The sequence below is a fragment of the Hippoglossus stenolepis genome, chromosome 2 (genome assembly GCF_022539355.2).
Source record: "Hippoglossus stenolepis isolate QCI-W04-F060 chromosome 2, HSTE1.2, whole genome shotgun sequence".
NCBI classification, from domain to species: Eukaryota; Metazoa; Chordata; class Actinopteri; order Pleuronectiformes; family Pleuronectidae; genus Hippoglossus; species Hippoglossus stenolepis.
The window spans coordinates 14,651,471-14,862,340 of NC_061484.1; the positions used below are offsets into that span (position 1 = coordinate 14,651,471).

A 210,870-nucleotide genomic window follows, 5' to 3' on the forward strand; every position below is an offset into this window, starting at 1 on the left:
GGTTATAACATAATCTTAGGGATGTTTTCACTAGTGTGTTATCATCTAAATTGTATGAATTGTTTTTTTTACCTTTATATTTAAATACTTTATATTAACATGGGGAGCGGGTCCTCTCTGAGGAGGGCTCCATTTGTTTTTGCAGTAGTCCAAACTGGACAAACTAAACACCTTCTGAGTTTTTATGACACCTGAAGGCTACCACAGGTTCTCTTTCATGTTTGGAAGGGGAGGGTGAGGTGAGGGGTATTCAGCTGCAACATGCAACTCCACCACTAGATGTCACTAGATTCTACACACTGAATCTTCAACTTGTAGGGTCCTTACATTGCTAGAAACTAAACAACCCCTTCACACAAGCATTGCACAGGACAGGAGAGCCAGCTCCTCAGGTCAGGACTCAGCAGCCCACCTACATCTAAAGGACAAGGGACATTCATTTGAAGACAGCAATGTCCACATTTTGGCCGGGGAAGACAGATACCCCTCCATTGGGGTTATAAAGAAATTTTCAATCCTTGATCAGAAAGAGAAAAGTCTGAAAGTGAGACTCCTACCTGATTGAGGTTTCATCTTTAGCTGTTTGACTGTCTGGTGTGCGTGGTATCCTGGCATTTATGTGCTTCTTATTGGCCAAAACCTTCACACTTTGTGCCAAGGAAGCTCACTCCTTGGAGAAATCAATGTTTTATTAACAAATATAGAGAGAGAGCTCCAGATAGAAAGTATCTGGCAGGGCCAAAAATGAAGTTCTGATGTCAAGAAAGCAAAACAACAGCTACATGTGACTAGGATGTGCGAGTACAATTTAGCATTCTTCTGGACAACAGAAAGTAGACAGGTGTAGCGAGATGGGAAAGCGGGGATAGTGAGAGTTTGCCACAACGCCACCTGGGGAATTTCACCTCCAGGAAATAACTCAAATATTGTAAGTGCAACAGCACAGGTTCGTTTAAATCACGGGGCAAGAGACGTGTTTAACTAATAAACAAAGAACTTTAATATAACTCAAATAAATGCATAAATCAACAAGCAAAATGAAAACAAACAGAACACCAATTAACATGCAATAAAACGCTTGACATGAGCAACACAGGGACAGGGCTGGGACTTACCACGGCGACGACAACCAAAGAAAAAGGGGAAGGATTAATAAACTCGCCACCCGTGACACCGGGATACATTTTACAGAACTAAGGTTGAAGAATTTTCAAATTCTTCCTCCTCTTTTTAGAGGCATGCGTTTGTGATTTCTATATAAATGTTTATGAATCTGGTACTGTACTCACTGTACAGTGTTGTGCATGAACGGCGTTCATACTTTTTTGTGAACAATGAACTGATCAAAATCTGTTATCATACGATGAAAGGGATCAGACACGTACACACAGACAGGCCCCGGGTCTGTATAAGTTGTGTTATCAAATATGTTTTGGGGCTCCAGACGAATTTCATTTGGTGGAAGAGCGGGCAAAATGACTCTTTTGATAGTAAAGGTTGTCGACCCCAGCTTAAGGGTGATTGGCATTTTCATTGAAATGCATTGCAGACAGGTACAACTGGATGAAGACGTAAAGAGAGTTTGTTGTGAGGATAGCCGACACCGGTGTCGATGGGGTGTCAACAAAACCATGTGATCTCTGCAGCGGAGTTATTACATGATGTACAGCCTCTGTATATTTTGATGTAGAATAATAAGCAGAAAAACTAAGTAAACATACCTTAGTTAAGTAGATACATAGTCTGTCAATGTCTTTCAAAATAATATAATTAAATCTAATAAAAGGATAGTGCTGCGGAGAATGTGTGTTTTCCAGCTAAAATACAAAGGAATAAAATATAAATAGATATTTAGGTTTTTTTACATATAAATGTTTGGTTTTCATCATTTTGATTGTGGATCAAACATCAGCCACAGCGCTGGTTGTCTGTTTATTCAAAGTTTATTAAAAAAGAAATCACAACAGTCACAAAAACTGCTGATAAGAAGAACAGTTCTTGAGATATACAAGTCACATACCGACAGAGCTTTCTGGAATCACTAGACAGAGGAAAGGTCACTGTTATTGATAGATCGTTCTTTTTAATTTTCTAACACATACAGGTAGATGGAGGGTGAGGAAGGGAGGGGAGGGAAGAGGGTAAGGAGGGTAGGGGGTTAAGGTGTAAGGTAGTGGGGGGAGCTGGGATGAGGGGATGATTGACAGGGCAGAGGGAGAGAAAGGATGGGAGAGGAGATTAGGAGGGTTTGAAGTTGAAGAGAAAACAGGGGAACCTCCTCCTCGTCGTCCCCTCATTCTCCTCCTTCTCTCTCTTCTTCCTTTCTTTCTTTTTCATCTTCTCCTCCTTCTTCCTTTCTTTCTTTTTCATCTTCTCCTCCTTCTTCCTTTCTTTCTTCTCCATCTTCTCCTCCTTCTCGCTCTTCTTCTTTTCTTTCTTCTCCTCTTTCTCCTTCTTGACCCTCTCCTTGTAGCTGTCGGTCTTCAAGACCTGTTCCTGAAAACACAGAGACAACAGAAGTTTCACTCTTTTCTTTTTCAAAGTCTGAATCGGAAACAAATCAACAATCCAATATTATTCAATCAGAATGAGTTGGTGTAACGTACCTGAAGCACAATGTTCTGCTGGATCAGAAGTTTTATGGCGTCCTCCAGCTTGATTTCCTTTTCTAGGGACTCCTCTTGCTCGGTGGACCACCTTTCATCGAAGTCTCTCATTTTTTTTTGCAGCTCCTCTATTTCCTCGGACCTGCCCTCACTTTTGAGGATGTAGTGCTGCAGCTTGTCCTGCTGGAGCTTCAGGTCTGCATTCAGGGAGACGACCTCTTCCTCTTTTACTTTAAAGAGGGAGATGACCTCTTCCTCTTTTACTTTAAAGCTCATGTTCATGTTTCTGAGCTCCTTCTCCAGCTCCTTCTTTTTGGCTTTTTCAGACTCCACGAGCTGAATCAAGCTGGTCAGGTCGTCTTTGGACTTCAACAGATGTGAGGCAGAATACTTCAACTTCTCGACCATCTTCTTCCTCTCTTCTCCCCAGGAAATATTTTTCATGGTGATCTGCTTTTTGAGAGCAGCGTTTTCAGCCCTCAGCTTCTCCAGCCGTTGGTTTTCAGCCTCCAGGTCTTTCACCCGGGCATTTTCAGCCTTCAGCAAGGCATTTTCAGCCTCCAGTCGGCCGTTTAGTACCTCCAGCTCCTTCAGCCAGGCGTTTTCAGCCTCTAGCTCCTCCAGGCGGGCGCTTTCAGCCTCCAGCTCCTTCAGACGGGCGTTTTCAGCCGCCAGCTCCTGGTTCTCCCTCTGCGAGTCCTGGAGGGCTCGGCGGAGCCTTTTCTTCATGCTGCACTTGTGTTGCTCATCTCCTGAGCTTTTGATCCTCTCCATGTCGATTAACAGGTGCTGCAGTGTAGCAAGAAGGTTTCTGTAGAGTACTTTCTTCTGTAGCTGTGTACAAAGGTTTTTGTAGAGTATTCTCTTGTCTTGTGATGGTCGAAAGTCACTGGAGAGAAGTTTCTCGTGTGTCTGATGTTGGCTCACGGTCGTCGTGTCTGGTTCCACTGACAAATGTTTCTCTTAAATAGGTGAGCTAATTTGCTATGATCTGTTTCATTCTACAACACTAGTATGACTTTGAAGTTGATCAAAGGAGGATTCCTATCAAAGGAGGATTCCTTTGATCAACTTCAAAGTCATACTTTAATCACAGATGAAGACCAGGGGTACAACCTGCAAATCTAAGAAATCTGTGTAAATTACAGAACTGAGACTTTGCACACCAGTTCAACCAAACATTGGGCACATGCAGAGCAAATCAACTCATGACCCACAGAAAAGGATCTTGCACCTTGTGAATGAAATGGAAGATGACATATTTGAGGAAAACGTAGGACCACACTGTAATGCCTCCAAAAAAGAAGTCTGGTGGTGTTGGCTCCATTTCTCCACATCCTTCAGGACCCTCTACAGAACCAGATTTTTCTGACAAATTTAAACATTGTATGATCAATTTTAACTCCTCTTGCCACCAAGCTTGCTCATTGGAAATGTTTAAAGACCCGATGCATTTAATAAAAGTATTTTTATTGAGTAATAGTGTTGATTACAAATATTTATGGGGATAAACGGATCCATGGACTCTTTGGTCCATAAGTGGTTCGTAAGGGGGACTTTTTCCGTTTCGTCGTCTGGGTTTTTTCCCCGTCCAATCTGAGACAAGCTTGAGTTATTCACCAGAGATAAGGGAACGTTGATTTCCACCAGCGTATTTAAGAAATGAGTCCAGCCTCGAGGCACAGGAATTTTAGTACGATAGGACGAGAGGTTTTTCATGTAGTTCTCCAGTCTAAGTTTGTTCTCCGAGGTCCATCCAGCCATGTGGTCTCTGTCCCTCTGCTCCTCTCCTCTCTGTAGCTCTCCAGTCCTGCCTCTATTAGGTGGCTTAAACACCTACACCTGGGTGAGTGGTGAGGCAGTCTGGTAGCTGTAGTGTGTGCATCGGCAGCCATTTTGTGTTGTGGCAGCCGATCTTGAAAACGAATGTAGCACCCCTCTACTACATGGCCCCTTGTGATGCCACAATATGTATATTAAGTATGATGTACACTGATATTGTGGTGTCTCTTTTCTTCACTCTTGTTGTAGCTTAGAATCAAATCAAATAATGAAGCAAAGTAAAATAAAGATGGACGACACGACAATTCCCAAAAGTTACAGGTACAGACGGTGAGGAGTCAAAAAATAAATATAAACCTCTCATTCTTCAATCAATGACCATCCACCCCACGATGTCCAGGCTTCTCATTGGTTCACATCCACCCCACAATGTCCAGCCTTCTCATTGGTTCACCCTCTCATCGGCCAAGGGGCGGGACACCATGGCGTGACAGCTTCTCTTGGAAGGGGGCGTGGTACCTGTCACCTTGACGAAGAGTGTCGTGGCAGATGCTCATTGGAAGGGGTCGGGCTCAGGAGGCCGGACAACGTGACGTGGCAGCCTCCTATTGGTCGAGGGCGGGTTCAAAAGTTCCACCTGTCACTTTGACGAACAATGTCACTGTATACTCCCTAATGTAAGACAATGAAAGAACGTAAAACCGGTTTCTTATGATAGTATTTGCATCAGAGGAAAGATTTCAGGAGAATTTTTGATAAATATATAATATGAATGTGGTGGCACTGGATTAAAAGTTCCTGCTGCCTCATGGAGTGTCACATTAGGAGGAAGACGGATGAGGGAACCTCCAGCGGAGAACGGCTCCATCTTCGCTGGTGCTGACTAAGGTGCGGTTGTTGGAGCAGATCTTGATGCTGGTGATAGTGACACCATGAGCTACCCCCACGTGTGTCACTGCACCTTCCATGTAGTCCCACACCTTCACCAGCTTGTCTTCTCCACCTTGTGTGGAAGGGAGAGAAATGTATAAGTAAGTTTGATTACAGCTAAAACAAAGGCTCTGAAGAGATGAAAACACTCAATATTTAAGAGTAAAAAAGCATCAGAAATAACCCGAGACAAGACGATACTGATTCAACAATAATCCAGGAGCTTGGGGACTTGGTTAAATTATATTAATTGGAAATAGATAAATATAAACATACAATAAATTTATAAAATGAGCAATGTAACAAGCAGCAGAGATGTAATGGGCCATACCCGTCACAAAGTGTTTGCCGTCCTGGGAGATGTGCAAGGCGTTAATGGGCCCAGACTGCGAGCCCTCCACTTCTCTTATGGTAGCACCTTCGTACACGTCCCAGTAGGCAACCTGAGACAAACACAAAACACACATAAATGATAAAATGTTGGTGGGTTCATTATCGGCATTGTTTATGGAAGTCAATGTCCTAGCCTAGATGGAGGTAGAACCAAAGTGTATATGTATGTTAAGTATGATGTACACTGATATTGTTGTGTCTCGTTTCTTCACTGTTTTTGTAGCGTTGAATCGAATAAAGTGAAGCGAAGTGAAATAAAATAAGACAACAAAGGAAAAAAATCAAGCATGTGTCATAAATGAAACATGGCCTTTCGATCACTTTGCTGGAATTTGAAGTATAGAGTATATAAAAATGGCCGACATGTTGCCTCCTAGTGGCTGGCTGCGGTATGGGTCATAAACCCCGCCTCCTTCATGTTAGTGGATGGAACATGGACCAAACTAAAACGTGAAAGTACATGTCAAATACAATATTTCTGGTTTCTGTCATTTATGGTAGATCTTATCACACTGATGTATGTTCAAGTGTTAGTTTTAGGTTTGGATTCGATTTGTTATTTGATGCTATGAAAATAGGTTGAAACATCATGATTGACAGCTGAGACTGACTCGCTATTCGTTGAGCGCATGTTTATGTGGGACCTTGCTACCGCGGCTCTATTCCTGATCGCTGCTGCGCAGGCACCTGCTCCAAATGACGTCTTCAGCGCAAGATGGCTGCAACCATATCTGGGATATTTTGGCTTCATTCAGTTGCTATTGATGGATGATGCATAGCTGTTGAACAGACAAATGGCAAACTACACGGACGATAAAGCTGATGACAACTCCTTGTTGTGGTATTATTCTATTACATCATCATATACATTCTGAAATATGCAAAATGACACTTTAAAACTGAACTTCCATTATTCTCACTCTGTATGGAAATGAGCAGGTCTGTGGTCAGATTCTATCAGGGTTAGGGTTAAGGGTTAAGGTTACCTAACCCTAACCCTACACTACTTGTGAGACTATGTTTGCTGATTTGAATGAGATTTAAACATCCCTGGGGCTTCACAGCTGCCAAAGTATCCAGTCTCACAAAAAGGCACTTGTTAGCTGAAGTTATTTATATCACCAGCAGCAGAATCATCACGGTAGAGGACACAAACAAGGGTTCCTCCCTGTATTTACAGTAAACCACCAAACTGATTAGATCTTAAAAGCATTAATTAAGATAATAAAAGGTAAACTAGAAAATTCCTCCTGCCGAGAAATTTTGAATGTGTGCCTAGTGCTTGCTGCCGGCTTGAGAGAGACATTTATAAAAGCTGCATGTTTATAACATGATCCAGGTAGGTGAGAGAGAGAGAGACTGTGCCAACTTGAGAGAGAGAGAGAGACAGATCCAAACTCTTGGGAGTCAAGCCAAACAGCCAGCAAAACAACAAACAAAAATAGTAACGAACGCAAAGACTAAAGATAAATCCGACTGGCTAATGGCTTGTATGGCTGTCTACAGACTGCCATGTGGCCTGCTCAGTAGTCATCCTCAATACCTCTTGGGCTTCTAAAAACATGCTCCTGCTTGAATCGCAACATCTAAGACATCAACGGAATCTTTCCTGGCTAAACACACTAGAAAAGAGAAAGCTAAACTCTAGCAAAGCCCTCGAACAACATGCGATTATTCAAAAACTATAAGTCCTATCTGTGAAATATAAACACCGTGAGAATCCCAAGACTTTGCCGAACCTAAAGATATATATTTTTTACTGGTTAGAGTCAAAAAATTTGACCATGGGAGCGAGTTAGAAAAGTGTGGCTCCTTCCAGAAATTTCCTCTCAAAATTAACATTAGACCCAATGGGGAAGAGACAGCTCTATGCTCTAGCGCAGTCCTCGAACAACTGCTTCTTATTCAAAAACTATAAGTCCTATCTGTGAAATTAAGACACCGTGAGAATCTGGGAAAAGAAATGGGATCGAGTTAGAATGGTTTGACTGATTTGTTCCTTCCAGAAATTTCCTCTCAAAATTAACATTAGACCCAATGGAGAGAGGCAACGGAGTGACATTTCTGCGAAGCTAACAAGTATTCCTACGTTTTGACAACCTATGTATGACAACCTCCATTTGTGGCTTTGAGAGCAGTTTAGGGAAACAAAAAGTAGCTGAAAATCTGTCCTGCTCCACTCTCGCTCTAAATAGGCTCAGCATATCCACAGCGCTGTGTTAATCAACACAACTTTTCCTCTCCTCCCAACGTGCGGGGGGAGAGAACAGTATGGCCGGGTGTGTGTGGCGGGGTTTAAGGGGTGCGGATGAAGTGCACAATCAAGGAAATAAGCATTTCACTCTGCCACGGCGAACTTGTGACTTTATGTAAATAAGTGGTTTTGAGTTAATCACAATGACTCCGAGTGTGAGTGTTGAGTGTTTTTGCCACAGTGACTAGCAGCCAACACGGTGGCTTAATTATGTTGAGCCTGGAAACAAATTAGGAGCTTTTCGAGCTAATCTACAGACACGCAAGTGTGTGTGTGCTCGTGCAAGTCTGCTGATCTTACAAGAGAGACAGGCTTTTCACTGAGTGGAGATTATAACGACAATAACAGCATAATGAGATATCTAGATTATGATTGTCGAGTGTCAGTCTCTTTGCACACAGAGGGATTTTCAATCACTGTGTTTTTTTTCCTGCGAGGGATGAGTGGCTCTGTTATGAGTCCCTGGGAATTATTTACTAACCAGCTCTTACATCCCAGTGCCTAAAACCAACCAAGACCGATACATGGATGGATTTTTTAGATTAATGTAATGGATTACTCTAGTTGGACTCTACAATTATTATGCACTATAGGTACTGAGTTAAAGTCCGGAGGCTCACCTTTCTGTCCGTGCCACTGGTAATGATCTGGTGTTCCTCTGGGTGGTAGCACACTGCCCTACATATCGTGTTGGTGGCCATCATCTGAAGACTCATGAATCGCCTACAGGAAGAGATGCAGAAGAGCCAGAGGATGAAATAAAAAACTTGCTAATGATATACATAACCACCAGAAAAAGAAATGACAATAGAAAATCGGAAGTTGTGAAGATACATTCACAACTTTTGGGGCTGATAACAACTGATTCTTCACTTCGGGGTCCTGCGTACTGAGTCAAGCTTTGAATAAACAGGTGAACAGCAGGCTTGGCCACAGGATTAAGTTGACTGAGGCCTTTACTTTCTTACTAACTTTAATAACTGCAGGTCGCTTTTACAATTTCAGAGAGAAAGCTGAAGCCGGAATTAACGCAGGCCAAAGAAACAGCCCATTACAAACAGGCAGAACGGCCTCTACAAATCACAGAGAGACAATCTAAAGCTTGTATTGACCAGAAAATAATTCGTCATCATATGATGTCATGTGATAAGTGACATGATGAAAAAGTAAAAAAATTCAAAAATGCATTTCTTGAGGTATCTCTATTTGTGATCATATGATAGCGATGATGTAATCGTCATAGCAGTAAATAGTGTAGTAAAACATTAACTTTTGCAACCAATAAAAAATTCCATTATTACAATGTGAAAAGTCAGCACTGCCTACATATAGTGCATGCAGACTCTCCATCGCCTCTCTGATGCTTATTATTCTTATTAGACATTTTATATCTAATTAAATATCTTTCAATTCATGTCCTCTCAGCTAAATAGACCCAGCTGAGTGTTAGAAAACTCTAATTTAAGATTCACCCACTTTGAGTTTATGGGTGGAATTAACATTTGACCAATGAATCACAGGATTGTATTGTATTTGCTACAACCACGAACATAAACTAAAAATGAATTAGAAAACCCAGGAGAGTACTGTATTCAGTAATTATACAAGAATAAAGGTAAATACAGTATGTGTGAAATGGGTGTTTTTGCTCTGTGAATTGAAGTTCACATGTGTTTGCGTATATGCAGATGAGCTACTCACACAAGGTCCCAGATGATGCAGGAACCATCAGTGCTGACAGAGACACACTCACTGTCGTCGCTCTTGACTTGGATACAAGTCACAGGGCCTTTGTGCTTTGTCATGGTCTCCAGCAGTCGATGGCCTTGTTTCTGCAGCTCCCACACACGCACCTACAATAGGAGAACCCATTAAGCCTCACAGGATATGCTTTTGTACGTCAGATATTATTCATATTAAAATACTCCCTTGTCTTTCTTTCAGTGATTTGTAATGCAATGGAATAGTACAACTATATGCGGCCTTTCTTTTGTAAATCTGTTATAATGCAGTCTCAATGGTTTGAACATAAATGTTAAAATATTTGTGTGTGTGCACAGTAGCCCTGCATCTGTACCATAGAATTTAAATAGATTAAAGCAAAGCAACTATATGCAATTTTTCAAATTTGAGTTTGATGTGACACTGAGTTGTAATAGGAAGAATGGAGCCACTTTCATTCCCACTCCTCACCCTGAACACCTGTTCTTGCTGTGTAACTTTGGTGAGTGGGTACAATCTCCTGTGAAGTGTGCAAATGACTGATAACAAATCAGGCCCAAGAAGTTCAGCAGTAATGCTGAAAGTAATGCTGATTTTAGAAGTAATCTATCTCCAATATTCAGTGAGGAAACTTTTAAAACATGAAGACTTCTAAACAGAGTTTGGTGTATTTGTTAAAGCCGCCCGGGATCATGGGTAATAGCCACTGTTCAGTTCCGTCTCGGTTCAGTGAGTGGGACTACGCAGTCAGAGCTCTGGTCAGGGGGTTGAAAGGCTTTGTTTTCATAGAGTCTAACAGAACTCATCACCATGTGTGGCTGCAGAAGTTGCTGTTTCTCAGTTAGCTTTAGATTGTGTCACTTTCAATCCTGTTGCTCTACATTATGTGACCACCTGCATTAAGAAGCTCCGTCACAAAAGTCTAGACCGCTGCTTATACAAACTTATAAAGCAGGATGTCTTCTTTCCTCTAATCAGTTTGGCCTTTATATACTGTCAGGTATGAATAATGTAGCTGAGTGATAAGGTTAGCTTAAGTATAAAAAAAAACAAATTTATATTCAGTTACTATTTAACCATGTAGCTTCATATTTAAAACGAAAATGTCCAGAAGATAATGTGTTGAGTAACCAGCTGTTTACTGCACATCTTGGAAGGATTGGTGGGTACTGAAATTGTAAAATCTATTTATTATCATGGTATTTGGAGAATTAGAATGTGTTGCTTTGTTTTTTATTTTTACTTGATAAGGAAACTGAAGTATTAGTTTGAAGCATATCACTGTTAATGACTCCTGACCTTCCCGTCTCCCCCTCCACTGATGATCCTCTTGGAGTCCCTGGTGCCAGCGATGGATGTCACCCCCTTTTTGTGTGCATTGTTAATGATGAGCATGAGCCGACCGCTTTCTGGCCCAAACTGACGAATCCCACCATCGTTCCATGCTGGAAAATAGAGACATCAGTTCAAAGCTAAGATAAGTTTGATTTCAGTAGGTAAAATAGTATAATATTAGCAGAGGTGTTAGTGGTTCATGCCCACCAGTGACCAATATAAACAAGGCTGAACTACAGTTCACATCAAGAAACAAAAACAGAGCCTTGGAGCAGTAAGCTCCAGTGTGTTGTTTACAGACATCTCTCCCTGATTCTCACCACTAATGATGCTTTGTCCATTAGCCATGAAGTCCAGGGCATTACAGGTCTTGTTGGGTACAGTTATGCACAGCAGCTCTTTAGGGTTGTCAATGTGCCACAGCTTGATGTCCTGCTCAGAGCAGGTTCCAAATAATTCAGAGGTTCCCCTGGCAGAAAAACAAAAAAGACAGAGATGAATTATAGTTATAACTTTAACCACATGAATGTGGTTATAACTACCTTTTATAAAATGATTTGCTCATTGATTAAAAGCAACCAGAACTCCATAACATTATTTATATTATAAAGTTAGATTCAAAACCCACGTCTATGTACAATATATCTACAATTAAAACAGTTTTTCTAAGCTCAAAATGGAGTGACATGGATGAGGCATTCATATGTCACCCTCTAGTGAGCACAATGTGGTACTGAAGTTATGCACAAGGAGAAATTTAAAGTTTTTAAAAAAGTTAAAAGGTCACGTTTTTTTGCCAAAGAAAGAAATACAACTAGTCACATTAGAGGTTTAGGAATCATCACTATATGTTCATGTAATATTAGGAAAGATTTAGTTTTGTTGTTCTACAGAATATCAGAGGATTTCCCTTGGGTGCATATTGTTTACCTGCAAGAGGAAGGATTTGTGACTGGTAGGGAATTATTCAGCCAGGGGGCAAAATAACATAACAATATGCTGAATGGCTGAATTACTTGTTGTGATCGTTGCTGAAATATATCACCAGGTCTGTTTCTGTCTGACTCTAAATTAGAGGCAATCCAATACACGCTGGTATGATGTTGCCTGCTTGCAAAGTTCATCTTCGCTGCATGACAAGCTTGAGAAAAACAGTTAAGCTATTTGATATATCTTTGTTGGAGGTTGTATAGACATTTTGTAAGAGGCTTTTATGATTACAATTGAATATAATATATACAAGACTGAACTTAAACACTGCATGACATATACCTAATTCATGTTAACCTCAATGGTAAAAATATTCTGTCAATTATTAAAGCTGAAACAAGGCCAGAAGCCATTTTACTCTCTGGTGGGATTATTGACTGATGACTTTGACTCTTCCTCTCTTCCTCTCTGTCTCCTACTTACATAAAGATGGCTATGTCCTTGACAGCACTGGTGTGGCTGCTGGACACGAGTTCAGCCTTGAAGTCCACGTAACTGATGCGGTGCATCTGAGCAGCCTCTGTCCCAACATAGAACTGGTCGTCTTCTCCTCTTAAAGCAATGGAGGTCACCCCCTTTTCCACCTGAACTTTCCTAATGTGGAAAAAGAGATCAAAATAAAGTTAAACAGTTAACATTACATTGGTATTGACTACAGTCAATTGTGTGTGTGTGTGTGTGTGTGTGTGTGGTGTGTGTGTGTGTGTGTGTGTGTGTGTGTGTGTGTGTGTGTGTGTGTGTTTGTGTGTCTGTGCATATATACATGATATAATGATACAGTTTTTAGACTCACTTGAGAATTTTGAAGGTAGTACTGGAACACAGAGTGATGGTACCGGATCCAGATCCTAGAAGTAGGTACCCAGACTTCAGTATTTTCAGGACACTGACCCCCTGCACAGAAAAGGCATGACTTTAAATGACGTATTATGTACACAAACAATATATCACTTCTCAAAGAACTAGTTCTTTGATGCAAGCTGATTGATCAATCTATCTACAAAGATCTGGTCGAATATTGAAGAGCTGTGTGAATTACCTACAGGACGTATAACCTAAAAGCTACCACACTTTATAAATAAAAGAATATAAGGAGCATAAAAACAAATTGAGAAATTACAGCTGCTGATCAAATAAACTTCACAATATCAACCATTGCATATATTTTCCAAGGAGCGTTCAAACAGGAAAACGGTATCAGCACGATTTACAAAGCAGGAAACATGACAGTGCAAGTGAACAACAGCTGAAATGACCCGTGTTGCGCCTCATGAGGCTGACTTACCAGGCTGTATTTTGATTTAACTGGACCACAGTCACTCAGGAGCCTCGAATTCAGGTTGATCTTCATTATGTCTCCACTGGTAGTGCCACAGAAAATGAACTGATCGTCCTCTGAGATCTGTGTGATATACAAACAAGTCAACCTGACCAATGCTATCTTAATATCATATCTAGTGGACTATAAGTTTTTTATTTCATGAAAGTGTGTGATATCCCATTCAGTGGTGTGCTTGTGTGCATTCTTTAGTGGCTGTATATCTCCCCAAATGGGACTACAACAGTTGTATCAGCAGTCAAACTGACAAAAGCCATTAAGCAAAACTCATATAAACATCAAAGTGGTTAAAAATAGTTTAATAAGCTGGATAAACAATATGATGTGAATGAAAAACTCTCACAGCCTCATACCTCTATACACTTCACCATCCTCCTGAGCTTTCCTGTCTGACACTCTGTGGCTGTGATCTTCCGGTTGGTGAGGTTCAGCTCCCAGACTCGCAGTGTTTCGCTGTCCCCCCCCCCAAATATTTTTATTTAAAATAGTTGCAGATTCAAACATCAAAGCCACATTAACAGGGAACACCATTCACTCACTTCCCAGCAGAAACAAAGACGTTGTCGTTGGTATTCGAGTACTGCAGAGTGAAGCAGTGACCAGAACTATTAGCTGAGGCTGGGCTTCCACAGATGAACTCCTTGGTCTCAATATCCCAAAGGAATATGCTGACAACACACAGAAAACACACATCACACACTCAACAAAATTGAGAGTTTGTACATCTGAGTCAATTTACAAGCACAAGTTAGACCAAACATGATGTTTACCGGCCATCATCCTGACCCCCGAGGGACACCAGGTACTTGTCGTTCGGAGAGAAGGCCAGCGCCTCTACCTTCGCCTTGTGGAGGTTCAGCTGGGCATGGATTGATCGCTGTGTATAGTCCCAGATAATAATTGGAGCCTAGGAAAATATGTAAATAATTATTCTAAATGTTCCAAGTGATAAATGTGTTTTTCCATCCTTTACTTTGAAATGATTCAAGTCCACATTTTGTTATGCAAACAAAAATCACTCTTTCCTTATGTACCACACATCAAAAAGGATAAATCAAACAAGTAATTGATGATAATGGGAATTTAGTGAGTTATCCTAATCCATACTAGAAACTTTGACATTATGTTACCTCAAAGCCCATGAAGTTGACCTGTCCAGAGGCAATATACAATCCACTGTTGGACACTGAAATACAGGATATATTGTTTGTGTGTCCATGGAGGAACTCCAGCTTGCCATCTGTGAGACTCTTCAGAATGACCGTGGATCCCAGAGGATAGATGAGGTGCTCTCTGTCTGGGTGTACGTTCAAGCCAGAAAACATGTGTCCTGATGAAATGAAAGGGTGGCATACTATAAGATTTGACATGTTTTAATACAGAAACTGAAGACAAAATAAACTGTTTGCAATCATCATTGGTGATAACTGTTCTTTGTGCCTTTTGAATTATTCTGTCAAAGGAACCCGGTCCAAATACAACAAACAAATACTAACAACGGGATGCATGACAGCTAGAAGACTGAAAGCAGCAAGCTGGAAGGTCGCAGATAAGATGAAAGGACTGTGGCTCTGATCTCTTGGAGATGATCTCCATGGAGGGAGCAGCATCTAATCTTACATTATAATGAGGAACAACAACTGTGGAGGGTCACAACTGACATTGTTCGTTAAATACCTATTTACCCCAAAATTCGGAGTCACACTTCCAATATAACATGGACGACCAGTCTTCTCGTATTAATGTATTGCTTTGACGGTGTTTCATGATCACACATATGCATTAGCATTAGCTTAACATCAACTAGAAACCGTTGGAAGTTGGTTAGAAAACTTACCATTGAAGCCAATAACAGCCTCCAGTTCAAGTTGAGTGACTCCTTGTGTTTTATCAGCCATGGCTGAAAAACTGAAATCTACTTTTCCTGCCTCCTGTTGAGTGTTAAGAAACTTTGTGAGGCTACTTTCATCAATAAAAGTCAAATCAAAGGGCAAGCTCAAATCGTGGCAGCGGCAGATCGTAGAGGCACTTCCGGTGTCAACAGAAACTTCCACTGATGAGTAAAGGCAGCTGCTTTTGTTGTCACAGTGTTTAGAGGCAGCTGCCTTTAATGCTTGACTGTTTGGAGGCAGCTGCCTTTGATGCCACACTGTTTGGGGGCAGCTGTCACCCCACACTGTCTGAGAGCAACTAAAGCTGTTTGTTTGTTTTATTAAATGAGATATATGGTGGTACTGGTTTATGAACGTTTTTTGTGTGTTTTTATGCTTTTCATAACTGCTTCTGAAAATGTTTCATACACAGATGAGGTTACTCGCTTTTCTAAACCCATAGAGGAGCGTGTAATCTCCGAACCTGGAGCTCCAAGGTTTTCATTTTACATCAGCAGTATAAGCATGAGCACACTGTGCTACATGAATGAAATCAATTTGCGGGCAAAAGAGGCGAGCCTTTCATTTCAGAAAATCAGACAAGTTGCCTCCTAGTGTGAAAATGCCAGCGGTTTTCTTCTTTGCTGCCTCGTAGCCGTAGTTATTTTAAAACACAATGGAAGTAATGTTAAATGAATGTTAACTCAATAAGGACCTATTTATGACCAAGAACGTAATATTTTAACGTATTCAAGGCCTAAAATTCAGATTATTGAATAATATGTCCCGCCACAGTTTCATACTGAACCAAAACATTTTTACGTTCCTACTAACATTATGTGTGAAGTGCTTTTTGCCGTTTGGTCACACTATGGTCCGTAACGATTTTACCGTCCACGCAGACAGTCAGTTTTCAGCTGCAGTTGTGTCTTTCTCAGTCTGTGTACCTGTCACTCGAAACCTGTTGCAGGTGAGAGTGACCTTTTTACACTTGCACCTCATAGACTGAATGCATTCTATGGGAAATGCTAAATGAGGTTTGCAAGTGTATTGAGTTTTGTACATGTGCAGACAAATCTGTAAATATGTAGATAAATCTGTAAAAGTCTAAATAATGGCTGAAAAGTGATTTTCTCCAAAAACTTGTTATACATTGAAGTCCCCACTTATAATTCAGACGTACCTATCCATGATGTTTTTTTTACACTGAGTGGAGGTATGGCAAGCAACTGTACAGCAAATATCCCTCCATTGGGGATATAAAGAAATTTTCAATCCTTGATCAGAAAGAGAGAAGTCTGAAAGTGAGACTCCTAACTGACTGAGGTTTCATCTTTAGCTGTTTGACTGTCTAGTGTTAGTGTTAGTGTTTCTTATTGGCCAAAAGCTTCACACTTTGTGCCAAGGAAGCTCACTCCTTGGAGAAATCAATGTTTTATTAAAAAATATAGAGAGAGAGCTCCAGATAGAAAATATCTTGCAGGGCCAAAAATGAAGTTCTGATGTCAAGAAAGCAAAACAACAGCTACATGCAACTAGTGTGTGTTATGGGACAACAGTATATTTTGTAGTGCCAACTCTGCCATATTACAGAACAGTACATGAGGGAAATAAACTCACCCTTCTGCAAATGTTCATTGTATAAAATGGAGGATTTTACATCTTTTTTCTTCTTAAAAAATATAACTAAATAAAATTCCCAGTCGCTGTTGGGTAATATTTTCCGTATTTGTCCTCAGAAGAGATGTGAGTCAAAGAAGAAAAGAAATATGTTCCTGTTAAATCTGCTTTCCTGTTAAAAAATCCTGAGCTCTGAAATACTGGTGATGCCTTTTTAAAGGTTCTAAAATGCCGCAGTGTTTCATCTTCACTTTTTAAAAGGTGGCTCTCAAAGAAAAGGTGACAGCAGGGTAATATCAAGGACTTGCTGTTGAATCTTTTATGGTTAGATTTACCACCTCTCGATAACTGAGGTAGACCTACTTTTCCTTTTGATGACTCAATAAAGAAATATGAGTAAATGTCTGACCTCATTTAGGAAGATTTACCACTTTGAAATCACATTTATAATTGTCCTCAGCGTTTTTTGACTTCCACTTACGCAAACTAAACTTGAGTTGTGATTTGTTGAGACAGTTTATAAACATCTTGTTCAGTCTGACGCTGACCTAATTCTTGGTCACTATTATCCACTTTCCCTTTTTTGTCTCTCCATCATCTACAGATGTGTCTGCTCCTAAATGTACCCACACTTTTAATCCTGCTGATTTTATGCACAATGGGTGTGTTAGGGGAGATACAGGTCATTTCCTTAAATACAAAACCACATAAGGGTTTTAATATTCCCATTAGGACTATATTTACAATAGTTAAATCAACTTGTTCTATTCTACATTTAATCCATGATATAGTCTTTTAAGTAACGAAAGAATAAATCGATAAAAAAACAAACAAGCAAATACAAAACTTCCATTGTGACCGGATGTCTGTAATCATCAGGTAGAAGCTATTTTTTAACATAAGGGCCTGCTTGACTCATAACAGTTAAAACCTTTGTAGTATCAGATCATTCATATTTCAAACATTTCCCCCTACTTTGACCGCGTCATAGAAAATGAAATCCTAAAATTGTACATGACATAATAATTTCAAGATATAAATAGACGTTATGTAAAAGGTTAAAATCCTCCTAAAGATGAATTACAGCATAAAGTAATTTCACAAAAAAATGATAGAACATGACAGAACAGAACATCCAAACTGTTTATCATCAAGCACATAACATCCTAACAACATCGTGGACATTACTGACATTTCCATGTTCCCATTAAACATGCTGACACGGGGATATTTTTCATATGTTGTCTAGCGAGCTGCTATTTATTCTCATAACTACACATCCGACCAGCTGGCCCCAAAAAGGAAGTGTGTTTACAGGGTTGACTTCCCCCATCGCTCTGTCTCCAAGAGGATGTAATAGAGAGAGAGAGAGAGAGAGAGAGAGAGAGAGAGAGAGAGAGAGAGAGAGGACCACGCGTTCTATCAAACTTCAGCCAGTCTTCTTCTTCTTATTGAGACAAAGATGCAGGTTGTTAGTCGGGGACGATCACTTTGGATTTACACTCTGATTTTCACTTCTCTACAACTTTGCCTCACAGAGGGTAAGAATCACACTTCAGGTGTTTCCACAAACAATCTTGACATCATTCCTTATTTGGTCTAGAAATTAGAGAAAATATTTGGTATAAAATATATAAGCATTAAAACAAACACTAATATTGGAATAACAGGCTACTTCTTTATTTAGAATTTTCATTTTCCAGTTAAATTTTCTCCTCAGCTGCTGACTCACCAGTTTTGCGAGAAAGTTTTCCTGCTGCTCATCTAAAATCCAATTTGTGACACTCATCTGACCCCTGCCGTATGTTTTACACCTTTCTCTATCCCGTCTGTAGGACAACTTTCTACTGCCAGTCCCTGTCTCCCTCCTCCACCTCCTGCCCTGGACATCTATGTGAGGTCAAAGGACACGGTGGTCCTGACCTGCAAGGTCCCAGAGGGCCATCATGGGGTTTTCTTCCTGCTATACAGATTCAGAGAGAAGGTAACTTGATTTGTGTGTGTGTGTGTGTGTGTGTGTGTTGTTATCACTGGGCTCCTGTTGTTTTATTTCCCCCTTTACTTCATTTCCTTCTTGTAGGTAGACTCTCAGGACCTGCAGTCCGGTGCTGGGGAGGCTCAGTTCACCCTCAAAGTAAAGGAGGAGGATTTGGGACTGTTCTGCTGTCTGTTCAGGGACCGTAGAGGCTGCTACAGCGCATTCAGTCCTTATTTGAAGCTGGAGCACCAAAACGGTTTGTGTGTCTTTAATTTCTTGACAGCATTTAAAAAAAGTTATCTCTCGATTGCCTACACGTCAACCTGCACACATTTCATAATTACATTATAAGAGAACATACCACGCAAATGATATATAATGTCTGAAGTCTGTACCTACATTTTGGAAACATAGAACAAAGGGATTTCAGTTGATCTGTTCAATATGCACAAGGTCATGATTTCGACATGTGGTTTTGAATAATAAACACTCCCATCCGCTCTCTAACCTCCACAGAGAACCACAACCTGCAGGTGCTTTCTGCTCTCTTATTGTCTCGGCTCTGTGGGTGTGTGTAGAAGTAGCTACATCCTGCGCTTCATATAGAAACCACACACACACACACACACACACACACTCACCCAAGCACATCAAACACAATGTGTACTGGCTTGTAGAGCTGACGGTTACAGAGGGAGGTCTGGTTAGCAACTGTGGCAAACCAGCATTGTTCTACGTTTTACACGAATTTGGTGCAGAGTGATGATCCGTGTCAGTATAGATAACTGTCTCCTCTTCTTCTCCCTTTATGTATTTCTCCAGAAGATCCCCCCACCCGCACCATACCCACTTTCCCTCCTCCAGTCCTGTCTGTGGAGCCGTCCAGTGGTGTGGTCAAATGTGGGGATGTGCTCTCCTTCAGCTGCTCCATCCCTGACCTCCCACCTCAGTCTCAGGCCCGGTTGGGCCACACCAGTGCATCAGTGGCCTTCCTTTTGCTGAGGACTTCCGAGTCACTGGGGTCAACACCTGTTATCCTGCAGCCTCGGTCCGGTCTGGTGTCCAGCTCCGAACCTCAGGCAGGAGTGTTTACTGTGGGGCCAGTGAAGGGAGGAGAGGACGGAGAGTACACCTGCTTCTACCAGGTCACCAGAAAAAGGCGGATAATGAATTCTACTGTGAGCAACGTGGTTCAGGTCACTGTCACAGGTGAGAATGGACCAGATAGCCTTTAAATAATAAGACCAAGAAACTCTGAAACAGTCCCTGTATATGTTCCCAGTGATAGGTCACTGATGTTCTTTAAATCTTGACCAGAAAAATCTTGATTGATCGAACACCATCTTAATATTTTCTGAGATGATTATTTTTTTCGGGGCGGCACCTTAAAAATATATTTATCCATAAGTCAATGTATTTATTGCTATTATTATATCTTATGATGGATTAATTACTGTTATAAAGGAAAATGTGCACAGTGATCATTGATTGGCGCAGGTCAACAGAATTTGAGGGCAGTTAGTACAGAGGCGGAGACAATGTCAGTATAGGGCAACATTTAAAGATAATTTTCATTATCTATTAATCTGCGATCATTAATCGATCAATCATTTGTTCAATAAAATGTCAAAGAATTATTGGTTTAATTTTCATTTTGACCCAGAAATGTATTGATGTAGAGATTTCATCAACAGGAGCCAAGTACAGAAAATAAACAAATCACTAAAAGAAAACCAAGAAAACACAAATAAGAAAAAGCTAAATTAGCAAAATAGCAAATTCATGAGCAAAAAGTAGAAGCCTTAGGTATAAATACAGTACATGGAAATTGATTTAAACCAAATTAACCAACTAAAACAAGAGCGGCTGGAGGTAGACTGAGGTGATACAAAAAATTCAATTGCCCGAAGGATAAAAATTAGTTGAGCTTTAGAGTTATCTATATTATATTCAATTTTCATGATGAGCTCAGTAAAAGCAGTAATTTGAGCATGTTCGATGAGACTTTAAAAGACAGCAGTGAGGTGATGTAAGGGCCAAATACCATCAAGGGTCTGATATCTAAATAAAACACAATGTGAATTTGACCTAACAGAGAGAGAGGTCCATACTGAAAGCTGCCCACCATCATAAAGTCACAAATCCCAAGTTGACATGAATAGATTTTTTTGTTCAACCATTGGTCCTAAAACCCCAAAATATAAAATGTCATGATGTATTAAAAGATCAATAAATTACTTAAATTAACTAATACATTATCATAATTGTTGCAGACTAATTGTCTGTGCATCAACTAATTGATTAATCGATCAATTGTTTGAGCTAACTGTGACTATTCATCCCATGAACATATTTGTTAAATAATGACTTGTCTCCTCTGGTTTTATCTGCAGCAGACGTGCTCCCACTGCCCACTCTTGTTCTCCACCAGCAGACGGACGTTTGGCATCTGCTCTGCACGGGGTCTCCTGCGTACCCCGGTGCTGTGTTCTCCCTCTACCTGGCAGACAATGAGCTTCCTGTCGCCACACACCACACCAAAGTGATCCAGCACCAGGCGTCTTTCCCAGTGCCTGTCCAAGACCCTCTAGTGGTTCTGTACCAGTGCCAGTACAGTGTCTTTCTGGGAAAGACATGGAGCAACTCCCAACGCAGTCGCCCTTTATCTGTAATCAAAGGTAAAGATTAATACTTGTATTGTTTATGTTATTTAGAAGCAAATTGGCCTTCCTTACGCAGGTCACTGGTATGTGTTACTTATTTTACTCTCTTTTAAAGTGGAACAATAGAAGTAATAATCATCATACTATGGACATTTTGACATTTTCCATTATTCAAGCACTTTTCCGTAATAAAAACACATTTTAACAACATTTCAACATGTTTGATAAACAATTCATGCAATAGAGGGTTAATCTATGTTTTTGTCTGTCAATGACCGTGTTGCCGCTATTTTTGGCCATGTCTCCCTCGTAAAGAAGAGTTTTTAATCTCAATGGGACAAACCTGATAATAAATACATATTTTCTCATATATATTTCAGGGGTTCCACCTCCTTCATCACCAGGTAGGCGAACAGTAGCATTCCATTACTTCATATGTGGTTTCATCTTTTGTTAATTCTGAGTGGCAGGAAGCAAAAGCTGAACAGATTAACCAGATTCTGTAGAATTAGGATGTATCTCTGCTGTCTGTGGCGCGAGGGGAATTAATTTCTCACCACTTTAAGTATGAATCATACACTTCCACCACAGTGCTCCTTAATAAAAAAAAATGCTTTTATATTTTTCACAGTCCTCTTTGTGTGTCTAGCATTAATGGCTGTGTGACGCCTGCAGGTTTGTCAGGTGTGGACTGGCCGATGGTGCTGGGATCTTTCTCTGCTGTGGTGTTGTTCCTCTGCTCCGTAGTTCTGGTGGTTGTGGTCGCACACAGGAAAGGTTATTTCTCACATGAATCTTTGCTTTGTCAATGATTTCGTTTTTGCTCTTGTGTACATCTTCCTTTGTGAGACACATGATTTCCACTCTCACTTCTCTTTTTAATTAAACAGTAAAAGCAGCAGCGGAGAAAAAGAAGACAAGGTAAATATTTGTCCTTTTAAATCTTTAAACATGTTACACCATAAGAAGATCACTGTACTTATATTTTCTTCTAATTAAGTTTAATTTCTCAAACAGCCCTGACAGCTATGATATATAAGATGCATATATATATATTCTTGTGCAGACTGAAACTCAATTTCCCTGCGGGATCAAATATTTTTGATCCTGTTTATTCAGTATTTTGGTTTTGACTTGTTTCAGAGAGGAGGCACAGTTCTGGACTCGAGTTCACGCCAAGGATCACGTGGTTGGTGAGTTTTTCTATTCTTCAGAAACACATTTCCTCCTCAGAAATGAATAGTTGCTCAATTCCTCTATTTATCCACATTCCTTTTATTTCACAAGTTCTTGAAATGTATCACAAACTGATACAACTGGCTGATTGTAACTCTGCCTTATTCTTTTTTTTTAAAGACCTTACACTCAGAAGGTCAAGCTTCACCTCTCAGGTAAATATAAACAGAGGCACGGATCTTCTCCATTTGATTAAAAGAAAATCTCGGATGAATTATCAGCTATGGGTTCAAATTGAAATAACTTACTTTTACTTTCCTTCCTCATATCGAAGTTTTTGTATCAGTATTTTTGAAGTACACGCCCAAAACTTTGCAGGAGCAAACTTCATCCGGACACAGAAATAAGACCATGTGCAGTTTTCTGACATTAGTGCGCCTCTTTGCGTTGGTATGTTTGGTATTTCTGCAGCCTCCGTGTTTCTCCTCTGGATTCTCTGTGACAAACAACTGTAAACGTTCCTGATCCCCTTGCTGTAAACAAACATGCACATGCATACACTCCCATTCATGCACACACATTTCGCATCACCAAACACACTGTCAACTGAAACCCTCACATACTCCTTATTAGTGCTGCAGAGTTTGAGTTCATCTCAATTTCTTTTTTATCACGTTCACTAATTAGCTCGATGACGGCCTCTCGGACCAAAGGCTCTTTGCTGACTCTCATTTTCTCCTTGTGCTCTGTCACTGAACAGCCACTATAGAGGATAGGACACTGACACAAAGACTAACCGGCAAAATGAATACATAAAAACCAGATGTTTTGCCAGTTATTCTTAATTTTAATGTGTATAAAAATGTTTATTGTGGTTAGCAGAATATAAATCTGAAAGACAGAGTTAGAAACAGCATCCAAGGACTAATCAACTCAAGGAGCAAAGATCAGATATAGTGACCTGAGAAATTGCACATATATTCTGAACTGTGGCAGCGTGGGAAAGCAGAACTGGCAGATTAAATTAGAACAGGAGGCCAACAGACAAAAAAAGTCAGCCACAGAGGAATAAAGAATGTCGGAGAATAGATCATCTCTGGGGCTGATATTGTAGCAATATAGTTTGTGTGTGTAACTGCATCTGAATCTGTGTGAGATCGGTGAATGTGTAAAAGAATCTGCAAACGCGTGCTGAGATTTGCGAATGCATACGGGATTCTGCAGATGGGTTTTCAGACTTTCTGTGTGCCTAATCAGATTTGTAACAATCTTTCTCAATAATCTGTAAATGTGTAATGAGGTTTGCAGTTTAATACACGTGCAGACAAATCTTTTTGCCCCAAGAGCTGCAATCACAGACAGGTCATCAGTTTATACCTCTTTGTTTTTCACATGATTTTTGAAAAACATCAGTATTTATATCGCACTTTTCTCATCTCGAAGTCATCTCTTTACAGTAGAGTTTCCTCATTCACCCATTCACATCACACATCACTCCTACACAGCCAGCACAGCTGTCAGGGGCAATTTGGGTTTCCAGTATCTTGCCCAAGAACACTACGGCCGGAGGCATCTCTGAGCCACAGCCACACCGTATCCACCGTATTCACAATATGTATATTTGATTTAACCTGAACTGAGGCAGAGCAATTGAGGCAAACATATTTTGTCACTCTTTGCACAGGGAAGTGGAGCAAAAATCCCCGGTAAAACCACCTAGTGCGAGGCCCGTCAAGAGTTGTAACTTGTCTGTATTTCCAGTTCTAGGAACTAAACACTTTGCATTTACAGAAATTAATGACTATGTTCGCTTTTAAATATTTATCTACACATTCACAGATCTGAGCATAAATCTGCAGATTTGTCAACACTACATTTGCAAACCACATTACACTTTTACCCACTCCAAGGTTCTGTATACACATTTCCAGATTCCTATACACACACATATACAAACACACACATGCGTGTCTGTCTATAGTTGTGAGGACACCCATTGACATAATGCATTCCCTAGCCCCTTACCCTAACCCTAACCAGCACAACTAAATGCCTTAACCCTAACCCTTACCTTAACCCCCAAACAGCCAATTTAATTAGTGAGGACCAGCCAAAATGTCCTCAAAACGTCAAAATGTCCTCACACACACCCACACACACATTGCTATAATATTGACTCCATACCAATGCAGATAATATGCATGTTGTGTATTTATAGCTAGGTAGGATTCTGTGCCACAGGCAAAGCAATGGTAGGACATGAACTGTGCCAAAGGAAATGTCAAGCTGAGGTCTTTCAGAGCTTCTCTGTGTGTGTTTATTTATTTGCAGGAATGTATCAATGGCGACACTGCGACCGCCTCCAGATCTCCGTTATGGAACTCTCTCTCCACGTTCACAAGCCCGACCCATTAGAGATGTTTGTTATGTTTGTAATCTCTCCCTGTGTGTGCGTGTGTGTGTGTTTGGTTTATACTTTATCGTAGGTGATCAGGGTAACATCAGTTGTCGTTACACAGCGGGACAGGAAGAGCTGTTTCCTCAGTTCCTGTTTCATGTGCAGCAGTAAAATTGTACAATTTGTCAGGATGGGATGTTTGATCTTACACGTAAACTAAGCAAGTGGATTTAAATACAGATTTTTATTTTTTACTACTGTTATTATTATTGTTTGTATGTGGGATCTGTGCTTGTGAATAACTTATATGAAACTTTTGTGATTATTATTGACCTTGGACAAAGCAGCTAACTGAACAATCTCTGGAGCTTTCAGCTACATCACATGATCTTCATCGGGAGATGGAGTTGTCCACATGTCATGAAGTTTAATTTTGAAATGTGAAGGTTTATGAAATGATCCAGCAGTGTGAAATGATCTAACTGTTTTGGCCTAACTAAACTGCTTCATAGTGCTTTTGCAGATTTGCAAATAATTCCAGCAACATTAGGTGATGTCTGTACCCCTTTTAACTACATGTTTTTTTTGCAGTTATTAAAGTTTATTTATACAGCAGTTTAGATTGCAAAGTGCTTTGCATGGAAAAACTAAACTCCAAATAAATATACACATGCAAACAAATTACTCAAATTTTAAAATCTGCAGAAAAAAAATTGAAATCAGCAAATCAAGTTGACGTTTCAATAAAAATGTGTTCATTCTGATAACTAACAATTTAACCTGTGATTCAATGTAAAGCCAACACTTACCAACACTTTAGTTCGGTAAAGAGTAGGTTAGTCAGTCTCAAGTTTAAGATCTTTATTTCTTAATTCATGAATTTGAATCATGAATTTAGTTTACAGAGTTATTTAGATGCTTTATGCCTGCCCTGAATTACTGTGAACAACTTGTCTTGGTGGTGGTCGTTACGCGTCCTTTCATCCTCGTGCCTCTGATGTGTCCGATGATCTTCTCGGATCAAAATCAAAACAATGCAGACAGACTTCTACACTTCCTGTGCACGCCTGATGAAACACACTTGAGTCACATGCAGCTTTGTATTGGGAAACAATGCTCTTTTGCTGATTGTGACTGTTGGCATAAACAAAGGCTGTTACTCCACTTAAGGCTTGACACAATTACAAAACAATCCCATTCATTATGGAATGGATTTTCAATGTGGATATGACACGCTAAGTTGACTTATTAGAGCTTTAGTTAGCGTGAGAAGGAAATTCAGAGTTGTGATTGGCTGCTGTAAAATAACATGTGACTTAAATTGAACTAGGGTTAGGGTTAGGGTTAGAGATTCGATTAAATCCCTTAGTAAAATATAGTCAAATTTTGAGTTTTCTAGATTTTTTTCTCTCTATAGTGTGCTTTAATGAAGTTATTGAAAACCCTTTAGATAAAAATTCATGTTCAGAAATTGTTTTAAAGAGTTTAATAATATTGCAAATCAGGCAGGAGAGAAAACAACAAACCATTCATTCATAAACTGGGGCCTGCAGTTTTACTAAATACTCTGCAGAGGGCACCATTTATATTTCATCTGAACGTCACAAACACACCTGCGGTACAGAACAGCAGGAAGGGGGGTTGTGCACCAGGCTCCTTTATAAAGACAGAACAGGTCCTGTGTTCTGTGGAACAACATGACTCAGATGTACATGAAGACGCTGGTGAATGAGCTGTAAAATGTAAAAAAAAAAAAAGAAGAAATAGAGGAAAAGGCAGCAGAGAAGTGCAGCAGGTGCAGATATAAAGTTTGAGCTGTTATATCTGTTTTTATAATCTAAATAAGTGTGCTCAGACCTTAGTGCTATGTGAAAGTTAGTGGACTCACATGGGTGATATAATCGTTTTATGGTGGACAACAACTCAGCAGAGAAGGCTTGGCTCTGCCCTTCAGGAAGCAGCAGAAAGCCAACTCTGTATTAGTTCAGGGTTTTATTACACTTTACTGGCCTTTATAGCAGTTTTGTATCAGCGGCACACACACATGCAGGGAAAGTATTTATTCTCTTTTTGTTTATGGAGACAAAAAAAAAACTGATGATCTATGAATTTAAGTTTGTTTGGTTTGTGTTGCTCTTATTCTCCTGCGAGTCACAGCGTACTCCACATGCACACACAGTGAAGACATTCAGCTCCAGATAACAGCATCAGGCAGATTTGTTTGAATATGAGGCAGAGTTTCGAGGCCTCTGACATGTGACCTCATCGCGCTGACTAACGCAGGTGGCACCTCGGTTTGCACGCTCAGCACGCTGGCCTCGCCCCGTGTGCCTCTCCACATGCGTCAGGTGAATAATAAATGACATTTGCAATCTCGGAACTCACGATAATTGCCCTTTTAATGCCACCGCACGCTGAGTCTCCATTAGCTAAAGGAGTGTACAGGGAGAACAAATGTGACGTCGTGTGTTGGAATCAAAGCTTTTCTTGTGCGCGCCCTGAAAGTGTCGACTGCAGGTTTGTGGTCATATAATTAAATTTAATCTGATGCAATGCCCTTCATTAATTTAGTAAGTCAGGATTTAGGCGAGGATTTAGGGCAGCAACACATTCCACGTGATTGTCTTCAACAGACTGTGGCGAAGACGAACGCTGTGGCTTTCTTCAGGTTTCTGTTCTTTGCAGATACATTAGATTGAGGCCTTCCCACAGCCGAGGGTTCTCCCCTCTCTGTCGGTGGCTTGAAGAATGATTCATATTTCAAAGAAAAGAGCAAATATGAATCATTGGGTGTGATATTTTTCAGGCAATTATACACAAGCACAGTATTTAAAAGGGTTTTTAACCTTTTGGTATGTTTCACCAACTGATTGCAAGCCACCGACTGTTCGTGGCTAAACACTAACGACAGCATGCGAGAAAACCCTCCATAAAGAGTTTTATTTTTAGTATCCAGAGTCGTTTTTAAAATAACCAGATAAACCCGGGCTTGTAGCTGTTTTTCAAACAAAGACGTTGCATTATTCAGTTTAATAAACAATAAATTCACTTGAACAGGAATAATAGGTGTTGTGACAGTGTCCATATATAACCTGGCTAAACAATGACAGCCTGGAAGTACCTCCAGGTGTAATCACTGACAGTACTGACTTACAGACAAAACCTCCATTTCAAGAAGTTGGAAGATAATGGAATCTTAGTTTGAAAAAGCATATATCATGACAACAAGATGTTTCTTCATTATAATTAGCATCAGAGCACAAAGTTATTTTTAGCAAACATTTGATATACTGATAAAATCGAGGGTCTGTTTTGTAGTGAAGCAGAAGAGGGATTAAATGGCAGAACTCAAGCAGAAGTACATTGAAATGATACTAAATTAAAGTGCATGAGTGAATATTCTTTGTTATATTTCTATTTTATTAGATCTGGTGTATATCAGTCCCTTTTTTTAATCAAGCTACATGAATTATTCTCTGAGAAATCAAAGAAAATCTTGACATTTTTCCCCCCAGATCCTTATCGCAACCCTCAAGTTTCATGGTAATTCATAACCTCATAACCTCAAATATAATCAGATCTTAAAAGTAGGCCTACATGCCGCCGACACCCCCCCACACACACATATGCAAACACACTTCTGCTCTTACTGTTGTCCTCTTGACAAAGGCAGGAGCGGCTAATCCTCCAAATAGCGACTGTCTGCCGTGCTGCTGATTCGATGACTTGGAGCCAGCAGGACTTTGGGAGACACTGATAATGAAACATGATGCAAATGAGTCTGGCGCAGCAGGTGACGGACATGTGTGAGGGTGAATTATTGGGTTCACCACATCTGAACAGCGGCCAGATTAGACATCATGGTGAGAGACGGAACCTGGAAGAAGTGCCGTTTTCTGGTGGGTTGCCATGCTAGCGTGAGAATAAAAATAATAATCTCTGATCTCTATCCAAGCAACCAAACAGAAACAAGTATCCAGATTCTCAGTGCCAAGCTTTGATCTTTTAACAAGTGTATGTAATTTGCTCTATTAAATTTTCATTTGTTCTCAGACTATTCATCAGTCTAATGCCAAAGCCTTTAGGTGTGGTGCCATCAGGTTTGGCGACATGGCACAATGAGGGACGTGGCTTTGTGAGGAACAAAGTTTATTAATAATTTTGAACAATTAAGTTGCTTCAGCGCCACCACTGTCATAATGTCACTGGGCTGCGTCCACTCAGAATGAGGTGATGAATTATTCACAGGAGATTGGGAGGTCACTAAAGCGTGATCTCACCCTCCCACACACACACACACACACACACACACACACACACACACACACACACACACACACACACACACACACACACACACACACACACACACACACACACAAAGGTCCACAGGGACAGTGTGAGGGGTCCAGATAAAGACCGGTAGGTAGTGAGGCAGGTAGTAACTGTTCAGAGGATCTGTGACATTTACGTGATGTATTTACATCCTGTTGGTTTTATCCTGTAAATGAAGATGCACAAGAAGTCTCCACTTCCTCCAGCTATCCAGAAATGAAGCCAAAATATCCCAAATGTGAACACTGCCAAGTAGGACCAAGGTCGTCTTTGGGAGCCAGTTATAGTAGCAGTAGCGATTGGGGATACATGTGTTTGACCAATCGGAGCTTTCAAACAGGACTTTTCACCCAAATTTTATGATGTCAAATAACTAATTAAAACCAAACTTATTCAAAAGAACGAGCACAACATACATCAGTGTGATCAAAAATGACAGAAACCATCTTTGAGTAAAAAACAGTTTGTGTATTTTTGTATTTTGACTCTTCAGTCTAGCCAATGTCCCATCTGCTAACATGGAGGAGGTGGGATTTATGATCTATGCTGCAGCCAACCTCCAGGGGTCGATCGAGATGCTTTGGCTTCACTTATAGGGAGCAGTCAACAGTCTATGTTTTATCAGCTCAAAGAGATGAATTATTACCACAACGATAAATGTTGAGTTCGGGCTCCTGGAGACCCTGGATCCTCTTTAAAAGCTCAAACAACATCCAGCACTAAGTGATTTATGGCTTTGGTATTTCATGGGCTAATTTTTTCGGATATGCCTCTGAACAAAAAATTGTATTGAGGACATGTTTGAAAAGCCACAGAAAACGGCAAATTACCTTTCAGGTGTCAGAGACCCCAGCTGTGAAACAGGATTAAATACAATGAGCTTTTGAATGCTTTTTATGTGAGAGAGGTGTTAATAGCTCCTTTAACATAGCATTACACCACCTAAAAAGACTTATTTAGAATTAAACACCAGTATTTTGGAGCTCCTGTGGCACAGGAGAAATAGCGAGTTTGTCCGCTAACTGGTTTGAACCCTTACTCCTCCTGGGCAAGACACTGAAGAGGTGGTGTATGAATGTGTGTGAATGGATGAATGTGATTTGTACTGTAAAGTGCTTTGAGTGGTCCATAAGACTAGATGAGTGCTATATAAATACAGTCAATTTGCCATATAGTCCATTTAAGAGGTCCATCGGGGAGTTAGTCCTCTCCCTGAGCCTCTTCAGCAATAAAAGGAACATATTTCCACTTTTTGTTTATAAATAGTCCACAGAACAATATATTTGGTAAATTTAAAATGCTTTATGGTCATTTCCATATTTTGTCACCTCATCAAATGTTTAAGGTTGATTTGTGGCAAGAGCAAAAGTTACCACTTCAGTACTTTCCTGAAAATTTTAATGATGTGGAGTAAAATAAAAATAAATTATTTGCAGTGGGTGGTGTGGGACACCAAATCCTGAAAGCAAACGAAAAAACAATAAAACCATCCGCAGGAGAAACTGAGGACAATTTGTTCACAGTTACAGAAATTACTCAGCTTCAGAGTGGCCAACAATTTTAATCTTGTTTTATTATAATAGTAGAATAACACTGAACATATTAACTTTGTATAAATAAATACAGGGGATAGTTTTTTATATGTGTATCAATCCATTCCATTCCAAAGTACTTCATTTATTGCACCATGTTAGATATCCTACAGCAGAGCAGCTATTCAACATTAGATTTGTGTTGTATGGTATTAATCAGATCTGCAATCCAGCAGAATGTTTCCTCATTACACTTTGATCCAGCTTTAAGTTGTGAGGCATGAAATAACAGAAGGAGGAGCTGTTGATACTAAGACCTGTGCAGTATCTGCACCGAGTTACCAGTTTATTCTGAAAAGACAAAGTGATCAAATAGAAAAAAACAACCGTAAAACTAAAGTTAGTTTTTATTTTCATGGCTGTGGTTAATTTAATTGTTACCTCCGCCAAGTTATGTTTTTGTCTCCATTTGTTTGTTTGTTAGCAGGATTACACAAAAACTACATAATCCATTTCTATGACATTTTGTGGGGACCAATCCATTACGTTTTCTTTATCATTGCGAGATTGGGTGTTTTTAATTGGTGTTTGTTAATTTCTCTGAGAATAATTCATGAATCATGTTTAGGGGAACGATATATACAAGTTTGTGCAATTTGGTGCAGATCCAAATAAAAATCCAGATCTAGTGAATTTAAATGTGGTTTCATAAGGGGACTTGACAAAGGTCTACACTTTACTGAGTGCCATTAGTTGAGAGTTGTTACACTCTCCCTCTTCATATATTTACTTATATCTGAAAGATATCTAGTTAATTCAGTTAATTCAACCACACAGCTATAACGCAACCTCCTCAATTACAGCAAAGTTGAACCAACAACAGACAAACAAATGTCAATAAAAAATAATAAAAAGCACAGAGGTCGGATTTATTATATGGCTAATACACAAGTGTAATAAACTGGTAACTCAGAGAACCACATCATTAATAAAAGCACAAAACTGTGAATGACAAATTGTTTTATCAAGCTCTTTTCAGCATTATTATTCAAAAACTCCAATGGTTAAGAAGTTCATTAAAATCTCATTCTTACTACATTTACATTTTTCTTTTCTTTTCTGCAGTGCAGTATTATTATTATTTTTCTTCCCATTTTAAGTTCATTAGTCTCAGAGTTTCCAGCACTAAAAGGAGGCAGAGTGCTTATCCACTAATAGGTGGCCCTCCTTCCTCCTTGTCCTCTCCTCCTTGCTGGTTTTTCAGGCTGCCACCACCGATCCTTCCCCGTGCTCCCAATCCTCCCGACCCCCTTTCAATCCCAAATCCCTGACCTCTTTCTGTCCCCCTCATTCTGTCTCTCTTTCCTCCTCTTCATCACCGCTCCCTCCTCTAGTCTGTTCCCGCTTTCCGTACAAGGCACTCCTCTTTTATCACAGCCTTTCAGCCCTCCTTTGTAAACCTTCCTCCCTCGTTCATTTGGCTCTGTCAGCGTCTCCTCAGTCGTCTCCCTCGTTGTGTCCGTTGACCAGGCCGGACTCCCAGCGCTGCACTAGAGGGCTCTTCTGTCTGGGGGTCCGGGGACTGCAGAGGACCTGGTTGTAAAGGGAGGGGAAATTTAGGGTCATATAGAAAACAAGGAAAAAGGGAGAGAAAAGATAAAAAGAGAAGGATGAATTTATTTCCCCCTTGAGGACATCTTTTTGGATGAGCATCATTAGCTGTGCAAGTCAGAGGGAGGTTAATGCAAATGTGATCCAAGGCCTCGCTCAGAACAACTGAGTCAACGACTGAGGCCAATTCCTGCTGCAATCCTCCGTTTATTTCTCAACTGTAATCAGGATCCAGGTCCGTGCTGAAAGCAGATGAGAAGGAGGAGGAGGGACCGGGAGAATCGCATGTGACAGTGAGCGGGGAGAGAGGGAGGGAAAAGAAATGTTGCTAATGTCAAGCCGAACCGTGCAGCTCAAACCCGGGATATCAAAGCCAGGCTGAATTAAACCCCAGGAACCACGGAGCGGCACTCAGCTCTAATCAGAGATAGCACAGTTTCAAAGAGATGTAAGACCCACGAGGCAGGTAACAAAAAATCAGTGGGATTGTTGATTGACTTTCGTCTTTAAGCACCATCGACTGCACACACACACACACACACAAACCATACACACACACACACACACCACGCACGCACACACACACACACACACACACACACACACACACACACACACACACACACTTTCGCTCTCAGTCTCAGGGTTGTTTGCCTTCTTCCCTTATCTTTAAAGATAAGCTCCTCGCTGTTTCTGTTTCTGTTCTGTATCAGATTATCAGATGTTTGTGGGCCACATTGGGTGTAGAGGAGATGCTGACATCTTCCTAAGAGCCTTTCTTCATTGGACCATTGGCCTTGTGAACGTTTTGTTTAAATCAGCTTCCTTTTTCTTAAACCCATAATCTGTATATAAAGATAAACAGCATGAGAGCTTCCCAAGAGAGAAGCAAAAGTGTCTCGATCGCCTCCTGGTGGCTGGTGGTTGAAAGATCAGAGATAGGCAAGGGACCAGAGTGTTCAAAGTGACCTGTCGAAGGAGGGGAGCTTCAGCCACTGTCCCCGCCTCCCAGGTCTCAAAATTAAACTTGATGAGCGAGCAAATGTCGGGCAGTGTTGAGCAGTTGCAAGCGTGTAGGAAAGGGCGAGTCCACTTTAGTAATATTTCAGTTTGGAAAGTCAAATGAAGATGTTTTACTGAATGCAAGACTTCAGTTTCCAGGGGTGGCACTATTGTGGTCACAATCACAACACAAACAATAGGCCATACAAGAATAATAGCAATCATCACTTCAATACAGGATTGGTAGTATACGGCTGATAAAGTACGTTATATAAGTTGTTACTTTTTAAACGCACTGGTATCGGATCGGTACTTGTTATCGGATAACACGCAAAGTCCAATTATCGGAATGGGTATCGGGAAGGGAAAATGTTGTTGCAACATCCAGTGGCGATGCATCGTCCATCTTTATATATAGTGTATGGTTGAACGTGATATTTAATTTACTTCCTGAACACAAGAGTTAGGGCTCAGGAAGGGCTCATGACTCAGAAAGGGGATTTGCCTACATTTACATGTCCTCTACCAAGTGAGCAAGACAGGTAGATGTCTGAGAAAAAAAACACTTGTTCTGTTCTCCCACTAGTCAAACCCTCAGAGCAAAGAGTAGCACAGAGGAAACAGCTCTGTCTACACTTTACTGCATCTGGATTTACGGGCTCACCTCTTGCTGAGTAGTCCTCCCCTCTTCAGCCTGGGGCGGCGGCCATATGCTCACCTTGCCAGCTGACTGTTGTGCTACAAAGGAGGAGAAAGAATAAAAGGTGGGTGAAGGCAGGTCTCACAATGAGGCAAAGGTGTTCCTGTATTTTGTTTCTGCTCCACACTGCGAGCAATAAAGCCTCCGTGAATCAAATTAGTCGCGAACACGGTGAAGCGGCGCAGAGAGATGAGAGGAGAGAGGCAGGGATGCAGAAGGAATTAGGTAGAGAATTCAGCTTTATTGAAAATGAACATGGTGAAATGGAAACAGAAAGCAGGTGCCAGAAATGAAGGACTGTAATTTAAAAAACAGGTTATACAACTCATTGAAAATGAGACAATATAAAACAATTCATTTCCCAACAATGAGTCATGTCCATTCAGTCCTGCAGTGACACACCCCTGTCGTTTCAGAAATGTCAAACATTTATTAAACTACAAAGACTAAAGACATTCTCATACAGTCACAAAGAAAAGGAAAAAAAAAACATGAGCAACATTTCCTGACAACACAACACACACAAACATGCAATCAAACAAAAATCAGCCACCCATCATGCTCCAAATGGGGCCACTGCTTTTAAAATGAACGTAATCAACACAAATAATTGTATATAAATATAATTGTTTAAATAAATGTACTTATTAGGTTGGTTTGTTCACCTTGAGTACACACTTTGAGTACAAGCATTTTTTCTTTCTCAACAGCTAAAGCAACTACTTAGCTTTTGTCCCGTCTACTTCCTTTGTCATTAATAATCTCACTGATTACATTGTTACCTCCACCGAGCAGATTATGTTTTTGGAGGGGTGGGGCACGATCAAAAACAGAACCCATTAATTCTGGTGTGGATCCAGATCAGTGGGATGCATCTTAATGAAGAAAACATATACATGTTTAAAGGACTGATATTTATAAATGTGTGCAATTTGGTGCAGATCCAAATAAAAGTCTGGATCTTATTGGGCCCTGGTGGAGGTATGGTCTCCACTTGGGGCCATCCGGATTTTTATATAGTTTATCTTATATATATTTATCTCCATTTCTCCAATAGTATTCTATTAATCCATTAGTAGTTGCAGTTTCTAAATGTATCTATTTCCTTTGGCTATTTCAAAGATTTATTCATATTTTTTCCTGACTAGCTGAACTGTCACTAAGGTGTTAAAGCTGACTCAACGTGTGGATATATTTGTTTAATCAGATTCTAATTTATGTATTTGATTTCACAAATATTTTTCCGCACACCCCCTGGCAACTGGGTAACAAGTACCCCTGGTTGTGAATCACTGCTGCACAGCACATGCACACAGTGGCAGCAAAGTTGAAACACAACCCAACCTCTCCGTAGGCTGCTGCACTGAGTATGACATATGTCTCTACACTAACTGTTTATCACCATAAGAACTTAAAAACAAGTTGCATGCACTTTCTGAATGCTGGATTTAGACTTCATCCCCAAAATTAGACTCAACCTTTGTTGCTGGCACAATAGTGCTGAGTTATGACTCGGGGGTTTTCATCCCCTCAGCTTTTGCAATTAATATGACAACGCTAGATGCTGCATTTATTGTGCAGCTACAGAGTCTCACAGCCCTCGGTGCAGAATTATTGCCGGTAACCACAAACTCTGGTTTAGAAAAATCTGTTCTGAGGTTTTCCACAGACCATGAGAAAAAATGAAATAGTGTGCTCACTGGGCTCTTTCAGGGAGGGTTTTCATCATCTCAGCGCAGATATAAAAAATTACACACACATCCATGCTCACAAGCTTCCACACACAAGCACGCTGTCTGTATGAGAATCAATTTGACACCTTTTACCCCTAAATCCATACTTGGTGCTTCACTCACCTGCTGAGGGTCCGTTCCTCCACCTGGGTGAGGAGTCAGGTATTTCAGGAACAGCTGGACCATTCAGAGAGGAGGAAGACATTGTGGGAATCGTTTCTCCTCCTACTTGTACAACCCCTGCTCCCCCATACAGACTCATCCTCTGCTTACGGAGCTCCTTCTCCCTCTCTTGAGCCTCCCGGATATCCTGCTCCACTTTGGCTACATTTGTCGAGGAGCGCAGCTTGAAAAAGGGATTATCCTTGAGGGCCACCTCCTCCTCCTCCTCCTCCTCCTTGATAATCCCACCACTTGTTCCTGTCCCTTGCGATGAGATGTTTGGATCTCCAGAGTCGACTGTGTCGACAGGCTCTGCCTCAAGTTTGGCATGGTACAGCTTCTGAGCTGGGACACTCAGGTTATTCTCTATGATGATGACCTGGTGATCCGTCTCCTTGGAGAACCCCATTACTGGAGGGGTTGAGTAGGTTGAATGCCTTCCTTTGGCTGAGTAAGGGCTCACTGGGGGACTTAGCAAGTCTGTGCTCTGTCTCCTCTCCACATACAAGGCTCCTATGGTGGATGTCTGTGACAAGGTATCCTCCTGGTTCTCCTCCAAGGTGGAAACGTCATTGGCTGAGGACCAGGACGTGGTTTTACTCCTGGTTGAGACAGACAAAGTCGAGTCACTGGGTTGCTGAAAGGCCTCAAAAATCTGTTTCTTTTCTTTGAGTTGGCGAACTGTGCCTTTGTCGTAGAAACCTGGAACTTTCCCAAGCTCGACCAGGTCCTGTTCTCTCTGGGTCTCCTCGTGGATCTCCTGCTGCATTTTTTTGCCTGCAAACTGCTTGTCTTTGCCTTGACACCTCTCGGACTTAATATTGAGCGGCTCAGAGAGAACGTTTTTTCTTAAAGGAATCTCCACGTACTCTGGAGAAGTGGGGGGATTTGGAAGTCCTCTGGACCTTCTCAGGCTGTGTTCACGCTCTATAGTACGTCGGATCTCACTCTCAATGGGAGTCTCTTTGGATGCTGGAGTCCCCGTGGAGATGGTGGTGTTGCCCCCCAAAGTGCTGCCTGGGGAGAAGTCCGCTGATACTCCACTGTCGCTCTGGCTGTCATCACAAAAGTCGCTCTCCATTCTGTCTTGTTTACTGTGTTTAAAATTCACACCTTGGACGCAATTTTCAGTCACGTATCGCTCTTGTCTTTGGACCGATCTTAACAGTCCTGTGCTGTGTTGCCCTTCTGCCCTGCTCCTGTCAGGTCCACTCTCGTTCTGCCCTTCCTCCTCACCTGTTTGCTTGCATTCTCCCTCTGTGCTTTCCCCCGCCCCGCTGTGCCTCACAGCTCCAATACACCCAGAGCCTTGAGAAGCTGCCCCACCCTGATTGGATGACTCCATGGCAACGGTCGACAAAGGTGGAGAGCTCTGGCCTTGCACCTGTTGTGTAGCTTCCTGGTTTGCTCTCTTGGGGACAAGTGCACTTTGGCGTAGAGGCAACAGCTCTTCCTGCTGTTTGGCTGAGGGAACTGCAGGCAGCGGTGATGTTGGGCCATCGGCATTGGAGTATGAGGGTTGGAGAAGCTTGCTTCTTATATCTAGTGTACTCCATTCCTGCTGGCGAGATGCAATATCCATGCTAACTTCCTCTTCTTCCTCACTTTCATCAGCAAAAGGAGGCGAGCGTACATCATCGGAGCTGTTACTGTCAGAGGAAGACTGCTGAGCAGACCCAGATATATTATTTTCAGGTTCACTGTTGTCAGAAGCATCAGGTGAAAAGTGCAGCTGTGTGTCATTCTCCTCCGCTGCCATATCATCTGCTGTCATCTCCTTGGATATTGACTCTACCTCTTGATAAACTAGTTCAGTGAGCTGAGTTGTCAGGGCCCATTCTTTATCAGGAGAAATTAGGTCTTCTGCAGGGTCCGAGATAATCTTAGCATCACTGATCCACTCAGAAACCTCGTCCGCTAGCCTGGAAAACCCCTCAGCCTCTAAGCATTCATCCGTTGATGAGGCAATGAGGAGAGGAGGCGGGGGTGGGAAAGCATCCTCACATACGTCAGCAGGATTTTCTGATTCCTCCTCAGCCTGTGATAATTCTGATACTTCCTCTGTCACAGCTTCTAGCTTTTCCCTGGTGGTTGTTGATTCTTGATTTTCCAATTCGGTTGCATCCCCTGTTTGAATTCCCGAGAGTGTTTGGTTCTCCTGCAGAGTTTGGCCTTGAGCTCCAGGCTCCAGGTCATCTATGTCCTCTTCGGGTTCTGCCCTGGGAGCTCTTTTCTCTTGCAGAGGGGAGCTGTGGAGGCCTACGGTGGAGCCCACTTCACCCTGGGCCCAGGACTCATTGACCTGCTTGTCTATTGAGTTGATGGGACCCTGCTCCTGCCAGGCCTCGGGTTTTGTTGCCATGGTGACAAATCTGGTAATGTAGTACTGTTTGGAGCGAGCAGGATGTTCGGCCTCCTGCCAGTTGGTCTGAATGAAGGCAGAGGGGGAGACGGAGAGGGGAGAGGGGAACAACAGGGTGATTATCGGAGATCCCATTATATCAGAACAGATTAAATGACTTGCTGTATAATATTTTTGGGGGAATGAATCATCAATTTGTCGTCACTGTAACATTTACTGTGGAATGGTTTTAAAATGTGTGCTATAGTGACATATTCATAGCTCATTCAACCTGTGTTGCAATCCTACAGCTGAAGACACATTTTAAAAGAAATTCCATTTGTATTTGCATGGCAGAATTTTCTCCCCTGCTTTTAGAATGGGAACTTTTTGCCATCAGAGGTTGCAATAATTAGTTTGCTACAGAAATGCATTTTGTTAGACTCATCCAAACACAGACGAGACACTAATTAATGGGAATTCTGATCAAACAAGTGGAGAAACACAACACATACAGATATGCAGGACACATGAGGTCACTAACTGGTTTAATGAGCATGAAAATGAGATGGTGTTGCCTTCACAGTCCTCACATCTCAACAAAATGAACCACATCTGCAGGATTTTAGTGTCATACAGTACTTTAATGGAAACAGAAGACAGTAACTCTAAATGAGTGGAGATATATCAGAAGCATGGTGTTAACACAACCAGTGTAGATACTTGGAAGGATCTCTGAGCACTGAAGCTGTTCTAATTTCTATGACACTTTGTGTCGTGTTTTTCTTTTAATCTGTCACCCATCCATGTGTTTGTGCAAAACGAATTGTGCACCGCATCTGGTGCAGGATTAGATTGGAGCAGCAAACATCCAGTTAGTGTGTAGTGCATTCATGTCCTATGTTTTCAATGGCAAACTGAGCGCGCTGTAGTCTGTTAATCTGTTACTAACGTGGTGCTTGGCTTTGGCTATAAGGAAGAGGGAGCAGCTACTCTCCTCCACTGTGCGATGTATAAAGTTTTCTGCTGAACAAACCTTCCTTTAATCAGCTTACAGGCTGGGTAATGGCTCAACACCACACAAACACACACACACACACCACACACACACACACACACACACACACACACACACACACACACACACACACACACAACACAATCTGATATAACAATAGGATAGGCCGCTGGGTATAGTGAAAAACTGAATAAAGTGGAGTCTGGCTACTCCAATACCTCTTATTTCTTTTACACACAGTTTCAACTTTGCCCAAAATAAATATAATCGTCCGCCCTACACACACACACACACACACACACACACACACACACACACACACACACACACACACACACACACACACACACACACACACACACACACAAACACTACTACTACTTGCCTAAAGCTAACCCTGATCCTAACCTAAGCCTAAACATAACCATAACCTAATTTTAAAACATGTATTCATCCCAAAATGTATTGATTAACATTATGGGGACTTGATTTTGGTCCCTATAATGTGACTGTGTAAACAGATTTAGGTCCCCACGACATGAGTAAATCCTGGACGACACACACACACACACACACACACACACACACACACACACACACACACACACACACACACACACACACACACACACACACAGAGACACACACACACACTGTGATCCTTGCCGTTGTGACTGATCATTAAGGGGAACGTAGATCACAGCACTGGGGATGACTAATCTCTGGAGAACTGGGACAGATAGGACAGATAGGTAGAGGCGTACAGTACATCAGAGAGATAATAAGAACTGGCAGCATGACATGGCAGGAAGAATGGGGAACACTTTGGTAATTATAGTGGCAGAGCTTGTAGATGCCGCAACAGAACAATGTGGCCTAATGTGGGTAAAGGATCGGAACAGTCTGTGAGTTATGACAGAGGCTGTTTACAAGCAACAATGGTTGGTTTGGGGAACCACTCACCAGCCACATACACTCACTGTCACTCACTGGCTTCACAACATTAAGTGTCATTGTCCTCGTTCTCCAAAGCAGGAGAATGAGGACTTTGTCACAGTAGGTTTAAACTCTGGTGAGCAAATCTGTGCTCAAACAGTTTTATTCGCCAACAGCTGCTAATTCTGCGGAAGAACCTGCTGAAAACAAACAAGATTAAATCAATTAATACAATGATCCTGCATCACCAAACAAATCCTTCATTTATATGGAGCCGCAGTAACGTAATCTGAGGGTAAACTCTGGTATGCACTAATACGATTGTTCTCTTAGGCACATTCGCATCAACAAACTAATGGCATTAAGTATCTAATATGATATGCTGCTTTGTCATATTTTCCTAAGATGCACAGAGTGAGGTTGCAGAATATAACCAAAGATTCTCCAACTCTCTGGGTAAGTTCAGTCAGGTTGCAGGGGATGCAAATTAAATCTCCATTACATAACAGTCTTGTGTTTCGCTCATTATCATCATTAAAAATACATCTAGGACAGGGCCTTACAAATACACTCGCCCTCTTTTTATGGGGTCAGCAGTGTCCTGAGGTAGTTTAGGATGTGAGGGCATTTGACACGAATGCAAATGAATGGGAATAAATGCAAAAAATTAATTAGAAAAAGTTATTTTCTGTTATCTATCGGACTTCTTTGCATATTTTACAGTCACTCACTTTGATTTGTGTTAGTCATTTCTGTGACAGTTGTGTTCTATTGCTGGTTGTTATTTAACTAATTGGTTTCATGTATGTATAGAAGACATTTCAAGCTCAACCAAAGTAGAGTAGTTCTCGCAGGAATCTTAAATACACAGTTGCACGTACCTGTTAACAAACGGCTTTGAAGATGCTCTCCGAGTGACAGGCACGCATTTCTGAAAATCTCTTGTTTCAGGACACCAGAGTTTAATGAACACAGGAGAAAATCTCTTTTTCCCTCACAGCTCCGGAGCCTCGCTGCCTGTATCTGCATCCCTGGTGCACACTTACACCCCCCAGTGCATAATATGCGCACGCCCCCTTTTTGAAACATTCACTAACACTTCTACAAGAATGGGCACGTGTGCATGCACAAACACGTGCGCTGGAGGCTTAGCCTATTGCCGTGGATTTGAAAATGTATAGTACTAATCCAATTAGTGAGCAACACATTAATTACACGCAGTGCAAGTGAATGAGAGAATGTACCAGAGGGATAAAAGGAGGTGGTGTGATTGTATCGCTGCACATTTTAATATTGTCCACTGAGATTACATGCTTTACACTTTTGATTTCATTAACTCTTTAGGTACAAATACAAACATCCGTGTTCAAACACAACCTTCACTCAGAGGTGGCATGTAACCAGGTACATGTATTTTGTCACCGTATATATTTTTCATGTATCTGTACTTCACCTAAGTAAATTTATTTTCAGGTACATCAGCAAATATCTGTACTTCCTCAATCACTGTATGTTTACAAAGCATTCTGTAATAACGAGATTGGCTCAGTGATCCAATCAGAGCGGACAGGTAACATGAGTCTCTGCCTCCTTCAACGAGCGAGGTGCATCTGCAGGAGCAGCATCACTGGTGAACAAACGCTAAACTGGATCGAAGAGGCTGAGGCTCAGGCAGAGGGGATCTCATAGAGCACACACCTACAACAGTCCTCTGGAACTCAATCAGGCTGCACCCAATCGCACACACTCCTAAAGATCAGTGCTCTAAATATGCCAGATTGTTTCTATCAAGATCCATGAATCTTTCTCTGGGAAAATGGCGAAAATGTTGAAAATCACTTGTAATGTTAAAGACAGTGACAAAATAAGATGTCCATATCCACACTAAAATTGGGTGGATGCTCAGGTGCATTAGGAAATTGGATACACCCTGCAAGTACTTTTACTTTTAATACTTCTAGTATAATCAAAAGTAGCGTCATATAATCAAATCTATTACGTTTGTGTTCTTGTTATATAACGATTCTTTTTTTTCTTCTCTTCAATATGGCCCCAAAACTCCATCGTACTTAAGTTTGTGTGGCTGCACTGACAAAACTTCGGAGGGTGTCAAGATAAAACAAGAGAATGTTTTTATTTCTTTTGGATTCAGCTTTTATTTTCAGTTTTGCAGGTGTCCGCATAGTAGAGAGAGAGAGAGAGAGAAAAACACAGATTGCTCAAACTGTCGGCTGTATTGCATCAGAGATACATGTCTTTTAAAACCACAACACAGAAACAAAACATAAATAGACATTCTGTACAAAGAAATCCCACCACGCCATGTTGGCAGCATCAGGGGGCTGATTTAATGGGCAATATTGATTTCTTGTGTGTATTGGCCAATAAGTCAGGATGTTCAAAGATTCAAAGATCTTTACTATTAACCTTAGTTAAAATGATATTGCAGGAGGCTTCTCTCTCCCCTGCTTCAGTTTCCTCTCACTCTGCTGCGTTTTGCTGGTGGTGTCTGGGATACGTAGGATCACCGGGAAGATAAAAGAAGTGTTGAAACTGAGCCCTGTGTCGTGATCACGGATGGAAAGAAGCTGGGATTGATCATATAGAGACAAACAAAAACCTGAAAAAAATAAGGAATCAAAAAGATACAGAGACAAGCCCACTGGACTTTTATATAGATGAATGTAAGGAATCTAAACATTTACAGCATGTACAAGGCAGCTAGTGACCTTTTTACTTTTGACTGAACATCACATACAGATGTGCCTCATGTCTATTGTCCAACTGTTGTCTCCTCAGTCTGAGCTGCTGCTGTCGGTCGGCTCTCAGGCTGTTCTGGACAAAGTTCCCTGGTGGGATCCATCACAACCGGTGCAGGCAGCTGATAACACCTGAGCTGATCCCTGAACTCCTCCATCTCCCTCTGCTCCACCTCCCTTCTTCTGCTCAGCAGGTACAAGTCCGTGGAAATCCTCTTCCTGGACTTCACGTTCCACCTCATCACCAGGCAGTCTGGACAGGACGTGTGGAGGAAAGACCCCGTGAGCTCAAAGCGTTGAACATCAAAGCTGAAGGAGCTTTCTTGTACCGAGACGTTGTAGCGCAGGTGCTGGCACAGGTCCCCAAAGCGGTTGACTTGGGTGTAAGAGATGGTGGAAGCGTTACTGGAGTTGGAGAAGTACATAGTGATGCTGTCTCTTAGTCTCAGCGCCTCCATGGCCGGCGTGTTGTCGAGACTTCCTGCAACTAAAGCCCATTCACCCTCGAAACGATGAGGGTCTGACTGATCCAAAGGGTGGACCAGTTTTTCACAGACCATGGGAGCTGAATGGCCCACAGGCATTAGGCACATGACAGCGATGGCACACACAGCAAACATGTTTCTGAATGTTTGTTGCTGCTTCTAAGTGTTAATATCAGGTCTTTACCTTCCGGTGCGTTTTCTCAGTTGTAACGTCTCCTCTGATGGGTCCGTCCAGTTTTATAGTGTAGACTGCATGAAAGAAAGAAAGTCCACTATTGCAACACAGGACAGGTCCATTACTTCTTATCTAACTGCATTCCATTATTGTGCAATGAAAGAAAGTCATGTTATGAGTTGTTTCCCTCCTGAGTTAATGTTGCAGGTTACTTACTGAGATATAAAAAAATGTGTTTGCATTGGAATAACTTCCCTTATTTTAAAACGTATCCCCAACCTTGCCTTACCTCAAAGTAATTCTACACAGCAACAGTGCACACAGTAGTTTGTAATCAAGACTAGAGACATTTTAAATAGTGATAAATGTAGGAATAATAAAAAGGCCCATAGTCCAGGCAACAAACATGCAAAGACTTTCTGTTCCTCCTCGCGTCAAATGAAAATATGAGGGTTCATTAAAGATGTTGGCAGATACTTATTTAAAAACCCGAAAATTTAAAACTGGAAAAATATTGATGAAAATGGATTTGTGTAAAGATGTATTGCGAGTGCAGCAGGAGAGGAAAGTTGTGTGGTTATGTCACTGCATGATTTATTTTTGGTCCAATTTATATTATTATTATTATGTGAGAAAGAAAACTGCAATTTTATCACTTTGGTCATATACTTCTTCTCTGATACTGACAGAAATCTGTTGCACATGTCCACTGAGTGTGTTCAGTGACAGGGATACTCACTCTCTTGCAGCATGTTGGATGACTAAAGCTGAACTCATACTCTGAACTGAAAACACCAGAGAGCAGGACGTCCCGTTTCCACCTGTTTATTCTGCGAGTGTGAAGTAAGTGACTGTGACTCTATTTGCTTTTGCTTTACTTGTGTTAGTCATTTTGTTTTTGAGTTCACCGTATGAACAAACATCTACTAAGCTGTGTCTGTGTTTTTCCTTCTGCTCAGTGAGTAAATCAACCCTGTAACATGTGTGATTATCAGTATTAACAGCAGACTTAATACATGTTGTATTCATAATATCCATTATAGCAAAACAAAGATATACAAAATAATGGTTTAAAGATGCTCTGTGCCGTCATGCCGTCATGAGACACATGGTAAATCAAGGTAATATGGTTTAAAAATGCACAAGTCTAAAAACACACAAGTGTATTTCATCACTCTGAGCTATTCTCGAGTTATGAAAGTATTTACGCACATTTAAAAACCTTTGGCTGATGATTTTCTTAACAGAAGTATGAAACATGAATAAACCAAGCGACTGACTTTTTGAAATTATTTATTTTATCATTATTAACATCACTGCATTTGGTTAACTTCTTTTGTCATGTATTGAGTAAATGATAAAAGTATTAGTAAAGGAAAAGATTGTTACAGAGTCTACATAACTTAATATTACTTTTAGAAACAAATATGATTATAAAATGTTAAAATAAAATGACCTATACCAATATAATACTATTTGATCATAGCGTGCACTGTTCATAATACATATACAAATATATTTATGCTACATCTCATATTTTTCGTGATACCATATGTATAAATATAGTTTTCTTTTTTCTGCTTTGTATTTGAAGGTGTTTCACTTATTGATGTGCCAAATGGAAAAAATAAACCGAACTGCTGAATCTGCAAAATGATAGAGGGAGCAAATGAAAATCAGCTAATCTAGCGAAATCCAGTCAACCCATATTATACATTCATCAATACTGTTCTAGAAGGGAGATTGCACAACTACAATAGGAAGCTTTCGATTAATTATTAATACATCTCAATTTAAAGATATTACAATGCTTTGTTGTTGTTGAATAGGAAATTGTTCACGTGCTTATGTGACAGTATACTATAGAATCCTTGAAGAAATCCAGTCAAGCCATTATAATGTTGGTTCAGGACGACACACTTTTATTCAAGACAAAAGTGAAGTCACACTTAGTAAAAAAGAACAGCACAGTTTAGCCACACATCCTCCTCTGACAGTGACCCTGAATCACGAGAGAGTCTTAGTCCTTGTGTCCCTCTGTTGTCCCGTCCCCTTCAGACAAAGCTCTTTGGTGGGATCCATGAGAACAGGTGGAATCATCTTCAGACACAGCGACTGGGCCTTGAGCTCCTCCATCTCCCTCTGCTCCAGCTCCCTCCTCCTGCTGAACAGGTACAAACGCTGCGCCTTGCTCGCCTGGTTTTCAAAGTGCATCGCCAGACAGTCGGGACAGGACGTGAAGAGGAAGGTCACGGTGACGTTGAGCTGATTGAGGGCGAAGCCGCTGCCTACCAGCGAGATGTTGCAGTGCAGGTACCGACAGCTGGTGCCGAAATTGAAGGCGCACGTGAAGGAGAGTTTGGAGGAATCGCTGGCATTGGCGAAGGTAATGACGGCGCTGTCTCTACTCTTGAAGTGCTCCACGTGTGCGGGGTCACTCAGAACGCCCGCGACCATGACCCATCTTCCCAACAAATGATCGTGATCCAATCGATCCAAAGGCCGGACCAGTCTCTCACAGGCCAGGGGAGCTGAGCGGCTCACAGTCACCAAGCAGGAGACAGCTAAGACACAAAGAGCAAACATGTCTCTGGATTATGAAACAGTCGATTGTATAAACTACAATAAATATATACACCAGCTCAGAGTCCTAATGTGGGATCCAGGCCCAGGATGAAGTCGGTCTGGTTTTATAGTTACATTAGGACCTCCAGTTTCACAACACTGCAAATACAAAGAGCAAAGTGTCCGTCTGTAGATTCTCTGATTGTGAAATGAAGGACTGTTTTTGTTGACAGTTTATTATTAACAGCTTTTGGCTCTCTTTTAGTAGTTTACCGAAAACACATGATGCCCACTGATTAGTCGTATTTAATATTGACTCAGGATATGTAACTGGCAGGAGGAAAAACTTTTCATGGTATTTTAGGTAGCGAGAGAAAAGAATTATAAAATAAAGAGCCCAAATCCCATCTTCACTTTGTTTACTGTGTCCTGCGATCAACTTGAACAAACAACGGTGTGAAAATACAACAGTCAAAATATGAAGGGAGGGTTTTTAATCTATAAAAATATATAAAAATAAACAATATATAAAGTGAAAATGTTGTGTCTAAAGACCTACTTAACTTTTTAAACCCACCCGGTCACTGGTGACCAGTTTAAAAACATTATTACAGATGTTGACCTGTGTAAAGAGGTGGAAGCATCTTGTGGCACTCTGAGAATATATTGTTCAGAGAGGTTCCGGGACACCAGTGACACCATTAATCTAAAAGTCTGTTGCTCCCATTAGGCGACATTTGTAAAATGACCTATACCAATATAATACTATTTGATCATAGCGTGCACTGTTCAAAATACATATACAAATATCTTTATGCTACATCTCATATTTATTGTGATACCATATGTATACATATAGTTTTCTTTTTTCTGCTTTGTATTTGAAGGAGTTTCACTTAAAGGTTCAGTTTGTAGAATTTAGTGACATCTAGTGGTGAAGTTGCATGTGGCAGCTGAATCCCCCTCACCTCATCCTACACTTCCATTCATGACAACGAACCTGTGGTAGCCTTCAGTTGTCATAAAAACTCAAGGTGTTTAGTTTGTCCAGTTTGGACGACTGTAAAAAACATGGCGGCCTCCGTAGAGACGACCCCCCCCCTGATGTAAATATAGTATTTCAATATAAAGGGCTCATTCTAGGGTAAATAAAACAACAATTTGCATAATTAAAATGAAACACACTTGTGAAAACATCACTAGGATTATTTTATATAAAATTTCTGTCAATAGATCCCTCTCACCTAAATCTTACACAGTGGACCTTGCATGATTGCCAAATGGAAATATTAAGATTCATCAACACTGTTCTAGAAGGGAGATTGCACAACTAAAATAGGAAGCTTTCGATTAATTATTAATACATCTTAATTTAAAGATATTACAATGCTTTCTTGTTGTTGAATAGGAAATTGTTCACGTGCTTATTTAACAATATACTATAGAATCCTTGAAGAAATCCAGTCAAGCCATTATAATGTTGGTTCAGGACGACACACTTTTATTCAAGACAAAAGTGAAGTCACACTTAGTAAAAAAGAACAGCACAGTTTAGCCACACATCCTCCTCTGACAGTGACCCTGAATCATGAGAGAGTCTTAGTCCTTGTGTCCCTCTGTTGTCTCGTCCCCTTCAGATACCTGCCCTGGACAAAGCTCTTTGGTGGGATCCATGAGAATAGGTGGAGTCATCTTCAGACACAGCGACTGGGCCTTGAGCTCCTCCATCTCCCTCTGCTCCAGCTCCCTCCTCCTGCTGAACAGGTACAAACGCTGCACCTTGCTCGCCTGGTTGTCAAAGTGCATCGCCAGACAGTCGGGACAGGACGTGAAGAGGAAGGTCACGGTGAAGTTGACCTGATCGAAGGCGAAGCCGCTGCCTACCAGCGAGATGTTGGAGTGCAGGTACCGACAGCTGGCGCCGAAACCGAAGGTGCGCTTGAAGGAGAGTTTGGAGGAATCGCTGGCATTGGCGAAGTGAATGACGGCGCTGTCTCTACTCTTGAAGTGCTCCTCGTGTGCGGGGTCACTCAGACCAGCCGCGACCATGACCCATCTTCCCAACAAATGATCGTGATCCAATCGATCCAAAGGCCGGACCAGTCTCTCACAGGCCAGGGGAGCTGAGCGGCTCACAGTCACCAAGCAGGAGACAGCTAAGACACAAAGAGCAAACATGTCTCTGGATTATGAAACAGTCGATTGTATAAACTACAATAAATATATACACCAGCTCAGAGTCTAATGTGGGATCCAGGCCCAGGATGAAGTCGGTCTGGTTTTATAGTTACATTAGGACCTCCAGTTTCACAACACTGCAAATACAAAGAGCAAAGTATCCGTCTGTAGATTCTCTGATTGTGAAATGAAGGACTGTTTTTGTTGACAGTTTATTATTAACAGCTTTTGGCTCTCTTTTAGTAGTTTACCAAAAACACATGATGCCCACTGATTAGTCATATTTAATATTGATTCAGGATATGTAACTGGCAGGAGAAAAAACTTTTCATGGTATTTTAGGTAGCGAGAGAAAAGAATTATAAAATAAAGACCCCAAATCCCATCTTCTCTTTGTTTACTGTGTCCTGCAATCAACTTGAACAAACAACGGTGTGAAAATACAACAGTCAAAATATGAAGGAGGGTTTTAATATATAAAAATATATAAAAATAAACAATATATAAAGTGAAAATGTTGTGTCTAAAGACCTACGTAACTTTTTAAACCCACCCGGTCACTGGTGACCAGTTTAAAAACATTATTACAGATGTTGACCTGTGTAAAGAGGTGGAAGCATCTTGTGGCACTCTGAGAATATATTGTTCAGAGAGGTTCCGGGACACCAGTGACACCACTAACCTAAAAGTCTGTTGCTCCCATTAGGCGACATTTGTAAAATGACCTATACCAATATAATACTATTTGATCATAGCGTGCACTGTTCATAATACATATACAAATATCTTTGTGCTACATCTCATATTATTTATTGTGAAACCATATGTATACATATAGTTTTCTTTTTTCTGCTTTGTATTTGAAGGAGTTTCACTTAAAGGTTCAGTTTGTAGAATTTAGTGACATCTAGTGGTGAAGTTGCATGTGGCAGCTGAATCCCCCTCACCTCATCCTACACTTCCATTCATGACAACGTACCTGTGGTAGCCTTCAGTTGTCATAAAAACTCAAGGTGTTTAGTTTGTCCAGTTTGGACTACTGTAAAAAACATGGCGGCCTCCGTAGAGACGACCCCCCCCCTGATGTAAATATAGCATTTCAATATAAAGGGCTCATTCTAGGGTAAATAAAACAACAATTTGCATAATTAAAATGAAACACACTTGTGAAAACATCACTAGGATTATTTTATATAAAATTTCTGTCAATAGATCCCTCTCACCTAAATCTTACACAGTGGACCTTGCATGATTGCCAAATGGAAATATTAAGATTCATCAACACTGTTCTAGAGGAGATTGCACAACTAAAATAGGAAGCTTTCGATTAATTATGTAATACATCTTAATTTAAAGATATTACAATGCTTTCTTGTTGTTGAATAGGAAATTGTTCACGTGCTTAATGTAACAATATACTATAGAATCCTTGAAGAAATCCAGTCAAGCCATTATAATGTTGGTTCAGGACGACAAACTTTTATTCAAGACAAAAGTGAAGTCACACTTAGTAAAAAGAACATCACAGTTTAGCCACACATCCTCCTCTGACAGTGACCCTGAATCATGAGAGAGTCTTAGTCCTTGTGTCCCTCTGTTGCCGTCCCCTTCAGATACCTGCCCTGGACAAAGCTCTTTGGTGGGATCCATGAGAATAGGTGGAGTCATCTTCAGACACAGCGACTGGGCCTTGAGCTCCTCCATCTCCCTCTGCTCCAGCTCCCTCCTCCTGCTGAACAGGTACAAACGCTGCACCTTGCTCGCCTGGTTGTCAAAGTGCATCGCCAGACAGTCGGGACAGGACGTGAAGAGGAAGGTCACGGTGAAGTTGACCTGATCGAAGGCGAAGCCGCTGCCTACCAGCGAGATGTTGGAGTGCAGGTACCGACAGCTGGCGCCGAAACCGAAGGTGCGCTTGAAGGAGAGTTTGGAGGAATCGCTGGCATTGGCGAAGTGAATGACGGCGCTGTCTCTACTCTTGAAGTGCTCCTCGTGTGCGGGGTCACTCAGACCAGCCGCGACCATGACCCATCTTCCCAACAAATGATCGTGATCCAATCGATCCAAAGGCCGGACCAGTCTCTCACAGGCCAGGGGAGCTGAGCGGCTCACAGTCACCAAGCAGGAGACAGCTAAGACACAAAGAGCAAACATGTCTCTGGATTATGAAACAGTCGATTGTATAAACTACAATTAATATTTACACCAGCTCAGAGTCCTAATGTGGGATCCAGGCCCAGGATGAAGTCGGTCTGGTTTTATAGTTACTTTAGGACCTCCAGTTTCACAACACTGCAAATACAAAGAGCAAAGTATCCGTCTGTAGATTCTCTGATTGTGAAATGAAGGACTGTTTTTGTTGACAGTTTATTATTAACAGCTTTTGGCTCTCTTTTAGTAGTTTACCGAAAACACATGATGCCCACTGATTAGTCGTATTTAATATTGACTCAGGATATGTAACTGGCAGGAGAAAAAACTTTTCATGGTATTTTAGGTAGTGAGAGAAAAGAATTATAAAATAAAGAGCCCAAATCCCATCTTCTCTTTGTTTACTGCATCCTGCGATCAACTTGAACAAACAACGGTGTGAAAATACAACAGTCAAAATATGAAGGGAGGGTTTTTAATATATAAAAATATATAAAAATAAACAATATATAAAGTGAAAATGTTGTGTCTAAAGACCTACGTAACTTTTTAAACCCACCTGGTCACTGGTGACCAGTTTAAAAACATTATTACAGATGTTGACCTGTGTAAAGAGGTGGAAGCATCTTGTGGCACTCTGAGAATATATTGTTCAGAGAGGTTCCGGGACACCAGTGACACCACTAACCTAAAAGTCTGTTGCTCCCATTAGGCGACATTTGTAAAATGACCTATACCAATATAATACTATTTGATCATAGCGTGCACTGTTCATAATACATATACAAATATCTTTATGCTACATCTCATATTATTTATTGTGAAACCATATGTATACATATAGTTTTCTTTTTTCTGCTTTGTATTTGAAGGAGTTTCACTTAAAGGTTCAGTTTGTAGAATTTAGTGACATCTAGTGGTAAAGTTGCATGTGGCAGCTGAATCCCCCTCACCTCATCCTACACTTCCATTCATGACAACGAACCTGTGGTAGCCTTCAGTTGTCATAAAAACTCAAGGTGTTTAGTTGGTCCAGTTTGGACTACTGTAAAAAACATGGCGGCCTCCGTAGAGACGACCCCCCCCCGATGTAAATATAGTATTTCAATATAAAGGGCTCATTCTAGGGTAAATAAAACAACAATTTGTATAATTAAAATGAAACACACTCGTGAAAACATCACTGGGATTATTTTATAAAAAATTTCTGTCAATAGATCCCTCTCACCTAAATCTTACACAGTGGACCTTGCATGATTGCCAAATGGAAATATTAAGATTCATTAACACTGTTCTAGAAGGGAGATTGCACAACTAAAATAGGAAGCTTTCGATTCATTATGAATACATCTTAATTTAAAGATATTACAATGCTTTCTTGTTGTTGAATAGGAAATTGTTCACGTGCTTATGTGACAATATACTATAGAATCCTTGAAGAAATCCAGTCAAGCCATTATAATGTTGGTTCAGGACGACAAACTTTTATTCAAGACAAAAGTGAAGTCACACTTAGTAAAAAAGAACAGCACAGTTTAGCCACACATCCTCCTCTGACAGTGACCCTGAATCACGAGAGAGTCTTAGTCCTTGTGTCCCTCTGTTGTCCCGTCCCCTTCAGATACCTGCTCTGGACAAAGCTGTTTGGTGGGATCCATGAGAACAGGTGGAGTCATCTTCAGACACAGCGACTGGGCCTTGAGCTCCTCCATCTCCCTCTGCTCCAGCTCCCTCCTCCTGCTGAACAGGTACAAACGCTGCGCCTTGCTCGCCTGGTTGTCAAAGTGCATCGCCAGACAGTCGGGACAGGACGTGAAGAGGACGGTCATGGTGAAGTTGATCTGATCAGAGGCCAAGCTGCTGCCTACCAGCGAGATGTTGGAGTGCAGGTACCGACAGCTGGCGCCGAAACCGAAGGCGGTCTTGAAGGAGAGTTTGGAGGAATCGCTGGCATTGGCGAAGTGAATGACGGCGCTGTCTCTACTCTTGAAGTGCTCCTCGTGTGCGGGGTCACTCAGACCGCCCGCGACCATGACCCATCTTCCCAACAAATGATCGTGATCCAATCGATCCAAAGGCCGGACCAGTCTCTCACAGGCCAGGGGAGCTGAGCGGCTCACAGTCACCAAGCAGGAGACAGCTAAGACACAAAGAGCAAACATGTCTCTGGATTATGAAACAGTCGATTGTATAAAGTACAATAAATATATACACCAGCTCAGAGTCCTAATGTGGGATCCAGGCCCAGGATGAAGTCGGTCTGGTTTTATAGTTACTTTAGGACCTCCAGTTTCACAACACTGCAAATACAAAGAGCAAAGTGTCCGTCTGTAGATTCTCTGATTGTGAAATGAAGGACTGTTTTTGTTGACAGTTTATTATTAACAGCTTTTGGCTCTCTTTTAGTAGTTTACCAAAAACACATGATGCCCACTGATTAGTCATATTTAATATTGACTCAGGATATGTAACTGGCAGGAGAAAAAACTTTTCATGGTATTTTAGGTAGCGAGAGAAAAGAATTATAAAATAAAGAGCCCAAATCCCATCTTCTCTTTGTTTACTGCATCCTGCAATCAACTTGAACAAACAACGGTGTGAAAATACAACAGTCAAAATATGAAGGGAGGGTTTTTAATATATAAAAATATATAAAAATAAACAATATATAAAGTGAAAATGTTGTGTCTAAAGACCTACGTAACTTTTTAAACCCACCTGGTCACTGGTGACCAGTTCAAAAACATTATTACAGATGTTGACCTGTGTAAAGAGGTGGAAGCATCTTGTGGCACTCTGAGAATATATTGTTCAGAGAGGTTCAGGGACACCAGTGACACCACTAACCTAAAAGTCTGTTGCTCCCATTAGGCGACATTTGTAAAATGACCTATACCAATATAATACTATTTGATCATAGCGTGCACTGTTCAAAATACATATACAAATATCTTTATGCTACATCTCATATTTATTGTGATACCATATGTATACATATAGTTTTCTTTTTTCTGCTTTGTATTTGAAGGAGTTTCACTTAAAGGTTCAGTTTGTAGAATTCAGTGACATCTAGTGGTGAAGTTGCATGTGGCAGCTGAATCCCCCTCACCTCATCCTACACTTCCATTCATGACAACGAACCTATGGTAGCCTTCAGTTGTCATAAAAACTCAAGGTGTTTAGTTTGTCCAGTTTGGACTACTGTAAAAAACATGGCGGCCTCCGTAGAGACGACCCCCCCCCGATGTAAATATAGTATTTCAATATAAAGGGCTCATTCTAGGGTAAATAAAACAACAATTTGTATAATTAAAATGAAACACACTCGTGAAAACATCACTAGGATTATTTTATAAAAAATTTCTGTCAATAGATCCCTCTCACCTAAATCTTACACAGTGGACCTTGCATGATTGCCAAATGGAAATATTAAGATTCATCAACACTGTTCTAGAAGGGAGATTGCACAACTAAAATAGGAAGCTTTCGATTAATTATTAATACATCTTAATTTAAAGATATTACAATGCTTTCTTGTTGTTGAATAGGAAATTGTTCACGTGCTTATTTAACAATATACTATAGAATCCTTGAAGAAATCCAGTCAAGCCATTATAATGTTGGTTCAGGACGACACACTTTTATTCAAGACAAAAGTGAAGTCACACTTAGTCAAAAAGAACAGCACAGTTTAGCCACACATCCTCCTCTGACAGTGACCCTGAATCACGAGAGAGTCTTAGTCCTTGTGTCCCTCTGTTGTCCCGTCCCCTTCAGATACCTGCCCTGGACAAAGCTGTTTGGTGGGATCCATGAGAACAGGTGGAGTCATCTTCAGACACAGCGACTGGGCCTTGAGCTCCTCCATCTCCCTCTGCTCCAGCTCCCTCCTCCTGCTGAACAGGTACAAACGCTGCACCTTGCTCGCCTGGTTGTCAAAGTGCATCGCCAGACAGTCGGGACAGGACGTGAAGAGGAAGGTCACGGTGAAGTTGACCTGATCGAAGGCGAAGCCGCTGCCTACCAGCGAGATGTTGGAGTGCAGGTACTGACAGCTGGCGCCGAAACCGAAGGTGCGCTTGAAGGAGAGTTTGGAGGAATCGCTGGCATTGGCGAAGTGAATGACGGCGCTGTCTCTACTCTTGAAGTGCTCCTCGTGTGCGGGGTCACTCAGACCGCCGCGACCATGACCCATCTTCCCAACAAATGATCGTGACCAGTCAAAGGCCGGACCAGTCTCTCACAGGCCAGGGAGCTGAGCGGCTCACAGTCACCAAGCAGGAGACAGCTAAGACACAAAGAGCAAACATGTCTCTGAATTATGAAACAGTCGATTGTATAAACTACAATAAATATTTACACCAGCTCAGAGTCCTAATGTGGGATCCAGGCCCAGGATGAAGTCGGTCTGGTTTTATAGTTACTTTAGGACCTCCAGTTTCACAACACTGCAAATACAAAGAGCAAAGTATCCGTCTGTAGATTCTCTGATTGTGAAATGAAGGACTGTTTTTGTTGACAGTTTATTATTAACAGCTTTTGGCTCTCTTTTAGTAGTTTACCAAAAACACATGATGCCCACTGATTAGTCATATTTAATATTGATTCAGGATATGTAACTGGCAGGAGAAAAAACTTTTCATGGTATTTTAGGTAGCGAGAGAAAAGAATTATAAAATAAAGAGCCCAAATCCCATCTTCTCTTTGTTTACTGCATCCTGCAATCAACTTGAACAAACAACGGTGTGAAAATACAACAGTCAAAATATGAAGGGAGGGTTTTTAATATATAAAAATATATAAAAATAAACAATATATAAAGTGAAAATGTTGTGTCTAAAGACCTACGTAACTTTTTAAACCCACCTGGTCACTGGTGACCAGTTTAAAAACATTATTACAGATGTTGACCTGTGTAAAGAGGTGGAAGCATCTTGTGGCACTCTGAGAATATATTGTTCAGAGAGGTTCCGGGACACCAGTGACACCACTAACCTAAAAGTCTGTAGCTCCCATTAAGTGTGGCCTGAAAGTCTGACATTTCATACATGTGTGTTTGACAAGGTGGAGAATCTACATTAAAAAAAAATCTATTGTGTCTATTGTGTCTTAATTAATGTTCCACGTTACTTTATTACATGAGTTCAATGTAATGAGTCACTTTTAATGAGTGTTTTGTGAATGAAACTTTAAAAAAGTTAAATGTATACTAAAATATCCATTAAACACATCATATATTTTATCAAATCACTCTAGTCAACACTTTAGGCCAATTTTCCTTTTGAGTGTATGTGATTTTCATTAATCTTGAATAAAATATGCTCTTGTTATTGTTATTCAAAAATTAGTATTTGTTAAACCACGTGTGAACTGTTATTTTTTTGTTTTATTCCCATGCTAGGTTTGGCACATTCCGGACACTACAAGGTTTTTGCTTTTCAAACAGTCTCACGTATTCAGACCTATTTCTACAGTGGTTTGTCATTGCTGTGGCCTGCACCTATTATCATTCAACTGTAGGGAAGAACTGCTCTGGGTTGGTGATTAGAAAAACACACTAAGAGAAAGTCAAAATTTCAACTCTTTTCAAAAAGTTGAATGTTTACAATGTTTTTATTTGTATCTATAGATCATTTAAAAAGCAAGAAATACAAGTGTAATGATTCTACACACTGCCTTGTAGGGAGATGTTGTAGGTAGCATACATGCACTTGTTCTCTACACGGATGCTGCGAGTGTAGGAAATGTTGCTGTCACTGTTGTTCACAGCAGCACTGTCTCTTTGTTTGAACCGCTCCAGGTTTGGCAGATGGCTCAGACTGCCGCCAACTAAAGCCCACTGCCCCTCCAAGTGACGGAGGTCTTGTCGATCCAAGGGCCGGACCAGGTCTTCACAGGCCACAGGAGCTGAGCGGCTCACGGACACCGAGCAGAGGAGAGCGACGGCAAACGCAACCAAACACATATTGTATAGTTTGAAGGTGCCGGGGAGAATGTGGTGGAGGACGAGATTTGGCTGCTTTTATGTAGTTGTCACAGAAAGTTTCACAAATCTGAAAAGACCAGAGAGCAGAGTCGCCTTTTTGTCTGTCCCTCACAATTGTTTACAGTTGTGTGATTCTTGTTGCTGTGAGAAAAAACACGTGCTGCATTACTTTGTTCTCTGTAATGCTTCTGGATTAAAGCTCTGGATATTTGTGATGGAATATTTAAATAAACCGTACTTATTCAGAGTGGATGCATCTGTGAATAAAAGTTGCAAACATTCATTTTCTGAAGTTTTATTGTAACGAATAGACATCTGGGTCTGACAAAGAAAAAAAAAAAAACATTTAAAAAATAACTGGCTGTTAAAACTATGAATTTTTAAACATTTGAAGGTTTTTTGCACAACTTTGATGTTTAGTTGCCAACCACCAGCAGAGCACCAGCGGTTGTCAGGGATGTATTATCAGTATAATCAGTATTGTGGCCTTTTAATTTTAATTATATACATGTAAGATTTATATAAATACCTCAAACTGGATTAAATCATTGCTATCTTTCTTTTCTGATTTTAAATGAATGTTTCTTTATTTATACTGTGCTGCCTGAGACACTGTTCTGGAAATGAAGAACTTTGATGAATAAGAGCTTAGGCACACATAAACAAACATATATCTGAATATTTAAAATATATGAACAGCTGTCTTGTTCCTGCAAAACATTATTCTCAGTTTGTATATATATATATATATATATAATAAGTAGTTGGATCAGAAACGTCCTGTTTTGCAACACAGAGGCCAGAGTCCCTTCTCCACCGGTCAATTCTGTGACTGTCAAAAGACAAACAGTAACATTTCAAAAGTCTGATTTAATTACAGACTTAAGCTGTACACATAATAACTATGCAACAATCCTGGTGCTAGGGATGATTGTGGACAAAAGACTTATTTTTAAGGAATGGAAATCATTCTCTCCTCCCTCGTTCCAAGTCATATAATGGAATGTCCAACTCTAAAAATGTTCAGCCATTTGCAAGACAAGATCTTGCCCAGCTCCACAACAAAGAATAATTAATTTATGTTGTATATCATTGCCTCTGTTTGCACCATTGAATATAAATATTTGTCATTTTAATTTACTTTAATATTTCATTCCTTTGTTTTATGTACGTTTTCCATGTTAATGTTTGTCATCTGTCTGTTTCTGTTGATTTTCTGTCATCACCCCCAAAAAAACCTCAATTCAAATATTAAAAACAGATGTGCACATAATTTAAAGCATACTTATAATTACAAAATACCTCATGAGAAATAAGGGAATTAATGAGTCATGCTTAAAATTCATAAACTAACCTGTTCCTAGGGTTGGTTATCTTAGTTTTTTAGTGTTATTGGAACATCTGAGTTAAAAAAAAAACATTAATAAAACAAACCTGGAGAATAGTCATTGAGACAGTCACAAGACATTTGAAGACCGATTGTGTCCCACATATTTACTGCTTTAATCACTAAAAGATACATGACTATGTGATAATACTTCATACTACAACCATTGTTATAGAGATAGAACAGTTTGTGGACAAAGTATTTACAGCTGGCAAATCACAGAATGCATCAAAGTTGTATTTTTACAATGGAAATGATCACTTGACTTTAATATTAATTCAAAATACATTTTTTGAGCAGTTTAATCTCAATTTCCACAAACACTGATGCTATATATGATATATTTTTATAAATCTCTTTGTATATTTATATGACATTAATTATTCGCCATGGAATCAGATATCATGCTCCTGAGTCTCTCGAGCTGATACCTTTACTCTGGCGTTTTTGGGCAAAGCTTCTTGGCCGGATCCATCACGATAGACGGACGCATGTTCAGACACTCCGCCTGAGCCCTGAACTCCTCCATCTCCTTCTCCGTCACCTCCCTCCTCCTGCTGAGCAGGTACAAGTCCTTCGTGTTATAAAACGGCGAGGCGACCTCCCAGGTCAACACCACGCAGTCTGGACAGGACGTGTGGAGCAAGGTGACAGTTATGATAACGTTCTTCTCCTTGAAGCTGATGATGTGGTCCTTCATCGAGATGTTGTGGTGGAAATGAAAGCAACGGTCACCTAAACTGCTGGTTTCTATGTAAGAGGAAATGTCGAAGTCAATGGCTAGGCTGTCTCTTTCTTGCATGATATTCAGAGATGCGTTATTGCCCAGACTGCCAGCGACTAAGGCCCATCTTCCCTCATAATGATTGGGATCCAGTTGATCCGAAGGCCGGATCAAGCCTTCGCAGGTCAGAGGAGCGGAGTGGCTCACAGACATCAAGCAGAGAACTGTGAAGAATACAGCCAACATGTCTCTGTGTTGTGCGGTGTCCTGCTGCTGGGTTGTTTGTGTCATGTTTCAGTTGCACTCTGGTGTCAGGCAAAGAGGATTTCTGGTTTTTATAGAAACCTTCTGTATCAACGCCACCCAGGGGTTTTTGTGATTGTGAAATTAAAGGTTTTATGTGTTTGGACTACTCCTTGTTTACACTGGTGTTCTCTAACCTGTGCTAATGGTCAAGGCTGGTGGTTAGTCACATATTGCCCGAATAAAACAAACACCAATCCCCCAGTTTTACTGTTTGTGCTTTTCCTGTGACTGTTGCTCTGTAAATAAGGGTGAATGCCCTTATTCTGTGAGGTTTTCTTCCAACTGCTACAGCGGACGGACACAGCAGATAGACACAGATGATGATTTCATGTCTTTTTTTCACATTATGTTTTACGAAACGCCTCTTTGTATAAGTACTGGCTTTTGTGAACTTTGGGGCAGTTCCAAAGTTGTGTAACCTCTGCAGAGCTTACTATTAAAAAGACTCAAAGGCAACTCCGGTCTGAGAATTTCATTATTTCAAATCTCAAGATGAATTTCCATCACACTGGTACTTTACTGGACAGCACAGTTTGAAAACTTGTCTGTGAATAGTTCCAAATTTCAGCTACAAATTGACAAATTGTTATTGCTGTTCACAACAAAGAGAAAGTGATGTGATAGAAATAAAGGTTTATTTTGTGCTTAGACTACTTGTGATGTCATCATGGTTGAAAGGGGGTATGGCTGAGCGTAGTATAGGAACCCCCTGGCCAACTCACGCCCACCTACAATCACATTATATCCACAGCCCAATGCATACCCGGCTTTATCAACTATTTTACTCTAAATTAAACCATAATTAAAATTAAAAAACATCATGCTGTGTGGACTTAAGACTTAAACCTGGAAATTGAGACCATAAGTGACAAGTAGGATCATTTTCTCATAGATTTCTATAGAAACAGACTTATTGTTGAAACCAGCACAGTGACCCTCTGCTTGGATAACACAGATTTATCCAAGCAGCCCCCCATTCCAAACATGACAGAGAACCTGTGGTAGCCTTCAATTGTAATAAAAACTCAAAAGATGTTTAGTTTGGACGACTGTAAAAAACATGGTGGCCTCCGAAGAGAGAACCCGCTCCTGATGTAAATAAAAAAGTATTTAAATATATTCTGGGGGTAAAGAAAACAACAATTCGTACAGTTTAGACGAAACCCACTAGTGAAAACATCACTAGAAATATTTTATATCCAATTTCTGCCGATAGATCCCTTTCACCTAAATCTTACACTCTGAACCTTTAAGCCTCTACTGTAGTCGACCCCTTTATATAGTCTGTCCATTCCATTGTTCGTTGTTACCTTCATCTGCAGCCACTCCAGTGATTTTTCTTGTGTTTCTTCCCTTGTGTGTGACCTTTGTTTGCGTTTATGGAATCTGGAATTCTGCATTCCCTGCCTCCTGTCCTTTAGTTGCCTTACAGTGCATCCGGAAAGTATTCATAGCGCTTCACTTTTTCCACATTTTGTTATGTTACAGCCTTATTCCTAAATGGATTAAATTCATTTTTTTCCTCAAAATCCTACACACAATGATTGTGACATATTGTTAACAGCAGGCGATAAAAACCTTGAGAGCAATTTGTGAATCTGAGATTTAATGTTAATCTCCACCTTTTGCCAAGAGCAATAACAGACGTTTCCCTGGTGCAACAGAACCTTCAATCTTCTTTTAGATTCATTCCTAATAAACACACTTGAGAAACCTATATATAAACGTATGTATAGATATTGTCAGTAATCAGTTCAGATATTGCTTGGTTGATTAAAGAGCTAAAGAGAAAATGAAACTACTTTAATCCCTCAATTAGTGATAATTGTCTTCTGCATATAATGTATTTGCTGTAAAATACAGGTCATGAATCTCATTGTTAAAAATGTGGAGAATTGGTGAAAAGTCCCCCCCCGACACACTTGATTAGTTTACTGGAAATTTAAATGACACAGAAATTAAACATTTAAGTGATTCTGAAAAGCTACTCTGGAGAATAAAAGCCACTCAACCTGGATATTGAGCTAATCTTTTCTGATGTATCACGATTATCTGTAAACCCAGAGACAGGTTTCTATGAGATGGATCACACAGCACACTTCAATACCCAGCTGCATCTAACCCTTATTGATCATTCTCTTCCTGAGAGCAGTTTGATGACTATCCTTCCACTTCATGTCTTATACTGCCTCTTGCAATGTTCTCTGAAATCCCTTCACAGTTGGAGAAGACTCCCTGAAAGATTTTAACTCGTTGGGCCTTTTTTTTTTTACTGTTACAGGACAAACTGGTGTTTACTCCCCCACCAATGATTTATACTCTGGTCTGACCCTTGTCAGGACCCTGCTGTTCACCACGGAACTACAAAAGGATGTGGCCGAGACACTGCTGGGACCCCCGGCAGTTTTGACAAGTGTCATATTCTTGAATAAATGGGGGATTTTTGAGACATGTGCAGGGAATACCAGGCTCATCCTTTTGCACAGCTTGTTGTTAGCAGTAAGTAAAGAGTACACATGCATTATTTTATCGTTTGGAACACTGGGATTGGATCGTTTTATTCACTAAAACTTCAGGTTATATTTTTGCAGAAGAATATAACCGGTCTTTGTGTGGTGTCTTACATGGTGTAGATAAGGAATAGGTAGAATCCTCAAGAAATGTCACTCAGTTGAGCGCATACCTCCGCCGAGGCCCAACAGTCCCCTTTAATTCAATGATTTGTGTCAGATAGGTCACTTGTTTGCGGTTTCCCGATTCAGGGGCCGCCTCCTTTGAAAGAGGAGGTCCATGTAACCCGCAAAGGAGGCAGCCTTCCTACCCACATTGACCTCCCTGACCACTGTTGTCTACAGAGCTGCAGATGGCCACGACAACAAAGTTTTCATGCTTCTCGGTTTAACATACAGATTGATTTTAAATTGTAAGCAGTGGACTTTTTGGTCATGTCTTACTGCTGGCATTTTCTGTTTGAAAAAGTTTGTCAGGGAAGAACAATGAATCCTGGGATAGGTGGGCCTGAGAAGGATCCACCTGTTGAAACCTTAGTGGTTTAGGGAAGAAAGATAATATTTGTCTAGTCACGCCACGGTGATGCAATCATCTTGAAATGCAACTTCCAAAGGATGTGGACCCTAAATAGAGATGCAACTGTATCAATTCCTCTTATTTGCTACATTTTTTAAATTAAGATCAATGTATTATACTTTGGGAAATAGGGGAACATTTCAAAAGAAACTATTTTGCAATGTTAAAGAAAGTCAAGTTTTTGGGGATGGGACTGGATCCACGCCAAAATTGTATGGGTTCTTTCTTGGCCCATGTGCCATCATATCACCAGGATTTGGGAAAATCATAGTTTTTGGGTAATCCTGATAAACACACAAACAAACCATACACCAAACAGACAGGGGTTAAAAAATACCAAGTAACCAGGGTCTTCAGCTTGAATCTGCTCCGAGAACTTTGATTAAAATGGTAACTAATGAATTTAACATGCAGGTGAAGAACTATTCAATTTTAACACAATAAAACTGAATTGAAATTTAAACCTGAAGTTTAAAACTGAGATCGATCTTCAGTGAGGATCTCATTCCCCTGGACTAAGAAAGAGAGAGGATTATGAAATGTGATTTTGGGGACAACTGCTAGAAATGTTAGACAAACACCCAGCATGAGCAGCTTTGTATGACACGTGTCAGTTTAATCATTAAATCATTCATGAATCAGACACTCTCAATTTCACAAGCTTTCTGTATACAGTGTACACGTCCGTGCAGAGAGCTGTGTCAGGAGCTCCAAACCCCCTGTTCTAAAGCTTTCATACTTTCAGGTATTTTTAAACAATCTCTCTTTTACAACTGACAGTGGCCAACAAATATTCAGTGTTGCACCCTGCTGCTGATAAATGCCATACTATTAGTCTCTATATTGTCAAAACCTGTATTACAAAGTAAATAAAAATAGTCAAGCTCTATACTTGGATTAAAATGTCTCTAATACAAAGGTCAAAAAAATCAATAAAATAAATCAGCTTTAAAGTCATTAAATTAGAAGAGCATCCTCTCTGAACCTCTCTAGATCTTCGGACTCTTCTAGTTAAATCTCATATGCAGATTATGAAAAATACCAGATGCACTTCACATGCAGACATAATTAAAACAAGTTTTTAGTCTTTGCTTATCTGCATCTAAATCAGGAGTTTTGGGATGCTGCGTTGCTTGGCTGGCTCGTCTCCAAACCGAGGAAATGAAAATACACTTGTGTGAAGAGAATTTCAAATGTAGAGCTCCTCGAGGCACTTAAACACTGACAAGTCCAGGTCATTTCCTCCGCCTCCTCACTTCATGTCGCAGAGAGCCAACTTCCTCTTGGAGTATCAAGGCTCGAGAGTAAGGATGAGGAAGTTTTGAGACAAATACAAGGAATGTTGGCGGCGGTGGTGGAGGGAAGGGAAGAGAAGGGTGGGTTTATTATAACAAAGAGACAGGGGAAGGAGTGTGTTAGGAGTTGAACATCAGAGAGACGGGACAGCTGCAGACTGAAGAGGGAGAGAGGAAGTTAATGTGCAGGGAGGTGGTCTACATGACGGAGCAGCACTGGCAGGTTTTGCGTTTGGGTGCTACCGTCTCCTCTCCCGGACTCGCCCTGGTTGGGCTGTGTGTCTCTGAGTTGGCCGGGCTCTTAGCTACTGCTGCTGGATCCGCCTGAGTGTAGGGGGCTGCCACCTGGGAGAGAAGGGGCTCCTGCTCCTGCTTCCCCTGCCCTGCCTCTGTCCTCTGGTTCACCTGGGGATCAGCCAGGGGATCAGCCAGGGGCACCTCCTGAAACTGGCCGCACGCAGTGGCAGGATCTTGGGCTCCCTCTGGTGACAATGCTGCAGTTTCAACCTCAACCCTGGGTGTGACGGTAGAGGGATGCATTTCAGAGTAGACCGGCACTAAAGCCACAGTAGCGCCCTCTATGTATGTGGCTGGGGACTGCAGTTGCACACATGTTGGGTCTTCAGATTCCGATCCGTTTATGTTTTCATTTGTCTTGATGTCACCGTCCACATCTCCGTCTCCAGTGTCTGGTTGTGCCTCTGCAGTGGGTTCAGATGTCTGACTTTTGTCTGGTTGTGTGAAGGTTTCTGGAGTTGTTACCTCCTCCATAGACTCCCCTTCTTGATCTGGCAGAGGGGTTTCCTGCTCATCTTCCTGGGGTCTAACATCCTCTGGTGCATCCTCCCCTTCATCTGTGATGATCACACATTCTGCTCTTATCACCAGAATTCCTTCTTCTTCTTCTTCCTCCTCCTCCTCCTCGTTAATATTGACGTTTGGAACATGACCAGGCTCCGATTCAGAAACACAGAGGCTCCACGCAGGCTCTGACTTCATACTCACGACACCCTCTGCAGCATCGACAGGTCCGTTGCTGTTCTGATTAGTGTCCACACTGAAATGTCCTTCACCATTGGTTAAGCCAACTGCAGCTCCATCCAGTCGGGGGCTTTTGTTCACTTCATCTTCACTTGTTTCTGAAAGGAAAAGAACATCAGATAAAAATTACCCAGTAAAAGAGGAAATATTAGAAAACTTACAGATTTCCATACACTGAAATGTTACTTAGTGACCTACACTCTCATTCACACTGATGATAAGCTTTCATTGTGGTTGGTGTACATGCGCCATCACTGGATTGCAATTAGATTGTTTAGCCACCAATATGCCAGCGCTCAATACAGACAAGTTTGGTATTGTAATGCTGCAAACAAAAGCTTCTGTTTTCTATAAATGCTGATGAATAACATGGGAAAGTTGTTCATCTCTGCTGAGAAGCAGAAGCTAATAAGATAACATTGTTTTAACCAGAGGTCAGAAACTGTGTAGTAATACATGGAGACTATTTCTATTTGCTACAGAGGAGAATGTGATTACTGGCATTTATTAAACAATCATTAAACAAATAAAGCAAAACCACCCTCAACACACTTATGAATGGAACCGAGACGTGAAATATTAAAACAATTTCAACGGTCAATCATTGGATCAACAAGTGAAAGAGATGCAGCTAAACTAGAGACTGAAAACTGTCATACATTTTAATTTGACAGTCTCAATGCGAACATTTAATCCCCTGGATCATTTAAATACAGATGGAGGGGGTCAGTTTTATTTTCAGAAGTCTCTTGTCCAGTTCAACAGCTTGAGCAGCATCGTCACTGACAGGTCCATGTACCTGCTGCCCTCTAAAGATGCAAGTTATGCACTTGAGTTCCATTAGCATAAATATATATGCAAAGCCTTATTCAACATGCGTGATTATTCATCACAGCATGTATGAACTTTTTGTGAAGTGTAGGCATGCCCTTGCCACTCCTTCCTCTATCATGCAAATGTATCAAGATCAGTACATACAATGTATATGGACTAATCTATAGGGGATCACATGCTTTTTAAGGGTAAGATGTTAAGTATATTGATAAAGATTGGTTGACATAACAAACATTTGAACTGTGCGCACCAATGTGTGTTTTATGCCAACTCAATACCCACCAAATTCTGTTGCATTATTTTCTCCGTTCTTCACAACAACTCCACGCACCATTTCTGAGGAAGACATGATTTTATTGTTTTAAGAAGAAACTAAAAACACGGTGGAGATAGTTCTGACTAAAATGCACCAGTATCTATATTTGAGATATTATTGTATGGCTTTATTGACACCTGAGTGTGTTTGGGTATCGAATAATACTGATGCAACATTAGAAAACAACAAAAATGATCCCTTTCCAACTTATTTTCACAGCAAATGAAACTAAACGGGAAACAGTAATCATTAATCTAATTAACATGTAGTGCTGTAATAAGTAAGAATAGCATCAGAGGTGCAGCTGTTGACTAACAAGTTCTGCATGTGAATCACTGTCTACACCAGGAATGTAGCATTTCTGCACACGCCACACGATGAAGTGTTAGGAGGTTGAAATGTATTTTTGGATAGAATGCAGTGTGAGTGTTTAAAAAAAGTCCGGCTGATTGGATGCTGTGAGTGTTGGAGCTTATCATGTTCCCTGAACATACTCACAGCGGCCCTCTGCAGTGTTGAAAGAATCTAAAATGCCCACTGAAATTCTTGCAACTATCTGTAATAACAGATTGATCTGTTACCTGCTGCAGCCTCAGCCACCGTCACTGCCTCCTGCTGGGTAAAGAGGAAAGGAGAGGAATTAAATGTGTTCAATGGTGAGGCTGTTTAGTTTTTTATGCCGGCTGAACCGCTGGTGCGTTTTTAAGGGAATATAAAAGAAGAAAACAACAAATGAAATGCAAATACTGGAACATCACACAAGCTTTGAAAACACAGATAATATCCAGAATGCTGTATTTCTATGATTTCTGAAATCTTCTTTCTAATCTTCTAATCCTAGCCCTGTTGGTGTCTAAACAAGTTTCAGTCCGACACCTTTAACAACCCAGTTGACCACAGTGGATGACTGTGTTAAGTTTAGCTGAAAACAGATTAAGACTTTCTGCTCGGTCATTAGGAAAAATCCCCCACCCAAACGATACAGGCTCTGTGGTTCTATGCAGAGTCCTCACCAATTGAAGGAGGTTTGGAATGGTTTCTTGCATTTTTTATGTGGTTCTTTCAAGTGCTAAAGGTTCTTCAGTTTTATTGGTGGTGAGAAATAGCATAAAATGATGGCTGCATATAAGGATTATTTCATTATCGATTCATCTGCAGATCATTTTCTTCATTAGTTGATCCATGAAACACCAGATAATCATCATTATTACTTTTTAAATAATTTATTACCGTATCCGGTAATATAAGCTAATAAATTCAAAGTCTCCCCCAGCTTGCCTGGTTAATAGCCTGTAATAGCATTAAAAATGGAATCCTCTCTTAATGTTTACAGGTGATTTGAACTCAAACCCCAAAAGCCAAGGTTAATACTGTTATGTTTGATTTTTCCCATCAAATATTCTCTTCATTGCACCAATGGAACATTTTCTAAAGTTACAGCAGATACTGTCCCCTCTGGCTCAGTGACGCCCGGTAATGCACTAATATAAATGTACCCTCGAGTTGAGTCCTTTTTTAAATCTGGATGAACTTTGGTACAATTTTTTTAGATTTATTTATTTAAGTATTATTATCATTTAACCTAATTAAAATGTCCTTGTTTTTTTTTTTCTTTCTCACCTTGCAGATAATTTTCTTGTACCCCACCTATCCGGTCATACATGTGACACTTCATATTCAGTGTTCATATGTTGTGTTGTTGTAATTTGTCGTTACTTAATGAAAATACCTATAAATAAATCATGCATTGCCCTTAACAAAACGACCCTGGACCACACAGCAGAACAGGATGGACAACTCTTGTTTCATGATGAACACCTTCAGCAGAGTGAGGCTGGTGAACTTGACTTGAACAAAACATTTCAAGTCATTCTAGAGAGGTTCAAGAGCTAAAATGTTCACGTAACAGGGCTGTGAACATTCATGCAGTGTATCTTCTGAACGAGAGGTGCTACATCAAAGGTACATTAGGAAAAGAAATGTATTATTCATGGGGAAAAAGCCACCGACAGAAGTTGTGGGAAGTTGTCTGCCTAATGGAAGATGATGGAGGGAGCTTGTTTAACACATATTTCCACCACCTTTCTGTCCATAGAGTGAGTGGGCAGGCGTGTGTCTGTGTGCAAGTTCCTCACCGCTTGGCTCGCATCCTCCATCTGCTCCTCTTTCTCCTCATCCAACTGCAGACTCTTTGACTGCAACCTGACACACACACACACACGCACACACACACAAACACACACACATCAAATCTAAACTAACAATGCACTTTAAGTTTACAGTGCTTTTAAATGTCCGGATTTATGGCTATAGCCTTGTTTTATCATCCCAATCTAAGAAACAACACTGTCGGCAATTCCTTTTCTGAAACAGCCCGTTCAAATTTCCCCACAAGCCACGCACAGAGAGCACGAGGAGTCCTGTGGGAAAGTGAGGCAGAGCTGTGGACCTTTGCAATAATAAGATTAGGATCTTGGAGTGTCGTCCGCAGGGACTGGACAACATTGTCCAGTGCAATAAAGAAAAGTCTCACACTGCCTGGCAAGGGTGCAGGCTTATCTGCGTCTCACTCTCTGCCTCCGAGTTCAGCACTGGTACAATTAAAACTCAACTTTCCCAAAGCATTCATGAAGTAAAGCAGCTAAAATGACAAGAAAATAATGAAACAGGAATGTTGCACCTATGAATTATATAGATATCCTTTATTTAGGGAGGGTATAATATAATTAAAACAATGCTTTGTCTGCTTTAACTAACTAGCTTTCACTAACTGTCTCCTTGTCTTTTAGCTCTAATTTGCAGTCACACACAAACACACTGTGCCCATACGTGTTAATGTGATTTTCAGACTCATGGGTGGGGGAGCCCCAAAGAGGGGAGCGAGGGCTCTGGGGGTCCGGGGACGCTGGGGACAAGGGAGCTCCTTCCATCAGCCACTGGTCCCTCAGTGACTTCCTCTGCAGTGAGAGAGAGGAGGTGAGGAAGAGGAAGCAGGAGAGAGAAGAGAGTGAGGAAGAGGAAGCAGGAGAGAGAAGAGAGTGAGTCAACATTCATTAGTTGTGTATTGTGATAATAGGATTACCTTGTGTTCCCCAAATAAATTGTAATGAAATTTGCTGATATACAGTTTTGGATTGTATTGGTACTGTATATTAACAGTCATAGATTTTGCTTTACAATATCACTCATACTTTGATATCTATCCCTCTAATACTAGGCCTTTGTGAGCAGCACTGCAACACCAAGCAAAGGTGCGTATCGGCAATATTAAATGTTAAACTTCATTTGCTGGATTAGCCAAAAACTGACTTTTTCAGTAAACACATTATTGTCCTTATGACCCACTCCCACAATGGAATAAAGGTCTGTACATTCAACATCAACTTGATTTGCTTTATCAAAATATGGCGTATATACATATGTATCAGAAAATATTGTTATATGATTTCAAACATCACGTAGCCTTGGCCCTGATTTTAGTGGAGGCAGTATGGTGAAAATATGAAAAGATTATTTGATCAATGCAGCAAATTTATTAAAAAGTCTAATATTGCCAATATAACATCAGCCTGTCAACTCATTATTTAGGCTCTAGTTACAATTCAGAAAAAAATACTTTACATAAAAAAGCAATATAATTCACAGAAATCTCGCCAAAGATATTCTAACATTTGTAATGTTATCCAAATGTCCTACTGCCAAATGAATTCAATGCACCAACGATAACAATCCCAAACGTACGGCCAGATGCGTAAAGAAATGTCCTCAGTGACAAGAGGAACAAGGAGCCACGTAACAGATGGTCTGAGCCTCCACAGAGTCCTGATCACAACATTATGGAGACATAAGATCACATGAAGAGTCACAAGACACAGACAAGGACTAAATCCAAGATGCTTAAAAAATACCTGCCAAGAAAAACAGTGCAGAGGTGCGTGTCGGAGAATTTGTTCTGTTTTCAAAGGCAAACGGTCACATCAAACTATTTACTATTTGCTACACTTTGTATGACGTAAATGAAAAACTATTCACTGCATTGTTTTATTGAGAGCGTCTTCAATTTAGTTTTAGTTTACTGGTCAACTCAAGTGAGAATAGTAGATCCAACGATCACACCGCTATAAACAATCCAGCTCCAGACTGGTTTAAGCCCACCTACATGTACTATCAATATAAACCACACATCATACATGCAGACATTAGTAAAGTAGTGAGGGTGGGTGATTTTGGGAAAAGGCCAAATCAATAGAGTGAGGATTGAAAAGAGTAGAGAAGTTAGATGTATTGAGCAGTGAAGAGGACAGAGTGAGAAACTGAGGTGGGGATCATAAAGTTCAATGTGGTTATTTGAGGGGAGGATGAGATTTAAAAAAGGTGAGAGACAGAAACGTCTTGCTCTCAGTCATCCAAGAGAAAGAGCAAGTCTGAATTTTATAGCATGTGCGGATGCTTTATTCACTTCATTTCTATTTTTGTTCCACCACTGCTCTCCAGGAAATAGACATGACCCAGTGAATGAGAGCTGCCTGGGGCTACTTACCATTCCCCCCTGACACAACACCAAACCAGGAGCTTTCAAGTTTTACAAAAACAGGAGCGCAATTCTCAGTAGTTTGTCGAGCTGACTGAACATCGTTTTCAAAAGAGACTGTTACAACACACGCAACAACAACACACAACTCCTTTAAGTGTGATACTGATTTAATACACAGCAAATATGAGCTCAAACTGCAAAACCTCTGTAGATTTTGTATTGCTTTGTAGGATATTAGTTTATTTCAATAATTTGTTAATTAGTGGTATCAGTGGGACACAACTTTAAAACTGAAAAATGCGGGAAAATGATTTTTCCCGCATTTTTATTGTATAATATTTACTTTTAATTTGATGCATTTAGAAAATCAGCACAGTGTGTTCTCAGCTCTGTTTCCAGGACACTGTCAAGAATATCTTATGCAAACTTTTTCAAGTTTGAAGCAAGATTTATATTTAAAGATAGGAAAAAACACATCCAAGGACCAAAAAAGTGGGAAAGATATTTACTTTAATATGAGCTGAAGTTGCCAGACAAACAATTTCCCCACACAATATATATTTCCATTGTTATTTGTTACAAAACTACTTTATAGACAAATCAATGTCGATATTGAACAATCCACTGAATGTGCTCAGTTTCCTTTGTCACCAGAGGGAAAAACCTTTTTCATGCTAACATATGACAGAGCAGTTGTGTTTTACTTGAGTACCAATAACAGAGGCCGCAGGGTGACTTCCGTTGCAACCAGCTGACCTTGGTTCAGTTGCTTGTTTTAGCATTTGTGCATCTATACAGTGCCCTTGAGCCTCTTGCCTGTTCTGAAAAGGCTGAATCGGATGCTGAAGAGCAGGAATACTGTAACTTGTAGAACATCTAATCAAGTGAAACAGACAGGGTTATCTTTTTTCAAAACTATCAGGATATAAGCACCAATTTCTGACTTTCTCTTACTGTACAGCCACTTGCTGTTTGCAAGCTTGCAAGATGAAAACATTTGAAAACCCGAACTCCCCTCCAGTCTGTGGTCCGATGTTTCCAAAATCTGGCAACAGTTAGCCAGAAGCTACTTACTTAAGTGTAAACGTCACAAAACCATCTCTGTGTTTTCTCATGCGGCACAGAACAAGCCCCACTCTGTTCCCCTCCCTCTGCCTTTGGCTAGCGAGACACAGCCCCCTCTAAACCTTCCTGCAGGTCAGGAGCTGTGTGTAAGCTGCTGCTCCCTCCTATCACATCCTTACATCTACACCCAGGGGTGGACGCCAATGTCACAGCTAATGAATGCACTTAAAGCTACTATGATATCACCTCCTGTGAGAGAGCAAGTGCGGGAGTAATGATTCCAAATTAATCTTTCAGGCCTGTTGAAGCGTGAATTGTGACCTCATAGATAAAATGCTTTTAATGGAGTGCACATATATGATGGGGGTGATGTGTAAAACATTCTCTTCAGTGCACACATGCATTCCTGTGTGGTCGTAAACACATGATGCACAAATTTCACACAATTCGAGGAATGTGCCTCAGGGCAGTGGAACACAGCGCAGTAGGAAGTGGGAACGCCAGTCTGGAAATTATGTGAAAACAATAGAGCAGCTCCGTGACTTTAAGAGTGTGTAAACACTCACATAAAAACTGATTTCAGCAAAGGGAGGCTTGCATCTAACCTTGCGAGAAACTGGCAGAAACAGGAAGAGTGGAAGGGTGTGTGTGTGTGTGTGTGTGTGTGTGTGTGTGTGTGTGTGTGTGTGTGTGTGTGTGTGTGTGTGTGTGTGTGTGTGGAAAGGAAATAAATTTGGAGCCAATCTGCTTGCTAACAAGCTGGAATGAGTCTGCAGGGGATTTAGCTGAGTGAAATTAAAGCTTTGCGTCTGTGTGTGTGTGTGTGTGTGTGTGTGTGTGTGTGTGTGAGAGAGGGAGAGAGAGAGTGAAAGAGACAGTTTAGATTATCCCAAATGTGTGTGTCACACCTTGAGCTGCTGTAGTCTGATCTTCTCATCCTCCAACTCTCTCCTGGTTCTGTCCTGCTCCTCTTGCTGCCGACGCTTCTCCTGAAAAAGGAGGGGTGGGAGGGAAGGAGAAAAACGACAAAAATATCAAAAACTAAATGAACTAAGCGGGAGAGCAAGAAAAGCACGACTTTATTCAAACAGAAAGAACGGGAGAAAGGGGGACTGGTTAAATGGTTAAACTCACATAAAACAAGCTGATGTAATGGAATAAACAGAGAAAGGGAAGAGACAGCAGTGAATAAAACATCACTGAGAAAAAGTAAAAACCGGGACACCTGGTCAGCCATCTGTCGCAAGGACAGCGTCACCATAGACATCAGGTATACTATATATCCCATAATGCTCAGAGCTCCAGTCCGCATGGCAACCTGGAGTTGTTTTCATATGACAAGGGACACCCTGGCTCACCACAGTGCACAGTCGATAAATTATTTAGGAGTTACAGAGAGCACAGCTTAGTCCCATTACCAGCTGTCTCTATACAGACAAGTAGGCGAACGTAGACGAGTCGTCATTTCGCTGGTGGTACCTCATTTGTAAACCTGCCTATAACTGATGATAACTGATGCATGTTGAGAATTTATCTTTTTGTGCCAACAAATCCAGGCGATTCTACGAAACCAGTTACATCTTTAAAATATAGAAATGAACAGCCACTAAAATAAAAGTTAGGATCCATTGAAATAAAACTTTTCAAGCCGAGATGTCTAATGTGGTGTAATATCAGCTTCTGCCATGTAAGAGCCACAAGCCTCTGCTCAAGGAAATTTATTTGACTTTCATGCATTGACATTATATCCTTGTTTCCATTGCGTTTTGAGCAGCTTGCCAATACATGATCATCTGAAGAGCAATCTGCCTACACAAGACCAATGGTGAACCATCACCCTGCAAGCCTGGTGCTGTTTCCTGGCTGAAATACAACTTTAGAAGTTGATGTTATTTAGTATTTTTTTGTCAACAGGATTACAGAAAAAAATCCTGACAGTATTTCCACGAAACTTGGTGAAACGAGAGGACATGGGCCAAAAGAGAACCCATGATAGAGAACATTTGATACTTAACCGATTTCCTGGGGAATCTTTCATGTATCTTGATGGAAGAAAAAAAAAACTACCATATCTAGAAGACCTTTATCTATGATTGTCTCCAAGTTGTTGCGGAACCAAGTAAAAATCTGGATCTAGCAGTATTAAATGTGGATTTATTTGGGGGGGTAGGATATTTTTCAGCCACTGTATGGTAACAAAAAGGATTACAAACCTGTAGCTATCACCAATGTCAAGCTGAGATAATGTGGGTTCAGTTGGGAATAAAAAGTTTACACTGTTTGTATCTTGAATAGATTTAGAAGTATGTCCAAACAAACAACAAACGTGGCGTTGTGCACTCCACCGGGTACCATTCTAGTTAAATGATGCATTTGTTCTGATTACGGTGCAAGGAATCATGGAAATTGATTATTCAAATCATTAACTAGCAATTAATCCCTGCTGCAGTTAGTTACTTAATACACAGCACCTTTCCATTCAGCCTGTGGAGGTTGTGTCAGATAAATCATTGTATCTTAACGGTACATGAATTACGGTCATTTTTCAGAGAAGTGCTTAAGTGAATAACTTCCACATTCACGCAGATACCGTCATCTGTCAGAGGGGGCGGCTGCTGACCGTGAACAACCCAAGCATCTCAATGTTAATATGATCAATTCAACTCAGTGCAGGCACAACACATAATCACTCGCCCAGTTCATCGAGAAACAGATAAACGTGTGTGTGTGTGTGTGTGTGTGTGTGTGTGTGTGTGTGTGTGTGTGTGTGTGTGTGTGTGTGTGTGTGTGTGTGTGTGTGTGTGTGTGTGTGTGTGTGTGTGTGTGTGTGTGTGTGTGTGTGTGTGTGTGTGTGTGTAGACTCACAGCAATGGCCTCCAGTCTCTGTTGGTACTTCTCCGTCTCATCCATCGTGCAACCTGTGACCACGAGACAGGGATGAAGGTTTGAGATCAGAGATTAAACAAATATGAGACAAGTCAAGTGAATCATGTATTTGACAGAATTTGACTGTGCTCACTGGTCTGAGAGAATGAATCCAGGCCATGATTTCAGATGAATCATTTGTGAAAATCACTAGAAAACCTATTTAGCATTTTCTTCTTCTGTTGAAATATTCGTCTTTTGAGCTGCATGGCCTGTTTTTTTTCTTGTGTTTTTGGTCTTGGCAACTTTAAAACTCGTCTGTGGTCCAAAGATTGTGAGAAGAGGAGAATCAAAATAGTCCCCTAACTCCAGTCCCCTCCCCCTCAGATCTTGAGTGTCAAAAACAAAAATCAGAGGCAGGGTTCCAGACTTTGTGATTTTGTGAAAGATGTAATTAGACTGGTTCTGTATATGGTAGTGCAGACCTTCATCTGGAGTGCAATCATGACCCATAATCCTCCCCACAATCCCCACCAGAAACATGTCCCCCCACACCCCAGGCTTATGTTTCTGTCTTGCCACAGCTGAAACAGACACTAAATGGGACAAAATCTGAGCTCCCTTAAACTCAGAGGTACACGAGTGAGCAGAGCCTGGAGACGTGCACAGCAACCAGCTCTCACAAGCCACAACTCTGAGCACTAACTCAAAAAAATCAACTCCTCAAAATAAATAAACAAGACTTATTTTAAGCCTGCATTGGCATTCTGCATTGGGAGGGTTTTATAAATAAAGACTTTATATTTTTAAAAGAATTAAAGCCAAAACACTGTTATTGGGAAATATGATGATTTTATGCAACAGCAATAATAATCTTCGAACAATCCCATGTGGTGCATATTGGATTCAAAACAGACACACAAACAACAGATACCACTCTGTCACTAATTGCCATAACAGAGCTTTGAAGCACAAAATGAGTGCTTACCAATTCATGCACACACACACACACACAAACGCAAAACACTTTCTAGATGCATAACCTGCGAAACCTCACCGACAATTGAACTCAAACAGTGACCTTGCTTTTAACATCAAAACCCAACTGCACCATTAACGAGAATGAAAAATCGACGTTTCCTTTTCTCATTTGCACGCCGACCAAACAAGCTTCAACGAATCAACCCTTAGCTGCATTACTCATTTTTCCTGAAACCCCTCCCGCCCCCATCCCAACTACATAAATGCTGCTTCTCATTTCTCCCCAGAAGGCAACTCAGGAGAGCTGATGCTATTGCTGCTTCTCCAATGTAGTACATATCTTCAGCTTGAGGTGATGTTAGTTATATAGTGAGAAACTTAACCCTATACAACACCTAAGGGGTTCCATTGATGCTCTGTAGATGTGGGGTGGGGGTCACGGGAGAAAAGGGCCCACATCAGAATCCGAAAACTAAGGTGTAGGGGAAAACAGGAGGGTGACACAAGAAAAGGGCAGGGGAAACATTTCAGATGGGGAAAAAGACCTATGAGAAGATACATAGAGGTTGAAAGACAATGCTCCTTCAAGAGCAGCAGTGGTAGAAAGAGACACAATCTCATTTGTGTGTTTTGAATGACTGGAGGTGCAGTGACAGCTTACAGTATATAAGCCCCCATAGTGAGCGGAGGCTTGTGTATCATCAGGGCTCCAGGAGAGCGCCTAGAATAGCAGCCAGAGATAAACAAGCAGACACAAACAGAGGCTTTGATGAGGAGGTATTGAGGAGCTCCCCGTAGACAAGCACTGACTTCGATAATTAGACATGATACAGGAGGTTAGAGAAGGGAAAGCTGACAAAGTCAAAAAAGTTAAGAGACAAGAGAAAGTCAAGATGGCTGGAAAAGACGAGCGGGGAAGGAAAAGACAAGGGGCGAATGAGGTGACGGGAAATGTGGCAACTGGTTTGGGAATAAGGCTCACAAAATGGGACAACCGGTAACATAGAAGTAAAAAAAACATCTTGCACAACACAGACAAAATAAATGATTGTTCAGGAACTGGAATAACAGAGAAATTATAGATTAAATCAACTGTTTCCCAGAAGACCCTGAGCATGCAGCCTGCTAAAATAAAAAGTGATTTTGCACTAGTCGATTGTTTCATCTAAAAGGGTTGTCAGTGGAAGAAACTATGCAGATAGAAAAGTCAGGAAATCAATCAATCAATCCAAGTTCTTTCAGTTTTCCACATGTCATGTGTTTGAAATGTCATCAACACACCCGCTTGCTCGCAGTCAATCCTCCAGATAATCTTCTGCTGTTTTCTCACTTGAAGTCAATCGAACATTATCCAGACTTTTACTCAGGGCTGGCAGGAGAAACTTGGGAGAATATGTGGAGTCTCACTCAGACATTTGCGTTCTCACATTCAGCTCCTTCGGATGATGTCAGGAGAACATACAGAGTTCAGTGCATGACTAAGCAGCTACAGAGACATTCACACCATTTAGAGTACCCACTTGACCTAACCCCAATCTGCATGTCTTTGTCTTTGGACTGTGGGAGGAAGCCAGAGTACATGAAGAACATCTCTTCTAAAGCAGACACATATATAATACATGTCATGTGTTCAGAAATGCAGACACTGAAAAAACAGTGACCAGTGTCCACATTATAAAACAAATGAGTTATTTAATAAATCATTATTTATTTGTTTATGCATAATTTTTAATGAATGTTTTCACCTTAACTGTGAATTTTCTCACTCCCACTATCCTCTCCTGGTATCCAGAAAGCACAGCATCTCACAGATGTGCTGTGGGACTGAAGAAAAACAGCATTTGTTCACTGCCTGTCAATTCACACTACATCCATTACCTCTCAGAACAAACCAGCCGTAGTAAGACACCAATATGGCACACGGCCATTGACACAGATTGGCGGCTACAGTATTTAATTACAGGCTCCACGTTCACCGGTAACACTTGTCTCATGCCAGCACAGATGACTCAAAGGGCTGAAGCCTCAGTTCCACCTTTGGGTTTCAAGGTGTTCATTTGTGTCCCACACACCAACTCTCTCCCATATCTCCCAGTCTCTCTCCATCCCCATACCCTGTTCCCAATTAAGCTGCTTTCAGACATGCACCGAAGTCCGCAGTTCCTCTGTATTTTCTCCCGAGAAGGTGCATGTGTGAACACAAATTCTTTGCGGACTCCGCCTGGGCCCCTAGTATAATGTCCAAAGAATTCCAGGAGAATTCGATTTGAGAACACAGCAGGGGAATCACCTGCTGTTTTCCTTGTGAGCGAGTGGGGGGGTTGATGACGCTTCGAACGAGCGACAGAAGCAAAAATCATAAAAAAATTAAACAACAATCTCCTGGTGAAAAAGTAGTGACACACACAGACACACACAGAGTACACAGACGAAGATGTCAATAGAATTTGTGGTGATAAGAGCCGACACCGGTGTGTGTATATTGTCAAAAAAATCTTGTTATCTCTGCAGCAGAGTTAATACATCACTTCCTGCCTCTGCCTGCTGCACACAGCTGCTCCACCTCTTGCCTGAATAATGTGGAGGATTTGTTGCTGTTGTGAACGCATCTGCAAAAATCCTCCCGCTGCTGCGTTGTGCGAGTGAAAGGCAGACTGCCGGTAAACTCTGTTGCTAATTTTCCGGATGTTACCCACAGGTCATGTCTGAAAACTGTTTTAGTCACACAATGGACTGTAGCAGCTGAAGTCAAAGACACAAGAGGAGAAAGAGGTAGAAGAAGTATGTTGTATATTAGCACTGTAATGAATAAATAAAGGCTGTTTACACAGATAAGTAAGTAGATAATAACAATGGCTCTGTTCCATTCAAGTAAACTGATAAGTCATGACAACGTTTATTTGGAAAGCAATTTTCCAACTACTGAGCTTATTTGAGAAAACTCTAACAGGACATTTTAGTGTGAATAAGATGTGAACATGTCTTCATACTGTGACTAAGGTCAGAACACTAAACATGTCTTGATCAGACTATTACTTATTCAGAAAATGACCTTATTAAGAGCAATCTAATCAAACAATGCTGTTTACATGACATTATCTTATTCAGACTATCATAATCAGGTTAATATCGGAATAATGGTGTCCATGTGAGACAGTGAACCAGCAGGCACAACACCAGGACCCTGAAACTGAGTCATCTTCTGTACATGGAATTCAGCCATCAATAATTTTATCATTTACGAGTGATATACCGATTAATCAGTCGCCCATTTAATCAAGCACAATCTGACATTTTTATGTAATCTACATGGTCTGATGCATGTGCTCCCAAGGCCAATAATATAAAATGTCTTTTTTTTAATAAATATGTTTATATATGTATCTGCCTTCGAGGTAGATACATATATGAGCATTTAAGATCTGAAATTCAAATTATTGCATCAGTTTTAAAAAACAAAATCAACAACATTCGAACTGCATTAAAGATCGGCCATTGGTTGCCCCGCTCTCTAAATAAAGACATTGGACATTAATCTATCATTTAAAATGCTGATTTTAGTATCTAAATATCACTATTGGTTATTTTATCCTGATTTCCATCACCTTCATCTGAATGCCGTTGGGTTTTGGACTGCTGGCCAGACTTTGGACTGCTGTAATAAGACATCACTTTGGGCACCAGGAAACAGTGAGGAGTATTTTCAGACATGTTCCAGGCTGAACAACTGATTCATTGAGAGCTGCGACAATTGGGTCACATTATTGACAAATCAGCAGATTATTTTCTTGAACTTTCTGTCACTTGTCTGGTCTGTAAAACTTTCCCTCACAATCCCTGTATGGGGACATCTCTGGGGATTCATGCACAAAAATGACTTACATTACCAATCAATTCATCATCTCAGCTTCAATTTGTTTTTTAAAAACTATAGATGGAAGTGAAAGCAATTGCATCTTGCATTCCTGCTGTTAATTATGAGATCTTAGAAGCTACAGCTGCCTCTCAGTCATTCAGTCTCACTCAACCTGTCAGCAGGGTTTCTTTGCAAACATTCCTCCTGCCCTTCTGCAAAAGAATGTATATTTGCCTTCAGTGTGTGTGTGTGTGCATGTTTATATAACAATGTATATTTGCCTTGTGGGGTGCCATGAAGTGTAGTGACATTAGCACTGCGGGAACAGATGGAAAAACATTAGGGGGTCTGGAATGAACGTTTAAGAATCATTTAGTATCACAGCTGAGTGTATGATCAGATTGAATGAGGCAATTTTAAGCAGTGTTACTATTCTTACAAGCAAAAATCTAAATAAATGATAAAATGACAAGTCGACTTTCTCCACAAAATATTTTGGGGTTTAGCTAAATCCAAATCACAATTCATGTGAAAGAAAAGAGAAGAACGAATTAGCACTTCATTTTCTGAAGACTAAAACGACTATATGTGATAGGTAGCATTTAAATACTGCAAATGCCTCCTGGCGTCTTGTGCAAGCCAGCTCATATTTAATGTCAGTGGTGTGCAGAAGGTCCATCAGATGACATTAGATAATCTGTCTATGCAAAGCACTGGTTTTAGAAATGTAAAGCATGTTTTCACAGCACAGTATTTCCCGTTATGGAATGAGGAGTGGTGCTATTTTTAGATTTAGTCTTACGGATTCTATTTTAACGGTCTAAACACATGGTGCAATTAGGTTTAGGGTATATCCAAATAGCTTTTTGCTCATTCAATGGCTGTAAAAAGGTTGCTATGGAAGGTATAGTGTAGTTCAAAAGGCCTGTGTGTGACATGCAACAAACCATCTGAATGAGACTTCAGATTCCAGGCAATTGATTTAAACAATTAAGTCAGGAAAGATACAAAAACATGAGCAAATCCAATGCAATCTAAAACTTTGTGACTTAAATACGAGTCAATGATGGTAACTTCACCACCAAAAATAAACTTGTGCAACACCCCTGGAGTCAATGTTTAGTTTTGTCAAGACTTAATTAAGTAAGCTTTGGTGGAAGTGTTGTTCTAGATTGTGTTGTACAATAAGTGTTTACAATATGCTGCACACTACGATACAATACATTTGTAAAGAAAATATTTGGAACCTCTTTGCGGAGGAAGCAAGATTAATATTAGATGACTGCAGCTAACTACTACCCAAAGGACACATTTTACAATAAGAGATGACATCTAACTCTTCACAGACATTTAAAAAATCCTCAAGACCTGAAATATGTATGGTGACTAATGTATGGTGTGTTCTTTGGGCTACTGACATTCAGTGAGCCTAAATCTCCTGCTGCCATGTAGGCTTGCAGCAGGAGGAAAGGAGGAAAGGAGGCTTTTAGATAGTGTTACACCACTGCCAGTAGTTTGCTCAACATTGTTTTAAAGTAATTTTATTAAACATGTTAATGTTAGGTCTAAGTTACCTTAATTATTGTGCGGTGCATCTTAAGGAGTCCCTTCAGGTTTGTGGTTTTCTTCCCAGTGATTTTGTAGCTGCAGGACTTCTCTCTCGACAATACTACACTCACACATTTTCTGTGGGCAGCATTAAAATGTAGGAGTTGGATAATCAATGAAGCACATCTAGATTATGCCATTGTTTGAAAAAAAAAACTAATGCACCCTGATATAGCCAGTTAGTATTTACTGATATTGGTGCATCTCTTCATTGTCTTTTCTTAGTATAACATAAGGTTGCTGATGAACATACAGTATGTAGTCATAGTTTCCGTTGACGAAACTAACACCAATCAGGAACAAGCTAATTCAAATATAGCTCTCCACTCCAGCATGGATATGAGAGGGCATTTTAGCAGAGAGGTAAGAGCACGTCTGTTGACTTTGACCTCACAAAAATAGACACTGGCTGCAGTGGAGCATGAAAACCGTGAACCTTCGGTCATGAGACACTAACAACCTGCATCACAGGGCAGGTTTCAGTACAGGCCTCTCCAAATTATTGACTAAGTCTCTCTGATGGAAAATCAACTTTAACAGATGAGTGTTCATCCTGTAAAAATAATAGTCATGGGTCAAGGATTGAAAACAAGTTGTTGTCTGGTAGCATCAATTCGACAAAAAACTAAGATGCTCTTAAAGCCTGTAGAAAGATCAGAGAGCAACAGTCTTCTGAACTGGCTGACTCTGTAAATACCAGCCACTGAACACACAATGTACACTGTAATGCTAAAATAGCTTCAGGTCTATAGGGGGTGGGGCGGGGAGTCATTATAAGGCCACCCAGTGACATTTTGTTTTTATGTGATGATGCAATAACACCGCTGTTAGGCCGCTGGCCCCCCTGCTTCTCTGCACTTTGAAGTTTCTGCTCCATTTCTTGGAGAGAAGGGGGATGATTGTTGTAAAGAAAGACGAGTGGAAAGCGGAGACAGGAGTTAGGTGTCAGATTGTTTGCCCTCAATTACATAGTGTGAGAACATTTGAGTACAAACATTACCAGCTTTATTAGTGACTGTACGCTACAAACGTCTTTACTTTGAAGTGTAGTTCATCTGTTTGAGGCTAATTTACAGCGCTGCTTCTTCACATCCCATTACCCTGCCTCTATTCTATTCATACCCTGCTGCTGGATTCTAAACTGAGCTCGTTGGCATGTTAACTCCACGACTGAAAGGAGTAATACAGGACAGGGGAAGCAGAAGGTTTAGAAATATGCAATACAAATTACATTGACCTGTTCCAAAGGTTTCTAATTTTCAATTTGGACAGAATCACTTTTTTTTTTGAGCAGACACAGACAGAGCATTCCAAGGCCACTGTCAGTTGAAAATATCCTTCTGTGTGTTTGGGAACAGGAAGAGCACAAACATCGTCGTCCTCCAGGCGATTACAGACGGAACATGCAATCGCAACAACCCTGATCTCTGAACTTGCATCCTCTGCTGTCGTCACAGGCCACTGCAACAGGAACAGCTTCACTAAAACAGACATTGAACTAACTGCAAGAGAAATTCACAGACAGAACTTTCATTGGAGATGAGGCAATAAAAGAGGGAATCACTCTTCGCTTGAGGGATGGAAAGAGCGAAATGTTGTTAAGCGCTTTTTCATCAGCTATTGATTTTAAATTCCTTTACAGACTCTGCTGCAGATATTACTATTTAGGAGATGGATATCCTGGTTATCTAGATAGGAATAAATCTGACACACAGTGGGAGTGTGTGTATGTGTGTGTGTCTACTGTACGTGTGTGTTGAAGTGTGTGAGGGTGGTATGGGTGGAATTTGTGTAACTTGGACGATGCTTCTGCAACAGAACACAGCCAAGTTCCTCTGATTGACAGTCCAAGATGAGGGAATGAAAACATTGCATTCCTCTGCTGTGTGTGTGTGTGTGTATGTGTGTGTGTGTGTGTTACGTCACAGATCCCACAGTGTAGCAGACTTTGGAGCGTGTTGGGAATTATCAAAGTCAACAACAGACATCAGAGATTTACTCCAAGTCATTTATCACGGTGGCACTTCACAGGCGTGACAGTGCTATTGCTGCCTAACCTATCAAGTAACACAGAGGCTCAAATAATGTAAACACTTCAAAGCATCGTGGATGTCATCAACCAACCAATCCCGTATTTATCAGCGTTTTAACTCTGCAGTGTAGTAACCTCGCACAAATGATCACAAACAGAGCACTTGCAGCATCAAAGGCATCACTGCAAGGGAATATCAAAAGAAATCTTCCAACTGGTCCTGGTGTTCAGTGGTTAGACCAAAGCAACTTTAATGCACTGACAATTTTACTGAATCGTGTTGAGAGAGGCTAGAGACTATGATGAAACAATGGCACCTAAAAGGAGCCAATTAATTTGCTCTCATTATTCAGCCATATAAAAAGATTGAGGGGGATCAGTGGTGCTTTGTCATGTACCACCCACACGTCTCCATGAAATCGGAGGACATTTCCTCAACCCTTCTACTTGCCTATCCCTAACCATAATATGCTTTGCTCCATATGAGGACTGCTTGGCTCGATAAAGTTGATGTTCAAATGTCCCATAGAGCCGTAATAAAAACATGTACATATGCCCACATACATGCAAACAGCACACTCACAAAAGAGACTCTATTCAGGAGAACGTAAGCAGGACTCAGCCCTCTCCTGCCTCTGGCCACAGGATCATCATATGTTAAAAGGAAAACTGTTTTCACATCTGCACTTTTTTTAATCCTGGCGCTTTTTTAGACTCTTGGACTTCATGACATAATTCGTTTTGGCAGGTGTGAATGCAGTAATTGCACTTGGGTGTAGACCAAAGCAAAAAATAGTTCCAATCAAACTCTGAAGCAGTTTGTTTTCGTTGAGATTCTGATGTTAACTTGATCCAACCCACTGACCAGCTGTACTTTGCAAGTTTGAGCTTGAACAGCTCCTGTAGCTGAGTGTGATTTACTTTTTAGGATGTAGCATAGCATGCAAAGTGTAGCTTGGGTAGTGGTTGTAGCAGCACCACCATATTAAATTGCAAAGAAATGTTTCTCTATACGGCCACGTCCAAAAGACAGGACCTTCTTCCTGTATTTACGTTTTTGCTCCCACCTCAGCCACATCTGACCATTTGAGTCAGGATGTGAGAGTGCCACTCTCTCATCTCCAAGCTCTGGCTGGTGAAAAAGAGGGCTCTGTAGTCAGCTAGCTAGTCTCAAACATTTTTGTTAAAAGGCAAATTATATATAAAAACAACTACTTCCAAGAGACAGCTTCCATATTATTATCGCTATGTAAATCATCATAATTAAGACTAATTCCAAGGCAGTGCACACAGCTTCAGAGTCACTCGTCTAGCTAGGCTGCACTCACCGTGGTACTTATATGGAACCTGGGCACAAAGAAATTCGAAAGACCTTTTTTCTGTCTTTGAGGAATCAAATTAATAAGTCACCAAGCCAGAATGTATTTCCCTTGAAGTATTTATATGAAGCATCTCTGCGACTGATTTGCTGATTGGAACATGTATTCACTCAGATGTAGCTACTGGGGGGAATAGCAAGCAGAAATGTCAAGTTAGCAATAGTTCATTACATGCTTTTATTGCTAAAGGCAAACCAGCAAATAGCATTGATTTACATATATCTGTGTGTCTAATCTGTGCTTTAGTCTGATCACTTTGTTTTAGTTTGTTTTTGCGTCATCTGTCCCTGCTTGTATTTATATATAAAACTTTTATTTCATTGCTGCCCATCTTGACAAAGACTTCCTGGCAAAGGAGATATTCTATCTCTATGGGATTTTCCTAGTTAAATAATGGAATTTGGATCATAAGGATTATTATTAATAATGTTATGATTGTAATAAATATTTTCAAAGTCAATTGCTCATCCTGAAGGAAAAGTGTCTATTCACTGTAAGAAATTGACCTATTTAGTATTTTATGGAACTTTTAATGTCCCATTCAAAAGTGTTTTCTATGTTTTCCACTGGGAGGATGATATTTCGAGGTTAATGGTGACAATGGTGCAATTATCAGGTGAAATTCTAGAGATTTCTGGGCTTGCTTCGCCTCCACAATGTTTCAAGATCTTAACAACACTCCTGGCACCAGTTCAACGGACAGCTTTCACACCAGCTGAAACAAACTGAATGGCCAAATACATCAGTTTGCCTGAAACAATCCAAACAGATTAGGTGTGAAAGTACCACAAATGAATATTTAGCCAGTGTTGGTAAGTATTTATTTAGGCTGCATTCATTTGTTTTGTTATATTAACTTCTGGGTAATTGGGGCAGGGCTGTGTTTTTTTAAAATCTTTTTTACCAGTTCAAATGTTGGTGGGTGGTAGACAAAGACGGGAGGGCGACAATATTTTCTGTTGGCCGTCATGTCCTGCTTTAAGTTTGGATATAATTATACACAACGAGACATCCTTGGACTCATGGATAATTTTAAACGTGTCACAGTAAAGAGGCTTAGCCACATTTTTCTTGGACAGTAGTCGCAACAAAAAACGTAGCATGATTACCTTTAACTACCAGGTGTGTTGTATACTGACATAGTCCATGCTGTCAGAACAGTGTGCACAGTCATTATCTCTTTAACCAAACAAACTTGCTTGACATAGTGCTAAATGGTTGCTAGTGCTTGACATTGGCTTGTGAGTGGTTCCCAATATGGTGATGCCTCTATTCACTATCCATGTCAACCATCTGCTTGTGTACATTTAAAATATTAAGTCTGGAAGGATTCTGGTTGAGAAAAATTAGCTCCACAACCATTAGGCTCAGCAGCAGATCAAAACTGACAGCATGGTGATGCCTCTGTACAAACCTTGTCATTCATTCATCAAATCAGCAGAGGGGCTGCAGAGAATAACACAGTCATCTGGAACATGCATATGCGTGGTGAAGCTGAAGAATATGCAGCTCAGATGAGTCATCCTTGTTTATCGAGTACGATTAATATGCAGGATTATCTGTATAATCAGGCTGCGGAGAAGCCACTTTGTTGCATTTGTCTAAATGTATGTAATTTCTAGAATTGCTCAGTTTGGAAGCATCGGTTAAGACAAACAGCTTTGTGATGAGGGAAGGTGTTCCACTCCTCTCACATATAGTAATCTCAATATAGGTTGAGCTTATTAGCTTGAATGTGTATAGACTTACAATGTTAACACAGATTATGGTTATATGTTAAAAAACAGCTTAACCAGAGAAAACTTCAGAGGTGATGCATGCATATGAAGCATACTCAAAAAAGCCATTGTGATTTTATATATATATTTATTCAGTATTTAGGCTGTACAATCTCATACACTTGACCTGAAAAGAGCGGGTTTGATTAGACTTACTTAAAAAGTACATTTAGATTTACTGTGTGCATCTTAAACTGAGGGTCTAGGATAGAGGGTATCATATGCTACTACTTTGTGACATAAGAAAAAAAAAACAATTACCATTATAATGTTCCATATTATATCTAAATTATGTAAAATGTTACATTGTTTAAATGAAAGTAGATATTATTTGACATGAAATATTGTCCTATAAATTTGCTTGTAAATATTAAAGTTAAAATAAGAGAGATGTGACTTGCTGTTGTGTGAGAAACTACGTACATTGTGCACAGCATGAATTCAGATCATAGCTGTAATTACCACAACTGCAGTTTGTTTGGCTGCACAGTAAAAGGATGCAGCAGTTAAGTTTCTGCTTTATTTCTATTAAAGTAGCTGCTTAAGAAATGTGTGACACATCTAGGACCTATCAAAACCACACTTGCTGTTATCATAGTAAGCACAAGATTTCTTATAGATTTCAGTTCAGTAACTTAAATTATGACTTTGATTAAAATGTTGATTTGAATAAATGTCTGTTACCTTCTATTACCGAATGAGGTAAAACAGTGGTGATTGAGCTAATGGCTCATCGATGACAGTATTGCAATATTTACATATATGCAGTTTTATGAGCTGGTTGTCTATGGCAGCATCCCAGAAATATTTTTTCTATTGAGTTACTGCTTAAATAATCTCTATATACAGATGCTGAATCATTATCAGGTGACAGACGATGGATTCTTAGATTACTTGTGACATGGCTCAAACAATTACTAATATTGCAGCTTCACACTAAAATCACTTAACTGGCAAAGTATACGTTTGTAGCCAAGTTTGAAGTAGTCAGAGGAAATGCAATATGTTTGTCAGTGATCTTTGCAATTATTAAGCCGTTTTCCATTAAAAATACTTCTACAAAACAAGACAACTGTCTTTTCTGACATTTTTTGAGGGCAGATCAGTTTGAAATATTGCAGGGAGTAAAGGGATAAGAAGCAGCAGCCACAGTGAGCTTTTAGACGAAGAGCCGCAGGGGACAGACGGCACACCTCCAACTTCTTAACTCCTTTCACTGGGCCCTGCTGTTCTCAGACTCCTGCAGCCTAAAGTCAGATCACAGGTGCTCATAGGATGATGGAAAAGGGTCAATTACTGCCTGACATCTGTACTAAAATGGTTATAGATCATTTTGCTGCCCCCAGAATTCTGTGACCTGTAGTTATAAAATGCATTTGCTTTTACCACCAGTAAAATTTGGTGTTGCCAAATCAAACAGGACCTAAATCTTTGAGATTGCCACTTTAACTTGTAATTAAAGCCAAACAAAAAAAAGTAATTGTACAACTGTATATACAACGAGTTATTTTGTTATGCACATACAGTTTAGTCTATAATGCATCCCTTTCAGACGAAACACATTTTGTGTCCCGCTTGCAAATAGGTTCAGCGCACACTAGGTATTAATCACAGCGCACGGCAGTCAAAGTTCAACTAGGTTTAACTTTGATATACAGTATATACATATAGGGATGCACGATATGGATTTTTCCGGCCGAAACCATCTAGCCACCGAGCCGTCAAACCAAGCATACTCACTGGACTGATGTCTGAGCTCCATATGTCCGTGGTAAAACAAACATTGCTTACTTTGGCATCTATCAGACTAGGAATGTGTGCGGCGACCACATCATATAGGGCAGACAGGGACACATCTGAAAGGCGACTTGGAAGAGTGTAGCGGGGCTCGAAATGTGCCATTAGCGAAATCCTTTGTCTTCTTCTACGGAAAACGGCTGGTCATCAAGAGCGACAAATTCTGTCATTCTGTCATTAATTGCTTTTGCCTGTGGACTGTATCGAGCAAACTTCCTGCAGTTCTGAAATGCCTGCTGGATTGGCACTGCTGCATTGACACTCGCTTTAACTTTTTCCCTCACTAACGCTGGCTGCAAGCACCTCGTATTCCTGCCATACATCGTCGTCGCAATGACGCACTCTAAGGTGACTTGTGACTTATGTATACACTTGGATAATGTGCAGTACCACACATACCAACATGAAAGCACTGGTTTGTTGGTTTACTGCCTACGTTTTTTGTGTATAGTACATTCACTAGACTAGGTCATGACCTCAAGATTTCACAGTTGTAAGGTAGACTGATTTCATTATTGTTGTTTCAATGTTATGGCATTCATGAATTCCTCCATCTACAGTTTTATCTCCAGAAAAAATGTTGCATAGACATTTGAAATATACAATAGGGTTCAATGTAAAAGGGGTAGAAACTGTTTTTTAACCCTCGGTGGAATGCAGAGGTTGTGAACAGTGGTATGCTTTGCACACAAGTCGAGATTACAGGCTAGTTTAGGCTTCTTGGAAAATACAGCCTGTGTACCTGAGGGAAAAGTTCCCTTGAGCCAACAACAGACAGTAAATATATGTGTAATTTCAACAAAGCTGTTTACGAAAAAGGTTCATTCCATGGACTTTAAAAAAAGAGTCTTGGTTGAAACGAAGTCCAGTGCAATAATGTGGACTGACTCAAGTCCTCATGACCTGCCTCACCAGCCTCACAGATGAGGTCATGAAGAGCAGGGAGCAAACTTTGGAAATGAGAATATATTAAGGAAAGAATGATAGAAATGAACAATATAAGACACAGAAACTTCAGGCGAATGGAAAATCTTGCAAGGACCAGAGATGTGACAATGCGAACTCGAGGAGGTGAAGAGGGGATCTGAGTTTAAAACACCTGTCAAGACACTTAAGGCTGTGACACAACATAAACATTCTGCCTGCACCTCCACAGACACCGAGCTCTGCAACACACAGCAAGCTCACAATGAGACACTTTACAATATTCTTCATTTTGTCACACTCTTACCTGCAGACACGTCAGAGGTATCATAAAAATCCAAGTGTGACAGTAAAACAGGATCGGAAGTTACAACCCTGTCAGTGCGATTCGCTATCATTAATTACTGAACATCTGATACCTTGGTCCTTTCTTATGAGTTTTGTACTACACATTGAATGTGGGCTTAAAAAACAAGTACCTTTAAAATCAGTCAGATTTAGATATGAGGGATGACTAACTACTTCAGAGGTATAATCAGCATAATTACTTGCCTCAAGTGTGATATTTTTGTTGCGCTGACAAGATGAATCCTTGACTTGATAGAAATTAAAGTTTAAGATTTTGGGAATAAGTTTATAATTCAGGTTATCTTTCAAGCAAAAATATCTATTGCTGGGGAGAGGGACGTCTGTAATACCCTGCACAATACGCCTGCACAATGGCAGTGACATAAAGGCAATGTGTCCCTTTTTGACCCAAACAGTCTCTGCCTCCTCCGCTCACTGAGTCACGCTGTCACTGTGGATCTTCATTTAAACCAATGGCTGCAGTTTATTCGTTCATGCTGCTTTGCGGTTTAATCACTCACCATGCTGTGCATTAGAGAGAAGCTCAGCTGTTTTAATGGAAAGCAGGTTTTGACAAGTGACTTTCCCACAGTGCAATGGGTTACAATAAACAAAGCGTGTGAATTGGACCAGGCTTAAATACCAATCAATTTAAAAATGCCTTGCCTTTGCGAAAGTGTTAACACAGACTGGCTCGGAACACAATAGTGCTGGAGCAGCACTGATAAACCACAGGCAAATGTACTCTTCCTTTCAAATAACTGTTCCAGGACTTTCTACTAATGAGTTTGTGTAAACATGTAGACAATATTCTTGTTGGTAAATGTTCGTTTTGCACTTTGAACAAGCCTGTGTAAGACATGTTTTGGCCTGCTTCAGTCATTTGTCTGTCTGTGTGTGCAGGATTAGTGTGTGTATGTGGTTGTCTGTGTCTCTCAAACAGGTTTGGAGAGGAATGCAGGGCTTGTGTAATCCAGTCTCGGTTCATTTTCACTATTGTCACAGAGTCAAAAGCCTGTAGTCCCGTGTGCCGTGGGGCCTCGCAGCTCAGTCACGATTACATACATCATCTCATATAACACACACTGCAGCCAAATCAAAAAACCCACATCAGTACAACACAGTACAACAGTCCAAAGACAATTGTAAAACATTTGCAGGTCCATAAACAACTGTAAACTATTATTATTTATCCTTAAATCTCTCACTTTAACACATAGCACCTAATTCACTAACAGATTACAAAACCTTTCAAGGTCAGACCATGGAGTTTGCATATATTTATTCTGAAAGGGTGTTGAGTCACCTTGTAAATGTCTAGTCAGGCAACGTAATGTTTAACTTTCCTCCTTTGTCATTATCACCTTGGACAAACAAACCTAATTCCAGGCCAATATTAAGGAAATGACAGACATTATACAGCATCTTCATTAAAATGGCTTTATATAATTAAGAAACAATAAGAAATAAATATAATATGTTAATTGTAACTGAGTAGGATTGATTTGGGAATTGTGATTAAATCCCATTCAAAGGTTTGGGGTAAAGCATTAACAGAAGCTGACCCTATCTCGAGCTCTGCGCTGATTTGATTTAACCTCTGCAATAAGCTCAATGTTACTGGGGAGGCACTATCTCTCCCTTAGGTAACACACCCAGACTTCAGTTTTTTTGCATATATCTGATCTTGCATGCAAGTGTCTGGGATGTTTTATAAGCTTAAAATGAACTAGTTGAAGCATATGCCATTTATCTTACATTCATTTTTCATCAATGTCTGGTTCCAGAGCCATTCAAAGGCTAAGGTTAAAGGCCATGGATCGTTCCCAGGACCCAACACTGTGGGGTTTCAGTAACAACTCAACAGGTCTTCAACATTTAAAACCACCACTGTGGCTGAAATAGGTTCAACAAGCTGGTACCGAGGAATACCTCTTCTCTCCATGGCAACATGTGTTCAACCAAGGTTATAAACATATTTACAAAAGATACTGTCTCTTGACCTGGGCAGGCAAATAACATGAGTCTACCACCGGCCAGAACTTCACAACTACAGGAGCACACAGGGCATTTTGCTATTCACAGATGACAGTATGCATGACATTTTGGGGGTTTGTGGATTGCTGCCTGGTGTGCAACTAGACGAGCATGTCCAAACATTAGGTTTAGAATGAATACTGCATTTCATTGATAAGTGAAAATCAAACAAAGGAAAGCTGGAGATGCAAACAGCATTCACAGCACACTTCAAGGTAAGAATAGACATGACAAACAAGTTTTTTTAACCGCAAAACCAGAGCCACCAAAATCAAACAAACAAAATTGGATGGGTACATCTGCTCATGTGAATGTGGGATGCAGATGTGTTGTTGACAATTCAGTAACAGGTAAACTTCTTACAAATTAGTTGGGAATTGGCAGTGATAAGATATTTAAAAGGTTCACTGTGTACGATTTAGTGACATCTAGCGGTGAAGTTGCATGTTGCAGCTGAATATCCCTCACCTTCAGTCAATTTTGCGCATGTAGCCTATGACATCCCATTTCTAATGTGTACTTGTACTCTTGTCAGAATTTAAAATACATACACTGAAGCAAACAAAGTGGTACATTGGTTTATTCGGTTTCCTCTGAGTTGTGCTCGATGGCTAACCTGACACTATAACTTAGTAACCACACTATTACTAGGCTTGTGGTTGCATTATTTTTCATTTACTCATTAATAGAAAACCCAAACCCTACTATCATGTGTGTGTCCACAAGAGAAGCCAGACTATATGGTGGTTTCTAACTGTTGCTTTGTATAGTACATTGGATTAATGAGAGGAGTAAGAAGTCACAAATCTCCTAACTGATAGAATCAACTAATATAGTTCAGTTTCAAGATTTGTAATTAGTGATTATACAGAGTTGATAATGTCTAAGCTCTTGTGTTCAGTTCAGGAGAAATGTCGCTTATAAAAGCACTGCACATGAGGATAATTGCTAGGGTTAGGAACTAAAACTCGGTTCCTAGTACCGGGTACCCGTAAAAAAAAATATATTTCGGTTCTGATTATCGGTTCCTTAACTGCAAGGACGCTGTATGTATCTGCCAGGACCTGCCTATGGTTACCAATAAATATATTTTTGTTATCTAAACATTTGATCTCTTTTTTTTACAATTTTGGAATCAAAATGGGGAATTGATAACAGGAATCGATAAGCAGAATCGAAATCAGGACCGATAACATTTTAGCGTTACCCAACCCTATTAATTTCTGAGTATCCTATAATTTATGGCATTATGATTGTTAAGGTGGCTTTCACAGTTTTTGCATTAAAAAAAGTCACCCCTGGTCACTTAACAGATATTGTCCAAAACTTGGCATTCAAATACATCCCTGAAGTCTCCTCCCAGTGGAATATAATATATTCACATTTACAAGCCACTGATATGCAAGGCACATTTTCCTTTATAGAGACTACAATCTATGACTAAACTTAGAAAATATATCTACGAGAAAGATATTGGTAAATGCTGAGACGCTAAGAAGACAAAAAATCCTCCCATCAAGAGACGGTTCCACTCTTTCTTGAGGTTCTCCCCTCAAATCAAAACCATAACACATAACTGTCTTACCCTTGTCTGCTTGACTAATACATTGTTGCTGGTGTCAAAAGAAGGACATGCGTTGTGTGTACAACTCAGACGGAGCAAACTGAAGAAGGTAAATTATTTTTTATCCTCCCCCATTTCTCACCACCTGTCATCTAGGATTTCTAAGGCTTTAAGTCAACAGATTATTGGAAATGAAAAGAATACCACACATAGGTACACAAGCAGCTGCAAAGTACCATCTGAAGACTTGAGCTGCAGTTTGCCAAAGAAAAACTTAAAGTCTACCAACTAACTGACTGGTTATAGGGAAGTTATCTTCCATTAACTACTTGTTACCTACTTGATAGCCTTATTAGCTAGCATGTACTGTGAACTACTGCATGTTGCTATGGGAAAAAATACTGATTAAAGGGGCACTCCAACACGTATGAGTTTATTTGTCATGAGTAGAGAAAAAGAGTTGTGTAAATGTGTGCAATTTGTTACTTGAGGAGATGATGCTTGTGATGTAAGAGTGATGTCATCAGGGTGATTTCAGCTTGGGATAGGAGACTACATATCTTTAATAGATGGCCAGGATTACTAACCAATGTTAAGTTTGGAAAAACATAGCTGTCTAACAAACAGAAATATGATACGTTGCATTTTTGGAAGTGCTGCATTCATCATTTTTCAAAACTTGACCCATGCTAGTGACTAAAATTTGAGATATCTTGGCCTCTGATTCAAATTTTCAACAAGCAAAGTACTAAATTAATGTATAAAGTAACATTTAAGATAGAAATCCTGGAGTATCTTATACATGTATGCATAAAATATAACTACTGGAATTTCTTCAGCATTTTGTGCCAAAGTTGTTCCCCTGGGAACACATTATTGTTCATCACTTCCATTATTTCTTGCTGCCTGGCAAGTGTCTTCATGATCTGTTGTTTCCAGATGCACCACCTTTGTACTTGCTCCGCTGTCTGAGACTAATCTTCTGCTTAGCCATAATAATAACAGCCTGAAGCATGATGCGTTTGTGCAGTGTGTACACAGATCGTCAGACTAGTTGCAACGTGACATAAAGATGGACCTCTGACATTGTGACATAACATGGAGGAACTTTCCTTAACCAGCATCTACTGGAAACTGAGAACCATGTAAACAGCTTGGTTGAAACATGGAACTGCACTAACAATCCCAGAGGTTTGTTTCTGATGACAACGTTACAGTGTGGAAGGGGAGGACATACTTGAAAATCTAAAATCATTTCAACTGAGGATGGGCAGACATACAGACAGATATGCTGGGGGCGATGTGGCAGTAAGAAATTTCCCTCCTGCTGCAAATTCATCCATCATCCAGTTTGCCAAGCAAAGAAATTGTGGATTTCATCACTCCCAGCTACTCTTTTCTCAGCTTCCCTTTATCTTTCTTTTCTTTTTTTGTAAATCTCCCCCTGCCTCTGTCAGAGACGGAGTCTCTCCTGTTCTCTTCAACAGGATTTGAAAAGAGGAAACTCTCGCTGATTGGTGGTGCTGACGACCACACATTTTCTCCTGCCCCTTTATCTGTCTTTAACAGCTATCTATCTCGCCCACTTTACCCTTCTTGCTTTCTTTTTGAACATTTGGGTAGATTTCCCTGGATTCATATCAAAACCAGACTGCTTCGCGAGTGACTTGTAGATGCACTTGGGCATTATTTTGTATTTCATGTGGATCAAAGCTAAAACTTTTCAGCTGAATAGCAACAAATAGGCAAGCAGATTAGACAGAGGTATCACTATCTGGTTACCTAGAATCTGTCTTATTCTCTGTCCACAAAGCACTTTAGTTAAACAGGAAATATCGTAATTGCACAGGATAAATATAACCTCAGCAAGCAGTGGGTTACATCGCATTGTTGATAGTATTTTATAAAAGCTCAAATTTCACAGATATGTCAATACCACTGTCAATGGAAAGAAGGCGTTGTCGGAGGGCAATGTTTAAATCAGGATTCATTTGTACTGTGTCATAAAACAGCAGTTTTCATCTGTTAACAGCTGACTTCTTTAGCCACCGTGACATTTATATTCCCCTGCATCCTGTGCTGTGATCCTTTATGTGCGACTTCTCTTTGAAACCTCAGGCATAAGCATAATTGTTAACAGACTTTCAAAGAAGTTACTCTTTCCGGAGAGGTAGATTAAGCCAAAGGTGAGCAACACCCCACCCCCTTGGATTTGGCCTCCAGGCCCTGGATTCTTCAGCCTGACAGAAGAAGAGCCATGTCAGGAGATCCCGCTGGGGCCTCTGCTTGTAAATAAGCACGCTCAGCTGCATGCCAAGCAGCGTTTGTTTGATGTGTCTCAAGTTAGAAACTGGCTCCTATAAACCTAGTTGAGGTTAAAAGCGATGAGACAGCATTGCAGTTTGCCATAAAGTAGGTGATTCGCATCCTCTGTATGAGTCACAAATCAAATGTGTGGTTTATCTGATGTGAAGAACTCCATCTTGACTGCATGCTGTGTGTCTTGTGTGTGTAGGGGGTGTGTTGGTGGCGAGAGTTGTCAGAAGATAGCCTCACTATCTTGCATCATAAACTGAAACTGCTGCAAAAGCCTTGCAAGGTTTTGGCTTTTGCACACAGATGCACAGGTTTCCTTCTATACACATTACGGCTTATCTTTAAAGATAAATACAACCATAACTATGATAAGCTGGTCACTCACCTTTACAACTCAAGTCTGTTTCCACATGCAAAATGTAGTTCTAGTGTGGTTAGGTCAGGGTTTAAGAATAATTGAAGTGTCAGGGAAATAACAAGTGACTTTAAAACAGGACAATATGACTTTAAAAAAAAACAAAAAAACAGTTTGTAATGCTGAACTGAGGTCAGACAAAGTCAGGGGCTGCTGGGGCTCTTCTGCTCTGTGGCTGGGCTCACTTCCACCACTTGGCCCGTTTTCAAAAGGTGTCAACCGACCACGTAGCCCACAAACTTTGTCAAAGCTCAAACAGAGGAGAGTTTGCTCGATATTGGCACAAAAAAAAAAAACCGGCACGTACCTGCTCAAACTCGGCCACTTGATATTCCAAGTCCGGCGAGGTGAAACAAAACCAAGCGGAGAAGTGGAGACACACTGAAAAAAGAGCAGCGAAAACAGGCGGATAATTCCTGTACGTAGCTTCGTGAACACGGTGCGGAGGAGAGTTTAAAAAGAACGACGTGAACTTCTTCCTCGTGTCGCCGAACACCTGAGTCTCCTCTGCGGAGGGAGCGAGCCGCGGAGCCCGTCACACGAACATCGACGCGTCGGTGAGTTTCAGCGAACTTTTAAAGGTCTACGCGGTTTCACGGAGAGAAAGTCGCCTCATTGTTGTTGTTTTGTTTTTTTTAACAAAAAAAAGAGTCAGGAGTTGGTCCCGGAGAGCTGCTGCCTCCCTCCGCGTCTAACCCCGTGTGAGAGGAGGGAAAGAGTCGGTAGGTCCCTGGTTACCTGACTCCAGTCATTACCGTGAGGCCAGCCCTCCACACAGCAGCAGCAGCAGCAGCCTCATGTTTCCTGTTGTTCCAGCAGAGGAGACACACCGCTCCCCTCCACCGCCGCAGGTTCACATCCTGTCATCACACCGCCAGAGTGACCCGCCATCTGCGGATTCAAACACACACTGTACACAGAGAAGCACTCTCAATATCTATCTAAAGATCAAACTCACCACTTAAACTAAACTAAAGCTTTATCTGGAACACATCGTTGAAGTGTCAAACATTTTTTTAAACTCTCATCAATTTCCACCAGACAACTCGATGAGCAATAACGCATGGAGATGGAAATTAAGTTGTAATAATAAAAAAATGATGCAGTAGCTTTATTTTTGGAAAACAGCTTGATTATCTTATAAATTAGTCTAACACACCTATCATCGCCACATGGTTTGTATTTGTACAGATGTAATCAGATGGTATTGTATTGAAATGGGGACATCTGTGAACAAAGATAATAACAAAAATAAGACATGTTATAATTCTAACATGAAGAAATGTCTATATATAAGGGGTAACTCATAATTTTAAACATTCTCCCGCTAAGGTAAAACATAATGGTCAACACTTTAGGGCTTAAAACCTTATCCTGCATACTAGGCCATTAGTGACTCTGGAAATATTAGTTGTTGATTGTGGCTCCTTTAACAGGTTTTCTAGCCAACGTTGTTTTCCTACTAATCTAGCTTAAAAGTTACGAGTTCAACATCAAACTTCATTCCTTTTCTCACCAAGAGCTGTCTCCAGCTGTGGAACGCAATGCTAATGCTAACTCTATCACTCTTCTGCTTGTTAGCATGCTAACTAGCAGTTAGCACTGGTGCGGCTGGCCTGTCTGGTCATTTTACCGATGTGTAAGTCACTGTAATGTTCCTGGGTCGCACCGATCAACACCATGCTCATGGCAACCAGGTTCAGGCAGCAGAGAAAACGTACATAGCACCTTTTAAAGCTTAATTCATGTTTACCACTGTGTGAATGTCAGATAAAATTAACTCTGTTGCTATATTTAGTCATATTTTGATGAAATTATGAGGGACTGGAAACACACTAATGAGCCGAGGAGAAGGGGGTTGGTTCAAGTGGTTTGAACATTTATTTTGGCTGTCTTCTGATTTTCTCTTTTTTTTTCATTATAAAATAGGCTCACAATGGGAATCCATCGTAATTACTGTAAACCCAAAGTGGCAGCTGCTGTTGTCCTCTGCAAAGGAGCACTTACGAAGTTCGGTGCCACCTTTCAAGCTACTGGGTAGGTGAGGGTTACATGTTCTGTACTTGGGTTTTTATATAAAGTCTTTCTTTAACTAGAAAGATCAGAATAACTTCAATACACAACACAGTACACTGTACATTTATTTTTGGTATGCTAGGATGTAGGATTTCAGGATTTGCCTTTCACCATTTGGTTGTTAAAAGTTAAGTTACAGTTAATGTTTGCTGGTATTTTGTTGGTCCAGTAATTTGTGATTTACAACAGTGAATTAGCATCAATTAATGCGTTTGGTAAGTTTAACTATAGTACATTTTCTTATATTACCTCATATCAAGTAAAACCTATTTGACCTTGGAGTGGGAATGATCAAAAGTTAAATTCATGATAGACAACAAGGACAGACCATTCAACCACTCTGTAGGGCCATGAAATTAAACTAGGTTATTTTTATGTATATTTTATTATAGCCTACTCATATTTCATTTTTACTTCAATATACTCATTTTAGCAAAGTTAATTGCGTTTTAAATGTGCCCAAATCTAGGGTATGAACCCCTGAATTACTAGTGTGACAACATCTTTAGAGATGGTCAGTATTTTAGCCTCATAAATTACAGTGTAGCTGACCTGTGCTGTAGCTTCTTTATAATCCCATTTTGCTAAAAGTCTGATTAATTCTTTATGGCTCAAATTCCCTAGCATGGTAATTTGAAGCAAGAAAGTCCTTGGCTGTGATCCACAGTGATAGTGTATGAAATGAGCACATCCACCGCCTCGGCCTACTTCTCATTCCCCAAGACAAGACAGAGTCTTCACTTGAACAGCCAGATAGTACGGGCACACAGGCTTGTATCACATGGCTTTGGATGGAAAAAATGGTCTCTCTGTCTTTTGTGTGTGTGTATTTTGGAGCGGAGGTATTTGTTAGCATGGCAACATTTCTTTAACAATACTGAGTGCTTGTGATTTTGTGCCTGTGTGTTCATGCGTACGAGTGCCAGCACCTTCTAAACGCTGCTCTTTGTTTGACTGCGCGCATGCTTGTATGTGCTTGTGTAGCATACTGTAGAAAGAGCTCCATTTGTCTGTGTTTTTGTGTTCCCATGCACACAAAACACATGTAAAAAGGGGGATTTATGAATGGTTTCTATTATGTGTGTTTCGTGGTATTTTATCACATGAGATACAGATTATTTTAAAACAGCTTTAGGAGTAAAATGTCTGGGAAATCAGTACCAGGAAAGATACTTGCGGACAAAAAGCCATGTGGTTCTATTGACCAGCTGAAGGACAGACTGTCTAGCCTTTTAGCTAGACTGGTGCCATATAAGTGAGAGTGAAAATACTTCATGTGAATACTTAACAGTATCTGTATGGTTCTGTATACGAAAGAGACCTGCATCTCTATTGCTGCACAAGAATGCCAGTATTGAGTGATTCTATGAAACCCTTTTTTTATTTCCCACATGCAATACCAATATTTCTGTGATGATATACTTAACTTTATGCACCAATCCAAAAGCACTTAGATTCCACATAGGGAGTAAAACAAAAGGTGTGTGTGTACAAATTGTTGTTACCTCTTTCAGACCTTTTCTAGCATTAACTCTGATTTTGTCAGGACCAGTGGACCTCATAGGGACCAAAGCTTGGTCCTAAGAAATTAAAAGGTCATTTCTGATGTACTGGCTAAGGTCAAAATGGGAACTGTGAATAGGTTAAAGATAGAGTTAACCATGAATTGGTCATGGTTAAGTTTAGAGATAATGATTTGTATAGGCTTTCCACAATAAATGGAGGTCAATTCAAAGTCCTAAAGTGGAGGTGTGTGTGTGTGTGTGTGTGTGTGTGTGTGTGTGTGTGTGTGTGTGTGTGTGTGTGTGTGTGTGTGTGTGTGTGTGTGTGTGTGTGTGTGTGTGTGTGTGTGTGTGTGTGTGTGTGTGTGTGTGTGTGTGTGTGTGTGTGTGTGTGTGTGTGTGTGTGTGTGTGTGTGTGTATGTATGTGTGGCAGTGCTTGTGTGTGACTGTTTGTAGGCCACATGCCCATCCCTGTGTACTTGATCTATTTAGAGTCCTGCAGTGTCTTACCCTGCTTGTTTCGCCCTTGACTTTCTACCCGTGTTGTTTCATCCCATACATCATATTACACACAGCCATGACCAGGCAGGTATATCTAAAGACATCAACTGTCACAGACGAGCTGCTACAGAGAACCACACACTGGCAGTTAAAGTGATGGGGTGGATAATATAGATGTCCTCTGGGAGGCTGCAAAAGACAGATATTAATATAGTCACTGCAGTTGGTTCCATGTCCTTGTTGCTACCAGGTTACATAAAAACCTTGTATCATGTGAAAAAAATCTTTTTTCGCTTATTCTTTAACATTAGTCATACAATAAGGAATGGCTTTTATGGACCTTTTTAAGTTAATTGAAGTGCTAGTGATAATGATGATAATGATTTTTTTGCCTCAAACTGACAATGTCAAATGGTTTATATCCATTTCTTAATCTTTTGATCAGAATGCCATCATGTCATCTAATAACATGAGGTTTGCAGTTTGAGTCTATTTTCTCAGACAACACTGATTCAGGCTGGTTATATCAGGTGTGTCAGAGCTTGTTATAGAGCGGCGTCACTTAGGTTTGGGAATTCAACGCTTTGTGAACAAGGTCATTTTTTAAGTAGCACTTGTGTAATGCCAATTGTATGTGCGCTTTTAAAGGTGTGTGCATGTATTTCTGCGTATATTTGCGCTTCCCCTGCCTGTCGTTTTACTCTACGAATGCAGAGAGAGTTACCATGGGAACTATGACATCTGTGACACCACGTGATTTTATCCATTGCTCTAAGAAAAAAAAGACACTTAACTGTGAGTGGTCCGTCATCCCTCACCATTGTGAGTGATTTTGTTTGAGTGCAGCAAGAGCTTTTATCATGCCGTTTCTTATACATCTGACTTAAAAGTCTTCTGTTAGTAAAAGAGAGGGTTTTCAACACTAGCAAGAGGGATGCCATACCCCTCTCTTTGTCCTCTTTATTCTCCCAAGATTAAATTTCTCTTACACTCTGGCTATACCCTTTATCATAATTTTTCCACTCAAACTGGACTTCAAGATCTTACACGTCTTCGGTTTTAATACAAGAGAAGATAATATTTACTTTCCTTAAATGTTGAAGGAATAGTTTGAAATGTATTTTCTTTCTTGCCAAGAGTTAGATGAGAGGGTTGATACAGCGCTCATGCAGATAAGGTAAACATGAAGCTTGGAATGGCAGGAAACAGACTTCGTCCAAATGCAACAAAATCCAACTACCAGCACCTCTGAACCATATTATATGTCATTTGTTCAAGCCAAAGTAAAACATTATGTTATCATGTAGGGGATTCAGAGACTTTGGGAGGTGACTTTACCCAGTGAAACATTGTAACATGGGAGTCATTGAGCTTTAAGTTGTTGGCAGTCGAATTTAGTTACCTTTAGACAGATATGGCCTTGAGTTTTGTGCCTAGCTAAGCTAAACAGCATATAAGAGTGATCTTCTCATCTAATGTTTGATACGTTTAGAGACATATTAGGCTCATATTCAGGTTCCTTATTTTAATTTGGGTTGTTGCTTTAAAATATTTACATGCTCTCATGTTCAGAAAACACATCACTGTCCTCAAACTGTCGATTGCTGCAGCTTCTCTTTTCAGCCTCTGTCTGAAACACTAGGTTGTAGCTCCTGTCTTTTTAAGACTTTATTTTTTCGCCTTACCTGGCTTTGTTAGGGCACATGCAAGACTATCCGCTGACATGTATTATGCAAAAGTGGGGCATTGGGATGTCGCATGCTTTTATGAAACCCCAGAAGTATTGGTTGGATAACTGATGAGGGTTTTTAGGAGCTTAAGTGTTTTCTCTGCGCGAGAAGAGCTCCCTTCACTGCGGACTTTAGGCTTTTTAACTTTGCAGACCTTTTCCATTCACAAAAAACTACAATACACTAAAGAAATAGAAAAAAACAAACAGAAAAAGCATAATATGTCTCCTTTAAAATGTTCTTTGCATTTGAATGAGGTTCACACACAGTGCAACAGCAAAGGCAAATAACTGCTGGCTAAACTCCACAGCAATACAGACCTGTGCTGTAGTGCCTGAGGGGAATTTGTCCAGCAGTCCACCTGTGCATCTGCAGGTTGTCTGGACATGTAGCGGCGTGCATCAACATACACATGTATGTGCAGAGAAACATACAGAGACTGTCCCTGTTTAGCCCTGAGGGAGGCAGATCATTTGTTAAAAGCAAACCAATGCTATTATGCAAGTACACACAGACACACACACAGCTGCTGGTGAGCTCGCACCTGAGGGCGTCTGACCCACATAGGTCCACATGCAGAACTTCTTACCTTGACAGTGCATCATTAAGCCACTGTCTACTGTCCCAAGTTGTGGTTTCTGCTAACCTGAGCTACACACACACACACACACACACACACACACACACACACACACACACACACACACACACACACACACACACACACACACACACACACACACACACACACACACACACACACACACACAGACCAGTGAACTCACACTCACAAAGCCCATAGTGTGCATGTATCAAATTGGTGTACTGGGGTACAAAAGTGCACAATGTCGACCATATTACCCACTGCCACACACACACATGCAATCCCTCCTACCTTATTCTCTCTCTCTCTCTTCCTCTCTCTCTCTCTCTCTCTCTCTCTCTCTCCTCTCTCCTCTCTCTCCTCTCTGGCTCTCTCTCTCTCTCTCTGGCTCTTTTCTGCCTTCAGTCTCCGCTCCTGCTGTTTCATTCTCTTATTCCCTCTTCCCACTCTCTGTTTTTTCCTCCTCCTCTGTGCCTTTCCTTCTTTTTTCTTTCACACACAGGCATACATCCACACACACACACTCTCTTTTCCTCTCTCTTCCTCTCCTCATATCCACCGGCAACTACGCTGAGCAGCCTCCTTCACCAACCCAGTGGATCCCCTCACTTGACTAATTAGCCCTGAAGTGCTGTTGAAGATCATCATATTTAGCTTAGCGACCTAGCGGCAGAGTGCAGACAGATATAGACTAGGCTGGCTGGAGGCTGGGTGCCTGGCTGTGGGCAAGCTCTCTATCTCTCTCTGTTCACACTCAGTGCCGAGGACTTCTCAGTGGCGGAGCGGCGGAAGTGAGAGGTGGTTTTTGCTTTGAAATAGACGAGAGGGGGGGGGGGGAAGAGAAAGAAGCGCAGCTGAGACCACAACAAAACCACAGAATGGGAGAAGGCTGCAGGTGCAGATCCTCCTAGAGACGGAGACTTGGAGGAGGCAGTGGTCACTGCTTGTAACATACAAAAGATTTAAGGTGAGAGCTTTTTAATGTCAACTGGCCTGCTTTTTCTTCTGGTTGTTGGGAAACAGATTGATCCAAAACGTGTGTGTATGAGAGAGAGAGAGAGAGAGAGAGATATAATGTAAGTGAGTGTGATTGTGCATCTCTATGACCCACATTGTCGAACCTGAGGTGCAGCACAGCAGGGATGCAACCCCCTGCCTCTGTCTCAGACACACACACACACACACACACATAGCACCACTTGTTGGACTGTCATTTGAGTTGACATGTAATGAATATTGCAATATTCATCAGACATTCATCACACATCAGTAAATCTGTGTGTGTACCTGTGTATGTGTGAGTTTGCGTGTGCGTGTGTGCGTGTGTGTGTGTGTGTGTGTGTGTGTGTGAGTGTGTCTGCACCCACAAGATAGTGAGTGGGTCTTTTGTTTGCTGTGGTGCTAGTGCGAGCCTTAAGGATGCACATCATGGTGAACGACATGGACAGCAACATAAGAGACGATCAGTCACGCCAGCCTTATGCCCGATTGCTTCTCACTGCTTTTGAAGATGGGAGCATAAAAGAGGACACAAACACTGTAAATACAACAGCCAACCTTTCTTCTGTGTGTATTTATGTATAAATACAATCATTCTATCATGCACTGCCTCTTGTGCAACCTCTTTACTCTTTTTTTCTTTGTATAAATTAATGCCATTTCAAAAATCTGAACATTTCTGCTGTGGCTCGCCTGTATGTAAGTTGATATTTCATTGGGGTGGTGAGATTACACTATAGTGAGATAGTGTTTCCCATGAGGAAGGTGGTAGTGAAGAAAGAGGGGTTAAAACTATGTGTATGAGCCACCATATGAATAATTAACCCTCTTTAACACACTGAATGTAGACTGTACCCTTCTGTGTGTGCGTGTCCATGTCGCTTAGCTTAACATTGCACAGTCCAGAGATAGAAGTGTGAGACTTGTGCAAATATTGAGGCAATATTTCTTGAGGAGGAAGGAAATTATTAAACATTTTGACCAATCGTGGCTGTAAACCAGTCTCATGCAAAGCTATTAATAGAGGAGCATGATGATAAATCTATGAGGTGGAACAGAAACTGCCAAGAGGAACTTCACTGCCAAATAATTGAAGTCTTAAGTTCATGGACAATGTGACTGCATCTGTTGTGGTTTTAGTAGAAATTACGATTGATAATCGCTAAACCCTGCATTGATGAGACAATTATTCTGTGGCTGTGCAATACAGACTGGTGCATTCTGGGTGTGTAGGCTGTTGACATAGGACAGCACCTGTTCTTAATCTGCCTGTTCAGAATGGGCTGTTTGTTTGGCCTGTGGTGATGCTGGTTTCAGTTTTCTTTGTGAAACTGTAAAAGTGACCTGCAGTCATTGAGCTGCAGTAAGTAAAGACCTACTGCAGGACTCAGTCCACAGAACCTTGAAGCTGCACCACCACTGCTGCACAAAGGGCTGTTCACCTGTTTATTCAAAGTTCAGTGAAGCTCAACGCAGTAAACAGAACCCTCAACTGGACAATCAGTCATTGTTGCTGTTGTCCCGATTGAAGGCCACTTCCTTTGATGAGTTGGAGCAGCCGCTGCTAGAGAGCGCTGGTCGCAAGATTGTCCAACTTTTTAATTTAGAACGTGTCACGTGTCCAAAATAATTACATCAAATTCAACACTGCACTTCCTAGGGCCCTTAACAATACGCATGGCAAGTGTGAAGACGATAAGATCGAGCCACAGACAGATTTCTGAAATTACGAGATAAATATCAGTTATTTGAGTCCCAGCTTGTTTCTGGTTTAGAGGTCTGGGAATCCTCGATAACATGCATGAATGAGCTAAAATGTTCTTTTTGATTGAACTGTTTCAGATGAGAGAAGATTTAAGTGAAGTCGGGTTCGAGTTTTATCACTTAAATGTTTTAGCTACTAGTGCGTACACTGCCGTGCTCCAACACTATTTAATAGGAATATTTTCCATTTCTCTATATGCAAAAATACACTTATGCAAAAATACACTTATTTCTTTATCATGGATAACAAGCTGGTGTATTTATTGTGCTTCTATAAACAGAAATTTATCATTCACCTTTTCCTTACTCCTTTATTTTTTATTCTAAATTGTGCTTATCCATTTAATCATTACATTTTTTGGTCCCTATCACTGTTTCATCTTTAAAATTTAGCATTTTATGACATTGTTTATAATTCAGTTGAACTGTGAAGGCATGGACGCATTCCATCCTTGCGAAGTGGCTTCCTCCCCTCTCCCCAATAATGACCATTGATTAGGGAAGGGGCTGACAAGGCAGCTGAGATTCGCCTTTACCCACAAAGTCAACGAGATGATTGTTGTCAAGGAGATGAGGGAATGTGCTCAGTATCTGAGAGGAAATCCAATTGCTATTTGAATGAATAAAATTATACTGCAGATTGCTGAGGGCTTTCGCTTTGTGATTGATAACATCAAATTTTTAAAGTTTGCATTTGGTGTTTAAAGAGGCTTCATATATTTGAATGCCCTTTAAGGCACCTCTGAACTAAAAAAAAGTTGATTATATTTGTCAACGATCCCATAGAATCTCATAAGCTGTCGTTCCTGCTCTACCTTTCCTCACCATCTCCTCCCCTGTTTCCTCCTTTTCCCACTTTTGGGACTGGAGTTGTTTTTCCCCTTCAACTTCTACCTGTTATTCCCCCAATCACTATCATTTCCCATTGCTGAGTCTGCTGCCTTTCACCACCACCCTATTTACTTCTGACGAGTCTCTGATCGTCTGCATCATGACTTTGCCTCCCTCTTATCTCTTTCTGTCAGGCTTTTGTTTTTGATCATCGCTCCTCTGTTTCCACTCTACTTCTCCTCCTTTCAACCTCATTTCCCCCCAATTTTTAGTTTGCCTCCCTGCGTGTGTGTGTGTGTGTGTGTGTGTACATAGACACTGTAGTGTGTATGTGCATTTTTTGTATTGTGCAGAAAACATCTTTGTGGACATATGATTGAATAAGTTGATGTGTGTATTGGATAAGTACAGTATATGTGCATTAAAGGTGCAGTTGTTTTTCTGATGATAGATAATGACGTGACTCCCTCTTTGTGCTCAGACATGATTATTGGTAAAACTGACAACATGAAGCACGGGGGCCATCAGCTCTGTTCGGGGGTTCCTGCTTTTTTAGTGGACGGATGGCACATTATGAACTCCAGGTGTAAAGTGCACTTACAGTGACTGAAGATCCTAATGGGACACTGTGTCTCTATTGTTCACTGGCAAGGTTTCATTTCACACAAATGGTGCCACGTTGGTGAAATTCTGCAGCAACACATCCTCAAGCTGATCTATTGATAGCAGAGTTGTTTTCTCTCTCAGACACAGACTCAACCCAATTGAAGGTGTTCATTAAATTGTGGTTTTTGATGTACACTGACAATGTTTTTTTAAATTATTTATTACTATTTCTTTGTATTGCTACAACAATGTGGCTGAGGTGTGGTTAATATTTAGTCAACTAAAACACATTATTTGTAAAAATTATCTTATTGCAGTGGTAAAATAAGCATTCAGATCTTTCACAAAAATAAAATTAGCAACTCCACGGTGTGGACATCATACTCTGTTATGAGTAAAATCCTGCATTTGAAATTTTATAGAGGTAAAACTATAAAATTTGTGCTTAACTGAGATTTTAATTTAGTTTAATTCAACCTACACAATATTTTAAGTGACTAAAACTCACAGATACTTAATTTTCTGGTAAAAAACCCCAGTTTGCTTTGACTCTTTGGACTATGAATACTTCTCACTCAGCTTAACTCTGAGCCAGACACTGAATCTAAACAGACCACTGTTTACACTGTAGTAGCGCCTGGACCTCAGAACAGTGTTTAGTGACTCATTCTATTCAGAAAGTGGACACTAACAAAGTGACTAAATCGAGGTGTCAGTCAAGTGTCTGTCTTTGCTAATTCAACTTAAATCATTCATTATCTGAGGCCAAAGCTACAGTCTGACTTGGGATCAGTTGTCTCAGCTTTATTTCTTATTCATTAGCACATCGTCAAAATCCCCCAGACCGTTCTCCTAGGGTCAGCAAACCTCCACACCAAATATATATGTGTGACACAAATATTTTAAACGTAATGGACTGAAGCTGTACTATGACCTTTGACCCCACAGATGATTGACAGCCAGCTATCAGCACAGAGGAGGGCGATGATGAGGAACATCCCTGATGAAGACCAAGGCCTGCAGAAGACCAGCACCTACATCGTGCCCTGCTTCCTCTTAGTGGAGGTGAGTGTTTAGACATTGTTCATAAAAGGGAACCATATACAGCACAACTGACTCGACTCACATCTGATTATTTCAGCCTGATGTGGCCTGAATAATGAAAGCCTATTCAAAGACTGTTGCTTCTTTCTTTTCTTAGCTATGACCTTATAGAGCTAAAGGCAACATCGGTCATAATATCTGACGGATTTATCTTAACTTCACAAGGAATCCAGAGTCAGAATTGTCTTCTTGTGCTGATATCGTGGACAGCGTTGAAGAGCTAGCTGTTTACTCCGCAGGTGTCGGACATTTTTTGAAACCTGTGTGAAGCTGGAGCCACACAGAGCAAACTGATGGACGCATGAAAGCGCATTTTCCGGTCTTCTGCTTGTGAATGTTCTCCCTCCTCGTTTCTTCCATTTCTGCGGGATCACGTTCTCCCATCATTTCACACGTTTCTCATGGCAGATTAACAACAAAGGATGCCAGTTGGGGAAACTGCATGAATTAGCTGGATCTGTTTTCAATTCACTGACTCCCAGAAAAAAGTGATTGATTAGATCAAATTATCACATTTGTGTAATTACCCTCAGTCTGTGAATCTCTTAGTGATGAGATTCAGTGGGAGGGTGAAGGGATCCAACGCTATAGGTATTGTCACAAGAAAGGCTCATCCCGAGTGACCGTTTTGCTCATTACCTCCTTGATTCCTTTCCTCTCTACTCTTCTAGTCTTCCCATGACTTCTCTCTTCCCTGTAATCCCTAAATGACCTGATGGAGCGCTCATGGCCTCTGCCAGATTTCCTAATTAATTGGCCTAATTAAGAACGGAAACCCAATTAGCCCGTGCCACTTCTAACACGCTCCAAGCCTGCAGGTCGCCCGAGCTTCAGCAACGATGGCAGAACGAGGTGAATTGGCTTAATTTTTTTCAGCTTTAAAATAGTCTTTGCTTTTAAGTCTGGTTAAAAATGTGTTGCTGCAAATGGGTTGAAATATTAAAGTTATAGATGGTGACACAAACAGCAGTGTGTGAGAATGCAAATGTCGGAGTCAGCTGCTGCCAACATTCTCCATAATTATCCTTCAAGCCCCCCTAATCGCCCTACTGCAAGGGGGTGCGTTTCTAACACATGACGGATTGAGAACTGAAAAAAAATACAAATATCTCCTGATGAAAAAGAGGTGCCCTACCCATAGAAGATGCCTGCAAAAATGTCAACTTGGAAAGACAGCAAGATTTTTAATCATAAGATCCAACACGCATGCTGTCAACAAAAACACATGATCTCCACAGGAAAATGTATACGTCATGTCCTCCGTCCTGCATGCTCCCCCCAGATGCTACCCCTCGCCTGAATATTTCGGACAATCTCCTGTTGCCTTCCTCCTATCTGAAAGGAAAACTCTCTGTACCCATGCAGCTTTCCAGACATTTTCCAGACTTCCTGTCTGAAAACAGCTATAGAAAATCAGAAGTTCAGGTTTTTCAACAGAAGAAAAAGCCCACAGGCAACAAGAGAGCTGAGGCTAAATATTTAAGTTTTCCTTTTTGTCCAAACCGGCTGAGACAAACTTAGGCAAACACAGATCTTGTAAAAAAGTTGCTCCAACACAAAAAAGTTTAGCGTAAACTATCTTTAGCAGACTACATCTTTATTTAGCTCACCTGCAGGAGCACCTAACCTCATCGACTGAGCCTCCTGAAGGAGTCTCTTCAGCGTTGCTCTCCTTCTCTTTCTTTGTACTTGGTACTGGCTCATTCGCAACATCCTCTGGAGGACCTGTTATAATGATTTCCCCGCTTTCTAATTTTTTCATATAGTGCATCTATTATATCTCCAGGCTTGTATCCGTCAGTGGTGCTCCTCCCCTCTTCCAGTATTCTCTTTGACGGTCTCTTGAGTACTGCCCAGTCTCTCCTTTCGTACAGATCCTCCACATCACTCCTCTCCAGCGCTTATTCCCTCGCGTAATTATATCTTTTGCAGCACGAATCTCTCCATTATTCCCCCTTTAGTTGAAAAGCTTCGTCTCCTCCTCCCACTCAAAGTATCTGTATCGAGGACCTCGACACTTCTCTCCATCTTCCTGTGGCCTCCGATGTTTCTTTTTCTTCCTTTAAATCCCTCCTCTTGTTTTTGTTCACCTCTTCCACTTTGACATTCCTTCTCACGGTTAAAGTAGACGTTGCCCTGAGCAGACCGTGTCCTCATGCTCCCCTCGTGTCACAGACTGAAGAGTAACGTGAACACGATTTGAGCCCGGGGAGGGTGAGTCTTCTCATTCTGTCAACTTAATCACCCCTCTCTGCCGGGGCCTATATTGAGCCTATTGTTTTCATTTTATCCAGCACAACCAGAGGTGTAATAATGAGAATCATGGTTTGGCTTTAATTACTACATACCCACCTGAATGAATCCGTGTGCTTTGTGGTATAGCTTAATAAAGGGCATTTTTAAATGCCTCTGCCCCCTCTGCTGTGTTCATACTGAAGCAGCTTGCTGTAGAATAGCTCCCCCCGGAGGGCACTACCTCCTTTTGTTGTTACATTAGCATCTCATTAGCCATTTCTTTTCCAGTTCAAACATCCAGTCTCATTCCTCTTTTTATCTTGTGGTCTTGTTGACGATTCCGTCTTTGTTTCGTTCTTTTTCTCCTCACAATTTAAACCTCCGTCTCTCTCTTTCTGCCACTCTCTCTGTTTCCTCTTCCTTTATCTGCACGGAGATGGACTATTTTCCCCTGCTCATTCTCACTGTAGGCCAGTTGTTCCTTTTTTCTTCCCAGACTCGTCTAGCATCTCTAACTTTGATGAGTGTATCTCTGCTTCTCTCTGTTCACACTTTCCATGTTTCTTCCCTCTGTCTTGTTCTCGTCAGCGTTTTCTTCTTACGAGAAGATTAAAATGCGAGAGTGATTTCATACAATTTAATCTTAAGCAGTGCGGGATAAGAGCAGTGTAATGAAAAGCAGCAAAAGCAGTCTCTCTCTCTCTCTCTCTCTCTCTCTCTCTCTCTCTCTCTCTCTCTCTCTCTCTCTCTCTCTCTCTCTCTCTTATGCTCCTCTCTCTCTTATGCTCCTCTCTCTTGTTTTCGCTCCATGCCCCTGCTGTTGCTGGCGTGAGCCACACAAGAGACTGGTCTGGGGCCTCACAGAGGCGCTGCTTCAAAGGGGCCTCTTTAAAAAGTCATTTTGATACAACTTATTCCTGACTCGCTTCAGACACTGGTGGCTGGGAGGAGGGATGTGAGTCGCTGTGATCTAGGCGAGGCTGTCCTACTGTGAAAATCTGTACTGGAGCTGAGTTACAAAGTACCCAGAGCGACTACAAGTGGACTCTTTGAGTGGCTATCGCTGAGCATTCGAGTAGTAATAGTACCCATGAATAGTAGCATGGTATCAGCTTTAACCATAGTGTGAGTACTGTTGTGACTAAATCATGGCGCCCAGCATCTATAATGTGCACCCAGGCTCTGCTGTTCAGCCTCGACTGCCAGCTCCGAGTCGCCTCCTCTTGTTTGCTCCTTCCTCACGCATCGTTGGCTGAGTCCTCTTGTGGCCCGGCAACTACTATAAAGTAAAGACTGCTGAGCATCAGACCACATAATATGTCAGGGCTATGGCCAGTGCTGCGTCCAGTGATACTCTAAGGTGTTGTTTCATGTCTGCACACATCTCTCATTTCGTCGCTTCCCTGCAGATGCCCTAATTTGTCTGTGCCCCGTGCTGCTGCTTTTTGTCTCAGAGAAAAGAGGAAGCAGATATGTAGGTTATTGTCTAATTTGCAACAGATAAATGAGTTTTGCGTCAAATTTAATCCTGCCCCAACTACGTTCTGGGTTTCAAATAGGTTTTATTGAGCCAAGGAGAATTATTCATACAGTATATTGTTGAGTCATTGCTCATTTTCATTGTACAAAAGAAAAATTACACTACTGTTCATTCATGGATATAAAGCTGGTACATAGATAGCTTATTAAGGCAGAAGGGTTGTAATGGAATGGACAATATCAGAAATAACCATATTAAAGAGGAAATGATACATTCTGTAAAAAAACCCCACAAAGATAGATAAATGTATATACGCTAATAAATATACCAGAACAAACAAGAAACCGTCATGGTGTTATTCAATTTTTTAACCCCCTCATATTCACCTGACCCCTTTTCTCATTCAGTTACTCCTTAGAACAGTTTGTAAACATAAGTTACATCTCAGACACTTCTATTTGTAAGGTGTGCCAACCATGTTTTCTATATCATCATATTAGCCGACACTGTTAGGATTTCTGATGAGTCTGAAAATGTTTGAATATATCTTTAAAACATTCGCACAATTGTTTTAGCAAATACAGGAAGATTTCACTGTTTTATGCACTTTCTTAACAATTTTACACCAAATTTTCAAGTGTATCTGAAAGACGACACGTTTGAAATAAAAAGAATATGATGTTGTGGTTGACTTGACCTCTTCTCTTCCTTTCTGCTTGAGGTTAGGTTGCTGCTACAAGAATAACAAAATAAACATTTGACTGATCTGAGAAATCTGGACGAACTGTTGCCAGTTGTGTTGCACTGTGGGTGATGTGGGTGCCAGGCTTCGGCAAGAGCAATGCATGGAAATGAAAAGGATGATCTCTGGTTCTGCTGCATCATTTTGGATGTTTGTCAAGAGTCTGACAACATTATACCACAATGCTAAATCAGTGGAGTATTCTCTTAAGGTTATGCCTGCTGCAAACTAGAGAATAAACAGGTCAGGTCCGATTCAGCTCTCCCAGCAATCGCGGGGGCGTTTACTGAATTGAGGCAGATTGGAACAGACTATCTGGCCAAATTATCCTGCAGGGTAAATATCAAACGTGTGATTGTTACATAGTATGTAGTATGAGAGGAACAGCAATTGGGCGAGTGAGCAGAAACATGCAATAGCCAATTAGAGCGAGCCGGGAAGCGCCACCAACTGGATGTAGCGTTTTTGTGTTTGGAGCCAAAACATGGCGGCCTCCTGCGTAAATAAGACTTGTTTCCCGCAGGTTAGACAGAGCAACAAAGGAGGACAATTTTGTGGAACTGTGGCAACAGTGTGAGTGCTTGTTTAATATGTCCTGTTGTTTGTGTAAAACATGAAAGAAACAAGCGCAACCTCCTTCATGTTTGTTTTACTCTGAAGTCAAGTTTGATCACGCAAGTTTCTGTGAGTTTCCAGGAGTCTGGGATCGCTGCTCGGAAATCGTTTGATTAAACGGCAAGTGTTTGGTTCTGCAAGGCGATTGGATTCTCACGATCACAACATTGGTTGTTACATCTGAGGTCTCCCACGTTGTTAAAATCAGTTATGAAGCTCTGACATGTTCACTTTAAGAAAAGGTGACCACAAAGTTTTCACTTAAACCAAGTAATAATAATCCCCCACTTTGTACCCCCACTATCCACCCTGACCAACTCCCTATGGGTTAGTGTGTGATGCAGATAGTTTTTCTTTACCTTTGGAAGAACGTTGCCACTGAACAGACACGGCTGTTACATTATTAGTTCATATTTTGCAAAATGATAGAAACCTTTTGGAGGGTGGATGCTAATGGTTCCAGACAAAGCCTTCTGTTTTGTTTCATATGTCTGAGTGCTGATCATAGGGCTTGTCAGAGCTTGATTTAGCTGCCAAGTGCATTGACTTCAGGAAGAAATTACCGTGTGTGTGTGTGTGTGTGTGTGTGTGTGTGTGTGTGTGTGTGTGTGTGTGTGTGTGTGTGTGTGTGTGTGTGTGTGTGTGTGTGTGTGTGTGTGTGTGTGTGTGTGTGTGTGTGTGTGTGTGTGTGTGTGTGTGTGTGTAAGGCGGCCTCTGGAATCTTGCACTGCCTTTTGATTTCGATGTGAAAGCAGCATGCCATAGTTCTCTTCAATAATGAACAGCATCCTAAATGCATCAGGCCCACAGTTCCCGACAACAAAGCATCTTCCTCCCTGCATGCTCTTACTTCATCTATACTCCCTGCTAGGTTTGACACTGCCTCAGTGTATCCTCTACCTCCAGGCCATATGTTTTGTTCCAAACAGTTGTACTTCTGCCAAGACCAAGACTCAACCAAACTGTACTTTGGGTTTCTCCTGTAGTGCACCTTTTCATAGTAGCTTCAACTTTACTTTTATGGATATAAATTATTCTGTTAGTATAAAATCATACAACTCACATTTAAGTTGTCTCCTAATATACAAGTGATTATTTTTTAATTCTCTTTCACTTTATAAGCGCTGAAAAACGAATTACTTTTAGGACCCATCCATCTTCAACACACACACACACACACACACACACACACACACAAAGGCCTATATTTTCAGGGGCATTAGGTAGAGTGGGTAATCCATTAATTAGGTAAGTAGTTAGTGGGCGATACTGAACCCCGAATTGCCAAAATTGGTGCATGAGTGTGATAGTGCTGCATATAGATGTTCTGTATGACTATGAGTATAATATGTGTGTGAATGTGAGTCATAATATAAAGCGCACACACACACACACACACACATCTTATCCCTATAACCTGAAACCTAAAACCAAGTCATAACCCTCATAAAACGGCCATTTTCTATCCTAACCTTAATCCTACAGGTTGGGTCTGTAACTTGCTTCTGAAACAGTTTTTTTGATCTTATTTGTTGAAACCCCCCTCATGCCCGTGATCTCATTACGCATGGCCGAGAGGCATACATCGCTGAAGCAGAAACAGTAGTCAGAAGTTAGCGAGTGACGCACGGCAAAGTCGGCTTCGAGCAGTTGTCAGTCAGTGCACGTGCACGTGTTTTGGGGTGTAGCTTTGATGAGAGGGCCGATGGAGGGAATGGGATGTATCGGTTACATATTTTCAAAGTGTAGCCTGCTTTTCAAGATTAACAACCCTATGTTTATCTTAATCCTAATCTTATTATATTCTGGAGCCTATAGCTAAAATGTATCCCTCAAAAAGCCATCACACACACACACACACACACACACACACACACACACACACACACACACACACACACACACACACACACACACATTAGCAGCTCACTCTCATATTATCCTCTCACTAGTTTTTCCCTCATTATCTCTCAGACTCCATGAATAGCACCTGCCTGCCTGTCTCTCTGCTGCTGTGGGAGTTCTCAGCTCTCTGGCTGGATGTTTGAAACACTTGTTAGCTGGCTGCTTCCCACCTGTTATCACTTTAGGGAGGGAGGGATAGATGAGAGACCCTGTATATCGCACTATACTGTATATTCATGTCATCTGCGAATGTTGCATACTCTAGGATTCAATGCTGAGGCCACAGTGCCTCATCAAAAATAGAAATATAAGATCCATGCCGGAGTAAGGCTCTAAAATATTATTTCTTATGTAAGATGTAATCATGTCCCCTCTCTCTTGCTTCTTCCTCGGCTACATGCAATTATAGGATTGAGAAGGCAGATGCATCCTCTCTGCTGGTCATGCTGCTGTGAATGAGGTCAGACAAATGTTTCACCAGAACAGAAATCAAGATATTAATTAACAGTTCATGAAATTGGCAGAGGGACTGATTAATTTGAAGGCAAACTTGTTAACGAAATAATTTCTGTGCCGCTGCTGCAAAACCATTAAAAAGATCCAATCATCTTTATTTCTTTTGAAATGTTCTTTTTTTTTTATTGGAGTGAAAGAAAATAAGAAGTATGGGCTACAAATCTTAGTTTTACAATTAGATGAGAAGGGGTTACAACTAGGGATGCACCGATATGGAAATTCTTGGCCGACACCGATATTTAAAACAACAATCTAGCCGATAGCCGATACCGATATTTGTTTATTACTTGAATAATATGAAGTGTAACTTTGTAACTTTGTGGTGTTGAAATCCTTGATGGTATTACCCCCTCTTGAAATGTCGGCTGAACATGTCTTGCAAATTGCTAAACGGCGATCTTTCTCTGAGACAGTGAAGAAATCCCACACAGCCGACGCTGCCGACATTGTCTCTGCTGTTTGTATGTAGTACCTGTTGTGCATGTGCACACCGGACCCGCATTTCTCCGCGCTGGTCAGCCCGCGATTCTCCGCTTGTTGTTGTATGTAACCCGTTCAATGTCGGGTGTCGGGGGTAAATGACGTATTCTCCAAGCAAGCCTTTAGCCCCCCCCCCTCTCTCTTTTTATCTATATGACTGCTTGTGTGGCTGTAGTGGATGGGCAGAGGGGGACATTGAATTATGTGATTGGGAAAATTAAAACTCCAGGACAACAGAAGGGGAATACAAAGTATGGGATGCATATTTGATCATTTATATCATATAAAATATGTCATTTATATCGTTTAAAATCATTTTTCAGTCTGTTTCCTGGCGCGATACGCTCGCTCGCACGCCGAAAACATCGGTGAAGGGCGCTGGCGCGGCGCCTCGCAGCCCATGTGAACCGCACAAAGGTTTAACGGGGGTGGATGGGAGGCGCCTGGCTTTCCTTGGCGCTTCAGCGCCCGGTGTAAACCCGGCGTCAGTGTACCAGATTGGCAGGCTGCAGAAAACATACCAATGAACATCGGCCAATGTTATCGGTGAAAGTCAAGTTTATTACCGATACGCCGATGGCAGTAAACGAGGCGAATATCGGCCGCTACCGATACATCGGTGCACCACTAGTTACAACCCATGTCAAAGAAAGAAGAATCCTGGATCGAATCCTGGATCGAATCCTGATTCTCTCGGGTCTCTCTGTCTGGAGTTTCCATGTTCTCCTTGTTTTTACGTGGGTTTTCCACCCACAGTGCAAAGACACGCGGATCGGAGTTAGATTAATTGGAGACTTTTGATTGACTGTAGATGTGAATGTTAATGTGACTTGTTTGTTTCTACATGCTGGCCCTGTGAGACCTGTCCAGGATGTACCCTGCGTCTCGCCCTATGTCGGCTGAGATCTGACTATTGCATGGATTGGCTCCAGCTCCCCCCGCCATCCTCAAGGGATAAGCGGTAGATATAATGGATGGATAATGGTTGCGCAAGACTATGCAGTCCATTTCCCAGTATTTTTTCAGATTTTAAGCTTACAGGAAGTATCAGTTTCTCCATATAGTCTATTTTCTTGACAAGTGCAATCCATTTGTCTTAGATAGCGGATTTGACTGTAGCTTTTCTGTGTGATGGTTTGATGGCTCGCAGCCAAGAGGGCTTTGTAAAGATATTCATCCTGAGCCACGGGTATGTCCAGGATTTGGACAGATATACTATGACAAAAGATGAGTCAATTTCTATTCCACCAATTTTTTCTTATTTCTTTGGCAATCTTTTGCTGATATTAAAGAATTTGTGGACATCCCCCAAAACACATGAAAACAGCCTGCCGCTGATTTACCACATCACCACCCTACATTCATTCAATCCCCGAGAGCCCTGATGTATAAATTTTAATTTTGGACTCACGCAGATCTTGATATAATCTTAAATTGTCACCTTCCAGCTAAACATCATTCCAATCCTCCTCAGATATCTCCGAGCCCAGTTCCCTCCCCCATCTGTGTTTGATCTGGGCAGTAGAATCATTTTCAGAGTTTTGCATTCTATTACATATTCATGATAGTGGATGTTTGTTATCTTTAATCTCGTATGCATCGGTGGAAATCCTCTTTATTTCTTAGAAAAAGAAATACATATTGTACAAAAGTGTATCATGAAAAATTAATACATGCTAATACTTGTTGTTTATATATGTTGGTAGAGAGCTTTAAACTAAAACCTTTAAATGCACTGCAGGGTTTTGTTCAGCGTACACATTTTTGTGTGTGTGCGTGTGCGTGCGTGTGCGTGCGTGTGCGTGCGTGTGCGCGCGCGCGCACCTGCTTCTCCTTTTATTCCGTCCTTGTTTGTAAGATGCGGGGGCATGTGCGCTTGAGGACTGGGGGATTTTGTGGAATAATGTGTTTGTTCTTTGGTGTGTGTGTGTGTGGCTGCGAATGTTTAAATGCGCTACGGATGTACAGAAAGCAATGCATGTGTAGTGAAAGGAAAGGGGGAGGGGGGACGAGTGAGGGGAGTCAGATAATGTAGATACAGAGGTGGTGAATGTGAGCGAGTATGATGACTGAGAGAGATGGAAGGAAATACAGCACAGAGAGAGGAGGAGGTTTTTTTTTTGACAGACAACAGGGGTAAAAAAGACCAGGTGAATTCAAGATAAACAAGGCAGAGTGATGAATTACACCGCAGTAATCAGACAAAAGAAGGAGCTGGAAGAAGTAGAAGAGGAGGAGGAGGAGGAGGAGGGGTGCTTGCGGTTCCCAAAAGATAAATGTCTACTTGTTCCCGGCTTTGTATTTTACCTTTCTCTCCACCTCACCCTCTCTCAGCCTCTCATATATCCTCATTTACTCTCCTTCACCTCCTCTCCCCTGTTGTTCCCTCGTCTCTCTGCTGCCTCTCTCTGATTTTATTTCCCAGCGGCACGCTTGGCTTTGCTCTGCCGCATTCTGTGATATACTAATGCCTCATTAACTGTTTCATCCATTTGTTTATCTTCTTCCACTCTACCTCCGCTGCTTCTCCCAGTCCTCTCTTCAAGGCTCTATGCCACTTCTGGCTCATCCACAGTTTTCTATCCGTCGGCTCATCTGTCTTGCACATAGTGCGTTGTAATACAATCCATCGGCACCAGGCGGCAGTCCAGCCCGTTGTTTTGCTTATCATGCCTGTTGATTATATGATATGCTTCACTGAGAATATTGGCTTTTTATTCCTTCAGACATTTTACATGGGATTTATGTGTATGAGGAGGCTGGTGTGTGTATGATTTTTTTCTCTCATATAAAGTACTTTCTGTCATCATGCCTGTGTGTGCATGTGTTTCTGTGATCTAAAATCAGACCTTGGCTTTCCTCACCCTTGTGCTGAAAAGCAGAGAGCTGCTCTGAAAGATTCGCCGGCCCTGATCACGTGATGCAGTGATTGTGTGAGCTCATCAGGAACCCAAATCACACAAGATCAGAGGAGAGGTCTCACGGCCTCATCTCGTGCCAATTTAAAGGGATGAACTCTCGGGGCTGAACAGGAAGACGATAGAGCAACTCTGCGAGGCCCTGTGAGATTAATGTGACATTAATGTAAAACTCACTGTGCTCGATGATACCAGGTTTTTAGTTTGAGGTGTTTATAAAGCATTACGTTGTGAGGATATATTTTCAATTTGACAGTTAATTTATAGTTGATAATGACGCACTCTAGAAACAGATGTGCCATTAGGTTGATTATGGTATACACTATGTGGTCACTTCATTAGAAACAGCAATTTTCTCTAATGCATTTTCTGCTGTTACATCCTTTATCACAAAGCTCATAATGTTCAGTTACTGTTGGCGTTCAATTGCATGTTTGATCTTGAGCTCACAGTTAAAGGTGATGTTCTGCCGGACCACAGTATAATAAGAAGTGTCTATCATTTTAACCTTCCTGCTCATATACACAAGGGAGGCAGAAAGAAAGAACTCTGAATATAATGCAGACCAGTACATCACCACCCTTAGTCATAATTTATGTTATTTATGTTAACCAACAGGTTTATGACAGCGTAAAACAAACATAGGCAACAAAAAGTAGACTCAATAGCAGACCAGTTACATTAGACTATATGAGTGTTCCTAATAAAGCGGCCACTGAAGAAAGAAAGCAAAGGTCTTTATGTGCCCTGTTGAGATCTGGTAACTGGACTGTTTGTCTTCCTGTAAGAAAGAGAAGGCATTGTTGGTTTTCAGTGTAGCATCTAAACTTAACTGGTAAGATAATAAACAGACCTTTATTTTATAAAGAGGCATGATGGGAGGTGAGAGAAAAGGAGTTTTGTACGGATACACTTTTGGCTTTCCATTTTTTTGCTTTCTATCCATTCATCCATTATATATACCGCTTATCCTTTTGAGGGTTATGGGGAGCTGGAGCCAATCCTTGCTAACATTGCGAGAGGCAAGTAACACCCTTGACATGTTGCCATCACAGGGCCAACAGAGACAAACAACCAATCACAATTTATAGTTTCCAATGAACCTAATCCAATCATTGAGCTGTGGGAGGAAGCTGGAGAAAAGTCACGCAGACACAGGGACAACATACAAACTCCACACAGAAAGACCCCATACTGTGAAACTGGGCTTTGAACCGAGAAACTTCTTGCTGTGCTAACCCACTGCACCACTGTGTCGTCCTTTATCATGGTGTTGGCATAAAATGTATTCGACAAATTTCACATAAATAGCTCATTTGAAAATGTACAAAAGTGCATTCTAGGTTACTTAACTCTACAAATTTTGCTCCATTGTTTTTAATGTTAGAAATAATCAAAATGTGTTTCTATAACGTGTCTGTGTGTAGTGATATACTGCACTCACTACAGAAAACAAACCACCCTCTCTAACTAGGCACATGTTTAGAACTACTCATTTCTCTTTGCTCATTTGCTCATTCAACAACATATCTGACATTTTGAGAGCAAAGCGAAGCAACGTGTCTCCAGGTCATCCCGAGCAGCGTGACATTCGTTCTCTCCCAGCAGGGCGCCGTCATACACCCGCCTGCGTCCACACATTCTCACCCTCTGTAAACATGTTTGACTTTATCAGTTGACTTTTGTGCCATCTGGCCACTTCACACAGGCCAAGGGCAGACAAGCACACCACTTACGGGCAAGTTTACAGTTTGGCCCCCCGAGACAGCAGGGATGTCCACATCTATTTTCACCCGCCTTCTTTTACATGACACGTTATAATTCACATTTTATTTTCTTCATTTCTGGTTTAAAGGCTTCCAGGGGCAGGAGATTTTCCTCTCTGTCTGTCACAGCACTGTCATATTAGTCTCCTTGATTTTCTCGCTTTCCCTCCCTTTGAAGTGCAGAGGTATGAGCATTAAGCCTTAATTACATGGCCTGATAAGTTTTATTAGTTTAGTGGGTCAGCCAGAGAGGGCTCAGCATCTTAAACCTGCCTTATTTAAAAAAGTCTGGTTTTCGTCCCCGATCTGAATTTATGATTTTAGTAGCTAAATTAGATTAGGATTCATAATCTCTCATTTGTCATTCCTTTCGTTGAAATATGTGTGAGTGATTTAAAAAGGAAAACAACCTACTAAAGCTGTGATATTTACTTTTAAATATACAGGCTTTTAACCCCTTGATTTCTTTTATTTTCAAGTCATCCTATCTTCAAGGATCACCTGTAGTCTCAGCACACATGTACTGTATATACAAGCAAATAAAAGTCTATCTGTCTTTTAACAGTGGTGGTTGAATAGTCCACTCCTGGACCCACACATCACACATCAGATGATAATGTGTCAACTCAAGCTTGGACCAGTGTGAGATTGAGCTGTCTTTGGTTTGCATAGACAATAGTGTCATGCAATTTATGCATGGCTCTACCAAAGGTGACAGCTTGTTTGGGCCAGTTGTTTTGGCTAAAACCAGTTAGTAGCATCATCCTCACTACCACCTGACATCAGACACTTCATCAAATATAAACTGCTTCCAGCATTCGTATTGTAGAGATTAGTGTAATATAGTGAGTGAAGTAGGTGGAGTTTATTTATAATATATAGCACCTTTCACAGATACAGAATCACAAAGTGCTTTAGACCAATAACACAGTACACCCTTTAAAAACTGTTTTAGAAAAAGCAACTGTTAAAATCACAAGTAAGATCTAAAATGACTATGTTATGCTTTTTCCCAGGTAAAAGTTCTGCTAAGTTATAAAGACTAAAGTCCAGCAAAAGTGGGTCAATCTCCCCGACAGAAACACTGCTCCTGAAGATCCTGTAATGCCTTTGTTACATCCCTCGCCTTTTGTTGGACTCAAGTTGTATATGACACGAAACAAACTTACACAAAAGCATGGAAACCTGTTCTAGTAGACCCCGAATTAAAACTATGAAACCTGTGAATGACCAAAAAATGCGTATGTTAAAATCACAACAACAACAGAAAAAGAGAAAGACACAAAAACTAAATATGCATTATGGACGAATTACCATGAAACTCGGTGGAAGGATGTTTTCTGGGTCAGGAAGAACAATTTGGTTCCTCTTTCTGGAATTTAAGCGTATTGCTGGGCATTGACTGACGTAGGTGCTCTCCTGAGTGCTATTCTAGTTTAATATGGCCTGTGAAGGATATTCTATAAATTGTAATTGCCCTTGATTGGAAAATCCAGAAAAATAACCTGCAGAATAATTTCACATGTAATTTATTTGAATCAATAGGTTCAAAAGCAGGAGCTTGTGGTAACAAAAAGGAGAACTCATTTGCATAGGTGTTGAAAAGTAGTTCTGTGTGAATTACGAGGCATGTGTACTTTGTGAGTCACAAACACCTTAAGGAAACTGCCATGTGACAACCATGAGTATAAGAAAAGACTCTTGACAGAATGATGTCGAGTTCTAAGGGAACTCTGTTCGGTCTCAGCAGCTTCATATTGTATGTGCATGCGACGCTTTGTGAATCATTTTTCATATGTGAAGGTGACTCCTGCAGGATGTTTCTCTGTATTAATTAGAAACCATTCACTTGAAGTTGCACTGACCTTTATGAATATTTTAAGAAACTGGTTGTGGCTGCAGAGCGCACAGGAAGTTATTTTGTCATGTGAAAGAAAAGACAGAGATTTCCTACTGAGCCTTTACTAGAATGGAAGATTGTTTTTTATTAATGACAAGCCAAACTTTTTTATTTTAGTCATAGCGAAAAAATATGTAACAGGAAGTGTTCTGAGCTATAACTGTGTCTGCTCATGTATTATTCTGCAGACATGCTTGTTGGATCTCTCAGGCTGACGGTACAGTCAACAAGCCGTCTCTAATGCTCTTGTAGTTTAGATGCAAGACGACGTGCACGATCTCCCTATTGGAGCTTTTTCTGCAGTTGTCCTCAAATGTTTGTTAAAACTTTGATGGGCGCTCGTGGGTCTCCGTCGCTCTCTGCCTCCCACCTTTCTACACCTCCCTCCCTCAAGCCTTCTGTGGCTCAGCGAGAGGAGAGAGAAACGAATGATGGAGAGAAACGCTCACCACAGAGTGCCCGTGTCAGAGTTCCTCCTCAGACATGGGAATGCACCCACATGCTCACAGACATGCTCAAACACACTCGTACGCCCACTCGCTGAAACGCAGAGCTCGTGTAGATGGAAACAAACAGGACGAACAAGCGGCTTGATATTCTTGGACTATATATAAACTACAAGCCGGAGGTGTTGGTATGATTTGCCAACGTGTGGATACTGTGTGTGTGTGTGTGTGTATGTACTGTGTGTGTGTTTTGTGTCCCTTGAGATTTAGCCTTTAAGAGCCTCAGGGGATGTGTGCTGTCACTGAATACGTTGTCCCTCCAGTACAATGCTCTCCTCATGTGGGAGCCCTCTGTGCAAAGACTATTCTCACAAACAGATCGGAGTAGATAACGTCTGTGCCTTATCATGGAAACCTACAGACCGATGATTGAATTTTGCAATTGATAAGGGGAATCATTCATGTAATTTCAACAACTGTGAAAGAATTTACTGGAGAGGGAAACTTGCTGAACGGCAGTTCTGACGGCGGAGCAGAGCATGTAATGCGAGGAGTTTGAATTAGGTCGCCCCCCACTCTCCCTTGTTCATCGTCACTCTTCAGTTTGTAATAAAGTGTCATGTGTATGTCTCGCTCTCTCCTCCCTATAGCATTAGACCAAGTAGGTCCTCTGTCACTTTGCTGAGGAGCATAAACATGAGCTGAGGAGGTTTTTTTTCAGTGGTTTGTCACTTGTTTAGCCATCTGCCACTGTCAGACTGTTCAGTGCTGTGAATTATGTAATCGTATATATATATATTTCACAATATTTCACAATGACAGCACAGTAAAGCTTTATTTTTTGTTAAGTTTGTTATTTCCTTAAGATTACTCGATTACTAAATTCTGAAACTGTAATTGTAGTTAGTTCAATTTGTTGTGTTGCATTTATTTTTGACTTCCAGATGAATTCGTGTGACAGAAATCTCCAAATAATTCTGAGTGAAGATTTATCACTTATTAGTTTATTATTGGAAACTATTCCTTCATTCATGCTGTATTTTTGGCACACTTTGCATGTTCTGCTCACCTGTTTGCCTCTGAATAAAAGTAACAGTGGTGTTAGTTTGGCATTTATCAAAAAAAAAAGGTCTTCAAAAGGAGATTATTTGGAAACTAGCATGACACTTGTTGATCACATACCTCATCCATGTTAAGTGAAAATCAAATATCCGAAGTCCCTTGAAATTTTGATGGGTTCTTCATTGGCTACCCCACCCCACTTTGTTGAGTTAACAGGTTAACTTCTTCCACTGTTTCCAGTCTTATGCTATAGGAGTCTTATGGTCACAGTAAATACATTTATTTCCCAAAATGTCGAACCGTTCCTCTGGACCACAGACTGTATTTAAAGATCGAGAGCATGTTTCCACTTGATTCCACTGTAATAAAATGAAGCCAAATGAAGGGGTATCAAGGTCCTGCTGATACATGCCCTCAACCAATTGCAAATCAGTCTCCCAGCTGTCAATCGTGACAGCTCAGCTTGTTTTTATAGCATCAAATAACTAATAAAAACCCCAATTATCAGTGAAAAGAACACATGAACATACATCAGTGTGAGAAGAACTAACCATAATGACAGAACCCGACTTTGAGAAAAAAAAATATTTTTTAGTTTGGTTTATGTCCCATCGACTAACATGGAGGGGGTGGGGTTAATAACCTATACTGCAGCCAGCCACTAGAGGGTGATGGAAATATTTTAGCTTCACTTTCGGGAGCTCTCATGTTTTCCTTTTCTATCCTATCTCATTCCTTTTTCTTTTTTTGTCGCCAGGCATCTGATTGTTGAGAATTTTTCACCTTTGGAAATATAATAAAATACTGTGAGAATTGAAGTCACATAATAAACTGCATGGTTTGCAAATTATATTTTTATATAATATATTATTTTTATATATATTTTATTTTATGAAAATTGTAAAATCATGCAAATTAATAATAAACAGTAAAACATCCAGTTTTCGGTTGCAATTGTAAATCTTAAATCAGTGTGCGGTTTAGTGGAGTATAAATTAATAATTAGGACTTGTGCATCTGTCTCATCTTTGTAGAATAACATGCTCTTTCGGATGTTTTCTATGTTTATCATCTCTCTCTCTCACTCTCTTGCTCTCGCTCTCACGCACACACACACACACACACACACACACACACACACACACACACACACACAATCTGTGATGAATTTCTGATGTGTCTTTATTATTAAATTTTTAAACAGTTATGAAGGTCATAGTTTATGCTTCATGACACGTGCTTTGCATACAGCTGGTAATTTAAATAAGAGAAAATAGTACTGACTTGAGTTATGCACAGTCACACATGCACAAGTCTTGATGTTGGATGAATGCTTGTGCTCTCTCTCGCTCTCGCTCTCGTCCTTGTTCAGTTCTTCCTCTCTTCCTCCACACAGCGTTATTTTCTTTGATCGGTTTGTTTCTTTACCCTCCCACTCTGCATTCTGGCACTGCTGAAGGGATCTCTCTCTCTTTCTCTCTATCTCTCTCTCTCTCTATATATATTTCTCTCTCATGCTGTATCTCTGTCATTGCTCTCTTTCCCCCATCTCTATCTGTCTTTCTTCCCATTTGTCTCCCTCCGTCTCTATCGCACCTCCCTCCTTCCATCCTGCCCTCCCTCCCTCTCCCTCTTATCCGCTTCCCTCACTATCTCTCCACGCACACTTGATTCATTTTACACATTACGGAGGCATCCATCATTTCGCTCTGTGAAGGAAAAATATCGTCTCCTTTTTTTTTCTTTTTTTTTTTAATCCCTGACAATATTTTCCACTTGTTTCCTTCCGGCTGTCTTTTCTTTTCTCAACTCCTACACTCTCCTGTGGATCACTTACTAAAGCTGGAACCAATATGTTTTATTTCCAGCTGGTCATCATGGCAGGGACCGTTCTGTTGGCGTACTACTTTGAGTACACGGACACGTTCCCCGTGCACGTCCAGGGCTTCTTCTGTTTCGACAAAGCCTACTCCAAGCCGTTCCCGGGACCAGAGGACAACAGCAAGGCGCCACCCGTCCTGGTCTACTCCCTGGTCACTGCCATCCCCACGGTGACGGTGAGTCTGTGTTTAACTTGTAAAAGAAAAAAGAAAGAAAGAAAAAATGTACTTCCACAGGTGCTTATCATGTACACACACATCTCAGAGGACATGACAATCACCCACATGAATGCACACACGGTCAACCTAAAACATCTACACCCACACACACGGATACTTCCTCCTCATCTACACGTGGTGTTTGTGGATTGAAAGAGAGGAGAGGTGTGTAGGTGTGCATCCTCGTGGTCTCACCGCTCTGTTTTTGTGGATGCGTTCGCTGTCATAACCATGGCAACCAGTACTATATTTGTCCTCTACAGAGCAGTCCGAGGTAGCTACAGCGTCCTTGTTTCAAGACTGCACGGCAGTAACACAGGGTACGACAGCAGCTCACAGCGGATTCCCTTTTTTGCGCACAAGAAGCGGCACAGTTTCATTATTTTCATCCCAGAATTACATATGCATATTGATGCATCTTTAATAATTACACATAATTTGTAGGTCATGTATTCTTGGCAGAACACGCATTGATGCGGAGATTCAAACATCACTATTGATCAGATTTATTTTTGTCATTCATTGTAGTAAGGATTTCCACAATAGAGCTAAATCAGTAATTGTAGAATCTACTGAATTCCACTGCGGCAGCCACTTTCTTGTCAGTACAGTGGGATATAATTAATAATGAAACATAGCTTCCCATCTTCATCAAAGCTCTGTCTCTATGACGGCCTGTCTTGTCCTCAGCGGCCTGTCTCTTTCATGTCCCACAGTTAAGTGGCATTACTACATGGATGCCTCCGAGCCACAAACACACACTATCCTCTATCTTTGTGAGGACACTCATTGACGTGATGCATTCCCTTTGCCCCTAAACGTATCCCTGACCCTAACCCTTAAACCAAGTGCTAACCCTCAAACAGCCTGCTGAAGTTTTGAACTTGCCGAAATGTCCTCACTTACCCAAAATGTCCACACTGCATAAGCTCTAACAGTCCTCACAAAGATAGACACACACATAGCACACACACATAGCGCACACACATAGCGCACACACACACACACACACACACACACACACACACACACACACAGTCATGGGCAGTCCTGGTTCATTTGCTGCTTTATAAAAGGGACGACTCCATTCCCCTCATCTGTCACCTGATTTTTGCCTTTGATGCAATTATAGATCTCTTGTATAGATGAGCATTACTGATAACAGAGACTACAGTATTTTAGATTATTTTACGTTGTGTTATTCTGAGACGTTTGTGTCAATGGGAATGATTTTTACTAGTTACATTTACTTTAAAAAATTTTAACCACATATGACAGATGCACAGGTGCACTCTGTATATATTAGTGCGTATGGATGGAGGCTGCAGGCATCAGTGTGAGCTGTGCATAGTTGAGGGAGTAAAGTGGCATGATTTTGCCTGGGGTGCAGAGCGGCTTATTTTTGTTTTAAGTCAGAGCATCTGTGTTCTCTCTCGCTCCAAGATAGCCCTCTATCCCACGAGCCTCTGTTCAGATACAATAAAAACGCAGATATTCATCTCACGTGTGTCTCTCAAATCTGCCTCAGACTTTTTGTCACGAAGAAAAATGGATGAGTTCTTAGACTGACAGCACAGAAGTTTGCTGCTACAGCACATATCGACTCTGTGTGTGTGTGTGTGTGTGTGTGTGTGTGTGTGTGTGTGTGTGTGTGTGTGTGTGTGTGTGTGTGTGTGTGTGTGTGTGTGTGTGTGTGTGTGTGTGTGTGTGTGTGTGTGTGTGTGTGACAGTTCAAACTGATTTTTAAATTTAAGAAACTCTGCAGATTTCTTTAATTTTTTTCCCCAGACCCTCTCTCTGCCTCCTGCTGGCTCATTGTATAATGGTGGTTATAGACAGACGACTATATAACTGCAGTTTCTCGCTCAACTTAAAACCTTTAAAATGGTGATCCAGAGGTGTAGTGTCAGAACAGGGCATGCAAAGCAGGCAATTGCCGCTGACCCCAAACTGAGAACCCCCTTATATTCTCTGGCTAGCTATGTACAGGAGACTGCAATGACGCCATGGTTGGAAACCCCCTATAATGAGGCCCCATACCACTTTCTGCCAGAAGCTACATAACTTGAGAGGTTTGGTCCCTTTTGCCTGGGGCCCCCAAACTCCATTGAAACAGTGACAGTGGATAAACACACAAGGGCCAAAATTATTGTAGCAAAGGCTGAGATATCCAGACTTTTATCCCCTTGTGTGGGTCAAGCCTGCGTGCCGCAACACAGCAAGGGCTCCAACTGCGCATGCCCTCCTCCAAGCAGACCCCAGGCTCTCTAGAAATAAGTCTGCTCCACATCTGTGGTGTCCACAGCTGTCTGTGTTCGTGTCAGGAAGAGAGTATAATTGAGGCTTGAGAGACTGCTGTCCTGCCCCCCACCTGCCACTCATGACAGCTGCTGATGTTGCTGCCTCTGTTTAAACTGTAAGCGTACAACATAAAGAGCACATCACACAGGTTTAGAGCTTTGATTCTGAGTCTCTGAGAGACGTTGACCACAAAGTGACATAAGTTCATTAAAAAATGTGAAGCTCCGAGTTTCAAAAATACAAAATCAGCAGAACAATCATTTAAGTATGCACCAACAAACGGTCAATATATTGAGGCCTCTGTTGTAGACAGTAGATATTCTGACCAAGACCCCATCTTCCCTCTGTCATACAATGTTTACAATCCAACTAGTTTCTTTTATCAAGAGTTGAAATGTTCTCCAAACAAAACACAAACAGTGATCCTGTTTAAGGTCCAGACGACATTTTGGCGAATCTCTATTAACTGCTATTTGCATATAAATGCAAATGAATTAAAAAGCCAATAGCCGATGTATTTCGCTCAATCGGTCTTTTGCTCTCCACAATAACTGTTTACCTGTGGGCAACTAGCTCAAACGTGATCGGTCAAACTAGAAACGGAAACAAGAAGCCTTCAAGTCCAAACATCTTTTCCCTTGCCTGAAGATTCTGCACTTGTAGAGTCTGTTTATAGATATACATGTACTCACTTTGTTAGGTATTTTATTTATTTTTATCCAGCTGTACACAGACAAAGTGAGACATTGCCACAAGCACCTCTGTGGAGGCTGTGTCATCTTTGCTGAAATGTGAAATATCTTTTAAAGGACCTCTTACTGACAGCATGCTGAAGATGAAAGAATCCCCCTTTAAGATGCCATGTGGAGTTTTTGACCTACTGTGCCATGGAGCTGTTTTGTTCATGTGGGCGATGTGATACACACACTGCCGATGGTTTCACACTATTCCGCACATCTACAAGTGGCAGTAATGTTCTGAGAAATGCAACAGTGTGTCGACAGAAGCAAAGAAGAAGAAGAGTCTCCCCTTGAAAACATAATTGTAAAGCTATGCAGGATTTAAAAGATCAGCTTTTGATAAGAAAATATATCCAAACTCAAGGATACACTTGAGCTGTGAAGTGTGTTTTGGTGAGTGACATTAAATGTTTACATTTTGAGCCTGGATATTAAATCTTGAGTAAGATTTACGAGATTATGTAAAGGATTAATGATTATTTATCATTACATGACTTAATTCTTGTTGTCAGGTCATTTGATGGTCATTAGATGACACTTGAACAAGATTAATCCCCTGAAGAAGGCAGCGGAAAACAGTTAAAAGCTCTGGCAGTAGCTAAGTAATGGTGTTTAAAAGATTTACCAATATATTCTACTAAGTACTAAGTGTTTTGCACATCCATTCCTCTATTTATTTTGGGTCCAACAGACATGATTGATTGTTGACAGTATGAAAACAAAATAAAAGATGAGAAGTTAGATTCTGCTACAGCTTATTATTCTAATATGCCATAGAAAAGAACAGGAAATGTAGGTTTCTGTGTGTGCGTGTGCGTGTGTGCGTGCGTGTGCGTGCGTGCGGGTGTGTGAGTGGTAAAGAGAGCGGAAGTGAGCGGGTGAATGAAATGGATGCACTTGTATGGTACTTGGCAAAAATGCTGCAAGTTTCAGTCCATCAGTGAAGGTAAGTGTGTGGGTGGATGATGGCGCACATCTTTCCTTTAACACCCCTGAAAACAGGTTCTGTGTCTACAAGTGGGAGTCAGTGTGTGTGGTGTGTGTGCGTGTGTGTGTGTGTGTGTGTGTGTGCGTGTGCATGTGCGTGTGTATGCGTGCTGAGTACTAGTCAAAGTGCCTACAGGCTATCTCTATGACTCTCCACAAACCTTAACTTAACTGCTTAGCACACATATTCACACGTGAACTCACACCCGATGCATAGTCTGCATACAGTACATGAACCAGACGCATGGCAGGGGACATTTCAATGCTGGCCGAGGGAGCAGGGTAAAGTGCAGTGTGTGTGTGTGTGGTGTAATGGAGACCATATGTTCATGCTCACTACAACCTCCCATCAGTCCATAAAGTTAAACTGTGGCCAAATGTTAATTCTAGGCTTAAAATGCACGTGTCAGAGTTTGAGCCATTATACAGCACTTGGAGACTCACCCTGTGCCAAACCATCTCTTGTCGTGAATCAATGATACTTTGAGTATATTCTCCACCTTTTATTTAATGTGGGTCAGACGCATAACGCCAAATACTTCTGCCCTGGAGAGTGTAATGCTGCTAAATATAAGCCTCTCAAACAGTCCACGAAAGCAAAGTGAAGGGGAAGGAGAGACTGTCAGAGTTCAAGCATGACACAATGAGAGAAAGAGGAGGAAACACAAGAGACAGGGGTACCAGAGAGGGAACAAGGGAAAAACAAACCTCAAGAAGAAGACTTGAGAAGGATGAAGCTGGAGGCGGCGAGGGAGACAGAGAGCCTGTCCGATGCTGTTCGGTTGCCACCCGCTGTTCCAAGTTTGTTTGCTGCTGTCTGTTAAACCTTGGGAAGAGCCTTCATGCATAATACAGCTCCGTATGACAAAAAGATGGGGATTGGGCCGAACCATGGAGACAGACCATATAATCCAGTCAAGTCAGAGTTTATTAAGACAGAGCTCTTGATGCACAATATACTGCACCGTGCTGTTGTTGCCATCATATCTTGAGAGACAGATGGTGGATGTGGTTAAAGCCAGTTAGTGGTTGGAGATTTTAATAGTTTGTGCAGTCAAACCACGGAGTGAAGAGATAAAGACCGATAATAGTTAAAGACCGTTAGAGTTGAAGCAGATGCACATATGAGGCCAATGTCAGTGATTCTCGTCTAGAGGTCAAAGGTCAGAAGGACAGGAAACAGGGCTCTGTTGTTGGAACAGATTTTTCTTTAAAGGTTTATCTTTTCTCAACATATTAGTGACCAAATGTAGATGACGTTAAGAGAAGTTGGAAGAGATGCTTTACTGGAGTTTGGGAGCAGAAAGACATGTTTTTAGACATGAGCAAAGGAAAATGTCCAGAAAATAGGGGCCAGACATTTTCCGGAGTTTGCTTTTCACATTTGAAGAACTCAGCAGGAGATTGTCCTGGTCAGATGTGTTCACAACAACATGAATATGTCTGGAACAATCAGGACTGGGGTGGCGCTTGGTTAGAGCATGCAGGAGGCGGGACATGACGTATACATTCAGCTACGGAAACCACATGTTTTTGTTTGCCCTTATGGTCAAAAGCTTTTGAATCTCCTCGTCTTTCCAAGCTGACATCTTAGTCACTCTACATGTACGGCACCCCTCTTTCATCATCCTTCCAGTTTTGTGTCCGTTCTGTGTCAGAAACGTCATCACGCTCGTGTCTTCGCTGTGACTTTTCCAGAAATTTTCCTGCTTTTTTCTCACTCAGGGATTTTATGAGGGGACTGGCAGAAAAAGTACAGAAAAATGTCTGGGGCAACTGACTAACGTTTTTTTTTCCCACATTCTCTATCCGGATGTCTGAAAGCAGCTTAAAACATAAAGTTAAGGAAGCACACAGCCTTTGATGAGAAGTGAAATGATGCTTTGTGCCAATCACTCACATGAATCCAGAAGAAGAGGCAGAAATAGCAGATTCCTCACTCACAATAGCTCCAGGCAAAACAGCAACAATATGTACTCATCACTGCTGCTGTTTTTTACATTTACCTACACAACTTCTTTTCACTCACATATACAGCTTGTATAGAAAATGTGGTTCTTAAAAATATATTATTATTACCACATTCAATAGCAGTTTAAAGGCCAGTGCTTGAAGCGTGCTGCTGTAATGATGTGTGCTGGTTTTGCAGTTCAATTCATTTATGGTAAAGTGACATGAAGATTGCTTTTCATTTAGGTTGATATAAAACTGAATGATGTGACACAACTAATTACATATGGACGTTATTTCTGTTCCTTCAAATAACATCCCTCCTGCTATAGTTCACATGTATAAATTCACATGTTAAGTTTACCAAAGTTGATCTCCCCTCCCTCCTCCTCTCCGCTGTGTGGGATAATTTGATTGAAATTATTATTTTATTAAATCCATGTCTAGCTTTCATAAATGTATCATTGCTTTGGATTCTGCTCTAAAGACACACACTCCTCTCAAACCACAAGCCCACCTCCCCTGCTGTGTTAAAATTCAGCCGCATCAAAAAATCCAATCTTCTTGATTAGATGTCAGTAATAAGATGGAAATGTCAAATCCGCAGGAGGCCAGCGACACTTTTTCCCCCCCTCCACGCTCTGTCATAAACACCTGGATATTGGTTTCCTTCTCTTACTCCCGGGGAAGGTATATGAGGTTGACGCAGGATTCGAATGGTGGGAGGGTGTGAGACCCTGCTACAGCTCCCCTTGTATTTAGAAGGCTCCCATCACGCTCCCTGACTGCTCCATTCGTATGCTAATTTTAAGCAAATTATGTTGTTCAGAATATCAAGGATTTTCCTGTTCTCTATTCTATATTTACTTTCTATTGTTATTGTAATCAGAGTTTTCAAGTTTCACATGTCGCGTTGAAGAAACGTCTCGCACACACTCCATCGCACAAAGACACACGCACACGCATTGTATGTGTGGCTAAAGTAAGCATCTTTACCCTTCAGTCGTACAATCATCTTTTTCCATCTGACATTTTGGAGTTGATTGTAATTGTCATCAGGCTTGAATTATATCAAACACACATGCACGGACACACACAGTTCAATGCCCATATGCAAATTGGCCAGAAGTTGGCCCACTGTTAAGCCCCGGGACAAGCCTTCATGAATAATGGAGTCACATATGACAGACAAAGTAGGATTGGGAAGAAGAAGCGAGTGAGAGAAAAGATTTGGGCGTCACATTGAAACTTTTCCATCTTTCTGTCTTTGTCTGGAACAGTGGACTGAGTTGAGATCAGTTCACTTGTCGATTTCCATTTCAGGAAGGATGTAGGAGAGAGGACAAAGCCACCAATTTGTTTGGTAAATGTGATTTTGGTGCTGAATTAAAAGTAAGCTGCTTTTTAAAATCTGTCAATGCAGATAGGATTGTTGACACTGCAATTATGCACATTACTTGTACGTGTGGGAGCTTTTAATTTCCCACAATTGTCCAAGGTAACGGGAAGTTTCATTTTTGTCAAACGCTCTTTTCCCGTGACACTGCTAGCCAGTTAGCCAGTTTGCCAGCCTGCTGTTTTTTCCTTCCACTTCGTTTGCATTGGTCACTCATGATGAATCTTTGTCGTTTGGTGGGCGTTCTGTCGCAGAAGCTCTCACTCCAGACTGCAGGACAAGAAATGGTGGCGAAGACAACAACTCCCATGATCCCATGCTGCATCACAACGTCATTAAACTAGATCTTTTGTAACTGTTTTAATCGAGAGGCCTTTATCGGCCTATATTGCACATTTAAAGGGAATGGCACCCCGCCTTTGTATGTTAAAGAGAGAGAGATGGAGAGAGGCAGACAGATCAGTGCTTCAGCAGTCGTGCTTATGAGACGGAGCCGTGGAAAAAGGGCAGGGATAATAAGGGCTAATCACAGCTTTATGCTGTCACTGCCAATCACAGTGGGATGAAGACAGCAGGTCATGTGGCCCCATGTCGATATGCCTGACCAGCTATCCGTTCCCACTGCGATAGCCTGTAAGACACTCACTATCCCATATGATGAGAACCGTAATCCTGCCATGCACTCACAGCCCAACTCTGGTAGATTAGCTGCAAGGTCTCGTCCCTCACTGATCCATCGATCCCTGTGTTTCTTCTTAAGCGGGAGCAGATCAAACGAAAAACACAACTTACAGGAAGACATGGAAATTATGAGGAGGTGGATAGGGAGATGGGGAATAAGCAGAAAAGGAAAGGAAGAAGGAAAGAGATAAGAAAATGAAAGGGGGAAGCTGGAAGAAGAGAAGAACAGGGTCAACCCGTGGTTAAAACCTTATATGCTAGTAAATAGAATTTGAATGAGGATGAAGGACAAAAAGGAGGTAACAAAGGAACATTCATTTTTATATCAGAAAAGAAAAATAGAGAATAGCCTGTCCTCTCCACAAAGACCTGAAAAAGCTGCCCACCTATTAACGAAGCACAGACTCAAATCAGGGTGAGACAGAGAGGAGATGGAGAGTGTGGGTGATGATGAAGCTGAAGCAGCTAAATTGTCATGGTTACCATTGCTTGTGTGTGTGAGGACTGCCTCCGAATGTGTGTGTCTTAGTGTGTGTATTTAAAGCAGAGCGCCGGGATTGCAATGTCAACAGATGTCATGTGATATTTGTACAAGCTTAATGTAGACTCAGTGTAATCCTCGTGAAGGTTTTTGTGTTTCTTTTCACAACAAAGAGCTGCTCTCAGTATTTTTAGAAGGTGCCGCGTAGGAAATCCACTGAAACCTGCATCACACATTTACACTCTTGGCCAGGTGTGATCCGCTGTACACCGGTTCATGGTGGGAATGAGTTTGTTAGATTTTAGTTTGATCACACAATATCCTCAAGGTGTTAAACACATCTTTAAAATAAATGCACAGCTGCATGAGCGTCTTCTACAGTCCCCCTTAAGCTTAAATTGCTTTCTATACGTTGTGACGTCAAACTGGTATTCATGCTGCATCTCTTCCTGTTCTGGTTGCCGTTAATATTATTTATAGTACATGGTCTGTTATCCTCTTCAATGTGGATGTCTGTGTATTCCATGCTTTTTATGCCTCCACGCTGGTGACAGCACATAGCCAGAGGCATCATGTTTCTTAGGTTGTCTGTCCGTCCGTGAATTTCTTCAGATTTGGTATAAATGTTTAAGTCAAACATAAACTGATTAGATTCTGGTGGTCAAAGGTCATATATCACGAACACCCATTTGGAATTTCATATTACAATGACCTCAGACGATGACCTGGTTAGAATTTGGTCTTGTGAATGCAACATCTAAGGAGCGCCTTGAGATAATTCCTTCAAACTCTATTGGACTCAAGGATGACATGATTTTGGGGGTCAAAGGTGCATGCATATGTTAAGAATGCCTCAAGGGAATCCTTTCAAATTTTGAATATTCACTTAGAAGCACCGATTAACTGATTAGAATTGGGTGGTCAAATGTCAAGGTCATGGTGGCCTCACAAAACATGGTTTTAGGCTCTTGATCATGATATCTCAAGTCTATAGGGAATTTCTTCAAATTTTGACCAGTTGTCAAATATTATTTGATTAGATTTGAGTGCTCAAAGGTCATGGTGAAAAAATGTATGTATACTTTCATAGCACTGATTGGCCGAGGCAACTGCAGATTTCTCAAATTCTAGTTTCCATATATACATCCCTGTTCACGAGGTGAACTTGAATATGTTTCCACGGGTGTGATTTGGTTTCCTATTCGAAGCCACTAATTTCTCTTTGAAGGAGCTGTAAAATTGAAAGTGATGGTTGACTGAGCATCCAGGATACAGTTTACACTGCCTCTCTGTCTGCACACTCAGAACTCATGATAAGATGCCTGTTGACAGCTCTATTGTCCCTTCTTGGAAAATCCGGTCCTTTCAACTGACTGTGTGTGACACTCTCTTTTGCATTATGATCACCTTTGAACCTTTTCTTTCTATACGTTTTTCTCCTCTCCAGCTTTTGGCAAATGCCTGCACGCTTGCTAATATATACAATCACACACTCGCACTCGGTTTGGAGTCACGCTCACAAAAGCAAAAGAACTGTCACCATGTCACACCAGGCAGAAACTCAAAAAGGAAGCCAATTATGACCCACTCAACCTCTGGAGTTTCTGCATCAGTCTCTCACAAACACTACTCCAGCAGACACCCTTTCATCTTGTCCATAAAGCTGTCAAGAGTTGAAAGGTTGCGCTTAAAAACTCCATAGTGCCTCCCCTAGAGACGGAGAAGTCTTACTAACGGTTTCCACAGGGCACACACATGCTTTTTCCCAGACTTTCTCAACAAAAGGAGCACATCTGATCTCCTGCTCTCTGAGGCAGGAGATGAAAGTTTGTGTCAGTCATTCATCTGCCTTATTCTCTTTATTTTGTCATTTTGTCTTTCTTCTTGTTCCCTGTAGCCTCAGGTATTTTATGAATGTCTGTCTGCATCTCATTCATACCCTCTCTGACTCTCCTAAAAAATGTAACATCCGCCTCTAAAACACAATTAACATCTGGTGAAAAATAACTAGCGGCTGAGTCTGATCTCCACCTTGTTCCAGTGGATGTTCAGTAGAGTATAGAGACTCACCGTGACGTCACCCATTGGTTTGCGAACTGCATTTCGTCCAGTGCCGTCTTGATTGTTTTAAAACCAGAAGTAACCATAATTGGAGGACTGGAGGGGGGGCCTGACTGAGAGCTCTAGGACACTACTCGCCCACCTAAACCTGTGACCTGCACCCATATATCTGCTTTTTCGTCTTATAGACTTAAAAGTAGAGATTGAGACCGTAAATTGTTTATTGTTGTTTTAAATCAAGTGAGAATTAGGCTCCTTTCTCACAGACTTCTATATATACTGAAATCGCCCTCTGCTGGAAATTTGAATTTAAATCTTGAACCCATTGAACTGTATTTGGAAGTTAGGAAAGCATAGATATAGCACCTTTTGTTACTTGCCAAAAAAATATATTATATCATCAGGCTGTCTTAGTAAAAGATCAAGAGATTGTAGTGTTTTTCTATTATTTGCATTAATATCGATTATCAACTATACTGAGACTTGAAATACAAACTCCTGTAGAGAACCAAGGTAACTTCTAATCAAAGCCTTGTCCTATCAACACATTTGACATTTCTTTCTATCGCAGACCTTTTATTGTGAACTATAGCAGCAGGAAGTAACCTTTGAGCCAGATCAGTATGAAAGGGGATTAGTATTGACAGCAGATACTTTTGAATGCATGGCCGGGGGAGAAATGTAGCATGTAACAACTCGGCGGGAGCCCATCACCATCGAACGTCAATGTGAACACATTAGCTTGGGAGAGGATGAAAAGAGTAATTGAGTGAGTGGACATTGCGACCGCTTTCCTCACGGGGATGTAGGCTTAATTTCAACCACAGTGGGAAGCAGGGAGCGAAAATGGCAGAGCAAAAGTAAGAAGCCAAGTCAGTGTCCGATACCATTATCTGTAGCCGCTGTGTTTTATATACAATTCTACACAAGTTGTAAAGTGATGGACAGTGATGCTGTCACACCAGAAATGAGTAATTCATTCAAATGTTAACTCTGAAATGCACGTTTCACAAGTCATCCTCAGCACCAGCAGCTTCTGTATTGATATCAAATGTGTAGATATGCACATTACAAACAATCTCTCTGTTCCCACGTGCCGCTCAGTCTCCCTGAAGATGATTCCTTTGGATTGATGTTGCCTTCAAGGACTCAGTTGGCTCATTAAATAAAAAATATATATATACTTTGACAAGAGCACAGTATGGAGATCTGGTTCTGTGAATAACAGAATGTAGAAGCGATGATGTTGTCATACCACCGTCAATTTACTGTCTTCCTCTGTATGTTGCCTGAAGAAACCGTGTGATGACCTCTATGGTGATGACCTGTTTATAACGGAGGACAGCAATAAAGCCGCCCAAAAGTGAAACCAAATCTCGATCACCCCCTGGTGGCTGGCTGTCATAATCCCACCTTGAAGGATAAATGATGTATCTTGTATCGTCTCGTGCCATAGTGTATCGTATCATATCGTCGTGAAACGTATCGTCTTCGTATCGTATCGTAGCCTATCGTATCATCTCATATAATCTTATATTGTATAGTTCTTATCACACACAAGCTTGGTTTTAATTAGTTATCTGATATTATGAAAACAAGGTGAAACATCGTAATAGTCAGCTGAGACTGACCCTCTATTGTCTAAGCGTGTGTATCACGGCTCCACACTATGAACACTACTGCTCAGACTCAGACTCCAGATGACATCAAAAGCACAAGATGGAGGCACCTGTGATATTTTAGCTTCAACGGGAGGAAGTTGAGACGTGTCATCCATCTTTATATACAGTCTGTGGTGTGATGTTAAAAATCAACAATAGAAATTACATCATCCATAATGTGTTTGAATTACATGCATTTCACCCTGACTGTGCACACTGCCACACTGAAGGACACGTTAGTCGACTATTTTTATGAGATTTTTATTTCAGTATTAATGAGTTGATTTATTTTTTATTCATGATTTGCCTTGTGGGGCAGATCAAACTGTCTCGCAGGTAGCATACAGCCTGGAGGCCTGAATGTCCCCACCCCTGCATTAGGGTATGAGAAGTGCAAGGGATTAAGTCTATTTAACTGACTGACTGTTGTATACAAATTTTCGCATAAATGCCAACACACAATTCCAAAGCCGAACAATCCAGCATAATGAACACTGCTGCTGGCATCTACTCTCACATTAATTTACATACAAACCTGATTCCCATTCGTGTATGATTCTTCAGGCTTTTGATTGTACATTTGGTGGGAGTAGAGAGTTATTTTAATCATGGGCAGTGGGTGATGTGAGTCAGCTTAGAGGATAAAATTTGTTATAATCCAGCTGTCTAACTCTGGCACCCACCGGCTCTGCCAAAGTGCCTGCAGCAAGGCACCAAACGTCCACCAGCTCTAGGTATTTACTGACCCTCCTCATGAACCTCCCTTCAGAAATCAATAGGTCATAGTCACATTTTGTGAGTGTGAGTGTGCTGTGGCAATGGGAAAGGGATCAATCGCTCACGTTAAAAATCCTGCGTAAATCTGCTAATTTTGGTGTAATAGAGGTATTAGGTGTACTCTGGGATATCTTATCTCCTCTCACTGCAGCCTGCTGCCTCTCCATCTGGGATAGATAGTGTTCTGTATAGACTGTTTTTACATTTGTTTGTGTCCTTAATACTCAAGTATGTGTTACTGTGAATTACTGAAGCCTGGAGGTGGGCATTACGTTACCATCAAGCACCAATGATGTCTTCCTTCCATATAATAATACACATGACCTCAGTGCTGCGTAGCTTTCTAGCATTCAGGTCATGTCAAAGACATAAGTTATAGCATCACTTCTAGTATAAACCTCGACCTTCATCTGTCACATTGAGCACACTGAGCTTCTGTGCATTAGCATCGCCCCACGCTCCTGCCTCCGGGCCATGTATATTGTATGAGTCTGTAACCTACATCTATCCATTCTTCTGTCAGCAGGGGTGTCCTGATGTGACAGGTGTAGTATGCAGGGTGTTATGGTGTCCAGGAATGTGTTATGTTGTGTTTAGCCCATTTATTCCCCTGTCAAAAGGGATCAACGTCCTGCTGATGTGACTTTTAAACTCTTACAACCGCTTCCATGGCGGCAGCCAGAGGCCCGGGGCTGCATGCTCTTTTAACATGCGCTCAAAATGTGTCCAGTTAGACAAAAACATTGTCTTGGAATTTTTTATTTAGTTTGTTTTGTGTGTGTGGTGTTCTTGTATTTCTTTCCCCCCTAAATATGAAAAGTAATAAAGCTGGAGTCATACAAAAAAAGAAGCCTCTTGGTTCGAATCCCGATTTTGGCCAGGGTCTGTGGAGTTTACATGTTCTCCCTGTGTCTGTGTGGGTTTCCTCCGGGTACTCCGGCTTCCTCCCACAATCTCAAGACTTGCAGACTGAGGTTGGGTTACTTGGAGTAGGTGTGAATGGTTGTTTGTCTCTGTATGTCAGCCCTGTGATACACTGGAGAACTGTCTAATGTGTACCTGGACAGTTTGCTCCCCCCGAGACCTTTACAGGATAAGTGGTATGGTTAGCCTGATGGATGGATGGATGGCAGAATAGAGGAAAGAACTACAAGCCATCACATTATCCTTACAAAATACTTTTTCTCTCACCTCCTAGGTTTTATCCAAATAACTGGCTTATTTTCAGTTTGCATTTCATGTGTTAACAGCCACCTGGTCTCATCCTTTTAAAAATTGTCTTCATTATCTTACCATTTACATCAAGTAAAATGCACAAAGGAAAACAAAAAGGTCTATCATTTAGATGCTCTGAAAACCAACAATGCTCTTCTTCTCCTTCCAGTTTAAACACTGAGAGGTAAAATACCTCTCAGTGGGCATATAGAGACGTATGTCCACTGAATTAGCTGTGCTCATAGAGTCTAATGCAGTTGAATGTAGCTGTTTTAGTGAAATTCATTTTTATGTCTTTAATGTACAGATTTTTGTTGACACTGTCATAAACATGAACTCAGCCTTGATGTTTTAGTTCAGGGTTTAGTTGTTCTGTGCTGCGTTATATTCAGATATTCTCCAATATTTGCTGCTCTCGTGCATTTATATGTGAAGGTTAAAACATAAGAAACACATACCAATATACAGTAAAGTAGTCCAGTCAGTCCTTAACCGCACCGTTTTAGCTTTCTATCTGACGTGTTTGTGTTTCTTCTTTCTTCCTGTGTCCCAGATCCTGATCGGGGAAGTGACCAGTTTCTTTGTGAAGACAGAGGGAGCTCAGGAGAAAACCATAGTGACCGCCGACTGCTGTTATTTCAACCCTCTCCTCCGCAGGATCGTTCGTTTTCTAGGTCAGTCGCTGTCATAACTTTACCTCTTTTCTGACCGTACCGAGGCTCATTAAGACTTACACCACACTCCTCTGCTGAGTGTGTGTACTGAGCAGAAACAGATCTCGTCTTTAGTTTGGAAACTGTGGTTTAATTTATTTTGCCAGTCCTGTCCTGCTGATGTGATCTGTTCCATCATCTCCAGTCTGTATTTATCCAAGTTAGTGATGGACTTATGTTAAGGAAACATAATAGCAAAGGCTGCATCCGTCTGACCTCTCCCTCCCACACAGAGAACAGTCAGTCTGACCATTCCATTCCCATCTCTGACTCTCACTGCTCTCAGCGTCTCACTTTTTGATTTACTTTACACACTCCCTCTCGCTCTTCTGGTCTCACAGGTGTCTACTCCTTCGGCCTCTTCACCACCACCATCTTTGCCAACGCTGGTCAAGTGGTGACAGGAAACCAGACCCCTCATTTCCTGTCTGCCTGCAGGCCAAACTACACAGCTCTGGGGTGCCAGTCTCCGCTGCAGTACATCACAGAGCGCCGAGCCTGCACGGGAAACCCGTACTTGGTGGCGTCCGCCCGCAAATCCTTCCCCTCCAAAGACGCAGCTCTCAGCTTTTACTCAGCCATCTACACAGTGGTAGGGAAACATGTAGGGGCCGTGGGAAGAGGGAGACACTACAGAGTTATTGAGGGATAAGATGACATAATGTGTGTTGATGACTGACTGTTGTGTTTGTCTAGAAATAACTGGAAAGTGCAGAATTCAACATGCTTTTATTTTACTCAAACTTTACTAAAGGGGAATTTAATAAAATAAATTTGTATATAGTTTATAATGAGGAACCCTTAATAAAGGGTTTTATAAGTTTGTACTAATGAACAACTACTACTATCAAATGCTAATTAATCATAGAAATGAGCTACAATGTGAATACTATACGAACATTTCATAAAAAGGATAAAGTTACAATGTTTTGACTGACAGCAATTTGCTTCAAATCATTTATGATTGGTCTGTTTATGTCAAGATGTTGGGAAGCTGACAAATAAGCAATCTGCAATTAAAGCAATTATATACTAAATTTAAACTTCAATTAAGAAAACTGCAAGGATTATAGATTATATGAGCTTGAATAATAATAAATAAATGTAATGTTAAGAATTAAATGTATGAGAGGGAAAATTGAGCGTAGTGAATAAATTACTTAATATTAGACAAATTAAATATAAAGTGTAGCTTGGGGTTCCCTTTTTCTTCTTTCTTATAAACTCCGCTTCACAATCTTAAACACTTTTGTAATAAACAAGCTCAACACATCTTAACACTTGAAAAGGCTTTACACCTTCTTTTCTTCGTATTTACTACTTTTATCCCTCCCCTCGACTTTCCCCATCAATTTCCCGAGCTATAGTCTCTCCCTGGACGTACATGCATGGTCTCCAGTCGTCTCTCCCCTGTGGGTCTATCTCACTCACTGACACGAGTTGCAATAATTGGCTGAGTAGTCTCAGCGCATGCAATTGGTCTGTGAGTTTCACCGGCTGCTAAACGAGTACCATTAAGTCCAGGAAATCCTGACTGTTAGAGACAGTAATGCTCTGTCATCATTTAATGATTCAATTATACTGTAGGTCTAGGTAATGATCCTTTAACTGACTTTAAACAATGTTGTAAGACATGTACACCTTAAATACAAACAGTGACAGAAGATTAAATGAAATAAGGTTAATATATTTGAATTTTAAGTAGTAAATTGGCAGGATTTTAAATCAAACCTTTAAGAACACAACCGCTTTAAAGTGGTACGTTCATACTGACTTTTTTTCACACTGTTTATTTGTGTGTTGGACCATCAGCAGCAGATGTTAAGATTCACTCTGATCCACAAAACCTCAATAATGTTTTTGATTGCAGTGTCAATTTTCTGTAATTTTAGCAGTCAACCAATCACAGCAGTGTTTAATGATTTTGTGGCTCATCAGAGCAGCTTTAAACCAGTGCAGAGGGCGGCCTCTTGTGGCTTATTCAAGCTGTTCATCCCATTAGTCCATTGAAGCTGTGGCACAGTTTGGATGGAATGCTGTGGATTCAACCCCTGGTGCAGCTCACACTGAACAAACAACACTACGTTTCATATTCAGGGTGTGTTTGTGTCTTCCAGATGTACGTGACCCTGGTGTTCCGGACCAAAGGCACCCGTCTGACCAAGCCCACCCTCTGCCTGGTGCTGCTGTCGCTGGCCGTGCTGGTGGGGGTGGTGAGGGTGACTGAACACAGAAACCACTGGAACGATGTCGTGGCTGGGTTTGTTACCGGAGGGGCCATTGCTGCCTTCCTGGTGAGAAGGAGGGATAGATAACATTTCAGGGATCAAACACAGGTGAAGGAGGAGATAGTGGTAGCTGGATGTACTGCAGCAGGAGAGATGGACTGCCTTTGTGATAGAGGACACACACACACACACACACTGTTACACTATGAATGTGACTGGGTTGACCTGAAGGCACATTCATGTAGTCCCATTTAAGCCGTGTTCCAACTGCAGGAACTTCTCCAGCAACTAGGAACCTTTGCAGGAACTCCTTGTGTTTCCGCTGCAGAGACTAAATAAATATTTTGACCCCCTTGCTTGCAGCGCTAAACATTTACCTGTTTGGTTGAGGACTACAGCATTTTATATCAGCCACTATTTTTAAAAACCTGTAGCTGCTTTGTCAGTTTTTTAACACACTGTTCTCTCTTAATTCAAGTCAAAGCACATTTAAAACAACCACAGTTGACCAATGAGCTGAAGAGGCTTTAAATACAAGAAAACAATAATATATATGAAAAACAGAGAATGATTTGAAAATACAAAAGCAATAAAATGTCAAACATTGTAAAGGATTAAGATATTGCACAATAGCAGATGAAATCAAGGTCTTGTGCTCAAGTTGAAAGCCAGTGAGAGGAAATGCAAAGATTTAAACGTTTCCAGCCGTTCTGATATGAATATAGTTAAGCTCTTCCAGAGATTGGTTAGCTCTATTTTTGAGCCCCAAAAAAGATTATGGAGCCACAGAAGGAAACCTATGACAGAGGGACCTGGGTATATTTGTTGAAGAGGTCTCAAAGCTTTTGGCCAAAGATCTTCCAGAAACAGTGATAACGTTAAAGCTCAAAGTGCTGACTGTGGCTGATCTTAACACTAAAGCTTAATTTCAGTCTCTGCCTCTCAAACTGTAAGTGCCCTCTTCAAAATCTGTTTCCGTGCACACTCAGAGCATGACACACACATTCATCCATCTCTGCAGTGGAGCGAATCTCTCCCCTCCTTTTTTATTTCCCTCTGTTCTTTGCTCTCCATCAGGTGTCATGTGTGATCAACAATTTCCTGCCAACCCAGATAGGAACGCCGACTCCTCCTCCTCCGCAGCGCCCTCTAGAGCCCTCTGTCGGGCTCCCTCTGCTCAGCCTGCCCCGCGTGGAGAGTCCACTCGAAAAGTTAAGTGGCCTCCAGGTAAGGGGTGGGTGACAGATTGTTGATAAAATAATCAAACAGATCAACAGAATGCAATAAACGTATAGTGTATGTATTTCTTTAAATTGAGAGGGTTTGTCAACACAAATACTTATTACCTCCACCAAAGAGTTTTCTCCTTTGTTTGTTTGTAAGCAACATTAAACAAAAATTACATTTTGGTGCAGATCCAGATCGGGGGGTAAATCCAGGATTTTTTTTTTTTCACTTTCTTTCCAATCTTATCTATGAGTGTGAAATTTGGTGCAGCTTGATTGAACTTAAGGGGACTGTTGGGCCTTGGGTGGAGGTTTGATCCCCACTCAGTGCCATATAGTATTTAAATACTGTATGTTAGGAGATTGTTTTGTTACTTATCTCCTCCCTAATAACCTCAATTGTTTCATTACATCTCTGTGTTTCTTACATGCTTCTTCCTGTCTGCTTCGTCTGTTGTGTGCATCCTTTCTCTTCTCTAGACGAGGTCATTCTCCATTCTTGTCTCTTGCTGTTTTAGTCGAGTTTATCTTCCCTGTTCCCTCAGGTTTTACCTCCCTGTTGTTTTCTACTCCCTCGCTCTCTACGTCACCTGAACCTCCGTTTCTCCTTTCCCTCCTGTTAGGCTCCAGGGCTACCGTATTCTGAGATCACATGACCATCAGCCAATCCCATCCCCCACCCCTCCCGATGTGCTCCTCCCCTCACGGCGTTGCCTCACCAGCGCAGTCTAGACCTGCCCACCGAAAGTCCCCCGCCCTGCCCCGCCCACCCCAAAGGACGACATCCTCTCCGTCGAATCAAATCAACGCAGGTGTGAAAGGCCGACCGATCACAGGGAGGAGGACAGCGCACACATGCACACGGCGAGCCTGGAGGAGAGAACCTGTCGTTGTGAAGACCAATATGAGACAGAGACCTGTCCTTCTGTCCAGTTTATCCTCTGAGATGGTCTCACCTTTTCTTTTGGGTGTAAAAGACCCCTTATGAGACTTGCCAAAGCCAGAGGTGTTGAAGCAATACTGTGTCACACTCCCTTGTCTTTTCTTTACACAAAGACTCAACTTTAAAGACTGTTGGCTGGTGATGACTTGATAAAACACACAACAATAAAACATAAATTGAGGGTTTGGGGACGGAAGAATATCCCAATCACTACTGAATCGTCCTCAAAAGACCACATTCTGACACTCAGGACAATAAAATGGGAAAAAAAGACCTCTCATCTAATCAAAAAGCAGGCACCACCGAGAATTACGATACAGAAGAGTTTTTCTGTCATAAAGGACTAACGAGATGCTGTCGAAGAGGAAAGCGCTTTTGTAAATTATAGCACAGATGAACCAGTTTAGCGTTCAGTCATCAGTGTTGTTTCTTTACCTGTTTAGGGAGAATATCGGTTTGATCTCTTGCTGTACATTGTGTGAAGTGATAGACGGGAGATTTACACACACTACAGCTGTGTTTGTGATTCACGTAGACTGCACGTGAAGATGGACGACGCGTCTCCATTTCCTCCCACTATCCAGAAAGGAACCGGAAATAGCCTGGATACGAACGCAACCATAGATCAGAGCCGCATGAAGAACTCCCTAAAAATTCTATTTGAAGTTTACTTTTTAGTTGGATCAATAAATATAGAGGAGGCAGGATTCAAGGATTCAATGAAATGTTTCTGTGCAGACATACCAAGTGAACAATAAAAAACAGTAAATAGATCAATAAAATACAATAATAACAAATATTTTTAGATAGAATTATATGTATACAATTACAAATCTTAGAGTCATTTCCAAAAGCAGTACACACAGTCAGGTTTCCGGGAACTTTACCTGGTGTTCAAATGAATGACGTATACTGCAGCCAGCCACCAGGTGGAGATCAAGACACTTAGGCTTCAATTTAGGGCAGCTGTCATATCTTCCATCTTTATATACAGTCTACACTGAAACCATGTTTGTGTTGGAGCATCAGTTAACTCATCCCTGTAGAGAACTGAACTGACCTTCCAAACATTTTAACTACTTAATATTCAGGTGTGTGTGTATGTATGTATGTCTGTGTGTGTGTATGTATGTCTGTCTGTGTGTGTTATGAATATGTGTAGGTTCTACATCCATGCTGTGAAATATTTGGAAAAGTTTTATTATAAAGTTTTATACAAATTCTTTGTCAATGTCCGTTCCCATAAAACCCACCATCCACTGTGTCCCTTACACCCTCTCATGCTTGGTCTTCGTTGTTTAATTTCAAATAACTTTTATCTAAATACATGACACACAACATGTTACCAAAACAAATGTGTGATAAGATTGTTTTTTGTTATTTTTCCTATCTGCCATCATTTCCTCACACCGACTATGAATCCAATGGCGCAGACCATGTGTGTGACACAAAGCTACGATCTCTAGACTTTTGTATAGTTTTGTACAGTGAATAGGTTTCTCAACACAGTATATACCACATTGTCATTATGTTTCAAGTGTGAGAACAGTGAGACGCAACCTGAGACTGTCCTGCAGGAACACGAGTAGTAGCCTGATCTGAAGCAGGAATGTAGCGCAGTGGAGAAGTGTTTGAAATCCTGATGTGTGTGTGGTGGTGGTGGCTGACATCTTGCTTTGGTTCTGCTCAGTTCAAAAGGACAGACAGGCTGCCAGTGGGAGAGTGTGCAGTGGCTTATATACAGAAGACATATGGTTTTATTAAGCATGTGTGAGTGTGTGTGTGAGTGTGTATGCTTATTGGTGTGTGTGTGTGTGTATGATGAACACATTGTATGGCAGCGTAACTGTTAATTTGGTTTTCTTAAGTGAAACAGTCAAAGGTAGCTGCTATAATTACACACTTGTGTTAGTGCGTAAGTGCAGGCCTTCACAGGACCCCCTGCCGAGGCGTCCCAACTATGCCTGTTATAGCAGAAGGTGCTCATTATAGCTTTGAGATTAGCCACAGTAACACTACATCTTTTTTTTTTGTAAACAACCGAAGGGATAGAGAACACCCACGTTAATATGTCTTTGTTTTGTATTTATTTAACAAAATAAATGGCAATTACCACACGCTGCTGCCTGAATTGCACTTTTTGTTTGCTTCGTTTGAAGACCTCCCACACCTCAGTAAGGGTTGGACTGTGATTGGCTGTGAGTTGTGAGATAGGCTTTCTGGTTCCCATTTGTAATGTGTATAAAAAAGCACAATAACTATAAATTTCTCCCGTAAGAGAATGTGTGTGAGTATGTGTGTTACATCAAGTCTCCTTTCTCTCTATGAAAGCCAGCTTTTCACTCCATCTCTGAGTGTCCCCCATCAGAACCAAGATAAACCTGCCTGATGTCTGACATGATCAGGCAACACATTGTACAATATAGTTCTGAGTGAGCACAATCCGGCCCTTATACCTGCACCATTTCTTTTGTTGTCACGTCTGTCCGTTTGTCCGTTTGTGAGCAAAATCACCAAAACAACCATGACACTTGGTGGCAGGATGTGCTATGGGTCAGCAAAGAACCCATTCAATTTGGGATCCAAGAGGTTTATTTTTCACTTTCTTTATCATTGCATTTTTCAACATTTTTACCATTGTCCCAGGGAATAAGTCATGGATCTTAATGAAAACTATCAGGCATATTTAGGCAGCTGATATCTATGGGTGTGTGTAATTTGGTGCAGATCCAAATAGAAATCTGGATCTGGTGTGGTTTCATAAGGGCCTTGGCGCAGGTCTGAGCTCTACTGAGTGACATTGCCAGACCTATTTTGTGCATATCTGTGTGCTGATGATAATAAATACATCCTGAATGTCACTCAACTAAGAGCAATAGCTGTATTTCACAGCAGACATTTTGACCTATTTGTTAATGTGTGTCTAATATCAACTGTTCTGTCATGGCAGTGAGCCAGTAACCCAAACAGCTGAATAGACTTCAACCATCATTCATTATATTATTCCAACCTGCGCACTTCTCCTTCTGTTAAAATACATGTTAAAATAGTTTTCCATGAAAAAGGCCAATCCACAGTGTTGTGTTTTACTGTAACAGATTTGTATTCCATGTCGGATCTTGAGTATTGGAGGTGTGTCACAATGTCGCAGTACCGTACGTTACATACTAATAGTTGTAATTACAGGAAGACAGAAGAAGCCATCCTGGATTGCCTCCGCTAATTAAATCTCACAAAGAGAAAACACAAATTACACAACTTGTTTTCATTTTGTGTAGCTGTGAGCAGCTCCAGCATTCGTTTCCCCCAGTAGCTCACTTGTATATAGTGATTTCTGTCACTTTTACAATGCAAACACACCAGAACTGTATACTGCAGGGAACTCATGGGAAAGCACTGCCCCCCAGTGGCCAGCTGAGCAATAGGAATGGAAGTGTAAATGTAAAATATATAATTTCTATGTATAAATTGTGAGGTGCCCACATTTGCATTTAATTCAAAGATGGAAATATCTGTAAAAGTGAATATCACAACTTTCAATATGACAAATTATTTTGGATTTTTTTCCTTGGAAGACACCGTGTTGAAGAAAAAAAGAGTTGTCGTAAGCAGCTGTGACCACAGGGTGGCAGTGTTCACCGCGCCTCACCCAGGATAAAGCCTGGAGAGAGAAAAGCTTTCAGAATCCAGATGAAATGTTTGTGAAATCAAATGGCACATTAGGCATGTAAAAATATGCTTAAACAGAAAAGAGCTTTTTAAAATGTTTTCTTCTTTTCCACTTGAGACCTCGGCTGGCCCACATTAGGCATTAGTCATCAAGCTAATAAATGTAATGTAATGGCACAATTACTTTGAAATGCAGACACAGGCCATTCCTCTTTCTTTTCTCTCCCAATTACCCCATGTCTCCCCCCCACTCTCCCTCTTTGTGTTCCTTTGAGTTTGTGTATGTCAGTCTTGTTAATGACAAGACACACACACACTCACACACCCAACCACACACACACACACACACACACACACACACACACACACACACACACACACACACACACACACACACATACAAACAACCACACACAAGCACACAGAACTCTCAGCACTCTCGACAACATTATCTTTTCCGGAAATTGCTTCTCAAGCACAGCCGGAGCCCCATTAGAAAAGAAGAGCTCTACGCTGTAACCTTTTTAAAAAGCCATTAGTGATGCACCTGCTCTCTCTCTCTTTCTCTCTCTCTCTCTCTCTCTCTCTCTCTCTCTCTCTCTCTCTCTCGCTCTGTCTCTCTCTCTCTCCCTCTCTCTCTGTTCCTATTTGTCTCTCTTGTTAACACTGACACACACACATACACAAATTGGTCCTCACAACCACAGAAGCACACACACACATACACACACTGTTTCTCCACCCTGATTGCCAGCTTCCCCCGTTCCCAACCCTACAAACTGACTACTGAGCACCATAAGCATCCTTCCACTCCAATTAGAGTGTGAATCACTGACACTCTTAAAGTTCTGCCTCAGAGTGAAAAAAAATAATAAAATAAATAGAAAAAAAAGCTCATTTAATAATTCACATGTGTTCTTCTAATGGCGAGTGAGGGTTAAAACCAGTGAGTGATTCTCTTTCAGAGAGACACAAGCAGATATTTCATGATATATCGTGTCACTAAAGTCAACAGACCGGGCTCCCTCCAGTAAAAACAAATGAGGAGCTCATTCTGATGATTCATATGTTCGAGGCACACTGTACGAATTAGTTTTTAATTATGAATGGTGCGGCCTCTTGTGGTGATGTCATGTTTTTTTAAATACCTAAGTATTTAAAGCCATTAGCCTGAGAGAGAAGTGATTTGTATTTGCTTTGGTCGACGGCTGACTCAATGCTTACGTCACTTTCTACCAGAGCCAAGTGAATGTGAGTGACACGACATAATCCTCATAAACATGCTAACACGTGTAAAACATATATGCATTAGGAAGAACACTGTCTCTGGGCCCATTGTTTGTTCATGAATTAGCATCTGGGGGCATCGACCGATATTTTGGGGCTTGTGGTGTAGACAGCGGATATCTGGGCCAAGACTCTTCTGTTCGCCGTTCGCTATTCACAATCTTACTAGTTTCTTTTGTCACATGAGTCGAACACACAAAACACAACCAGTGATACTTTTTATAGGTGTTTTAAATCCAGACCACATTTTGATTCATCTCTATTAACAGCTGTCTGCGTATGCATTCAGATGAATTAAAAAGCTGATAGCCAATGAATCTCTGTGAATATGTTCCGTCTCTTTTGCTCTCCACACGGTTTGTTTACCTTCAGACGTGATTGGTCAAACTAGAAACAGAAACCCGAAGGCTTCCTGCCCTAAAAGCTTGTCCCTCGCCTTCAGATTCTGTATATTCACGTGTAGAATCTCAGGAGCAACATATTAAATGGGGACTCATTAGAAACTTGAGCAGTGCTACTACATATGAAATCTGATCGATAACCTCAAGTGATGTCACTTTAGTCATTTGAGTCTACAAGTTTGATCTGTAGGTGCAGAGTTAGAACGAGGAGTTATGAGACCTGTGTGTCTAACCATCTGCGCTTGATGCATGAGGATCTATCAGCCTCTAATAGCACACACAAATCTCTGACTGCACTGTCACGTTGCATTGTGGGTTGTGTAGGCGCCAGGTTTTGACAAGCATGAAGAATGTGTGGAATAAAAAAAAGACGTTATCTCGGGTTCTGCTGCATTGATTTCGGCCTTTTTCTTTCATTATCCGTGATAAGTCCGACAATGTTATAAGAGTGCAATGCTAAATCGATGGGGTGCTCGTTTAAGCATTACGCTCGCTGGGAAAAAAGCATTTGTCAGGATGGAAAAGAAAAGAAAACACTTGTGGATGCCAGATCAAAGCCAAACAGTTCAGTTCAGAGACGTTTTAATTATGTCAGAGGGTGATATGTGATTATATGATATAGGGCTGTGACTGTGTGTGTGGGTCTGCCTAGGACTTCCTGTGATGAGCTGAACTTTGCTCTCCGACTCAGTGTCTGTCTGTTTGGCGTAATGCTCCTGACCCAGAAGTCACACACTGTCTGGGGCTGAACCACTGTGTGTGCGTGTGTGTGTGTGTATGTATGTGTGAAAAGCAAGTGTGTGTGAGAGGGCGAGAGAGACGGAGTGAGTGTGTGAACTGAGAGAGATAAAAAGTACGAGGATGAGCATAGTTTATTGCATCCCAAAACAAACCAGCAGCCCCTGGGTAATAAAAATGTACTATCTGTCACAGTAAATTACAAATATTGGTCTTTGCCTTGCTGCAGTCTCCTGATTATGCTCAATGGTCTGCCTCTGACAATTATGAAGCCATTAACACTGCGTATGTGTGTGTGTGAGGGTGTGTGTGTGTGAGAGAGAGAGAAAGAGAGAGAGACTGTATGGCTGCTCATTTATTTCATGAAATATGCTATCAGTTTTTTTTATGGCCTTGAAGGCTCCAGTGCCTTACAGCATCAGCCTTGTGGGCTCTCAAACATCCAATTTACATGTTTGCTGTGTGTCTGTCTCTAAGTGCCGCACAAAGGCTGCGTCTGCCGCTCTGCTCCTGATGTGCTGCAGCGAAATAAAGACAGCGAGGAAAAGACAGGAGAGACTAAATGAGGAAAAAATTAAGATAAGTCGCTGTGGAGCAAAGAATGTTGACAAAAGCCAGTTTAGCTCCTGTGTGGATCATTACTGAGCATCGTGGCAATAACACACACAGACACACACACACACACACATTTTGGGTTGAGAGGGGCAGCTCCTTTTCAGGGACCAGATGAGGAGAGGATTATAAAAGGCCTAACCACCAATCCCATCCAGCATGTCCGCTAAAGAAGACCATCAACCGGATACAGAGGTCCCAGGAGACTGGATTAGGAGTCGGAACACACATACACACACACACACACACGCACCTTTGTTGAAACCCTGCAGGGAACACCACTCAAAACACACAATCTGGGCCTCATCTTCTATTATGATTTCAGCGCTAATGACTGACAGAGCAGTGGCTTTATCTAACAAGATGTTCCACTATTTCTGTGTTTATGTCTCAACAGTCTTTATTTATATCTCAGTAGACATATCAAAATAAAAAAACAGCCATTGTTTATAAAACGCAATACAATCTAACGCGACAACAGCATCAGCTGTGAGTTTAGAACGTAACTGTGTTGTTGTATTGATGTACTGTTGTGTCATATTGTAGCGCTTCATACTGTCAGCGTTTTTTCCTGTTTTCTGAATTACTCTAATGGTGAATGAACAGCACAAAGTATTGCAATGACCACGGAGTTGAGGCAAATATTTTATAGCAGTGTAAGCTTGGAAAAGGTAGGGAGCAAGCTTTGGTTATTTCTTGCATGGCTGTTGCACAAGCTTGCATTGAATTGTACTGGTCTGTCCACCCCCGTTGTGGAGAATACAAACAAGAGACTGAAGGAGTCACAAAACACCACAGAGGTGTAATTAATGCAGAGTGTTTTTAACATGTTCTATTGTGACCACACACACTGGAAAATAAAAGGACTAATTAAGTCTCTAATACAATACGACATTGACACTTTCTTCCTCAAGATTTAGCTGTAACTAACGGCACAAAACGCTCTGTCGGCTCTGTGGGTGCAGGGATATCAGTGAGTCATCCACTCTTACACGTGCATAGAGCGTAACAGTGACCGCCCACTTTGTCTCTGGTCCCGGAAGTAAATTTCCCTTTCATTTTCTCCTTTGACATTTCCGAACGTCCTCATTAAAAAAAGTCTGGAACCGGGCAGACCAGCTAAGGGATTTATTATGACCATAAAACATTTGATTCAGGGCAAAACAAGTAGAAAAATGGACCAAAGGCAAAGGTAAAATACTGTGTGCAGGATTATTTTTAGAGTGATTGAACTACACATCCCATAAACCTTTGCAAATTATCCCTGTCCAGTGACCTCCATCATGCTTCTTGTCGAATTGAACCTTGTTGCAGTGATTTTCACCCCTTTGGACCGCAGCATGTTAGACAGACAGTGACGCTGAACCATCTGATCTGTCAACAGGATTGTCACCGCTGTGGTAAACATTTCCATGGTAACAGAGAGCTCCACCAATCGGAGACGTCGCCATTACACCTAAAGATTAAGGGTAGTGTAGTAATTCTCCCTGACATCACCAATAAAGGAGTTTTTTTCTTAAAATGCAGTTGATATGATACAAATTTGCAGCTTCTAGCTTGTACTAAGTCTACATTGGACAGGTACAATTCTATGGCTTATGATCAAAATCTCTATTTAGAAAATGAATGGGATTTTGACCCCTGGAAGCTGTTGAGCCCAATAAAGCAAAACAGCGACCGCCCACTTTCAGAACAGCTCTGGTTTTCATTAATTTTGTCCACTGACGGTTTAGAGAATCCTTTCTTATATCTTATCCTCCGATCGTATAGCCGACATCATCTTTGCATTTGTGGTAAACATTTCCATGGTAACAGCGAGCTCCACCAAATACAGACGTTTTTTCTTTTAAGACATAAGAGCTTAAAACATCATTGTGGTAAATCTACCTTGGATGGTCACATTATTATGGCCGATAATTACAATCGCTATTCAGATAATGAATGGTTTTTTTTTACTTTAGAAACCATGCTGTACAGCTCCATACCCCAAACCATTTATTTCCATGTTAGCAGAGCTCCATCAACCATTGGTCCCGTCAATGGTCCCCGGACCCTCGATTGGATAACGCTGCACTATTAGGGCATGCTCTTTGACGGCAGGCCTGGATGGAGGCATGGACAAAACGAGAAGGAGAAGAGGAGGAGGAGGAGAGGAGGAGAGGAGGAGAGGAGGAGAAGAGCAGAGGAGGAGGAGGAGAGGTGAGAGGTTGCAGCTGAGTTGCATGGGATGCTGCTGCTGATGCTGATGCTGCTGCTGCTGCATCGGCTCCATCGCTCCATCCCTCCCCGGGTGAGAGTGGAAAAACAAGGAGTGGTTATGTGATTCCCCCACAAGCAGGAGGAGAAGCGCACGGGAGAGAAAGGAGGAGAGAGGAGGGGAGGCGGGGGGCGTTTCCCTGCACAGTGTAGTCTTTTCTCACACTTCAGCATGGATACAATGTGCGGCGTGTGGAGCGGCTTCCTGCAGGAGGACACACAATCAAAAACAAGGTGCACAAGCGGTAAGTTGAATCTTTTTTTACATCTCACCACGAAAAGCGACGTGGACACAGTTCAGTGCGCGGCGCCGCTGCTGCTCCCATCACTTTGCACCCTCCTCATATTCACACATATTTGTTGACTATCCCTAAAGTGAAGGATAAAAAAAACTAGATTTTAATCAGAGAGATCCGGGTTATTATTTGTGGAGCAGTGCGCATGGCACGGGATTTGACGCCCGATCAATCTCTGGGCTTTGCGATTTGATAACTGAACAGGTTGGTCCCATCAGCATCAGCACCAATAAGTGCCTGTTAAACCCCTGGATGGAGAATTGCACCTGCACGCCGCGTTCATGTCGAACCCACAGCGTGTCCGCCAGCCTCCTTTGTACAATACAGACCAAACCTTCTCCTTCCTGCTCCCTGCAAAGGGTTAAAGGCTCGATCCCCTCTGAACCGGGTCCTTGTCAGTGGCAGCGGATGTATTTACAAACAAAGAAAAGCTTCATATCCAAGCCTGTCACGTAGAGGACAGGTGGTGGCTATCTGCAATTTTACAGTGCCTGTCTGCTGTTATCTGGGCTAGTAGGCCAACTAGCCTAAATGCATTTAAATGCAGCAAACATTAAGAAAGACAAAGTGGCTGTGTTAAGTTTGTCACTGAAAGTTTGGCTCCAAAAGGCAGGAGGGTGTTTTCTTTATTCTGCAACTTTAGGCAGAATTTGATGCCACCACTATCTTGTTGATTTTCTTTCCACCTGGGTAGTGATTGTTAGACTCCACAGTGTGGCCAGAATGACTGGAAAGATTTGCTGTGGCAGGCATAAGCATAAGCATCCTCATAACAGCATCTTTAGTTCCAAGCAATTAGGCGGTAATGTGCAAGAGGCAGCCCCAGCGTCCGCTCGCTCTCCTGTCTCCATCTCAGTGTCTTGTCTTTTGCCACTTGCATTCTATCTGACATTAGGTCTGAGGATTGATAAGTCTGCGTGCGTCACGCATAACCACGGAACACAGACCGATTTTCTTTCATTAGGCCCTCCAGCTGGAGCCAGCTCACTTTCAATCAAGTCAATTCAGGAAATGGATTTTCTTATAAATGCAAACCAGATGTCCTGTGGCATGAGATAAACTTCTTATCCAATCTAAAGAAAGTATCGGGAACGAAGGTTTGATCATAAATAAGCAGATGTGGGCCAGTTTGGGAAAAGTAAAACTGTGGTGACAAGAAGAAAAAAGGAGAAGGCGGCTGGTCCACACAGTCAAGTCTGCAGCCGCAGGCACACCCATATGTGAGTGTCATGCTATCATAGCTCAGCTTCCACATACACAGCCAGAACCACACTGAAGCATGTCTTCAAATTAAACGGAGGCATCCCAGTGACACCGAGCAGACACACACCGGTCCTGTGTGGTGAAGAGGGCAGCAGCAGGGTGTATTTTTACACCAGATCTCTGACACCTACGTACATCTCTTCACAGCTCTTGGTGAGAACAGAAGACACGTCCACTTGAGTTGTCATCATCAGCGGCCCCAGACGTGGACAGTTGGGGAGGAGGCCGAGGTGAGGAGAGAGAGAGATGAGGAGAGGAGGATTGGAGGAGTGAAGGTAATGAGGAAAGACCAGTGTCAGGATATCGTTTGACGTGAAGGTCCTCGGCTTTAGATTTGCGTTACAGTGACAACGGGTAGTGAAGTCGATTAACCACGTTTGGGGCGTTAGTGAGTCAAGGGGGACCGTCAGTGGCAAATGGGAACTTTTCCGGGAGTGTAGGGTTTCAGGGTGAACAGGTTTGCTAAGTGGGGGGGGGGTATGTGTGTTTGTCTGGTTGGATAAAAATGCTGATCGGAGGATGACAAAGTAGGAAGGAGCGCAGGGAAGAGGCCGTAAACACAGGGCAAGAGTGGGAAACAACCAGGGTGGGGATTACAATCATCAGAGAGGAAAGGTTACGAGAAGAAGGCAGACAGTCAAGTCATGCTTGTACATGTCTGTGGTGCTGATGCAAACCCACCCCCACCCACTAACGCCCCCCACCACCACCACCAACACCACTTCCCCAATGAATATCCCTCGCTCTCGTTCTCTCCTCCTCCTCTCGCTCCTGATTGACAACTACTGTGTCTCTAATTGGCAAGTGTGGATGGTGAAGAGTTGGGCTTATTCTCCATGGGACAGACCAAGAAAGAGATAAAGAGGGAGAGAGAGTGTGTGTGTAGAGGGGGAGGAGATGGGGGAAGGACATACCAGGGAGTCTTCACACAGTGAGAAAGGGGAGAGGAGGAAGGAGATAGATGGGGAAAAGGAGGTGGGAAATGCATTGGAAGAAGGTGGGAGTTGAGGAGGAGGCGATGGAGGTGAGGGCTGAACATCTGTTTGGTAATCGGTCTCTCCCCTCCGTGCAGTAGAACACACACTGACACCTATTTGATAATTGGTGAGCCGACCCTCTCCCTCAGTGCTCGGCTAAATGGTTGCTTGATACTGGGGGGAGCGATGGGACTGGCTGTTGGCAGTGTAATCTGTTTACTTGGTGCAGCTCAGGTATACAGGCTGCCTGTGTGTGTGTGTGTGTGTGTCTGTGTTTGTGTGGCTGTGGCGTAAAAAAGCTTACAATTGGGTTATTAGTCCAACAATGTGCTCAAGATGTGACTTGAAGCGCGCGTGAAATGTGCATTATAACCTCCGAGCCACGCCGCTGAATTGCTATTGAAGGATAAATATGATCTCTTTTGTCTGTCTTGTCCCAGGTGCTGTCCTTTAAGATTTGCCTCGACACAGACCTCCTCCTCTTCCACGCTGCAATCTCATTGTGCAGGAGCCGAACGGATGCACGCAGAGGAAGAAAAAGGGGGGCGAATGAGCTCCAGTACCGAGAGCAGTGGGATGGAGGGGAGGAGGTGGGCCTCTTTGCTCCGGTCTCGACCACGGGTATTCTTGGGTTGATAATACAGATGTGGATGTTATTGCTTGAGAATACGCGTAGTCGAGTGGAAGCTCTGTCATCTACACTGGACCAAAAGCAGAGCACTATTCAGTAGACGACAATGGCAGACACAGATAGATGTATAGCAAAAGCTGAGGAGGTGACACACACACACACACACACACACACACACACACACACACACACACACACACACACACACACACACACACACACACACACACACAAACACACACACACACACAAACACACACACACACACACACACGGGGTGGATTTTAATTAAGCACCCAGAGGTGATGTTTTATGGGAAAAGGCTTATTTTGTTCAATCAGAGAGGTTTTATTTCTTTAACAGAAGGCAATCAGGGCTAGCCAGGTGCCCAAATCAAATCAAGCCCCTGAAAAAGGTTTTATCATCGTAGGTTTATCAACCATGTCACTCCTCACACCTGTGGAGGAAATGAGTTTTTACGTCGCCCGGCCATGTTCAGCGTCTCCTGCAGAGGCGCTGGTGGGGAAGATTTGCACCATGCCACTAAGCTAAACCCTCCCAGGAATTAGTTCAGGGAGCTTAACACAAAAGTCTCCCGACTCAGACGTTAATTTCAAACCTTCTTGATTACATACCCTTGTCTGTCACTCATACACACACAAGTGAGCCCATAATCTTATCACTTCTTTCACAGTCCTTCACACTCGGCAGCCAACGGACATTTTATAGTTTGCAAAATCTGTGGCAAAAAATTGCTTTTTTGTGGTTTTCCTTGGACGTAAATGGTTGCAATTCTACCTTTGCTACGGTATGTTATTACCGTGCATAACCATCATCCCTTTTTTGCACTACAAACTACCCGTGCACTCCTATTTTTGACTCCCTGGCTCATGCTAAAAATATGTGAGAGTTCGGTGCCTGTAGCTGCAGCAACAGGAGACAGTAACACATGAGGACAAGTCAAGGCTTGCACCCGTGGCTGACATTTCAGCATTCGGCTCAGCTGACTGGCTGCCGTGATGGAGACTGAGAAGCACACACACACACACACACAGTATATGTATATATATATATGTTTATATATATTGCATGAGAGTTAAAATGATCTACATGCCAGTAGAGAGTCGGGGGATTGATGGAGTTTATGAAAACAAGCAGATCCCTGTATGTATAAAGCTGGGTTCACTGGGTCCATGTGCCGGTGGGGAAATAAGGGGCTGATTGATTTTATGGGTAACTATTTTTAGTCAGAGTGATGGATGTTTATGTCTTTTATTGATCAGGGTTAGGTGTGGGTTTGAAGAATTCTTGGACGTCAGGGCATGCTGATTAATCAGGCAGCGAAGGAGCTAGAATAAAACATCCTGAGTTACATTTTTGGTACATTAGCATTATTGCTAAGTATTATAAATTAGAAAATCAACATTTCATTGCACATTCAGCAATATATTAGCATCTGTTTGCAAATGTGCCCATGATAAATTACTCTATCATTTATTATTCCATGATTTCTTGCAACTGAGTAAGCAAATCTCATATTTATTAGCACGCTGTATAATTGTAATTTATATGAATTTCACTCCAAGGCTGTGTAAACTTGTTGATCGGGCAAAGCCATTTCTGTGGCTTTGTGTGTATTTGTGTATGCATGTGTGTGTGTGTGTGCGCGCTTCTAAGCAACAAAATGACTATTGTGAGCACAGCTCCAGGTGCCTAGCAACCAAATCGCTCTGTTTCCTTGGCAACAGTTGCCTCGCACTCACTGTGTGGGTGATTGGCAGCCTTGACAACGGAGACGGAGTGACACTTGACCTCGCGTGCTGAATGGGAAGAGGAGAAAGAATGAGCGAGAAATAGAAGAGAGGGGGAGGCAGTGGGAGGGGACGTGCAGAGACAGAGGAGAGACTAAGTGATAATCATTCTCCATTGTAATCATCCTCCAGCATGTTTCATAAGGCTTCGTCAATACCTCTCCAGCTGGGGTCCATCATCAAACACAATACACGGTGCGGTGCGCGCATGCAGGGACACACTCTTCCTGGGTGGAGAGCCCAGGCAGCACTCCACATCTCATCTATTCTCACTCAGCGCTGCCTGGTGCACAGCCTCGCCACACTGTGTCTTCTTTCATTTGTGATCTGCTACATCCTGCACTCTGCGGGGATAAATGGATACTGGACTCCTAAAAATGTGTCACAGTCACAGATGCCACAGGAGAGCAGATCAGAAGCTGCACCCAGAGACGTTTCACTTTGAAATAGGTGCCGTCTGTAGTGTCAGCACCTTTTGACACCTTTGAGTTAAAGTGCTGTAATTCTTAAAATGTATTTTAGTGGTTCTCTATATAGTCACCAGCTGGAGGTTTCCCATTGTACTGGGGTTTAATCAAAAAGAGTGTCCTTCTCTTCTGTATCGTGATAAATCTAAACAGTACAAATAACAATAGCTTTTATTGTTGCATTGTCATTAAGATGGAATCCAATAAAAACGTTTGAAATCTGTTCCTTCATCTTGTTCCACCTGATATCTATTCCACACACCTCTTGTTCCAGAACTTTGGACTTAAAGTTAAATCATCTGTGAATATCAATGTTCTGTCTTCTCTTCTTCATTCAATCTCTGCATCTTTGACAGGTCATCTAAATCCCAACTGTAATATCTTTACCCCGAGGTTGCCCCTCCATTTGTCATCAGCTGGTGGTGCTCAGTGCTACACAGGACATTTGTCACGTAGGATATAATCATCACCTTTTGCTTTCAGTTCCCTCATTTAAAAAGAGAGAGAAAAAACTATTACATTTACAAACCACATCAAGGACAGACATCTTGATCACAAAAATACAAAGAGTCATCTTTTGCTCACGATGGCGCAAGCTTTATTTGGGAACATCTACTCAAACATGGTATTAAACACATAATATAATAAAATAAACAATCAACTTTTTACTAGTATCAAGTATTATTGCTCATTTATTTCCAACGTCACACCTTTGACATTTTATTACATAAAAAAACAAAACAGCTTCCTCCTTCTTTTTGGCCTTTGCATATGAAAATAAACTATATCACAGCTTGATTATGGGATAAGATTACTGTTGTTTTTTTACATACTTGCTCTATAACAAAATCTGATTTGTACGTGTTGGGAGTTTTTTCAATTTCTTTCTACGTGTAAGCAAAAAACAATACCACATGAAATTCTGAAAGGATTAAGAACTCAAAGTTTAGGAATTCAGCAGCAAAGCATACATCCTTCACATTTCTGTCCCTCTTTCTAGTGGAATGACCTAATGCTGTGACACAGCCGTCTGCATGAGGATGAGGAGATCTTCGTGATTGTTTATGACTGAACCCGTAACATCAATGCTACCTGAGGGCGATCAACAAGGATTACAGATCTGCCAATGACACAATACTTAAGATCAACTGGTGCATTCAGCAGTGTAGCCGTTGGCCTGAAATGTCTTCAGAGAAACAGCAAGAACTTCACACTTCCCCTGGTTAAAGATGATTGCTTTAAACAGTGCATGATGGACAATTTGTGTAATTTACTGTTTTCATCTTACTCTCACACTGAAAGGTCTCCTGTATAAATTTACATTTACACAGCAAACAAAAGCAACTAAAACTAATTTTTCACAATCTTCAACATAAAATATTTTTTAAAGGGTTGTCTACAAACGATCTAAAGGGTCTTTTAGATGAATTCTAAAGAATAAAATCAAACAAAAGCCGTGCTCAATAATGACACACTGCGAATAAAGTAATAAATCTCAAGAGTAAAGACAACACGTGTGGGCTGAACCCTTACTCTGAACCTAACTCAGCAGGAACAATTCAAAGCTTGTTAGTGCTGAAGACCTCATACTGTAAATAAGACTGCTGTACATTTCAAGTGACCATACAGAAATATCCTCAGACGAGCTTGATCCTACAGGGCACAGACCCACCCGCCGCAACCTCGTCTTGGCTTCCAACTCCACTAGGGCTACTGATTGGCTGCTTCACAGGCATCTATCCAATCACTGTACACGTCAACAGCCTCCGACAGATCTGAGGAGCAGTGGGTTAAGGATAAACACGGTTCTGTTGCTTCAGGATAAGAATTCAAATGAAGGCAGGATGATATAAAATTGTAAAATCTACGTACAGCAGAAAAGAAGAGTTTCCAAGTAAAGCTGCCATTTGCTGTGACACTGAGGGTGAGCAGTAATCTCCAAGTACAATCCAGTGATCACCATTTTTAAAGTCCCTTTACAAGCTAGCTTCTGTTTGACTAGCCTCCGTAATACATTTCGTTAACTGAAAACGCTAATACTGAGGAAATTTGAGCACCTCATTAATTTTATAAATTACTATTCTTGTTAGAAGTAAAGCAGTAATATTTGCAAAAGTCTCACATAATAATGAGGAAATAGTCTCATAGGAGCTGCAGCTATTGGAATAGTTTGACAGTATAATCATAACTCTGGGTTCACCTACTAGTTTATCATGACACTGCAAACACATCTCACAGAGAAGGGAGTCTGTGTACGGACATATGTGTGTACAGAGGAGAAACCTTAACCCCTGTCGCTGTTCAAAGATGATAATTGGGATCAGATGTGAATGTTCTCCAGCAATGCAGACTTTCCCAAAGCTGAGTACAACTCTTGGTAGAACACCAACAGACTAAAAACTAGTCACACCTTCAACCGCAGAGGTGGTCAGATTCATCGACCCGGGCGTCTGTGGTGAGAGGGCCATTCACATCTGATACCAAATGCTGAGAGCACGGTCATATTACATTTCAATTTCAGGAAATCCACCAGCACTCTGTCCAAGGGAGTGGTTTCATCTTTCGGATGTTGGTAATAAATGAACATTGATCAGAGCGATCGCAGATAGAAAAAAACAGTGTTGAAGAGCCATGTTTTAATTTGAATTCAGTCGGTGTGAAATTGTATTAAATATAGTGATAAAACACTGTGCCTCAGTGTCTCTATTGATCAAATTAGTGCATCTGCTGGGATAAAGATGATTGGAGGTGAACCCTGACCTTTCAATCTGTTGAACCAATTGTTTTGTCTGTATTCAATGATTTCATTCAAAGGTTGATTATTTGGGTGGCTGGGGCTCAGGAGGTAGAGTGGATCGTCCACTAACCAGAGGGTTGGTGGCTGAATCCCAGTCTTCCCCATTTCGCATTACATAGCGTCCCATGATACCGAACCCTAAATTGCCCCAGACTGTGTGGACTGTGTGTGGGTGATAGAGAAAGTGCTGCACATAGATACACTGTTTAAATGTGTGTGTGTGCGTGCGTGCGAAAGGGAATGACAAAACTGTATTGTAAAGTCCATTGAGTGGTCATCAAGACTAGAACAGTGCTATATGAATGCAGACCATTTACCGTTTGTTAAAATGAGTGCAGCATTATTTACTGCTGTATGACAAACAGAGATGGTGAAATGAAAGGATACAGGTGATGGGCGTCTGGAACTCCTCCATACACACCGTGCAGGAGATTATCCCAGTGTTCCTGCTTCTCTCCCTGTTGACAGAGACAAGCGAAAGAAAAAGTAGGCAACACTGATCTCAGAAATCCACCAGTGAAGAGCAGAGAATTGTATCGTGTATTAATATTCCGCTGGTTACAATTTGACATCGCACGACTTCTCGTGGTTGCAGAAGGGACAAGTGAACTGATTGTCCAGATCCCCCGTCAGCTTCTTCTTAGTAGGAGGCTTTCTTTTGGACTTGCGACGACCCATTGCACCCGAACTGAATCTCAAGTCTGCGAATAAAGACACGCACACAGAAAAGAGAAGTCACTCGGCTTGACTGGGAGGAAGCAGGAAAAGACACGAGAGGAAACCGGAGGAGAACACGACTCCAGTCCGCTTCGCCACTATCTAGGTAAGTTAGCATGCTAACGTTAGCTTGTTTGTTGTTGATCTTAAGCCTCGCGATATAAAACACAAGTTACACACATTCCAGTAGGAGAACCACTTTAGTTTTAACTCAACTGAGACGACTCATTAAATACATCGTCACTGTTGACGACTATAACTTTCTTGTTTACCTTTGGTCGACGAAAACACACGTTGCTGTAATGAGGAAGATGGTTTCCTGCAAGGCCCGGCACCGGCAGCCAGTCGCCTTATATAATTGGAGGAGAGCGAGCCGGGTCGCGGTCAGCCATTGGCTGCCTCACATGTCAGTTAGGTTGGCGGGCGGTGACGTCAGCGCGCCAGACACGCGCAGCCTCTTCCCGCGTGGTGGCGACAGAAGCAGGTGAGCGACTCGAGCTTCTTCTAAAACTCTGATGTTTCTGTTCGCTCCTTCCGCTCTGGACCTGTTTAGACCTCATCTCTGAACACGTGTGCACAGGCGGAGGGATTCGAAACAAGCTTCTGAGTCGTGGTGTGTCTCTTTTCTCCAGGGTTTGTTGTGCACGACGTGGAAACTCACAGAGCAACACGCAAACAGCAGTTCATCAATGTCCTTGAACCTGAAATGTCACGTTAGCTAGTTTGTTGTTGACCCACCACTTTATTATATTTATTATATCAGGGTTTCACTCAGTTATACTTGTTCTGTATTGCAGTGTGCAGCACAGTCTAATGTAACTCCTGTGTGCCTATGATATTCTTTCATTCATCTCACACTGATGAGGAAAAAAATCACTTAATGATCTAATGTACATATTCGAAAAGGAGTGAGAAGAAGTGCAAACTCATTTAATCTCACCTCTTCTCCATAAGTCATTAATAATTATCTTGTACTTAACCAGCTTCCTACGTATCTATACATACGTTGTTTACCTTTGCTCTATATTGTATATAATGTACAAACAATATATGTAATAATAATAAGGATATATATATATCATACACCTATATACCCAAAATGAAATATAAACAAATTTGCATACTTATTTATAGCAAAAAGAGAGGAAGATGAACTAAGGAACAATAAGTGACCAAATAAAGAAACACCTAGTGATTTAGTAAAATTTGTATTATCATTATTTTTGATCAAATACTGATCATTACAAACTTCAGAAAAGTAGAATTATTGTATTTGTGGACTGGAATTTCAATACAGAGGTTGTACAGGTACATAACAGTGATCAGCTGATTGTTTTTTACATTTAGTTTATCATTTTTGTGAGACAGACATGCATATATGTATGCTCCCAAATGGACGACTTCAAACTGATAACTACTCAGTTTACAGTGGTAGACACTAAAGAATTACAATGAGGAAGCTTGATAAATGAATTAACAGATTTCGTTGAGCACTAGAGAACACGTAGACAAAACAGATAGTGTAATCATAATTTTGCATGAGACTGCCGTGATAATGGACATAATCATGTGAGATAAAATCTATCTAAAGCATTTACTGATCACACATGAAGATAAGTAAGTGTACATTGTTCTCAGTTTGCTTCTTCAGCACAGATTTTGTCATGTGATAGAAATCGATGATGTGGACAGTGAAGGCAGTTGGCCTCGGGGTGGTGGCCGCCTCTCTGAGCTTGGAGCTGTTTGTCTGGTTCCTCCGGCGCCTCAAGCCGGGACGAACCCTCCATGAGGTCCTCTTCTTCCCCTCAGAAATGGCCTGTGTGGAGCACATCTTCATTCCCTCTTCACCACAGTGAGTGAAACACAACATTGAGTTTACAGAGTAAATAGAAGCTATGTTACACTTTCTCAGTATCACTGCACATTTTCTTGTTATACGGCCACTAATGCAAAATTCACTTGGAATAAGTGGATTTGATCAGTGCATTCATTATTATTAATCCCCACTGCTTACTCAGCATGAATAAACTGCACTGCACTGAAGTAATTTCACCAGATGAAATTTATCCTAAAAACCAAACCGTGATAGAATTAAAGTATTAACGAGATCATCTTCTTATTGCGCTTTTCTAGTCTTGATGACCACTCAAAGCGCTTTACAGTGCAGTTTATTTCCTTTCACCCATTCCCACACACATTCATACAGTGCATCTATGTGCAGCACTTTTGCTATGCGGGGTTATTCAGGGTTCAGTATCAGATGCTTTACCCCCTCAGCCACAGCCTTGGAGGCTTTGTTACACATGTTATTCATAACTAGAATGACTGTTGGTAGAGTGCATATCTCCGACAAGGCCGAATAATAATCTATGATTGTGCAGTTCTTTTTTATAGGATTTCAAAAGAAATGAAGAAATAAAGAAAATGATGACATTTTTTTGCAATGTTAAAGAAAGTGAAATAAAATCCCGGATCTGCCCCTTAATACACATCGAAATCTAATCGCCTTTAGATTTTTGTGAAGTTTTGTGAAATTGGTTCTGTAGTTTTTGGGTAATCCTGCTATCAATAAACAAACAAACAATCCAACTAGAAGGACACTCGCAGAGTGCATAACTCCCCCGAGGCTAACATCCTATCTTACTACATTAAGGAAAGTGACAAAACTCTTAGTGGTTCTTTGTTAATTGAACCTGCTCCAAAATCTTATGGGTTCAACTGTGGCAGATAATCCACCCTTTCAACAAGTTTCAATAAAATTGGTTCTGTAGATTTTGCAATCATCTGCTAACAGATAAACAAACGACGATGAAAACACAACATCCTTGGCGAAAGTAAAAACTTGATGCAGGAGGAATAATAAGTTCAGCACATATGGATAACACAAATTTGTTGTCTCTCTGTTTTCTGTTCCTCTAGTTCCTGTTTATGCCCATTGCCTCATGGCGTCGAGACCTCTTTCTCCCGTCTTCTCGGCCGCATCCTGTCTGCCAAGTCTTCTTTGGACTTGTGCATTTTTTGCTTTTCTAACATGGATCTATGCAGGGCTGTGTTGGCGCTGCATAGCAAGGGCGTAACCATCCAAGTCCTCGCTGACAAGGACTACGCTGCCGTCCCTGGCTCCCAGATAGGGGTCCTCCGCAAGGCCGGTAAGGGAAACTGTTCTGTTGATTTATTTGTTTTTATCTTTGCGAGCTATATGTCCTCATGAAATGTGACTCAAGCCCTCAGTGTGACAAAGCATCTTTCTGTCAAGAAGTTTCACAAATATTGACTCAGAAAGTCATATTTTGCTCATATAGGGGTTTTATTTCTTTAAAAAGGTCACACCAACCGAAATGGAATTATTATGGACAAATACCACTTGAAATACGGGAAGGATGACTCAGGTGGTTCTCAACAAAAGGTGCTCACTCTGTGGTCTCGACACTGCCGGTGTCACTGTCATTAAGTCTGTCAGAGTGAAAAGAAAGACGATAGGAACTGTCTGGGTGAATGGAGGTTGCCACTACAAGCTCTCCTTCGAGTCAAAGTAATCATTCTCTGGAAGCTCGGAAAGATTTTGTGTCATATGTCTGACTCACACTGTCTCACTTTCTCTCTCGGCCCCCTCTGCATTTAATATATTACTGTTGGAGCATATTGTTAAGTAAGAATTAAGTAAGTAAGAACTTGGCAACCAGACAACAAATTTCATTAGGCAAAGTGTTTGTGTGTGTGTGTGTGTGTGTGTGTGTTGCAAGTTGAGTGCCTCTTTTATTCAAGGGACAGTCGCCTCCTCTTTTCATACAGAATCTTTTGTGTTCAGGTATTTAGTCATTGTTCTGCAAAAACATTTAGTAATGAAGCAGCTCAATGTGATTGGGTTTGGTTGGTCCAGAGTTTGTTGATTCCTGAGTTTTGTTTTCAGCTTTTCACTTCACTCACTGCTTACAGGCAACATAAATGAGACAAGTTAACATCACTCTTAAAGCCCAATTCATGCTTCTACGTCGAAGCTACGCAGTATCCTGACGTGCACCACCCCAAAAGTATAACTACGCATCAAGGCGACACAGACCGCAAGAGCTGTGATTGGTTCACTTGGTAGCATCACACCTGACCTGACGCCATTTTTGAATTGAGTTGAAGGAACGAACATGGACAACGTCTTACTTTTCTTTGTTGCAGTTCTTAAAGAAAAAGTAATTGCTCTTCAACATCTATCAGCTCCAACTCCAACACAATCCGCTTAGTTACACTCGCCATTGTTCTGAAGTAAACGCAGACGCCAAAGAATTTGTAAATAATCGGACCAGAAATCGGAAGACACTTAATCGGCGGTTTAATTGCTGCGCGACTCACACACACCTACGCACAACTAGGAATGCTCGGCCCTGTGCGAAGGCTACGTGTGTACCTACGGCGTAGCTTCAACGCAGAAGCAAGGATTGAGCTTAACTCTGGTGGCAACACACTCTCTACATCACTCTGGCAGCTCTTAACGTTAGCCTACAGTTGGCTAGTAGCTGCCTTACTTGAGTAAACACAACAACAAAATGCCTAAAGCTAAACAGTCTGTCAGTGTGACTGTATTTCACGTGAAAGGATGCTGACACTGGAATGTGCAGCAAATGCCTGATTAATGACCGGACGTTGTTTCTGCCTCATCATATGCCTGACCCCAGATCAGTTTAACATCCAGACCTAATGCATTGACTGCATTTCCAAGTATACCATTTCACTGCAATATGAAACCATTGACTAGTGACAGTAAAGTCAATGACGGAGTCATCAATGACTGAGACTGAAACTGTCACTGTCTCGCAGATTTGGGCAGAAATTGACTCATTCTGAGATTGATGGCTCAGGTAGGCGGCGCACCCCACCTGGTTTCTCATGTGTTCATGTAGCAGAGAATGGTACTGGACCAGCAGCTTCAAGCCTCAAGATGCCTGTGCTCTCAACAGCAGTTTTTCGTTGGCCAACCATCATGATCATCACGATCATCACCAACACTATCATCATTTTCAAATCCAATAATAACTGCAGCTGTGTTTTCATTTATCTCATCCTCACTGCCATCATCACGGTTTCCGCCTGCAGGTTGACCGCAGGTAGGCAGGTGCATGCTCCTCGCTTGTCACCTGCTTGGCCAGTAGAGCTCACAGCAGGACACTCACCACACATGAAGAGCAGAGTTCAGAAGGAGTTTGGGAGCGGAACATGTGAGGCCACAAGATTCTTCCTGTGCTCTTGCTCTGTACACTTTTTTTGCCCAACTTGTACTTTCCCCTATTTTAGCGAACACAGACAAAATAGTGAGTTTCACATTACAGACTTCACTTCAAAGAAGTCACATTCTATCAATGACGCACATACACATATGCTCAGAGGAGGAGAGATGATGTCACATCACCTCTTTTTAAAGAGATGTCAGAAACGCTCTGATCTGGAACTTTTCTTTTTTCACGTTTATGGTTACAAAAAACAGCGAGGGAAATCGTGATGCAGCAGAAAATCTGGCTGAACACCAACAGCCAAATCAACTCGGAGCAGCGGGGGCACTATCAAGGGGGTGGCAACAACAACAGGGCCCCCCCCCCGCTGGTGCTGTTTGCTATATAAGAGGAGAACCCCTGCGCAGTGTGCAGGCTCATCTATGCTCTGCAGAACACACTGGTCTGAGTCTGACTTTTTATGTTTTTGCTGCAGTCAAGACACAAACAAACTGTCTTCAAAACATTCAGGCAGATTACTCCCAAGGTGGACCCAGGACAGCCGCACTCTCTGCCCCCACTCCCCGCCACTCTCTCCACCTCAGCCATTAGGGCCTATTGGGGTCATGGTCCTTGGAAGAGAAATACTCAGAAAATATATTCTTAAAAACACCCTTCTGGTGATTGTTTATTGCTTCTTTTATACAGACGGGCACTTAACTGTACAAGAGAGGACTTGTACATCTTATCTCTGTCTGAGATCAGTCTGTAGTCGTATATATAAAAACTACTGGAAACTCAAATCAGACACTCTAGCAAAGCAATTCTTCTGTCTAACGTGGTTTGAGAAATGTTATTCAAAAACATGTTTATGTTTATGTTAACGTTTATGTGGTGTAATGTGTAATACTTACGTCTGTTCTACATTTTCACCCTTCTGATTACTACTCCTCAGGTCCTGTATTGTCCATTTGGAAATTCTGGTTGGGGTCTTAAAAAGTCTAAAATGTAATAATCTCAAAAAAAAGTCATGCATTTAAATAATACATACTAGGTCTTAAAAATGTTCTGGTAGGTCATAACTATGGTAACACTAACTCTAGCTCCGTCGCACTTTGAAATGAGATTTTATAAGAGCACTGTTTTTGCAGCATGCATAGTTTTTAATGTCTCTGTGTTGTTGTTCTGTCCTAATGATACAAATATTATCACTCTGTAATAAAACTACGAACAAGACATTCATGAGAATTGATAAATGATCAGTATGGATATCTACTGTCTCTGCCTGTTTGTGAGCTAACATGGCATTTCGAAGGTTAGTCTCTACCAGGTTATCTTCAATCATGGGGAAGTGTGAGTAACTTCATGTCTGTCACACTTGACATAGGTCTTAAATTTAACTAATTGTGGTCTTAAAAAGGTCTTAAACCCTCCAGAAAAAGTCTGTCTAAGCTCTAGAACTTGTTGGTAGGTACTATCTCTGTATGGGGTATTGTGGAATTTCCCCTCTTTCCTCACTCTCCACTCTCGTCTACCCTCTGCTCTCCAGGGATCTGTGTGCGCTGTGACGGGGCCCCTGTGTACATGCACCACAAATTTGCAGTGGTGGACGGTCGGCTGCTCATCACTGGCTCCCTCAACTGGACGCTGACAGCAGTGCAGAGCAACATGGAGAACGTCCTCATCACGGAAGAGCCCGAGCTGGTGCGACCCTTCATCACAGAGTTCAGCAGGTTATGGGCGTTCAATGATCCAGCTCCAAGCCATCACTCAGTCGACCAAAAACCTGCTCACGTTGTCTCTAGAACCTGTGACTAATACGCTGTGATGAGTGTTTAATCAGAGTAAGTGAGGTTGAAGGTCTGTATGTAAAAACCTTGCAGTCAGCTTGGCGAGAGAATACCTCCAGAATCTATATTTTCTTGTTATAGACTTGTTACTTTAAGTTCGTGAAGATTTGTTCAATTGAAGATGTTACTGTGGAAGATGACAGGAGTTCAAAGCCTTTAATATGTATATAAGAAGACAGGCCTAATTTTGACAAATTTATCAGGCTGAATCTGGTTTATTTTTTTATAAATTTTACATCACTGTGTACAAAAACACTACATGTCCACTTGCCGCAGACCTAAGACGAGGATAATATGTAATATATAATTTGGCCTGTTTAAAAAAATGTAATCCCCTGTTCCGGTTAGTTTAGAACATTTCTTAAGTTTTTAAAACCTTTATATTTTTATATACTGTGTCACAGATTGAAAATATGTTATAACAGCTATAACAGTTCCTTTTTTTTCCTTTTTTTTTAAGATTTTCACTGGTGACTTCATTGATCTTGTTCCTTTGTAGCCATTACATAATCAATAAACTATTATTTTATATACACAGACTTGTCAGATGGTTGAGTTTTAATAGTTTTTTTAAATCAGTCCACAATTCAATTTGTTTACAGTAGCTCTAGACCACACAGGCTGTAACAACCCAGGATGTGCTATACTGCTGTGTCAGATATATATGCCAAAAAAAAAAAACTCTTTCACAGTGCAGCTTTGGCAGGTCGGTTGCATCAATGCCCCACAGCAGCAGTTTTTCTCCTGCTCCAACATGATTCACTTAGTTTCATATTCACCGAGAGGCCTCACAGCACAAATACGTGCTGGTATTCTCAGTGTTTAACAATACCAGCCTTTGTGGTTTGCCTGTAGAGTTGATCTGGTCTGGACATGATAAATGTGCCTGGGTGCATGACTGCAATACACACAGTCAGGCCGATGCTTGTCAATAAAGACCATAACTGGTTTATCTAACTTCAGACTTGTAATATTTCAGCAGTTGGAATCTTGAAGGAAAGTGTACTAAATGTGGATTTTAGACTTCACAAATCAGCTGCTATACTTTATCCACGCTACATAAGTGATCAATTTAACTGAGAGGTCATGAGTTTGTGCATGTGCATAATGGTGCGTAAATCCTGCACCAATAACAAATAACAGCAAGCCCAGTTGAAGTTTACTGCGGGCATTGTGTCAAGCAGCCAGCGACGAAGAGGAAATTATTAGAAACGTGGTCATTTTTACTTAAAAAGAATTGTAGCACAGTTGGTCACGCTGGGGTTGAACCGAATGACCTGCTCTGCGAGGATGAGCGGTGAAATCAATTTACAATTCCAATTTAGCAAATAACGCTTCCATCTGCATTGTTTAACTCTGCACATTTCACAAAACCCGGTAGAAGGATGCAAATTTTGTATATAGTATGAGGATCTTGATTTAAAAATAATGAGGCATGTTTAGTGAATTGATATTTATGAGTGTGTCCTTTTTTTTGTGTAGATCCAAATAAAAATCTGGATCTAGTTAATTTAAATGTAGTTTCACAAGGGAAATGTTGGGCCTTGGCGGAGGGATACATTACACTGAGTATCAGACTTTGGGGTCAGGGAATTTTGGTGCGGATTTGGATCAGGGGGCAAATCCAGGGATCTTTTTTCATTTTCTTCAACATTGCAAGATAGGTGTTTTTCACCATTTTCATTGAGAATGATAAATGGATCTAGATGCAAAAGACCGAGTGATTCATGAGTGTGTGTAATTCGGTGCAAAATAAGAATCCAGATCTATGTATGTGCAGTACTGTAATATAAGATGGTGACATTACTTTATTACTAAAGAGGACCTTGAGAAGAGGAAGGACAAACGGCAAGATGGAGTAAGAGTAAAACAATTCTGGTTTCACAAGCCTTCGACTTTATTTTGAAAGTCCCTGCCGGATGTGTGCTGCATGCACGCAGTGTAAATTGACTGGCTCCACGGTGGATCTCCCAGTGACCGGCACATGCCCGACCTGGAGATCTGGGGAGAGGAGCGTCCTGAGCGCAGCGCACAGCCATCGGCTCCGAGGTCAGGTCAGGGACAGACCGCGGGGGGGGGACGCGGACCAGGGACAGAGACACCGTCAGGGTAAGAAGACACAGACACAAGTTCACTGTAGAGCAGAGCGCTTGTTTAACTCTTATCAGGTTCGGTGGTTTGTCGTGTGGTGGGGCGGTGCTCTGAGCAAATACGGCTGAACTGTTAAAACTGTCACTTTACAGCTGGATTCAACAACTAGTACAACGTCACCAGCCCACGTGTCCCTAAGTACACAGCCATATGAAGTGCACACCCTTATTTTTTAGTAAGTAACTTAAGTTTAATTTCCCTTCTATACTTTGTAACTTTAAAACCAGATGTCAACATCTGCTCTTTAGTCATAATTAGTATTATGGGCTGTCTTTTATGCAACACGGGATTTCTTCAGCAAAAGTCAATCCATCCACTCATCAGTTTTTTGGGGTAGTCTAATGTGCAGGCGCATGCGTGTGAATGAGTGTTTTGCTGAGTGTGTACAGCAGCATGCCCCCTTAATGATCATGGAAGTGCAATTCTCTCCAGAGACATCCAGCTCAGTATCTCTCTAAAAGAAAGTGTGTGTGTGTGGGGGGTTGATGTGTGGATAAATGGTTGGCTCAGCCTCCTGATGATGCAGAGAGAGAGAGAGAGGAGGAGGGAGGAGGAGGGAGGAGAGGGTGAGATATGGATGGATGACAGGTAGGTATGCATAGATGGATGAATATGAGGGAGAGGGAGAAGAGGAAGATAAATGGGTCCGTGGGAGTGTGTTGTGTGTGTTTAGGTGGGAGTGTCAGCAGGTGAATGAATGGTCAGACGCATGATGGATGAAATATACAGGGAGGGGGGGGAGAGAGAGAATATATTGCCCCTTGCCCACCGCTCAGCGTCCACTGATCCCATAAGTTTAACAACGCGAGTCCATGTGACAAATGTGCAGAGAGAGAGAGAGAGAGGGTGAGTGATAGAGGGAGAAACAGTGGAGGGAGCACTGTAAACAAACACACACACACACACACACACACCCTGGTCTGATTCATAGAGCCTAGAGATGAGAGGGAGGAAGGATACAGCAGTTTAGAAAGAATAGTTTAGAGCAACATTAAAAGCTGCTTGGCTGATGTTTGCACCAGTTACTTGCAAATTAGTTCTAGAAATATTAACCTCTGGGAACATATATTTACAATTCGCTACAAACACCATGTCTACTTTCATTGATAGATTGAGCTTCTGTGGAAATCCGTAGCTTTATTACTACTTTCATTCCAGAAGCTTACAATGATTTGGACTCAGGGGGCTTGAACATATTTATCTCTTCTACAAAGAAATCCAGTTCACCCGCTCATTCACCTTAAATATGTGCATAACTTCAAGCCATGACACACAGCACTTCAAAATAATGTCACCGATCCAGTACTGTCCAAACTGAATTATAGCAAGAAAAGTGTTGGTGCGTACCTTCCTGTTCTCTTGGGATCCTCCCTATATGCATGACATTATCCATAACGACTTTAAACACTGATACAACTCTTCAGATATATCAGACACTGTCTTTTCTCGTGAATATTTTAAATATTGTTATTTTGTTAATGTGCTCTGATACACTCGGCATCTATTCTGTCCATCCAGGGAGAAGGTTCCCTCTCTTGTTCCTCTCTTGTTCCTCTCTTGTTCCTCTCTCTGAGGTATCTACCCCCTAACCCTGTTAAAAGGGCTTTTCATTACCTCTGCCAAGGAGGTTATGTTTTCAACTTGGTGGAAGGATAAGATATGGGTCAGGGAAGAACCCGGTAAATTTCGGTGTGGATCCAAGTATTTTTGTCGCATCTTTTGACATTTTCACTCATTTTCCAAGGAAAAATTCACTGATCATATTTAGGGAACTGATATCTATAGGGGTGCACTTTTTTGGCGCAGCTTGATGACATGTCAGGAGTCTGTTGGGCCTTGGTGGAGACATGTGCTCTACCTCTGGTTATTGTAGTTTTTTCTTACTGTAGTCGAGGATTAAGGACAGAGGATGTCGCTCCTTGTACAGATTAAGCCCCACTAGCCAAATTATGATTTGTCCAGATTGGCTACACAAATCAGTTGGTTGAATGATCCAACCTCTTGTCTTAGGTGGATAAGTGTCTTGAAAAAAATCCTAGAATTCTTCATTCTTAGAGGCTCACCATGGCCGCGCCCTCAGAGGGAACACCAGGTTAGCAGCACTCAGGAAAATCTTATTTGCAAGTTTGAGTGCTGCCAAGAAAACTATAATTCACTCAAGGATCTCCCTCTGAGCCTCCATCGATTATGGAATGTCTTCATCATTTTAGGGATATTGCTCTCATGGAAAGATCTTTAGTTGAATTCATAAAGTGCAGACTTCCTCTGTGGAGCTCAGGATGTCCTCAGTGACTCTGTCAAATATTCATCCATAGGTATAATGTGCCGCTTCAATAGAAGACCTGCACACATATTATCTAGTGTTCGGCTTTTTGATTTTATTATTGTTTATCTAGTTAATTATTGACATGTTTTGCTAACAATTAATTTCTGTACTTTTTTCCATTTTTACAAGGCAGTAGTGATATGTATGTATATATGTAGTTATGTGGGTTAAATGCTGTCAGTACGTAGCAGAATCCTAAATGTCAGCAGATCTTCTGCCTGCCCTGATAAGTGAAAGACTAGAAACTTGTAGTCTGATGTGTGATGCAACTTCATTTTATGTGCATCAACATTTCTTTGGCATTGGACTAAGCTCTGTGCTCGTTTGCACTTGTTCCAACACAAGTTTTAGAGACATTTTTCAACATGAAAAACAGTGATATTAAATCTGCTGTTGTCATTCTTTCTTTATATACCAGAAAACCACAGCACATAACTTCAAACACACAGGTTCAGCCTTGCATTTCTACTCAAGACATCCAAGTGTCAGCCCAGTATCAAACGAAAGGACTCATTACTTGTAGAAAATGCTATCTCCAGGATATACAGTCCATCCATCCAGTATCTATCGTGGGCGGAGGCGTGAGCCAATCCCAGTTGGCATTGGGCGAGAGGCGGGGGTGCACCCTCAGGTCGCCAGTCCATCACAGGGGCTGATGCACAGAGACAAACAACCATTCACACCACAAGGAATTTAGAGTCTCTAATTAAGTTAAGTTGCATGTCTTTGAAAACCCAACAGGCACAGGGACTATATGCAAAAAGCATTTAAAGAGGTTTACGTTTTCATTACCACGAAACTTGGTGGAGGGCTGAGGTGTTGGTCAGGGGAGAACCCATTGAATTTTGGGGTGAATCCATGGTTTTTATTTTCATATAGATGGGGCATTTTTCAACATTTCCTAAAAACTTTGATCTAGAGAATTTGAATGCGGTTTGATCAGGGCGCTGTTGGGCCTTGGTGGAGGTATGCTCTCTGAGCAGTTGTTACTGTTCTCAGACTTTTCAACCCCACTGTATGTGTGTATACCTCATATATATTTAGTCTTGTCGTCTTTAGTTGCATGTTCTCAGTAGCATTGATGATTTATCAGCTAAACAAATAGTCGACATACTTGTTGCGGTTAATAGTTCTATGATAAACTGGTTCCCTGTAAATGTAACCCCGTCCTTTGTGAGATTAGTCCTCTTGTCCTTTGCATGATAGACCACTGTTCTCAGCAGCAGAGTAAATTGCATTTTTTTTTCATCCCTTCTCGCCACGCTGCCTGCAGCTCCACATTGCAATAAGATTTTACCCATTTGAAATAGTAAAAAGAAGAAAATCAATATGTGGCGGTCAATGTTGATATTGTGGCAGGCTGCCTCAAATAAATCAATGTAGGCCTAGGGGGAACGCTGTGATTACATCACATAATTTCAGCTGCACATTCATGCTGTGACTCTAGTTGTACCACATCCCAGAGGTGTTAACACTGGATTCAGCCGTGGAGACTGGGGAGGTCACTGAAGTGCACTGAACTCATTTTGTTCCAGAAGTCGGCGTGAGACGACTTCTGCTTTGTGATGTATTGCAGTAACATGCAAGAAGCCATTAGAAGATGGCGCACTGTGCCTTAAAGGGTGAACATGGTCAAAAACATCAGAGAGGCTGCAGCATTCAAACCATGATTGACTGATATTAAAGGGCCCAAATTTTGTCAAGAAAACATTCCCCACACCACTACACCCCCACCAGCTGCCTGAACTGGGTCAATGGATTCATGCTGTTGAATCATGCTACCATCAGAAATACATCCAGGTTCATCAGACCAGGATAAGTTTCCACTTCATGGCCTGAGTCATGTTGTATATTGTATCAAATACAGACAATCACCAAATACTGGAGAAGCTGGAATCAAATAGTCTTTGGCATTTTACGGATAAGTTATGATTGAGTCTCACAGTGTCTTCATCAACTTTCCTCTGTTTGATAGATGGCGTCAGCCAGAGATCATGGGGCAAGCCCGGAGCAAAAAGATGCAGCCGACCAAAACTTTGACTACATGTTCAAGCTGCTGATAATCGGAAACAGCAGCGTGGGAAAGACCTCCTTCCTGTTCCGCTACGCAGACGACTCCTTCACTTCAGCCTTTGTCAGCACAGTGGGCATCGATTTCAAGGTCAAAACCATCTACAGGAACGACAAGAGGGTCAAACTGCAGATCTGGGTAAGAAGGAAAAATAACCTTTACATGCTGAATTTAATTCAAACACTGAAGGAAGTTTAATATATTTGTAGATGACCTAATATGGATAAAATCTAATATAATGGGTCTCTCTGTCTCACACAGCCAGACTATCAGTGATAAGTGTGTCTTTATGCCTCTGGACAGCCTTGATGTTTTCCGGTTGTTTGCACGTCTATCCGCTCATTACATCTGGCACAACTCACTTGAGCTCATAGATGACCTGATTAGACTGAGGGGGTCTTTGGTTTCAGATTTGGCCCACATGTTCACTTGCACTCACTGATTAGCTGGTTAACGCCGGTCAAAGGTCAAGGTCACAACAAAAACCATGTTGTTGGCCACTTGAATGTGATATCTCTAGACCGCCTGGAGCGGATTTCTTCAACTTTCAATCATTTGTCACTTGGACGCAAAGATGAAGTGATTAGATTTTTCTGGTCAAAGGTAAAGGTCCCAGTGACCTTATGTGAATATGGGAAAAAAAATTATGTAGAAATGTATAGACAGAAACTGCACTGGTTGGCGAAGGCATGAAACCTTCGTTTTCTTTTCATGGAGCAGTTTTAATTCAGCAAAAAGAAAAAAAGCAGCGAATCTTGTTTTTAGTTGGGCCAATGTAATTTTACAAAATCTTCCAACATCATGAAAATAATCTTAAAACAGTCCTTTATTTTCCTTGACCTCCCTGCTTTGACGCTGTTTATCATCTTACACACACAGTCTGGATTCCTGTCTACAGCAGGAAGAACGTGTGGCGGGCTGGCAGATAAGGATCAGGGCGCACTGCGACTCCTCTTGACTTAAGCAAAGATGTTTGATCAGTGCAGAAGTCGAGAGCGGAAAGCCGGACAAGAAAAACAAACAGTGGCCCTGTTTGACCTGATTTAATTCTAATTAATCTGCCGCACAAATGTTTAGAGCGCTGTTTGTGAAAACCTGATGTCTGTATAGCAGGAGTTGTGTGTTTTTTCCCAGTGTGTGACAGTAGAGAGAGACAGGAAGGGAGGAGGAGAATGACCTGCAGTAAATGATCAGGAGTCAAACCTGCTGCTTGAGGACACGTGTGCCCGTGTTACACCTTAATTAATTCCTCACCAGGTCATCCTGAATCTTTTGGTTTTTCACTGACATTTGTCTTTTTTAAGCCTAATTTCTGTCTGCACCATAGCCCAGTGTCAATTCTGTTTGACCAAAGCCATATATCTACAGCAAACAGGATTGCTGTAGGTTATTAATACACTAATATTTTTGCAGCAAACATAGAAGCCATTATGGACACTGTATTAAATTCACCAAAATAAATACGATGGGTTAGCGGGCACGAAGGAAGAACTTGTTACATTTTGTTTCGAATCCAGGAATTCTTTTTCACTTTCTGTAATTTTGCATGACGCCCTGTTTTTAAAAGTTTTTGTTGATCTCTCCGAGAAGAATTCATGGATCTTCGTGCTGCTTGGTTAAATGTAAGGGGACTGTTGGGCCGTGGTTGAGATATGTTCTCCACAGAGTGCCTTTCTAGTTTCTCATGTTTTCTTGAAATGAAAGGGTTATCAAACCACACACTGATTCATATATTATCGATCAGTTCAACCAAGATCAGGGAAACAAAACCAAAAATCTTTGTGCTGGATATCTGGACAGAATCCTGACTGAGGAGAGTAAAACTTTGCCTAAATTAGCTTGACAGGATTAATAGTCTCGCTAGCTTGTTAGTCAAAGGTGACATATTAGAACGAGCTGTGACTCACTGAGGTCTGAAATGCTCCTAATTATCTCTGATAGAATGCTCAAGAGTCTTATTCCATCCTAATGACAGATTACAAAATTTATGCTTGTACAGTAAAGAGCAAACAGGTCTGACAGACAGTACATCAGCAGAATGGTGCAGTCTCTTTAATGTACTCTAATCTACTGGAGATAATTAAAGGCATTTATCTGAGGTGGACAGCTTCTAAACCACAGCTTTAACTGGAGGCAGAGTCGAGTGGTGCTTTTGAAAGCACTGTTGCACAACGCACACTGTTTATCCTCATCCCCCACACGCACACACACCCCGTTCCCCAGATTGCCCTCTTACATGCTGCTGCCTGTCAGGGATGTGGCATAAACTGATTTCTCACACTCCGGAGTTAATGACAGTTGATGTTTAACATCGTCCCCAGACGGCAGGGTTCATGAAAGATGCATGGGCTGGAGTTGCCGGGGCTGAATGTGCTTACTGCGCAGACTGACACCCAGGACAGATCTATTACTGAATGTTAGTGGAAGGCGAGGACTCACCCACGGATTATTATTAGAGGGATGTAATACACTGATGTTTTTCTTTTAGCTTAATGTATTCAGCATAGTGTGGTTTCTGTGCTCAGCTTAACAATGATACAGTTGCTTAATTTTACACAAGGAAGGTGCCAAGTAAAATACTGGCTGCTTAGCAGAATGGGTTTCACGGGGGCGTTAAAACAAATTCCACTCATTTGATAGCCTGCACCAAACTAGCGAATACGGAGGTTTGAGACAGTGGTAACATCTCCGCTATAATTTACTGACAAGACCTGAATCTCCATCTTTAGAGTACCTGAGGTTAATATAATAGGCTACATGTCAGCAGTGGACATTTAATCCTGTTTGTTTATTGATGCAGTTTTATTGAATCATCATTATCCCTTAATACTCTAAGCAGATTTCATAATAAGAAAAGAGGAATAATTATTAAAGAACTTATTCCTGTCCCTCGAGGCTTCACAAAAAGCAGAGGCACATCCTGGAGTATTTACAGGGTGTGGCAGCATCAAGACAAGACATGAGGCGTTAAGACATTTGATGATTCACCCTCCTTTCTCAGTGCAGCCTAGTGAACTGTTTCTTTTCTCATCTCAGCCCTAATATGATTTAAAGTGTACGTCTGTAATGTTAATTTAAAGGATTTTACTATGTTCGTTGGACTTTAATTTCAGATCATTTGCCAGCAATGTTTTTTGAAAATTTTTAATTTCCTTTTGACCCACTCATAATGTGGCTACTGTGAATTCCCGATTTCCTTTTAGGTTCTTGTGTTTTAAAGAGTAAAAGTAACGTGTGTGTGTGTGTGTGTGTGTGTGTGTGTGTGTGTGTGTGTGTGTGTGTGTGTGTGTGTGTGTACAGGACACAGCGGGACAGGAGCGCTACCGGACCATCACCACAGCCTATTACAGAGGAGCCATGGGATTTCTGCTCATGTATGACATCACGAGCGAGGACTCATTCTGCGCTGTTCAGGACTGGTGGGTAGAACGACATATATATACATCTATAGTGTCACACTGTTAAATCTGCTATGTATATCAAAGTAGCAATACTACCCTAAAAAATGGTCTCTTAAATTTGATAAATTTAAATTGTATATGAAGTACAAAGCACACATAAGTAAATGTATGAAAATGTTATCAGCAAACAAGTAGCAAAATAAAAGTATGTGTTATTACAAAATACATTATAAAAATGTAAAATGTTTAATAAGTTGATCATATGTTTTGTGTGTAAAGTTGTGATTTCCAAAGTAACTAGTAACTGAACCTTTCAGATGAATGGAGTGGAATAGAAAATAGTGTTTGTCCATGAAATACCGTGGAGAAGAAGTATAAAGTAGAATACAATTGAATAACTCAATTACGTGTTTTAAATTAAGTGTTTTAAAATGTATTTAAAAAGTGAGTAAATGTACTATGTTGGTTACTACAACTGTCTCTAAACACTGCTCAATGCACCAATGTCAGGAATACATACGACACTGGTGCATTTATATACATTTAAATGTATGTTTTGAATAAATCATTTATTTTGTGAAGAGACACATGGTCAGTGCAGCACAGACGGTTGTGATAATGTGTGGTTGGTGTTTCCCAGGGCAACGCAGATCAAGACGTACTCGTGGGACAACGCTCAGGTCGTGCTGGTGGGAAATAAGCTGGACATGGAGGAAGAGAGGCAGGTTCAAACTGAGGACGCCCACAGACTGGCTTCAGAGCTCGGTCAGCGCGCAGACACACACACACACACATGCACACACACACACACTTGAATCTTTTATCACATGTTCAGCAAGAACAAACAAACCAGCATTATTAGTCATAAGTCATACTGTGTTCTCTCTCTCTCTCTCTCTCTCTCTCTCTCTCTCTCTCTCTCTCTCTCTCTCCAGGCTTTCAGTTCTTCGAAGCCAGCGCCAAAGACAATGTCAACGTGAAGCAGGTCTTTGAGAAGCTGGTGGACGTCATCTGTGAGAAGATGAACGAGAGCGTCAACGGCGATGCCAGTCCGGCAGGCGGCTCCCAGGGAGAGGGCCTGAAGGACACGTCCCACAGCAGCCAGGGTGGCTGCGCATGCTGATAGCTGACAGTGGGAATTCATTGACTGCGGTTTCATGGCCTCACACACACACTTAGAAACACACACAGAGAAAAAAAAATGCCAAAAATCTACCATTGTGAATGTACCCTATGATACATTACTGCAATACTATCATGGATGCTTGGCTCCCTTCTTCATTTCTTGTTCTCAACTTGACGGCGTCGCCGGCGCTTCCTCATGATTTGAATGTGACTGATGCCAAAGAGCTGTGTGTGCTAGAGCTGCTGTGCCTTCTGCCTGACTGTCTGTATAATTTCCTGTTGAATGGGTGAGTAGCACCTGTTGCAGGTGAGGATTTGAACAAAAGGCATGAACCACATCAGCATGGCATGGTGGGTAATTTACTTGTGTTATGCTACCCCCTTGTGGGTATCTTGTGAAATTGCATCGCTGTGACTCCCTGCCCCACACTTCACAGTATATCCCGTCTGTCACTGTGGATTCGCGTGCACCTCGGAAAGTACCATTTGCCAAGTTGAGAGGTCGTTACCCTGACTTTGATGTGTTCATGTGCTGTGAAGTAGGAATGTGGAAAAAACAGGACGCTGAGAACAAAATCTGTTTAAAGGGTTTAAACAACACCTTGAATCCTCTTTCCAATATTGACATGATTAGAGAGAGCAAAGAAAAAAGGACCAGGTGTGACAGGCATATAAATAATATAAAATATGCACGTTAATCAGAAAAACGTCTTTATTGGCTAAAATAAATCTGGTGTCAGGTGCTTGTAAGAGATGAACATACAGTTTGCAAGTGTCTAAAGTTCAACTGTTGAAAAGTTCACATCAAAAGCTTCTGTTTGGAGCTGAGTGTAACATTACGTTTTTTGTTTATACCCGATGACGTCAGCAACTTGTGTACCAACATTTTCACCGACTTCTTTTTCCGTCTTGAGGTGGCGGTGACGTAAATCTTCCCCGGCAGCGGTTAAAATTTTTCCGATTACTCCATCAGCACATGAACACAATATCATTATAGGTCAAACACACCTGGAAGATGCTGTGTCATTCCAGGTGTATGCGTCGCATTCCGTCAGTCTTGTTATTACTGTTTTGTAGGGACATTCTCATTTTATTTTAATTTATACTTTTCTTATTGTACTTGTAATGGTTAATGCTAGTCCAATATTTAATTTGCCAGGTTTATTGTGTTGCTCTAAAAGTTGAGATTAAAAGATATGGATCAATACAATTTTCTCTGTTTGGGGTTTTGTGTGTGTGAAGTAATTCATTTTTTTAAACATTATTAAATATCATGGATGTTAGGAAAAGTTCCCATAATTTTCCTCTCAGTGTTGGCATCACTATTAAATCGTTATAAAATTGAGTTTTTCTTTTTCATTTATTAGAAAGTAAAAGATTCATTAGGTATTAATAATGTATTGATAATTTAATTCCACAGATCGGCTCCTCTTCTGTGCTCTTTCTGAAAAAGTGCCTTATTCTGAGCTTTGGGTTGATATAAGAAATCATTCATGAACATCAATATTTTATCTTGACCATGAGATGGTTGTAAAGTTTCAGGTCATAAAAGTGTCTATTTTTGAATGGACTTTGGACACTGGGAAATGCTTACCCTGAAAGCAAAGTCAGTGAAGTGTAGGGTATGAACTCTCTTTCCGTGTGTGTGTGTGTGTGTGTGTGTGTGTGTGTGTGTGTGTGTGTGTGTGTGTGTGTGTGTGTGTGTGTGTGTGTGTGTGTGTGTGTGTGTGTGTGTGTGTGTGTGTGTGTGTGTGTGTGTGTGTGTGTGTGTGTGTGTGTGTGTGTGTGTGTGTGTGTGTGTGTGTGTGTGTGTGTGTGTGAGAGAGAGAGGAGATAAAGGGGCATGTGAGAGCCTCGTTGAGCACACTCCTCATCGATCACACCTCAGACGGACGTCCCTGCAGTACAGGTAGGGGTTTTGTGTTTTGTCACACTTTTTTAATATTCACACATCCAAATATCTACAGTCAAAACTATAGACTTTCTATTTAATTATTATTCATTTATTTTTAATCACAACAAATTAAAGACTAATTGTCACAAATGAACATCCAGGATGTTTTTAATCTGTAGTAAAAATATGAAAATAGATACAAAGTTGAGAACAAATTATTTAATTCTGATAAATCATATTCTTACCCTTTTGGAATCAGATATTTATCTTTTGCAGTGAGGTTAGGGTTGCCATTGATTATATATTGTTTTGTATCAGTGGTTGTCATAGATAACCTCTCACTTGTTATAGTAACACTATAGAATCACCACTAACAGACTGAGTAAAGTATTTTTAAGTAAAGTATTGCTCATTTCTCACTTCTCTTTAGAAGTGTATATATACAAAGTAAAACACACTCACTCTACAAAGCAGAGAAAACAAGCAGTTGAGGGTTGAGTTCGGGCCTTAAAGTTTTCACTGACTATTTAATAAGCTGCATTAAACATTATTTGTCCTTATTTGTTTTGCTGCCTCAAGCCTGTCTTCCAGTTTATTCAGATAAGCAACATGTGATATGGCCTTGAAATGTTATTGCCTCTTGGAAACAATGTGACTGTTGCCAAGCAGCTTCCTTATTTCCGTTATCGTCAAAGCTGCAATAAGGAAGAAAAAAGGTCAATAACTGTAAAGCTGATCTCACTGCGCGGATACACAGAGCAGACGGATACGACGTTGTGCAAGGCAGGGGACCTTGGTGTGTGGGTGTGTATTTTATGGGTCTGAGCTCATGACACTGTGGCTTTACCATAAATGATGAAACTCATCAGCGGAGTTAGTAACAGACCCTTTTAACCTGTATTTCATCGATTTTATGGCCCAGGTAAGGGCGTGTGAACAGTCTGGGAACGTCACTTTTATTCTCTACTGACACATGTGGGTTGTAACCCATAACGCAACATTGATAAGGAGTTCCACAGTATGATAAACCTGATTTTGCACTTTGACAATGAAGATAACAAAAGATACTTCATGATCCTTTCAATAGAAAGTTAAGTTTGAAACTAAAGAGAGGACACAAAGGAGACGCATAACATTCTTCAACTGAAACCTCTGGTTACGTCAGCATGAAAAACATTTGGAGAAGATCAAGCCCTCTTCTACTTCCCTGCCAGTTACTGTGGTTAATGTTTAACCAAAGCAAATGCTGTTTGACCCTTGTTGGTGCATGATTGTTGGAATCAGACGCACACATCTACTTTTACTTATCGGTCAGATGTTGTCCATCCAAAAGTCCTTAACAATAAAAGAGGGAGTGTGATTAATTATAGTTCTTTATCAGTTGTCAGTTACACTAACACACACTTTTCTGATCTTTTTCCAACAGTGTGAAGAGAAAAAAAAAAAAGAAACGCCAAGATGTGTTGCTCCAGCTTTCTCAAAATGATGATGTTCATCTTCAATGGCGGCATCTTCGTAAGTACAAAAATAATCTGACTTTCCTGTTTCAGAGTGCAGAGTCTAATCTTATAACATTACAGATAAATGTGGAACATGTTACAGCTGTTAACTTCCTATATTCAGTGATGGCTTAAAGGAATAGTTTGACATTTTTGGAAAATACACGTGTCGAGAGCTCGATTTATTATTATTAGGATTTATTATCACTCTCATACGTGTAAGTTCAATATAACACTAGAGCCAGGAGACTTAACTTAGCTTAGCTTAGCATAGAGACTGGAAACAGAGGGGAAGTGTTAGCCAGCTCCATCCTGAAGGTAACAAAGCACTAATGGAGCCTTTGCTGGAAAACTGTCAAACTCACCATGGCAACGAGACACCAGGAAGTCACTTCACCCACACAGTGAATATATTCAGAGATATAAACCTGTTTAAATCACAGTGTAACAGTGACCACCCACTTTTAGTACAACTCTGGTTCTGGAAGTCAATTTCTTATTCATTTTCTCCTTGGACAATAGTATTGAAAAATGGAAAGAAACGTAAAAGGATAGAGACTGTGTACATAACTATATCAAGAGTGAATGAACTACACATCCCATAAACCATCGGCAATGATCCCTACCTTCATCACGCTTCCTCTTGAGCTTAACCTTGTTGTAGTGATTTCTCCCCCTTTGGACTCACTATTACACCTGGGGATTGTGGGTAGTTTTTTTCTTTTAAACGCAGTTGACATCATGCAGACATTTCACTATCTCGTAGCTTGTGGTAAATCTACCTTGGATGGTTCTGTGGCGGTCGAAGGGATGTGGAGAATGTTGAGGATCTGAATGAGATGAGTGGATATGGAGAGTGGAGGCCACTGGGGAGGAGGAGGAGGTTCACAGCGAATCACTGACAGGACAGCTGAGGAGAACAGATTTAAATATGGCAGGGTCAACATGATTGGCCGATTGAGATAATGGCAAAAATCTGATTGGATTTCCATAAACATTCAACTGATTAGAGGAGGTCGGGGAGAGTGGGAGAGAAGAGCTTCATGGCCCAGCACAGGAATGAAGATGTTAGAGTTGTTCTATTAGATTCCATAACACTATGCAATCCCTCATTTTAACATTTGTTTCCTTAGTCTCTGTGAAAAATAAAAATAATATGATGTTTCTGAGGGTAAGTGTCCATATTCCAGGACAAACTGATGTCCACTGCAGCTCCTGCCACAGGACAAATTAAAACCTTACATCATCATAACTTGGTTTAGATTGACAGACTCTCTTCTCAAGTATTTTTCCAAAATTTCTACTTGTAATCTCTGCCGTATAAAAGCTTTTTGTTCGTTAGAGAGTTCACTTGTTACATGTCAGAACAAACCATGACTCTTCCACTCCCGAGTGGACCTTCCTCTTCTGTCAGGCTATTCTGCCATTGATATTCTGTTATTTCTCATGTCACTCCTGACTATTCTCTATCTTCTCAATACTTTTTAAATCGCTGCTCTCCTTTCTTTTCCTTCCCATCATGCAGTTAGCAGGTGGAGCCATCCTGGGTGTGGGAGTGTGGGTGAAGGTGGACAGCGGCTCCCTGCTGGGTATACTGGACAACGTGCCTGATGCACCAGCTGGGTTATCTCAGCTGGTCAACGTCAGCTACCTGCTCATAGCCGTGGGGGCTGTGCTGCTGGTCATTGGCTTCCTGGGCTGCTGCGGAGCTATGAAGGAGAGCAGGTGCATGCTGCTGACGGTGAGCCATGTTTGATCAGTCTATGGAGTATAGACTGAGTTTAAGTAAAAGAGGAAAAAAAAGGCTTTTATTCTTCCGAAGAGTTGGCTCAGTAATAATGATTATTCTTTTCAAGCAGTAACTTCTGTGTGTTTGAAATGGTGCCACAATGTCACACCATTGTAGTAGGATGAAAACACTTCTTGGAATGGGATTCAGTAGAGCACGTACCGCAGCTTAAATTCAATCAAGCTGCTCCAAATTGCACACACTTATAGATATCAGTCCCCTAAATATGCCTGTTTCTTTTCATCAAGATCCATGAATTATTCCCTGGGAAAGTCAAAAAAAGTCACTTTATCTCACAATGTAAAAGAAAGTAATAAAAAAAAATCCTGGATCTGGATCCAAGCCAAAATGTAATGGGTAATTTCTTGGCCCATGTCTGGTCCTTCCAGCAAGTTTTGTGGGAATTCGTTCATTAGTTTTTGTGTAATCCTGCTGACAAACAAACCAACCAACAAACTAGAAGTGGAGCACTTACCTCCGCCAAGTCTCAGAGTGATGTTACAATGTTTCTAGCTCTGAAAAAGCCGACCCCCCCCCCCCCGTATGAAATGACATTCAAATCCACTAGATCCAGATTTAAAAGTAGATTTTTATTTAGATCGGCACAAAATTGTTTTTAAGTAAAGTGAAACTTTAAACCGAAGAGATCAGGGAATTCTGGTGACAGTAAATGTCAAAATGTTTGATGCTGTCCTGATGAGAAGCTGTTTTAATCACTTAGCTTTGGGTTTGATCTTTTATATACAGTCTATGGTTTGATCCCAGCAGTGTTGACTGTCTTTTTACATCTGCATACGTTACAAGCCTGTTTCTGACTCTGTTGGTGATACTTGATTTTACAGCTATACAGTGCAACTCCCAATCAAATGTTTCACAGTGAAAGTGATGATTTATCATTTCCTCTCCCACGTAGTTCTTCAGTATTGTGCTGATTATCTTCATCATCGAGGTTGCAGGAGCTGTGGTGCTGCTTGTCTTCCAGAATGTGGTGAGTGGCCCCTTGAAAAAAATCGATCTTGGCTGAAGCTCCCATTGGACACATTTAATATCACAAATATCACAATCGCTTATTGTCCTTCTCAGGCTGAGGATCTTCTCCAGAGTGTGGGAGAGGGAGTTAAAAAAAGCATTGAAGGAAGTTACGGAGAAGATGAAGGTGTGACCTCGATTTGGGACTCTACCATGGAGGAGGTACTGTGTTTTTCACTTGGAGTTTGAGTTTTTAGATACACACGGCTCTATGATCCCATGTGACCCAACGTTTTAGATGAAAGTAGTGGCTCTGTGTGTACAACAAACAATTCTTTGATTTCTTGAACACAAACACTTTGGATCTGCAGTCAACTCACTCACCTCTGTATGATTGTTGGGGTGATTATCACCAAAATGTCTTCTTCTACCACACGTCACAGGAATAGACCATTTTCCCCCACATCACGCTCAGGGTGGGAAACTCAAACGTTGTTATGAAGCGAATAATGTTGTACTGCTGTGATCCAGGTTTATAAGTCACTAGATTTACTTTGGTTTTACATTTCCATAACTGAGCAGCCTGCACCGCTCCACACACTGTAGCATCGTGGCTGCGCAGATGAGACGACTGAATTGTTTCTGTTGAGATGTGACGTTAAAACTCTGTGGTTTCCTTCCAGTTCACGTGCTGCGGATTCAACAACTACACAGACTTCGACGGCTCCCCTTTTAACGTCAAGGAAAATATGTACCCAATCGCATGTTGTAATTCAACCTCGGAGAAATGCAGTCAAAACGAAGCGCACTTCTCGGTACGAGACCAAGCTTACTTGTGGTTTGACTTCGTACATCACCATTAATAGCAGTGATGAGGTGCCTCTGTTCAAACCTGTGCTCTCTCTTCCAGGCGGTGGATGGCTGCTATGATAAGCTGCTGGCGCTGATAGAGAATAACGCTGTGGTCATCGCAGGTGTGGCTCTAGGAATTGTCGCTCTCGAGGTACAGAAAGCTCCACGCGTTATTTAACATCATTCTCCAGCAGCTCTGTGCCGCAGTGTCTTCCTTGGTCAAAGTTAGTTTGATAGAATAGGATAAAACTGACACTTGTTTTACTATATGTCGCATATCATTCCCAAATCTATAGTGGGTCACTTTTTTTATCTGCATATATAGGCATGCTCATTAATGACACTAAATCAAATCTAAACCAGAAGATCAAACCTCTGCCAAAGCCCAACTGTGCAAAACAAACAATGCATCACAATAAAACAAACAATATGTCATAGTTGTCCACAAAGCCAATAGTGTAATGTAACACCGTCCTACCATCTAAAGTGTCACCATATGTATCTGTGGACACATATGAGTTAAGATTTGTTGTATTTTGGAAAACAAATTCCTTTTTTATGGAGCAGAATATATAAAAAAGAATTCATGTGAATATTTTTCAATCATGGAAGGTAATGATGATGCTTCACCAGACAAACTTGAGTTACTCTACTTCCTCGTTTTTTTTTCAGCTTCTTCCTCTGTGAAGTTGACTTTCAAGTTTTCAATTCATGGTTTTATGTGGCAGGACTAAAACTGTAGTCAGTGAAGTCATTTAGCACAAAGCACAGTAGAATTTGATCAAGGAGGTTTTTATTTTTCTTATTTTAATGGATTTTGTAATCTGAGCCTGGGTTTTTATATGACAGTGCATGAGTTTTTTACAGCTGTATAATTCTACAGATTTTTATCAACTTGTCTTCAGTCTATAATCTGCATCTCAGCTGCTTTACACTGTATTTTGCCAAATCCTGAAGCGCTGCTGTGTTTACAGATCGCTGCGATGACGGTTTCCATGGTTCTCTACAAGGACATCGGCAACAAGGCGTGATGCTTCCCGTTTGAGATGAGATGACAACGTTGTAATTGGTTGGAGAAATTTGACTTGTAGCAGTTTTCTTTGTATAAAGTTTTTCCTCTTCTTTTTAAAAACAATCACCACAGTCAGATAAACTAAGGCTTGGCATGTAGGGCATTAAAACCAGAGATGGAGAGGCAGTCGGTTGAACTACTGTGTTCTTCATCTATACTGAGCACATTTACACTGTGATTTATTTATATATAAAGAAAGGGCTGTTCAAGTGATGTGGCATGTGCTGAAATATACATCTGATGATATGTAATGATGCACAGTGCGGAGAATGATCTGCACAGGCTGTGTCAGTTGTTTCTGTCCCACATATTCACTGCAATGAAACAATGAATTTATTTTTGTATGTTTGATCATATATAGATAATAAATATCGCAATCTTGACCTTTGAGGATTATTAACAAGTTGATCTTTGTTGTTTTATTATCCACATCAAATTTATTGTAGCCTGAACAAAACATGAAAAACACTAAAGCACCGAATATGAGAATTTAAATAAACTGTCGGTCTGTAAATTGATGAAATATACGACAAATTGATCCTTCAACAAAAAGTTAATTTCAATTAAATACATAAAACATATTTCATCAGTGCTGTTTGCTGCAGTTTTTCTGAGCACACGGAGGAGAAGTGATTTGGTTCATATTATTACTTAAGATAAGAACACAATACTACATCGTTATCACACCAGTGGAAAATGTACAGGACCTCAACAACAATGGCCCTGACACTGTCTCTATCACCAGTTATATTAGTGTCATATTAACTCATATACTTTATTGAATGAACCACAAATGACTGGATGGTCAAACATTCAAAGTTATGGCTTCAACAACCTACAGCTTTGGAAAATGTTGAGCGTTAAGTGAATAGGAAAAAGTCAAAGTAAATTTTCAGCAGGATACATCCTCTTTCCTCAGGGTCATAAAACGCTCAGGAACAAGTAAATGTGTGTAGAAATAATTTCTACACGAAATATCAGATCTATTAAATCATGTCGCTCGAACCATATTGAATCTGGTTCATTGACAAGCATGTCCGCCTTAAATAAATTGGCAGAATTGTATCTTAATTTGAAGCCGCTGCCTTCATCAAATGAATGCAATGAACTGCTATACATAGGAAATGGGTTTATTTGTCAGTGTTGCAGCTTATTTCCGTCAGAAAGCTAATTTAACACAGGTTTAAAGGAGGAAGGAGAAAGAGTCACTCATAAATGGTAAATGGTCTGTATTCGTATAGAGCTTTTCTAGTCTTGATGACGAATCGAAGCACTTTACAGTACAGGTTTTTTTGGCTATTCATACAGTGGTTTTAAATACCTCAAGACCTCAACATGTGATCACAGACACTCTGAGTCTCAGGGCCTTGTGTGTGTTTTGGGGATATTTTGTTGTATTTGCATAGAGTTCTGCATGTGTGTCATATAATTGAGCGTACTAATAAATACTATCAATGAACACCTATTTAGTTACTGTATGGGGAAGAGAAAGTTCTAATGATTAATCCTTATGGTCATAAATGCTTTACTTTAAATTTCAATTCAACAGGTGAACCGTGTACTTTACACAGGGTTGATTATAGTGTATGTGACTCTGTGTGTGTGTGTGTGTGTGTTCGTGTGTCAACCACCCATTCACACACACAGCCGTACAGCACTTCTATACCCAGCGATTATTCTATCACAATATTCCTACACAATTTGAGGTTCAGTGTCTTGCCCAGGGACACTACAGAATGCAGACTGAAGGAGCTGGGGATCAAACCACCGACCTTCTGGTTAGTGGAAGACCCTGTCTATCTCCTGAGCCACAGCAGACCATAATAAACACTGACAGTATGACGGCAATATGAAACTCTTACCTATACAACGTGTTTTGTTTATTTATCATAATTCACAAATGAACAAGTGGCATTAACTCATACATCCTAGTATCTTTATCACTAAACAAAACAGAGTTTTACAGCATGGAGCTGTTTTCTTCTTTTCTATGGCAGAACACAGTCGATGAGACAGGTGCCTTTTTTTAAAGTTCCACCTTCATGGGTCACTTTCCTGAGACGATCCAGAATCTGCACATATTGTTCCCTGACCAGTTACTCATAACCAGTGAGTAACTGCTCAGGGAACAATGTGTGCAGTCAAACGTCCTTTTATTTGGTTTTATTGACACAGTTTCTCTTGGCTACATCACCAGCAAAAGCAGGAAGCAAATTAAAGTCAATAACTCGGATAAAAAGGTTGCCCGCCTGTTTCAGTTCATCGCGGAAGACATGACTGACTAAACGGTTTCTTAATTGAGTTTCTCATGTCGGCAAATTGGATTCATCATAATTTTTGAATGCCTCGACAACTGCCACATTAAACTCTGGTTCACCCCACTGAGGAGCTGCAGCAGTTTATACAAATCACTCAGGATTTGCAATTAATTACGAATATAAAGAATCATTTCAACACAGCAGACGTATCCTGTACCGTGTGTGTAGAAGAAACAAGGTGGAAATGCGGATTTTAACTTTTAACATGTCTCCTTATTGTCAATAATGAGAGAGACAGTGCTTTGTAAACTGTGCCCCCTGGTGGACAAAGCTTATTCTGCAGCTGTAGAATGTGATTTCCCCACAATAATACTGAACACATCGTCAACATTACATACTAATATTTCAAAAGCTCAGTGGAGATGGCACTGCAGAGCTCCCACCTACTGCGTGAATGTCCCAGGTTAGTGGAGGTGAGAAAGTCTTCAGGTTAAACCTCCGTGGGTCATTTACTCTGCTCACACTTTCATCTGTGGACCATGTTTAGTGGTGGATGGGAAACAAGACGTATACAAGTGCAAATAGAGCAAAGTTCCTCTTAATACCAATGTCTCTGTGAGGAAGTCAAACAGCCTTTCTGTTACAGCACATAATCACACAGTCAGGCCTTCAGCAGTAAGTGTTTGATCAGGTCACGGGTGACGGAGCCCAGTGAAGTCTAATGGTGTTATGATGGGATGTCTAGGGAGAGACTGACGAGCTGCTTCATAAACTCATTATTGCTTTACAGCCAAAGGTTACACAGAGACACCTACTTATAAAGACAGGATTTATTGCTGTGTTTTTAACCACAGCAGACGTCCTTTAACTGTGGGATCCAGGAAAGTGTTTCCTAACTGTAATGTGGTTTTACTGAACTGCAAATTGTGACTATATGATGGTGCTGAAAACTAGTTTCTAATAATCTCCATTTCCTAGGATGACGAATCTAAAAGTCATTAAAATAACTGAAAATAACATAATGAATAAATAAAAGGAAAATGAGCAAATATCTGTTGGAAGAATTGAGTTCATACCTTGACTGTGAAGTGCACATTTCATATCAAAGTCACAAAGTAATTCACAAGAGGAAAAAACAACAGTAAAACAATAAGATTCAATACGGATTAAAGTTAAAAAATGTAAATAAAAGTGAATTAAATAAATTCAAATTCACCCAAAGCAGAAGCAGATGTAACATTTCTGATCTCAGCTTGTGAGTCATTGCAGAGTTCACTGCAAAAGCACACAACATCCCAGAGTAACTGAAGAAGACCACTATCAGCTGATCTAAGATGATGTGAAGGCTCATTTAGAGTCAATAAATCCTTGATGGTCTTGGTTGTGTAAAGCTTGAAATGTCATCAATCAAGTCATATTTTCCTGTACCAGTTATAATACTGCCAGACTTTTGTACGAATAAAGTCCATGCAAGGAGGCCTGAGTTAAACCTGTGTAGAGGGTGTTACAGCATCTAGCTGGAAAAGTTCAAATCCTCAAATGTTAAGAAGGATTTAATCTTTGAAATAAGCTTGATTTGGAAAAAAAATAGGATTAGACACATTTATTTACTTGATCCACAAAACAAAGGCCAGAGTCAAATATAACTTCCAGATTTGATTTCAGCTCATTTAGTATATTTTCTTGGTGCTCCCTTCATTCCCATTTCTCTGTTTATGCTAAGATTCAAGTTCTTAAAGATTCAAGTTAAATGTTCTGGCTGCTCATGGTTGTTTTTGCTATGATTTTTTCATCCAAAGAGAATTACACTAAATTAAATCTCAATGGTTAAACTTGTTAAGTAGAAGATTGTCTGGAATCAACCCAGCATTATTTTGAAACTCAAAGATCACAGAGATCCCTGAAGATGTGATGTTTTTATGACCATGTTTTTAACGTTCACCTTGAAGCTGAAATCTCTCCGGCTGGCAACCATCCACGACCTGGAGCTTTAAGCTTGGTGTGATGTCTGGTCTGGTGTGGGAATTGTGACACCTTCTCTGCATTGAAACCCAGGCGAGACCTGGCAGCTGCCTATATAAAAGACTCCCTCCATCACACTGACAAAGTCCTGACAGCAAGGTTGCCATTTGGAACCTTGAACCACAAAACCAGACAACTTCTTGTTTAACTTTTTTCTTGTTTTCGTCAGTTTTTGAAATTAATTGCATAGATTTTATTTCTCCAATCATCGATTAGTCTCCAAGCAGCATCTCTCTTTGTGTGAAACTATGGCTTCCCTCGTCACCTTCGTCATTTTGTCAAGTTGGACGACTCTGGCTTTTACTTTTCCTCATAACACGTTTGAGAACATTTTGAAAAGGTCACGGGTGGATTTTGAATCCTCCGGCAGCGGACCCGAGGAGCCTATCCGAGGAATAGTCCGGGTGGTTCAGCTGGACCATCGCGCTCTGGCCCAGTCAGGGTTCTTCAGAAAGGGAATGAGCCCCAGGACAGCCCCATCGTTCCGCAAGAGTTTGCCCTTCCCTGCCTTCTTGTCTCAGGGGCGTCCAGGTCCGGCCCCGGCCGCCAAGGCTCCAGTGAGTCCCCTGCACCACCTGCACCCTAAAGGCCCCACCGAAATGGACCTGAAGAAGAAACAGGGGCTGCAGATGTGGCAAAGAGCCATGGATAAAGGAGGCAAGTTGTCCCTGCCGGTCAACCTGAAGGACATGAAACAGACGTGCACTGCGGTGCCTTTCACTCAGGTAAGAGGCAAAGATTTAAATTAGCTTAATCTGCTAAATGGATTTCTGTGCACACACAATAAAGTCAATTAACAAGTGAATAGAGTTGACTGATTGTTTAAACAGTAAAACAGAAATAGAGGAAATGTCGATTGTTCATTAGATTTACAGAAACACAATGTAGTTTTTTAAATGGTAAGAGGTAAATCAACATCTAATCTTCTCCTCCTCTGCCATCTCCTCCCAGCGTGTGACCGCAGACGGATGCGAGACAGTGACGGTGCACAACAAGCTGTGTTTCGGTCAGTGCAGCTCTCTGTTTGTGCCGTCCGAAGGTGAGTTTGCCGGGTTGGGCACCGGGACGGGGGCCCTTCACCGCCGGGCCCCCTGCTCGCGCTGCGCTCCATCCAAAGCCCAAACCGTGACTGTGCCCCTGCGCTGTCGAGGAGAGGTCCGGGAGAAGCGAGTGATGGTGGTGGAGGAGTGCAAGTGTGAGACGGGCATCGAGGAGAGAAGTGCAGAGGCCGCAGCGTCCATGCAGCTGTAGCTGTTGTGACAAAACTACATGACGTGACGGCTGTGATTATTCACTGACAGTTGAAATAGAGGAACAAGGAGACATGAACATTTCACTTCAATTGACACCTTTAATTCTCAAATCGCTTTGTATCTGTAACTGTGTGTGTACTTTATTTGTATATATGAGTCTGAATGTGATTTTCAGAGTAAAATAACCTGGTGGCGTATTCCACCTCTTGATTGTTGACAAAATGACCTCTTTCTTCTGGTCATGCAGTTTTCTGTTGCAACACATGAAGCTGTCCATACTGGACGTGTGTAAATGCACCAAACCGTGTTTAGATTCACCTAAACTGAAATATTGTGATGTGTGATACTTTCATTAAAACTGTCCCATTTGTTCAAATCCCTTTTTTTGCCTGCTTGCCTCGTTGGTCTCCTGCCAACACTGTTAGATTTACAAGTGCAATTTAGTTTGCATGCAAAGCTCAAGTAAAAACATGAGGAGCATTTGTTGTTTTTTTTCCACCCACTCTCGTATTCAGGCGCTCGAGTGTCAGCTCCTATATTTTATTAAAAAGCTGTGTTCCCGCCGACTTTTAGCACATACCACTTACATCTGAAAGCACCAAACTAGAGAGCAAACGAGCTATTGAGCGCGGGTACTTAGCGGTAAGCAAACATAATTGTTTCAGCATGGACCCCTGAATTATGTATAGGACCCACCTATTCTCATGCCCAATCTCTTTTCAGAGTAGTTGTGGGAATTTGAGCATCATTCACTACAGATGCACTTGAGGGAGCGGGGCATGTGTGATTATGTGTGCATGTGCTTTTTTTTCAGTTAGGGCCCATAAAACCTATTATTCATTTATATCCTGGCACCTGGGCCTGGTAAAGTGAACTCATCCCACACATCCTTACATACATTCCCAGAGGAGCATAAAGAAGGGGGCTCTTTACGTTGCCTTGGCATGTTGTCAAAATGACTGTTTAGACAGCCATTTGCATTCACTCGAGCTTTTGGAAATAGTGAAAGCGTTCATTGCACTACGGGGGTGCATTGAGTCCCTCGGATTCTATTAGCATGTGATTAACATCTTGGTTTGATGGCTATATTTTCCAAGATTGATGGGACAAATATTTGCCCGTGTCTTAACTATGAGGAATTAAGGGCCACTTTTAATCAGGCACTTGTTTTCTCTGAAAATGCAAAAAGTGGAGAGGGTGCTGCGGGCTCGTACAGCTGTGCTAACACTTATCTGCTCGTTCAACTCCACCAGTAGAGATGAAGGTTGCTCATAAACCGCAGAATCCTATCAATTAATAGCCGAACCATCTTGTTTAGGCATCCGTCATTATGCATCGGTGCGTTTGATATCTATATGAATCTACCCACTGCCCTGCTGCTGGTGGAGCGGGGACAGTCATGGTCTTTTTGAACTTTGCACCACCTCTTCTTCGTCTTCTTCTTCTTCTTCCATCTTTTTGCCCTTTCTTCTTGAAAAAAGAAAAGAATGAGTGAGATAAAAAAAAAAAGAAAATGGGCACAGTGGGGGGAGGGGTAGGAGGAGGGAGCAGTTGTTGATTGAACAAACAAGGTGCACAAGAGAGTGCGCCACTTAGCAAGACAGATGTCAGCCCCCTTTGCATTGTGGGAGCCGGCGGAGCACTCCTGCGTCATTAAGGATGGCCTGGTTCCCATGGCGAGGGGGGGTGGAAGGAAGGAGCGAAAAAGGAGGAGGGCCCGCTGCCAAGTTCAGTGCCTCGGGGATCAGATCAGCGTCACGGGGTGCTAAGTGGCCTAGTTAGCGGTTTAAAACGCACAATGAGCTGCCTGCTCTTTCTCTCTCTCTGTGTGTGAGTGTAGGCCTTTTAACTGTCAGACATGGAAGTGGTTGGGAGGTGTGTGCGATGGACGGGGGGTCCAAACGACATCGGTTTGATCAAGGTGTATCAAGGTGAAACAGAGAATTTTAGGCCTGTTTTTTGCCCTAATTTATACTTTGAAAAAGTTTTTCTAGACCAGTACATCTAGTACTGACGCCACGTCTGTATGTGGAACAAATAACTCGCGAAATGTTCATCTTGTCAGCTTCACACTTAGTATGTGTATTGTTAATGGCCCAGGGAAGTGCAGTGTTGAATTTGGTGCGATTTAGACACACAATACTTTCAATATTCAAAAAGTTGGGGCAGGGCCGTGTGTCTCAGTCTGTGGACATGTCGTCTTCTACGTCCTCGGATAAATTTCTGCTGCTGTCGGCAACTGGCGGCCCGCTGGTCAAAATCACCACCAATATTTTTATTTCACAATATCAGACTGACACAAACTTTCACTGGTGTGACGGGTGCTAATGTCCGTCACGGCAGCAACTTTCATGGAATCACTTCCTTTTTAGCAAATAGTTAACAAATTAAAAAGCATAAACATCTGTTTTGTTTATGTAAAGCTTTATATCAAGCTAAATTACTGAGCTTTTATTTGGGTCTGAAGATTGTGTCGCTTTCCTAACAGAACTCGGAAGTAGCCGACATGCAATGTATGAGAAACACCAGTCAGGTAAGTAATTCAAACTTACATCCAAGCTACACATGTGAACAGTAATAGAGCAAATTCAGTTAGATTTTATTAAAACACTGACTATAAAATCTTCATTGCAGATAAACCAGGTAGGATGAACACAACGATGTCTTACTTCCCTCTGCAGACTGTTTATAAAAACAGGCATGTTTAGAACGGGCACTGCACTGGTACAGTTCGTTACCCGTGAGGTGCTCATTGTGGTTGGGCCTTATGGGCATTGGCGAGAAGACAAATATTCCCTGGGTTGATTCCTCTCATCCCTCCCATCCTGTGTGGTGTTCTGAGTCTCTTGCTGTGGCTTCGTAGACCAAACAGTGCTAAGCTAGTGAGGTAGCTGAATGCTGCTGGAAGTGGAAGGTCTGCAGGATTTTCTTCAGCCACTTTGGGCTCTGCAGCGGTCATGGTAGATTTGATCAGACTAGACTGCGGATCAGGCTCCAAGATCTGGCACCAGCGAGTGAGAAAGAACAGGGATGCCTCATACGCTCTCTGGAAGTAAATCAGGACGGTGGCAGGAGGAATACTCTGAAACAACGGGATGACCTGTTAAGTCATAGACCAGACAGAGTTCTTTCACCTTAATCCCACCAGTATGTGTCAGACTCTGGGTGTGAGGGTGTCTGGACCACGGCTAACATTTACCTCCCCACTGATACATGCCCGCTCTGTAGTGGTGTTAGTCTGGACCAGCTGGTCAGAGCTGGCTTTGCTGGAGATGATGCCCCCGGGCTAAGCCTGCCAGCCCACTGCCACCCTGCCCGGCTGCCAGCCCGCCTGCCAGGCTGTCTGTTGGGTGCTGAGAAGGACAGAGGAAGGTGTAGCCTGCGGATCCGAACAACATCAAAGTTGTCTTTGGATAAGATCCGGCTGTGGTTTTAGTATCTTACACTGCTGCCTCCTCTTCTGCTGCTAAAAGCAGATCGGAATTTTATTTGGATCTGCACCAAATTTCACACAGTCATAGATATCAGTTCCCTAAATATAAATGAACAAAGGTTGAGCCTCCTCTCACAAATCTGGCTCGACAGGACTCGACTTGATGATGATTAATTTAGACTTTGTCTAAAAGTAAAGTTGTTTATAAAGTTTGACTCCCGTAAAGAGGTGACATCAGGATCTGCACCAAATGTCACACAGTCTTAGATAACAGTTCCCTAACTATGCCAGATTTTCTTTATATTATTCTCTGAGAAATAAATTTTAATGTTGCAAGACCCTCTATCTTTCAATGTCAAAGAAAGTTACAACAAATTCCTGGATCCACACCAAAATTGAGTGGGTTCTGGGTTCCTCCCTGACCCATAGCAACTAGTAGCTTTTGCGCAATCCTGCTAAATAACAGACAAACATTGAAAACATAACCTCCCAAGGCCCAGCAGTCCCTTCAAATTCAATCAAGCTGCACCGAAGTTCACACACTCATAGATATCAGTTCATTAAATGTGCCTGATTTTCATGATCCATGAAATATTCCCTGGGGGGGAAGGTGAAAATCTATATCAGAATGTGAAAGAAAATGAAAAAAAAAGTTCCTGGATCCACCCCTTGATCCAGATCCAAAATTTGATGGGTTCTTCCTTTACACATACCACATCCTTCCACCAAGTTTTGTGATAATCCCTTTAGTTGTTTTTGTGTAATCCCCCTGCTTACAACCAACCAACAAACGGGCAGGGGTGAAAACATAACCTCCTTGGGTTATTCTTTATTCATATGTGTACAGTAATCATCAGTAAGCATGTGTTTCTGTTCCATGCTTTTTAAAGTCAGGTTCATTGGTTGAGGGTGATTTTTTTTTCCATAAATCAGGGAAATAAATAAAAAGCACAGGTTGATCCTCCTGTCAAATATCTGCTCAGCTCTCAAACGGCTATTTGTGTTAGAAAGTGCTGAACTAATCTATGTTGTTAAAAACTGCTGCTGAGGTGTAGAATTAAACATTAGTTCATATAGTGCACTCAGTGCAGCAGGAGTTACTAAGACATACAAACATAAAAGCTCAATAAACACATTAAAGCTGAACTGAATGCATCATGTTCTATATTCACACTGCCTGATGCATCCAGAGGAACGACGTGTGCATTTGTCGTATTTTCGTCTCTTCTCTCCGAGTCTTGCGGTTGTGACCATTTGGCTGCACATTACAAGTGACTATATGATGATGTTTGTGTGTCTGTGTATTTGTTTGCGCTGATTGCAGCCTCGGAGTGGCAGCGTTAGTGCGTTTGAGTGTGGAGCTGTCAGAAGACCCTCGGCTGGAGTGTGATGATGATAGCAATGTGGCTGTGGCAGGTGCGGTCCTGCATGCTATGCAGGTGATGTCTCTCATGCTCACTTAGCTAATGACTCCAATTAAAGTAATTAAGAGCTGGCACGGTGAAACCCTTCTAACCCTCCCACTGCCAACCCATCCATTCCCCTTCCTCTCCACTGTAGCACACACCAGTGCCCACCTCGCACCGCTATACATGCCATCATGTGTTGCACTACTTCTGCTCTCCTGCCTCATGGGCGCCGCACCCTCTTCTATACGCCGCGACCATTCTGCGCCTCTGTGCCTGCAGAGGCCTTTAAAAGAAACATGACGACGCCTAAAATCAGCTAAACGCTCCACTTCAGAAACACTTAAGAGACCCTCAGTCCAACTTATTGTTACACACAAGAGAAGAGTGAAGGCTGGGTCCGGCAGGAGAAAGGGGGGAGCTAGGGAGGGAGAGGGGAGGCAAGCCAGTTCCTAACGAGGGAAGAGATAATTGTTTTGTTTCGTTCTGGGCCCTTCTTCAGCGTGGAGGGAGTTGAAATGACATGCTGCACATGGTTTTTTGGACGAAGTGGGCGAAAGGGAGGGGTGGAGGGATGCAGACTTGGTGCAAGAGCGGTGAAAGTGTGTAGGAGAGGATTGAAGAAAAGGCAATCATATAGAAAAGGTTTAGCCACAACGCAACGTCGGAAGTGTTTTCTTATACCCACAGATTCACACACTTACATGAAACTTTGATGACGTTAGTGCACGTTGTTGTCTTCCACTCACAGGAAGATTTCAAAGTCAAAATACAAATGAATCACAGAGTGGTTCAATATCACAGCTCGCACATTCCTAAATATTGGGAAAGACCACTCCGGGCTTCGCTGGAGACGCAGCTCTGGCCTCCAGGTCTGGTCAGATTTATCCAAATTTATGATACGGAAAACATATGAATCCCTGGTGTCTTGGTGTTCTTTCAACACTTGGATTCCCAGACTGACAGACGATGCGTGTGGATTTATAGCTGGCGTGGCAGAACAAATGCTTTTCCAGGAACTCATCACATTTTCTGTGAGAAAAAAAAAGACTTTGATGTGAACCCGGGTTTCACCTCGTCCTTTTTCGCTCATGTGTGCATCTACAGGAACCATTTCCTTTTTAGTCGTCTGTAGCATCTGACCAAGGATAAAGTAAGAAATGTGATTGAGGCACAGGAAATATGCAACAATACAAAGATAAGCTGCATCAATTTCACCCCCCCGCCCCCAGCATAGTGATACACCAAGACGAATCGCTGGTGACATTCGAGACAGATTTACCTGGTGAGCTGAAAGCAGAAGTCTACCATCATCAAAATTACAGCTGAGCACACTTTGGTAATCTGGCGACTCACAGCATCAAGCAAATTATCCTGGTGGACGGTCTCTGTGAGCCAGGCTGAGCGAATCACCTCCAGGAGCCTGTCACCACTTCCATGAAGATAAATGGTATCATTACACAGTCTGATCTGGAATCTACTCTCTGCTCGAAAGTGGAAATAGCTGTGGATTATTCTCTCAGTCATCGGATCACTGACAGCATGCGCGACAAACGTTGCTAACTCCGTTTTTTCTTGTTCATCAGGACGCTGTGCAGGACGATTTAGTGACCACACAGTTTGTTAATTTCTCCCTTTGTGAATTATGATTACGAAACACTAACTCCTGCTCTGTCTGTTTATGGGATCAATACCAACACAGATGCAATTTATCCGACTCATTCTGCCAGTGTCATGGATATCTGTCCACAAACAGTCATCCTCGCAGTGGGCAGAGGAGGAAGAGGAGCATGCCAGTGTGTGTGTGCGAAAGAGAGGAAGAGCGACTGAGAAAGAGACATGCACATAGGAGGTGGGGGCAAATGGGGGTGTGGGTGGGGGGCAGTGCGCCAGTGCTGGAGAGAGATAGGCCTAGAGAGAAAGCGAGGGAGTGTGTGTATGTTTGAGTTTGTGTGGAGGGGTACAGAGGAGGGGTGCAGGTGGCATGGAGCTGGCGCAGGCCTGGCCCACTGTCCCCTGGCAGTGCCAGGCTCCATCTGTCATCAGCAGGAACATCTGCAGCCCAAGGTGCCCTTGTCACCCAGCGTTAGAGTAACGAGTTTGGCGTTTCCATTAGTCCAGGGCCCTCGCCCGCCTGGCCGGCGCTCGCCAAATCCATGGCATTTTGGGTGTGAGCTTGTGTGTGTGTGAGCTCGTGTGCGTCTAGATATGAAGCAGAGAGATGGAGAATGAGGGAGCAAGCTGGGGGTAACTGGATTTGTTTGTTGGTTTGTGTGTTTGAGCGTGAATGTGTGTGTGCGTGTGTTTGGAGAAGCGGGTGCCAAGCCAAAGCAACATGGCAGCGCCGAGCGTTGACCCAGCTGGGCTGAGCCGGCATGTCGAGTCATGTCCCCCCCGCCTGATGTGAGCGTGCCCAGTGCGCTCGAACCGCTGCCAGACCCAATCTCTGCTCCCCCTCTCCTCTTCCTCCTCCTCCACTCTCCATCACTCTTTCTCCCTCTCTCATCTTCTTGTCTTCCATCTGTGCGCCTCCCACTTATCTGCCCTCTCTCCCTTACCTCCCCGTGCCCCTTGTAGTTTCCCCCCTGTACGCAGCGTCCTCTCACACCCTCAGTCTACACCAACATTCTGCCTCAGAGCTCCACTCACAGTTTTATCTTCCTTGTCCCTAAAAAACAGATGGTTCGCGGCTCCCTCTTTTCATCCCTCTCTCTGAGTCTCCCCCTCCCTCTTGTCCTGTTCCTTTCCATCCAGTCGACGAATCACTGATCCTGACTGGCACTCCACCTGTCCCCCTCTTCAGTTTTAATACCTGAATCATCTCTTATGTCTCTCAAGGGCAATAACACGGTCTTATTATGACTTATTGCACTTACTTTTACACGGCGTTCTGTTAAGACTGAACACGGCCCACACAGCTACCACCTCCACTCTCAGGGACATGGCTGCTGTTTGAGTTTGCACCACATGGTGGCTCTAACGAGCAGCAATCTGTCTTAACATTAATGAACCGAGCTTTGGCTGCGATCGTGTCAATTACCCACAGAATACTAATCAGACAAACATGAGCACATCAGAATGAGATAAGATTGATTATTCCTTTTTTTTTTTTTCATCTTATGTATCACATGTAGGCGTGCATCATAAATCAGATCTGACGGCATCTGTGAAGCCAGTGTTTCGCCTGAAGGTCCGAGAGGAAATTAGACACCACTTAATAAAAAGCCCCTCATTCAGGCCTCCAGCTCAGTTGGGCTCTTCCACAGAGTTTCTGACACGTGAGCTTCATACGCTCACACACTCAGATGTATGATGATGGCTCTTCGAAAAAATCTAAATTAAAGCTGCAGCCCTCACATTTCCCATCCAGTCAGTTCCTGCAGGAGTGAGAGAGTGATAGGTTTTCCTCTATAGTTAAGATTTGTTTTGCCATCTTTTTCATTGTTGGCCTGTCCTACAAAGGTTCCTCATCCCCCCTGTCAACACTTAAAAGTGACAGGAGATAGAGTAAATGAGGCAGTAAAGGAGAGCCATAGTGAGATAAAGAAAAGGGAAGCGACAACTGCTAATCAATAAGATTTCTCCAACCTAGTTTTTTTTTTTTTTCTTCTCTCCCCCCCTGAGGCCTGCGGCATTCAAGACGAGCCAAGACGAGCTTGGCATTGTCGAGCATGCCTTAAAAAGAAACACCTGCGAGGTGGAAGACTTAAAAAAAAAAAAAAATCCTGCTTTTCGCAGCTCTTAAAAATGTTGGCAAATGTTCCATGGGTTTTCTGGGAACAAAACAGTAAAAAAAGAAAGCGCTCCCATGCAAGTGAAGACAAAAGGGGATGGTTTTCCATAGAGATGGAGGTGTCATTACACTTGAGACGGTTGCCAGATTTGGACTTATCTTATCCACACCTCCCCACCCCCCACACGTGTCCTTGTATCTATACCATCTGAGTTTATTATCGGCGCCCGAGCAGCGTGGAAAACAAACGATGAATGGTAATATTGACAAAATATGTATGTGGCTTTAGAGGGGAGCAGGGAAACGCGGGAATGTGAGGGGAGACAAAGATGGAGAAAGACGAGGAGGGATGGGAGAGCGGGAGAGGAGAGGAGAGGAAACTGGAAAGGGGGGTAACTCAAACAGATGGCACTCTTGGCATCCACCTCTCTCTTAAATCTGTTTCTGCTGTTTTTCTCATGTGCACGAGGCTTTAACCCTGTGGTAACCTGTGTCCCAGCCTGACCCCGAAACCTAGCTGCTGTATGTAACAAGCCTGTAGTGTGTGTTTTTGTGTGCGTGTGTGTGTTTATCTCCAGTACGTCTCTGTCCACACACTCATGTAATCGGCACCCAATGGAAGTGAGCATCAGCAGCCACCATCTCAGTTACTTTACCTGAGAGGGGTGTTCTCGGGTTTGGAGCGAAGGTGGTTTTCAATGATTCCACTTTTATCTGGAGGTCTCAAATTAAAGTCGACCCCAACATGCTGAGATTCTCACACTTATTATCTCCACTATTTCCTCAATTGGGCTCATTTCTGCTCTTTTGCACATGTGCAGAATCAGTTTAAAGGCAAACTTGTAATTGACAAATATGAATTCTAGTGAAAGTATATACTATACTTAACTGCAGTTTTGAGTTATTTATAGTCTAATTATACTCCAGCACATGAAGTAACTGCAGTTATTTTTCATATGAAGCCATGAAAAGCCTCTGTGTTCATCAGAAGAAATGCATTTATAATTGTTTCATATAACCAATGTAATATATATTGAAATGACCTTTATCTGTACAAGATGAAATGTATAACACTGCTCACAGTATCTACATAATAAATACGTTATATGCATATAATACTTAGACATATAACACTGACAGGAGCCATTCTTTCTGCATATCTTTTACTTTTATTTAGATTTTGTCACATATTATGGGTGATATTTGGTAGGCTACTTTTGCTGAATAACATGTTTGGACACAAGAGTTTTACTTGCAAATCATTATTTTATGTTTTATTACCTTTCTTAAGGAGGTCATGTTTTCACTCCTGCCAGTTTGATTGTTGGTTTGTTGGTACTTTCTGGATTGCTTGTTATCGAGATTACAAAAACATAACTGGACAGATTATACGATGACACTTGGTGGAAGGATGCCGTCTGGGTCAGGGAGGAATCCACTACATTTTTGTGCAGATAAGGGGCCTTTTTTTTTAAACAAATTTTACTGATTTCTCAGAGAATAATTAATGGTTTGTTGAAAGTTCAGGCATAATAAAAATATAAGTCTATGATATCTGATGTCTATGAGTGTGTAAGATGTAGTGCAGCTTGTTGGGCCTCGGCGTTGTATGAGCTCCACTGAGTGAAGCTTTTCTAGTTACTACTTTTACTTAAGTAAAAGGTCAGATTATGATACTTTACTTAAGTACATTAACTTTAAACTTAAAATATCTTTTTATAGATTCATATGAAGGAGTTGTTGATTGTGTCCACATCCATCCGACCTCGCACAACAATGACAGAGGCTGTTTTTGTGTTTTCTGGATAATGTCTGCTTTTGTTCCTTTACCAAATTAAACACACGTTATACTATGGTGTTGCTGAAGCCAATTATTTGAATCCTTCTTCCTCTGCTGAAATTAATAGTCCTTGTGATATGCCGCACATTTTTCGACTTTACTTGCTCGGTAAATTTGTTCCAAGCAACATATTGTAAGTGCGCTTCCATCAGTCCATTCACAGCTGCTGCGGATCAGATAATCTTTTATTTTCTCAGCAGCGAGTCCAGAGATCCGCCTGCAAGCATGGGACATATTTTTGCTGGTGTAAGCAGAAATCTTTCAAAACATATTTGAGGTGAAAGACATTTTTTTATAGGAGGCGACAATAAAGCACTGAAGCTTGGAACTGACAGGGAGAAAATACTCTGGTTCCAACACCTGGGACGTCGACTGTGTATTTAGGCCACATCCGTCTCTCAGTGAGAGGAAACATTCATGCGCTGACTCCCATGCATGCTCCCATAGACATGACTGCGGATTGCTGAATGCACATCACTTATATGTGGGGTGCCGCTGTGGTGTGAGCTCATTTGCATAATCTCCCATTTAAAGAGGGATGTGCTGGAAGCCGGTGGGGGGTTGATGGTAAGGGCTGGGGCGGGGAGGTGGGAGGGTGTACAAAGTGCCCATTGTGCAGTCCCAGGATAGGGAAAATGCCCTGTAGGGCCTGGTGTGTGTGAGCGCATGTGAGAGAGCGTGAATGTGTTTGTGATTGTTTATCTATGTGTGTCTGTGTGTGGGAGCCACACCTGTCGGGAGAGCCTGAGGGAAGCAGTGAGACCACTATAATGAGTGTGTGTGTGTGTGTGTGTGTGTGTGTGTGTGTGTGTGTGTGTGTGTGTGTGTGTGTGTGTGTGTGTGTGTGTGTGTGTGTGTGTGTGTGTGTGTGTGTGTGAGAGTGTGTGAAGCAGATATAGTTGAGAGGGTTTCATTAAGACAGACAAGAGCATTAAAATATGTGAACCATATCAATCTTTTATGTCCTAATTGTTTCCCTTTATTAACTTGGCTTGTTATCATGCCATTTTCTCTTTCTTGTCACCGACACACACACACACACACACACACACACACACTCACACGAATACACATGGTCACACATTCTCCAACTCCCACTTTCTCCCACACTCAGCAGTAACCAGCGGCAGCAGAATGATTTGATTACGTCTCTCCATCATGCCAAATCATAATCTACCCAAGACGCAGCAGGCCGATAGGATCAGACTGGAGGAATAATGGTAAAATCAGATTTTTTTTTTTGTAGGGGGGGGGGGCTTTTGAGGAAAAGCGCCCAGAAGTGCTGAAATAGCTGGTGGCTGCGTCTCTAATGGTAAAACGTAAATGCTCAGCAATCTGCTTAATATCCCCTGCCACGCTCATTAGATTAGTGAACATTAAGGAGATTGGAAGATTTGCACTCTATTGTTTTACTATGGCTACACAGGGACACAGAGCCTCACGGCTAACGATGAGGAGCAAGAGGGTACATGGGGGCCGGGGGGTAGACGGGGAGGTGACTGGAAGCTTGTAGGATGCTGGAAGTGAAAATGTCTCACATTCAAACCCTCAAAACGAGCCATAGGGAGAGATTTAAGAATTCAAAACACATGCACCTACTGAAACGTTTCTAAACTCACCCCCCACAACATCACAAAGATCATTGTACAATTATATTCTTTCTTCATCAGCATGGGAAACAGTAGCCGCCTGAATTTGTCCCCCTATTAGTGACTAATTCCTCGGCTTGGTTTGGCTCAGGGCAAGACAGAAAGCAGTGTGTGACCACCACCAGTAAAAGCAGCGTCGTGCTGGGATTCAGGAACGTTATCGGAGCTCAAAGTCCTAATTCCACACTGGGAATTCTGCCATCAGTAACATAATAAGTCCACTTTGGCTGTGAGGGAGAGAAAGGTCTCCTTTTTTTTTCTCTTTTTTTTTGCTCTGTAGTCTTGGCTCCTTTGGTGGTAAAGTTCCTCAGGCGAGCGTAAACAGATCAACAGAGAAACAGCTATTTTATTTTGCAGGCTCCCAGCAGTTGTACAGGCTAATAAGAATAACTATTAAACTCATGCTCGGGGGCCTCAGGCGGGGTTTTCTTCAGGGAGGAGGCAAATTATATAACCTGAGCCCTGCAGGGTGTTTCATACTGCCCGGGTGTGTTGTGCACAAAATATTTAAGATTGCAACTGCAGAATTTTGTTAGAGGCTTATTTCCAAAGCCTTTAAAATCCTCTGTTCCCCTATTACCGGCCTGATCTCTGCTCACATCTCACCCAGAAAACAGAATTTGTCTCATTCTCAGGAAAGTTTTTTGCCAACATTTTGTTTTTGGATCATTATTAAATATATGAAAGATTATTTTATCCCGGCTTATTTATGTAAAGCAGTGTTTTCTTATGTTTTGGGGGGGACTGAGGCAAACTTTGGCAGAGCCTGAGATGGTCCACATTCCTTTTCGCTTGGAAAAGGTCACACAAAGCTTCGAAAGAGCACACAAGAGGGACAGCGAGCTCAACGGACGCAGGACAGATGGCACCGATTCTGTGGAAAACACAAGATTATATGAACATTTGCTTAAAATTTAATGAAGGTGCTTCTCTTTATTTCCTTAGTATTTTAAAACTGATTTGGTAAATCCTCTGTAACCTCGCTGGTGTTTGCAGAGACCATCAGGACTTTTTCCTCTGGAATAAGCAAAATAAACTCTGGCTGTTAGGCCGCATTTGGAGCTTTTGATTTGAAAAACACGATCTGAATTTATTTAGGGATTTAATGTGGTCTGTTGGTGTTCTTTTAAAAAAAACAAATTACAAAAGTACTTTCTCTCTAACAGTTGCGGCAGAGTCCTTTCCTTCATTTCTTTTTATGATGATTTAAGGATATGACTTTCTCGTTGGGTGATGATGAAAACAGGATTTTTGTGGCAGATTTTGGTATTAATAGAGCGTAGGATTGAAGCTAAGGTTCTGGTTTGTAACGTGCAATGTGATGTGCCTACTCCACCACTGCAGTTTGTGCTCTATGAATCAGTGGAGGATGAGCATTTGTGTTTTCATTGCATAATAAATCATATTTTTTAATGTTGTTGTTCAGAGTGTCTAGATCTATATGGAACCCATGCCAGGTGGGATGTTTGAAGAAGCTAAATTCTGCATTCACCCTAATTACAAAACCTGGCTCCAAGCATAATCAATACACTGAAAAAAGAAAATTGTTCACCACCTTTCAATAATACTTAATTGGATACACACAAATAAATTAGTTTGTTCAAATTAGTCATATCAAATTTAATATGAAATACTTTAGTGACATGAATTTGTGTGTTGCCAATCAGAGTATTTTTTTGAGAAACAGAGGCTCCCGGCTGATAAAGTGAATCAATTGTAGATTATGAAAAAAACTCCAAATATTGAGGAAACAAATTGGATGCCTTTTTCTAAAGTTTGATTCATTTCTTTTTCGTATAAATTGGTTCATTATTTTTGATATATTTTCTTTGATGATTATCATGTAGTACAGAACGTGTAGAATTCGTATGTAAAGTGCATTTTTGGATACAGTTGTGTACAGGGTCCAAAGAATACCGAATGACATGTATTTTCACAGCAACATCATATATAAACCACTAGAGGCCACTAGAGGCCCTGTCCATAGGATTGCATGGCTGTACTGAGCGTATGAAGGCATGTTGTCCTGAAGAGGTGTGCTCAAATATTTCCTGTTTTTAATGTCATGATCGTGACGGATGATTTTAAAATTAGTTGACTGGATCTGAAAAAAATATTTGACCAAAGAACAATTTTTTACCACTTTTGTTGGAGTTGCAGTTCATATCCACGTCAGTCCAGACTCATATAATATATGAAATGAAGGCTTTGAAGAAAATGAATGAAGAAGAAGTAGGACGTGTATTTGGTCATATTCAGTTAGTCACAGTGATATTTGACCTTTGACCACCAATTTCAAATCATTTCATCCTTGAGTCCAAGTGGATGTTTGTGTGACATGTAATGAAATTCCCTCCAGAGGTTCCAGTTATATACATATACCTCAGAGACGGACGTGAGGTCATTGTTTCTCTTTGACCTTTGACTAATCAGTTTATCCTTTAGTCCAGAACTGTGATGGAGTCAAACACATGTTCTTGACTAAACCCTTTTCCCTGTTCTCCATGCACAACTCAGTGAGATCAAGGACAGATATAAACTGAGAATTCACAAGAATTAAGGAAAAGATACCCACAGTGCTAAAAGAAGCCCGCTGCACTTTGACTAACTTGTGTAAATATGCCAGATGTTATTGACATGGAAGTAATGCCAGGTAACTGAATAGTGGGGTGACATCACTTCCTTTCCTTTAATAAAGTATGGTTCAGTGTGCCCTATGCTGAAGGAGATAAGAGAGGAGGCAATGAAGCACCTTTCCTAAGCATTTAGAGACTTCAACCAGCTCTTGTCATCGCTGCAACTCAGATACATCCTGGTCATTTCACCCAGTTAGACCCCTTCTGTTGCAATCCAGACTTTTTCGATCTAGTTTGGGCTAAATCAGAATATTGCAATCATGAGAATGGAACAACCTGAAAACACTATTTACTTAATCGCCAAATCAAAAGAGTTGATTGGAATTTGACTTGACAACCCCCTCCCCCCAACACATCGACAAGAAGGAAATACACACACACACACACTCACAATACATCTTAGAGTATGAAACACATACAAACTTAGTAAAATCTGTGCCCTTAAAAAGAAGGAAATAAAATTCTTAAACCAATTTTCAAATAAATAAAACAAACCTCAATAAAACCTCAATGTATAAAATGTATAGATAAAACACTTGCATGTGTGGGGCGATAATCAGCAGTGATTATCAGCAGCAGTGACCCACTAAAGTACATAAGTCTGGTTTGGCTGTCATCGGACAGAGGGCTTTAGTTATTACACAATTTAGGAAGGGGATAATTTTAATTAAGATCAGAAATGTGTTGCAGTCGCTCACAGCTCACATTCATTTCACATGCATGGAGGTTGAATTTGGCTGAAGTTTGCAGTGACTAAAAAAGTCAGAACCACAAAGTTGTATCTTTTCATTTTAAGCAAATACAACTTTAATGTCGAGGAATCATTTAACCAATTTGTTATAAATTACTTAAATACAAAAACACACACTAGGATTATTATTATCATATAGTCATTATGATCATAATTATTATCGTCATAGTTGCTGTAGCTCAGACCTTTTTTATTCTTCTATGCTGAATTAAACACAGTCAGTCCTGTCTATTTCTGTTTGGGAATTTCAGGTTGTGTCTGCACTCACTGTTAATTATTTTGGATGGTTGTTTATGAAAAGAAAGACACTCACTCCCACACACACACACACACACACACACACACACACACACACACACACACACACACACTCTCTCAAACATTAGCAGAATTAAAGAGAGATGCCAGAATGAAAACATTAAGCATCCGTGCAAATCCAGAGCCAATTTTAAAGTTAGCTCTTGGATTTGAGACTCTCTGGAGTAAGTTTAACCAAAACAAACACAGAATGTACTTGAAGAAAATGCATGTACGCTATTTACGCTCAGCCAGTACTTCTGTTGTTGAGTTTATTAATCAATAATGTGTCAAAGCCACAAAGATGTTGTGCTATTTTAATTTCAGATTCACAGATATACATTTTGAAAAGGGCCGAAACAATAACAGCAAATGCAAACTTTCAACCTGGATCTTTTAATGTAGTAATCTGCCTTACCATCAATAGAACGGACTAGACTGCAGTAGGATAACAGTGTTTGTTGTGTGCATGTGTCCGTAAGCATGAGTCGACAGGGAAAGTTGAACTCTGTCGCTAGCGTTCCTGCAGTCCTGGGTTTCCGCCCAGCCACTGTCTGAGCATTTAGCTGAGATTGACACAAGATGCCCATCACACCACACACACACACACACGTACACAATTGTATGCTTTATAAGGTGCCCACCGATGTCATGGCAACCCCATATCCTCAGCAAGAGGGAAGATGCCGTGTGCCAAAAAAATGCCATGGTAACTTTTCTTTTTTTTTTTGAAAGCCACGTTGCCCAGAAACATTTGAAGCCTATTAAGTGAAACCAGTAGGAGACAAATGGAGAGAGAGAGAGAGAGGGAGAGAGAGAGGGGAGAGAGGGAGATGGGAGTGCATGCGTCCTGTTCTAGGGCCAAAGTGGGTCTTTGTTTTAGGAAAGGGAACATTGTGAACCTGCAGTGAGGAGGGGCGGCTAGCTTGCTAACGGTGCCTTCAGTTAGATTTACTATAGAGATGTGACCCTTACTTATTGTTACTATGACGATGCAGTGAAACCCGCTTATCAGC

At 41.3% G+C, this 210,870-nt stretch overlaps 10 protein-coding genes across 18 annotated transcripts; 6 read left to right on the forward strand and 4 right to left on the reverse strand.

Moving 5' to 3' along the window:
• Positions 1 to 5,209: 5,209 nt before the first annotated feature.
• On the reverse strand, positions 5,210 to 15,249 carry LOC118123584 (cilia- and flagella-associated protein 52). The gene is made up of 14 exons (XM_035181076.2): positions 15,189 to 15,249; positions 14,482 to 14,681; positions 14,122 to 14,258; positions 13,891 to 14,019; positions 13,705 to 13,804; positions 13,298 to 13,414; positions 12,806 to 12,906; positions 12,436 to 12,606; positions 11,343 to 11,491; positions 10,987 to 11,132; positions 9,667 to 9,818; positions 8,586 to 8,688; positions 5,650 to 5,761; positions 5,210 to 5,391 (listed from the first exon to the last, which is right to left on the reverse strand). The coding sequence occupies exons 1-14, from the start codon at positions 15,247 to 15,249 to the stop codon at positions 5,210 to 5,212; spliced, it is 1,860 nt and encodes a 619-aa protein (XP_035036967.2).
• A 2,993-nt stretch (positions 15,250 to 18,242) lies between these two features.
• LOC118115375 lies at positions 18,243 to 25,828 on the forward strand. Of its 4 annotated transcripts, none has more exons than XM_035166483.2 (11): positions 18,243 to 18,383; positions 18,678 to 18,826; positions 18,923 to 19,076; positions 19,643 to 20,029; positions 21,214 to 21,498; positions 21,864 to 21,887; positions 22,159 to 22,260; positions 22,374 to 22,404; positions 22,627 to 22,676; positions 22,840 to 22,874; positions 24,991 to 25,828. In XM_035166483.2, the coding sequence occupies exons 1-11, from the start codon at positions 18,305 to 18,307 to the stop codon at positions 25,072 to 25,074; spliced, it is 1,380 nt and encodes a 459-aa protein (XP_035022374.2). In that variant the 5' UTR covers positions 18,243 to 18,304; the 3' UTR covers positions 25,075 to 25,828. The 4 variants fall into 4 exon arrangements, with proteins under 4 accessions (XP_035022374.2, XP_035022390.2, XP_035022384.2 ...); XM_035166499.2 differs by having other exon boundaries at positions 22,159 to 22,255; XM_035166493.2 differs by having other exon boundaries at positions 21,217 to 21,498.
• A 5,112-nt stretch (positions 25,829 to 30,940) lies between these two features.
• On the reverse strand, positions 30,941 to 41,470 carry LOC118101348. The gene is made up of 4 exons (XM_035147025.2): positions 41,309 to 41,470; positions 36,094 to 38,560; positions 34,202 to 34,275; positions 30,941 to 32,517 (listed from the first exon to the last, which is right to left on the reverse strand). The coding sequence occupies exons 2-4, from the start codon at positions 38,492 to 38,494 to the stop codon at positions 32,422 to 32,424; spliced, it is 2,571 nt and encodes an 856-aa protein (XP_035002916.2). The 5' UTR covers positions 38,495 to 38,560; positions 41,309 to 41,470; the 3' UTR covers positions 30,941 to 32,421.
• A 21,351-nt stretch (positions 41,471 to 62,821) lies between these two features.
• palm3 (paralemmin 3) lies at positions 62,822 to 95,657 on the reverse strand. Of its 3 annotated transcripts, none has more exons than XM_047344036.1 (8): positions 95,523 to 95,657; positions 74,181 to 74,233; positions 72,224 to 72,304; positions 68,546 to 68,673; positions 67,852 to 67,918; positions 66,298 to 66,328; positions 65,683 to 65,736; positions 62,822 to 64,664 (listed from the first exon to the last, which is right to left on the reverse strand). In XM_047344036.1, the coding sequence occupies exons 2-8, from the start codon at positions 74,223 to 74,225 to the stop codon at positions 63,724 to 63,726; spliced, it is 1,347 nt and encodes a 448-aa protein (XP_047199992.1). In that variant the 5' UTR covers positions 74,226 to 74,233; positions 95,523 to 95,657; the 3' UTR covers positions 62,822 to 63,723. The 3 variants fall into 3 exon arrangements, with proteins under 3 accessions (XP_047199992.1, XP_035036430.2, XP_035036441.2); XM_035180539.2 differs by having other exon boundaries at positions 66,298 to 66,331; XM_035180550.2 differs by lacking the exon at positions 95,523 to 95,657 and adding an exon at positions 75,823 to 75,843 and having other exon boundaries at positions 66,298 to 66,331.
• Positions 95,658 to 95,955: 298 nt separating this feature from the next.
• LOC118123254 (phospholipid phosphatase-related protein type 5) lies at positions 95,956 to 147,710 on the forward strand. Of its 3 annotated transcripts, XM_035180581.2 has the most exons (9): positions 95,956 to 96,066; positions 97,145 to 97,252; positions 106,778 to 106,894; positions 124,867 to 125,055; positions 139,901 to 140,021; positions 140,402 to 140,652; positions 142,178 to 142,354; positions 143,366 to 143,499; positions 144,138 to 147,710. In XM_035180581.2, exons 3-9 carry the CDS (start codon positions 106,778 to 106,780, stop codon positions 144,244 to 144,246), a joined length of 1,098 nt encoding a protein of 365 aa, XP_035036472.1. In that variant the 5' UTR covers positions 95,956 to 96,066; positions 97,145 to 97,252; the 3' UTR covers positions 144,247 to 147,710. The 3 variants fall into 3 exon arrangements, with proteins under 3 accessions (XP_035036472.1, XP_047199993.1, XP_035036463.1); XM_047344037.1 differs by lacking the exons at positions 95,956 to 96,066; positions 97,145 to 97,252 and adding an exon at positions 102,040 to 102,596 and having other exon boundaries at positions 143,366 to 143,515; XM_035180572.2 differs by lacking the exons at positions 95,956 to 96,066; positions 97,145 to 97,252 and adding an exon at positions 102,040 to 102,596.
• An 11,829-nt stretch (positions 147,711 to 159,539) lies between these two features.
• On the reverse strand, positions 159,540 to 162,357 carry LOC118123711 (transcription elongation factor 1 homolog). The gene is made up of 3 exons (XM_035181253.2): positions 162,225 to 162,357; positions 162,050 to 162,120; positions 159,540 to 160,640 (listed from the first exon to the last, which is right to left on the reverse strand). The coding sequence occupies exons 1-3, from the start codon at positions 162,338 to 162,340 to the stop codon at positions 160,576 to 160,578; spliced, it is 252 nt and encodes an 83-aa protein (XP_035037144.1). The 5' UTR covers positions 162,341 to 162,357; the 3' UTR covers positions 159,540 to 160,575.
• A 368-nt stretch (positions 162,358 to 162,725) lies between these two features.
• On the forward strand, positions 162,726 to 169,962 carry pld6 (phospholipase D family, member 6). The gene is made up of 4 exons (XM_035181242.2): positions 162,726 to 162,863; positions 164,053 to 164,231; positions 165,299 to 165,528; positions 169,127 to 169,962. The coding sequence occupies exons 2-4, from the start codon at positions 164,059 to 164,061 to the stop codon at positions 169,393 to 169,395; spliced, it is 672 nt and encodes a 223-aa protein (XP_035037133.1). The 5' UTR covers positions 162,726 to 162,863; positions 164,053 to 164,058; the 3' UTR covers positions 169,396 to 169,962.
• A 1,401-nt stretch (positions 169,963 to 171,363) lies between these two features.
• Positions 171,364 to 181,711, forward strand: rab3da (RAB3D, member RAS oncogene family, a). 2 transcript variants are annotated; one of them, XM_035141658.2, is made up of 6 exons: positions 171,364 to 171,536; positions 171,671 to 171,753; positions 175,880 to 176,113; positions 179,276 to 179,394; positions 180,017 to 180,141; positions 180,312 to 181,711. In XM_035141658.2, the coding sequence occupies exons 3-6, from the start codon at positions 175,880 to 175,882 to the stop codon at positions 180,497 to 180,499; spliced, it is 666 nt and encodes a 221-aa protein (XP_034997549.1). In that variant the 5' UTR covers positions 171,364 to 171,536; positions 171,671 to 171,753; the 3' UTR covers positions 180,500 to 181,711. The 2 variants fall into 2 exon arrangements, with proteins under 2 accessions (XP_034997549.1, XP_034997540.1); XM_035141649.2 differs by lacking the exon at positions 171,671 to 171,753.
• Positions 181,712 to 182,368: 657 nt separating this feature from the next.
• tspan34 (tetraspanin 34) lies at positions 182,369 to 188,977 on the forward strand. Its single transcript, XM_035179608.2, has 8 exons — positions 182,369 to 182,410; positions 183,822 to 183,910; positions 185,420 to 185,635; positions 186,597 to 186,671; positions 186,767 to 186,874; positions 187,336 to 187,467; positions 187,563 to 187,655; positions 188,479 to 188,977. The coding sequence occupies exons 2-8, from the start codon at positions 183,854 to 183,856 to the stop codon at positions 188,533 to 188,535; spliced, it is 738 nt and encodes a 245-aa protein (XP_035035499.1). The 5' UTR covers positions 182,369 to 182,410; positions 183,822 to 183,853; the 3' UTR covers positions 188,536 to 188,977.
• A 4,127-nt stretch (positions 188,978 to 193,104) lies between these two features.
• On the forward strand, positions 193,105 to 194,107 carry dand5 (DAN domain family, member 5). The gene is made up of 2 exons (XM_035184551.1): positions 193,105 to 193,581; positions 193,808 to 194,107. The coding sequence occupies exons 1-2, from the start codon at positions 193,105 to 193,107 to the stop codon at positions 194,105 to 194,107; spliced, it is 777 nt and encodes a 258-aa protein (XP_035040442.1).
• The last annotated feature ends 16,763 nt before the right edge of the window (positions 194,108 to 210,870 follow it).

Coding starts and splice junctions, on each gene's coding strand:
- dand5 (XM_035184551.1), top strand. CDS start 193,105: ATGGCTTCCCTCGTCACCTTCGTCATTTTGTCAAGTTGGACGACTCTG. Junction 193,582..193,807: donor CTGCGGTGCCTTTCACTCAG/GTAAGAGGCAAA, acceptor ATCTCCTCCCAG/CGTGTGACCGCAGACGGATG.
- LOC118101348 (XM_035147025.2), bottom strand. CDS start 38,494: ATGGCAACAAAACCCGAGGCCTGGCAGGAGCAGGGTCCCATCAACTCA. Junction 34,276..36,093: donor GAGGAACGGACCCTCAGCAG/GTGAGTGAAGCA, acceptor CCTCCTTTGTAG/CACAACAGTCAGCTGGCAAG. Junction 32,518..34,201: donor GGAGGACTACTCAGCAAGAG/GTGAGCCCGTAA, acceptor CTTTACAACCAG/GTCCTCTGCAGTCCCCGGAC.
- pld6 (XM_035181242.2), top strand. CDS start 164,059: ATGATGTGGACAGTGAAGGCAGTTGGCCTCGGGGTGGTGGCCGCCTCT. Junction 164,232..165,298: donor TTCATTCCCTCTTCACCACA/GTGAGTGAAACA, acceptor CTGTTCCTCTAG/TTCCTGTTTATGCCCATTGC. Junction 165,529..169,126: donor AGGGGTCCTCCGCAAGGCCG/GTAAGGGAAACT, acceptor TCTGCTCTCCAG/GGATCTGTGTGCGCTGTGAC.
- LOC118123584 (XM_035181076.2), bottom strand. CDS start 15,249: ATGGCTGATAAAACACAAGGAGTCACTCAACTTGAACTGGAGGCTGTT. Junction 14,020..14,121: donor GGGGGTCAGGATGATGGCCG/GTAAACATCATG, acceptor GTGTGTTGTCAG/CATATTCCTTTGGGATATTG. Junction 8,689..9,666: donor TGCATCATCTGGGACCTTGT/GTGAGTAGCTCA, acceptor CTCTTCCTGTAG/GCGATTCATGAGTCTTCAGA.
- rab3da (XM_035141658.2), top strand. CDS start 175,880: ATGGCGTCAGCCAGAGATCATGGGGCAAGCCCGGAGCAAAAAGATGCA. Junction 179,395..180,016: donor TTCTGCGCTGTTCAGGACTG/GTGGGTAGAACG, acceptor GGTGTTTCCCAG/GGCAACGCAGATCAAGACGT. Junction 180,142..180,311: donor CAGACTGGCTTCAGAGCTCG/GTCAGCGCGCAG, acceptor CTCTCTCTCCAG/GCTTTCAGTTCTTCGAAGCC.
- palm3 (XM_035180539.2), bottom strand. CDS start 74,225: ATGGATGAGACGGAGAAGTACCAACAGAGACTGGAGGCCATTGCT. Junction 67,919..68,545: donor TCTGAAAATCACATTAACAC/GTATGGGCACAG, acceptor TGTGTGTGTCAG/GTTGCAGTCAAAGAGTCTGC. Junction 65,737..66,297: donor GGTGGCTGAGGCTGCAGCAG/GTAACAGATCAA, acceptor TGTCTTCCTCAG/AAATGGTGCGTGGAGTTGTT.
- tspan34 (XM_035179608.2), top strand. CDS start 183,854: ATGTGTTGCTCCAGCTTTCTCAAAATGATGATGTTCATCTTCAATGGC. Junction 183,911..185,419: donor TCTTCAATGGCGGCATCTTC/GTAAGTACAAAA, acceptor CCCATCATGCAG/TTAGCAGGTGGAGCCATCCT. Junction 187,656..188,478: donor TAGGAATTGTCGCTCTCGAG/GTACAGAAAGCT, acceptor CTGTGTTTACAG/ATCGCTGCGATGACGGTTTC.
- LOC118115375 (XM_035166483.2), top strand. CDS start 18,305: ATGCAGGTTGTTAGTCGGGGACGATCACTTTGGATTTACACTCTGATT. Junction 21,888..22,158: donor TCCACCTCCTTCATCACCAG/GTAGGCGAACAG, acceptor TGACGCCTGCAG/GTTTGTCAGGTGTGGACTGG. Junction 22,405..22,626: donor GCGGAGAAAAAGAAGACAAG/GTAAATATTTGT, acceptor GACTTGTTTCAG/AGAGGAGGCACAGTTCTGGA.
- LOC118123254 (XM_035180581.2), top strand. CDS start 106,778: ATGATTGACAGCCAGCTATCAGCACAGAGGAGGGCGATGATGAGGAAC. Junction 140,653..142,177: donor ACTCAGCCATCTACACAGTG/GTAGGGAAACAT, acceptor TGTGTCTTCCAG/ATGTACGTGACCCTGGTGTT. Junction 143,500..144,137: donor GTGGAGAGTCCACTCGAAAA/GTTAAGTGGCCT, acceptor CCCTCCTGTTAG/GCTCCAGGGCTACCGTATTC.
- LOC118123711 (XM_035181253.2), bottom strand. CDS start 162,340: ATGGGTCGTCGCAAGTCCAAAAGAAAGCCTCCTACTAAGAAGAAGCTG. Junction 162,121..162,224: donor AAGTCGTGCGATGTCAAATT/GTAACCAGCGGA, acceptor CTCTGTCAACAG/GGAGAGAAGCAGGAACACTG. Junction 160,641..162,049: donor GTTCCAGACGCCCATCACCT/GTATCCTTTCAT, acceptor ACTGCTCCTCAG/ATCTGTCGGAGGCTGTTGAC.